This window comes from Pseudoliparis swirei, chromosome 15 (genome assembly GCF_029220125.1).
Source record: "Pseudoliparis swirei isolate HS2019 ecotype Mariana Trench chromosome 15, NWPU_hadal_v1, whole genome shotgun sequence".
In the NCBI taxonomy this organism is placed as follows: Eukaryota; Metazoa; Chordata; class Actinopteri; order Perciformes; family Liparidae; genus Pseudoliparis; species Pseudoliparis swirei.
The window spans coordinates 17,670,854-17,957,812 of NC_079402.1; the positions used below are offsets into that span (position 1 = coordinate 17,670,854).

The following is a 286,959-nucleotide window of genomic DNA, read 5'->3' on the forward strand; positions in this document are numbered from 1 at the left end:
AACTTGACGGTAGCGCTCTCTCGGTGAAGGGCTCGCCAGTCCGCCCAGCTCCCCGCCTCCTCCCGCCCTGCTCTCACATAAAGACAGCCTTGTTAGTTGATTCAAGATCAACACTGCTGCCTTTCACTTCTAAAGACAACAAGCCCGACTGACTCCAATTAATGTGAATCCGACAAAAAGATCCATCCTCATCTAAAGTGAGAAGTTCTCTGCCAGCTGCATGGGTCTCAATTTAGAAAAAAACCATGAAGTATAAAACACTTTTATAATCTTTACGGTCTCATATGGATTTCAGTTATGATTCTGTGGGGACTCGTCATTCAATGCCATTATTGTAAGGCGGGGGAGGTAAAGGTACTTAGAATTACAAGGCCTATCATAGTACTGGATTATAATTGAAACAATGTGTTCATCACTTTAATGACAGTGAATGTAAGGTTACAATGTTCAATAACGTCTTATAATAATACATTATAATATATGTTGATTACATTTTTTATTACCAATTTGAATCTTACATGGAAGTACTTCAAAAGTGCACTTAAGCTCAGTACTTGAGTAAATGTAATGTATACAATACTTCCAATACACGAGACACAATTAGCCTCTATGTGCTCTCTTATATTCATATTATATGTGCCGTATCTAATTTTGTCCCACTTTAGGGCCCCAGAATGAAGGATCGGGATGAAATTCTGTGTCCATTCATTTTATAACCCATCTCTCGTGATTATAAAACACCTCCACGGGACACCGGTTAGTATAAAAGTGGACAGCTTCCTGTGCATGTCTCAAATCTGTAAAGAACTGCAACGATTAGTCAGTTACTTGACCGACAGAAAATCAACCATTCAGGAAGTTATTAGTTACAACTTTGAAACTTGTAATTATGAGCCACATCCATGTTTTTCCTTCTGTGGGGCCAGAAAATAAATAGGTGTGATGTTGACCTTTGACCTCAAATCATGAAACAGCGCATATTCTTGAAGCTATATGAGATAATGCAAATACACAGACAACCAATAGGGTAATGTAACTTCTATCAGGATCTATAAGGGGATAGACGGACAGCAATGTGATAAGTTGAAAAAAATGCACACAAAGCGAAGCAGCTTCCAGTTCTACTTGACCAGATTATGACAAACCTCAAGATCTGTAAATATATTTTCTGAATATATTTTAAGGAATACATAAAACACTGTTTTTATTAACAACGTTGGGCTAAAAAGGGCAAACTGTCCTTAACAGGTTAAATCGTGCAAATTCGATGTATTCTCATTTGTGACCCAACAGCGACCCCACGTGGTGAACTGTGAAACTACAGCTTCCACAAAAGTGCACCAGAGGAATAATGCTAAAATCATGAGATTTAAGTCGGATACAGGTTGTTGTTTGTCAATTCGAGGATTAATTTTCCACATCTCCTTTACTTTGAAGAGTCGGATCATTTCATAAAGTGAGACGTGGAAGTCCTCTGAGACCTGTGAGTGAGGGGAGGCATAAACATACCTGAACCACCCAGAGGAGAAGCACCATCTCCAGACAGAAAATATTTCTGAAGGAAGCCTCGGGGCGTTACCCGGTGCCGCGCGGTGCTCTTTGAAGACTCGCCGCATTTTGAGATTACAAAGCAGACAGACAGGCGCTCGAGGGACTGGCCTTTGCACGCTCGTCATAACGCCACCGTGCCTGTTGGATGTTTTGCATACGAAGTGATAACCGCCTCGTCGGCGTGCACGAGGGGGAAAGAAGACAATTAGGATGAGAATGTGCCAGCCCGTTGGAAACAATGTCCCCGCGGGCTTTCTGCTTCCTAACGAGGCCACGGGGAATCAACCGGTTGCTTCATGCACCGCGGGACCAACACACCTTGACATCAGGAGACATGCGAGACAAAACAAAACGACAATACATCTCGGAATATATATATATATTTTAATAACAACCATCTAAACAACTAATTTTAAATCAAAAAATATACAGGCAGCTCAAAGTAGAACTACAAGTCAAACCTTAAATATACAAAAGCATATGAAGATATCTACTTCATAAAGCAAGGTGCGACTGTATGTTTAGTTAGTGCACAAGCTTTTAAAGAACGTATGAACGCATTTCTAAAGAAACTACAGTAGCTGCTTGTATTATACAAACTAAATGCACAATTTCCTTAAAGCAAATAATTTTTCACATATGAACCATAGTGGATATGCCTGAGTTTTTTTTATTTTTTTATGCATAGGATGTTTAAAGAAGTGTTTTGTAACAGTTTTTTGGCTTGTGAACCCTTAAAAACAAATCTACCTGTAAACCCCTCAATAAAGCATGAGCGGTGAGCAATTCAACCAACGTCACTCGCGTTGTTCCATTCAAAAAAGGATTTTAGAAGTAAAGCATATTCAAGAAAAGCAAATAAAGTGTTAAATCTGAATAAATAAATATAATGATGTGCCACAGATATGTCATTTTCTCTTTCATATCACTTAAATCATCTTATCGAAGATATTATTTTGGTTTTCTCCAGCTCTCTCGGGGGGCTCCAGTGGCTCTCGACGTTTCCCTCGTCTCTGTTCGCTAACCGTTAAAGTTCTGGAAGATCTCGGCGACGTCCAGCCAGGACCTGAAGCACGCCAGGCCTCGGTCTCGGATCTGTTTGCGGCCCTTGTCCGTGATCACGTCGCCGTTCTCCTTCACGATCACCAGTTTGGGCACCGCTGTGATCTTGTAGCGCTGCTTCAGCTCACTGGGAGAGAGGGAGAGAGAGAGAGAGAGAGACGTCTGTAACAAAGGCTGCTTTGCTTTGACGGTGATGGAGCGCATTAAAACACATCAGGTCATAAGGAGAACAAACATGAGATGCTTTTATTTCATAATTATAATTTCCATATTATGAAGTGCATAATATTTTCATTTTAATTTGTCTTTTTTGATCTGGCCATCAGTCGAGAGCACATAGATATTGTGTTTACTATCAAGGTCTCACAAGTCAGAAAATAATTAGCTTATTTTGTTCCTCATTCAAAAAAATAAATATTAACTGAACATCAAAACCGGTAGATATCATTTGATAATTTAATTGCTGCAGATTTAGTACTTTGCTTTCATATTTCCATCGTTTACACTTACGGCTGATAGAAAGATATTACAGATTCAGATTAATGCGATAGTTTCAAAATATCGATTATAGTTGTTGTTATTGAGTTAACAGTACAGTGGTATAGAGTATATATTTATTATTATTATTTTATTAGTTTCCTTTTGCCTTGGATTTTTTTATGACATACATGTTTTTCAATGTGATGTATGTTTCATCAAGAAGAGTTGCTACCTTGTTAGTGGCTTATGTGGATACCAATAAATAAATAAATAAAGTAAGAACAAATATAAAAAGATCTTCGATATTGAAATCCTGAACACACAATAAAATAAAACTGAAAGCAGTATATTTAAAACAAATGTGGGGTTTCAGCTTCACACATGAATGCACCAGTGGCCTAATTACAAGCCAAGTGTAAACAATACACATATAACATATGAGTGACGTCATAATGAACTTTAGCTATAAGACATATGTACCTAAGTAACACTTTGAAAGCAGGACTTTTTGTGGTTGAGCTACTTTTACTTAAATGATCGCTGACAATGTGTATATTAAACCATAAGAGACATGGATTAAATGTCACATGACATCAAGAGACAAACACTATTGAATTATGAATTAAAGCAAAAAGCATGAACTTGAAGTTAACCAGGCCAATCTCAGCTCTGGGTGTCCGTGTGTCTGTCCTGCAGTTGACCCTAATCCCTGCGAGGGTGACCCCGATAAGCATGTCACATAAACTGGGGCCAGACTAATGAGCCGTGTGAAATCCTCACGACACGTAAAGCACACGCAAGTGCTGCAAAGTGGGGTTTGTGACGTAAATAGAGTTCAACATGTTTTAGGACTCAAGTGTAACTTCCTCCATTTAAAATAAGCAAACTTCCCCCGTCAATGAGATCGTGACACTCACTGCTTGTAGTCGTCCGTCCAGGGCAGAGCCAGCCAGTCTCCGTGCATATCGTGATAATATTCAACCATGTCGTCGGTCGACTTGTCGGAGGACACGAAAACAATTTCGAGCTGAGCCGGAGGGTCGCTCTCCTCCACCAGATCCGTGTAGAAATCGCACAGGATGGGCGTGAAGTCTCGACACGGAGGACACCATCCTGCGGAGAAGTAGATCCCCACCACTTTGTTCCTCAACGCCTCGTCGGGATCGACGAAATCCCCGTCTTTATTCACGAGTGTCCGCCCGGTGAACACCTCCACCATGGCTGCTGACTGAAGCACCCGGAAAACGGTTGTAAATCAAAGAGTCCCGGCGGGTCAACGGCTCTCCGCGTCGCTTTAGCTCATTATTTCCCTTCGTTTCAACACCTCGCCGTCGGTCGGAAGAAAGTGAAGAAGCTATTCCTACTTTTCATGTGATGTTTACCTTCAGCCACAAAGCTACTTACAGCCAATCCCGTTGTGTAAACCAGCCGCGGACCAATGAGGACCCGAGCAGAACGTGTTGGAGTTCATGAGCCACGTGGGTTTCAGTCGGTTGAGGGAGGGGGAAGGGGGGAGGGGGGGCTGCGTTCAAGCGCTGCTCGTTTGCTAGGAATTTACAGTTCAGCTGCAGCACGACGTCTCGCAACACTTTCAGGCAGCCCAGACCAGCGCATGCGCAGAGCCAACGAATGTACCTCACTGCAGGACGGACGTCAACCAAGATTTGTTTTTAATTTAAAGATTAGAAGCATACACTTTGTTTAAATTAACCAGAGATACTTTGAATATTTTTTTATGTTTTTATGTATTTGAAAATAATAAAATCAAACTTCTTCAAATGTATTTCAAACACATATCTGAGCCTTGATTTTTGCAGCTAGTAACAGGATGTTTGCATGGTGTAACCTGAACCTCGTTACTAGTGTGCATGGGATGGAGTTTAATGTTATAAGTTACTACACTATTCAATATTGGCCATTGTGTAAAGTAATAACCGACAAAATCCTAATGTGTAACTTAAGACGATTCATAAACATACTTGAAAACAAAAATGTAATTAATTATCATTCTTAATCAAGACCTACTTCTATGCCTTCCTTTTGTCCCAAGCGTCCTCCTCCACATCTTCTATACTTCGCTCTCTTAACTTCCTCCTCAAATCTCATATCCTCCCATTTGTGGAAGTAAAACAAGAGAGAGAGGAGGTATAAAGCCGGAGGAGGAGATCAAAGGGGTCTGTACATCCTTTCCCTCCCCCCTTAATTGCTCCTCTCTTGTATCCTCTTGTCCTTGATGCTTCCTCTTGCTATTTTCCTTCATCTTCACTCAGTCTTACCTCTCTCTTTCCGCTTCCTTTGTCGCTCCTTTATCTTACTTCCTCTCCGTCCTGCCCTCATGGTCCGATTCTCCTTACTTCCTCTCTCAAACTCTTTCTTTGTATATGTGGTGCAGTGTAAAATTATAATAAAAATCAAAAAAATAAACATTAAACAGCAACGTAGTGCAAGTAAACTAATAAAATGACCACAACACAAGAGGAATATGTCTAAATACGTGTATCAAGTACATTTGGAGGCTGGTGTTTCCTTCCTCCTCTCCTTGTTTTCTATATCCTGAAGTGGACTGAGGTCATTTGGAAAGAAACCCAGCCAGCCTTTCTCCTCCAGCATTTCTCCTCCAGCTTTTCTCCTCCAGCGTCTCACTGCCTGTTAGTGCAGTCAGCTCCTGCATTGGAAGACTGAAGGGGACTTTTTCATACCAGGAATTATTCTTATCAACAATTTTCTCCAACATGACCTCTAATTCAAATGTATCCAACATGCGACGGCTGGTCGAACAACTGAAGCTGGAGGCCAGTGTGGAGAGAATCAAGGTAAAGACAGAAAAAAGATTATAAATCTACAGAATGAGAAGGTTTATGGTTTACGAATGAGCTTTTCTTTGACTGTGTTATGTTTATTTCATGAAACATATTCATTCATTAGCCACCAACTTGCCTTGTGACAGCACGGCGGTTCAACACTAGCTTGTTTTTATTGTTTTAATCTTATTGATTTCACACATCACCATTTAAAAATACATTAATCCAAAACACAGTCGTGTTGTCTGCTCTTTTCACACACGTTTATGTTTTAGGATTGTGACATATGCCAGATTTAGCTATTTGTAGAATACAATAAAATAAAGCATTTCACAGCCTAAATATTTGTGTTATGTGATGTAAAAATATGTTTTGTAAAACGTAATCGTAACTGTTCCTGATGGTTATACTTATGTTCACTGTATTTTAACGTGAGATTATGTTTATATTTTATGAATTGCTTATATTGTACTTCACACTTTGCTTTTCTCCTTTTAGCTTTTCTCTTCTGTTCAGCTCTCTTTTAGATTTTTGTTGTATTGTTGTTTTAAATGCTAATTTAACAACCAGCTAAGTGTATATAAGGGATTTAAAAGCATTACTTAATTATGACTTAATTAATTAAATAATCGTACTTTGTCTTTTCAGCTGCTCAGTTCCAGTTCCAGTGTCGTTAGGGTGCATTTATAACAAGCATAGCAAAATAACTAAACAGCTAGTTGGAAATACAGAGCAAGTTTGATGCTGCAGGACCTTCAACACATGAGGCAACTGTTATTAATACACACTTAAAACATTCGTAAATTATTAGCCATGCATTAGAATCCTTATCAGAATATATCAGAAAGTGGTACCAATCATATTACCATACACAGCATATAAATACATCTGCTGGTTCTCAGGTGTCCCAGGCGGCTGCAGAGCTCCAGCAGTACTGTCTGCAGAACGCGGGCAAAGACGCGCTGCTGGTGGGCGTCCCCACCGGCAGCAACCCCTTCAGGGAGCCGCGCTCCTGTGCTGTCGTGTGAAGGTCAGTGTGCAGCCCCGATTTAGAAGAAACACCCTTTATCTTTTGTGTGTCAGACATTTAAATGAGGAATATGAAAAATATTTGCACTTTTTTGTTTGTTTGCAGAGGAAGAGGATCTTTGTTGTCTCACTGACAGAAGAAACATATTAAATTGTGTCTGTAACTATTTTTATTCATATTTTTTCAAATAAATGTCTTGTTTTACAATACAATTTTCGTCTTTAAATTAAAATCAAAAGAAATTAAAGGGCATTGCAGAAACCTAGTGTGTCTCAGTCCTGGTTTAGATGACCTTTGGGAGCTGATGTTGCACACGTATGTTCTCCCTTTCCTACAGGAGACAGTCTAAAAGTAATTATCTATGGATTTTACAAAGAGGATGTTTATAGCCGGGTTTTAAATCACGCCTTGGAATCTCTGGGTGTCGAAGCTTCCTGATGTTCAGTCCAAGTTAGAAACACAGCCAGAGAGAGGAAACATACGACTTCCTGTCCAGAGCTGCAAAGACACTCACACACGTCACTCAGCCTTTGAGCTCTTAACCCTTGTGTTGCCTTAGGGTCATTTTGACCCGAATCAATATTACACCCTCCCCCCGCCTTTGGGTCATTTTGACCCGATTCAATGTTTCACCCTCCTGTTACCTTTATATTTACTAACATATTTTACCCTTTGGGTTCAATTTGATGCCAGCAATTAAAACCTCCAGAAAATTATTAGAATTAATATTGTTTTCCAAGTTTAAGTGTGAGGCACTTTATGTTTGTTTGTTGACTACCGAAAGAACACCGACATTAAACATTGAATGGGGTCAAATTAATCCTAAAGCGGGGGGAGGGTGTAATATTGATTCGGGTCAAAATGACCCTAAGGCAACACAAGGGTTAAACATTGTGTATCCTTACTCACAAGCTCAAGGCCATGCTAATGAATAAGACATGAATCACCAGAGTGTGGGAATAGGATAATATGAATCATGTTTTATTTATAGATGTTAAGATATGTGTTTATTTGATTTATTCACCGATATTCTGTATAAAAATCCAACTTATATGTATTTGTAGAAGGAAACAATGGCCCTTGAGCCTGAAAGAGGTCGAGCTAATCATGAGACGCTCTCCAAGTTGTCATTTCCTTTTCCTCTCTTGTTCCCGGATGAGTCTCAATAATTTTCCTTTTTCAATGTCCTTTCCTAACATCCTTTGTTTGAACGTAGTGTGGCCTGTAAAGGTGGCGGTGGTTTTATACCCAACACTAACATTACAAACATTGTTAACATGTTATTTAGATTGATGATTCTGCTGTTGCAAGCAGCAGCCAGGGGCCCCAAGATAAGACCCAGGGCCACACAGTAATTAGTACTGAAAAGTATACTTGCATGTACTTAAGTACAACTTCAGTGTGTGCTATTTTAGTACAACAATGCATGAAAGGCAACAAGTAAATTATAGCCATACAATTAATCCACAGTGATGTCAAACAGACAGTGCTCCATGTTTGACAAGCTGGACGGATATTGTATTATGGGATGGATGTATTTGTCTTCATATTAGTTCATAGTAAATATGCGAGTATTTCACCAGGAATGTGTATTTCTGCATCATTACTGTTTTTTTTATTGCACGAACATTTTTAACAATATATATATGAATTTTGAAATAATTACATATTTTCTTATTTCCACTTGTATTATTAAAAACAATTGTATTTCTTTTTTTATTCATGACTTATGTGATTTTTAGTGTGTAAATATCTGTCTGTAAAATACATTTTACTGCTTTTTGGGAGTCTAGAGAAAAAATAAAAGACAGCCTTTAAAAAGTACTTCCTGTATTCAACGTGTAAACAGAAAAACCCTCCTGAGGATTTATTCACGTGCTCATAAGTCATCACAGTGCCATCACAAGGAGTCAGGACGTGAACAGCAGAAGAGTTATAATCACAGGACACGGGTGCACTGCAGCGTAACCGCCACTAGGCGGAGCTGACAAGCTCAATAGCTCATCAACTTTTAAAAAGTCTATGGATCCAATTTGATTAATTGATTTAAAAACAATGTGCTAATGTTAAAGGTGGGAAAACATGCACTGTTGAGGAGGTCAGAGAGTATGGAGATTTCATTGTCTGTTATGATAACATGATTATTCATAAATAACATGTGGATACGTGTTTAAAAGATTATGGTGTGAATTATGGTTTTTTCTTATTGTTTATTTCGTTCTTTATTGTGCAAGTTAACATATCATATTTAAAGATATAACGGAGCAGTCCTGATCTGGAGTCAGAGATCGATGGCTTCAGTCTCACATACCTCGGGGGAAATCACAATCTTTTCTTCTCTACAGTGAAGCCCTTGGTGAGGAAAAGACCAAATCACTCATCAACAGTGCATGTTTTACCACCTGTTACACTAGCACGTGTTTTAAAAATCAATTGAGTACAATCATGATGCACAAACACAACAAATTGGAGTCGCTGCGAGCAGTTGATGAGTTATTGTGCTCGTTAGCTCCGCCTGGTGGCGGTTACGCTGTGGTGCACCCGTGTCCTGTGATTATAACTCTTCTGCTGTTCACGTCCTGACTCCTTGTGATTGAACTGCTGTCGTTGCTTTCCATCAGCATCTCCTTTTCTTTCAGCAAATATTTATATATATATTTTGACGCTTCCATAAAGCACGTTTTACTTCAGACCTTTACACTCACGTAGCCTTCTGCTTTACATTTAGTCGCACATCTTCATTAAGATAAGACATCAGCTGTTCCCCTTTTCAAGTCTTTATTCTAAAATAAGTAATGTTCTCCTGCCTGTACCTTCATTGTAAGCATACAGAGACAATATTAGCAAACTATTTCTTTAAAATGCCATTTTCAAGCATGACTTCGCAATCCTGAATTATTAGACAGTAACATTGTTTTCATCATATAGCACTTTAATGTGGAAATTGAAATAAAATGAAACATTACAAATATTGTCAACATTTAAATATGGATGAAGTCAAAGAGTCAACGTCAAACATTCGTGTGTACAGGATTTAGTATTTTTAAAAAGCATACTATAGTCCAAGCAACCACAAATATATATTACAAATCACATTCTTTAACTGAGCAGTGCTGAGAGTATACGAGGTTTTCTGATTACTAACATCGTATAAATCAAATACATTATTCATGGTACAATACTGAATATATGGCACGGCCTGTTAAAGGGGTTGATGTAAGAAACAAAACGTCATACATGTACAGCGGAGCAACATATAAGTAGCCATCATTGTTTTTACATTCCTGACTAATTAAGACCTCTACTGAATAACACACTTCTATGTTCATATGACAAATAAGCTTTGAAGGAAAGCTTAAATGCACATACTTTATTTAAGTCACACCGTTATGAACATATGCTTTATTTCATGTGAAAAGTGGTAAATAGCTTCATGCCCCGGGGACATCTACAATATGTACATCTGAAGTCAAGAAAAGATGGATAGACCCCGAGCCGCCAACGCCGGCATCCCAAAATATCTAATATTACACACAGAATATACACAGAAACAAAATCTACAATCACTGTCATCCTTTTGTTTGGAGAATCTCTAACTCGCTCTAAACAAGGGCGACAGGTGTGACCCCATTCAAATCCCTGTCAACTGCATCCCGTGACCTCTCACCTGAGGGAACACACCTCTCTTCTGTCTGTGGCCGGAGGATGGACATGTCACCTGCCAGACAGGAGGCGCTCATATCATACAGCTGTAGACCTGCGTGGACACAAGACCCCCTCCCCCCATGAGAGCTGGAGGAGGGGGGGGGGGGTTATGAGGTCAGCGGGCCATCAGAGCTGTGTGTCTCCTTTGGCGTCTGCGCTGGACTCGTGTCTCTCTCTCAGGCTGCTTCTGTGGACGGGAGGCTCCTCTGGGACGTGAACCAGAGGGTCCGAACGAATCAGGTACCTGAGAGAGAGAGAGAGAGAGGGGGGGGCAGATAGAAATATGAGATACGCATGTGCATCAAGTAAAGAGTTTATTTTTCCTACATACTCACCAACCCTTCAGTAGAGACGTCACACGACGGAGACAAAGCTGAATAAAGAACTCAACTATAGGATGCACTTTCCGCTCCCTATCGTGAACAGGAAACTGCCGTCGCCATGGATACTGATGGGTACAGCACACACAGCTGCTTCCCGGTAATTGTCTATTATTTCCAAAATAATACGCAACAAAATTGTCAGGTTCTTTTGTGGTAAAGTTGTAAATATTGACATAAGTTCCCATGCTAAATGTGTTTATTCAACTTATTACCGATATGACTCACCCAGTAGACACGAGAGTTGTGTTTTTGGGCACCTGACGCAACATTCACTCTCCTCTTAGCTTTGATTTGGTCTCCACCGACTCCCGAATTGATTATATCTGTCTCTTTAATGCTAAATATTCACCAGCTTTCAGTGACAGTTTTTTAAGAGCTTGACTGCTGGATAAAAGTGGATAAATGAACAAAAACAGCAACAAACAATGTGTAAACACATGTTCCAGCTCTGCAGAGTAATTCAACAAGCGATGATTCCAAGTTTCTGGTGATGATGCACTAAAAAAACATGATGAATATTATATTCTGCTAATTAATTGCCCTAAATCGTATACACTGGCAATTGAAGTGAACTGGACATGAATGATAGTGACAAAGCGATCCCTTTTTTGTTTACCTATTTGTATACACTATTCATTTGTGTTTCAATCAACTGTGAACAAATCAAACATCATTGTTTTCTCATGAAATGTGCAAAATCATTACACATGCAAGAACAGCCACAAATAAGACAGCTTTGATTAGAAAGCTGGTAAATAAAACAGCAGCAGCGGGTGACTCAAATTTCACAAGATTACCGTTTGCACTCAACGACACACACAAACCCACACAACGCTTACACAACATCGTTGAGCTCCAGCCGGGTGTTGGGAGACGGGTTGATCAGGACGTAGGACAGCGTGTTCTGCTGGTCATTCTGCTCGTCTGAAACAGAGACACCACCTCAGTCTATAGAGAATAATAATAATATTTTATTTATTTATAAAGCACCTTTAAAAACAAAGTTTACAAAGTGCTCTACAGAGAGTCAAGGCAAAACAAATAGAATAGGAAGAAACAAATATAACATACAAATATATATAAGTTCTTTATTTTCTGTAATGCAATTAAAAAAAAAAATCATACAGTTTTATTCTTATAATATTGCTGATTATGGCTTACAGCAAGAAAACTCTAAAATCCTATCTCATAAAATTTTAATATTTCCTCAGACCAAGTAAAAAGATTTATAACAGCTGAGTGTTTGTCAAGGCTCAGGAAACCCTTGCAGGTGTTTCGAGTTAATTAGACAATTCAAGTGATTTGTTTAATACCCTACTAGTATACTTTTTCATGATATTCTAATATTTAGAGATAGGATATTTGAGTTTTCTTAAGCTGTAAGCCATAATCAGCAATATTATAAGAATAAAAGGCTTGCAATATTTCAGTTGATTTGTAATGAATCCAGAATGCATGACATTTTTTTTTTTTTTATTGCATTACAGAAAATAAAGAACTTCATCACAATATTCTAATTTTCTGAGACAGTCCTGTATATATATTAAAACCATTTTTTTTTTTTTAAACAGACAAACTGAATTAGGGGAACCAAAGTTCGGCATAAAAGGACGAGATCACTTCAAAGCTGTTCTATAAAAATGGGTTTTAAGAAGTCACTGATTCTGCGAGCCTTATCCCGTCTGGTAGGTCGTTCCAAAGTCGAGGGGCTCTAACGGCAAAAGCACGGTCACCCTATACATCACGGTATGATCGTCTAATCTCGTAATTCAAATCTTTTTTACCTTGCAGGTATCCCAGGTTGACTCTGTTCATGACATCGCTGGCCGTCATATTAGTTAAGTCGTCTTCACGCAGCAGTTAAAAAACAAGAAACAGAGCAACTCTTCAGCATGAATGTTTGAGAGGGGAAAGCTCAGAGCACACGCGTGTGCGTCCTCACCGTATCCCGAGGTGGGGAGGCCCAGGTGCCGCATGCGGTTGCGGACCAGCTCCGTCAGCTCCTCCCTCTCGGAGCGCCGGTAGAGGTTGAGGCGCTGCTGGGCGATGCGCTGGGCGTGGTCCTTGCTGGAGTCCCGGCTCACCCCCTGCCACCTGACGCTCTTCTTGCTCAGGCGTCGCGCCCACTGCATGCTCTTCTTCCTCAGCAGGGGGTGATCCGATTGGTCGTTGCTGCGAGACTCGTCCCCCTTGTCCTTGGCGGCGTCGCAGTCGGAGACGCTGACCGACACCTGTGACTTGGGGGGGTGGGGCTGGGGTGGGGGACAGGAAGTTACCTTTTCGGACAGGATGTTCTTCATAATAACTCTGGAGGAGTAAATACTTGATCAACTATTGGATAGATTTAAAAGGGACATTCAGCAAAAGACATTCATGGTCCTCAGGAGGCGGAGCCTACTGACTTTATCTCCTGCCATTTTCTCTACAGCCACCAGCAGGTCAACATTTTCAGCTATTATAAGAATGAGAACAGCTTCCAGATACATTGGCACACATTGGGTCCAGACATGCATAGTTCCCAGAGGACTAATCCTATTTACTTTGGTATTCAGTAAAATATCCCGACAACTACTGGGTCGATTGTCATGAAATTAGTTTCAGACATGAGTATGAGTTTATTTATTTCGATCGGCAAAATCTACAACCATCAGTAATAAACAAAAGAAGAAAGATACATGTGGCTGACCGAAAGGATTAAGGCTGAAGCTATCTAGTTTATAAGTGCCCAAACCTATGATTGCTTAAAAAACGTATATATAACGTATATATATATAAAACAAAAACAAAACAAACAAACCTGAAATTCAAGCATTTGTCCCAATAATCCGTGACTTCCTATGCTTCATCAATACTGTCAAGTCTATACTTCTCCAGAGTCATGTTTTTAAATTAAACATTTTTTTTTCATTCATGTCCCCCACAGCTTGAGACATAAACTCAGCATCTTTTTTTCCGGTGAAAACCCCATTCTTGGACTCAAGCTGGATGTTCAGCTCGATTCACTGCACAGCATCATGTGTCTCACCTCAGAAGTCTGGAAAATGTGGGATTATGTCCGATAGATCCCGATGGGAATCTCGGCACTAGAGGAGCAGAGTTTCTGGTACAGTCTTCCATAAGTACTAATCCACAGATCTTCTTCTGTTATCTTCATCTGGAACACAAGATGCTTTTAGTTCGACAACCTGCAGCATGGCACCGTGTCAGATTTACTCTTTTGGTTGTAACTCACAGCACAAAGGAATCCTGATCCTGGAGTGGTGTCCAGCCCCAGCAGCAGCCTCGCAATCAGGATCATGTAGTCCTTCACAAAAGACTGACATGGAATCACAGAAAGACACACGCTCATCACCAAAAACACAGTTATAGCAACGACTGAACACAAGAGGGCACTTGTGCTTTCTGCCGCCGCTCCGGTTCAACAGGTGACGGTTCCTCTGCTGCTTTGAGACACATTCATTTCTTGTTTTGAAAAGAGTTCTTTGAGGTGCATCGCTGCAGGTGTGTATACAAACCTGATACAGCAGGGTGTCCAACATGCTGATGCTGAACACTTTCCCTGCAGCGAAGGGTAGGCGAAACATGAAGGCCAAGTTGGAACCTTTATCACGCTCTTTCTGTGGGGGAGAGCCAGGACGCACACACACACACACACACACACACACACACAACTCAGTCACTTTTCTGACGGTAGAAAGTCAAAAGGAAATGTCAAACATATTAAGAGCAAGAATAGTGGCTGCATAAAAAACAACAACACCATCTTCCACATCGAGGCTCTACAATCCACGTTTATAATTCGTACTCTACGCCCTTTTTTATGTCTGACCTTCTCCAGCTTGGAGAGGGCCAGTGAATAGCAGTCCTTTGCTCTAAACTGCATGAATCTCATGTTGGATGGATGAGTAAGCTCTGTGATGATGCTGAGGCTGGGAAACAACCTGCAACGGGAGAAGGGGGTGACATTCAAAGAAAGAGTCAGAGGATGAGACTTCACGATCAATCTGTCGTGATTAATATACGATAAACATTGCGGAAAAATCTGATTAGCTACCTGAACATCGTCTGCACGTTGACAATGGTTTTGGCGTCGGCCATGTAGTCCTCCTCGGCACTCATTGTACTCTCTTTATCCACGACAACTAAATTATCAGCGTAGATAATACCACACTGCAGGAGGCTGTCCAGACTAAACACACACACACAAACACACACTAACACACCAATTTGCCAGGGACATACTGTATTTCCAAATTTCAAACAAGTTCAAAATCCTCTTGAATATATTTGAATGGAAGTATAACTGTAAAATAGATGATAATAACATTATTCTTATTCTGAGAAGCAGGATGTTCCATGACTGACTTGTCTATGGTCCCCGCCATGTAGTAGACCATCGGGAAACAGCAGATGGCCTCCAGAAAGTGATTATCTGGCCTAAAGAAAACATGAGTTATGAGTTCCTTTTAACTCCAAACCTCACGACACACTGAAAGTATTTATAAAAAGATAATTTTCTTTAACATGAATGATACACACATACTGAAATCACACAAAACCCATTTTATTGACATACAACGTGTGTATATCAATGTGAGGATGCACTGGGTCCTCAGGAGCCTCTGTAGAGACACTCCCTACTCGGTGTGTCTCTCGGCTGAGGGGTGAGCCCGTGTGTGTGCTGTGTGAGATGCTGTGGCTTCATTACTGCTCACCACCACCACACTACTGTCTGCATCCGCCCGGCCTGCTGACAACAGACCCAAGGCTGCTGTAATGCTTGAATTGCCTATCCAAGTGTGTGGGTGTTTGTATGTGCACGAAGGGAAGGGAGGGAGAGAGTGTAATGTGTGTGTGTGTGTGTGTGTGTGAGTGGGGTATGTGTGTGTTTCAATGAGAGCCCTAAGAGCTCACATGTGGCGGCTGAAAAGAGACACATCAGGGCTGCCTGGCATTCTCCAAAGAACTAATTTTCGTCCTTTTTCTCCCCCTGTAGCAATATATATATAAATATAATTCAGGTTCATTGCAAAACAAGTTGCTATGGTTACTGTCTGGAGCTACAGAGTGAAGTGTTTTTCCTTTTCTTTGTCGCCCCAAAACACGCCGTCGCTGTGAGCGGCGGCAGCGAGCCAACGCCGGGGCTGACGGCAGAGCACCACCTCCACGGCTTTGTGCTAAGAGACCGGCTGACGTCAGCTCTTAGCCTGCATAATGATCCCCAGTGTGAAATGTTCAATGTGTGTGTGTGTCTCTGTGTGTGTGTTTGTGTGTGTGTGTAAACTCACGGGTTATCTAGCAGCAGGACGATGGGTTTGAGTTCTTTCCTGGGTCTGTAATAAGCTCTGAGGGGCACGATGAAGTTATAAAGGCCGTTCCCCGCAGTCTCGGCCGACACAATGATGAGCTTGTTTTTAAAGCCGTAAGCCTTCGCGTCCTCAAAGCTGTTGTGCCGGCAACCCTGAATACGTAACACAAAACACAGGTAACTTTCGGTCTGCCGTGATGTGAAGAGAGGAGGGAAGGAAGGAATGGAAGAGTGACTAAGTTGGAACAGCGACGGCCCACCTGGTCCAGACGTAGGCAGCAAAAAGAAGCTTTCTCAGCCAGCAGATGGCACAGGGTGGGCGAGCTCCCGATGTACGGCGAGTTAGGGGGATAACCTTTCACGTACCTGTAAACAAACCCAAGAAAGCATGAATAACACATTTCAAACAAACAGTGTGTTTTTGTCTCGTTGTGATTTCCTATTTCTAAAAAGGCTGAAGCTGGTTTCCTTAAATTCACAAATGAGTTTGTGTTATTTTGGAAATTAGCGGTGCACTAAGGTTCAACTGCATGCTGGGTAAAGTATTCACAGGGTGATAACAGATGAGAAAATGTGTTATGGTTGAATAATGTGGGCGGTTGCGTAATAGTAAAGAAACTAAATCAATTGGATTATGTATGATAGTTGGCCTAATTTGCATTTTGCAGTTTTACTATGTATTACATGACTTAGTTTTCAATTATTTAAGGCTCATCCAGAAAAGCAAGAGCATTAATGAATTAGAACTAAAAGACAGTTAATATCCAACATTACTTTATTAATACAAAATATGTGCAGGAAATAAATGTCTCCAGGTTTAGGTAATATGATTATATGCTCAAATTATTGTACTTTAGTCACTGTTACAGTTTGTTAGTTTTACTTACACGTGTATATTTCTAACCTGAGTAATATTTATGCCAGGTAACGTCTGTTTAGTACTTCCACCTCCTGCATATAAAATGTTTTCATCATCATTTTACAACCTGTGTCATCAGCTAAGGGCCTTCACAAAGACACAGAAACCTTACTCAGTAGACGAGTGGCCCTTCTCATCCGTGAACACGGAGTCATCCTCTGATTGGTCGCTGAGGAGGTCACATGGCAGAATTGAGGCGGAGTCGGCGATCTCCTGCACCGGACTGATGCTCGGCCGGCGGCGCCTGGTTCCGTTCACTGTAGGCGGGACTAGTTTACCACATGGCACGTCGGGCGGACTCGTATTCTGAAGATCCATGGCCACGGTGCCTGTGAATTACAGTTCAACTGAGCTTAAATTGCACATTATCGTCAACGTCGTGAATACCTTCCATCCCTCAGTCATCGCCAAGCAGCTATTCCCCCTCTCACCCATGCGAGCTATGATGCTGTGCACAGGAAGCTGCAAGGGTCCGTCGAAGAGACCCCCGGCGGAGCGGCCCTTCCTCTCCTCCTGGTTGAAGATGAAGGCTGAGTTCTCCTCCTTGGTGATGTTGATGTAGTAGCAGGTGTCTGTGGCGGCCATGATGTGGCACGGCCCGGGGTTCAGCAGGATGCTCTTGTTGTCTTCCTTCTTTATTCCGATCAGACACACGCCGTACCTGCCCGTCACACACACACCTGCTGTTAGCGTGGACTCACAACACATTCAAGGCTGTACAAACATTCGACTTAATCTCTAGGAATGAATACTTGAAGTGTAAAGGAATGGCTCGTGGACATAATATGTGCCTTCTTGTTGAGATTGAGCTTAGATTAGTTAAGAATACAGACTCATAAAGTGATTTATTGTTATTAAAGTTATTGATAAGTTATTATAAAGTTATTACAGTCTTGAGATTGTCTTTGGCGCATCACATTTCACACAGAGAGCCACTTGGGATTTTTTCTGTGAATTTAGCCACAGATATCCAAATCATACAAGGGCTTCATCAGTAGGCCATAGACTCAGTAACTTTTGTGTTAATGGTTAGATATAACATCCCCCCCCCCCCTCAAATGGCATTTATACTCTTTATATAGAAAAAGGTGAGTTTTTCCTTCATAGAGAGCCATAGCTGTTTACCCCATTTCCAGTCTTTCTGACTAAGCTAAGCTAAGCTAAGCAGACATCCCAAACTCTTAGCAAAAAAGCCAATACACATACAACGTCAATCTATTTCTTTCAACAACACCAGATGTTATGTTTTGACATGTGATAATCATTTTCAAATGTTTGGTGAGCCAAAATTAATGTCTTTGGAATGTGCACCCTAGGCTATTTAACATTAACCTACTTTTTAGCTGGAGAGAAACAGCTATAATATAATCAAAAAGTTAGATGTTGGTATTTTACATGTATTTACCTGCATAAATTCAATACTAGGACGAATCAAAAGAATAGTGCACTGCTGCTGCACTTGATTACATAAGATAACACAAGTCAAATGGACAAACCAACAGTGGAAAGAACATGTAGCACTAGTCAGCGTCTCAAATTACGATGCTCTAGCTTATATGTCAACTCACTTCTTGTGAGCGTGAAAGGAGGCGTACGTAAAGCTTTTGCCGTTATACTCTCCAAAGAACTTGCTGTCACACACTCGGATGTGGTAGACCTCGTTGCCAGAGCAACATCCGTACATCCTCTGCCACTGCTCCGGGGACTGTTGTCCTTCTCTGCGTTCATTCGGAGGGGAAAAGTACAATCAAAAGTACGGCGGATCAGTAAACCTGTCAACCCCGACACCTTTTTTGGAAAGGTCAGGAAATCGCCTCATGCCCTAATCTATTCCGGATACATCATTATTGCACAACTCTCTCCCCACATCCCTCCAGAGCTCTCGGGGTCTCCTGGGTCAGTCACTCCCGTTGTCTCTAATAGGCCCGTTGTAATGACCTCTGATAATGACTGTAATTGCTCAAGCGCTTTGAAGAACTTTAATGGCCTGAGAGATATGCTCAGAACAACCCTGAAGTAGCGGTTTATACACTCGCTTCTTAGTACTTCTTAACATTTACACGAGATACATATTTCACACTTACATTCTGCAACTCAATATTAAAGACAAAACATAACGCTCATAATTATCACCATCTCTTGGTCCCTTTTAAACTTATTTCCCACTCGACCTCCTCGGTGGACCGCACGTCTCTAAACTCATCATGCCCACGCATGCATAAACACACTCCCTCATAATCAAGGCAACTGCGATGTATATTCATGTACAGCTTTTGTATTAATGTTTGCAATAAAAATAAAAAAAGGCTGTTCGCTTCTCTCTAATAAAGATCCGCGCGCTTTCAAAAGATGTTTTCCTTTGAAGGACACAGCGGGTGCCATCGCCCTCGGAGTCCCCTTCATTGTGTTTTCCTTCAGCCGGCGACATCGGCTTTTAAAAGTAAGCCGTTTGCACGCTGTGAAAAATCATTTTCCGACCGAGAATTTTTCACACTTTTTTTTCTTTTAGCAAATCTTAAAAGGCCATTTACTGTGGTCGCTGCCTGGTGTTAACCCCCTCCCCCCTCCCCCACCCCCTCTGTGCCAGGTCCATGCGCATACGCAGACGTGAACGGGTGAATGCATTTGGAACTTTTCGACAAAGGATGCACGCGAGATTATACTGACCGTCCGCGAGAGGTGTGCACGAGGAGCGTGACCAAGGTGGAGGTGGCAGGACACACACAGTTGAGAGCCAACATGGCGTACTTGAACTCCTCCTCACACACAACGTGATCTGAAAAGGATCCCGGGAGCAGACGACATTTTGATCACGCGTTAAACAGGAACGGTGCTTTATGAGTGGAAAAAGAAAAAAAACTTCCGGGAATAGTTTTGATATTTTTGAAAATGTATGCTTATTTGCTTTCTGCCGGCGAGCCAGATGGGGTGATCAATACCTCCTCCTCCTCCTCCTCCTCCTCCTCTAACTTTAGCATTTATTTGATTGTGTGCTCAAATGCAGGAGAGCGGCCTTCGCTGAAAGAGGTGATATTTGGCCTGAATGTGGGCAACTCCACATGGGCTCAAACACACACATATGTATATCTTTACTGATGCTTGAGGCTGCAACTTCAAAATTCACCAAAGTTGAACTCCACCTGACGTAAAGATGCAAAATTGCTCCGCCATTGGTAGCAAGTCATTGTCAATGGAAGCTGTTGAAATGAAACAACATGACACCTGTTGCTGTGTGACGGAGCAGTGAAAGCTTCAACCAATAATCAAACCGCTGGCTGTCGAGGTGGTGCCCAGCGAATAATGTGGGCTACGTAGACAACTGGAAGACTTTCTGGGGAAAACCTGATCTGATGAGGAGAGACGGCATTCATCCCACGTTGGACGGAGCGCGTCTCATTTCTGCGAATATGACCAAGTTGATCACCGGACTTAATCTATGACAACCCAGGGTTCAGATCAGGAACCGGGAGCAGAGTTGTAGTTTAACACCCTTCTCTGCTCTTCCATTCGAGCAGTTACCCACCCTTGACTTTAGAGTAGAGACTGTGTCTGTCCCACGGCCACTTCAATTAAATAAATCAAAAGTAAGCAGAAGAGGAGTCGTACACAATAACCTTATACAAGTTAACACAATTATTTCAGCAGTGCAACAAAATAGGTCTATTAAATGTGGTCTCCTAAATATTCGATCTCTGTCATCTAAAGCTGTGTTACTGAATGATTTAATATCAGATAATCACATTGATTTATGTTGCCTAACTGAAACCTGGCTGAGCCATGAAGAATATGTCTGCCTGAATGAATCGACTCCTCCAAGTCATATTAATACTCACATTCCTCGAGGCACCGGTCGAGGAGGTGGAGTAGCAGCCATCTTTGAATCGAGCCTATTAATTAATCCTCAACCAAAATTACACTACACCTCATTTGAAAGCCTTGTTCTTAGTCTTTCACATCCAACCTGGAAAACACTACAGCCAATTCAATTTGTGATTCTGTACCGCCACCAGGTCCATATTCAGAGTTTATATCTGAATTCTCAGAATTTATATCAAGTTTGGTTCTTAAAACCGATAAAGTTATTATTGTTGGAGATTTTAATATCCATGTGGATGTTGATAATGATTGCCTTAGTGCTGCATTCATCTCCTTGTTGGACTCGATTGGCTTCTGTCAGAGAGTACAGAAACCCACTCACAGCTTTGGCCACACGCTTGATCTTGTTCTTACTTATGGCGTTGACATTGAGCATTTGAACGCCTTCCCACAGAATCCTCTTCTGTCAGACCACAACCTCATAACTTTTGAATTTATACTACCGGAGTGTACTCCGTTAGTCAAAAGTTTCTACACTAGATGTCTAACTGATAGTGCTGTAGCTAAATTTAAAAGCGATTCCTTCTGTATTTGATTCGATACCACGTCTCAATATAACAGAGGACTCCTGGTCTAACTTTAGTCCGTCCCAGATTGATCATCTTGTTGACAGTGCCATAGGCTCTCTGAGAATGACACTGGACTCGATAGCCCTCTGAAGAAGAAGACAGTGAGGAAGAGGAGGTTTGCTCCTGGTATAACCCTCAGACCCGCAAACTGAAGCAACGTCACGAAAGCTTGAACGCATATGGCTCAACTAATCTCGAAGAATCCCGCTTAGTTTGGCGAGATAGTCTTAAAACATATAAGAAGGCCCTCCGTAATGCCAGAGCAGCCTATTACTCATCAATAATAGAAAAATAAAAACAACCCCAGGTTTCTCTTCAGCACTGTAGCCAGGCTGACAGAGAGTCACAGCTCTGTGGAGCCGAGCATTCCTATAAACCTTAGTGGTAATGACTTTATGAACTTCTTTAATGAAAAGATTTTAACTATTAGGGACAAGATTAATAATCTCTTGCCCATAACCAGTGCCAATCTGTCCTTAAGTGGAATGGCCTTGGAAACCGCTGTATGCCCTGGTGTATATTTGAGGTTTTTCTCCTATCAACCGTGACCAATTATTTTCAACGGTTTCTACTTGAACACGCCTACCTGTCTCTTGGACCCCATCCCGACGAGGCTGCTTAAAGACGTTTTGCCTTTAATTGGCGGCTCTCTATTAGATATTATCAATGTGTCTCTGCTAACAGGCCACGTACCACACTCCTTCAAGGTGGCTGTTATTAAACCTCTCCTGAAGAAGCCCACTCTGGATCCAGAGGTATTGGCTAACTACAGACCGATCTCTAACCTCCCCTTCCTCTCCAAGATCCTTGAGAAAGTGGTCGCAAATCAGTTGTGCGACTTTCTACATCATAATAGTTTATTTGAGAAATTTCAATCAGGATTTAGAAAACACCACAGCACCGAGACGGCACTGGTGAAAATTACAAATGACCTCTTAATGGCAGCAGATAAAGGACTCCTCTGTCCTGGTCTTGTTAGACCTTAGTGCTGCATTCGACACCATTGACCATGACATCCTGTTACAGAGACTGGAGCAGTCGATTGGCATTTCAGGCACGGCACTAATTTGGTTTAAATCCTATTTATCAGATCGATCTCAGTTTGTATTTGTAAACGATGACGCCGATAACCACTAACGTTAATCACGGAGTTCCACAAGGTTCTGTGCTTGGACCAATTTTATTTACCTTATACATGCTTCCTTTGGGCAATATTATCAGGAAACACTCCATAAACTTTCATTGTTATGCAGATGACACTCAACTATATTTATCGATAAAACCAGAGGAGAGCAACCAACTCTGTAAAATTCAAGCATGTCTTAAAGACATAAAAACATGGATGACCTGCAACTTCTTGATGTTAAACTCAGACAAAACCGAAGTAATTTTAATCGGCCCTGAGCACCTCAGAGATCAATTATCTGGTGATGTGGATTCTGTAGACGGCATTGCCCTGGCATCCAACACCACTGTAAAGAATCTTGGCGTTATCTTTGATCTTTGATCGGGACTTGTCCTTTAACTCCCACGTAAAGCAAATCTCAAGGACTGCATTCTTTCATCTACGTAATATTTCAAAAATCAGGCACATCTTGTCTCAAAAAGATGCAGAAAAATTGGTTCACGCGTTCGTTACTTCGAGACTGGATTACTGTAACTCCTTATTAGCAGGCTGCTCTAATAAATCTCTTAGGTCCCTCCAGTTGATCCAGAATGCTGCAGCTCGTGTTCTCACTAAAACTAAGAAAAGAGATCACATCACTCCTGCACTAGCTGCTCTGCACTGGCTCCCAGTAAAATCAAGAATCACTTTTAAAATTCTTCTCTTAACCTACAAAGCCTTGATTGGTGATGCTCCATCATATCTTAAGGAGCTTGTCGTACCATATTGCCCCACTAGAGAGCTACGCTCACTAAATGCGGACTACTTGTAGTTCCTAGAGTCTTAAAAGTAGAATGGGAGCCAGAGCCTTTAGTTATCAAGCTCCTCTTTATGGAACCAGCTTCCAATTTCAGTCCGGGAGGCAGACACAGTCACCTCGTTTAAGAGTAGACTTAAGACCTTCCTCTTTGACAGAGTTTATAGTTAGGGCTGAATCAGGTTTGCCCTGGTCCAGCCCCTTGATATGCTGCTATAGGCTTATAGCTGCCGGGGACGTTTTAGGATGCACTGAGTACCTATCTCCTCTTTTTCTCTCCTTAAGGATGAATTTTCATCTCTCAATCACACGTTACTAACTCTGCTTTCTCCCGAAGTCCTTTTGACTTTACGTCTCATGGGGTCATCGGACCCTATGAGACGGCATAGATCCCATCTGCCTGATGGATCGTCTGGGTCGTGGAATTCCTGCTCATGACTACGCCACTGTCCTGTTGAGACTCCGCCCTCCTCCTCCCCACCGCCATCTGCCTGATGGATCGTGGAGGTCTCCATCGTGGAATATGCCTACTATGAACTATTCATACACTCTGTCATATTCATTGAATGTATTTTAACTCTAAATCTGTCCTTCTGTACACATTACATCTATTGCATCTGTCCATCCTAGGAGAGGGATCCTCCTCTGTTGCTCTCCTCCAGGTTTCTTCCCTTTTTTTCCCCCTGAAGGGTTATTTGGGAGTTTTTCCTGGTCCGATGTGAGGTTTTGGGGCAGGGATGTCTATGTGTACAGATTGTAAAGCACTCCGAGACAAATTTGTAATTTGTGAAATTGGGCTATACAAATAAACTGAATTGAATTGAATTAATATGTTTTTGGTTTTCAGCCTCTTCCTCTCTGACTTCATGTTGAACGACGGGCCAGAAAGCAAATAAGCGGTTCAATTTAAAGTTGAGAAACTCCCACCTGCAAATTTGACATGGAACTTGTTTTCAGGTTTGAGTATCTGGACATAGAGGGGGCAGTTTGGGGCAAAGTCCTTCACTGCCCAGGCTCTCAGGATGGTCTGGTGGTCCTGTGGGAAAACAGGCAAAGATGATGTCATTTCACTTAATGGAATCTCCTTTTATTAATTGGTAATTGTCTTCAAGGCTGACTGAAGTGAGTTGTACTAAGCAGTTGGATAACAATTATAATTGGAGTTCATTGATTGTCGCTCTTCTCACCGCAGCCATGCGATCCACCTCGTTGCGACTGCTCAGAATGAAACAAGCCTCGGCGTCGTCCATTCTGCCGAGAGGTTGACGAAGAAGAGAACGAGTCGAAGTGCGTGGGGAAAAAAGGAAAATTACACAAATACAAAACAGGAAGGAATCATAAAACCTGCTACAAGAGTCGGCCAGTTATCTTTCACCAGTCAGAAGAGACAACGGCCACCTTTAGGGTTTAATCGTGACACACACACACTCCTCTAGATGTAATTACTCTATTCCCTGGAAAATATTTACACTGTTATATTACCAATTTTATTAAAATACTACTTTGGTGTTCCAATACTTTATGGTACAACTGTTGCACATGTATTTTTTATGTTATTTAGTCTTTTTTATTGCACTTTTATAAAGTTGGGGGTCTCATATGAGACAAAGATATCCTGACTTTTAGTTCCAGATATATTTAATGAAAATACATACATTTTACTTTAAAATACCCCCCCCCCCCCCACCCCCCCCCAAAAAAGAGTGAGTAATACAGGGTTTTCTAATGGCATTCGAGACCTGCGTGCACGGCTACGGAAATAAAGCTGACGGTGCCAGGTTGACAGCAGGTACTTCAACCCTTTGATCTGCGTTAAAATATTCACGTCCATGATTCAAAGTGATCAGAAGAATGGGAGCCGGATCAGGTTTGCTTTTCAGAGAAAGAGGTCCATTTAAACGCTGAGTCTTTATAAATAATTAGCACAGCTTGAATAAATATTAACAATGTTGGAGGCATCTCGATCGCTCTGATAATTCACTGGGAAAGGAAAGAGGGAATATTTAGGCGACATAAAGGAATGTAAGGACAATACAAGATGTATGTCCTGCTGATGGTCTAAGGTAATTATGTATACCTGCATAAAATGAACTAAATTAAAAAAGGAATCAATAGAATAGCCTTTATCTTCCTGAAGCATCAGGAATATCAATTAATTCTGCACTTATTTAAACATCTCCCATCCGATCCTGACTGTTCAGGTCCATTGATAAGACCTCTCATCCCTTCTGTAGGCCGTTTGGTAACAAATACATCAAAATAAGATGATTTTTTAACGTTAATTATAGCAATTAGGCAGATTAATTTAATTATAGGCACTTCAGCAGCACTGATTCCCAAATTCCTGAGGCAACAGAATTTTTTTTTTCTTCTCTAACTTGTATTGCCAGATGTCTGATATCGTTAAATTGTATTAGTCAGGTTTTTGTTAATAAATTACACTTTTATTTGGACTCCTCCCGCTCATCAACCTGGTTCTTCAAAATCCCTTTTTTAAAGTCTTCCAGTGGCAAACCAACACATCTGCCCTTTATATGAGATTGCGATATTTATGTGTATAGGAATGCATATATATATTTGTATGTGTTTTGTTGGGTATTATACACATTTTATTTTAATCTGGACTACAGTGGTGGACCGACCGACAGCCAGATGAAGTTTCAGTGTCACCTACTTGGCTCTGAGCAGGTCCTGGTCTTTGAGAACGGATCCCTGCAGATAGATGACCCTTTGGGACCACAGAGGGATCTGCAACACTCTCCGCACCTGGAGGTCCATTTCACTCGGGCACAGGATCACCACATAGTAATCCTTTGAGATGACACAACAACCTTTAGTATCCACTGTGGAATGTATGGATGGACCAATTCACATCCTACATGTGTCCTCTAGAGCAGGGGTGTCCGATTCATGTTCACCGAGGGTCACATCAGCATCATGGCTGCCCTCAAAGGGTTGTAACTGAAACACTGTATAAACTAGTCAAACATATTGCTAAATAACTCTCTTTGAATTTGATTATTGTTTATTTGAGTGTAGAAATATTGTACATAAGAACATTTCTCTAAAATTGAATTTGAAACCTTCAAAATAAAAGCACAGAAAAAGAAAAGATGATCATATGTCTTTCAAGAGGTCAGGGGTCACATAAAATGATGTGGCGGTTGTGTTTGAGACCTGTGCTCTAGAGGATAAAAAAGATATAATAATATAGATTTTTTGTACCTGCAGCCTGGGATGGGCATAGAATTCGTTGAGGAAATCCATGAGCAGGTCTATCTTTAGTGCACTGACACACAGCACCACGTGTTTCTCTGTCTGCGCTCGGTGGCGGCTGTAATTCCCTCCGGACTTCTGTCTCTCCATCCATAAGTACATCAGCTCCTCAAACTGACACACAGCAAGTTAACTGAGTTAAAGTCACAAAGAAGCACTCGGATGAAATATATTTTCTCGGCCTCTTCCTACCTGCAGAGGCAGAACCACCAGAGCTACGCAGATCATGATGACCACCAGCAGCTGGGAGGGCCAAATGCGCGGAGTGACGTCTCCAAAGCCCACGGTGGAGAAGGTGACGATGCAGAAGTAGAAGGAGTTGAAGAGGGAGATGTTTTTCCCTGCTCGCTCCAGGTGCTGGATTCCACACGTGCTGCAGGACGAGTTTAATAAACAATGTGACCAAAGAAACACAACGCTAGCATGTGTGACTACCATGCACTATTCACATTAAGCAGAGATAGGTTGTTTAATTCAACGCTTTCCTATGCAATTTGGTAATAATTGCAGGGAATGAGAATATCATTGTTTTCAAGAGGTATTTCCTTTAAAACAAAGAAGAAATGTATTCAATATTAAATTAAAATCTGTTTTTCTGTCAATAAACAAACAAAAAATCCTCCAGTGAATCACACTGGAGCCTATGTATGCTGGGAAAGCATTTGTAATGAATTTAAAAGGGTAACACAGAAACACAAATGCACAATTCTTTCTTTCTAGGAAATTTCCAAGTTGATTATGAGTAATTTATTTCCACACAACATGAAGCAATTCTACTTATAGCTTTTATGATATGGAGATTGTATAAGATCTGATACTAAGCAATGCTCTATCATAGCGATGTACACCATCATATACATTTCTAGATAAAACATTACAACTTCCACAAGAGGTTTAATTTAAGAAGCAGCCTCACCCAGTGAAGACCAGGCAGAGCAGGGTGCAGATGAGAATCAGGACCTGGTTGAACATGGCCGAGTTGGTCCTCTGGATTGCTCTGTGGACATCATTCTACCCGGTAACAACAGCATGCGTTACATTTTAAACTATACTCGTAGAAAATAAGGGACAAACACTTGCATCTTACGCATGTTTTTTTTAAAAATCGTTGATCAAATCATGAGTTTAGACATGAGATGACATCATAGTTCTGCTCTTGGATGCTTCCTGTTGCAGCGATACAGCGGGAAATACTACGTGATGCAATGCAGAGAGGGTCGCAGATAATCCCCTGGTGGAAAACCTCCAGGGTGCACACAATCAGAGCAGAACAGAAGCAGGAGAATGAAGTGTTGTTGTCAGCAGTGAGCATGGAGCGCTTCGCCTGAACCAAATCATTAAAAAGTTGATGGGAAAAAAGTCGTGAAGAGAAACCAATTAAAGTTAATGCTTCTCACTCACGATCATGTTCTCCAAAGCGCACTTGGCGAGCCAGCAGTTGAGAAACACGGGAATGAAGATGTTTCTTATGGAGGGCCAGAAGATCTGAGGAGAACGTGAGACATGGCTCGACTCATCAATAGATCATATTTCATTTAAATCTTTATTAAATCCACATAAAAAGCTGTAACACACTCTCACAATGAGAATACTAACTGATATTCATCAGGTAAAATGTGTCCCGTCGTGTGTACCACGTTAAATGGCGCGTTATCTACTTTTTCCTTTTGCCAATTAACACTAAAAATATGTCTTGTCGGTAACTAGTGGGAGATGAAGAGTATTTCAGTTTGTTTTACCGTAATGATGAAGGGAACCGTGTTGATCATCTCCAGAAGAAAGGACACCTGGAATATCTGCTCCCAAATGTTCCCCTTTAAATCAAACATAAAAGATGCAGACTTTTTTTAACCTGCGAGCACACAATAGACGCTGAGTCACCGCAGCCAGAGATGCAGATCCTAATGGCAGTCTGTCACTTTGCATGACCACTTAATCCTTCACCTCAACGCGATCCTGTAATTATATCATCTAATGCAGCCGTGATACATGTATTGGTCTAATTTCACCACGTATGGATTGTCAATCTCACAGACTGTTAGTGACTCCTCTTGTATTGCAGGTTGACGTCTCTGATTGTTCCTATAGAGTCTTACCTTGTAGCTCAGATACATCAGTAACATAGTCTCCAGGAAACTAATGATGGCGACAATCACCTGCACAAACCCAAACAGGGATTAATGAACACAAGCTCCTACATTATTATTTTTGTTGTTGTCATTTACATTTTTTGTATTCGTTTTGACATATTAACATAAAACAAATACAAAAATGTCAGACATAAACATACACATACACCTATATATATATATATATATATAAATAAAAAAGAAATATATAGGGGTATGTATATATACATATATATATGTATATATATATATATATACATACCCCTATATATATTTTTTAATTTTATATATACATATGCACACACAAAACAAGAAACAATTATATATATATATATATAAATATACATATATCTATACATACATATACTATAATAAAACTCCACCGTGTGATCACCTGTGCTCAAATATTTGATCACAATCAAACTTTTGAACTTTAAAGTTTATGAAAGTTTTCCTTCTTTTATTCTCATTCTGCTGTGACTCACTTGAATGGCCCACACAGGAACTTTTCTGTCCACCCAGAAGATCAACTCCCTGTAAGCGAAGCACACAACGGCAACTCCGACCATAAATATCCTCAAAATCAACCTGTTTCTGTACCATCGGCGAGAGACAGATACCAGTAGCTGAATGTCAGCTCAGGGCCAGGTTCTACTAAAAGGAGTCAGACCCCGTCTTACCAGTTTATTTCTCTGTCCTGCACGGATCCGTTCCACTGGCAGTTGACACTGCAGAATAGAGAGGAACAACAACAAAAAAGTTATTATATCTGATTTAACATCCACTGGTTACATCATCCACTCATGACTGTATGATAGCAAAAACTGAATGTGTTATTTGTTGGACCAAAAAATGTAAATGCATCCATTCAAAGATGTTGATCAACGGTTGTGTGATTTCTAAGAGCACTTTAATTTCTTTGGGGGCATTTTAATTGCCTATTGTTTGGTTTCTACTGTGTGTAAGTGCTTCTGTTGACAATAGACAAACCATTTGTTGTTGCCACTGGGAGCGTTTTGTTGTCCCGCGCTGTGATCGGCGCCCTGACCGGGGTGGTCTGTAACCACTCGGATGATGTACAGCAGACAGGTGAGCAGCTTCAGGGAGAAGTTGAACACGCGTATCAGAAGGCCTAAAAAGCAAAAGCGTGAGCCATCTTCCGCACAAATTCTCACTATACAAGCATCACTCCGGCACCAAGGGGATTAACTGTGACTCATGAGCAACATCCGTGTATTTAAGTACTTATATCTGATGATTGACGTGCGCCCCACAGGGATAGCTATCATTATGTGGTTGCTAAGCGAGACACATATTCCTCTCGAGGCATTTGGTTCTCATCCGGCACAAATTGGTCAATTTTTGCTTTTATTTAGTGTGACCTTTAATGGAGCCTTTAAATTATGAAACAGCCAATTCAGGTGAGTCTGACGATGACCTGCACCACCCACTTACTTGATCTTTGGTTTTTGATGAAGAAGAGCTTTAGCCGCTCCTTGAAGGTGTTTTCATTCACATAGAACTCCACCTGAACCCTGGCAGGGACGAGAAGGAGAGGAACCGTCACACGGGGATCAGCCGCACACACAGAAACAGCCACGCAGGTGTTTTTCAGAGCAGTTTTGAATGTATCGTGTTTTACGCAGCATGAATATTCTTAATAATAACCTTCTGCAAGAGGAGAGTTTGGTTTCCCACTTAAAGACGGGCGTGATAGATGCAGGACTTTTCTTTGAACACACAGTTATAACTGAGGAGAACAAATATTAGGCTAATAGGAATGTGAGATTATTAGTGGACAGACGGATATACAAACACAGATACACATACACACACACGGAAAAACGCATTATCTCCGCACAGGCAATTAAAATTACAATCTTATTTCGACACTTTGCTTTCATGCAACCTTAGAATATAACAAGAAGTGACAACCAACTTTCTTGTTGAAAAAAAGAAAAATAAGATTCCATTCATGTTTTTTTTCTTCACGATACACATAAATGAGGTTCTACGTGAGCCATCGGTAGAACATTTCTTGTGGGTAAAGAAAAAAAAGGATTAATTGTGAGCTAATAGTCGGCCACATGTTGGATGTCGATGTTTAAAACAGAACAAAGAGAGAGTCAGTCAGAGAGAATAAGAACAACTCATACAGTAGCTTGGCAACACACATGTGTACATGGCCTATTCTTCTCAGTGCTTTCTGCTGAGAGAGTGCAGACCGGCAAAAATTAATAGAAAAATGCTCAAATTTGAGGAACGGGTTGAAAGCATGCGAGGCTGTGATCCTGCTGCTGCAGTGACCCCACGTGTCAGTGTGTGGTTGAAAGGTTCCCGGTGAGTAAGGCAGTGGGTGTTGTTGGATGCACAGACTTCCCTTGGTGTAAACTGCTGCGGCTTAATTATCGTGCAGACTTGAAATCAAGAGACGAAACAGAGGAACACTAATGATGACATCGGAAAACATCGGAAAACATCTGTCCAGCAGCAGGTCAGGGATGAGCTATGGAGGTGAAGGCACTTCAACTGATGGCTGCCTGTAACACATAAGGGTCCTAGAGTTTGCTCTCTGTATGTGTCTCACCCCTTCACCCACACACACACACCCACACAAACACACACACACATAGTAAGTAATGACCCATAATCAGCTCCAGTTGAGCGCACAATTACGACAAATGAGGTCTGGCATTAGTCATGCTGCATGTCAAATCGAAGTTTCAGGCAATAGGGCGCTCTGGAGGTAATTAGATACGGACTGGAGAAGATCGGCTGGTGCTTCCTGCAGCTCTGGAACAGACCAGCTTCTATCAAATCAGCTCACCTGGAGGTGTTCATCAACACTATGACAACGACCTGTTGCTCTCAATGCAAATAGCTACAAATAAAAGCTGATGTTTGATCATGTTTGAAGAGCTTCAATTTGTTGAATTAATTACAGGAAATTAATAGAAAAGTACTTTTTAGCAACTATTAATTATTGGAACAATGATAGATTTGTCATTGAACACGTGTATCTTAGTGAAATAGAAAGACAACAATTTGAATAAAATGTTTCATCATTCTCTGACATTTTAATTGAGAACAATTTAGAAAAAAAAACGCAGATGAATTGATTGTGGAAATAATCGCTATTTTCCATATCTAAAATTAATTGTTTCTATTAGAGATGAAATGAGTGTTTGATTAATTAAGGGCAACACAGTTACGACAGTATGACGTTAGGAGTTATTTCTCTTGCAAAACAAATTCAAAAGAGTCATTTGGTTGTGGCTTCTCAACTGGTTCCCTTCCTCTTCAAAGATTTTGAAATATAGATATTTTTGAAAAGTCCGCCGCACAAAACAAGGCATTGCAATAAGTCGACCTGGACATCGTTTCAATTAAATAACCTAATTATTATTAGAAAAACGAATCGATCATGACAATCGTTACTTTATCCTACAGCAGTTATGTTACACATAACTGACTTTCAGGGCACTCTCTAAATGAATAAACACGCAGGCATGGCGGCGCAGGGCGCGAACGCGTATCCTGGTCAGAGTGAGACTTCCTCCATGCGTCCGCCTGAACATGTCTTACTTTTGCAATTACAATTAGTCTCCGTTGAGAAATGTTTTTAAAAAATACCAACAATAAAACCTTCTCATAGCCTACCCTCGCTTCTCCTTCAGAGCCTCACTGACATTAGGGCATCATGCGCATTCAGAGGCTCCACGTGGCCCTACCTCTGCCCGGCACCACCACCAAATGGGTCCGACCTCCACGTCCCATGCACAGTCGGATTGGCCCAGGTTGGAAGGATAATTCTCGGATCCATTGAAGACACCTGAGGCTGCGTCGTGCAGTCAGTCATGAAGCAGTCTTGACCAACGCGTCTCCTGCAGCTCTAAAACAACACAGCGCTACGTGTTGTCCGATGAATTAATTGTTGGAGGGAAACAATCCAAACGAGCCGATACAACAATGTAAAAAAAGAAGTTAAAACATTTAAAAAATGAATTCAAGGACACATCTGTGTTTGATTCATCTTTTATTATCATGACTGAAGTGCTTTTTTGAATATTTTTAGAAATGTATAACATCTCTCTCCCTCTCTTGTGCGCGGGCCTGTTGCCACAGCAACGTTGCTACGACAGGAATAGCTCTAACGTGATGCTGGTGCAACATGGTCCTCTCCGGTGGCACTGCATGCTCCTGCATCCTCTGGCTGTGAGCATCCGCCATGACATCCTGGAGGAACTGATTGGCCTCAGAGAAACACTGATTTAGGGTGACAGCTGACAGAGACGACTGCAAGAGAACCATTTTTCTTTTTGGGATTTGACCAAAATCAGACAAAAAAGTAGCCAGAACAATGCTCTCTCTCTCTCTCTCTCTCTCTCTCTCTCTCCTGCGTCCCTCCCACCGGTTTGTCTTCTCTTAATTTGACGAGTCTGAAGTCATATAGATGACCTTCTCCGTGAGTCAGTGCTTTTTGAAAACACCGGAAGAGGCCACTCCACTTCAGCCCACCTTCGCCCACACTGCAGTGGAGCCACTCAACGGGGCTTTCCAAGTTCATGAGAAGACCCTGAACTCCTGTCGGTGAAATATGGGACATTTCCACTTGTGCATTTTGCATTTATGTGTCGCTGACTTCACTATAGGTGTGAATTATAAAGACTTTTAAAAAGGAACATATGATAAACATAGTGAATTGCACTGAAGGTGACAGAAAGTGGAACAACGAATGACAGGAGAAACCAAGGGAGTATAACATTTTCGAAGGTTCGCTGGTGTAATCGCATCTAAAAGTACATCAGATCATCAGCACCCTAAGGTCCATCTGGCACAACTCAAGCTCACATGCAGAATACATACAGTATCTTTAAAAGAACGCTCAGAGCGTCAGCTATCTGACACTCACCCAGCTTAAATAATAAATAATAAGAATGACATATATATATATATATTTCTTTTGTATGCTGTATTTCCATGTATTGAACCCCATTGGTAATATAAACGTAAACATAATAATGATAATAAATAATAATGAAAAATATATATTTAGATTTTTTATGCTGTGTTTCCATGTACACCATTAGTAATATAAAAGTGAAAATAATAATTATAATAAATAATAATAAATATTATTAATGCAAAATATATTTGTTTTCTTTGTTATGCTGTATTTCCATGTATTGAACCCCATTAGTAATATAAAAGTGAAAATAATAATTATAATTAATTATAATAATGAAAAAAATATATATTTATGTTGTATGCTGTATTTACATGTATTGAACCCCATTAGTAATATATAAGTAAAAATAATAATTATAATAAATTATAATAAAAAATATATATTTTTATTTTGTATGCTGTATTTCCATGTATTGAACCCCATTAGTAATATAAATATGAAATATATAGTCTGGTACATGAGAAAACTGAAATGGCACAGATGGTGCCCAAATTTCCATTTTGGAGCCCTCTCGCCTAAACTGTCTTTACTCGCGAGGCTCTAATTTGGTTCTTCTTCACTTTTTCAAAGTCAAACTTTGCAGAGATACTGTTCAGACATTGCGTTATGATGCTGAGGAAGTTTATACCTTTCAGCTGCATCATTCCAAAGATATCATTATAACAATAAGTGCTTTTTTACTTTTATTCTAACTCATTTTAGTCAATAAAAGTATTCAAATAGCACTTGTGGTAGAGGAGATACACCCTTGCTGCAATTTAAAAGGTCACGCAACACAAATATGAGCATATAATAACTGCTCTAAATTGTTAAAATTCATAACTCTTCCAGACCACTGCAATAAGAGAAAAGGGAACAGATGTTTTTTGTTTTTTTAAGTTTGTATTTGTTGCTTAATTCTTGCTGCAGCAGTTTTCAATCTAAAGAAAAAAACAAATGAGTCAGATCTCAAATAAAAAGAGGACTGTAAAAGAGTAGAACCGAAGGTAGAAGAGGAGACAGTGAGGATGAGGAAAAGAAATGTAATCACAGATGGCAAGATCTCATCATAACATCTTATTGTAAAATGGGTCAGAGTTGTTGCTGCAAAACCGTGTTTCAAGTTAGACTTTTTGAAGTTTTGAATACATTCTTGTGCCACACACACACGCGCACACACACTCAGAAATGTCTACTTTATCAGCACCATGGACAGCACCCAACTCTGCCACGCTTCATTTCCTGTTTTCAGGCTGAAGACATCCAAAGCAACCACCTCTAACAGGTGGGATGGAGAGCCCTTCAAACTGTACTTTTATTTGTTTTTCTGAGACTTCAATGCCTTGATGAGGTAAAAAAAAAAAAGAAGGTGGGTTTGAATGCTAATTGAAGTATTTGTCAAGCTGTAAAGAAATGTCTCATTAAAAAAAGAGTAAATCTGGCAATCAGCACTTAGGCGAGAGTGGTCGGAGATGACTAAGAGAGCTGAGGCGACTTCAAATAATCTGTATATTTATTTTTTCCTTTAGCCATTACGGATTCTCTTTTTTACATGCAACTTCTCACTCTGTTATTTTTCATTCTTAATGCAATTATTTGACATTGTATGTACCTGAATGTACTGAATAAGTTCCATAGCGTGTAACCCTTTATTGGGTGGGTGGGGTCAGGAATGAGCTTTTAAATGTGCACGTGTGAATCCTCTTCCCTGGTAGGATAAAAACTGTGAAAATCAATAAAACATATAAAAAATAAAAGAAAATCTGTATTTTGTTTACATATGCCAAAGAAAATGACTCACACCATGTTGAGGTTACAAATCCTTTGTCATTAAGTGTTGGTACGGCAACCACATTTTTTTTATCAGTGAACCTTTTCCATGATTAAATGTTTTGGTCTTCAGAGCATCGTTTATAGCTGTCATATACATATATATATATATATACACATATATATATAAATATACATATATATACATATGTGTGTCTTGTTTTGACCAAACAAGTCAAAAAATTATAAAATGTTCTATTACCAGACAATTAGGTGGATTAATTAATTATTACGGTAGTTGCCAATTATTTTTCAGTCAATGGGGGTACCTGGAAAGATTATGAGAAGCTCAGCTATTTAAAAAAATAGAAAACATAATTTGAATTCAAAAAAAATTAATCCATTACATGCAACACCTGAACGCCACAAGTTGAGAAGTGCATGAAGACTCGTCATCAAGTTAACAGCTGGCCATCAGTTAGCTAGATATAATGGATGAGCAGTTAATTATAGCTAAAAGTAATGGGTAAACAGTCAACACAGCGAAAGAGTTTCAATAAAAGGGGAAACAGTCACTGAATAAATGGTTGAAAGGCTGCTTGAGTTCATCTGATGGGACTGTGGGGATATATAAAAAAAAAACAAGTCTATGTTAACAGTATATTGTTTAATTGTTGCACTTTTTTCCCTTTGGACCATCACCAAAAAAAAAAAAAGAATAAATAAACAGAATGTGTGTCGAACAGCACTGATCAATATTTCTTGGCGTCCCTCTTCACATCCACACAGCTGCCTACCTGTCATCGTTCTGGAAGCTCTCGTCCCCGAGCAGCAGGTCTCTGAAGCGTAAGCGGAGGGGCAGCGGAGGCACCTCCTCGTTCTCCTGCTGCTCCATCTGAAGGGCGGAGATGTCCAGGAGAACCCCGCCGGCCTGGAGCGGTGCTGGAGACGACCTGGAGGACGGAGAGGAGAATAATAAAGAAAGAGCAGAAGAGAAAATGGAGGGAGAACAAGAGGCAAATTGCGAAAAGTGATGGGCAGGAAATGTCAAACGGGAAATGGGAACACAGGGAGAAGGGAAGGATGCAAGGAAAGGAAACACGAGATTTGAAAAGTGCAGGTGATTCAGCTGTGCAGAAACGGGTTATTTCCCTCTCTGTGGTGACTAATTAGTCTCATAGACGTCACCTCTCTGTTGGCAGCCTGTATGAGCTGTTCACTCATCAGGATCCTGAAGTCCTATACAGACAATAAAAAGTAGAACCAGCCAATAAGTTCAGCTACTAATGCATGTAATGCTTCATACAATGCAGATGCATTTAAAGTGCATTTAATTAATTCTATTTAGATTCTAGATTCCATTTCATCTTAATATCAAATCTTACATGTTGCGTATTATCACAGTAATTACTCACCACAGGGAGATGTAACAGTTGCATTTTATTATTCAAACGGAGTGTGCAGTGGTGTGACATGTTCTCGGTTAATGACGAGAGTGTCATGATCTGGAGTTTGTGTCTCGTTTTGTGTCTTGTTTGGAAGTTCTTGTGTCGTCTGTCTCCCTGTGATTGTCTGCCCTGGCCCTGATTGTTTCCTTCTGTGTGATTGCTGGTCCCGCCCTCATTGTGTCCACCTGTGTCTCGTTCCCCGTTGTCCAATCCTCTCACCTTGCCTGTGTATGTAAACCCTGTTCGTCTCATTCCCAGTGTGGCTTCGTACTGTTTGGTCCGCGTTTTTGTGGTTCCTGTCTGGTCTGGTCTGTGATTTTTGTAATTAAATAGTTTGTGCAGTAATGTCGGCGTTTGGGTCCTCTCTTGCTGCGACAACTGTGACCACACATGACAGAGAGGTGTTTTAAACACAACACACACTCTTTAAAGAGTGACTGTAGGAAAGCCCTCATCCTCTCTTTCCTCAATTTCTCTGCTCTCCATCACCGTCTGCGTGTTTGCTCTCGTCCATTAAGCTTGACAAACACATATCGCGTAAAAGGATTAAAAGGGTTTATTTCCCACGTGGTTTGGAGAAACCGATCCATCTAACTCAACCCAACACAACCCATGACAAAGAGCCCCGGTCCCATAAAACACAGTTGAGCTCACGGGTCATTGAAGGCATCTGAGTGAACAGACCGGTCAGTGGAGCGTGTTTAGGGAGAGCTTTTGTGCGTTTGAGCTGGTGTGTGACAACACAACTGGTTTCTCTTCTTTTGTACTTTTAAATAGACAATTATTTGTAGTTTTTTATTGAAAAGTAATGTTCCAATGAAAAAACACATGCAGAGTCCAACAAAATACAACATCACTTAAAGTGGTAACTCGTTTATGTAATGCACGATATGCGTGCAGTAGATAATAACCAGTACTGGAAGGGACAATGAGCAGCTGCACAGTGATGACAGGACATGAGCAGGAAATCAGCAGTTTACACACAAAACAACATCAAACTTAAAGATATTTGGCACTTTTCACTGTTTTTATTCTTATTCTTATATGTTATTATTCATCAAAAGCACAAAGTTCGTTATTCTCTTATCTCCCATGCAGTGATAACTTTGCCTCCTTACTTGTTCCGGTGTGTCTCTGCCCGTCTCTCTTACCGTGATGGCTTGTGGTCGCTCACGGTCCCATTATCGTGCACAAACGTCTGGTTCACGTAACATTCGCTGCACATCTTGGACTGCAGAGCGGCGGCGGCGGTGGAGGAGGTGGAGGTGGTGGTTGGCGCCGAGTCCTCCTCCACTAAGTCTTCTTCCTGGCTTAATTGCATCGGAGGTGATCTGCCATAAAAAGGGAGTGGACACACGGAGAGGAGTATGAGGGGCCGTGAGGGACATTATTCAGAATACCCTCTCACACACACTACTGAAATGCTCTCACACACACTACTGAAAAGCTCTCACACACACACACTACTGAAAAGCTCTCACACACACTAGTGAAATGCTCTCACACACACTACTGAAATGCTCTCACACACACTACTGAAAAACTATACGCTCACACACACTAGTGAAATGCTCTCACACACACTACTGAAATGCTCTCACACACACTACTGAAATGCTCTCACACACTACTGAAATGCTCTCACACACACTAGTGAAATGCTCTCACACACACTACTGAAATGCTCTCACACACACTAGTGAAATGCTCTCACACACACTACTGAAATGCTCTCACACACACTACTGAAATGCTCTCACACACACTAGTGAAATGCTCTCACACACACTAGTGAAAAACTATATGCTCACACACACAACTGAAAATCTCTCACACATACTAGTGAAAAGCTCTCACACACACATGATATGAAAAGCTCTCATACACACATATAAAAATTTCACTTGAAACGGAAGGCATTTCACTTGAAACGGAAGGCATTTCACTTGAAACGGAAGGCATTTCACTTGAAACGGAAGGTGCAGTGTTGCCAGGTCCGCGGTTTTCCGCGCATTGGGCAACTTTGAAGTGTTGCCGCGGGTTGAATTTTGTGTCCGCTGGTTCGGTAGACCTATTTTGCATGCAGATTACATGAATATCTTTCAATAAAATCCATATTTTAAATGAAATAATTTATTTATACCCAAATCCTACCATAAACTGCTTTTAATGCTGGCATACTAAACATTTGGTGTTACTTTGTAGATATTACAATACATTTGGTAATGATAGCAATGCTGTTGGACTTTAAAAGCAGTGTATATGGTTTGGCACGGCATATTTTGAGTTCTGATATTGGGCTGGTTTTATTGGCCATTGGGCTGGTTTTGTCACACAGACCTGGCAACCCTGGGAAGGTGTTTCAGTTGAAACGGAAGGTGATCAAGGATGGCAGATCAACCATGTGCTCAACAGCCCTCAAGCAATTTTGCAGAAGCAACGGCGTTGCTAAACAACATATTGGCCTCAGCGGAGACAATCAGAACACTGTCTAATGCCTCAACTGTTCGGCAGCAGCCGGTCGTTGCAGCAGCTCCAGGTGTGGATACAGTAGACAGCCACCTAGCAGCTCTCTTTCCGTCCCGGCAGCGCAGCGGCGTGCCATTGTCTGCTGCAGGTACAGTCAGGAGCAACTGTGCACCTGCACCCCGCTATCAAGCGCAGCAGCACTTCGGCGCATGGACATCAAAAGGCATGAGGAGAAAAAGGTAATTACACCTAGTCGCAGTTTGAAATTATCTTTCATATTACCCTCGTGTGTGGTTTGCTAGCTGGCTAGTTCACCCCTACGACACTAGCCTAGCCTACTGTATGAATAAATAAATGAATGAACGAACGATATTAAACTCGAAGGAGTAAATGTGGGAATTAGGTTAAACTGAAACCAGGAATGGCGTATACGTGTATGAAATGTACGATGAACATTGGCTAGCAATTTCGCCAAGCAAATACCAAAATGTTCGCCGGAAAACGAGAGGAAATATATAATGTTAAAGGCAGCTGGAGGGTTAGTTCTAGGGCTGCAACAACGAAACGATAAAATCGATAATTAAAATAGTTGGCAACGAATTTCATGATCGATTCGTTGTGTCGCGCGATTATTACAGCGCTCAATAAGTCACGGAGTATAAACAAAGTTGAGTTGAGCGCAGAGCGGCGCAGGGGAAACAAGAGCGGAGGGAGAGACGTAACGCTGCGTTGTGAGAGCCAATCAGCGCTCAGCTGCTCCTCTGTTGATGAATCTAATTGGCTGCTGCTGCTCACGTGGCGCTGGATGCGGAAGTCATTCACGTAGTCGGAGACATTCACGGAGCTAAGTGCGCCTACGGGTGATGTTATGAACCCAGACACCAGGGCGCTACATGTCACGACGTGTGTGGCATTTCCACAAGAGTATAACGTAGAAAACGTGGTTATTTATTCCACGGAGAAAGGCAACGGAGATAAGCCACGACGCTACTCGCTGTGTGCGCTGCGCGTGCAGACAATATTTAACGGAGCGGAGCAGCGCGTGAGCTCTGATCGGGCGCTCTTTAAATGAAGTATCGATACTAAAAATATGCTAAATCACATCGTGTTTAACGTACGGGTACTTTGTTAGCATCGCTACACCGTGCAGCGTGACAGCAGCAGATGTAGCGGACTAACATTCAAGCTAACCTAACTTCCCAAACGCTGTGGACATCTGAACGCTGATTGGCCGAGACGCGACACGTCCATCAAAGATGTTTTATTGTGAAGAGCACCACTTCACATTTTGTCCGCGTCTCACTGCAATCTCAACGGCAGCGGGCCAGGTGAGAAAAATAATAAATCGGAACGCGTCTCTGATATTGTTCAGGGGTCCACATGGGGACCACTGCTCAGGAGAGGAAAGCTGTCAGTCTGTTTGTGACGGTTCATCACCATGGTGACCAGTGAACAGGGTTCATCACCATGCTGACCAGTGGGTCTCCAGGACCTTTCCATGACTTTAAACCAAATTTCCATGATTAAACATTTTGTGAAAACTCTGTCTATACGTGACAAAGTGAGAAGATGTAGTATTTAAACTAACAATGAGAATTCCAAAGCATACCGTATCTATACCGTGTAAATTAACATTTGAATAAAACAAATTTGCATGACTTTTCCAAATATTTTGGGATTTTATTTTTCAATTACTTTTCTAGGCCTGCTAATAGCCATTTAAAAATTCCATGACTTTTCCAGGTTTTCCATGACCGTACGGACCCTGTTTTGAATAAAGGGTTGAAAATTAAAGTTTTTTTATCCGATTAATCGATAAAATAATCAACCGATTAATCGATTATCAAAATAATCGTTAGTTGCAGCCCTAGTTAATTCACAGCCAAAGGAGGGTCGATAAGGGGTGACGGTTAGTATTTTGCTCTTGTCAAACTGGACGTGTTTAAGATATCTATTGTTTGTATGTTGTTCTACGACTGTGGTCTCTGTCTTGTATTTATCTATGTTAGCATGACTTAACGTGCAGTGGCTGTTTTCATGTCGTCTTAAGAGTTACATTCTCATTTCAGAGCTAGATCACAGCAGCATGACCATTTCAACAAGGACGTAATATTACTTCCCAATCCATCATGGGGAATAGTGTGCAAACAAAATCCAAAATTATGGTTACACAAACATGGGCACATCCTCAGTGCCTTTGAATTCCAGAAGGCCTGGGACCACCAGACTGTTGTGGAATGCATCAGAGATGGTTTTGGTGTGCACATTCCAGAGGATGTCAGGTAAAGACTTTTTTTTCTTACTTTGTAAATAATATTATAATAATCTTTATTTATAGAACACTTTAAAGAACAAACACAGGTTTACAAAGTGCAATCATGATTATTACAAACATAATACAATAGCATTTGTTATAAAATGTACATGACTCGGTCACATACCTCGTAGGAGCAAGAAACCAAGGAGACACACAGACTCACACCATCGTACAACAAACGACATAGCCTAAAAGCATTTTTGTTGTTGTAATATCCCCATCTTCTTTGTAGCCTCCAGTTTCTAATGGCTTGTGGCAATAAGCTGGTGTCCCCTAAACTCCAGGAGGGCCAGGAGCTGAATGGAATGCTAATCCATAAGATTTTTAAAACCAAAGGCCTGTATGTGAGACCATCAAGGACCATTTTAGTAAGTTTGCTTTCTTTCTTTTATTTGTTTTTAATACTTTTCACTGAATAGAATTGTATCTTTCGAAAATGAAATGTAAACTGTTTATTACTTGTAGCAGTATACAATATATACAATTAAAGCAAAGGTTTGAGCGCAATCAAACCAGAGAAAAGCACAAACAAAGGTTCCTTGTTTTAATCGGTCAAACGATAACTTGTTTCTAATATGGTTATTTAATTTCAAAGTTGTGATTTTTGCTTTTGATATATATTTTTGGTCTTTCTTTTCTGTTTAAGACTGACTCAGATGAAGAAAATGAATGTTCCAACATCACTACCAGATCAACATTAAGCAGTTGTGCAACTGCTAAGGACCAGGATGATGACTGTTTGGAAGTTTATGGTTCACAAATCCACACTGGCAGACCTAGCACCACCAGGGTTGCTACAAGAGCAATGAGAAGTAGGGATGACCCCTGTACTAGCAGTCAGGATGGAGATGGAAACCCTGGCACTGGCAGTGGTGATGAACATGGCTATGGCATCACACACGCCACCAGAAGTGTTGTTAGAAGGCGTACAGCAATGCAAGGAAGTGGCACTAGTGGTCACGATGGAGGCTGTCTTGCAAGAAGTGATGGCAACCCTGGCACAAGCGGTGATGATGGAGGCAGCCTTGCAAGAAGTGATGGCAACCCTGGCACAAGCGGTGATGATGGAGGCAGCCTTGCAAGAAGTGATGGCAACCCTGGCACAAGCGGTGATGATGGAGGCAGCCTTGCAAGAAGTGATGGCAACCCTGGCACAAGTGGTGAAGATGGTGACTACTCTTCATATTTGAGACTTATGGCTGCTCTTCCTGATGACTCTTCAGATGATGAGGAGTTCAACCAGGCTATAATTGCCAGTATGGAGAGTCAAATGTGAGTAGCACAAACACAGAATGTGTCAACTATTGAGGATGATGTGATCACATAGTTGATATGAACTATTTATTTTAAGATTATTTTGTCATATCTGATCATTTGTCTTTGATGTTGTCTTTATAGTGTAGAAAAGGTCCCGGTTCAAGAGATACTGCTGGAACTCTCAAGCAAAATCAACACAAAGCAACAGTGCAAATTTAATATAAATCGCTCTGCTGTCTGGGAGGGAGCCGTGCGAGGATTTCAAAGGGTGTCCTATAACCCCAACTTGATGATCTGCGTGAAATTCTCAGATGACATGGGGAGAAATGAGGAAGGGATTGATTTAGGAGGGCCAAGGAGGAATTCTTGAGGTTGCTGATGGAGACCATGGCCAGGTCACCCATGTTTGAGGAAAGAAAACAGCAAGAACTTGGCTCTTGACAGTGCTGGTAATGACCATTTTAATTTTTGTAATCTTTTTTACATACAACTTTCAGCTTTTGAACTGATTTACAATGTATTCAATGGCACAATGAAATCCATGATTTTATGTGGTAGTGGGTCTTTATGTATTTATCAATATGACATTTCCTTTTATCCTGTTGTTTTGAAGCTCTAAGAGAGGACCGGTACTACACAGCTGGCAGAGCCATTGCTGTAAGCTTGGTACATGGTGGTCCGCCACCAAACTTCCTCTCGCCAACAATATTTTCTCTTCTGGTTGATGGTTCAGCAAAGCCAGTGCTAGACGACATAGCTGACAATGAACTTTTGGAAAAAGTAAAAAAGGTCAGTTGGTAGTCTAAATGTTATCTTGCATTAAAATTAGGTTACATTATAATATTCTCTTGCCGTTTTCCATTTGAGAGGAATACCAATCCAGCCCAGTCTGCTCATTGCTGAATGCTCACTTCCTATAGGTTGTCGGCAAAGTGTATTTTCCTTATTGTTTATCACATTGTAGCTATCTGGAAGAAAACAAGTTAGGGCACCCTTGTTAATTATGCAGACGTCCAGTGTCTGGGTTCTTACTAATAAGTAGCCTCCATAACAAACTATCCTGATGCTCCTTGTGATGCTAGGTATCTGAAAGTACAACCCTTGAGGACCTTGAGATGACAACGGCACCTCTGCTTGACTACTTGGCCAATGCAGGATGTCTGAGGCCTATGCGCTCTATAAGAGACAGGGATTTGCTGGTACATGACATTGTCATGTTCCAGATCATCCACAGGGTTCAAGGTCCATTTCAAAGGTATTCAGAGGTGTTGGTTGTTTGCAGTCAGATTAATCAGAGTAGCAATCAGAATTTTACCCATAGACCAACTAAATCTATTATTTGTATATAAAACTAAGTAAATTTACAATGCACAAGTGAATTAGGAACCCTAATTAAATTCTTCAAAATTCCATGTTATTTGTACAGATTCTGTGAAGGACTGAAAACGCTTGGGGTTCTGGAGAAAATCCAAAGGCATCCAGACAGCTTTCGTCCCTGCTCTGTCATGAGCCAAGCACACTGACTGCTGACCAGATGGATGATGTTTTCAGCATTTGGCTGTCTCCAGAAGGAGCAACAAGAGAGCTGCTGAGGAGATAGTCGTTACCTTCTGGAGAGACTATCTCCAGGATGCAGAGGGTAATTGACAGTTTAGTGTATAAGTAAAGCTATGTGTCTATTTATATTTTAGTGTTATTGTTTTTTGTGTGTTTTGTGAAGAAAAAAATACTTGTGTAACAAAAACATTATAGCTTAAACTTACTTACTTTCTTGGTTGTAATGTCATCAAGTAGCACCTTTGAGATTGTTAAAAGATGAAAGGTGTTTTGTAAATATATTGCTATAAGAGTTATTCAGTTTTTCAAGTACAATACTCTTATTTCACAATTTATTTAGTATCAAATGAGTTGCTGTTTCATATACATGCTTATTGGACCAACTACCACTTACAATGTTTTTCTGTTCTTATAGAGGAAGAAGGCCATCCAAACTCCAAAAATATTGGCCTTTGCAACTGGAGCATCTGTGCTACCACCGATTGGCTTCTCTCCAACTCCTTCCATCCAGTTCATCCAGAAGGAAGATGACGACTTCTCCTCGACCCCAATGTTCCCTGTGGCCAACACGTGTGTCAACTGTCTCAAGTTGCCACTACATGTTTCATATCGGCTCTTTAAGGAGAAGTTCGACTTTGCAATCGGAAACTCGTATGGGTTTGGCAGGGCATAAACATATATGTCTTTGAAAAAGGAATAAAATGGAACTGTTCTTCCCCTCACACTGATATTTATGGAAGCGTTTCGCCACTGTGATAACAAAATTAAGATCCTGTCAGTCATAATTATGAGATAGTATCTCATAATTATGACTTCACTATCTCATAATTTCGACTTACAATCTCATAATTATGACTTAGCATCTCATAATTATGAGATAGTAAGTCGAAATTATGAGATAGTGTCTCAAAATTATGACTTCACTCATAATTTCGACTTACTATCTCATAATTATGACTTAGCATCTAATAATTATGAGATACTATCTCATAATTATGACTTAGCATCTAATAATTATGAGATAGTGAAGTCATAATGACTTGCAGGATCTTAATTTTTTTATCACAGTGGCGGAAACGGGCTTCCATAGATATTGCCTTAGGCAGTTACGTTAAAGTTAAAGTATATTGAGTCATTTCCCCCTCTGTCTCTTATCCGTCCGTGTCTTATGTGTCTGTCTGTTTCTCCCTCTGCCTGTCTTTTTGAAAAAATGCGTTCACAAATGTTTGTTCATTTTTTGTGTAATAAAACAATGTTAACTTTAACATAACTCTTGTAATTCACTGAGAAAACTGCACAGGTGAAGTAAACAATGTTTTAACAAAACCTTACATAACATGCATGTTTTTCAGAGAAGAAAATGCAGAAGAGAAGAAAACACATCTATTCCATGGTTCCCATCATTTTCAAGTGGATTCACTTGTCGAATACTGTCCATTGTGGTCTCATTAATCGTTACATCAATGTCTGGAATTCTAACATCATTATTGGTTTGAAGTTCAGGTAATGGCCCTTTTTCATCAATGCCATAGTAGTTATCGTCATCAAAAATGTCATTTATAACTGGATGGATTCCTACATTGTTTATGACCCCTGTATGCCACAGCTGAAGAGGAGTCCTCCCCCCTTGTGTGGACAGGCCGTGGTTATTCCACTGGTTGATAAATTCTGTTACTGCCCTTTCAATTCTTGGGAAATAAACATAATGCAGACAGAATAGATGTACTTCATTCAATGAGTCCAGTATACCCTGCTCCTCCATGAAGTTAAACATATTAATAAAGTGTCTAGATACAACTCTATTCAATTCTGCCCATAGTCTCTCAATCCTTTGGTTGTGTACTGAAACTCCTGTAATAACACTACGACTGTTCAGTCCTCTTCTTTCCAACATAAACTGGGCAACACGTATATTTTCCATACCATGATCACATCTGACCCGTAAGGGCAAACCAAAGTTGTGTACTCCTCCCAAAAATAATGACAAGACACTTAAGGCTCTGTTGTTAGATAAGCACCGTAAGTATATAATGGTCCGACTGAAGCCATCAACACAGCCATGAAAGACCATCCGCCATCTAATCAGCTTGTGGTTGCCGTCAAAATGCCTGTTGGGAGATATAAAGTACATTAAATAAAACATATATAGGTAAAGCTTGCAAACTGTTGATTACCTTTATTGATAATACAAAATAGTTACTAGTCAACTTACCATAATTGGTTGGGGGCCTGAACACTATAGACCCTTCGGCGTATGGCATGACGGCGTCTAAATGACCGCCCAATGGGATCCACTTGATCGAGGCTCTGTCTGACCCGCCAACGCTGAACCCTTAAGCCACGTGATCTCAGGCTTCCAAGAACGTATGCTTCACCTGCATTTGGAGTGTTCTGTAGTATAGTCGTCACAACGCTGTCCAGGTCTTGATTTGACAATATTGCATATCTTAATGGCTCAACTCCCAGAGTTTGTCTGTGTCTGTATAGGGTTCTTCGACTGATTCCAAAGCACGATGCAATTCTCTGCCATGTCATACCAATGGATACACAGTGAGCAATCTGTTCGGCGGCTATGCTGTATCGGGGCCGACCTGGATGGCCAGTCAAGATTGTTGGGGGTATCAAATTGTTGGTCACATCACTGGATCCCTGTCTGGCCTCATGTTCATGAAGAAAGTTGCAAAAGCATCTATACAATGATCCTAGTAGATTACTCACATCACTATCATCATGATTATATCTGGACACAGCAAGAAATGCAGATAGAGTTCGTGTATGATCTTCAAGCTCTCTATAAAGCCTCTCCTGACCGTAATTGTTGGACTCCTCACGTTGCAATGACTCAATGCATTGCAGAGCACTAGTAAAACGTACGATATCGTCTTCGTTGCCTCTTACCTCAAAAAATAAAGTTTGGACGTGAAAAACAAAGAGGATCAGGTGAACATGCATTGTGTAAAAGCACATACACGGATGGTAGTCCTCTACCGGATCCTAGACATATATATATATAACCCAGCGGACACAAAATTCAACCCGCGGCAACACTTCAAAGTTGCCCAATGCATGGAAAAACCGCGGACCTGGCAACACTGCACCTTCCGTTTCAAGTGAAATGCCTTCCGTTTCAAGTGAAATGCCTTCCGTTTCAAGTGAAATGCCTTCCGTTTCAAGTGAAATTTTTATATGTGTGTATGAGAGCTTTTCATATCATGTGTGTGTGTGAGAGCTTTTCACTAGTATGTGTGAGAGATTTTCAGTTGTGTGTGTGAGCATATAGTTTTTCACTAGTGTGTGTGAGAGCATTTCACTAGTGTGTGTGAGAGCATTTCAGTAGTGTGTGTGAGAGCATTTCAGTAGTGTGTGAGAGCATTTCACTAGTGTGTGTGAGAGCATTTCAGTAGTGTGTATGAGAGCATTTCACTAGTGTGTGTGAGAGCATTTCAGTGTGTGTGAGAGCATTTCAGTAGTGTGTGTGAGAGCATTTCAGTAGTGTGTGTGAGAGCATTTCACTAGTGTGTGTGAGCGTATAGTTTTTCAGTAGTGTGTGTGAGAGCATTTCAGTAGTGTGTGTGAGAGCATTTCACTAGTGTGTGTGAGAGCTTTTCAGTAGTGTGTGTGTGTGAGAGCTTTTCAGTAGTGTGTGTGAGAGCATTTCAGTAGTGTGTGTGAGAGGGTATTCTGAATAATGTCCCTCACGGCCCCTCATAAGATGGGGCTAATTTTTCTAATCAATAAAGTATGTTCTTAACCTATAATACTTCCTCATCATCTATTTGTTGATATAGTTTAGTGTCTGCAAAGTAAGTAGTGACTAAATGCATCAAATACATGTTACAAGTCTAATATTTACTTCTGAATTGTGGTGGATTAGAAGTATGAAGTAGCAGAAGATGGAAATACTCCATGTAATACAAATAGCTGCCATTCAGACCTAAATATAGTAAACTATACTTAGCATTTTATATATGCATATATATATATATAATAAATGTTGATATTGTATAGTAATAACCACACTGCATTGGGCTAAGTCATGCAGAGCTGAATTGTTGTATTAAATAATATTACACCACGTAAACATGATGTATTTTCTTGGAGGAAGGTATGAGAAGCCAGAGGGTCAGTCTCCTCTGATCATGGATCAACAAACCGGATGTTTTGGCCGTAAGTCTCGGAAACAAGAGATTTTTCTTGAGTTTCTTTTTTAGCTGTATCTCCTATAACTTTTAATGTAATTTTAATTTAATTATTTATTTGAACAGGGACCGTACACATCAATCAACCCAGGGGTAAACATGTCAGTCTTAGCTAAGGCTACATTTAAACCGTAGTCTCCGTGGCCAGATATTACAAGCCTTCACTATCGGAGATAATGGTTAGCACAAAAACATCATAAAAAGCAATAAACATCCAGGTAATGCTAAACTTTTGAGCAATCAGGACCAAATTCAGTACAGAACATCACTGGAGCAAGACAGAAAATGTGACTATTTCTAATTTGATTATTTTATTAAAGTTGTGCTATAGCTGGTCCTCAGTGCTCAGTGCTTACACAACAAACATATGTATCTTCCAAACGTTTTGCTTTTTTGCAACCACATTGGTTGACTATTTCTTTGTGACCGTGTCCTTTGGCCACTAGGTGGGACTGTAACAGCATCATCTGACAAACGACTTAAGACTCCACTGTATGTGTCTCCAGACACGTGGGGCGAATGGAGCTGACAACGCAGATTATTCTGGACAAAGAAGAGGGACAACGAAAGTTGCAGAGTGGTCGTTATTCACTTCATACCTGCAGCCTTTATGTCATATTAGAAAGTGGAAAAGATTCATACAGGTTAATGTCCTGGTTTGTGAAGAATAAAATGCACTTTAGTTAAAACCTATTTTTAAGGCGTTAATTATTTCAGTACACATTACTCTTAAATACATGAAATACATCTAGAAATTGACACTTACAAACATAAACAATAGGACTGTCTGATCTGGTGTTTTGTCTCCTGTTTCCCGTTTTATTTTGAAGCCATGTCTCGTGTGTCCTCTGTATTCCTGCACTTCCTGTCCCTGTGGTTGTCTGCCCTGTCCCTGATTGTTTCCTCCTGTGTCTAATCACCTACACCTTCTCTGTGTCGTCCCTATGTCACCTGATCATCCCCCATTCCCTTCACATGGTCTTCACACCCGTCTCACCTGTTGCCCATCAGTCCCTCACTACTTCGGTCCCCTCGCTTCACTTGTCCCCTGCCTGATCTCCCTGTTCTGTCGACCCAGGATTTAGCCTGCCCCTTCTCGGATGTGTTTGCCTGTGTGGACTGACCTCCCGGTTTTGACCCTGCCTGAAACCAGTAAAAGAGTTTCTCTTGTCCATCTGCCTGAGTCTTGCTTGTGAGCTCCAGGACCTGTAACCCTTACACCACCAAAATGCCCTGCATGAATTAAAGGAGTCATAGCAGGTCACCAGGAGCATACACTAATCTTCTACACGGTCATGTTAAAAGTGACCCCTCTTTGACTTCTAAATTATCGGTATATGGTTCAACTCTGATTGGAATATCCCAAAAGCCCTTGTGCTAGTACAGTTTACTGAGTTACAGTTTACAGTTTATGAGGACATCTAGTGCCGGACATGAGGCACATGCATTGAGTGTGTATCCCTAATCTTAGCTCTAGCCTGTGAGGAAAACTTACATGAATGCTGTGCACATAAAATAGTGATGGCCTAATGCTAAAAATGACAGTGACGGTCAATAATCAATAAACAGAAAACAGTTGGCATAATTAGAGTTATTTTCTACATTTTAAGTGTTAACATGTGCGCCACCCCAATGTTTTGGAGTAGAAACATATAGGTGTGATCATTACTGCAGTAATGGAGTCTGTCCTCATACTCTTCTTTCGTAGTTCCACCAAACAAAGTTTTAGCTTTAAGCCCGCCGGCGGGAGCTGACCCAACAACGTGTTGGGATGCTCTACGGACCTTTTCTTGTCTGTTTTACTGCCAGAGGTTCACACTTCAACTCTCTACTGCACCTTGGCCACGTTCCATTGTGTCTGCCTGGCTGCGCGTCTCACCTCATCAGGCGGAGGTATTCAAAGAAACCCATCTCAGCACGTCTATAATCATTCTGGCTGGTAACCCGTCACAGCAACAATCGGTCTGGCATACATCGGTTGTAGACTGGGATCGCTCTGCAGGAATAATCTGGATTAATTAGCATCAACACCTTGCATTCATGGCTTTCGGCACAACATGCGCCCTGGCCTCTCACAAAATAACAGCTTCCCATAAAACTAAACTGCACGACTAAGCCAGGATTTTCCGGATATGCTTGCAGTTTTAAATGGTTTGAAGAATGTGTTTAATGTTTTAAATGAAAAAAATGCTTTTAAACTATAAGGAAAAAAAAGATAATTGTTGTAAATGACACAATAGGACACAAATATGCAGCAGTTTCCACAGGGAAAGTCCTGTGTTTGCTTCCAAAACTTATTTCGCAATGTTTCCTTGTATGGGAATGTAATTTTCATTAAACCTGGCCTCGCTGTCTTTTCCTACATCACTGGCCCCGTGATGCTTCTGTTTTAGACCTTTTACATTTTAAGGTAGCTACCATCCCACAAGAGCTTCCCTCTTATTTGTTAGTTTGACTCATGGGAGCTAGAAAAAACTGCGAGTCTGAATCAGTCCAAGGCAGATGTCGGGAGACACCATGAGGTCACCGTGCCCAGCCAAGCATTTGTCCAGCACTTAAACCCCCCGTAAAACCTCAACCTTTCTTTTTAAAATACGGAATAAACAAATGAGATCCCATTTCCATTAATTTGCTTAGTTCACTGATGTATTTCTTAACCTCATGATAAAGTCAAGTTGTCTGTTGCCCCCTGCTCCCAGTGTGTATGCTGGGCCATTTATGGGTTCACATTTAACGGTCAGATATGAGATCGACGTCTTCCTGTTCAAAAGAGTGAATCGACATATTTCTAAACATGTCTGAACTATTCCACTGAATGTTTTTGATAGTGCAGAGCGAGCTGTGGTCCATGAGGTCCATGGAAAGCTCCAATTTGTGACGTTGTGTCCACACTGACAGAAAAACACATACTGAAGACCGACTCTGATATTGCGGAATTGAGGCTGTTGCCAAAATATTTGCTTGTGCAGTTATTTTTTACACAAAGTCGTCGACATAACCTACTGGCTCAAATAAACGCTGTCAAGTCCTCGAAGGACTTTCCAAGAGAAAGTGGAAACAGGGTCTGCAGTGCGGGGAAAGCCATCCAACCCCCCCCAAACCGCATGTACACTTCAATGCATGCACATGCACAAGCACAGACACACACTCGTAATACAGCCTGGAGAGATTGTTAATGTGAGGTCGAGGGGTCGGTAAACTGCGTGTGGGTGGTGCAGTGCTCTTATGAATGCTTCTCCTCAGAGACACACATCTGTGAAGGGAGGACTCATCAAAACCAGAGAAACATTTTATTCAGACAAAACCGGGCTTTGAGAAAACTGAACTGAAATTATTAAAGAAATCCACGAGATGGAAAGAATGACTTTCCTTTTGAGACTGAGAAGGGACATACACACAGCTAGGTGGACAAAATGGACAAAATATATGTCAAAATAAGGAAGTTGGCAAGTGACACGCCCTCCCTAACCTCACAGGATATGGGACTTGAGGCTCAGTATCTCTTAACCCTTGTATTGCCTTCGGGTCATTTTGACCCGATTCAATATTTAAAAAGAAAAGCACTGTTTCACCAAGAGGCAACACATATATATATATATACGTTTAAAACTAAGTTAAAGATACCCCGTGAATAGAACTCTTTGAATATATTTTGTACTAGAGATCTGTTTGTTGGACCGAATTTATGATCGACTGACAACGTTGGTGAAGTGTTGCATGGTTGTTTTGATTTTCTTTGCTTCCTTATTTATAATTATTGTCCTGCTTTAACATTTTTATCTTTGTGTTTCCTTATATCCATTCTTGGCCAGATGCATGGTTAATTTTTACTTTATTTTTAGGTTTTAATATTATTATGCATTCTTACTTTTAAAGGCTGTATTTCTGTAAAAATACCTAAATAAAATATCAAGTATAAAAAAAAAAGTCTTTGGCGCCACGGCCACGAATTTAAAGTGAGTCACCGGGAGTTGATGCCCACTCTGAAAGAACCGATTGTCGTTTTGATGTTACACGTGTCATGTCATGAGAACCCACAGCGTTCCTTCTGATACACGGGTGTACAACCTTTATAGTATCTTGTGAGTTTTCATGTTCAGACCGGAGGCTCAGTGTCCATGTGGCCCGACAGCCACACATACGTAGAAGCAGTAACCTCAAGGATAAACCCGGTTCCTTTTGACGACATCTGTGGTTTCTTTCTCCTTTCCCTTTTTGTAAACGCCATAATCAATCCGATGAGGTTTAGGCAACATTGCCAAGCCAGTAGTGTGTGCTTCTCGTACAGAGCCGTTTACTTTTGTCTTGTGTTTTAATTATACATTCTACAGCTTTTGGCTGATCTTACAAAAATAACTCCATCTGGATAATATCAAGGACATCAAACACCCAATATGTCAGGACAGTTCTGTAACACATCTGAACCCGTAGAGCTGAAGACTTCTTAGAGTGTTAAAAATCTCTATTTAAATTATGTTGGATGACACTAACATCTATTCAGTACGCCTGCTATCTTGCTGAGAGATTATTAACAATGTCAGGAGATGTTACATCTGTACCTTGTTAGGATACAGGTGTACAAGACATATACAACCTCCGGGGGTCGTTGCCGAGGTATGAGAAATACTGAGGTCAGGAGTCCAAATTCCCCCCGCAATTAAGAAACTTTCTCGCCATTATCCTAATCTTGTAACAGTACTTATGGAAAAATGTATCTCAAATGTGTTTTTTATGCATTTCACTATGTGTTTAACAATGGTTATGATGTAATAAAAGGTTTTTTTGCTCGCCATGCTAGCGGCTCTATGAGGCTGCACTTGGTGCTAACCGTAGCATTACAAACGTGAACAATTATGATGTAAAGATGCTAAGTAGGTATAATGTTTACCTTGTTAGCATGCTAACATGTGCCTCGATTTCATCATTTTGGTCGTCAACATCTTTGTTTTCTGCAACCAGGAATGACACGAGAGTATTATAACCGGACACTAAAGAAGATATTTTTAGGTGATCAAAAAGCTAACAAAAAAATGTGCGTGAACTGAAAACTTTGAAAGGGTAAACGGTGATAACTACCGAGGTAATAAATCAAGTAGCCTAAGGTCATTTTCTCATGGACTTCTCCACACATGTACTTCTTTTAGCAACCAGAGGAGTCGCCCCCTGCTGGCTAGTAGAAATAATGTGAGTTGAAGGCCACTTCAGCATTGGCTTCACTTTATAGGTTTGGGCATAAACCAGGTACAGGTCCAATTAAAATGTTGACCTGAATGAATATAGCAAAGCTATTAAGATTCACGTCTGTCCAAAATGTCACGGCGCCCATTGTATAGTCTATAACCCACTGACAGACTCCGAGTTGTGATGTTAGCATAGCTAGATATCCATTTAAAAACACAAAAAACATGTAATATTTTTGTAATTGCAAAGTGAAAACTCCTCCTCAAGTCATAACATGCTCTCCAAGAATACTTCCAAGGCTCTTGGTGTCCTAAATGTCCTTCTTTACTCTTAAATGTCAGGCAGATCTGCATGTGGTATGCTTCTACTTCGGTACTCCAGTGGGCGGGCTTGTCAGTGTACTCGGGCCCTGAAGGGTTTATCAAAGGGATCCTCAGTCCTTGCTGTCAGGCTCAGTGCTGGGTGGAGACTCAGTCTGTAATAGAGCATATCAGATCGCATGTTATTAGAGACTTCTACTGTATTTGTTGATGGGCTCTGGCGGGGTTATGTGGTGTCTTCCCCTCTACTTTGCCTCGTACGCTCACTGCCAGATGAACACGATATCTGCCAACATTATTATCCTCAAATGTCCTTTTTCAGCTATTTACTAGCTTTACAGCTTGTTTTGTTTGTTTTGATATTCATTTTCAAAAGCCTTAAAATCCAAAATGTATGTAATCTTCAATTAAGACGACAGGCGATCAGTTTAGATAATTTCTCACTTCTTTTATAGTTTATTTATTTCAACATTAGTTCACGTTTGTTCTAGAAATGATATGGTGTATTAATGACAAATACCTTGAACATTAACACTATATAAAGTGAATTAAATAGTTACAATTACCATTACAGCCACCCCCATGTAATTACATCAAACACATGACATACAGCCATTCAATGAATAAAATATAATTGACTGGAAAAAAAACAATCAAAAAAACTTTATGTAATTTGCACATCAATATATCTTATATTAATATACTCGACTTTAAGTACAGTGTTCTAACTATTCCATGACGATTTTGCACTTTCCTGGATAGGAATGAGTCAAAAAGTGTTTTACAGGGAGGTTTGACTAATGTCAGTTCTTATACAGCCAATAGAACTATCTTATCCTGCAATACATCTCATTACAGCCTCCTCCTCAACAGCTCCTCAGGATATCAGTGTCTTAAATCCATGACAGGGCCAAGGATAGCTGTCTGTAAGTATGTAGGTTCTGTATATCAAACCTAACATAACTCTTGTGGTTACGGTTGAGGTTTAGACATCCAATAAAGTACACTGACCGTAGTTTTATACTGGGCCTATTGGGGCTAGATGCATTCTAAAACTATGTCCTTCTGGTGTATAATGTTGTTTAGTGGTCAAAACCTCACATAGTAGATCCTTTCCCGAAGCATGGCATGGCATTGGTTGTAGATCCTAAAGGAAGGGCGACGGAAAAACTGAGGAAGTAAAAAGCAAAAGTACAACATTTTGTGAAATGTGCTCTTTCAGTTTCTAGCCGACCGTCATATTTGTCGGTTATGAAGCCTCAGCCTATTAGCCCCGTTAGCCTGGTTTAGCACACCGACTGGTAATTCTCTTTTTGTTTAAACTTTACAAAAATAAAAGTGTAAAAATGGCGAGTCACCGGCCGCAACCGTTAACTCTCTGGCTTTCTGGCAATTAGTATGACCCAAGAGATAGTGCAGAACACAACGTCCCTTTTAACAACTAATTGTCATATCTCCATCTTTTCTTTTTGTACGATATAAAAGATATAAAACGTAAATGTATGAGCTTTAGAGATGCAGTTAGTCTCAGTTAGCAAGCTGTTACCCACTGTTCTCAGTTCTTGTGCTAAGGTAATCTAACCGGCTTTGTAAATAAAGAACATATGTTGCTAATTGTTCTCTCTGCCAAAAAGCAAAAACACCAAACTATTCCTTTAAATCGTTTAAGAGTCAGGAGAGCGAAGCAGCTTGTGGTCACTCTTAGGTGCAGAACATAAACAGCCAACTAAATAGCTCTTAGGAATTGTTGTCATAATCAATCATTCCAAAAATATATGCAAAGGAAAAGGAGTTTCAGTGTCATTGGATCAATGGGACTCCTTTCACTCTTATCAAAGAAGCTGTGCATGGCCAGAAGCTTTTTACCTTAAGTGTCTCTCACACTCCGGTTGCTTTGGAGCGACAGCAGTCGCCTGGAGGAAAGTGCATCTCAAGCTAAGGTCAGTGAAGCAATCTTCTCTATTTCTGCTGGCCCGACATCAGTGGTGCCATTGTCCTCCCTCAGAATGTGATCTTAATCTGACCTGAATGGAGTTTTGTTTGAAAGAGGACTTTCAACCAGCCAGACGTGAGACACGCTGCAGTAAGCTGCTTTTCCACTGTGGGAGGTTTTTCATAGCCCTGAGATTTGCAACTTCTGCTAGTCAGCACATTTTACTTGTGTCTTTTATCTGTGGGGATCGAGGGGATCTTATAATACTCTTTATTGGTCTACTCGCCAGAACTTTATCTTGAGTTTTATAATGTTCTTTTACTGAAATTGCTTTCCTGTTTCATTTGAAGGAGTTTTCAGAGGATGCTAACAGTATTCACAGTCCATTGTCTTGAGAAAGAAAAGCAACTTTTCTGTAATGATAGCTCTGACTTGTGCTCAGCTATGCAAGCTCTATTCTCGTATCACGTTATTCCATCTGTTGGATCAGAGTCCAGAGAACTGGTTTTAGCATTATCACATATTACTAGGCCTCTTATTAATCCCCCTGTTTGTTCTTCATTAAATCCTGAAGACTCTTTCTCACAACCTTTTGCAACGTCTTCATCCGGACACCAGAGACACAAAGACTGATGGGCGGACCAGGCGCTACGAGCAGAGTCTAATTCCTGTGGCGCCGTTGGATGTTTCAGGGCCCAGTGTGATGCTGCTGCCCCGGTCCACTCCTCGCTGGTCAGCTGCTATGTCAAGAATGCTGTACGTGCATCTCTATTTTCAAGTCACTCATCTCATCTGGCTTCCATCCATGGCAAACTGCCTGTTTCTCGGAAAAGTGTAACAAGCTGAAATGAAAGTTTGAAAGAGGTTTGCATTTGCCAAGAAGATATCTAGTTGTGTAATTTGGAAAGGAACCAGGAACTAAAAGTTATGATACCAACACAGTTGGTGCCGCTGTAGTACCCCTCTAATTCTAGCCAATTGTTTACTTAATTTCTGAATGTAAAAACAAAATTGATTGTTGTAGTTATGTTTCAGTCAGTATTTATAGGTATCTTTGTTAGAATATTGGATTACTTAGGTCAATATGAGGCACGATAATGTTATTCCCTTTTAAAAATATAAAAATGTGTCCCACTAGACTCAACCAGTAAATACACAAATTCTATAAGGCACCATAGATGAACATTATACAATTTCTTTTGGTGCCATTTATATCAGAAGTGTTTTCCATATATTCTGGTTCTTTTATAAACATCAAACAATATTTTTATTCCACAAGACGGGTTGACAGTCCAGCTGCAATTTATTTACACAAACTGACCAAGGATGGAAAACAAGGTATGGAAACTGAAAACGATGAAATTGACATGATAAGAGATAAATACATGCAAGAGCACAAGTACACATTTAGGAGTATCCAGGGTTCAGAGCTTAATGTTCGTAAAGGTACGTTGTTCCAACCTAATGATGTCACGGGTAGCGAGGAACAGGACAGGACTCCAGGTAAATAACAAAAACTCTCTTTACTCAGGCAAAAGTTTCCAAACAAAAAGGTTGGCAATAGTTACAAAGACAGGCCGGTAAAACGACAAGGCACAAGGAGACCAAGATAGAACGAAAGACAACAAACCAAAAGGAGACGAGGGAAAGACAGGCACGATATATAGGGAGGAACACAGGTGTACGGCATGAGACACTAACGAGACGAGAGTGGCTGAGGGCAGGTGTAGGGAATTAAGTAATCAAGGAGACAGAAGAAACAGAGGCGACACAGAACAGGGCGTTACATGAGAATATAGGGAGCGTAGGTTGCCATTCAATTACCTAAATCCACCTCCGCAGGTGTGGGAGAAGCATTGTTACCACTTTGAATATTATTTACCGATACCCCATAATGCCATACAATTTAGAAGTATTGGAACTAATACATTCTGCTGTCTCCTCCATGAGATGAACAGTGGTAAGTGGACTTTATCTTGCATTTTTTACCAGAAGAGCTTTACTTATTTACACACACACACACGCTCACACACACACACACACACACACACACACACCACTGGCAGCTTGCTACCATGCAGGTGTTGGCCTAACCACTGGGAGTAATAGGGGTTCAGTTTCTTGCTCAAGGACACTGAGCAAACAGCCATTCCTGCAAGTGTAGTCAATCATATCCATCTGGATATAACATTAATACAACATGCATGTTCAGCATTGAATGTCGTTACTCTCCCGCCTTAGTTTGTGTAGTGAATTTGAATTAAACACAAAATTTAACACATTAATGACGGACATAATCTAATTTCTTTACAATATTCTTGAGAATAAATTCCTTATTCAATGGGTAGAATTTAAGGACACTATTGCCACATAATCTAATAAAAGTCAAGAATAACACATTTTCACATGTGCTCACAGTTTTGTTGCATGTCATCTTTTTTCTCCAGTAAGTTTGACATGAATTTAGGGAATGACCAAAAAAAGTGATGCTGCCGTATTCCACATATGAGCACTTAAAAAACAAACACATATGTTCACATTGCGAGGAATACCCTCTGCAGAACAGAGCGAGCGTTTGATCTCGTGGTGGGGGCCAAACCTTTTCATCATGTAGAATATAAGAGGACTCCATGCAGACTATGAGTAAGCATGTGAAGGAAGGAGCCCCGTACACAGAAGGTGTTGATGTTTATGTGTCGGACCGTAAACAGATGAGAAAGTCAACAGCTTAGGGTAGAGGAAGCAGTTAAAAGGCTCATCTTTCATCTCCAGTTAAATGAAGCCTTTTGATGGATGTTTTCTGTGAAGCGAGTCTCAGTGATGCCTTAGTGAGGGCCCTTCATAAGGCCGAGCCCTGGCTCCACACAGGCCTGCTGTTCTACTGGGAGGCAAACACGAGGAATTCTCAAACGTCCATCTGTCTCTTTTCTGACCTGTTTGGATTTCTGCAGGAAGTTCAGCGGGCAAATATAGGTGTGACTGACTGTACTATGATATTAATGAGTTTTGTAGAAAGGCCCCATTGAAAATACGTCGTGAAAAAAAAAGAAGAGAGAGAAAAAAACACGTCCCCGCGGGGATTTCATTTGAGCTTGCATCCTGCCTGCCTCTGAGAGGAGGAAGGAGTGAAATCAAACTTTATAAATTGCACACTTATCTTCTATTTCAGTTGCTGGAAGCAGAAACAGCACAGGACAATTGTCCGGGTGGCATTTTTTTTTTACATTTATGGATGAAATAAAGAAAAATTCTCTCTTCCCTAACGGGAAGCAAACACCAGGAATATAAAAGAAAAGTGCACATGAACTCAGAAAAAGAAGATCTAGTAAATAGACATAGACGCAGAGAAGTGCCCAGAGGCTTTTTTTTACAGACTCCAGCTTTAGACATGCCTGTAATTAAGGTTTGGTTTACTGGGACAAGTGTGGCGGTTTAAGCCAGGAGGCTTCGTACGAGACATGGCTGCATAAGACTGAATCTTTGTTGGGAAATGACAGTGGCCCCCGCCTGGTTGCTGGCACCATAAATACACAGCTGGAGATGGCTAAGCATCGGGTTTGGGGACATATATATAAAGTTAATTATTGTATATGCTCAAAGAAAAATATAGTAGGCTGTTGCTAGCTTCTAATTTGCTTTCTGTCTCTCGACTATTAGACTTTCGGTAACAAGCCCTCTCCGTGTAAAAGCAGATTTTTGGATTGCATTTGTTAACTCGGTCCTTGTTTTGGAAACATTACATTTCCAATGTTTTACGGGCATGTGTATCTTGTTCAACTGATTTCTTGACAGACATCATGTTGTATTATGTAACTGTGTTCTGTGCCAAGTCACACTGCTCCGTGAATGCACTGGTTCTGCAGCTTTCTGCATGATGCACGTACAACCACCAGAGGTAGCTTAGTTATTCTGCAGGCCCTCTCGAGCATCACATGTGCAGCCTAATCTGTGGAGAGGTTAATGAAATCAACACAATTTCAGTTTACCTGAGAAGATTCAGACGTGTCTAAAGCAGGTTTTTAAGTTTAAAAAAAAAAGATGGTTGTGATGCTGCAGGTTTGTCTGTCAACAGGGGACGGACATCGTATCCCTCCTCCACTCCCACCTTCACGTAAGGGGATCGCAAATGTTATGTCGTGTCGTGGGCACAGTCGCCAAACTGTCTCTCGGAGCCTTCATTTACCTGGATCCAGGAAAAATGGAAAGAAAAAAGATTACAATGAATGAACCGAGGCAGCCTCTCAGAATGAAAGTAAAGGGAACCATCTAATTAGAAAGGAAGTGAGTGGGAGATTAGAGGGACAACAAATAACTACACGAGGAGATATCTAAGTAAGATAATCATATAAAAGTGACAAGGAGCACATGAGAGGCAGCACTGTGCCCTTCTTCTCCTCCTCTAGACCTTAGGGCAACTAACCATGAATCCAGCGTTTGTGATGTGACAGAGTATTGACCTTTGGAGGGGCTCCAGACCAAAAGAGGGTGTTTACTCGAACACGCAAGGAGCTCGAAGCCTTCCACAGCCTCCTGTTCTCCGACAGCCTTCGTTGACTGCCACTGGAAATGGCACTGGTCTCTCTTTGGCTCCCTCCCTCCCACAGAAATAACAGAGGCGCATAGAGACTGTATTCAATGTCAGTGTAAGTCACTCCACCTCCAGTCGGTCACATGTGCCAGAGCCGCATGGCTCCACACACTGCGAGTCCAGTCCAACACAAAGCAAGTCATGAGCGCCGAGGAGAGTCTCACTGCCTGACACGGCCTTCCCGGAAAGACCGAGTCACTCTTCAATCGTACATAGTAAGAGGATCACAGTGGGAGCTGACGTCATGTCTTGAAATATCACAGAGCATCGACAAGCTTGCATGAGACCAGAGATGAGACTTTAAAAAAACACTGTGACATCCATCAGTCGAGATTCAAGTCTCATTTCGACCAGCTGACAAGGAAGATGCTGATTATCGTGCTGCAGCATGAAGATGCAGAGAAAGTACACTTCTTGCCAATTTCTCTTGATTGAAATTTGCTTTAAAACAACTTAAATAATGCGCTCACTTTGTTTGTTTGTTTTCCGATCACGTTTTAATCACTATCATTGTATTTGTGGTCCAATACTGTTTTTACAGTTTCATATCCTCCTGCAGGTCGAAGTGTGTTTATCTTGCTACGTATCGATGCGCCTATAAGAGCACTGAACACATGAGGATGATTGGGATGTCACTCATTTTAACAAAAGTATTGCATATATTTAAAAGTTGAACTTATAATGGCACTAGAAGAAAAGTCAATAAGACTGGAACTATAAATATCTGGGCCAAATTTCATGGCAATGCACCAATTAGTGAGTAAAGGGCTACATCAGAAGTGTGATGCATTGTAACCCAACGCCCACACAGGTTAACCAGAACGCTCTTATTCAGATGAACTTGGCATTAATCTTCTTATGTGTCACGAGATGAGAAACTAGAACCAGCAGAATCGCTTAGTGAAGACAATGTGAGGCAAGGTGGTGGAAAAGCAGTAACAGTGATGTTATGGAAGGAGTTTTTTTTAAATTCCAGGCGCGGAAGTTCTTCATACTGTGTTGTAATTATTTCCAAAATATTTTGATGATGTTTTACATGACTCAAAACTCGCATCTATTTTAATGCTGACTTTTTTACATGATAATTTCCAGACACTAACACCTATTGAGCCATAAAAAAACATTCAACAATGTTTTATCGAAAAGTCATTGTGCAGGTTTAATGTGACGACTGCAGGCAGGTACACACAGTCTGTGTTTTAATCATCAAAATGTTTTCTGCTGGAACAAAAATCATTTGACTATTGTCATTACCTATTTGGTTTACCAGACGTGGGAGGATGCAATTGGAATAAGTGTTGTTGCAACGACAAAAACACGTGTGAAAAACAGACAGATTAGTCAAATTGTTGCTTTTAATCAATTAAAATATTGTGTCATTTTTATTCACAGTTGTCTTTGTGGGCACATCATGTTTGGCTTACTCTCCCTGTTTTCTCACACAGTCTGCATCCTCCAGGTTTGATTCTGCTGTCTCATTATCATGTCACGCTCTCACAGGGAGATGCTGCTGCACTCCTCTTGCAAAGTGAAAATACGTTGCTTATTTTTACAGCAAAAGCACTGAAAAAATAAGGGTATCAGGTGAAAGAAACAGTTTTGTTTGATGCTGCGTGTCGTCGAGAACAGCACAACAACAACACCGAGAGTCAACAGCCAAGCTCGTGGCTGTGTGTGGCTGCAGCGAGAGGCTCGAGGACACACCGTGAAGAATGAGAACACTGAGGCCAAGTTACTTCATCCAGCTGTCATGATATTCAACCCTGACCCACAAACGTTAACCGGCATGGCAGGAAAAGTCATAATACCACCAGAGTATAAGTAGGACACGTTCTCCGGGGATAATGGATGTTCGTATATATATCCATGGCAATCAATCAATAGTCGTTAGGATATTTCAGTCTGGAAGAAAGCGGTGGACCAACTGACCAACCAACAGATTAACATTTCTGTCCTTAAAGCCCGACTGTTAGCGTGGATTAACTCATAATGTAATCCAGGGAAAGGGAGGCTATGTACAATAGAAAGCTGCTGAGGGCAAGGTGCAGCGCTTCGATTAGAAACTTTAAGAATGAATGCGTGAGAGCAACAATCGGTGCTTATTTGTCCAGCAGAAAATAAGCATATACAGTCTGATGGAAAGGTTGTATTCCTCTTATCCTTTAGCCATCACACATACTGAGCGATGGGGAAGCAGCAGAATGGAAGATGTCTGTCCTTCATACCTAAATACACTGCGGGGCAATGCTGGAAACCTAAGTATTATCATTACTCGTATATATTTTGGCAGGTAATTTAATGTTTGTCGGGAGAATAATTGACAGTCTGGCACTGAGAGGAGGAGAGTGTGAAGGGTCCCTGTGTTAGTCCAGCCAGAGAGGTGGTAGAGCATAAATATCAGGACCTATATCTGTGTTATTAAAGCACTATTGAATTATTGCTTGAATGACTGTCCCGCGTTTGAAGCCTCACCTTAAGCTCCCACATTGACTCAGGAAAACGCAACTGGGGTGTACCTCAAGCGCCAACCACTCGCCCAACGGCCACTTCAAAGGGCACGCCAACGCTAAATGAGCAGGCGAAGGTTGGCAAATGAACGTTTGAAGGTCAGAAAAGTAGCAGCTTGTCAAAGCTGCAGGCGGGCGAGCATCTTTGCGTTGGCATTAAAAAAAAGAAATAAACACTGTAGCTGACAAAGCAGCTTTGTTCGGCTTATTATGGAGGAAATGCCTCAGTGTTTTTATATATGCTCCGACGTTGCAATCTATGGTCATTAAGTTCAGCTAGAGGCATGTCCGTGGGATGAGGCGGCGTCCTTAATATTTGTCAAACTACACAGAGGGAGGATCACGTCAAGATGATGGAGGACGGATGGGATTTAAAGCACAGAGCAAGGTTTCTCCGAACGTACTTCAAAGTGCCCCAAAGTCTCATAAAAGGATAGTTTTTTTATATTTTATTCAGCGTGGTCTTTATTCCCACCACTATGGGATGTGTGGCTTGGTTTGGCTCTTCACAGGAGTTTTTTTTTTTTTTTTTTTAAATGACAGTACCCAAGACAAATACCATCTGCCAACCAAACTCTGTAATAATATTTAATAATAGTTAAGGGTTAGTAAATGGTCTTTTTAAACAGGTTGTTAAGAACAAATGTCAAAGGACGTATACTTAAATGGTTTGGAATATCACATAAAACAATTATAGTCAAGAAAGTTTTTTTTTAATATGGACAGGAAATAAAATATGTACATGAACCAGCCGAGTTCTGCTGGACAAGCTTTTTACTGCCTTTATTGACCTGAACTTCAACATTGTTTGCATGCTTCATTTAGTCCCTTTTCATTTACCCTGTTTACATCATGGCAGTTCTTTCCCTTTGCAATAAGATAACTAAACGTCCTTCAGAAGGAAAAGCTTCATGCAGCAGTCCGGGCCTCCAACTGGACGAATGAACCTGGCCTGAAAAACACAGACTGACGAGCATTGTTCAGTCGCCGTTTCTGCTCTTTTACATGATATAAGCCTTTCTATTGCTTGCCAGAGGAAATTAAATGTTTATTATATAACCCTGGGGGCTCCTGCAGCAAGAGTTTTGGTGGACTTAAAGAAAGGAATAGGCTCTTCCTCTCTTCCCTCCATTCTGGGCTTCCTCTCGTGGCAGGAGGTGGAGGTATAGGGTCACATACATGGGGAAAGAGAATAAGCAGAAAGTATGAAGATGGGGTAAAGGAGTTAAGATTGGTTGCAAAAAGTCAGTTGCTCTGTCGACCTTGGCCTACATGCTCCGTTGGCTGCAACAAAGCTGAGCACAAGGGCGCCTGCCCAAAATAATCCCTTCTACTCACCAGGAACATCTCTGCATGCAGCATGTTGGAGTCTCATGCTCTGCCCACTGAGAAGCTGAACTTCACTGGGTGGATCCCAAATCTCTTCCATCTTCATTTTCCTAGAGGTTTTTTATAAAGGAAAAACCAAGCTGGTAGATTTAGAAATAAATGCATGTAACGGGAAGCATCGAGGACGGATTGCTCACGGGCTTGTTTTGCTGCAGGAATTAATTTTTTTAATAGCATATTTAAAAAAAAGTGATATCTGTAAACCTACATGAGATACACTAGAGATATCATGAGGACTCCAGGTTTTCTTCAGAAGAAATGTTCTGCGTGGGCATAGTAACAGTGGTGACTGTGGAAGAAGACGTAATCTCATGCTGACGGCACACCGGCTCATAAGGCCTCGTGACTCAGGTCCATAGGAAAGTTCTTAATTTCCTGCAGTCACTGCGACCAAAGTGAGATAGTATCGCACTATCAGAACCATCTGAGAGTGATTCTAGGGCACAGCCACTGGCGTGGAACAGTTTTTCTTTAGTCACACACACACACTGAACAGTGTGGCTGCACACACATAAACACAAGTGTATTTGCATGTGTGCAGACAAGCAGCAGCATTTACCTGCATTCACTCAGCAGCCTCATGCAATCTGAGTCACTGCCACTTGAAGGACAAGTTAAAGGAACAGTTTGTAGGATTCCAGAGGAGTTATTGTCACAAATGGAATATCATATTCATAACTTTGTTTTCAGCAGTGTATTATCACCTGAAACTGAATATCGATGTGTTTTTGTTGAAAGAGAGGGCCGAGCAGAGGGCGATTCAGTTAGTTGCAATCTGCAACCTCACCACTAGATGCCACTAAATCCTCCACACTGCTCGGTGTTTAACATCTCGGGAAATGTTCTTGTCTTTCTTGATGATGAGAGGATTAATACCACACTGATAGAAAGAAATACCAGTTTTACAACATGTTGTCTGACCAATTCAGAAAGGTTTAGTTGTTCACTCTCAAAGGCAGAAGGAAAACCCTCCGGCATGGAATGGGTGGGATAATAAAACAAAATCAAAGGCATACTATTGTAGTGTGTCTTATCCTGTACTGTATGTTATTGTTTTATGTTAGTTATGATCTGTCAAGGGACACAGATGCACATTAGCTGAAGCTACAATCTGGTACAGTGCATCAAATGGTGACATTTATGTTTTAACTGTCTTGGTTCCTTTAAAATCAAGTTAATATTATTACAAATTTAAATATCTCCTGGAAAGCATTCATAGTATTGCACTCATTTGTACACACACACACAAATTAATTTGTTCTGCAAAGAATGAAAAATGCTGCTTCCTTTCCCACCTCCTTGTTGCCTGCAGTGGGCTTGAATGTTAGATTTTGAAGATGTTTACAGAAACTCTCTGACGTTCCAAAATACTGAACCCTTCCAGCAGCACCTATGAAGAAGCTACATCAAAGACATATACAGGTTCAGGTTGGAGAAAAGCTGTCTCTCTCTGGTCATTGGTGGAATCTGGGATATCAGTGTGTGTGTGCAGAGGAAGGTGGGAGGGAGTGTAGAGAGGAGAGTAGTGAGAGATTTGAGTGAAAGACCATCTGTTTGGAGGGAACTGGGGGTCCGAGGGAGTGACACTTCCTGACTACTTCTTATGTCAGAAGGATAGAGACGGAGGAGCTTCAGGGTAATTAAAAAGTTGAGGGGAGCTTGTCTTCAAAGTATTACATTCTGAATAAAAAACATAGATGTGTGCTCCACGACTCCCTGGAGGCAGTGTAATACACCTCTGTTCTTCTGTTGTGGAAATATTATATTTCTTCCCTTTTGGCTGGAGACGGAGAGTGGCTAGTGGTGGGGTAGGGTGAGCCATCTCTGGGATGCAGAAACACTGAGCCTGGTGTGGGACCTGGTTCCATTGGGGGAGTGGATACAGCATCATAATGACCAAGCCAAATATTTGTGTAGTCCATATGCTCAGAGCATAATGAAGTCCTTTTACAGAGGGCATCGTTGGAATCTGGACACTGATTTGATGCCAGAGAGAGCAGGTTTCATTGGCCCGGCTGTTTCCACTTAGGCTACCCGGGTCTCTGGTGGCCCGATCCAGATTCAATACAGAGCCCTGTGTCCGGAATGAGAATGAATCTGTTTGACAGATGATGCACAGTGAGTGGATTTCAGCTGGAGGTGAATTGCACACTCAGATGGGCTTCCATTAAACTTTGACTATAATGGGAGTTTAAATGTGAGTTTTTTTCGCCTACTGTGCTACACTGTCGGGGTCGACCTTTTACGGAGGGAGGAGCTTAAAAGCAAGAATTTCACAGCACCCAATGCAGCCAGTTTCTCGCTCACATCTGAGACATTGCATACCTGTGCACACACGTACAGTATATATATATATATATATATATGTACAGTACATCTTCTATACACTCACACAGGTGTGGACTAACTTCGGTGTGTTGTGCCATTCGGACGGTGCCAAGTTGGTCCTGTGTCAATATTCTCCCTGACTGCCAAGGAAAGTGTCAGGGAGGAAAAGAGGAAAAAGCTCTGCAGTCCATGACTTTTCTGCTCCACTTTAACATATTGTAAGATACTTTTCCTGCATGCTTACGAGCTTTACCTGCCACTTGTGTGCATTAACAAAGTGTTTTCTGGACAGGAAAGTATACGAGACTGGTCATAAATTATTAGGACGTTGGCAGAACATTGTGGTTAACCTTTTTTTTTCTCAAAGCAAGGCCATCCTTAATATTATTATTTTCTTTGGATCCTCCCCCTGATTTAAACTGGAACAGCCTCCATATTCCCATAATATCTCAGAGTAATATATCATTATTTAATGGCTTCAATCTCCTCTACCATTCAGAACCAAAAGCACAAAATAAATGAAAGCAGTTATAATATATATATATATATGTGTGTGTGTATATATATATATGTTTATATATATACATATATATATATATTTGTTTTAATGTATATATATGTTTTAATATATATAAACACACATATATATATGTGTGTGTATATATATATATATATGTTTTAATATACATATATATATACTAGGGCTGTCAGCGTTAACGCGTTAATCTATGCGATTAATTTGGCCGCGATTAACGCACTAAAATATTTTAACGCAATTAACGCAACTTTGTTTACTTCGGGTGTGCGTTGAAGTTGTTGCACTCCTCTGAGTGTCAAACCGCGGCAGTCCGCCTCCTTCCTCCCGTCTGCTCCTCGATATTCACAGAGAAGCAGAGGGCGACGTGTCGGTGATGCGGGGCGGAAGGTGCAGGTGACTTTTTCTTTGCTCACCTGATCGCCCGCGGCATGGAGCTCAGCGGCGCGCGGGACGGTGAGCCGAGAAGAGTGAACGACACGTCGAGACAGAATGACATGCTGCTGTAGAGACGACCAATAACAGATGTTTAGTTTAATAAAAGAACAAAGACGTCTTGAAGAAAATAACCTTACATTAATTCTGCTGTAATCTGGCGCCATAGAGAACATTACAGGGGGGCGGGGCCTCAGCCTGATAGAATGGTGGGGGAAACACTGGGATGTGTCACATGCAAAAGCCTTTAATAGGTGAATTTACATTTTTTTGTAAAATCGAGAACATGAGCCCAGACTCCAGAGGGTTAACATTACATATTTGTCAGTTTACCAAGGCCACTGGTTCTGCTGCTGTTCAATGATAAAGATGACAGGACCAATGGGGTCTCAAATACACCTTTGTTTACTAATCTGATGTTTCACTGAAGAAACAATTTATCATCCACGATATTAAATACCTCGCTGGCACTTTATAGGTCGGAGCCTCTTTGAAAACACAGCTCTGTGTGAAGTTTTGTCTTTAAAAAAGAATACAATTAAACAAGTGTCTAAAATACACGCTGTCTGAAGTGATTACTCGTTCATTTTGAAGATTTAGTCTTTAGAAGAAAAAAAAACTTTTAATCGCGATTAATGAATTTCAAAATGTGCGACGAATTAGTTAATTGTTTTTAATCAATTGACAGCCCTAGTATATATATATATGTTTTAATATACATATATATATATTTATGTGTGTGTGTGTATATATATATATATATATATATGTTTTACATTGTCAGTGTTCAAATCACCTTTTGCAAGTTTAAGATGGTGGCCTTTAATTTAAACCTCAATATTTGAATATAATAATGTCCGTTGTGGCCTGGGGGAGGACGACATACCAGGCCACTCACACACGAACTTCAACACACTGATATGCATTCACTACCCCCCCCCCCCATCCCACGCCGCCTGCTTCTTACCCCCAGTGTGACCGGACGGGGCTGTGGCTGGCGCCGTGAAAGGCTGCTGGACCGGTTGGCTGCTTGTCGGTGCTGGTTACCTTCTGCCCCCAATGGATGGGTTTAGATCACCCAGTCTTTGGATTACCTCCCCTCCCCCCTTCCTACTCGTTGCAAGTCATGTCTAAGATGTATGTGCTTATGTGCTAAGGTGTTTTTTCCTGCTCCCACACTGTACCCCTCTCGGGGCATAGTCGGGGGGTTGTTGTTTTTTTTCTCGCCTTCTTCCCTCATGTTATGCTGTAATCTTTCATCCACCCTTTCTTGCAATTTCGATGCTTTTGTACCTGTACTCTAGCAAACGACAAATAAACCATCATCAAAAAACCACCATATTGCACAATGGGAGTGGAATTAGCAATTGGTAAAATTATGCATCCTGTTTCAATAATCCAGCCTTTCGTTATTTTTAAAGCAAGTAGAAAAGAAAGAAAAGAAAGTATTAAACACTGCAGAAATGAATGTAATATGAGCACAGTGGAAACTGAACTCCATTTTTCACACTCCAACAAACTTGGATCTGTGTATCGTTGGCTCTCTGAATCCAGGATGGACCGATCTGTGAGCCTGCCCCCAAAAGAGCTATTCTCCCCCAGCAGGTTATTCTGGTGTTATTATGAGAACTCAACATGCTCATTATGGTTGTGGCACTGCTTTCGGGGTGGCTGTCTGCCGCGGTGTGCCAGCGATGGAAACGCGTGTGGTGAAGGAATGACGGGGGGGAGAGAAAGAAAAGAGAGACACACATCGAGGAGAGAGAAAGCAAACGGGAGGAGAGACAAAAGAAGGTAAAGCCCAGAAGGGAGTGACATTAAAGACTGTAACATGGAACTGAGTGTAACATAAATCCCCCACCCCCCCCCCCCCCCCAGTGCTCCATCCCTATGCACCGGAAGGAGACAGAAACACAAACAAGTGGACACAACCACCTGCAAAGGGAAAAACACAAACCACAGAGACACTCCACATTCACCCACTCAGTGCACACACTCACACACACACACACACACACACACACACACACACACACACACACACGTACACATTCCTTGTATGAACGGTCTTCTTGTGTGCAGTGGAGCTGAGAGAGACAGCACTGTCTGGTTCACCGCCACCACCTCCGTAACCTCCGCCACGGCCCAGAGTGAAAACACATCCACACAGAGGTGACTGTCCTTACAATCTTATTTATTTGTTGGGTGACATGAGGTTATTTAATGTCCACACGTGCTCTGAAAACACCGCCGCTTACGGTCATTTCCTCCGCCGTTTGAAACAGTAAAAAAAACTACTCAAAGAAGGTAATATGTTTTTAAATCCTTGTACTTTTCATATCATTTCAGTATTTTTATGTCACCTGGATACAATTCTAAACCTGCTACTTCTGTCAAACAGCAGTGATATCCAGATAAATATAAACCATGAGAAACATGTGAACAGCCAACCACGCCAAGCGCCCAATTTCCTCAGCTTTAAGTCTGCAAAACACTGTATTGGTTGTTTGTGTGTACGTACAGTACACAGCTCACCGTAAACACAGATATCCACACGGCGTGTGTTGCTGTTGCTCCTGCCGTGCATCAAAGACCAGTCTTGTGTCCTCACGAGGCCCAGGCTGCAATTTGGGCTCAAGGCGTGGCCCGGCACCCTTTGGGCTGTGTCCGCCCTGCGCACCAGTAATGACCCCTTCCCTTTGGGGCGCGTTTGATCTGGGCTGCCTGTGTGCTGCAGCGGAGCCTATTTCTGGAGCGTGGGGGGGGGGATAAAGGGAGCCTTCAGACCTGGTGCCAATGACCATAATTAAGCTGCTTTAAGGGGTGGCAGTGAGCGCTTGCAAGCGCAGAGTTTGTAATTTGGATGAAGGGGGCAGAGTCGCCGTGGCTCATTGGAAGTACATGGGAGGGTCGGGTGGCACCCCGCCGCTGAAACACAAGGGAAGGAGTGTGTGAAGGGGACTGTAAAGAGCATGTTAATGACTTGCGTACATTAGCACACACCCCCGAGGCCGGCTTACCGACGGCCTTAGGCTGAAATGCAGAGAGATCGCCCGAGCTGACACACGCAGTCAGCGCCGCCCTCACAGAGGGTCAATCAAGGCGACCTTACAGGCCTCCGGCTAATCTGCTCAAAGAGCGAGCGCTAATGGACGCGAGTCACTGCCGTCGTTCTTCTGTAGCCTCCTCGACTCGTTGTTCGTCCACTGGTGTGTGTGTGTGCAGCATTCACGTGAACAAGCGGTTTGCTGTAATATCAATTCAAAGAGTGTTTGGCTATGTTCACTCGTTAGTTTAAGGTGATAAGATCCTTCTATCAGGAATCACTAACTTATCCACTTCTACTTGATTTAATCACAAAATAATACAGGATTACTCCAAATTATTAGTCCTTATTTTGAAAAGAGTGCATGGGCTGAGGCTCAAGTCGGTGTGTATTTCTCAGAAATGCCTCCAATGTGTTGTTGGTGCTCACAACAAGTGTTCACTTCAGCAGCAACATCTAACCCACAGATCTCCCTGTGAGCAGTTTGCATCTGAACGGCATCAAAACACATCCAAGTGGTCCTCATGAAAACTGTTAACTTTCGTTGGGAGCACAACATGTCTCATCATTCTGCGCATGCATCTCCGCCAAGCATCTCAAACAGATGTCATGTTGTATTTGTTGCCTCTGGTGGCTGTGCGGAGGTCTCCTTTGGTACAGGCCTGGTCAGGAGCGGCCCTAGCACATTTGGCGCTCTAGGCGAGCGTCACTCGTGGCGCCAGCGGGGGGGGGGGGGGGTTCCTCACATATTGTTTATATTATAAGGGAAGATAGGGGAATTAATAAAGTTCTTCATTGTTGTCGAGTCTCACACCCCATCTCTCCCTCAAAGACGTGTCTTGAAAGACTTAGATGATGTACAATCCCTCACATTGTTCCACGCATTGAGGAAGACGGTGGATACTTGAAGAAGAGTCTCTGGAGGAGCTGGAGGCGTTCCCGTGTTGGCACTGTCAGTGTGTGAGCCGCTGCGCACGATGTGTCACCGTGGTTCATTCATATGGTTTACGGGTGCACGGGGGGCTCTGGGTAAGAGCCATGTGGCCACCCCCCTGGAGAAGAGGGGCGTGGAGTTGCGCGATGCAACCGCTTGGCTGTGTAACCGGACACCTGGGCGCGCGGTGCGTCCGCCGTCGCTTTACCCACAGAAAACCTATTTAAAAAGGAAAGGGATGAGTCCACGGCTCCTGACTCCGTAACCCCCCTCCAAAAGAAACCCAGCTTACTCGCCGGCAGCGCGTCCCTCCACCTGGATCGGCATAAATGAATGAAACACAGGGGAATATCGACAGACAACCGCGCAGGAAAACTCTCTGTCAAACCAGCCGGCCAGGAGGAATTTATGTCGGGCTTGACAGACCAATCAACATGAGTTTTTTCCCCTGGAACTTCATCCCCAGCTTGTCAAATGTGTAAAACGGCGACCGGTGTCTTCTGCCCCCCTTGCAAAGGAGTCACGCTGTGATTAACGGTCAGGTTTTTGACTGCCAGGACAAATGAATACAAATGAATTTAGGCACCCGAAGGAGAGATTGCAGAACCTCTCATCTAGACACAAAGTGAGTACCAGTGTTGCATGTGTTGGACTGTGACTGTGTGTGTTGATGAGAGGCTGTTGGAAAGAGCTGAGGTGAGGCGGAACACTGGCGGGCACTGGGTTCCATGTTGAGGAGCTGCATGCCCCCATGTGCGTTACCTGGGATGTGCCGGCTGGCTGAGGTCCAGGAGCGGTGTCCACCGGGCACGGCTGAGGCTTTGTACGGGGTCGGTTGGGAACCGTAGCTCTCTCCTTTAAAAAAAAAATACATTTAGGCTGCCATAATAACTCTGAAAAAACGAGTCAATGTGTCCAAATGTTTGTTTTGGGACAAAATAGACCCAACAACTTGCACATCTGTGATTGTGCAAATGAAAAAATGGTTCATTCAAGCGTTTAAATGTTGTGGTTGGCAAATACAAAACGGGAGAATGCAGGAACTTTGCCATGTAATGTTTACGAAACTGACTCATCTGAGCAAGCAAAACATGCAATTATTCAGACCTATAAAGTTCGGGGAGAAGTTCATCAGATGCTTTCCATGTTTTCCTTTTTACGCACGCAGACTCCTCAGCCACATCTACGCAGGGCAATCAGTTTTTAAGGTGGAAGAGCTGACTTTAAACCAAATACTGCTAAAACTGTGACGTACGTGTTTGCAACATCCAGACAACACTTATCAATGTCTTGAAAGGAACATCTGCAACTGACATGCGTTTTACAGTGAAGCTCAACAGCACGTTTACTGCTCGGTGATAACATGCAGATGTGTTACATGCGTTTACAGCATACATCTGAACGGACGTTCTGATTATAATATACTGACGGAAATACTGTGTCTTCTCTTGGCTACGCTGTTGACTATTTTAGGAAAGTGCGTGCAGCAGCCAGCTGTTGCACAATTCACAACAAACGCATCAATGCATTCATTCATTTCAATGTGCATCCGTGGTTCTTGTCTTCGATCGATATTTGGTTTTATTGCGCAGTGAACATCTGGATGAGGTGGGGAGATAGTGGGGGATGCATTGAGTCATGTAGAGAGCAGGAAAGTCCGGAGATTTGACTCACTGTCTCCCCCAAGTTTCTCAGGAAAGCAAGCTGGCCACATGGTATCACCTTTATGTTCCACTCGTGGTGTTTTACAGAAACTACCATTCGTTAAGAAATATAGGAGATTCATATCCTCACAGATGTAAAGACCGCCCAAGAGTGCACAACAACATCTGCAACATAAGATGTGCAGGAGTTGTAGCAGAGTGTATACCTGCGAGGTGTGAGCTGCAACATCAGACACACACGTGGCCACGTGGTGTCGCCCTTTACGTCTCACTCCTGCATTTGTGTGCATGCAATTATTCTTTGGCTGTGTGTTGGCAATACATAAATAAAAACATCTACATAGTTTAATATTTTGAATATGATAAATAGCCACTGGGATACATTCGGAGTCAGTCCCTCTCCAACCTGAATAGTAAGTTTAATATCCAAGTAGTGTCTCATATAATTTAATGCCATTTCAGTCATTATAACAGTTGGAGCCAGACTGTAGCTCATTGGTCAGGAAGTATATTTGGATTACACAAGTACACAACTTGTCTGAAGAGATGTCAGTGACCTTCTCTTCCTCATCAGCCTCTGTTAGTCTCAGCCATTCTGTAGGAATTTTCCACTGTGTGTGTATGAGAGTATTTATTTGTGTGTGTGTGTGTGTGTGTGTGTGTGTGTGTGTGTGTGTGTGTGTGTGTGTGTGTGTGTGTGTGTGTGTGTGTGTGTGTGTGTGTGTGTGTGTGTGTGTGTGTGTGTGTGTGCACGCGTGCTCAGGAGGCAGGATCACCTTGGGGAAATCCTTTCAGGGAATCATTGAGAAGTCCAAACTAGTTAAAAGAAACGGAAACTACGGGGGCTTCTCGGTGTGTTTGTTTCTCAACCTTTTGACTGGCCACTGGCCTGCAGGCGGGCTGCTGTTTGAGTGGTTGTTGGGTGGTGGTGGTTTTGGGGGGGGTCGAGGGGTTAGAATGAGGGTCTATACATGAGCAACGTGTAGGTTTAGGAAATGAGATGAAAGACAATGATGCCAGGAAAGAGAACATCGGCTTTGAGGAAAGGACAGTTTTCAATCTGTCAATTGCCGCTGCAGATTGTGGCACCAGATATCGAGATGACTGAATTGCAAACATCGTAACCAACATCCACATAGTCTGAGTCACTCTTTCCATCGGTGTGTTGCTCAGACGCACTCCTTTGTGTCCACATTTTCCATTAGCTGGATATGTGTGAGTGTGTGTGTGAATCACACTTAAGATAAGAAGATCCCCGAGTAGAGAAAGATGTTACCAGCAGTACAGAGCAGCTGTGAGTTCAGTGGCTCACAGCAATATAGGTTCTGCTTTCTGCTTTAATGGATGACTTTATTATTGCTCATCTGTGTTTTGTCCACTCAGTTTAGCTGAGAATTCCCCAGGGAGTCCCGACAGAGCTCACTGTTGCAGTATGAAAACCACAGCGGACTGGGTCAGCGTACAGCTGTCAGCCACGCGGATTTAAATGTCCACTCTGCACAAATCAGCCTCCGTGCAACCTCCTTCACATGTTCCACGGAGGGAAAGAAAATCCCGCTACGTCACAAACACTTCAAAAAAAGCACCCTCGCGAAAATCTAAACAAGCTACCGAGAACTTCAAAAGCTGAAAAGCCAAAGGAAGCGGCGCCGTTTCCCAGGAAACTCGGTCCAGTTTGCACAGATGTAAACAGCCCAGGGGACATTTTTTGCAACAGTAAAAAATAATCTCAGGATTCATGACTCATTTTCTGAAAGCGGATCTCTCCTCCACTGATATGACACTGAATGAGACTGTAACCAGCTGGGAGTCTGGGAGAGAAACACACACACACAGACACACACACACACACACACACACACACACTATAAGCATCCTGAGTAACCACAGCCAGCTGTTTGATTGGGATGAAGCTGTATTAGCAACCAGGAACTGGGAGACATAGACACCGTCACACACAAACACTTGGATATGTACACACACCCTGATTATAATCATTGAGACCAGTGGTGGAAACAGCCACTGGTTAGTGCTGAGGTTGTTTTCAGAAATATGTCATGAGAGTTCTGATCTTGGGATGGTTCTGGTAAATATGTTTATGCAACAGTTCGCGTCTTTCCAACATTTAATTTATTTGGAGCCCAACAAACCCGACTGTCTGCTCTACTCTGGCCCTGCAGCTACAGCTGCTATACACATTTCCTCCTCCGATGTGTATGTTTGTGTGTGTGGGGGGTGTGTGTGTGTGTGTGTGTGTGTGTGTGGATGACCTACAGCGGTAAACAGTGGCTCCCCAGCTCAGTCCCCCGCTGAGTCCTCGGTCCACTTCCCAATCAGTCTGCTCACCTGGAAGCGGTAACGGTGTTGAGAGAGGCCGCTTTGTTTTTCTGGAGTTTCTTTGTGTGTCGATGGAGAAGTCGACTCGAGTATGTCTTTCATACCACAACCTGAAACTGTGTGTGTGTGTGTGTGTGTGTGTCTGTGTGTGTGTTTTGAAATTGTACATGCTTTTGCAGAATCCAGTTTCCATTTGTTATTTACATGGTGTCAGGGTTTGTTTGACTTTAAGATAAATAATATTTGACTATTCTATCACCATACTGGAGTTTTGGATACTCCCTCTGGTTCATGATGTTGTGATCTACTGAGAAATATGTCCTAATAAAATATAGAAACAAGCAAATGCAATGCAAAGGTGGGATAGATACCACTGGTTGTATTGATGGTTAATAAATCATTCACTAATGCTTTGTAGTTATTAACAACCTTGCAACCCAAAATGTGTTTCTAGTAATGGCTTTGATAATAAAGTTTCGTTTTGGTTTGATTTCTGGAAACCAAAAGTTACATTAATTGCCTTTTTAAAGGGTTTTCTTTATAAAAATTGATGCCAAATTATTTTAAGAGTGAAACAATTGTCTAATGTAATGATGTATGACTGCTGCCTTGTCTAACGTCCTCTCTTCTCTTCCCCCAGGAGAGCCCTATTGCTCTGTACCGTATTATATTGTACTTGTTACCTGGGACTTACACAAGTACACTCTGAAGGTAAGCCGGGCCTTTCAGTCACTTCCACTTCTCTCAATTCAGTCACTTCACTTTAATCCCTCTTTCTTCTTCACTGAAAATGTACCCGTTGAAACAAACTGTACACTTTATTTGAGCACCGGGGGGGGGATTGACTCTTTGAATATTTGGTCATTGCCAAAGCACGTAAACACATTGCTATGAGAATTGGGCCAACGGTTGCCACGACGACATGTGTTGAGTAAGCTGAGTGAGCAAGGGAGTGATCGGATGCTTAATTCAAAGCTGACCACCACAGAGAAATGTCCTTCACTGAGTCTCTGAACACGTGTTTGATTGACAGCCTTCAGGAGAAGCACCGTGATGGTCATCGTGGAGACACAAGATGACCTCTGTACTCCATAGGAACAATTATCAAGTGAGGATGTGGCGAGGTGGAAGGAGTTACGCCTCGTAGCTTCCTCGGCTTCACAGAGCTTTATAGCAACGTTCAGCTCGTTGTCCAACTCTCCAGCGTTACACTTTTTTGGTTTTCAAAGCCTCGTTTTCAACCGCAGCCAGCAGTTATTTTTTACTGCAAAGCTCTAAAAAGCCACGGTACACGACCTGCGCAGCAGACAGACACATGTAGCGACGAGCTGATGAACGTAGTGGAGCGTTTAGCAGGGAGAGAGCCACATATTTCCTTTTGGAGTTTGTGGAGACCAAACAGAGCTAAAAACAAGATATTAGGAATATTAGACTTCCATCAGCCAGATGGTGAAAAACACTATAAATGAACGATAATGTTGCTCTATAACTTCTGGATGTTTAGATATGGTTAAAATGTGCCGATATGGCTTATATTTTAGGCTTTTTTTCCTTCTAATGTGAGTGAGCAGGTAAAAATGTTTGTTTTGCATCCTGGGAGTTTATTTTTGTACGCCCCCAGATTTGGCTTCCCCAGATATAAAGTTATAGATCCAGTTCAGTGAATTGGCCCCCTGACTTCTCCAGTTATCCTGATGGAGACTGACAGGGGGGGGGGGGGGGGTTCAATGGGCTCGACACGCAGCCACTGAACGACCGGCAAAACCAAAATGTCTCTCGGTTCATTGCAACAAAGCTGAACTCTTTTTTACCCAATTCAAAGTAATAGCTCTTTAATAAAAGCCTTGTAAAAGCTTACATCTGTTCTTCTTTCACAAGTGCTGATATTTTATCTTTTTATCTTTTTTAAACCCTCATTTTCCGAAATGCAAATTAAATATATTTTTTATGACATAAAAGCTAGTTTGCTGATATTGGGCTGCTCGCGACATATTGCTGTGGGGATGTATTTTCCTCTCGCATATATTATAAATGGCTCGCTATAGGCCAGTCTGCCAAAGAGAAATCTTTTGAGTGTGTTAATGAATCGGTGACTTCATCCTCGACAAGGGATAACGTTACAGACTGAAGAGCCTTGGACCTTCTCTCTGTCCGACTCCAAAGACTTGGCACAGAGCACGGCTATGAGCTCCAGCCATGTGTTGAACACAATTCTGCTCTGTGTGTGTGTGTTCACATCCATACAGTATTCTGTATACCTAACACCACATGGTTACTGCATGTAATAGCGGTAAATAAAGGGGCTTGGAGACAGGAGTCTACATACAGAACAGATACATGTAATGAACCCCTCTGCCTCTCTGCCAAGTCCTGTTGTCCTCTACTGCAGAAGAGACCACACGGAGAGAATAATTAACTGTGTGGATGGGTATACACTATATCCCATGTTGATCTTTTCTATTGGCTATTTTATAAAGCCCTTTTATCAATTTTCCCCCTGAGGATGAATACTAATATATCTAATCTAATCTTATGTTTTGAGGTCAGGAAAAACTTCCAGCTGTATACAGAGCTTGGAAAGCATATAAATAACGACGAGATAGGATAAGCAAGTCCACAAAAGGAGACAAGTACCATATTCTATGAAATCAAATAAGAATGTGTTAAAATCTGGTATTAATCAATTACACGTCATGTTTCCAGACTAGACGGATTAGTTTACGTTTTTGTTTGACACGGTGCATGTGAGAACTCGGCCGCTTCCTCTCTCAGGTCTAATTCCTTGATCACTACCACCACTACCAGCGATCAAATTCCCGCTCTTCTCTTTCTTTTTTGAAAACTTTCCGTGCAATTATGTAAAGTCTGAGTTCTCATGTTTATACACAATGTTTATTTTCTGCTCGATGTAAACCCAAACAATATCTGAAGTGTACGGAGCATTCGTTCAGGTCGCTCCGATAGCCTGGCAGCACGGCACTTTCTAGAACAAAAAAAATCAACAACCGAAGACAGGAAGGCCAAATTTGTGAAAGATCATAAATGTGTAACCGCGGATCTGGCTTGGAACTTTTGAGTTTTCCTCGGAGATGTTAAAATACGGCCACATAGCGGCTCCTTTGGTAATTTGCCGGCCTCAATACCAACAAATCTGGAATATTTTGAGGCCATCTGCTGTGGGCTAGCTTAACCCTTGTGTTGCCTTAGGGTCATTTTGACCCGAATCAATATTACACCCTCCCCCCATTAGGATTAATTTGACCCCATTCAATGTTTAATGTCGGTGTTCTTTCGGTAGTCAACAAACAAACATAAAGTGCCTCACACTTAAACTTGGAAAACAATATTAATTCTAATAATTTTCTGGAGGTTTTAATTGCTGGCAAATTGAAACCCAAAGGGTAAAATATGTTAGTAAATATAAAGGTAACAGGAGGGTGAAACATTGAATCGGGTCAAAATGACCCAAAGGTGGGGGGAGGGTGTAATATTGATTCGGGTCAAAATGACCCTGAGGCAACACAAGGGTTAAAGCAGTTTTATGCTTCACAACAGTCACATGGTCAAACGATGCCACAACGTGCCGTATTGGAGACGCGTGTTGCTGCAAAGCGCTGACGTGTGCTAACAAAGGCCACCACCGCATCTTTTTACAACTACCCAAGGACGCTTCATCTGGTCCCCTATCATCATCCTAGTTTTATGTCCGAGTAGACCTATACATGGTTATTTGTTTTGGCCGCATCTCGCACTAGACGGCTGACAGAAGCAGTTTGGTCACCTCAAAAACCCAGGGAGTTTATTATTTTTTCTATTTATTTTTCAACTTTCTCTCCAGCGCAGTGTTTGCGCTCCATTTCTTTGTGAGCTGCTGTTCAGAGTTGTCTGTAAGACCAGTCAAACATGATGAATAGCTATGATGCTGCCATGCATGTCATGTGTCACAGCAAAAGAAAATGATTGGTTTCATTTTGTAAATGGAAAGTCATTGGAAACCTGGTGCCTGAGCCGGCGTAGTGAATCAAACCATTACCGCTGGAAAACACAGCTCCAATATGGAGCAGATCCTCACTCGTTTCTCTCAACACGTACAGAATGTCCTATTAATACTTTTAAGACGCTTAACAGTTTCCCTCAGCTTCTAAATCTGCTGACTAATGTTTGTGTGTGTAATTTTTGCTCAAGTGGCCACGTTCTTGAATTTTACTATTTTCCGATGTAGTTCACTCCCAGTTAGCGTGGAGAATTTCACACGTGTGGAGTGTTTTGTTTTGGCACAACACATTTTGGGCACATACAATAGCAACGTGTTAAACTCTTGGACTTCATGTTTCAACACATTTTTTTATTTTTCATATCCACAGTGAGGTTACATATCTATGGAAGCCCGTTTCCGCCACTTGTGAGAAACAAAATTAGGATCCTGTAAGTCATAATAATGAGATATTATTTCGATTTAGTATCTCATTATTATGAGATAGTATCTCATTATTTAGACTTACTATCTCATAATAATGAGATAGTATCTCATTATTATGACTTACAGGATCCTAATTTTTTTTCTCACAGTGGCGTAAACGGGCTTCCATACATAGCATATAAGAAAGAAAAAGAAAACAAATTATATATAATTATTATTATTAAGGATCAACAAAACCGATTTGATCAGTATCTTAATCTTAATTATTTCAACTTAAGCAAAATTGTAGAATATACTTGCAAGAAACAAAAAGAGAATCATAATACATGCATTGTTCTACTGTACTGATGTGTGCCATGATATGTGCCCCTCTAACGCTATTCTTCCTTTTTTATGCAGATGTGGACATCCTCCAAAAGTTGGGGCTCAAGGGAGAGAAACCGTGGCGCTCGGTGCCAACGGGGGTCATTCCATTCAGATCGGGGATCATCCTCAACCAGCGGGCGCACATTGAAACCCCACTGCGCTCACTCTTCCCAGCGGCCATCTGGCCCAACCTGGCACTGGTCCTGAGTGTGCGCTCACACCGTGTCAACAGTGCTTTCCTCTTCACCCTGCTCTCAGGCCGCAAGAAGCTCCTTCTCGGCCTGCAGCTTGCACCGGGCCATCTGGTCCTACACACGGGACCAAACACCTCGGTGGCGCTGCCCTACGAGCCCCATGATGGCCAGTGGCACCAACTGGCGGTGGGAATTAATGGACAGAGAGTGACTCTTTATGCCTCCTGCGGAGAGCAGAGTGTTCATGCAGACTTTGGGTGGGACAGTGAGGAGGGACTGGCTCCAGAGCTCCAGGGCTCCTTCTTGTTGGGAAGGTCGAGCCAGCAGCAGGCCTCGGCACACTTTGAAGGAGCCATCTGCCAATTTGACCTGGTCCCTTCTGCACAGGCAGCTCACAACTACTGCAGTTACATTAAGACACAGTGCAGGGAAGCTGACACGTACAGGCCTAACCTTCCTCCCTTGTTGCCTATCCTACCACGAGAAGCGAACGTCACAGCTACCGCTGCTACCCCTAAACGCGGGAGCTCGGAAATGCCCAAGAAGACCACGGGGAAGAGCCTTGCCAGGAGTGTCGCCGCTGCTGCCTCGGCAGTCAGATATGTGGCCCCCACCCAAACAATAAAGCTTAGCCCTCGGACCATTCCTACACCCTTTTTGGTAACCTTGATGCCCGTCACAGTCCAGCTTGGTTTGGCCTCCCCGCCACCCAAAGCCAGGACTGATACTGTCACAGCACCACTCAGGATAAGAGTACCCCCAACTAAACCCCCAAACCCAAAACCCACCACCTCTAAAGCTTCACCATATAAACCCTCCAAACCCACTTCCCCAAAGCCCACTCCCTATAACAGCTCCAAAAAGGCAATTGCAGAAACAGACAACAACAAGAAACCTACTATTCCAGCCACTACCCGCACCAAACCCTCCAAGACAAAGCCGGATTCTACCTTATCAGAACAAGGTGCACTCCCAAAGAAACCACAACAACAACAACCCACCACAACCAAGAAAATATCGCCCAAGCCTAAAGTTATGCCATCCAAAGCCACTCCGTCCAAACCCAAAACTAATTATGTCAAGGTTGTCCCTTCCAAACCAACGGTCTCCAAAGTCAACCCTTCAAAACCAACAATCTCCAAAGTCAAGTATTTAAAACCAACAATCTCCAAACCGGCAACTGCTAAAACCTCCAAGCCAGTGACCAAGCAGGTCATCAAACCAACAAAGCAAGCCAAAACCACCAAGGCTACAGTCACCCCGCGACCAACCAGATCTTCATACAACCCTGTAACGCCACCAGCTACTGATGGCTTCCTGAGCTGGGAGGTGCCACCTACTCGGTTCTCCATGCTGGCTGGAGATATAGGACAGAAAGGAGAAGCAGGCCTATCGGTAAGCACCTCTGGTCCGTTGGGTTGGTTACAAAGTGTGTGTGTGTGTCTGTAGCACAGAAAAAGGCAAATGAAGTGGCACTTAGATAGCACTTACTTATGGTACTTTTGTAGTTCGACTATGTTGAGGAAATGTTACTTCCTGTATTCTTGTTGTTCTTAGTTTGTACTCTAGGTTGAAATGCACTTATTGTAAGTCGCTTTGGATAAAAGCGTCTGCTAAATGACATGTAATGTAATGTAATGTAAACGTGCTTGATCACTCTACTTTACTTTGATCAAGGGCTATAGCTGACACTTCATGCTCTCATAATGCATACGGGCCTGGTGGACTGGTGGAGAGCACCCGAACATAGCAATAAAAAGGGTGACTTGAGAAAAAACAGGACTATACAGTGAAGGAGTACTATTGAATTGTTTCTGAAGCTAACAAGATGCCAGTGTAGCACAGCTAAGATTATTTCTTTTTGGCTCGGGTCATTAACCTGAAAGGTTCTGGAAAGTCGAGGTGAAGAAACACATGCAGTCTATGTCTGAGCTGTTTATGCTAGCAGTTGTGGGTGGTGAGTTTGATGGTCTGTCAGTAAAGTGTGTGAAGTAGGCTCCATGAGGGACATCTCAGTCTGTGCCGATCTTTGTAATCAGTGTAAGGTTTGAGTCGAGTACTCTGGAGCTGAAAATAAGACACCGAGATATGTAGGTTAATGTAGCTTGATCTCCTTTCCCACACAGGTTAGAAATCCCACCTTTTCCTCCCTCCTTTCCTCCTTCCTCACTGAACCCACTGAACCCTCCAGGCTGGGTGTGACGTGTCAGGTCTGACGCCTTGCCGTCTCCGCATCAGATTCCTCCGTCTTAGAGGGCTAGTGGAGGTCTCATGGCCCTCTTTCAAAGCTAGGTCAAGGGTCAAAGCAGTCAGTAAACACCATCATTCAGCTTCCCAATTCAGAGCTAAAGTAGGCCTGGCTTATAGCACAAGGAGCGGGAACACTGAGGCGGGTCTATTTTCACCTTTTTTCACACCAATCATCTCAGTTGCATCTTAACTGATCCCTCGAGATACAATTTGGATTAATAATAGAGAAAATAACTATGTTAGCTCAAAGGAAAGTGGTTAACCAAACACAAATCAACTGTGTTTCGGAGTTTTATCACGTTAAGAACTTTACATATGTGTCTACACAGTTCCTCACCCTCCAAATGTGGCCTCACCAATCAGACCTCAATGTCTCCCCAGCCCGCTCTGGGTGTGTTGGTACTTGTATTTAAAGCTCGTGAAGGAGTCATTTCACTGTGAGGTGTGAGTGGGGCTTGTGCGTTTGACACGTGTGCCTTGCTTAGTCATTGTAGCGGTCTGTAATTTGCCGCTGTAGATTGCAGAGGGCGGTGCATCAAGGGTTGGCTAATTTGCATCTCTGCTGATGTCCACAGCGAACTTGACTTCCATTGAACCAAATTACTGCAATTTAGAAAACACTGCCTGCAGCCGCAATATGAAGCACGTAATCTGCCACAGGAAATAGATAGTAGAACGATGATTTAGGGAAGTTCTAAGATAATTCACTGAAGAACTGACAATTGCTGATAGGCCTACTATGTTGAGGCCAAAAAACCTTTGTCATCTTATACCAAATACATGGTAAATGACACCAATCTGAGATTGTGCCTTGATGTTTGACCGTCGAACACTGTGCTCCTGCTACGGCTCAGGAGTTTTCACAATCTGTATTAATGTCCTATGTTTTGTCCGGGCTTCGATTTAAATGCATTAATTTGATGTGATCATACATTTAGACCCGCACAGATATATTTTTGGGGAGAATATTGCAGACATTGAACTGGTCCTTCATGTCAAAATGTGTGTGTATTTGTATGCACGTGTGTATGTGTGTGTATTTGTATGCACGTGTGTGTGTGCCTCTGTGTAGTGCCTCGGGGAGATCCCAGATGAATCCAGTCAAGCTTCCTTTTCAACATAGTTTGGATTATCTAAACACACATGCCATGTGCACACTCTGTCTCCCACGTCTTCTCACAGCACTCTTCTTGTACATACACACACACACACACACACACACACACACTCTTATACATACACAGCATTGCAATCATTGAGGTTTCAGCCAACAGCTTTATCATTCATCACTCTTGCTGCCTGTAGCATTAATAGTCTCCTACTGAAAGACACAATAGAATCTGGATTTAGACTCTTGCTTCCACTGTGCTGATTCCACTGCCAGGAGAAACATCCAATATGGCAAAGTTCCCTCCATCTGAAGCACTTTTGGCTCCTCACTGCTGCTTTAAAAATCTGTTCCAATGCACACCTGAATGGGATTTATATGTTCTTGAGTTTTATGTGATTGCTGAAAGTGAGAGTTTGAGTTTTACTCTGATTGGTTTTTCATTGGAGCTGCCCTGGCCGTGACTTTAAATTTGATTTAAAGCCAAACTCTTATAACTCTCATGACAAGGTGTGTTCAGTTCAATTAAATGTTACAATACATAGAATCATAAATGTGTAAAATAAGATTATAGTGGAGTTTGCAAATGTGCACTCACTGTGTATTCCTGTACTTTTGAATTATAATTCTTAAATGAAAGCCAAACAAGCTAATTCAAGTAATATGTTGTAGAACTCTGAAACAATTAATCACACAGATCGTAGCACAACTCTGAGGACATCATTCAAATTCAGTTGGCACGCACCATGTTCCGACTTCCTCGCAGGCAGCGAGTCTAAACCTCATAACTGGAAACAGCCTTTTCCGCCAGACTGAGTTTGAATTCTGGTGATTTGGAAAATGCGAACTGAGGTGGGAATACCGGGACACCGCTGCCTCCCAGTCACCGTTCTCCAAGTAGGAAAACAAATACGTGGAAGACGGACAGGTGAAAAGAGAAAAAGACAAACAAACAAACAAAGAAGTGTAAGGAAGGAGGGGGGGGGGTGGAGATGGACAGGAGCATGTGTTGATTAGGCCACCAAAGAGCACCCCACCTGTAACAATGGTGATGGTCTCACCCATGGAGGTCGTCCTGGAGAAGATGGTGGCCGGGGGGGGGGCATTATAATCTTGATGCACCAGATCGTAGACAGACACGCGATACACACAATATATGTCTGATCACGTTGACCTCTGGACTGAGGTTGGCGATGTTTTGAAGACAAAGTTGTTTTTGAAGTTTGGTTTTGTCTCTTTAAGTTCAAAGCCTTTTGAAAAATGAGCTGAAGAAACTGGAGAAAGGGTAAAACTTTCACACTGCGCTGTATGGTAGATGCTTCTGCCCTTTTACTAGATGCTCATATCTTTGTTATTCCAGGCGTCACATTTAACAGCGTCATAAAAATACTGTAATTTACAGTGACGCAAAATTAGAAATTCCCATACCGAGTGTTGAATACACATTTACATCAGGATCCGGAGCGCTAACGGTAGCTCTCGTTAGCCCCTCGGTTTTTTTCCCTTCACTTCTCCGTTTCCCACTTTTTTGATTCAAAGAAAACGAATGCGCACAAGGCTGATAAAGCCACACAGGGGCATTGAGCCAGTCAGGAAATGACCTGTTATTTCTAGTGTTTCTACGGTTTCCTGCCACCCGGGCTGAGAACTTCCTGATGGATAAGGCTGAACTCTCATCACCTTGAGATGGAATGACTTCAGTGGGACACGGGGTCGTTTTTTTGAACTGCTGCCACTGTGCAAACATGAAAAACAGCCTCTTAGGGACCTGATGGTTCTGATTGATTACGACAGAAGGGGATTGAATACGATCATCTCAATGCACTCTTTCTCTCTCTCTCTCTTCAGGGACTGCCAGGACCTCCAGGGAAGCCAGGTCTGCCAGGCAAGAAGGGTCCTCGGGTAAGTCTTCCTTCGTCGCTCTCCCCCACCTCCCCCACCTCCCCCACATCAAACACACGTCCATTCGTAACCTCTAAAAACGATATTGACTGCTGTTCCACCCCACGATTTTCAATTATACATGGAACCATTTGAATAAGTGTGTCTTTGTTTACTTGTTGACGAAAGCTCACACACACAAACATACCTCAAATACGCCCCGTGGCAGAGAGGTGAAAGACGGACGAGGACCAGAGAGGACTGAGAGGATCTGTGTGCTCCAGCCTAGAGGGCAAAGTCCTGGACCATTTCTTTATAAAGTTACAATAATAACCTGCCAAAACCCGAATCACTTTTAAATCCCACCCATCACCCACAAACACACACACACACTCGCATATACTCACACACAAAGTTTTCCTATGCAGGCAGATTGACCATATTCAGCACGGGGCTGCGAGCGCTGACCTCCCACCCCTAAGCATAAACAGGAAAGCTCCAATAAAGACGGCCTTTCAAAAGGCTGGCTGTGCCACAGGATGCCTAATAAAAGCACTGTAAACAGACAGAGAACACATGGCTCCACTGGACTTTCTTCTCCTCGCTGAGCTGTTGCAGCAGGCTGCCCCAACACTTCATAGGAATCCCATTCCGGACGAATGAAAGGCCTCTTTCTCCGAGGCAGTAGAAGAGATAACGGCTCATTCGTGGCTCTTCTTGGAGGAATTTCCTCTTCTGTATAGATTCAGACGGACCGTCAAAAATTATGGGACGAATGGCCGTGGAAAAGGTGAACACCTTGAGTTTGATCTCTAGCGAGGTTGACATTTGCGGTTGTGAGTGTCTCGATAACTATTGGATGGATTGCCGTGACTTTTGCTCGAGATACTCAAGCTCCCCTCCGGATGAATTGTAATAACTTTGGTGGATCCTTTAATTTCCCTCATCAGGTCAACGTTTTAAATTGCTTAAACTTTATGACCAAATACCAACAGAATGAATGATATTCCAGTCGGCCTCCGCTGGGTTCAGCACTATTGAGCAAATGTTTGCATGCTCACACACTATACTATGCAACATAGGGAACATGGTTCATATTAAATCTACTTAACATTAGCATGAGCATTTAGCTTAAAGCACTGCTGAACTCACAGAGTTGCTAGCATGCAGATCGACTCTGTCTGTTTTTTATTTAAAGCTTTTGACTCCTCGTTTTAACGTCTTAATTATTTGTCCACATGCTACTCCTCAGTCAGTCTGCGTGTTTGTCATTTATATATTCTTTTATTCTTTTATTCTTACGTAGCCTACTGTTTGTGTCTGAGTCTGAGAAACGTTAAGTCTCTGTGATCCCTGACCACTACAGATGTATAAGGAGGTCTTTGTCTGGCTCTAATTGAAGCTCTTTAAGCCCTTGCAGCACCTCCCATCCCATCTCCAGGAGCAGTTCCACAACATCAGGCCCACTTAGGCGGATTTCTAATGATCCAAATCCAATTTACCACAATTTTATTGGGCTGAAAAGTCTAAACGGGGGGCTTTGTAAACTAGTTCAAGTATTATAGAAGTATGACTGTGAGTGGAACTATTTTTGTTTGACAGCAGCAGCGTTTTTTAAAAACATGCGCAATATTTAACTTGAGGGTCTCGAGAAGAATTTCTCTTTTTATGACTGGAGGTTGCACCCTGGACAGGTTTTGACTCACGCTTGTCCGTAGTAAATCCCCTCAGCCCACTGACCTCATTCATCAGCATTATGTATCACCTCATTTTGATGGTGGCTTACACTTGGCCTTTTGTCAACCACAGCAAACCAGCTGTTGAACTGCCTGCGGCATTGTCAGTGGAAGTGGTTGCTTTGCAATGTGCAAACAATGAAAACAAGCCCGTTCAATAAAGAAGCACTTGTAAAGACCTTTGGTTTCGATGCCACTTTCACAGAGGTCGCTTGCAAAACTCACCACCAGTGTCTGACTCTGACCTCACAGTCATTTTGTTTCACGCTCACACGAGAGCGCAGACACGCCGCAGCGCTAATCCCACGCCTGTGCAGCGCAGACGTATGTGGCCGTGTTTATGACCTGCCTCCATAAAGAGTGAGACAGATTATGCAGCTTTCCTGTAAACAAAAGCATGTATCACCTGTAATTACTCCTGCCATGTGTGTGTATGTGTGTGTGTGTGTGTGCAAACACTGAGCTCCTCTACACATACATACTTGCGAACGCGCTCTTACTAACGCGTCTCCCCTCTTGGCGAGATGAGATTGAAATAATTGAAATAAATGAAATCTGAATCTACGCTGCAGGCTTCTTAAAGCTGCAGGCTCAGAGGCGGCGTGGTGTGATTTGAGCATGAGCATCATCTCTCTTTATGTCAGAAAATAAATTCCAGCGAGGGTGTTTGCTGAAGAGAGAGCTCTGCCAGTTTTTTTTGTTTTTTTTGGAATGACCTTCCGTAGCATTGGATTACTGAAAGTCAGTGTGATGACACACAGAGCACCATTGAGCCCGCCGAGCACCACCCGTGAACCTCGACCTCCGATCCCACACATGTGAGTGTGAGACGCCGTCGCCACAGCAACCGCTGTCGGTAAAGAAGCCTTCGCTAGGTGTCCGTGAATAGTCTGGGCGAGCCCGTTCGAAGTCTGTTTGTAGGCGTCTCGCGGTGGTAGGAGGGTGTGAGAGGAAAACGTGCGTCGGACGCATCGCGGCTACACATGTCGGGATCCATCTGAAGAATGGCGGCACGTATCCGTCTGAAGCCCACTGGGTCAAAAGAGTCTTTGTCTGAAGGATCAAATATATGTCGGCCATCTTTCTTCATGCTTCCCCCTTCAAACCACAACCCCCCCCCCCCCAGCTTGCTTCACCTGCAAGGAAAGATAATTTAGATCCCAGATGGACATTTCATTTCATATAGAAACCTGGAAAACTAAATGAGAGAAGTATACTTTTTAAGGGTCTTTATATTTCCAAGTGTTTATATGGATCTCTCCTCTGGAACATTACTGTAATAGCAGTATAATGAGTCACAGTCGATGCTCCAATTCATTATTTTTGCAACCTCCCTTAAGGCACATTGTTAATACCAGATTTTAAAAGGTTTCCATCGTAATTTGAAAACTTGTCATGGCCATTATGAGCTTATTGTTGCAAATGCCTCAATGATACTTCGGAATACTTCTCAATTCCGTTTCCATATGGATTTAGCTTTTAACAATGTTGGCTTTTAAAGGAAACAAATTCATAAAATTGGCTTTTCACGAGCTCAGCGTAATAATTTGCCTGTCTCCCTGTAATTTATATAGAGACGTAAATTCTGCTCTTTCCACTCAGAGATGGCAGGGCTATTGCGACTTTAACGAACAATCTTCCCAACTTCTCATAGGTAAAACATACACACACACACTTACGCACACCTGATGTGTGAGTAAGTGTGTGTGTGTGTGTGTGTGTGTTGCCCGGGATCTTTAATTAAGAAGACGTCCAGTGGTTTCACATGCTCTCGATCTAATGTTAGTTTATCAGACGTCGCCCCGTCAGCTCCCATTTGGCACAGCATCACACGGAACCTCTTTTATCTTTAATACGATGACTGTATATACATTTAAACTGTCTTTTACGAGCCAGTGTTGAAAGTCAGACTGTGTTTACAGCATTTCCCGTTAAAAGGCCGGGTTTAAAATATTCTGCGTGGGAATGTAATCTCTGGACTGATGTCATGCGTTCAGATTTAAGATCCACAAGTGCATGTCCCATATTTCTTGGCTTTAAGTTTGCACAAATGGCGCTGACATATTATTCTGTAAATCCAAGCACAGATATTTATTCACCGCATAGCGTGCAGCACGCATGTTACCATAACGAAACATTAGGAGCTTTGATTTCTTTCGATTTTGACCATTTTTGTCTCAATTTAGAATCATAATGAATTGCACAGAGCTGGCCGAGCTACTACCACAGAGCCACAGTGACGCCCTGCGTCGCTGCTCAGAGGTTGGTGGTTTTCTCATTTCATAGCCCTCAGCCTGCGTGCGCCGCACCCTGGTCTTCTCTAATTAGGCACCTGTTGTGCAAGAGAGGGGCACGGCGTGGCGGCCAGAGCCCAGTACCAAATGCCGGTGCCAGCCCGTGCCTACCAGCGTACTGCCCAAGTTACGGTAAACCCCAGTGTTAATTTTGAAACAAGTAATTTAATTTATTTAGGGCATCGACAGCCTCCCGTCACACTATCTGGATGCTCCAACTCTTCGGGCGACGTCAGCTGAATACAAACAGAAAATGAAAGGGAGAAGAGAACTCTTTGAATATATGTTGTACTAGAGATCTGTTTGTTGGACCGAATTTATGATTGACTGACAACGCTGGTGCATGGTTGTTTTGATTTTTCGTTTCCTTATTGTAGAATTATTTTCCTTCTTTAATATTTTTATTTGTATGTTTCTTTATGCCCCTTTTTGGCCAGATGCATGGTTAATTTTTACTTTATTTTGTATTATTATTATGCATTCTTACTTTTGAAGGTTGTATCTCTGTAAAAATACTTAAATAAAATATCAAGTATAAAAATGAAAACAAATTTAAGGGAGAAGAGAGTTTGAGGAAAACCGACATCGTCTTGAAAATTAAGTGTCTATTCAGCGTTATTTTTTCACGTTGATTAATTTTTTTTAGACCAGTTTGAAGTGTGGAAATCGTGAGTGTTCTGTGTTACACATCAGCGATAACGACACCTGCACATGCACACCTCGTAACGTCCTGTTCATTCCTGTCTCGCGTGAATCAGACGTGGCCGTCATCAAAGAGCAGCGACGGCAAAAAAGGCATTTATGTTGTCATGTCTGCAGCCGACCAGTATGTCTGTTTTTGAACTTTACTCAAAGGGCTTTTTTGTTGAGCTGTATAACCCAGCCCAAACCCCACATTATTTATTTTCCCTTTCTCTGCTGGATAATAAAGAGCTGCCTGTCTGGATGTTGCTAGATGTTTGGTTTTTTGATGCTTCAGACCGGATCACTCACGTAGATCCTTCCTCATTTGTTTTCACTCACCTCGGTGAAACTTGCTGACCCGGCTCTTAAAGCAATTGTGACTCTTTTTTCCGCCCTCTCTGACTCGCTCGACCCTTGACCTGCTCCGGGGGTAGGTGAGGGGCGCAAGAGTACCGCACCACGTGGAGGGCAGGAGCGAGGTCAGAGATCCACGGGAAAAAGGAAGAGAATTTAGACAGACAGACAGATGGATGGACGGCCGAGACGGAGCAGCAACCACTCTTTCTTTTCATCTGACGGCTGCAGTTTAAACCAAAGAAACATTGGTGTCGATTCATCCGGCTTCCAACGGTTTTCTGCAAAACCGTCCCGCGGGGGGCTGCTGGATGGGGCGAGGTGGTTCACATTACCAATATGCTGCTACTGTCGATCTCGCCTGGTTCGCCTTCAGACACAGTTGTGTTCATTTCCTCAGCAACAGCCAATGCGGGGAGAAACGCACACCGGCGAAGGAATTCAAAATGTTATGATACTAGATGATCTGCACTACTCATTAAGAAACCTGGCAAATGTTTGTGTGTGTGTGTGTGTGTGTGGATGGGGGGTTGTGGATTGCGGAGGCAACAGGGGGCAGGAAAACCACATCCATATGGTGAAGCCGCTCCACAGAGCCCCTTTTTCCATCAGCTTCTATCCCCAACAACAACCCCAAATACCTCACCACCCAACACACACACATGCACAGCTGATGTATAGGAAAAGTAGGTTAAAGCGGCAAGAAAGCTGAGGTTCTCCAGACTGACTTTGCCCCCCCCCCCGCCCCCTTCACAGTAGCAACGCCATAGTCTGAATCGGCTTTATCCCAATATGATGATTGATTGAGATCTCTAGAACCATTTAATTATGTTATTTCTTTCTCTGGCTTTTCCACAGGGCACCTTTGGTCCCCATGGAAACCCTGGCCGATCGGGTCCACCCGGGCTCAAGGTATCTAACCTCACTCTCAGTCTAACTAATGATCGCTCAGCCTTTCTTTGTTTTTGAAGAGCCCTGCAGCCACATGGATTTTTCCATTGCATGATTACCTCTTGGACTTATTTAATAAGAAGTTTATGATCCTCTCCTGCCTCTAAGGGGAATGGCAATCCCGTGAGGATATGTTGGATTTCCAGTTTCTCTATATCAGCTGGAATCCATAAAGAGGCTAATGGAGAGTCTTGGTTGAAGAATCAAGGGCATCTAAGTTCACGACAGTCACACCAGTTTGAGACTCTCCCAACACCACGGTATCACTTTAACACGTGTTGCTGAGGTGAAAGTCATTTACGTTTAAAGGTCATCGAGGTCGTTTGCATTTTTGGAGCTTGATTTAAGTCCCGAATATGCTCTAATGCTCCGCGATTGTTTATGCGCTAGTGTGCTGCTTCTGTGTAAAATGAATGGGCGTCTATGTGCTGCCGCTGCAACTCGAGCGCAGAGAGAAGGGCAGTCGGACACCCGGGGTGTACAAGTGATTTATCAGAGCTCCGAGGGGAGATATGTTACGAGTAGGAACTCCAAATAAATCTGTCTAATTTTAACGTGAGAACAGGAGATGACCCTGCCCTAGACAAATTCTCTGCATCCCTCATCTGATTCTCTGTATGCTTTAGCAAACACCCTTGACCTCTGGCACTGTGTCCTCAGAGTACATAGTGAGGAGCACTACCTGTATTCAAAGAGCATTATAAACATGCCTGTTTATAAATGACAAGCCCCGACCCCCCCCCCCCCCCCCGAGTCCCCCAGAGGGAGTGTGTTTGTCCTTGTCTCCCTGATGTAATTTATACGATTCCATTGTTGCATTCTTGACTTTTTACAACCTTTTTCTCACCATTATCTGCTCCCTGCTCATCTTCTCGCTGCGACCACGCTTCATTTTTACCGTACAGATGGGAGAGCGGTATCTATATTCTCCACTCGGTCCCAGCAAGAAAGAAAGAAAGAGTATTTCCCAAATTTAAGAAAACTCTTGACCTGAGAGGAAGAATAGAATAGCAAGTCTACGGAGACTGCAAGTGGCCTTCAATGATGCCATGAGGATACTGTTGAAGAGACCGAGGTGGACTAGAGCCAGTGAGATGTTTGTGGCTGCAGGAGTCAAGATATTCAACGTGGTTTTAATAAATCTTATGCACGAGTTTATCTGCCGGGTTGATGACTCCGAAAATCAGATCATCATGTTTTTATCAAATATAAAATTCAGCACTACACGCTACCAGTCCCAGCTGTGGAGACACTGGTACAGCTGTGTATTTATAAAGCATGTGTAGTTCTTTGTTTGTTTTTTACTTGTGGTTTTGTATGTATTTTATTATATTTTAATGTTTTGTACTATCTGGACCTTGAGTCTGTAATAAAAGTTTGATTTTGATAAATAGAATGCTCCGGTAGAGGGATAGAGCTCATCTGGCTATGCCCCAAACTAAATGAACCTACCGGCGCCTGTAAACTTTACTAATTAACACGTTGCATGTTGTTTGTTGAATCCACACACAAAACCGGTCTTGTGTCGGGTTGTGCCAGACTTTTTCTTGGCAGCGAGCAGAAAGCCTGCAGTCTCTTGGAAGTCACGACAAGGTTATTCGTGAGCTTTATTGTGTTTTGCGAGTGGACTCTGTGTTTGATTCTGTTGGTCGTAAAGTAAATAGAAATGATAAAATGATGTTAGTCGAAAAACAAACGGGGCCGGATCCAAGGGCACTCGAAGAACACAACCGGAGGGATGATGGAAAAAGTTACCGTGGACCTACTTTACAAGTCAAATATTTGAAACCGTGCCTTTTTAGTGAATGAAGAGTAAATGCTCGACCGAGCGGTGCCCTCTTCTACCTGGCAGGTGTGTTGAGAGAATGATTTCCCAAGTGTTTGATGTCTCAGGGTGCACTGCGATCTTTTCTCTTTCATCGTTGATAAATGAAACAAAGTAGTAAATAGCAGGAGTCCATGCACTCAGCACTCGGTCTAATTTCCGACCCGAAGCTTTGATGTGCCGAGGCCTCGTTATTGTTACCTGCTGACAATGAAGCTGGCTGTGTGTGGCTGGAGGGGCTCCGAGCCCACGCTCTAAGAAAAAGCACCGCAGCGGGACTTTATCAGTCGCATGATAACTCAATCCTGTTATTGTTCATCAATAGAAGCTTCCTTTTTTCCAGTAGGGGGTTTAAAGAGGCTAGCTGTTGTCCCCTGAACCCTTTTTCACCCAAATGAAAGCTGTAGGCCAGAAAGGTTCTCTAGTTTATACGGTTCTTTGTACTTTCAGAGACAGACGTACGTTTGGTTGATTTCCACCAACACAAAGTCCTTTCTTCTGTGTTTCCCTTTTCATCAGGGGAGAAAAGGAGACCCCGGCATCTCACCTGGGCCAGCACCCAAAGGAGAGAAGGTATTGTGTGTCCCCTTTTCTTACACGCTTGGCAAGCTCCTCGCAAGTTTGTGATTGCTTTGCGCGAACCGCTCATTGATGCCTTTTCACGTTGTCGCTTTCTGTTTCAGGGAGAGTCTGGGATCTTCGGTCCGGTGGGACTGACTGGCCAAGAGGGTCGGAAGGTAAGATCAGACAATGCACCTGAATGCCCTTGCACCAAATTCCTCCCAATGAATCAGTTATTAAATGCTGGCCTCAGGAGCCACTCCAAACTGTAAATAGTGAGGCCCTTGAACAGTTTGGGAAAAGCTCAGGAAGGAAAGTTTGTCCTCATCTGTTGTGATGTTTTAATGCATCTCGGCTTTTTTTTGCGTGTGTGTTGTGTAATTAAAACCGTTCATTTTTGCAAAGATCTCTCTCTCTCTCTCTCTTTTGCTTCCTCCTTAATTCTCTTCATCTCTCTTTCTCCTTTTGTGCTGTGTTTTCTGTCCATTTCTTCCATCTGTGTTGGCTGGATCCAGCACGGAGGGGTTTTAATGTTGGCAGGAGGGATGGAGGGGGAAGGGTTTTGGTCATCAGGGAAACGAGGATAGGGATCGTGCACTCGAACACAAAATCACCAGTGTCTTAGATGTCAAGTCGGAACTTGAGGGATTTATGACGGTAGGAAGGAAAAGTGGGAAAGAGAGGAGTCGAACAAACACAAACCAAGGGGAAGGTTTGAGTTGTGCATGTGTCTAAGCTCCTGGTTGTGTGCTTGCATCGCGCGTGCAATGATATAACAAAAGATACATGTTTCTATTGTTAAATAACTGAATTAAAATCAATTGTACTACGAATTGAACCAGAGTTAATCAGACCGAGCTGTCATATAAGACATGACACAAACCTTCTGAGTGAGTCTCGTGTGCTCCTCAGGAATGAAGTCAAATCATCTGTTTCACTTATTCTGAAACCATCGCATGTGAACACACGTCTCACGGTGGCAGAAGAAGATCTCACGGACCGCAATCACACCCCGTATCAACTAGAATTGAAGCCGCATGTCAAACAAAGTGGAAGCATCAGCTGAGTAATTGCACAGAGCAGGTAGATTGTATGCATTTCAGCGTCGGTGTGAAATCCCTCAGCGTGTACTCGCTGACTTGCCAGAGCCACGGAGCTCTAGTTGGACGGCTGCCTCCAGTTTAACATATGGCTTTTGTTAGCAGTCAGCTTTTCTCTGTGTGCGTCTGTGTCCAGTTGTATGTCTCTGTCTTTCTCGTTTCCACACTCACACACACACACACACACAGTCAGAATGGAAAATGTAAAGCTGGTGGAAAACATTCGCCGATTTCTTTCAAGCTGAATGGGTCTTGGCGTGGATTTGACGGCCCATCAGAAAGGTAGACAGTGACAGGGCTGCAGGTGAGAAAGTGTGTGTTCTACTCTGAGATTACACACACACACACTATTGTTTGGCATATTGGTGAGATTACCTGGCAGGCACATAAACGGAAAGTTCCCACCTCTTTAAAACGTAGGCGAGCAGATGCTCCTTAATCTGTCTTCACGACACCCCGAGTACATTACAGCCGTCCCATAGGAGTAGATCGGTATACATCATCATGTCGGGAGGTTGTTGCTATGGCATCATCATCAACACACACTCTGACATCATCACAGCGTTGCCTCAGGTATTGGTCTATGAACCACAGACACGATGACTGTGGAGGAAACTAGTTAAATCAGCGGTGAAAGGAGTCGGCTTCCTTTCCGTCCACAAACACCGAGCGGCTGATTAACCCACGAGAGCCCACAGGTCTGTCGCTGTGCTTCACACGGATGACGCTAATGACTCTCGATCCCACATGCCGACACATTGCACCAACATGACAGACGTGTGAGTCAACGTCCAAACTGAGACAGGCTTTGTTTTGTTCCGATTTTGGTCCGCTCAGGTGGAAAGTCCGAGGCGTGTCCTCTCCTGATTCAGGTCTCTCCGCAGAGACTGCAAGGTCGACGCAGAATCGCAGAGCCATGATTGCTTTAATTGCAATTTACATTTCAGTGAGAGGCCCACCCTGAAAAAACCCATGTGTGGTTTCTTCTTCTTCTTCTTCTTCTTCTTCTTCTTCATACCTCTCGTTCTGTTTCTTCTTGCTCGCTTGGCTCGCTACTGTGAAGCTGCGGTTTAGGAAAACGGGACAACAGCAGCTTCTACTCTGTTCTGCTTTGTGTTTTTCCCCTCCACCTTCGCTGTCTCTCTCTTTCTCAAACACACACACACACACACACACACACACACACACACACACAGGCTCTTTAGCAGCCTTAGCTTGACACTTCAACCGGGAATTCTGGAATTTGGCTGCTTGTTTTCCATGGAAAACGTTAATGGGGAAAGCAGTGATGCTTTGAACGTGCGATGGAGGAGTGTGATTTTACGCCACAAGCCAAGCGTGTTCCACTCTGAACAACATTTGTTCTACCAAGCAGACTCTGAATGGCTTTTCAGTATGGTAGGGTCAGGGAGAGGGGACACACACACACACATTGACCAAACCTCAAGGACAAGGCCACATTACAAACCACACATCTTACCTCGCTGACTCCGTCCTTCTTTCTTCAGTGTCTGCTTCAGCTGCCAGACGATGTGTCTTCTAACGGTTTGTTGGCCTTTCTGCATCCGCCTTTCTTTCCCCTTCAAGGCAACACACACACACAGAGCAATGAACAGTTGCTTTGTGCCATGGCTTTGGACTTGGTAGTCATATAGATCCTCTCATCTAACTCATCTAAACTACATGAAATTGCAAAATAACTTTTAATTTAAACAACTTGATGAAGCTATACAGTGTCTAATTAAAAAAATTAATAGTCCATCATAGTCGTGACGATTGTCATGACATAATTGATGTTAGCTATCTGACACATATGTATTAAGGTCAGAGTTGCAGGTAGCTATGAAGACTAAAAAATAAGTAGTATTGCCCAAAAAGGTCAGTTAAAAAGTCAATGTGCAGCTCCAGGGTCAACTAATCCATAAACACTCTGTAGACTTAAAATGTGCAACATTCTGTGAAGTTATGGCCGTCTGGAGACACATTAAGTTGGGTCTTTGTTTATAAGAAGTGCATACACGTCCATGTGCTTCTCACATGGGTTAAGTTTAGGGTTATTATCATTGACCCGTCACAGGATTTCAGGGTCAATAATTGCATATGCATTTTTATTTAGCCCCTTTTACATGCAGTGAGCCATTTGTGTTTGTAAATGTATGAATTAATCCTCACCGTGGTTAGTCCAGTTGCGAATTACCTTTAAAAGTCCCTTTAAAAGTAACTCCAAACCCTACGAATACAAAGCGGAATGATCTTCTATAATTTCCCTGAAGGGGCTCGACACTGCGTTAACCTTATTTTTTGCAAGACGGTTTACTGTACTGAGAATTCAAATCAACCATCAGTTTTGCGGCATGTTTCACAAGAAGAACAACAAACCGTGTCCGCCGTGCTCGTAGTTGATATCGATATTGCATGCAAGCAAACATGCTGCTGGAATTGCGGTTCACGGGATGAGGGACGTTTTTTCCGCCGCTTAGATGAGAACCAAATTGTCCGGATATGGGTTCACGCTGTTGTGTTTTATGTCTCTGCCCACCAGACATCCGCATGCAGGGTTTATGTGATCGCTGTACATGCAGCACATGCATGTAGCCAGACGATTGTTTCGAGCAATCCTCTCTGGCAGAAGGGAATGGTAGAGAGAGAGAGAGAGAGAGAGGGAGGTGGAAAGATGAAAGCAGAGATTAATGAGGTGAGGGGTTTGTTTCTGCTAACCGGCCGCTATCCGGCGGAGGCAGACCGTGGACGACACACACACACACACTCATCATTTGCGGTGCACGGTTGTTAACAGACGTGAGGCTTTGGCTCATTTGAACACCCACAAAGTGAAGTGTGTGTGTGCAGAGGAGCCGGGGACGAGTCGGAGGAATGACACACCTTCTGAGGACGCAATGTGTCTCTCGCTTTATTTCTGAAACAAATGCGCTTACTGCCGGTCCCTCGGGGGCCCTCCTCGGCTCAGCGGGGGTACGATGTGGGGTGGGGGGGATGCAAAGTGTTCGAGGTGCTACCGGCGAGCAAATGAAAGCATTCTAGTGGGTTTATCTGAGTGAACCCACATGCTTGTAAAGCGAGCGGCGCTGAACACAGGCGGGCCGTGGGAATGGCCGCTCTCATTAGCAAGCTCATAATGAGTGAGATAAGGATCTGAGATGGTCTGGCTGGGCTAGGGAGGGTATGGTTAATACCCGGAGACCCTGTGTGTGTGTGTGTGTGTGGACCTCACAGCACAGCTTGGGAACATAAGCCGCTACACATGTTTGTACTATATGTAAGCCGTGTAATAATACGGTGTACATGTAACTGTGTGTGTGTGTGTGTGTGTGTGTGTGTGTGTGTGTGTGTGTGTGTGTGTGTGTGTGTGTGTGTGTGTGTGTGTGTGTGTGTGTGTGTGTGTGTGTGTGTGTGTGTGTGTGTGTGTGTGTGTGTGTGTTTCTCTTCCTGTCTTTGCTCACATGCACGTGTCATATTGTAGATCGAGGCTCACGGCAACATATGGATATTAAGATTCAGACACATGTAGGCGAGTGAGACGAGCACACGTTCATCAAGACTTTAGTCAAACTTATCAAGTGTAAATGTTTCAAATGTCAGGCTCAGGCTCCGTGTGTGTAGCCGTCCCTGTTCTCTCCACACACAAGACTAACCGACTGAACTTCCACGGAAAAACACGTCCACGCTTCTGCTTGTGCTACAGCACCGAGCAACATCTCTGTTTGCTTAGTGTGTATTTATTATGTATTTACATCCCAGCTCCAAGTGTGTCCTCCTAGTGGCTTTTTGATGATGTGCAACAGTGATGTGAGGCGATAGAGAGGCAGACAGGTTCTCAACAAGAAAGCTTGGAGTTGTCTCAGATACAGAGAGAATAGTGATATTAGGGCTGATCAGTTGTGAAAGAAGAAAACAACTGCAATTATTTTTGACTGATATTCCAATTGAGATATCATCTGTGATATTCGGTGGAATTATTATTAACCTATTTAAAATGATTATGGTGTGATTTTCGCAGGTCTGTAGAAGATGATGAAGAGGAGTATTTTGACACACATATTTCACCTTTAACAAATATTGCGCCTCTTGTAATTTTTAAATGAAATTGCATTTTTGATCAAATATTGATTCATTTTGCAGACAGAGGTATGATTTTTAAATAATAAAACAACTAAAATACAGATGTATTTTCTTGTTTCATCTGTAATACTAGTTACAAATGTTGACACAGTTGCTGCGCCTATTTGAGTATTGAATGTGCAGGGTAATTACATTAATGCTGACAGTGGCAGTTTGAAGTACGGTCTGAAGGTGTAAGCCAGTGAGAGTGATCATGTGACAAACTGAGAGGAGTGATGCTGCGTCCTCTCCCCCTGCTGCAGTCAGATGTCAGGGCTAAAGGATGGTTTACAGGAACTCAGGGAGCCTTGGCTTAGTTCTCTGGAGCTGTGGTTTAGGAAAACGGGACAACGGGAGTCTTTCCCTTCTTTACCGTTTATTTTCTTAATGTTTATTTTTTCCCTTCTTTCCTTTCCTTTCTCTCTTGCTCCATCAAACTGTGGTCTGGAAAGGCTCGTCTTCCCACTTTTTTGATTGAGTTCTTCTCCGCTCCGTGTTGGGGGTCTGCGCTGCTGCAGTCAGCAGAACTCCAGCAGACGCACACTAACTCAGGCTTCTGCCTTGTAGTCTGCAGGCGGAGCGAGGAGGGCGCCGCTATCTGACGCAAACAGGAAGGCATTTATATCCTCGCAAATAGGAAAAGTACATCCTCGCTCGCTCAATTCTTCTGTGAACATGCCGAGTGGAAAGTCTGATCCCTCGACAGAGGGGCAGATTGATTCCTCGCGTATGGCACCGTGTCCGTCTGTCGCTGCTGCCAATCGTTAACATGCATATTTCACCATGTACGAAGCTTCACTTGTTGCTTGTCGAGTGTTTCCACGATTTATTTATTTTACACACCGTGTCCGATCTCCAGTGTTTTTCTTCTACCTCTCCATTATTATACGCTTCAACTAACCTCCCACGTCTCTTTGTGTTTCTTCTCTTTAGGGACAGAAAGGTTACACTGGTCCACACGGACTCCCTGGAGAGCCTGTGAGTATCCCTCTCCATGCCATCACCACCTTTTCCTCTGGCGTTCGAGATGTCGATCTCCCATGCCACTGCAAAAGTTCAACATCCCTAAATGTTACAACTCATTCTAAGATGAGGTTGTTATTGTCCTTGTTTCTTGCTTTCAGATATAACCACCCTGCTTTATGCATTTTCCTTCATGAGCGCCTAGATGTCCTCCACGGAGTCCTTTCTCAATGACTCCTCCCTCACATTCTCATTTCCCACCTCATTCTTTAAAAACCCAGTCGTCATCATCTCGGTCTGTGTGTTTGTGTGCAGGCACCGAGCATGCCTGCAGCGTAGAGCCAGATTAGATTAGTCTGTTATGAAGTACTGGTGAGGACAGACATCTGGTCAAAGCGCTGTGCTGCAGCGATGCTCTCCAGGATATCAGAAAGCCATGCCAAAAAAAAAAGAGAGAGAGAAAAATAGAGGGAAGAGAAACGGGAACGAGCCAACTAGGCCAACAGTGACACGCTCGCTATCGCACTGCAGCTTTGAAGAGAGTTCTCCTTTGTGTGGCTCGTCTTCCTCCGGACCGTTCCCTGCCTCGAGGTCCGGCCTCTCCTCCAGCCTCTTACCTTGATACCATCTGGATCATGTGTGCACATTTCTTCTCTCACACTCTCCTCCTCTGTCTGCCCCTCTTTGGGGAGAGCAGTTCAATGAACGCCTTTATTCGCTGCTCCAAGTGGGAGGATACAGGACTCTGGCTGTTTAGTCCGGCCCAAAAGGGACTATTTTAAGTTTGGAGCTTCCAGCCTCGTGTCCAGAGCTATTTTCTACTACTGTTGGTACGGCGGAAAGGCCTGAGTCATGGAAGGTTCTCCTCATTGTCACTCAGTTTTAAGTGAGTCTGCGTTCTCCGGGTGACGCGGGGAGTTCCCGAACTACTCATCATGGAGAAAGAGTCCTCTTCTTTCTCATCCTTCCACTCCGTCCTCGAACGCCCCCCTCTTTCCCACAGAGCTGCCGCTGTTGCTCTACTACAGCCTCGAGTCTGATTTACCCAAAGCACCGGCGACGGAGTAACGAGCGCAACTGTTTGGCAGCGTGCGCTCTCCAGCCATCGAGAGAACAAAGTCCAGCTGGTGCGCACTCGGTGTTGATGACTCTGTTACCGCGATACACCGCGAGTGGCGCTCAGAGCTCCACTTCAGCGCTGGCCAGTGAAAGATCCAAACCCCACGCAGCCAAATTCTTGTCTGGAGTTAACTGGCCGCATTATGCTCTATATTTATCCACGAGAGGGAATGAAAAGCAGTGCACACAGCTGTGTCAAAGGAAGTTATACATGAACACTTGTTCCGCAACTTTTTTGGACACAACCTGCTACACAACCACACACACACACACACACACTGCAAACTCTTAATTAGCTTGTATAAACAGAACACATTTCGTCAACTTTCAGCAGTAACCATGAGTCCTGGGACGCTACAACATGGTAGGAATGGACGATAGGCAGTGGTACATTCACTTGAGTACTGAAGTACTAGTTTGAAGTACACTTCATACTTCTACCGCTGCGATTCAGAAGCACATCTAGTACTTTTTGCCCCATTCAATGTATTTAACAGGTAGTTGCGTAACAAATTAAGATTGCCTGTCAAAACGTACCATCGTCTTATAAAATGTTATGCATCTTTGCACATTTTAATGTATAAAAGTATAGTTACTTTTATATACTTTTGAGATTATTTTGCTGATTACATCGTCTTACTATTAGCCAGCAGACGCATTCATCTCCTTAATATACAGTCGTTGGCTCTTCTATCTGTCGTCCATCTCCTCTGCCCTGTCTCCTCCTCTGATGATGTCTGCTGCTGTGCAGAATGGCCTGCCTGTGTGTTTTGTTACTGCAATTGTGGTCACCCACCCAATCCCTTTTTCTCTCTCTCCCTCTCTCTCTCTCTCTCTCTTCCCTGCAGGGGGAGCATGGTCCAGTCGGAAGCCCAGGTGCCAAAGGTTATCCTGGCAGGCAGGTGCAGTAAATCCTCTGCTGTGACTGGTACAGTTGTAGTCAGGGCCGTAGTGAGGGCCGAGGGCCAAGTGGGATTAGTTTATGTTGCACAGCTGACTTGGAGGAAAATATGTGGTTAAATACTGTGTAGAGGAACATTGTACAGGTGTCTCTCTTATTGTGTCCATCCACTCCCACAGTATGTGTGTTACCTGGCATCTTTACAATGATTTGCACAAACTATTTAGGGACTAAGTATTTGACATTTGGAACAATCGGTGTTCGATAGACTGTAAGTTGCAGTCGTTGTCGATGCCGTCATGATGCTACATGACAAACACATCCACAGTGTATTTTGGGAGAACATTCCTTCAGGTATAAACAAGTAAAGGTTGAGCATTTGAAATATAGTTCCTGTCTCTGTTTTTAAGGGTTTACCAGGACCGGTAGGACCATTGGGGCCTAAAGGCGTCCGGGTAAGTCCTTCATACACATGTGCTGCTCACCTTTTGATTTTATCATTCTAAATGACTAACATTGGTGCTTTGAAAGGACCGGTGGACATGTTTATACTTCAGCCTGACAACTTTATGACACTTTGCATTCAATATTTACAGAAGGAGACACTCAGAAAGTAGTTTAATGAAAGGTTGCACACTGCTGGTATTCCGTGCGGTGAACCCGTTGTTGCATAACAACATGCATGTGCACGTCGATGCAACAACATCCAAAGTGTGTGCATGGCGCCGTGAGAGCGCGGACGCGCTTTGGTGCACCGGCGTCCACCGCTGCACACATGAACGCATTCATACCCACTCACCCAACCGGCGTGTGCCACTATCAATAGTCTGCTAAACACAGAAGTCTTTATTGGTAATACAAGCATTACATTACTGTATGCGGACACGTACTGAAAGACTGGCTGTTGATAAGCCTTTCCACCCACAAACACGCACCCTCAAAGTACACAAACAAAGAAACACACGCTCACGGACACCAACAAGGATTTTTATGTTTGAGTTCCAATAAAGGTTCTTTATCAGCTACCCCCGGCTGCTCCGGAGCCTCCCCTGCCCCCACTGGCTGGAATTTCCTGTTTAAGCTCCGTATGAGGCCCTGCTGTCTCAAGGAGGCGTTCTAGTCCCCTCGCTCTCTCTCCCTGAGCCACCTTTCCAAATATCCTGCGCTCTCTTTTTGCAGCATACTCTTACATAATGTGTGCACGTTGACCTACTCTACTTGTCTGACACCATCTACCTGTTCCTCCAGCGTTCTACTGTTGTGGTGTTTGTGCTTGTGTTCCTCTCTGTTTGTCTCCCCCTGCACCGACAGCTCATTGAGATGTCCTGGCTATCTTCAGAGATCCCTGGCGTGAGGGTATGTGCCCTTGGACTACATCGTGGAAGCCAGCACCATGCAGTCCATGGGCATATACACTTGCCTCATGGCTTGGTTCTTCATGGAAGCCCACCCTGTCCATGCTGGACCCACGGCTCCTGAAACCGGCCCCTGAGCTAACGGGAGTTGCTTTTCTTCCTGCTGCATTTATAGTGTCCAAATACTCACATCCCATATTCCTCTCCTCTCCTCTCCTTTCTTATTGTCCCTCTTACCGCCTCTCCTCTCTCCTATCTACTCTCTCCTCTCTTATATTGTATCACCTCCCTCCTATCTCCTATCACCTATCTCCTCTCCTCTCTCATATATTATCTCTTATCGATCTCTCCTCTCTATCTTGTCTCCTATCTCCTCTCTCTTATATTGTATCTCTTATCTCCTATCTCCTATCTCCTCTCCTCTCTTATCGCCTCTTCTATCTTCTATCTCCTCTTCTCCTCTCTTGTATCATATCTCCTCCCTACTATCTCCTATCACCTATCTCCTCTCCTCTCTTATATCTTATCTCCTATCTCTTATCGATCTCTCCTCTCTATCCTGTCTCTTATCTCCTCTCTTCTCTCTTATATTGTATCTCCTCTCTCTCCTATCTCCTCTCTTCTCCACTCCTCTTCTCTCTTATATATTATCTCCTCTCTCCTATCTCCTATCTCCTCTCCTCTCCTGCAGGGTTTCATTGGAATCCCGGGGCTTTTTGGCCTGCCCGGGCCTGATGGCGAAAGAGTGAGTTCTCTCGCACACACAATAATTGCAAAAAAATGTACAGTGACCAACTGAGCCCAGCTAATGGGCCCTGTGAGAGGAAAACAGAGACTCTTTTGCCATTTTTTTTTTCAGCTGTCTTGTTATTGTTATAAAGTGGGAAACGGTCCCCAGCTGTCCGAGGTGCTGCTGTGTGGGAGTGTCGATGACTCATACGATAAAAGCCCCCCCTCTTCGGGCCTTTGAACTGCCTGAACTCATCAAGGCCTCCTCCTTCTGTCCGGCCTCTAGAACATGCAGCGATTAGCCTACTTATGAGATGCTCCAGGAGGTTGAGTCAGCAGACTGTAATCAGGACATCGCTAGCCTGCCAGCCAGACAGCTAGTTAGCAGGGTGGCACAGACTTTCACTCCACACAAGAGGTCTTCTCCCAGGAGAGACTGGTGTTGATTGAACATACAATGTTTATATATGGATGAGACGGAGGCTTAAATCCCTCATAATGGGCTGGGAAAATACTGGAGAGGCTGCAGTCAGCTGTTCCTCACATGCACAGCAGGAGTTGAGAGAAGCGTACAGCTTTTTAATGATGTGTTTTGGGATTGAATCAGTTATGCTCAAGAGTGTTGTGCTTTAGTTTCGATATGATCTATAATGTCTTTCTTTCTTCTTCTTTCTTGAACCCTTCCCTTTCCTCCTTCTGCTTTGTTTTCTCCTCCATCTCTGCGCTCTCTCCTTTTTCTTATTTTTCAGGGCGTTCGCGGCGAACCAGGGAAGAGGGGCAAGATGGGTAGGCCGGTAAAGTTTTGTCTCAACATACTTTACAGATAATCTTTTCAAAGTGTGATGAATTGTGCTCGGTTGATTGCGAATGTACCATCTGTTATTGATTACTTTTAAAAGATAAGAAAGTTGGGAAAAGATGGTGATAGATATCAAACAGTCAAATGACAAATTAAAATTCATCCTTCTATTCAGTCATATTGAGAGCTTCTGGTGCAGAGACTCCAACACCTTCACGACACATGGGGAAATTATGAGGTCTGGATTTACGTCATTGTCTCGGCTCAATATTTCCATCGTGGCTGGAAGGGTTAACAGCAGCCTGAATACATGTGGAGACCCAGCAGTCTTGGATGTAACAAGAAAAAAGTTTTTTGTTGGTGGAAAAAAATGACTTTTGGTCCCACTCAGCGTGGAGCCAAGACATTCGGAGGAAGCCGTCGGCTGTGTTTGTCAGATAGTGTTCAAAGTCAGTTTGACGGACTGCTTCAGTGTGTAAATATGAAACTCGCGGCTGAGATCATTATGCAGCTGTTGCTTATTGGCTTTTCTGTAAATATGGCATTTATAGACGGAAAAAGTCTGAACACGCGCACGTTTAGCGTGAGGGTTTTGAGAACTGCAGCCGATTCTGTGATTTTAACAACTGTTTCTGAAGCAGCCGTGGATGCAAATGCTCCATGTTTTTGGCTTTGGATCACGTTTATCCATTAGATGTTTGTGTCTCACGTGTGTTCGCCCCACATGAACAGGGCTGCATTATAAGAGGAGCAAGCTATGTTGTCGGGACAGTTTTCTGCCACAAAGGCATTTCACAGTTCTGGCGCAGGACTAAAAGTATTCACATGGAAGTGCTGTCGTCACAGCTTGGTCTTCTCCTGTGACTCCTCTTTTATGACAGCCGCAGCACTTATTAAAGACATTGTTGATGCCTTTTATGCAGTTAATGCAGTCATACTCGAATGAATAGCAGAGGAGTAGCGGATGCCTGTTACTTTGATGAGTGGAAAACACACATATATCAACATTTGATTTCTGTGCTCCTGCATGGAAAATAGAACGCTCACGAGATGATCCCTGAGAGATCATCCTTCTCCTCCTCGATGGAGGACAAAGAACAGAAGAAGCACCTGAACAGCAGCCAGACATTTTAATGGCCATAACCACAGCGCTATAGTGCTCTGTCGAGAAAAAACGCACACCCGCGATCAGTCCGCTGCTCCCAAAGAGCGGCGAGGGAATAGATCTAAAGCAGCGGAGAGCCTAAAAAGTTTCCGATGGGAATCGCCAACAGTTCTGCATTTCAGCTTAACTCCTTTTTGGTTACGCTGTTGAAAGGTTTGGCCTTGTTTGTCTGTTTGAGATCGACTTCATCCGGCTCATCAGTGAGCGCTGCCGCTGTGTGTTTCACTATTGCAATCGCAAAGCTGAGGAACATCATGTGAAAGCAGACAGTCTGTTCTGACTCTCATTAAAGGCGTCTTTCAAGTGCTTGGCTAGATGGACGTTTCCCACATTTGTCCTTCGTAGTTACGGCAGCTGTACGATGCATCGTTTGTCTCACCGTCATGCTTCATAGATTTATCTTGTACTCGCGCTTCCCTCTGTGTGCACAATGTCTTGGAACCATAATGCACTCTGTTGGTGAGATCCCAAATGTCATCCAATGGCCTCGCTGGATAACAAAAGAGCTTCTTGTTGCACTGCACCGTTACTGCACTTATTGCAGTTATGTTCGGGTCATTGACCCGATGGAGATGTGTCGGTAGACTGACTGATAGGTGGAAATAAACATGCCATTAGTCACATGGATGTATTATTATCATTTAAATATGAAGTCAAACTTATCCCACACTGGGTCAAAAATAATAAACAGCAAACTCAAATACAAAGAGTTTCATTTAGTGAGCAGATTTCTTTCCCCAGTCACAGCTTAAAATAAATACACATGCTGTCTATCTAAAGCATCTCTACTTTTACAAAAATATGTGTAGTAATTAACTGTTATGTGGCAGCCGGAGCTCGTCATTACAGTGTTTCTGGCCCTCTTGCTTTCTGCAGATGTGGTGTGTCGCTGCAGCGCCACCAGCTGTTAGCATAGCTCAGATTAGTATCCCGTTTACTGCCTAATGGACAGAGTAATTACTCTCTTATAGCATTTAGAAAGTCGAAATAGAACAGTTGGCTACCACCACCATACAGCTGAGGGATTTAATGCATATAATGGGGCAATTATGCTTTTATTTTGTACATTTTTCAGATAACTTTGTGTCTAGCATTTGAGTCAAATTGTTAAAATTGCTGTGCAATTACAGTAGCAGCGCTCTTGGTTGTGTAACAGCCGGCAGTATTTTTTTAAACATGCCTTGTAGATTTGACTCCACTCTACATTTGCGTAATTTAGGCGCACCCAAGCTACTTTTAATTTGATTGATTTTTTAATTATTATTCTGTAATAGAGGGATGTGATTTTATTTGAGGCAGTTTTTGCACAATAAATTAAATTAACATTGCATTTAACTATAACCGTAAAAAAACAAAGTATATTAATCAATGCTTCAATGGTGCTCCGTGTCTGCCGGATGTGGAAATAAGCGACTATTTGTGGCCCAAAAAAGATGAATGAAATGAGATGTAATGAATGTCTGAGATTGATTATCACTGTTGGTGTGAGCCAAACATTAAAGCGAGTCTCTCTCTCTCTCTCTCTCTGTCCTCAGGGGTTTCCAGGGAACTTTAGGGAGAGAGGACCACCTGGACCAGATGGAGAGCCAGTATGTCACACACCTAAATACATAACAAATCCATGTGCACACACACACATGCACACACACGCACACACACACACACACACACACACACACACACACACACACACACACACACACACACACACACACACACACACACACACACACACACACACACATATGCACACACCCGTGCTGTTTTACTACTAACATGTTGGCTGTGCTGGTGAGTAAATCACCTGGCAGTCCGACAGTGTGCATGTTTTTTACTCTTTCATTTGAAGTTAGTACTTTGCTCCGGACAAGTTTTACTGCCGGATTTAATTTCGTCTCATCCCGATAATTTCCTTGGCACTCGTTTTCCAAAACGTCCAATGTTATTGGGTGGCGGTTAACTAGCTTTTCTTTTTTTAAATGCAACCTTTTCCATTCGCTGATGTAAAGTGGCCACCAACACACACACACATGCATGCATGCAGTACTACGAGGCGATATCCAAGAATAGTCAAGTAAATATGAATATATTGTTTTAAATATACGTCAGTCACAACAGGTCTGTTGTTCCACATCAGTTTATATGATCTCAGCATTTTCACCGTTTCTGGCTACACATTTTTCACTTCATAAGTCATCGAAGTAACTCTAAAAAGAAAACGTTGACACATAAGCACGTTTCTCTTTAACAAGCTCATAAATATTCAATATATTCATTGAAGAAAAGCTTTCCAGACTTTTTCTAAAGCTGCAGTCCCGTAGTTCAGGCAACTGAACTCCTGCTGCTCCTCATTGGAGTGGATTATAACCTTCGACAAATGATGACAAAATGACAAAAATAGAGTTTTCATTTTTGAAAAGAGACTCAACCTGCAAGTTGCTAAAAGCCTCAGTGGAATGATCACAACCCCCTCTGCCTTCACCTCAGAGACACACACACACAAATGCACACACATGCACACAGCCCCCTCTCATAAGCTGTGATGAACACTGAGCCACTCTTCTGAGCATGTTTGTTTTACAACGAGCCAATAACCCCTGCAAGTCGCTCCTTCTCCCTCTCCCTTCATCTCACTGATTCTCTCGCCTCCTCTCTGACTAGGGGGAGCTGGGAGCCCCCGGTCCAAGTGGAGTTCTTGGACTCATTGTGAGTAGCAGTTTGTGTGTCTTTCTGTGTGTTTTCCTCACTCTAAACATCCGGTTTTCCCAGACACTTATTCCAGAAATACATCGCTGCAAAGAACTGTGTTTAAGTGAATAAGAATATGCCTTCTTAATTGGAAAATTAAAACCCTCAATTAGCTCTTATCATCATTTACACCGCCAGTCACTTTGGTGGGAAACTAACCACTCTCTCCAGAGCTTCTTTACCACTGTAAACATATCTAAAAGAGGGAAAGAGAAAGTTGTTTTCACCATAACCGTAGAGCTGGAATTATGCATGTTGCCCCTCCCACTTCCTCTTTTGACAAACACGACAGTGATCCACTGACCACTCAAACTGGCGTCTTGTTTTCCTCTTGAATCTCTCTCTTATTGACTATTTCTGAACAGGAACCCTCTTTCCTTCCCCTCCCCCGCCCTCCCACCCGTCACCTTGCCCTCCATGCCTGCTCGGCCCAACGACAGCCACATAATTGTGTCTGATTATAACGTCCAGCCTAGTTTTCTCTTGCCGTGTCCCTTCCTCATCCGTCCCCGCCGCTCCTCCCGGTCTATTCTAGGCCCCCGGTGGCGGTGGTTGGCCTGTAATCGACGGACTCTCTGATTACAGCTCTTCTCTGACCTCCGTATCCTCTGCGTCGAATAACTCCACAGTTTACTCACAGTGCACACCAGCAGGAACGGGCTGCACTGTAAATATATGAATATACAAACAGCCTCCCTTCAGGCCTCAGTGGAAGAAGGGAAAGTGTTGTATGTAGACGACTTATCAAGAAGATGTAGAGGGGCTTTCTGAACAGCGGTGCTATTTAATGCAGTTGTTGCTCTCTATATTTCTAAATGTCTGTCCGTCTCCATACTGACGTGGCTGTGTCCGATATTTTTAAACGCACCATCTTCCTCTTGTCCCGCTTTGAGAGGATGAAGGTTTAAAAAAGGTTGTTTTGTTGTCCAGAATTGGAACGTGGCGCCCCCTGTGGCATGCATTCATAATGCACCTCCAAATCTGAATTTAATTCAACGCATTAGTGAGAATAATATATCCTATTTATTCATGCATTTCTGCAATTTGGACATGTGTGGTAGATAGGGACAGCCATAGAAAATATGCTGTTGTTTTTTATTGATAAATCTCTTGAATCTTGAGTACAACTTTGTGGTCTCACTTGTTAGAGTTAATTATATTTTCCCAGCTGAAGAAGAAAAAACATTTTAACCTTTTTAACCCTCAGTTTCATTAACGCTCTTTGTCACACAAGCAGATACAGTTTTCACAAAGAGATAAATATGTAATGTGTGCCAAGGCCACCGTGTAGGTCAGAAAATGCAAAGCAGCAACTGAACATCGCTACGAGAAGCCTGTGACGCGGCGACGAGGAAATCTCTTTCTCTTCACACACCGTCAAGAATGCAGAAGATCCAATCAATTCTTAAATCGCTGTGAATAATTGGCCCTTTTTAAAATGAAATTAAACTTAGATCTCTTCCTTCTGCTCCGTGTCGTGATCCCACTGCTGGGTCCTTCAGCAGCCACAGCATTTATTTCGGGCTTCAGATGAAACGAAATCTTGGCTTCAGGTGGCAAGATTTAATCTTTATCATTTTATTTTGGTAATATATTATCCTCCATTGTTTAGTGTTGCATGCAATGTGACGGCTTGTCTGGAAAATGTGGAAGCAAGACAATGAGGCTCATTCTTACAGAATGTGAGTCTGTCTGTGTGTGCATGTGTGTGTGTATGTGTGTGTGTGTTTGTTAATAAAAGTCAAGGCTTCTGATACATGTACTTATATTAACTTTGAGCATGATCACTGAATCATGATTTCCTATATGTCCTTTCTTCTGGCGGCAGGGTGACATGGGACCTTTGGGAGAGATGGGCCTTCCAGGACCTAATGGACTGAAGGTAATGCCACACACACACACACACACACATATATATAATACAAGATAATAGAGAACAGTGTTTAGCCGCCATGAGGGGTAATTCTAAGGTGGGGTGAGGTGTCGGGGGTCCCTTTCTAACTCTTCTGTTGGTGCTTGTTTCAGGGTGTGTCCGGAAATCCAGGAGAACAAGGACTGAAAGGTGATAAGGTGATCTGAATATTCCTGTTATTGGCCCATGTTTGAGCAGCATGTGATGGATATAAACCTTTGCATCCCCCTGTAGCCTTCTCTTTCCAACCCTCAGACGTAGAGCATGCTTTTATTAGGTCCCACCCTCAACCACACAGACACAAACGTGATGATTGTTTTACTCGTATGAAGCATGATATCATTCTCTAATTTCCACTAATATGAGTCCTTAATATGTCATTTCTATGAAATATTTTGTGTGATATGTTTCCTTTTTGGGAAGTCATCAAAGAAGCATGAACTTAAAGAAATAGTTGGACATTTTGGGAAATAATCTTGAGAATTGATACCACTCTCATATCTGTCCGTTCAGTGCGACTGAACTGGAGCCAGGAGACGCTTAGCTGAGCTTAGCCTAAAGACTGGAAACAGAGTGAAGCAGCTTGTCTGGCTTTGTCCCAAACTTAACAACATTTGTTTACCAGCACCTCAACGGTTCACGAAGTTTAACACATTATATATTGCTAACTTAATTGTTAAAAAGAAATGAGAGTGACTTTTCCCCAAAACCTGTAAAAAAGTCACTGTATCTAGCTAAGAAATAGTCCAATATATTTCAGTGTGTGTGTAAATTAAACAAAATACATTTAAGGTAATATATGCATAATATAATGATATATAATTGTCTTAACCTTTGGGCAGAGCCAGGCTAGCTTCCATTCTTTAAGCTAAGCTAAACAGCTGTTCGTTTGACCTCAATATGTTACAGTCCAGATGAGAGTAATATCAATCTTCTCATCTAAGTCTCAGCAATAAAGTGAAATATATTCCTTTAAATTAACTAAAATATAAATCAGCTTTTTTAAACAAATGTTAGAAACTGTTACAGTTTGAAAGACAATGGAAACCGAAAAAAATGGTTTAAAGGAAACTACAAAACATTAAACTGCAAGATAGGATAATTAAAGTCAGGAGGGACCTGCTTGAAAGTTTCTGAATCTGTGATTTAAGCGAAGGTCCTTTGCATTAGCTGTTGTCAGTTGATGTCTCTCCTCCTGAAACCAGAAACATGTGCAGTACAGCGATTGAACCGAGAGGAGATAAAACATCTACGTGATGTGCCAATAACCACAAGTTTATCGTACGTTGAATAAAACACGATTGCGACACTTTAATCACTTGAGCCTCTCGTGACTGTTCTTAATAAAATAAGACACAAACATGAAGCATTTTACATTTGTAAGAAAGCTACTTAAAATAGCTAATTGTCTTTAATTACTACTTTGCTGAATACTGGCTCGTTCTACAAGACGTGGGTGCACAGGCCGGAGTCATTGCCATCGGTGCATTTCGTAAAACAGATTGACGCCACATGAAGAACTTGGCCAACGCGATGAACTCGTCTCATTGTGTGAGAATTTTTACAATGGACAGACCGGGAAATAGAAAGTGTCTGTTGAGCGAGCTGGATGTGATTGACGACGTGGACAGTTACAATACTTCCTAATGTTCTTTATTTCTCTTCCTTTTGGTCCGTACGCCACCCGTCCTCCTGTTCCGCCGCTCGTCTCTCCATCAGGGTGACGTTGGCATTCCTGGAGAGCAAGGGGACATTGGGTACAGTGGAGACAAGGTAGATCTCCCTCAAAACATACGTACATGTACGCGGACACACATGCGTAAATGTCTCTGCCTTCAACACACACCTCTTGAGTTACACAACTTTTGTTGCAGAAATGTGCCTTTGCAAAACGACCTAAGCAGATGTGTGCTGTGTAGTTTATGGAAACTCTTATGTAAACCCCCTCATTTGACTGTGTGTGTGTGTGTGTGTGTGTGTAAGCAACATCTAACCCTTTGCGCGTTATAGAACAGAGTGTTTTCCAGAGAGATCACAGATTTACTGAGCAAAGTCATGCATGTCTAATGTTTTTGAATTCCCTAGAAAGGAGATCAGGGCTCTGCATTTAGCTCCTGAATACAGTCTGACTGTGTGTCTCGGTCTTGATGGGTTTGTGTTTGTGTTGGACAGGGCATCCAGGGGGCTCCAGGGCTACCAGGCACCCGTGGGAAACCAGGACCACAGGTTAGCCCTGCTTTTTAACCACCAGAAATACATTCAAATGCAAAACATGTGGATGTAATACTTTTCATGTAAAGGTTCATTGTGTGCAGTAGGAAGGCTGCAGCCAGCAGCCAGGTAGCTTGGCTTAGAATAGAAACTGTAAACAAGGGGAAACAGCTCGCCAGGCCCTGTCTGGATCAGCTCCTCTAAGGCCTCACATTGATACAGCTTGTAGCCTTATATTGAATGGACATATGTGCAACGGGATGAAGATCTCCTCATGTATGTCTCTGCAAGAAAGCCAAGAGGCGTATTTGACAAAATATCGTCACTATTAAATCAAGATATTTCTTGTGTTGCCGTTTGTCTCAGGGCAAGCTCGGAGAGAGAGGCCCCGATGGCACAGCTGGCCCGCTAGGTCCTGAGGTTTGTATTTCCATTGCTGCATTAAATGTGTTTAGTCTGTATCTCAGAAAAACACTTATGTTTCTTTTTAATTGATCATGACAGGGTTTCCCAGGTGACATGGGACCTCCGGGAGAGAACGGCCTTGAAGGACCAAAGGTGAGTAAATCCGCCATCTTGGCTGAGTAGTCTATCAACTGGTCTGTTTCCCAACATAAACCAGATCGAGACAAAGGGGGTCCATGCGAGCAGGTCTGTGAAGTGCTTTCACAATGCAGATAGGCTGATAGTTTGCTGGGTAAACGTGTCACACGGTCGTACTTCAGTGCATTAGCATGCTAACGTACAGTTGATTTGACCTGATGAGCAGATTTTTAGTCTGTAATGAACTAAATGTTATGGTTATCCATCCAAAAGCTGTTGAGATATTTCAGTGTTGGACTGAGCAACATTCATTTTCTTAAAACCTCACCACTTATGGCCAAAAATATGTATCTAAAGATACACATTAGCCTTCATGCATTAGCATTAATGACTGCTTATGACCCATCCAGGGAAAGCTAGGGGCCAGAGGTTTACCGGGACCACGAGGGGTAGCAGGCTTGGAGGTAAGACTGCCGCACACCCCCCACATCAGAATGACCACAAAGCTCCAAAGAGCATTTGCAGTTTTTATAGCTCAAGGCTTCTCTTTGCTGAGGGCTGCTTTATGTCCCCAAACATAATTCATGCTAAGATCAATACTAAATCTGTCTCCAGGGAGATGACGGTCCGATCGGACCACCAGGCCCGACAGGACTGGAGGTGAGTTATAAGTTAAACACCTGGTGCCTCCCGGCTGGTGGAAAATAAAGGAGAGAGAGGTGGTAACAGGCATCACTATTACCGGTATAGCGTGTGAGAAAATAGCGTTTGTGTGTGTGTGTGCATATTTAAGTGTGCATGTTTTATTAAACTGCAGGAAAATCGAGCCATATGTTGTGTGCATCACGATGGTTTCATTCCGTATTCTTTGTATACCTCTGGTAACCAATCAAAGAGAGAGACAGGAAGCGATGTTCATATATCTATAGAATAAGTCAATGGAAACCCATCTGCAGTGGGAAGATGAATGTGTGTGTTCATGTTTTGCGCCTCAGCTAATTAATTCACAGCCTTGTATTTAGCAGAACAATGAAATCCTTGCATGGTGTTAGCCACCTGATCTGCAGTGGAAGACCTTGAATGTGCGATATCAACCTCTAGTGATCAACATGCTGCTTTCTAAAAATTACGACACACTCACTTGTAGTCTTGGATGCCTGTAGAGCGTGCGGTACTTGATTTTAATCGTGCATTCAAAAGTTAGTTATACCACGGTGAGCATTCATCTTGATTTTATTTGAGGTGATAAATTAGATTATCGTTATGGATTGTTCTTGGTTTGCATTGGAGAGAAGCTGAAGACGTGCTGGGTTGGAGCTTTCTGGAGGTTGTTATGTCTGGTCGCTCGATGGTTGTCCTCTCACGATGAAGGATCGCCTGCTATTCATACTCTGGGCCACCAGGGGGTGATAACTGCCACCGGCATGTTTATAGGTGGTGAGATTTATAGCTGCCATAAAGCTGCTAGAAGATGTCAATGGTTGATTGCAGCAATAAGATAGTTTCTGACTTTTTTATTTCTCAAATGCTTTCCGAAAAACACACAGAAAAAACACTCGTACAATTGAACTTGAACTAATTGAACTTGAGCAATGTTCTTTTCCACCATGTCCTATTCACCTTATTATTCTTCATCAGTTTATCTTTTATTTCTTCCTCATCACTTTCACTCTACCCCCCTCCCCCTGTCTCGGACCCCCCCCCATTCCTCCATCGGGATCAGACTCCCTCTGAAGCTGATTGATCTCTGGCCAGGTGCAACAGGTCCTCCTACTCCTCCACTTCATCCTCCTCCTCAGCCAGCTGTCTTTTAGCTTTTCTGCTCCACTCAGAATGACACCCTGGCTTTCAGCTTCTTCCTCCCTTTTTTGAACCATCTCCCTCACCTCCTCAGTTACTCCTTGTCCTTTTCTCTTCGTCCAATTTCTGTTCTCTTAGCATTTCTTCCTTTCTTTGGTCAATTCGCCCAGTAACAGACATAAATCTAAATCAGGTGATAAGAAGTCACAAATCCTACAGCTCATAATAATTCCCATGTTACTACGAGAATGAGCTTTTACTGTGTGCTTCTGAGTGTAATACAGTGTTAGCCTGTACTGTCTTACGAAAGCTGCCAACTTTTGAGTAAAACATTGGAATTGTTGAGTCACTCAGTCTTAAGGAGTTTGGCGTAGACATCTCTGACCTGGAGTTATTGCTGGTATAAAAAAAGCACTTAGCCCCCCTCTTAACCCCGGGAATAACTGTCCGTGCAAGAGGAACATTACAGTCATTGAAAACTCTCGCAGCCTGCCAACATGTACCATCAGCATTACCTGGATATAACGCCAGAGCACGATTCAGCGGCATGTTCAGTGAGCTGCAACAGCTGTGGACGACTTCCCAGCTCACGCCACAATCTGTCATCTCACAGGAAACAGATCCTTTATATTCATGGAGGATTTGTGATAAATGTTGATGATGCATAAACTGGGAATGGCGAAAGTGTATATCTTTCAACATCACCAATTGTTCTTGTCCTTTTTTCAGGGTAGAATGGGCAGAAAAGGTTTTCCTGGGAAGGTCGGGCCAGAGGGAGTTAAGGTGAATCAAGTCATTAATCAGAAATTATTATTTTTCTTTGCACAAAATATAGAAAATTTCGATTTTTCATGATATTAAACAAGATCATTTATATATTTGTCTCTGCAGGGAGAGTCCGGTGTCAAAGGAACAGTTGGAACCATGGGAGAAAGAGTAAGAAACGCTGACATGGCCACTTTGATGTTTTCCAAATGTCTATTCCTTCGCCCACCCAGCACCGAGTCTTTGTGTTTCAGGGTTTGGTGGGTTTCATCGGAGCTGTGGGAGAGGCGGGACTGGCAGGAGAGAAGGTAAAATAACTTTTCCTTTCCTCGTAAATGTATTCATGTAAGTCCTCCCAGGGTGACTTTGAAGACTTTAATGTCGCGGTCATGTCCATTTAGGGGGATCGAGGGGAGATGGGTCATCCTGGACCACCTGGAGAAAAGGGAACAACGGTAAGACACAATGAAGGAGAGTGAGAGTGAGGGATTTAAGTTTGATACACTTTGAAAATGCTTACAAATGATTTTCTGCACCTGCTAAGAAAGAAGTCTAAGAAATGCTCATCTTAAACTAAAATGTGTGTGTTATTCCCATGGGAATATCCTGACGTGTGGGATTAGGTCAACGGCGTTAGAAAACGCCAAAAGGGAAAAGACCCACGAACAATTTAGAGCCGTGATTTTTTTTTTAGCCGAGGTTTAGCACTCGGAAAGAAGCCTCGAGCTGGAAACAGTCGTAACATTGATTTAAACAAAGGAGGAAATAGTTCCAGTGGCTCACTTCCAATGATCTACCTCTTTGATGGTCCCGAGGATGTGGTGACTTCTCCTTCTCAATGCCACTGGGATTCACTGGAAGGAATAAAGAAACCAAGAGAGCCAGACATCCAATCATATTTAGTATTTCAGTCTGCAGGACACCTCTATTCCCCCCCGAAAGTCTTGTGGTTGACGCTCCTTACTCTACATCTGTCACACACCTACCTTGCTCTCTCAAACAGAACAAATGTCCGCTCTGTCATGTCGTGTATCTGATAAGGACCTGACGTACACGGCATCACCGGCTGGAGTGGGAAATAATGTAGCCATCATTCTCGCTGAAACAGAGAGATGTTTCTTGCCGGCTGACAGCGAGTTGGATTTGTCTCAGGACGTGATCACGCATACGCACACAAACCCACACACACACACACACACACACTTATAAGGAAGTTGTCTGCACCTTCAAACAGAAACAGACCCTCTGGAAAACACTGCATCATACGAGCTGTTGACAGAGAGCTCATAGTGCAGGCTTTATGATTTATTTTCCCGTGGATGCATGAGATCAGAGCTGCCCAATGTGCTATGGGTTTTTGCGTATTGGTTCAACTTTATTGCACACAGCTGATCTGAGTGGTCTGGCTGAAAATACTCCCCATTACATAGTTATGCTTTTGGAAACGGTCAGGCCAAAAAAAGCATCCGAAAGCAATCCGTTTTTTTCAGATAGAAAATCATCTCCTCTGGTTCTTCTCCCTGTTGTCTCTAGTGTGTGGAGTTTTTTCTGCGGATGTATGTTTACTTGTGCTTGTATGTGTGACTGAAATCCGATTTATAACCTAAAAAATGTAGAATTCAGTGTTTCTGTCTTAAAAACCTGTCTAATAAAGTCACATTTTATGGTTTTTTAGAGCATCATGGTATCGATGGTATAACACGGTCAGTTGTAATCTGTGTACTGTGTGTGTGCATGTGATAGGGTCACCCGGGGACACCAGGGGAGACGGGGCCTACAGGACCACCAGGAAGAACAGTAAGTCACCACTCTTTTGCTTATTTTGCACTTGACATTAGTCAATGAGCTGTGTGGTGAGCAACATCTAGGTTTGTTTATGCTTAGCAAGTTTGGCTGACGATAACAAAATGGTCAAACGATGACAGCTAAGAAGGTGAACCGATGAACTGAGATGTCTTGGAGTCTTTTTATTAAAAAGCATCTTTTTTGTTTGTTGCTGTTGTAGCTTGTAGCGTTAACAAGCTACATTTACAGTCTGCAGTAACGGTTCCTTTGAGCACGATGAGAGCTGGCAGTCTCACGATGAACCTGCGTCACCCTTCTGTCAGTCAAAAACGCAACACCTATGACCAATTAGGAGCTGCCCCTGCCCCCCCCCCCCCCTTGCCGCGGTCGGGTTTGACAGAGTGCGGACTGAGCCCTGGTTGAAGGTGGGGGCCACTGAGCCACCAAAACAAACATAAATATGGGGCTCTGGGGTTCAGCAGGACAGGATTCCTGAGCAGGGCCTTTAATTGGTGTGAGTGAAAGATCTAACAACAAACCCCATAGTGTGTTCCCGAGGTCAGATTGCCCCCCCCCCCCCCTTGGGTCAACAACCTGGGGGCTCTGTTCTCTGTCAGTGTAAAAATGTGTTTAATCTCTCCTTCCCTTTTTCCTTTCCCTCTCTCTATCCCCTCTTTATCTCCCTTTTCCTTTGTTCGTCAGGGCTCTTCTGGAGCCGCCGGGCCAGCCGGTACCAGAGGAACCAAAGGTTCACGGGTAAGAGTCACACCTGTTGTTGTTGCAGCCTAGCCGTTGACTGGTGTTCTGCAGTCGGCACGGCATCGCTCCCGGCCCTGAGAAAAGATCATAAAGAGTTTAGATATACATCACTTTTCGTTTTTTGTGCATGCTGTATTGTGTGTGTGTGTGTGTGTGTGTGTGTGTGTGGACATGAGCCATGAGCCACTGCTGCTGTTGAGCCATTGGAAAAACTATGGTGGGTGATTGTAATGAAGTGATATGGGGCTGCCTCTGCACTGAGGTCATGTGTGTCTAACGGACACAGGCGCTTGCATAACATTCTCGGGTTCAGAGTCAAAGCACGAGACTGTTCCATCTCTTTCAGATGTCCGTGCTCATTATAACAGCGGGAAGAGCTCCAGTGACGTAAAACAAACGGCTCTTTTTTATTCCATATAAATGGAACGATGACTATTAGCTGGAAAGACCCTCCGTCAATCCAGCGGCATGACATATGTCTTGGAAAATGTGAATGTGGCTATTCTGGACGTTGCTTTGCAGATACGTTTAATAAAAACTAGGGAAACGTGATTTATGGGGAGATTAACAAAGCAAAGTTTTCATTTTTGGTTAGCAGGAGGTTTCAAACCTATAAAACACTCACATAAAACACATCAGCTTTTAGACCTGTGACATTTCTGGAGAACTTTATATTCTACCTAATTGTGTTGAACTTTTGAAAGGACTGTTAGATAATCATTTGTCATTTTTTTTATCACAATCGCATCCACCTGCTTGAGACGTTTTACATCTGAAAGCCTCCACTGGGCTTGTTTTTACGTTCGCATTCCACTGACGATGCATTGTGCCTCTGCTAATACATCATAAGCTGCTTTTTCAGCACTTTTATGAAAGCTCACATGGTAACTGAAATGAATACATCATAATGTGAATCGAGTTCACAGGTTGAACTATATTCATTTGGGCATCATTTCCTTTCGGTGACTCACCGGCGCTCCTAAAGTGATTGGAACAATTAGTGTTATTGGATACACCTGTGCGTCTCCTTTTTTAAAACATGTTTGACAGTTTTCTGTGGGAAAATAAATGTGTGTCGACGTAAATATGATATAACTCGAGAACGTTCAACGAAAAAAAACGAATACGCTGTAGACGCAGACGCCAGTAATCACCGGAGATTTATTCAAATTACCGCTTTGGAGTCCCGAAAGTGAAACCGTAAACCACCCGTATTTTGTGAGACATGAAAACAAGCAAATAACAGCTGGAGTTTTAGCTGCTAAACACCACCGGCAGAAATGTTAGGCTCCTAGAACAACATGCAGCGGGTGAATTATTGTTCACCGAGGCTATTAAAGCTCATTCCAAGAGTAGTGGCCATAATTAATGAAAATAATGACTTTAAAAAAAAAAGGATTTTTATACTTGATATTTTATTTCGGTATTTTTACAGAAATACAACCTTCAAAAGTAAGAATGCTAAATAATAATAAAACCTAAAAATAAAGTACAAACTAACCATGCATCTCGCCAAGAAGGGCCATATGGAAATACAACGAGAAAAATGTTAAAGCAGGATAATAATTATAAATAAGGAAGTAAAAAAAATCCAAACAACCATGCAACACTTCTCCAACGTTGTCAGTCAATCATAAACTCGGTCCAACAACTCGGTCTAGTACAAAATATATTCAAAGAGTTCTATTCACAGGGTATCTTTAACTGAGTTTTAAACTTATATATATGGGTTGCATTTTGGTGAAACATAGTGCTTTTCTTTTTAAGAGATACTGAGTCTCCGGCGCTAACAAAGTCCCAAAATAATGACTTTTGACGATGACGACTGCAACTATGGCGAAGATGCAGGAGTCAGCAGGACACCATTAAAATGGATGTTTTAGGGGTCAGCTGATGCTGGTGTTATAGTATTATCCTCTGTCCTTTATGTGCTCCCTTGTGGAGTTCAAATCTTTGCAGAGGTTTTAAAAGAAATATCCTTTATTGCTAAGGGCCACTGAGCCAACTGGAAAGTGCAATAAAATCACGTTGAACTTCTCAAAATGAGGCGTCCATGGGAGATTCGCTGTGGTTGCCCGGACGCACTCAGCCTGAAGGTGTGTTTTCAATTAATCCAAATGTCTGCAGCTTCCAGTGCCAGTAAATCTGCCTGCTGCTTCGTGACTTACTGCTGGGGAGTCCAAACTCAGAAACTTAAGTGTTGCCAGCCAGAAGACTTCATGTAAATGTGTGCAACCGCAGATACACACTCTCGCATGTCTCATTCGTGCTCCGCCAACCGCACACAAGCTGTGTCTGCACAAAAGATCAGTTCAGTTTTCGTGTATCCGCCCCTAGACAAACAAAATCCCCCTTTGTTGAATAAAACAAGTAAACAAGGAACGGGTTTCATTTAAGAGACTCACCGGGTTGTCTGTAAAAAACAAATACTATAAAGTCTCGGTAAAGACGGACAGTTTCAGACAGCTTCTTTTTGATTTGGTGCCAAGGACGATGCCATTCATGAGACGATTCCAACTGTGAATAAAGCGTCTTCGTGCTAAACGAGACCGTGTAGCGGTATTTTTTACTCGGATTTAAACACCATATGTCTTCTGAGCCACAAAACCTTAATGTTGACAGCGATGTAACATCTGGCCTCACTCTCAGAAACATTGGCACAGGCCTGTGTTCTTACATGGAAATATATTGTGGAGTCAGAGAGAATACGGCATGTTGACATCAGAGCAGCTCCGGCACCACCATCGCCTCTCTGTTTCATTTGCTAGTTTAAAACATGATTTTAATTTGTGGACGTCAGCCATCAGGAATCACCTCACAATGCTCTATGCGTCTAATAACTCCTCATGACGTCTGTCCAGCAAATCCTCAGCTAACGCTAGAGCATATTTATCTCATCATCTCTCCCTCTCGGTGGTTATTTTTGACCTAGTTTAAATAGATGATTGTTTTGAAATCCTCCTCCTTGTGTTCCTTTTTCTGTCTTTTTTTGTTTTAATTTCCTCTTAAAAATCAGTGTAGAACCTTTAGTGTAATTAATTAACGGTCAAGTGTAATATTTGAGTGGACATGTCTTTTTCTGTGACCCAACAGGTTGAAATATTTCCCCTACACACCCGTTAAGCCGTCTATGTAAACGCAAGCAGTGGGTAGCAGGTACCCCAGACAGGAATGTTAATGAGCGCTGCTTATCCAGCTCTAGTATAATAGGCTTATAGCACTTCAGCCAGCGGCGTTCTCCACGGGCCGGACTCCCAGCGGGCCCAGTCACCAACCACTCGCACAACAACGCTGCCTGTGTGGCTGTGTCACGTCGCATTCGCTTTCTCCCGTTTAATGATGACGAGAAAAAAAATCACTTGTGTATAATCGCCGAGGAGCCACACAGCATAGATGAGAAAGTTGTGCAGGTGCAGAGCAGATGGACTGTACTGGTCCACTGCTTGCCGCCCATTTATTATCACTGCTCACTAGACTGGCAAGTCTTTAAGCGCGTCAGATTGATTGTGTTTGACAGTTGAGCCCATGTAATCTAAACAGTCAGACTGCTCTGACTGTGTGTGTGTTTTATAAATGTGTGCCAACACTTTGAGCCCCGACTGTTTAATAATGCAAGTCATAGACCAGCAGTAACTTCCGCTGCCCCCTGTCGAGAGACACGGCCACGTATAATATGTAACTTACTCCTTTGATCATCCTTAAAAGTCCCGTTTACAGGCCCTTGGCCATGCTCCCGGCATGGGGGTGTATTGGCGTCAACATGCCTTCAGAGGTGTTTATTTACAGTGTGTTGTGTGTGTGTGTCTGGCTGTGCTGCAGTGACCTCTGTTGGTGAAGTGACGGCCGTCTTGTGTTTCAGGGAGCGATCGGGCCCGACGGTCCAACAGGAGAGATGGGATTAGAGGGCAAGACGGTAAGAAATCAGGCATGATTTTGTGCATTTGTTGGAATATCCTTGTTGATAAATATATAACTACAAAATCGTTATAAAGTCAAGCTGTGCAGCTACGATAGTATTTCATTGATGTCAAAGTTATATCCTCCGGCATTGTAGATTCTTCTAAATATGCACCACGTTAGCAAGCTGCACATCTACTGAGGAGGCCGGATATATAAAGTGAACTGTCTCAGCACCATGGCCATCTCTCATCCTTCCCTTTCTCCACAGGGTTCTGATGGTCCTCCAGGAAAAATAGGTTTCCCTGGACTACAGGTAAAGCACTTTTCTACTTGTCCACTCCTTCCTCTCATATATTTGATGGTGGCAAATTGGCAATGTTCCTCTGGAGAGGCAAAGAATGATTGAGAGGAGCTACACGACACCAGCAGTGTAAAAGCCCACAGGCAGATCCGATAAATTACGATAACTGTCCTTGGAAGGTTTCTCCACGCTGTGAACCAGATTTACACAACGTGACACTTGAGCTCACGGCTCATTGGTGGGGTTTGAGAACATTAACTCAATTAAACCCCACTTCTGGAAATTATTTGGGCATTTGCAGCTGAAAATACTAACGATATTTATGTAGAGAAAGGCTTGTAAATCTAATGTGGTAAGGGGTCATTACATTAACTCACAGCCAAATTAAAAAGAGATGGAAAACGCACTTGCCATTGCTCTCTCCTCTTTTCTGATTGATGTTGTACAATAGTCTGATCATGTTCTTATGTCATATTATTACTACGTATATAACATGTCTTTAGATGAATATATGTTCTCAGCCTCAGTAAATCTGGACCTATGTGTTCACTTCTTTTGTCAAATACAGTAAATTGATCTGATCTAAATTCTCCTGTCCTACAAATTCTTCTTCCTCTTGTGTCCCTGCAGGGGAAGATCGGAGAGTTCGGGGAAACCGGGCCTCAAGGTTTTATTGTGAGTTCTCTTTGCTCGTACAAATGAATATTACACATCTACAACTTGATGAAGTTGTTTTTTTAGCTGTATTCTGTTGCTGATGGGATCCCTTAAACAACTAAAAGCCTTCATAAAAAACTATGCATGTATGTAATGTGTTATAAAGGTGAGATATGTGTGAACTCACTTACCCTTCTGTCTCCAGGGTATCCAAGGGCCCTCGGGACCTCCAGGGGACAAGGGAATAGCAGGCGAACCGGTATGACCTCGTCTCCATGGTTACATACATGTCTTTCTTGTTTCCCCATCTTTACCCCTGGCATATCTTTACTTCCTCACTTGCCTCAGTCTCTCTCCCTCTCTCTCTCTCCTTCTGTTGTCTTTATTGAGGCTCAATCTCAAAGCTCATCAAACTTTTCCTCTACACCTCTTTTCACAAGCACACTTAATAGTTTTATTAAATTGCCTTTGGCAACAAACAACACCTTGAATCGCTGTGCCCAGCCCTGTTAGTTCCAACATATCGTAGCCAGGAGGACGTTTATGAGACAAATTAGCTGGTATTAAATGTTTCCTCCAGAGCAGCCAGAGACGCGTGTCACGCTTCACACATCTGCTGCGCAGTGGCAGGAGAGGGAACTGCATGCGTGACTGAATACAGAATACAATGCCTCTGAATACAATAAATAGAAGTGATGACTCGCTGAACTCACAGGGAACATGCATGTGCTTATTGCCATGATGGATAAAACCTTAACCGAAAAAGATGTACGGTAATTCTTGTGTTTTATTTAATTTACACTAAAACATGAATCGTCAATATTAGAGCCAGGCACCCGTTGACTCTTTGTTTTCATTGGTAGATATGGATCACAAGCTATCACTCTCATGGATCTCTGCTATGCATGATGCCTATTAGTATCTCAACAGGACACACAGGCAGCTGAACGGAGGTCCCTTCATACAGCTGACTGTTTACTACAATAGAAAAGACAACTTTTATGAGAGGCTTAGTTTCAAATGTATTTTTTTTTTTGTGGTTCAGTTAGCATTTTAATAAGTTAAATATAATTTCACAATGCTAAAAGTATTTCTATCTGCACAGTTGTGTGTGTTGCAGTTTGGATTTAGCCGAGCTATCGGGGCAACCGATAAAGAAAGATCCAATAATATTAGTGATGGTTTCCAGCAACCGCTTATTGATATGAATCCTCCCTTTATATACAATGTTTAAATTGACCCTCATCTCTTGAGCTGCACAGCTGCTTTCACTGATGAGACGGTATGCTTCTGAGCCCTGCTGCTGGCTTTCTTTGAACATATGAATGAAAGACCACACAGATGACTTCAGTTATATCATGATTATTGTTTGGACTGGATGCAAGTCAACCAGGGAGCAAACATTTCTTCATATGCACTGAGAGTAAGACGTATTGATGGAAACATGGCGATGTATAAGAAGCATGATTAGTGACAGTTGGCCTAAGAGCCAAACTGTATGCAGATGCTTTACTGATGTATCTGCTGCTGGCTCTTCCACAGTAAACATTAGTCAGGAATTTTCTATTTTTCATATTTATAAAATGTTGATTAGAGTGAAATATCTCCAGTTTTTGGTCTGATTATCGTTTATGTATGCGTGTTATCATTTCATAGGGATCCTCTGGGCCGCCGGGGACCGTGGGACTGTTAGGAGAGGTTGGTCAAAAGGTGGGACATTTTGCAAACACACACACACACACACAAATAAAGGGCATTGTGAAGACTGACTAACTAAACGATTAAATATGTGACATCTGTTTTTCACCGAACCCCAGTGAATCAATATTGAAGTAATCTGTCCAATTCAACTATTAAACTAACTAACACACATTACGAAGGTGTCCTCTTCCTTTTTTTCTCTCATGACAATATATAATAGCACTCACACCTGACACATCATACAGATCTAATGTCAAATACTAATTTGCCTGTAATTTCTGTCCACAATAATGTAACATTTTCCTTTCCTCCATCCTCGATTGGTTTATAAAGGGTCCTCCGGGCAAGGTGGGGGAACCAGGAGTATCAGGCGAGCCAGGGGAGAAGGTGAGACGATATATTGTTGCATCTTTATCTCAACTGCAGCATGCCTAAATTAAAGAGAATGTCAAATACTACATGAATTAATATCGAACAAATACCCAAGTAAGACATAATGACTATCGTGCCTTGTTGCTCATGTGTGTGTGTAGGGAGCCATTGGACTGGTCGGGAACATCGGGGAGCAGGGACTAATAGGACAGCGGGTCTGTTCATCAGATTTACACCATTAAATATGTGTGACATAGTGGAGCTGTTCATGTCATTAACCTTTTTTATCTGTGTGTGTACAACAGGGAGAGCCAGGCCTAGAGGGAGAAGCTGGGGCAGCTGGTCCCGATGGAAGCAAGGTGGCGTCTCTTCCTAATCAATTACAGATCTGAGACATCAACTCCAAAAGCGTAGCCATATGCTACACCTGTAATCTTAATCATCATGTTTCAGGTGGAGTAACTTGTCTTTATGTGCATGTGCTCAGGGGGAACAAGGCGACATGGGTCAGGAGGGCGACAACGGAGAAAAAGGTGAAATCGGGCTAAAGGGAAAAGAGGGCCCACTTGGAAGTCCTGGACTCAACGGCGTCAGAGTGAGTGCTCTGACTTCCTGCTCCAATTCACAGCCACATATTGTTTTTGGAGACAGATTTTCTTTGGCTGTTTTCTAATTTATTTTTCTCTCTAAAGGGTCCAGAAGGGAAACCTGGCAAATTTGGGGAAAGAGGCAAACAAGGGTCAAAGGTAACAACATCCTCTCAATGGAAGATTCATCCTTTAGACCAGTGGTTCTCAACCTTTTTGGAGTCATGTACCCCCTGTGAAATATGTTTTTACCCCCTGACAAGTGCAAATCAATTTGGGTTGAAAGAAATATGTAACACGCAGCATTTTGCATGTAATATATAATAAATACAATTCAGTTTATGAACTTACACTTATATTTTATTGGATATTTATTCAATAACTAGGCTTTTTTTAATGGATGCTCATTTTAAATATATTTAAAACAAATCTCATGTGCCCCCTAGTGGGCCTTCACGTGGAGAACCACTGCTTCAGACAACAAACGCATCCACACACACAATGACAAAGAGATATTAAGGGTTCAGCTGTTCCTTAACTCATCCTTTGTGTGTGTTTAAGGGTGCCAAAGGTCATCACGGTCACCTTGGGGAGACTGGCACGGTGGGGAAGACTGGACCGCCAGGTTTCACTGGGCAGAAGGGGTCCAGAGGAACCATCGGACATGTGGTAAAGTGGAACACCAGTGATGTCATCATACATGTTTCAAGACATAAACTGTTTCATGAATTAGTTTGAATGGCATCTAAATGACGATGTATTTGTTTTCATTAGGGAGCTCCTGGTCGAATGGGTCAGCAGGGGGAACCTGGTATTGCAGGTTATGAGGTAAGAATACTGTAGAATAAGTATGTGTATTCATGTGGGTGGCCATTACACATGATGTGCATTTGTTAAAAACCATTTCACGTAACTTCATGTCTCCGGTCTGTCCCTGCAGGGCCATCAGGGACCACAGGGCCCCATGGGGTCTTCAGGACCAAAGGGTGAAAAGGTAGACCTCGTTCACTTTATGTGTAACACTGATTTCCTATTCTTCATTCTTATCATTTCCCAATATATATCTATATATATATAGATATATATGAGTCTTCTTGTTGTCATGATAGTATTTGACAATGTCTCAGAGTACTCACTTATCTCACTATTCATTGTTTGTGCACCATAGAAAGAATTGTGTGTGTAATCTTATGTTTTTAGGTTTGTTTTATGACGTCTGCCTCTCGGGACTACACATGAGAAATAGCCTCTTGGCTAATAAATCTGGCACATTTACAGAAATGTTTTTATCAATGTGCGCTGTCTCTTTTTAAATAAAGTTAAAAGTATTGATTGGCCAAAAATAAATGTTTTTTTAGAGTATTCAATTACTTTGCATTGGACATCTTTAAAATGCCCTTCTGTGTGTAAGCATCTTGTAGCGATCATCTTTGTTTGGGTACCTTACTGCCATCATCAAAGACAACCCGATGTTTATCATGGGGCTTTTATTGAGAGGGGCTTTCACACGCACCGCGATGTTGTTAGATGTCATGTGAGCGCATCTAAAAGAAGGCGTGCACAAAGTAAAGCGTTCAGGAGACGTTGAAGCATCTCTAAATGTCCATTATTCTGCTTTTCATCTGCAGGGCGAGCACGGGGAGGACGGGAAGGTAGAAGGTCCTGCTGGGCATCCAGGTGACATAGTAAGTCACACCTGGCCATTTCCTTCTGCTCACTCCCCTGCACACCACTTAATCCTCCACTTAAATACACTTAAATACACAGAACTCTTCACTAAATACACTTAAATACACTTAACTATTCACAAAATACACTTGTCACTCTAAACTGACTTAAAAAGTTCGGAAAACCTGCCTTTCTGTATACTTTATCTGATATATTTATACATATTTTATATTTCTATTCTTAATTCTCGTGTGTGTTGATTGTCGACATGACAAATTCCTTATATGTGTAAACATAAATGGCAATAAAGGGTTGTGATTCTGATTATTTCTCCATCCTTGTCTGCTGTAAGATTGCATGAAAAAAATATAAACAATAGATTTACTGTGAACTATTTCTTGTTTTATCAGGGTACTCCAGGTGACCGAGGAGAGAGAGGAGAATCAGGAGATCCGGGGTATAAAGTAAGCACCGTGACATTGGAGCGATTGTTATCCCATGTGTGTGTATGTGGTTTATATTCCGTTCCTCTTTCTCAGGGTCAAGTTGGTCTGGATGGCCTGAGAGGCCGGTCTGGAGCTCATGGACAACCTGTGAGTGCAGATTTCCATACATACACACACACACACACACACACAGGGTGTCTTTATGTGCCTTCATTAACATAACTGCTCATTTCAGGGTCATGCTGGACCTCACGGGCAACAAGGACTCAAAGGGGCCAAAGGAGACCAAGTAAGGATGTCGAATCAAAACCATTGTGTGTGCATGTTTGAGGAGTTACAATGATATGCACACCTATCTATTGTCTCTCTTGCGCCATCTTCAGTCCATGAGAGCTTTAGATAATAAGCTCAAGCTTGAATATGGTGTGAGTGTAATACCTGAGTTATGAACTTCACAAAGATCCAACAGACGTGTCAGTAAAGAGGTTCATCAGTCTAAACTCTAAAGGGATGTAAGCTGCTGTTATTTGCTTGAGAAGGAAATGTCTTGCTGCTCCAACACCTGCATACATGTTACTAATTGACATGACAATCAATGACCTGCATGAGAGGGAAATTAAGAATGAATATCGTTAAAACACGTTCTCTCTCTCTCTTCAGGGTCAAAAGGGCAAAAAGGGCCAGTTAGGACAAAAAGGAACCAAAGGACTGGAGGTAAGATGACGAGTCTCCATACATCCTCACTCACCAGATGTTTAGCCTTTAAAAAGTTTGTCTCCACGACGAGAATATTTGGAAACGAGGCGCATGAAAAAAAGTCCTAAATGGATTTAACTAGACTGAGGAAGAAAAAAAACCATTGTGTCAAGACGGATGTAGAAGAAGCCGGTAACGCGAGCTGTCACGCTCGCTCCACATTTCTGAAAAGTCCTCCTCTCCTCTCCTCAGGGTGGGGGTGGTCTCTCCGGTCCCAGAGGTGTGGTGGGCCGAGAGGGGCTGGAGGGCGTGTCCGGGGCGGATGGAGTCACAGGGAAGGATGGCAGTAAAGGCACGCCGGTGAGACCCAACAAAGACCCCTCTTGTTCACGGATCTTATTCATCCTGTTCACACAGGTCCACGAGTTTAGCCCGCATGCCCAATATCCTTAAATATCTATTCTGTTACACAATGAAAACTTATTTTTTAAAATGTATTTAAACCTTTATTTAACCAGGTGAATCCCATTGAGATTAATAATCTCTTTTTCGAGGGTAGACAGGCAGCAACATGAGAAACATGTCGTTAGAAATAAAAAACACACAGAACAAGACGAGTTAAAAGAAACTACAAGTTAAGAAACAAGTGACATAACCAGGTTAATTTAAGAAACATCAACATTTTTAGAAACCTGCCTCCACAACTTGATGAATTAGCTTTGAGACTTTAAGACACCAGACCTGCCCTGAGCGTGGTGCTGGAGGAGAGTCGTTAAACGATAAAAGGTTTATCCTCCTAGAACCATCGATGTATTGAGCACATGTCATGCCTGTCTATTAATAAAGAGACGGTGTCCTCTGTTGCCCTCTGGGGCGGAGTGCTAATCTTTATGATGAATCTTATATGATATTTCTTTAGGGAGAGCATGGTGACGATGGGGAGGCTGGTCTTCCCGGCAAAGCGGGCTCACGTGGTAAAACTGGCGGTCCGGGACTCCCGGGAGGTCAGGGGACCTTCGGACCAAAGGTAAGAGGGATGAGTAGTATGCCGTGTATTGATTGTACTAAACTATATAATTATCTATATCATAGACTGCTTTAGTTATCAGATGTACGGAGGAATTATTATTGATCTCCCCATGAGTGATTTCACTCAGTCATGTGATCATGTGTTCATCCGTCCAGGGGGAGCAGGGCCTTCGAGGCCAGAGTGGACCTCCGGGGAAGAGAGGCTTCAGAGGTGGAATGGGACTACCGGGGACCCAGGGAAAGCAAGGGCCGCAAGGACAACTTGTGAGTAGCAGCTGTAACCAAGGCAACGCCTCATTAACATAAAGGATTTGACTTCATGGCGTTTGGGAGATTCAGCGTTTCTCATCGTGTCTTTCATTCCCGTTCAGGGTTATACAGGGGAACAAGGTTTTCCAGGAATTTTGGGAGTTTTTGGACCGAGGGTATGTACAGACACACACACACACACATATTTAAAACCACCCTGTGGTATAATCCTAAATATATTCACATTTAAAAAGTAGAACTCAGTCTACGAGGGTGACAGAGCTTTATTTATTTATTTATATATATATATATATATATACATACATATATATATATATATGTATGTATTTATATATGTATGTATGTATGTATTTATATATGTATATAAGGTAAGAAGGTCAAGTTAGCGACTCTTCATTCAGTACAGCAGGAGAAGTAAAAGCATGTATGAAAACATTTAAGACAGGACAATTCTAATTTAAAACCAGACATTAAAAAATAAATAAAACATAAAACACAGCCATTCAAGCCATGGCTTAAAAGTGAACGAGTGTTTATTTAGAGTATTTTGCATTTAGCACTGTCCGATGTGTATATACATACGTATATATATATATATATATGTATATATATATAATATATATAGATATATAATATAAGATATATAATATAATATATTATATATACAGTATATATGTATGTATATATATATATATATTATATATTATACTATATATATATATATATATATACACAGCCACTGAATTCTAGTTGGTGTTCAGAAATTAATTTGATATGTTGAAAGAATAATTGTCCCTGCTGTTTTCAGGGAGCTCCGGGAGACTTTGGGCCAAAGGGCATCCTGGGCCCCAAGGGGCCACAGGGCGCAAAGGTGAGTCGAGTGTGATCCAGCTCACACTGACGGAAAAAAAACACTGGAGCTCTTTTTTCATTGTTTCTCTCCTGTTCCTCTCCATCAGGGCAGAGGAGGCGTGGTTGGCCCCGTGGGAATGATTGGCCCCAGTGGAAGCGCAGTACGTATTATACAGATTGAGATCAGCTTCAAATCCCTTTCTGCTGTTATTCTGCCTCCAACTGACATGTGCACCTCTCTTTACAGGGTCCGAGAGGGGAGAAGGGCATTTATGGAGAGACTGTAAGTCTCACATTTCTAACCACATCTTCACTTTTCTAATTGTTACATATTTAGTTTACATTGTCTGCTGTCTGAAAAGCATATTTAATGACAATATTCAGACTGATGATATGTCTTTTCTCTCTCTGCACAGGGATTTCAAGGCCCGAGGGTATGTTGGCATAGTGTGTCCGTTTCTGTTGCTACACATCATTTGTATTTTCTTTGACCACTTTAAACCTCATCCTGCATGTGTGTGGTTCTTTTTTAGGGTTCTCCTGGACCTCGTGGACTCCCTGGACTTCCAGTAAGTTGTCCATCTTAAAGCATCCGTCAATCAAGCATAATATAATATTCAAGTTGCGTGAAATAACTTCTTCTTTTTCTCCTTCAGGGTCGCCCGGCTATCCCTCTATCATTTGTAAGTCATGTTGTGTTTGCTGATTTAACTAAATCCAATATTTACTGACATTTTCTTTCCAGAAAGATAAAATGAGTCCGGTGAATATATTAAGATTCTGTTACTTTCTGCAGGTGGAAGATGGTCTTTTGTTCATGGATTCACAAAGCCAACTCAGGGCTGAGGTTAGTGGAGTATGACATCATCATCTCTCTGTATTGTTGCTCGTTATCTTCATTACGGTTTTGTAAACTTCACAGACTCACTGTTTCTGTGGTCTGTCCTCCAGAATAAGCTAGTGATGGACCTGCCGATGATGGACCAGGGCGCAGAGATCTTTAAGACCCTCCATTACCTTAGTAACCTGATCCAGAGCCTGAAGAACCCGCTGGGCACCCGGGACAACCCCGCCCGCATCTGCAGGGACCTGCACAGCTGTGAACAGAGGTTAAACGATGGTGAGGGTGTTCGAATGTTGTGTTGGAGGCTGACACACAGATACATTTTCTGTTTAGATAGCCTTATGACCCCCATATGTATTTTCATTTTCAGGCACTTATTGGATGGACCCCAACCTGGGCTGCTCGTCAGATACAATAGAAGTCTCCTGCAACTTCACTGGAGGTGGCCAGACGTGCCTGAAACCAATAACTGTATCCAAGGTATTTAAAACACAGCAACAGCCCAATATACAATTTTAAAGAACTATTACACGCGTGAGTGCATTGCAGACTTGTTAATCGGCGCCTGTTGTGCCCGTTTGAGCAGCCGGCCATCAGCGTCGGTCGTGTCCAGGTGAACTTCTTGCACCTGCTGAGCTCAGAGGCGGAGCAGCACATCATCATCCACTGTCTGAACATCTCGGTTTGGAGGTCAGCCGAGGATCAGCTGGCCGCTCAGAGCTCCGTGAGGTTCAAAGCCTGGAGCGGGGAGATGTTCGAGCTGGGAGGAGAACTCGAGCCAGAAGTCATAGAAGACTCCTGCTGGGTAGGACAGACTACATGGCATGGGGCTGACCGCCCTTTCGTTGACACCATTCTTGACATTCAGACATATTCCTTGGTTGAAACGTTCATGCTTTGGACTATAACATGTCTTGTGTTGCTGGGTTTCAGGTGAAAGATGGCCGCTGGCACCAAACCCATTTTGTGTTCCACTTCCTGGATCCCTCTGTGCTCCCCGTGGTTGACGTCTACAACCTCCCCAAGACTTCACCTGGCTCCCATTACCACCTCGAAGTGGGTCCCGTATGCTTCCTGTGAGGGCTGGCGTGTAAGTCTTCTGAGCGTGGAGGGATGGATCCTCGCCTCTCGGTGACACCTTCATGCGGGCGTGGAGATCGGAGCGATCTCCTCCAAATCCATGGCAACATAATCCAAGCGAGTACAAGGCTCCCTCCAAACAGATGCTGCTTCACTCCCATTGGACTGCAGACACAGAGGGATGGAAGCACGGGGGAGCTGGAGGGCCGAAGAAGAGCGGAGGAGGAGGAGCAGCGGAGTTCTTGCACGAATAGCTTCTCCATATGGCAAAAGCTTCTTCAAGCTCCTCCAGAAGGATCTCCATGTGTCCGCCCGCTGGGGGGGGGAAGGCTTCACGCCACACAATCTCTCGAGAACATTGTTAAGTGAAGGGAGACCATGGCCAAGTTAATCAGCGGACATTATAGTAACTTATTTGTGTAACTGTATACATCTGTATACTGTGTACTGTGTTTTTTGTTTTTTTCAAATACCAGGAATTTAATTCTGTTAGGAGAGAATAATTAAAGTAATTGGGATCAGTTAAATGTACATATATATATGTATGCTTATTATAAACTTTTATACATGTATATCTTATGTAAAGAAATCATCTTCAAGTGCAATAGAAAATGAGAAGATAATTTGATATTTTAAACTCATATGGAAGGATTTTTCAGGGGTGCCATTTTATTTTTCTTTGGTGCTAATCTCCATTTTTTTATTGCCGACGTGTGAATAAATCCAGAGGCAGGTTCATTTGATTGAGCAGATAGCACATCTGTATTTACTAGTGCTCCAAATGGGAGATCGTGGCTTTTAGTGTCATCCCAAATGTGGGAACCAGTGTAAACTCCCAGTAGGAACATCTGAAGCCACACACACACACACACACACACACACACACACACAAGCCATCCACGTGGCGCGTCAGTGCATTATTCTAATACTTATTATTCATACATTATTGAACCAAATGCCACTGATGATTAGGGGGAATATCTGTGGTTATAAAGGTACAACAAAAAGTATGGAGCTCTAGTTTTCAGTAGTGTTTTATTAATTTCTCTACAACTCTGGAGGATCAGTTTCATGCTTCCTTAAGTACGATAGGAGGGAAATTATTATTATTTTCACGGCACCACATGGTACCAGGAGTCTCTTCTACCCCACTTACAGTAGACAGACTGCAGGTGTTCCTTAGAGGAGAACTGAGCCACAAGAGAGAGGAAAGTGGGTCCATGAATCCAAATTAAACCCCTGTGTTCCATCCCCTCCTCTCTCTAGTACACGGTGCTGAGTAAAGATCTAAGGTGCGAACCATAGTGCTGTAATTACACCACTTTGCTGAAATATTCTGATGTTCATAGTGCATGCTTGCTTAGATTACTACAAAAAGTCAATATAATATATTGCCATAGCTTCCATAATGCACTATAATGATAATATCCCATATCACAAACTACATAGTTTCCCTAAAGTCTGTTTTTGTTCAATGCTGCAATTTACAAAGATGCTTATTCTGATTTAAAACATTTTTAGAGGTAACTATAACAAGAAAAAACAATTACTCCTTTTGTATCCAGTATAAATCACAGGGTTTGAAGTATTTTTTAAGAATAAAATGATCTTATACTCTGTACAAAGCCCCCCCACAGCTGTATGTAATATTTTTTTAGAAACACAACTAGTGGAGATAGTTTTAATTAAATAAAAGTTTCTTTGTTGTAGCTGGACACAAGTGTGTATAATTGTGCAAACCTTGCTGTAAACAGTGGATCCCCTCATGCTAATTTAATGTTATTTAATGTTGTTAACGTGGTTGCTGACTGAGCAAGTTCTGTTGGTTGAAGCAATACTTCTCTTTCACACAACTTTATATAGCAGTTTGCCCAACTGGTCTTGGAGTTTATAGATTTTTTTAATGTGTAAATTTGGGGCTCCAGAGAACAAATTTATTGCAATGTTAATTATCTTTTATTTTTTTATTTTTTTTCATTTGCTTTATGTTGTTTTTTCCTCTATGATAATCAACCATGTACTGTACCAGGACTCTGTGCTATACTATAACTTTTGTTTTAAATAATTATGCAAATATGTGAAAATATGTTCTTCTTTTTGTAAATCTGTTGTAGACATTACGAGCTAAAAATACCTCACATTTTTACGCATGACTCGGAGCAAAGATTTTCTGTTGCCTTTATAACTAAAGCATGTTTGGAAATATCAGCCAAATACATTCAGTCATCAAAGAAGACTATTTCTGGTGCTAGGGTCTTTTATTTGTCTACTTGTTCAATAAATACTTTTAATTTGCGTGTGGATTATTAATTTACTACTATGGCTGAATGGCTGGAATATCCACACTTGTAACAAATGAAAAACATGTGTAACCTTATTTTATTTATCTTACACAAATATTTGAAAACAGATGACATGTCAGGTCCCTGTCTCTAATTTGCCATTAGAGACAGGGACTGTCATATATATATATATATATATAAATATATATATGCATATATACATATGTATACATATAAATGTATATATACATTATATATAAAACATATATGTGGTATATTAAAAAACATGTATAGAAACACGTGTATTATATATTTATACTATAAAAGTATTTGCATTGTGGGAAAAAAATGAAGAAGAAAATAAATAATAATAATTCAATATATATTTTGTTTATAATTTTGTTCATATTATATGTACTATAAAAGTATTTGCATTTTTATTTTTAACTTAAAAAATAGTGTTCAGCCTTAATTGTTGCTTACTCAGTGGAGCCCCCTGTGAGGAGAGAATTACCCACAATGCATCGCGTGAGATCAGGACTGTGTTCCAAGGCTATTTGAAGTAGCGCAATCGATTAGCATTCTCAGTCACGGTGCAATTTTATTTATTTTTTCTTGACGTGTCTCATATATTCCAGAGCTCACAGTCACTTCACAGAAACCGTCCGCACGTTTCCCAATGCTTTAGTTGTCAAGTTATTTGCTCTTTGATGTGGCGGAGTTGGGAGTTGGCTGCCCCGTAGCATTGTGGGTAAATGGTAAGGTCTCATCGGATTAGGGCTGTGTACCGAAGCACTGTTAGGATGATTTGGACCTTTGTTGGTGTTACTTTGATTCCTCCTTGCAGTGCCGTTTCCAGCCACACCGACACGCTGTCGGACCGGTAGCTTCTGAAGCGGCCGTGAACAGGTGGCCCTTTGAACGCCGACTGAACATCCGCCATCTTGGATCCACGTGACCCGGCTCCTGGCTGCCAAAGGACCTGATTACACATCGCTGTCGGTTCAATGCACTATGTATTATTATTTTTTATGATATATAATCATTCATATTCATATATGTCACCCAATGTTTATGTCATATACTGTTATTAGATATTATTAGATATAGTATATATAATACATATATTATCGTATATATATTATGTTAACCAGTGTCTATTTAATACACTGTTATTATATATAGTATATATAATAAAACATATAATAGTATGTATATATTATTATTAGGGCTGTCAATCGATTAAAAACAATTAACTAATTAATTGCACATTTTGAAATTCATTAATCGCGATTAAAAGTTTTTTTTTCTTCTAAAGACTAAATCTTCTAAATGAACGAGTAATCACTTCAGACAGCGTGTATTTTAGACACTTGTTTAATTGTATTCTTTTTTAAAGACAAAACTTCACACAGAGCTGTGTTTTCAAAGAGGCTCCTACCTATAAAGTGCCAGCGAGGTATTTAATATCGTGGATGATGAATTGTTTCTTCAGTGAAACATCAGATTAGTAAACAAAGGTGTATTTGAGACCCCATTGGTCCTGTCATCTTTAACATTCAACAACAGCAGAACAAGTGGCCTTGGTAAACTGACAAATATGTCATGTTAACCCTCTGGAGGCTGGGCTCATGTTCTCGTTTGTACAACAAATGTAAATTCACCTTTTAAAGGCTTTTGCATGTGACACATCCCAGTGTTTCCCCCACCATTCTATCAGGGTGAGGCCCCCCCCCTCTGAAATGTTCTCTATAGCGCCAGATTACAGCTGAAGTAATGTAAGGTTCTTTCCTTAAATATGTCTTTGTTCTTTTATTAAACTAAACGTCTGTTGTTGGTCGTCTCTACAGCAGCATGTCATTCTGTCTCGACGTGTCGTTCACTCTTCTCGGCTCTCCGTCCCGCGCGCCTCAGAGCTCCATGCCGGCGCGTCTGCGCGCGCATCGGGCGGAGCAAAGAAAAAAGTCACCTGCACCTTCCGCCCCGCATCACCGACACGTCGCCCTCTGCTTCTCTGTGAATATCGAGGAGCAGACGGGAGGAAGGAGGCGGACTGCCGCGGTTTGACACTCAGAGGAGTGCAACAACTTCAACGCACACCCGAAGTAAACAAAGTTGCGTTAATCGCGGCCAAATTAATCGCATAGATTAACGCGTTAACGCTGACAGCCCTAACATATATACATTTTAAAAAATATATATATATATGTAATAATTATGTATTATATATACTTTATCTAATAATATCTAATAACAGTATACTACATAAACATTGGGTGACATATAATATATGAATTATTATATATCATAATGTCTAATAAAAAATAATAATACTGTCGCGACCCTGTGAAGTGGCTGTCAATCACAGTGTGGCACCGTGCGTGCTGGTCGAGGGGGCGTGCCTGTGATTGGCGGAGTAGAGGGGAGGCGGGGTTAACCTGTCGGAAAACGGAAGTTAAGGGTGGTTGACGGGAAGCGTTGTTGTTGACGTTCGAGCTGCTGAGTTGAGGAGCGCGCTGTCTGTGTTGGTGGATGCCCAATAAAGTGAGGATTAATGACGTCGTCCCGTCTCCGTGTCATCAGTGCCATAACGTCCGAGACGTTACAATACATAGTGCATTGAACAGACAGCGATGTGTAATCAGGTCGTTTGGCAGCCATCAGATGCGTCGCGTCGATCCAAGATGGCGGATTTTCAGTTGGTGTTCACGGCCGTTTCAGAAGCTACCGGTCCGACAGCGTGTCGGTGTGGCTGGAAACGGCACTGCAACTCATTTCTCTTCACTGCTGCAGTAAAGGTAGAATTAAAGTAACACCAAAAAAGGTCCAAACCATCCTAACAGTACTTCGGTACAAAGCCCTAATCCGAGTGGACCTTACCATTACCCACAATGCTCCGGGGTAGCCAACTCAGCCACATCAAAAAGCAAATAACTTTCAAACTAAAGCATTGGGAAATGTGCGGACGGTTTCTGCGAAGTGACCGTGAGCTCTGGAATATATCACACACATCAACAACAACAAAAATGTTAACACAATTTAAAATATTTGCACCGTGACTGAGAATGGTGGTTGATTGCAGTACTATAAATAGCCCTGGAACACATTGTCATATTGTAGTTCAGCCAGGGTTTCAGTTTGTCGCTGCTCAGGAGGGCCTGTACATACCCACGGGAGGCATCCAGGGCTCAGGCAACGGCATCGGAGCCCGAGCCCTACCTGCGAGCATGGCTATAGGGAGCGTGCAGCGGCGACATTGGCCTCCAGGGGGCAGATTGGCCCCTACAGCGCATGTGGTGTAATTGCAGGTCGAGTGCGAGCCGAGGGTTTAAAGAAGCCTCTCGAGAGCAGTACGGGCTCACTGAGTAAGCAACAACTGAGGCTGAACACTGTTTTTTAACTTTAAAAAAATGCAAATACGTTTATCGTATATATATTATGAAAAAAATAATAAATAAAATATATATTAAATTTTTATTATTTCTTTATTTCTTCATTTTAGATTCCCCCCCCCATGCAAATATATATATATATTAGGGCTGTGAAACGATTACAAAATTTAATCAGGTTAATCACAGGTTTCTGTGGATTAATCATGATTAATCACATATTTCCGATATTCTCGGTATATTTTTGTGAGAACATAAAGATTTATGACAAAAGACGGATATATACATGTATACACAGGGGTGGGGGGGGGTGCAAGTGACTTTTTTTCGGAGGAAGGAGGCGGACTGCCGCGGTTTGACACTCAGAGGAGTGCAACAACTTCAACGCACACTGGAAGTAAACAAAGTTGCGTTAATTGCGTTAAAATATTTTAGTGCGTTAATTGCGGCCAAATTAATCACATAGATTAACGCGTTAACGCTGACAGCCCTAATTATTATATATTATAAACTGAGTTAGGTTTAGGAGAAGGGTGAGCAGGTCCCTGAAACAGAGTATGATGGTGATGATGCTCCTGCACGGCCCTCTTGTGGCCAATGATGTTCATTAGACTCAAAAGACGACTGTGCTGAAAACACCATCTCTGTGCTGTTTGTTGTTATGCAGATGGTGAGTTCAGGGCCGCTTTGAGATCTAATAAATATCCTTATTGAGCCTTACGGGATACGAGCAATTGTCATTACAATGGCAACATGAAGACTATTAGGCAGTAGTCTTCAGATTTAAAGTGTTTTCTTATATTTTTAGAACAAAAATCAAACAGAAAACATGAACCAGACAATCATATTCAATTGTATTCTTATTTCTTTGTGGATATTTATTGGACTATCAACAATTATTCTGTATTTCTTTGTTTCTTTTGTTTGTGTATCATTCTAAATTATACCTATTGATTTTTTGGTGTACCTACCTAGTACAGGCAATGCAGACAATTAATGGTGAGAATAGTGAATATACTCTTAGACATTGTCAAGTACTAACAAGACACGCAACGACAAGACTCACAAATGCTTCGCCGCCTCGGAGCCGACGCGTCACGTACGCACACGTGACCGTTGGGGATCACATTCTGTCATGGCGTCCTACTTCCAGTAATAGCCAATATTTCTCCATCATTAAAAACAAGAGTCGTTGCTATTGGCAAAACTAGTGCTCGAGAGCTGTCACGTGATCGTGTTTTGAAGGATGTTTTAGGTGACAACCGTCACGGGAAGGAACCCACTAAGTCCGATGAAACTCGCCTAACATGAGACGGCTGAAACACACGTGACCTCAGGTGCCGAGGCTGGGCTCGAACTCACAACCATCCGCACAGCTCTCGAGCATGCGCAGTACGGGAGGGATACTATTCAGCGCGTCATGTGACCAAGCTGCCGTTCTGACTGCGAGACGAGCAGCGGTTTGCAACAAAACAATGAACAGATAAATAGTAATACATCACAGGTAATAATAATCAATTAAAATATTAGAAGAATAAATAATATTAGTAATTTATAAAGAGAATCATCGAAAAGAGTTGAAAAATTGATTGAAGAGGCATTATTATAACATAATTATTGCTGAATTGTGTGACTGCATACAACACCCGCAGTTGATTCAAGCAGTCGCAACAGAAACATAGATAAAGATCCAACAGAAAGCTCACGTCCCAATATATACTTTACTTTACATTAATTGAATCACCCTAAAAGTAAAGAATTGAGACGACATGTTTTTTAAATGAATACTTCGGTGTGTTTTTTCTATTAATGAGAAGAAGTGGTTCTTCTGTTCCAACGTTTTAACTAAAATAAAAAATAAAAAATAAAATATATATTTAAAATATTTACATTGCAATAACTTTAAACAGAAAAACTTTAATAAATAAATATATTGTCATCATTTAGCAGATGCTTTTATCCAAAGTGACTTACAATAAGTTCATCAACCATGAGAACAAACTCAGAACAACAAGAATCAAGAAAGTAACATTTCTTCAAGAAAGCCAAACGACAGAAATACAATAAGTAATACCAAAAGTAATCCATTCAAGTAATATCATAAGTAAGTGCCATTCAGGTTCCACTGAAGTGCATATCTGTTTTCATTCAAGGTACAATCGGAAAAGATGTGTTTATAGTTTCCGGCGGAAGATGTAAAGACTATACTTTTTTTTACTTGACACCAAGTGTAAAATCATCTTTCAGGTAATTTATTCTTGCAAGAAGAAGCAAAGTTGAAATCAGGCACAAGTAATATTTCCAAGTTGCTGCTCACAGATCCATCTCTGAGCCTCTGTCCTTTATACAGTGTGACAGACAGTAACAGGAGGAGGAGGGCCCAAAGCAGTTTCTTAAATTCTCCAGAAACAGGCCTTCATTATCTTTGTGAAGGGGCTCCAGATAAGAAGATAAGTTCTCCTCTCTTAGATGTACCTGTGATCAACTTATCAGTGACTTCCTGGTGCCCCCCTGTGCAAGACCTTCAGACCATAAAAGTCCAACATCCTGTGATTTGTGAGGTCACAGTCCTGTTGAAATAGTTGTTTTTCCAACAGTTGCCTTGTTGGGGGTTGAGGATGTGTTGAGCCAGAGTAATCTGTTAGAATGGGCTGTCTGGCCCCAAGTGACCCCACACCTACCTCCCCGTCTGCAGTGTGCATGTATAGTCTGCTTCCTTAGTTTTATTTAAGTCTGGTGCAAACATTACTCTTATGCTGGACTAAAACTTTATGAACAATATGTACCATGAGACTATTTTAAAAAGTACAAATGGTCTTTTTTTAACTAGATGTTGACACAGGGCTCATTTCCATGAAAGGGCCTTACATTCCCAAATAATACTTTGTTAATATTGTGATTACTTATCGTGAAATTTCCTTAACAAATTTGCAATTAGTCAAATTACCAAAAAACAACTGATATGCAGTAACCAGAGGCTTTTGGGACCCCTTGGAGTCTGAGCACCCCCATTGCTCAATTGTTAATCCTATTGATGTAGTCAGATATAGGAGAAATGGGAGTTTGGGGTGTTTCACACCATTGCTGTGCACATAAGTGTCAGGAGGGGGAGTGTTGTGTGCAAACAAAGAACCACACATGGACAGGAACTTTTTTAAATTGAGTACAAAAGCGGCTTTCAGGCACATCTGTTTTGGGAGACACGCTGCATCCGTGGGAAGAGCAACTATACCAGGATGGTCAGCAAAATAAAAACACTGGCATCAAACTACACTTCTATGTCTCACAATAAAAGACAGAACATGGCACATCATACTTGATAAATGATAACCTTGAAAATAAACCCCAGCCCGGTTGAAATTAGAAGTTAAACCACTTGATGTCGCTATTGTTGTCTGGATAGATTTCATTTGGAGCTGAACCAGCTGTTTGATTTACACCAAATAAGTTTTAGATCTCTCAGCCCTTTCCTAAAGTCAATTAAAAGGTTGTAATACTCAGATGTAGTCATTACTGTGGACGTTCAGCCCTCTTAAATGTTATAATCACACAGCAGCGTGCACGTACGTGTTAGTTATTCCGCGCCACCAGGCAACACACCCAGTTACACTTAATTGCCACACACATACACATTATGTTTAAACATCCTCTATAATGAACATGTCAGACACACACACACATTGAAATATTTATCTTTTATTGTTTCTGTCACAAAATGATCCAAGGCCCTGATAAAAGTCCGACTTATTTTGTTCCTGTGTACTTATGTTAAGGATGCATGACGCACACTTGACATAAATACATGTGCCTCTCGAGTAACCAATGTTATTACCGGTATCCTGTTTATTTATATCGCCCTTGCCGCACTTCACGACAAATACAGTCCATGCTCTATACCTGTTTTGGTATTATTCTGTGTAACATGAACCCTGTCTGGCCGTGATGATGCTTATATGTCGAGAATGAATGGAGTATTGTTCTGACTAAATACAAACACGTCAGCGTTTCCTTATAAGTGTGTTGTCAGTGATGGTAACACGACGACGTGCCTGGATACCCATGAAGCAAATTCAGTATTTTTGAGCCTCTAGGTCCCGCCCTAAAGTGTTTGTCTTGACCAATCGCGTTGTCCCAGTATCCACCCTGTTTACGCTGCCTTTTCTACTGCTCGTAAATTCTTTATTTGTATGTCGTAAACAATACACTTGCATTTAAGCATCGTTTATAAACTATGTATGGAATGTTTTATGAATAAATATTGCATATAATCTGTATTTGTAGACTTAACATCGTCGTATTGATATTTGTAAGGCATTTTCTGTCTGGTTTCAGTCGTGATTTCAAATATTACCTACAGAGCCTGAAGGCATCGCCAGTTTCTAACGTCCACAATGGTGACGTTTACCTTATCGTGATGGCGGTACCCTGGACTATTTTGAATTCCGTCCCGCTTTTCGAAGTTTCCATTCAGTTTAGTCTGTAAAATGTGTTATTATTCTCAAGAGAACACGATATAAGTGTGCCTCTGTCATGGACTCCGTCGTGGGAGCCGATTTGACGCTCCCCGTTGACATCAACGGAAGGTAAACCCAGCTACTTACAATAGCTCGCGAGCTAATGTTATAGCTAACCCGTTAATCTGAACCACGGTGAATAGACGGTGTCCTGGTTAGTTACCGCTACACGGGCCCCGACTATTAACTGGAACAACACAGAAACACTCAAGTTATTACGCATTTGAGATAACGCGAAAGCTATTGTGAATTACGTTAGGTGTACTGACGTTACCCTTAATTAACGTTGGATACACCACGTTATAACGTGTTGTGTGTATCGTTTTTTTACGTTATCGTAAGGTCTCACAATACATTGCTTTTGTTTATCTTTTGGTGGTATCGTTAACGTTACATTAATTCATATAACATAAGGATAACACATCTAAAATGATGTGCAGTGGTACATTACTGTAGCTAGCTAGCGGTAAGATACACAGACTGTTCTAGTTCAGGCTGATATATGCTGCAACTGAATGACTAACCTGACATCACTTCAATTAACGCTGATTAATGGTGAACAGTGTTCTCACGAATGCAAATAATGTGTCTTTTACTGTCAGCTGAGATAACTCAAGGATTAAAATATATATATATATATATATATATATATATATATATAAGAATAATCATGTATACCTAAAAAACAAAAACAATCAGAGTTTTCTTATAAACCAAGAAACGGGGAGCACATTTAGAAAAAGAAAAGTGCCTTTAGAAACACCGTGCAGACTACTGGTGCTGCTCTCCGTTATAAATCTTGCCATTGGTCGGTCGGCTTGTTGACCTGTCATTCACAGAGTGAAAGAAAGCGGAAATTCTCACAGTCAGTTAGTCTGCAGGGTTCAGACGGAAGCAGCGACGTCTCCCTGCACGCACTGAGTAAATGTGGAGTTACATGTCATACTTGTTTTGCTTTTTCCCCCTCGTGCTATACGTGACATGGGAGAAGAGTGTGATTGTGGTAGGTGAACTGTGCATTATTAGCTCTGCTCCTACGTGTTTTTTTTAACCGGATTGGGGTTTGCTGACAGTTGGTCTATAGCTCTTTCTGCTCCAGTGGAAAGCTAGTTATAGCGTCTATGTGTGTACGTTTGTAGTGTCCTTGGTTCGTCTCCTTTTGATATGACCTAGCCCCACTGTGTCCTGTGTACAAGCGGTCATCCAGGTGGTAAGCGTGCCTCAGTAATCCAAGATGTTAGCTGATATGTGTGGTGTCAATTACTTATTCTTTAACTCTGAAACCTGATTCATTTTACCCTTAAAGTAAAGAAAAATATGTCAGAGAGACGTTCTTTTAAAAGCTGTAATATTGATTCTTCCATATTTGTCAAAAGAAATTTAACAAAGTGAGAAGAAAGAGGAAGTCAGTGTTTACAGCCTCTTTACATTGTTTCCACTTGGTGCTGCAGGGGTTACTGCAAATGCAGCGTTATTGACACTGATAGACATGGTTTTATGAAATCTATTTTGTGTGTGAGATTTTCATTTGTTACCGTGTCTATTGAAGTTCTTTAACACGTTGATGCCGGTTTCTTTACGCTTATTGTGGCTCTCGTTGTAGAGAGTGCTTCCGCTCCATTAACACAGGAAAGGGTTGCTTAGCATGTGAAACCTCAGTGATGCAACAATTTGTCAACACATACTAATCTTCACTGTGAAATGGAGGATTATTGTGCTCCTGCTGGGCATATTTTCCATGTGTTCATGTTTATTGCATCACGTGCTTGACCACTTTGACATAAAATATTCTTGTTTTTGATCAGTGTCAAAAATGTTAACTGTGATTCAATGTTGTAAAATCCAAGGGTGCTACGTGATTTCAGTTGGTACAGTCTTCTTGTCGCCACTGTAATGTGCAGAATTATGGTGCTTTATGTTAGTTATCTCTGTCGTGTTTACTTGGTGTCAAAGCAAAACAAAGATGGCTAAGAGTCGTGTCTTTATGGTTTATTGTTGCAGCCTGACACTGGAAATGTTCCCAGTCACAAAAAGTCTATTGAAAATAATTTAATTGGAAAGAATTTATAAAAGTAATATTCTTCCGACTCATCACATTTTCCATATAAATACAAAACGGTAATAGCAATGTTGTCATTTGTACAGAAATCATGCATACAATAATTTCTTTATAATTTTACAGTCATTTTTGTTATTTTTATGATGCTTTGCAAACACACATTGTGCTAAATTCTACATGCAAAGAACATAAAACATATCAATGTGTCGACATGACATCTAAATAATTTATGCTGGAAGGAAACCGTTGATCTTTGCTGAGGTAAAATATAACCGCGGAAGCAGCAGCGCGACTTTGCTAGAATGATATATTATTAGAATCAAGGTTCAAGGTTGAGCGACATGAGCTCGAACCCAAATAGTTAATTTTTATTTTGTAATTTACCTCCTTAAAACCGGAATTGTTAGGAGAAATTTGTACGAAAGCTTAACAATTGATATATTTGTGTTTTGGTAGTACAGCTCTAGTTCCCTGTGTCATTGTGATCCAGATGTGTGTTGCTGATGTTTGGTGCATTGTACGGCGTGAGTGACGCCACTGTCCCATCACTCTGATGCGTAGCGGATCGGAGCCACAGTAGTCCACTTGTCCACTAAAGAAAGCCTTCTCGGTCCACTGGTTTCTCCGTTTTTCTCCTGTCCGTCTGAACATGAGAGCTAGCCTGCCACTGGCATATGGTCTTGCACACACACACACACACACACACACTGAAAGGACGCTCTGCATGTAAATGAAGCAGAGTCATTCTTGAGCTATTTATGGATTGTTCTTGGGGCTCAGTTGAACTGGCCAGCGTGAGTAATGCATAAACACGGCGCATTTATGTTTAAAAACCATCATAATCAGAGTGTGTTTGCACCGTGCAATGATAGATAGATGGATAGATAGATGGATAGATAGATATATAGAGCAGTTACTGCGATTTCTTAAAAATGCGAGTTGTGTTTGATGAATGTGGCAAAAACCGAACTGTGATCCCTTTTCCCAAATATTTGTGGTGACTCGGCATCGCTAACAGAAATGATTTTGTCCACAGCTGCAGACTGCCAGACTCCATCGATGCTGGAGAATATTCCTCAGACAGCATGACAGGTACAGAAGGACTTTCTTTTGTTCTCCCTTTGTTTTCTTTAATTGCTCAAGTTGTGTCTCCCTTGTGTGTTAATTAATGCTGCTGTTGAATCGTTGCTGTGACCACAGTTGTGTTCTTTAAGCCGTGATGGGGGATTAGTTGTATGTTGTTAATTAGCTAATCCTGTTTCTAATTAATTGTCATGCTCTTGTAGTGCGCCAACAATAAACTCGGGGCTTTAACAACGCAGTAAACAAATTATTTCTAGATATAGGTCAGCATCTGTGGCTTTCGGTCAAATTGGTCGTGTGGAAAAATACATTCAGGCAAAGCACCGACAGGCAGGCACACACGCATACACCGAGGCGACATTGTTTCCATTCAGATTCATGTGTCAAACTAACAGTGCAAAAAGATACCAGGTACACTACTGTATAAATAAGAGAAAAGCAGAACATCCTCACAAGCTGGAACCAAGGAATGTTTAACGTTTGTGATTCAGAAATGGTTCATTGATTGGCAAAATAGTTGGCAAGTCGACAGAGCAAGATACATTAAATTAGTATAAAATGTGGTGTTGGTGCCGAAACTTAGATATTGTATACTAATACCAATTTAGACAATGCCCAGCCTAAAAGTAATATATAGGACGTGAAAGATGTGTTGTGTGCCGAATGTGTTGCTAACTCCAATAGTTAAAGAGTTGTACTGACACTACCCAAGGTCTGAGGTCGAGGTCACAAAATCCAACTTTATTTAAAAAACAAATGTAATATATATGAATGATTATACCAGCTGAAGTCTCTCTGTACTTCTACCCCCATTTACTTACTTTAAATTGAACACATACAGCCTGTGCTGAAATAAATAAAGTGAATAACAAGGCCCATGTTGAAAATACCCCAAATTATACTTTAATTTTAGAATATTTATTCATTTCCAACCATGGCAACAAACATCCTTTTGTCTCTGATTTTTGGTTTAGTCCTGGCTTCTCCTCAGTAGTTGTGTCACATACTAGATCCAGGGATTCCGGGTGTAATGCATCCCATAAGTAGAGGTCTAGATTCATGTTTACATTGACATCATACACCAAAGGCAACAAGGACGAGAACAACATTTCTCTAAATATAGAAATGAAATCTACATAAACAAGCAACTGATACTCCAAGCCAGGGGGGGGGGGGGTGTAGCTCTCCTGTCCGGCCCTCAAACTATGAATCTTGAGTTAGTGTTGGGAAACGTGTTGACGAGTGTTACGTGATCAGCTGTGTGCCGCTGGGTCTAAGCTCCACCAGAAGTTGCCTCACCTCTGACACCTTTTATGCCGTGAACAGCACTTCTGCTTTTAATTTATCTCTAAAATAAACACATTCCTGAAAACGGGCAGAGTGAGTTATTCCTGTAAGCAGGGCAGCATCTCTGCACTCTAGAGAACACACTCCTGTGTGTTTGTGTTGGCGAATGAGTGAAGCGTGTATCCCTCTGTTGTTTTTCAGCGCCATCCTTCACTGACAAGATGTCCCCAAGTAAAGCGCTCGCCATGAAGGACTATGAGAATGTGAGTTATTCATATCATGTGGCATAATGTTTCTTGGTGTTGCTATGTGGGGATTTAATGTTTAAAAAGAAGAAGCTTAAATCAAATGTGATATACACATTTTATTATAATGAGTCATATTTTAATTGGTTTCTTGAAATATGACTCATTTGCGTGTCAGTATAATGTTATACACACATCGTTACATCACTATAACATTATAAAACCTGATCCTCAGTCGGACTAAAACTAAACCAAACTGACCATTTATGGATATTTAGTGATGAAGATTTAGTGATGACGAGTGTGTGTGTAGAAGTAGAATTGAGGAAGTATTTCAGGACTCGTGTGGAATGCACGCTCACGTTTCTTTTGGCTTGTTCTGCTTGGCTCGCTTCATGATTAGACTTTTACAGAGGGGTTCCGACTTCTTCCTCCTCCCTTTGACAGTCTACCCAACCCCCATTACCAGATGTCCGCTGTGCTGAGCCTGCAGCACAATGATGCACAGTCAACTTGACACACTCAAACACACACACACACACACGTGTATAAAGGCCTCCCTTCATTTGAACAATAAGCGTACGCTTGATCCCTTTCTGCTATGTAAACATGCTTTTCTCCACAGATAAAGTGCTTTGCTGCTGTTTTTAATTAGGATTTGTCCTAACCTAATCATTTAAAATAAAGTTAATTTATTAATTACATTTTTTGGGCAGGGGATTGAGACGAAAATATTGTTATGAAACTTTTTCCATCACATGTTATTTGTTGTTCAGTTATTTTCCCTGTTCATTAATTTGTTTGACCCTTTTTTAACATGTATCATCTGCAGCAAATCACAGCTCTGAAGAAAGATAACTTTAACCTGAAGCTGCGCATCTACTTCATGGAGGAGCGCCTGCAACAGAAATGTGACGACTCCACTGAGGACATCTTCAAAACGGTGTGGTATTTACTTTCTTGTGCAAAAAATGTGCATTCAACTCTTTTGTCTTTGTCACCCCCCCCCCCACCCCAGTGTCTTATTGTGACTCTGTTTCCTACCGGTACTGACTGAGATCATGAGATCACCCCACAAACTGCTGGCCCACATTTATGACCTTAGAACAGCTGTTCTGCCTTTTTAATTGTTCTGTTTAACTTTTATGAGGAAGATGTAAGCACAATGGAATCTTCTACTTTTATATATATATTTATTAGGGCTGTCAATCGATTAAAAAAAAGTAACTAATTAATCGCACATTTTGAAATTCATTAATCGCGATTAAAAGTTTTTTTTTTCTTCTAAAGACTAGATCTTCTAAATGAACGAGTAATCCCTTCAGACAGCGTGTATTTTAGACACTTGTTTAATTGTATTCTTTTTTAAAGACAAAACTTCACACAGAGCTGTGTTTTCAAAGAGGCTCCTACCTATAAAGTGCCAGCGAGGTATTTAATATCGTGGATGATAAATTGTTTCTTCAGTGAAACATCAGATTAGTAAACATAGGTGTATTTGAGACCCCATTGGTCCTGTCATCTTTAACACTGATCAACAGCAGAACCAGTGGCCTTGGTAAACTCTCTGAAGTCTGGGCTCATTTTCTCGATTTTACAAAAAAATTAGGGCTGTGAAACGATTAAAATTTTTACTCGGATTAATCACAGGTTTTTGTGGATTAATCATGATTAATCACATATTACCGATATTCTCGGTATATTTTGTGAGAACATAGAGATTTATGACAAAAGACGGATATATACATTTATACATTCTTCTATACAATGGTGCTGCAACTCAGCAGTTATTTAGCAGTTTTCTTCCATATGGAACATTAATACATCTTCATCCTAAACAGAATGTTTAACCCTCCTGTTACCTTTCGGGTCAATTTGACCCCATTCAATGTTTAATGTCGGTGTTCTTTGGGGTCAATTTGACCCCAGGCTGTTTTCACTGTGTCAAACATATCAGAAATATCAACTTTTTATTTATTTAAAGGGCTATTTAGGTAGTCAACAAACAAACATAAAGTACCTCACACTTAAACTTGGGAAGCAATATTAATTCTAATAATTTTCTGGAGGTTTTAATTGCTGGGGTCAAATTGACCCCGAGGGTAAAATATGTTCGTAAATGTAAAGGTAACAGGAGGGTTAAACAGAGCATTTTCTCTTGTTTGTCAACCATTAACTCCACCATGATACAATCTAAAGGTGGACAGATTGACAAGTGACTTTTTTGCTCGGTCCCGATGCGCGCACGGAGCTCTGTGGCGCGCCAGACGGAGATCGATAAGTGTTAACGCAACGCGAAGAGACAGAAATGACATGCTGCTGTGGAGATACGATCAACAACAGACGTTTAGTTTAATAAAAGAACAAAGACGTGCTATAGAGAACATGTCAGGGGGCAGGCCAATCTTTTTAATGTCATGCGATCTACCAACACTACGCCGCGATCGACGTGTTGAGACCCCTGATCTACAGGAAGTAAAAGTCGTAACAAGGTTTCCGTAGGTGAACCTGCGGAAGGATCATTACCGATGAACAGCACGACCGTCTGCATGAGAGTGGACATAGTTCAGATTGAAGTGGTGGATTGGAAGCTCATTTTGCAAGTGACTTTTTTTTCGTCCCGACGACCAACAACAGACGGATTGGAAGCTCATTCTGCGCATGCGTTAAATGCGTTTAAAAAAACAAACTAGTTAAACCTGTAATTGGATTAACTGAGTTAACGCGTTATTTTTCACAGCACTAAAAAAAAAGTAAATTCACCTTTTAAAGGCTTTTGCATGTGACACATCCCAGTGTTTCCCCCACCATTCTATCAGGGTGAGGCCCCGCCCCCCTGAAATGTTCTCTATAGCGCCAGATTACAGCAGAAGTAATGTAAGGTTCTTTTCTTCAAGACGTCTTTGTTCTTTTATTAAACTAAACGTCTGTTGTTGATCGTCTCTACACCAGCATGTCATTCTGTCTCGACGTGTCGTTCACTCTTCTCGGCTCTCTGTCCCGCGCGCCGCAGAGCTTCATGCCGGCGTGTCTGCGCGCGCATCGAGCGGAGCAAAAAAAAAGAAGTCACCTGCACCTTCAGCCCCGCGTCACCGACACGTCGCCCTCTGTTTCTCTGTGAATATCGAGCAGCAGACAGGAGGAAGGCGGCGGACTGCCGCGGTTTGACACTCAGAGGAGTGCAACAACTTCAACGCACACCGGAAGTAAACAAAGTTGCGTTAATTGCGTTAAAATATTTTAGTGCGTTAATCGCGGCCAAATTAATCGCATAGATTAACGCGTTAACGCTGACAGCCCTAATATATATACATATACAGGACTGTCTCAGAAAATTAGAATATTGTGATGAAGTTCTTTATTTTCTGTAATGCAATTAAAAAAACAAAAATGTCATGCATTCTGGATTCATTACAAATCAACTGAAATATTGCAAGCCTTTTATTCTGATTTATTGCTGATTATGGCTTACAGCTTAAGAAAACTCAAATATCCTATCTCTAAATATTAGAATATCATGAAAAAGTATACTAGTAGGGTATTAAACAAATCACTTGAATTGTCTAATTAACTCGAAACACCTGCAAGGGTTTCCTGAGCCTTGACAAACACTCAGCTGTTATAAATCTTTTTTTACTTGGTCTGAGGAAATATTAAAATTTTATGAGATAGGATTTTAGAGTTTTCTTAAGCTGTAAGCCATAATCAGCAATATTAAAAGAATAAAAGGCTTGCAATATTTCAGTTGATTTGTAATGAATCCAGAATGCATGACATTTTTGTTTTTTTAATTGCATTACAGAAAATAAAGAACTTTATCACAATATTCTAATTTTCTGAGACAGTCCTGTATACATATATATTTTTTTTTTTTTTTGAGGGGTGATGTGTAATGTAACATTTTTATTTTATGGACACGCACCAGCTCAAGATAAACCTTGAGATTTATTAATTTGGCAATATAACCGTCAGGGATTATGATTTCTAGGAATCTCTTGAATATCTGTCCATGGGTTGTGCGAGTGTTTTCCAGAAAGGGCTGGACAGTATATTCAATTCAGTTCAATTCAGTTTATTTGTATAGCCCAATTTCACAAATTACAAATTTGTCTCGGAGTGCTTTACAATCTGTACACATAGACATCCCTGCCCCAAAACCTCACATCGGACCAGGAAAAACTCCCAAATAACCCTTCAGGGGGAAAAAAAGGGAAGAAACCTGGAGGAGAGCAACAGAGGAGGATCCCTCTCCTAGGATGGACAGATGCAATAGATGTAATGTGTACAGAAGGACAGATTTAGAGTTAAAATACATTCAATGAATATGACAGAGTGTATGAATAGTTCATAGTAGGCATATTCCACGATGGAGACCTCCACGATCCATCAGGCAGATGGCGGTGGGGAGGAGGAGTGGGCGGAGTCTCAACAGGACAGTGGCGTAGTCATGAGCAGGAATTCCACGACCCAGGCGATCCATCAGGCAGATGGGATCTATGCCGTCTCATAGGGTCCGATGACCCCATGAGGCGTAAAGTCAAGGACTTCGGGAGAAAGCAGAGTTAGTAACGTGTGATTGAGAGATGAAAATTCATCCTTAAGGAGAGAAAAAGAGGAGATAGGTACTCAGTGCATCCTAACGTCCCCGGCAGCTATAAGCCTATAGCAGCATATCAAGGGGCTGGACCAGGGCAAACCTGATTCAGCCCTAACTATAAGCTCTGTCAAGAGGAAGGTCTTAAGTCTACTCTTAAGCGAGGTGACTGTGTCTGCCTCCCGGACTGAAATTGGAAGCTGGTTCCATAAAGAGGCGCTTGACAACTAAAGGCTCTGGCTCCCATTCTACTTTTAAGACTCTAGGAACTACAAGTAGTCCCGCATTTAGTGAGCGTAGCTCTCTAGTGGGGCAATATGGTACGACAAGCTCCTTAAGATATGATGGAGCATCACCAATCAAGGCTTTGTAGGTTAAGAGAAGAATTTTAAAAGTGATTCTTGATTTTACTGGGAGCCAGTGCAGAGCAGCTAGTGCAGGAGTGATGTGATCTCTTTTCTTAGTTTTAGTGAGAACACGAGCTGCAGCATTCTGGATCAACTGGAGGACCTAAGAGATTTATTAGAGCAGCCTGCTAATAAGGAGTTGCAGTAATCCAGTCTCGAAGTAACGCGTGAACCAATTTTTCTGCATCTTTTTGAGACAAGATGTGCCTGATTTTTGAAATATTACGTAGATGAAAGAATGCAGTCCTTGAGATTTGCTTTACGTGGGAGTTAAAGGACAAGTCCGATCAAAGATAACGCCAAGATTCTTTACAGTGGTGTTGGATGCCAGGGCAATGCCGTCTACAGAATCCACATCACCAGATAATTGATCTCTGAGGTGCTCAGGGCCGATTAAAATTACTTGGTTTTGTCTGAGTTTAACATCAAAGTTGCAGGTCATCCATGTTTTATGTCTTTAAGACATGCTTGAATTTTACAGAGTTGGTTGCTCTCCTCTGGTTTTATCGATAAATATAGTTGAGTGTCATCTGCATAACAATGAAAGTTTATGGAGTGTTTCCTGATAATATTGCCCAAAGGAAGCATGTATAAGGTAAATAAAATTGGTCCAAGCACAGAACCTTGTGGAACTCCGTGATTAACGTTGGTGGTTATCGGCGTCATCGTTTACAAATACAAACTGAGATCGATCTGATAAATAGATTTAAACCAAATTAGTGCCGTGCCTGAAATGCCAATCGACTGCTCCAGTCTCTGTAACAGGATGTCATGGTCAATGGTGTCGAATGCAGCACTAAGGTCTAACAAGACCAGGACAGAGAGGAGTCCTTTATCTGCTGCCATTAAGAGGTCATTTGTAATTTTCACCAGTGCGGTCTCGGTGGTGTGGGGGTTTCTAAAATCTGATTGAAATTTCTCAAATAAACTATTATGATGTAGAAAGTCGGACAACTGATTTGCGACCACTTTCTCAAGGATCTTGGAGAGGAAGGGAGGTTAGAGATCGGTCTGTAGTTAGCCAATACCTCTGGATCCAGAGTGGGCTTCTTCAGGAGAGGTTTAATAACAGCCACCTTGAAGGAGTGTGCGTGGCCTGTTAGCAGAGACACATTGATAATATCTAATAGAGCCGCCAATTAAAGGCAAAACGTCTTTAAGCAGCCTCGTCGGGATGGGGTCCAAGAGACAGGTGAGCGTGTTCAAGTAGAAACCGTTGAAAATAATTGGTCACGGTTGATAGGAGAAAATCCTCAAATATACACCAGGGCATACAGCGGTTTCCAAGGCCATTCCACTTGAGAACAGATTGGCACTGGTTATGGGCAGAGATTATTAATCTTGTCCCTAATAGTTAAAATCTTTTCATTAAAGAAGTTCATAAAGTCATTACCACTAAGGTTTATAGGAATGCTCGGCTCCACAGAGCTGTGACTCTCTGTCAGCCTGGCTACAGTGCTGAAGAGAAACCTGGGGTTGTTTTATTTTTCTATTATTGATGAGTAATAGGCTGCTCTGGCATTACGGAGGGCCTTCTTATATGTTTTAAGACTATCTCGCCAAACTAAGCGGGATTCTTGAGATTAGTTGAACGCCATATGCGTTCAAGCTTTCGTGACGTTGCTTGAGTTTGCGGGTCTGAGGGATACACCAGCGAGCAAACCTCCTCTTCCTCACTGTCTGCTTCTTCAGAGGGCTATCGAGTCCAGTGTCATTCTCAGAGAGCCTATGGCACTGTCAACAAGATGATCAATCTGGGACGGACTAAAGTTAGACCAGGAGTCCTCTGTTATATTGAGGCGTGGTATCAAGTCAAATACAGATGGAATCGCTTCATTAAATTTAGCTCCAGCACTATCAGTTAGACATCTAGTGTAGAATCTTTTGACTAACGGAGTACACTCGGTAGTATAAATTCAAAAGTTATGAGGTTGTGGTCTGACAGAAGAGGATTCTGTGGGAAGGCGTTCAAATGCTCAATGTCAGCCCATAAGTAAGAACAAGATCAAGCGTGTGGCCAAAGCTGTGAGTGGGTTTCTGTACTCTCTGACAGAAGCCAATCGAGTCCAACAAGGAGATGAATGCAGCACTAAGGCAATCATTATCAACATCCACATGGATATTAAAATCTCCAACAATAATAACTTTATCGGTTTTAAGAACCAAACTTGATATAAATTCTGAGAATTCAGATATAAACTCTGAATATGGACCTGGTGGCGGGTACAGAATCACAAATCGAATTGGCTGTAGTGTTTTCCAGGTTGGATGTGAAAGACTAAGAACAAGGCTTTCAAATGAGGTGTAGTGTAATTTTGGTTGAGGATTAATTAATAGGCTCGATTCAAAGATGGCTGCTACTCCACCTCCTCGACCGGTGCCTCGAGGAATGTGAGTATTAATATGACTTGGAGGAGTCGATTCATTCAGGCAGACATATTCTTCATGGCTCAGCCAGGTTTCAGTTAGGCAACATAAATCAATGTGATTATCTGATATTAAATCATTCAGTAACACAGCTTTAGATGACAGAGATCGAATATTTAGGAGACCACATTTAATAGACCTATTTTGTTGCACTGCTGAAATAATTGTGTTAACTTGTATAAGGTTATTGTGTACGACTCCTCTTCTGCTTACTTTTGATTTATTTAATTGAAGTGGCCGTGGGACAGACACAGTCTCTACTCTAAAGTCAAAAAACAACTAGGGTGAGGCCCCTGAAATGTTCTCTATAGCGCCAGATTACAGCAGAAGTAATGTTTGTTCTTTTATTAAACTAAACATCTGTTGTTGATCGTCTCTACACCAGCATGTCATTCTGTCAAGTCACCTGCACCTTCAGCCATAGATTAACGCGTTAAGATAAACCTTGAGATTTATTAATTTGGCAATATAACCGTCAGGGATTATGATTTCTAGGAATCTCTTGAATATCTGTCCACGGGTTGTGCGAGTGTTTTCCAGAAAGGGCTGGACAGTATATCAATATTCTATCAACAGGGTTTTTCCTGCATAGAGAAAATGTGGGCGCGCGCCTAAGCCGTTTTCCCGAACGCCTATGACAAATCCCGAGCGCCTAAGGCAAAAAAAAGTCTGCGATGGAAAAAACCCAAAAAACAAACAAACTGTTCATCACGTGCATGTCAGCGAATACGTTCTCAATAGTATGTTTCAAGTAGGCTACAGCCAAACCCTCGTTCTGTTTTGATCAATAGTAATCGAGTTGATAAGCGTGTCTTCTTGTCTGATCAATACGCAACTGTGAGGTGCGGGAATGGACAGAGCGACGACCAAAACATTTTTTGGGAGCACCGAAGACCCATGTTGACCCAGGAAAAACCCTGATCAATATCTTGATATGAGACTAGATATCGCCTTAGATTTTGGATATTGTAATATGCCTTTTAAGTGTTGTCTTGTCCTAGTTTATAACGGCTGTAAAGTGATGCCACTTAGTCATTATCTCCTTATTACTGATAATTATCTATCAGCAATCTCATTGTGTTAATATTTAGTGAAAGCACTAATATTCAACCCTACAATATCACCGAAATACTTGTATTGAGGTATTTATTTAAACATATTGTGATATTTGATTTCCTCATTATCCAGCCCTAACTCCAGATGTGCATATTGTCCTATTATATTCTTATTGTTGTCTGTTTCTAGAATATTGAGCTGAAGGTGGAGTTGGAGTCTATGAGGCGAGACCTAGCAGAGAAACATGAGCTACTTGTGTCCGCATCGTGAGTATCGTTCCCGATGTAGTCCCACCGTTCTGTATCGGCTTATTTCATATATTTGGTGTCATTGTAAGAATTCAGGCAAAAACAAGATCTATTTACTGTGATTTACTTTATTTATTTGTTTTCTTCAGAAAAGCGTTGGAGAGTCTGGCTGGTCGGGAATCCGGAGAACCCCAGCGTGTGAGAGAGCATGCTCAGAGAGAGATGGCTGCACTTCGAGATGCATTCAACAAGAGAATAGTTGACCTAGAACAGGTGATTGAAAACTATCTACTTTCCTATAGTCTCTGATAGCAGTGCTCTTTCTGTTTCATCCCCCTCGGTAGATGGGGATAATTGTCTCACTTCGGGTTTTTTTGCCTCAAATTCAGTCTCTGCGAACAGCGGAGCAAGAGGTCGACAAGATGGCCGCCATCGCCGAGCAGGAGAAGCTTAAGAATATTAACATGGAGAAGAAGCTCCACGCCCTGGGTCCACCGAGCACCTTGGACCCGGTCCCTGTCCCCAGCCCAGTCCAAGACCTGCAGCAGGCCCTGCAGGAGAAAGACAAGTAGGGCCACTTCAGATAACCAGACACAGGAATATGTTGTTTTCCTGTACTAAATGTTTGTTGTTGTTGTTGCCTATACCAGTATCATTGAGCAGCTCAAGATCACATTAAAGACCCAAGAAGCTGCGATTCATCAGAATAAAAGTGCAGATCAAGAGACGGATGCACCATCAGCTGACTGTGTTAAACAGCTGTCTGACCTCATTGCCAAGAAAGATCAGGAACTTGAGGTAAGACTTTCCTTAGTTTTCATTATGCACATGTGGAGGTGTAATGATACCTAAATGTATCTAAAGTCCTTTGTTGCTATGTTTTGAGAGTACATACGGTATGCCCACGACTAAATAACTAGAACTGACTTTCAGCACTATTTGCAACATCAAAAGGAATTTAGGTGACCCGTGACTTTCTGTTTCCCAGGTACTGAGGGAGGAGCTACATAAAGAGAAGAACAAGCCGACACCGGACGATCAGGTTGGTGTTGTGAGGATTTCCTCATTTTAGGGTCTGTTTTTATAGATTATTTTCCCCTATCTGTGTTTTTGAGATCATTTGTGGTTGTTTTGTCCACCGTGAGACTTTTAATGTCTATCATTTGTTTTTCATTCTTTCATATTCGTTTTCCAGTAACAGTTTAGCGTCAAACCAAAGCTAAGTCATTTAACCGTGCCAAATTGTGACAAGCCTTCAAACACTAACAGACCAACAGATGAACACAGGCTACGCTCTCTATGTTTAAGGCGCTGTCAACGTCAGAGGATCATCTGTGTTCTTCGGTTGAACCACAGGATATGCACTTTGGCGTGCTTCAGTGAGGAGGAGAAGTACTCCTGTGTGTTGTTGTAGTCTTGGAGATTTAATGGGTTGTCTGATGTTGCTTTCACAACAGGAAGCTCATTACAACTTATTAATGAAGGATGAGTTCGTTTCATAGGTGCTTTTTGGTCATACCTTGTTTTACCTGGCAGATTGCTGTTCGTGACCAATGCATAGTCCCTCACTTTCCCATAGTGGTTATTTTAAGCTAAATGTTTTTACATTCTAGGGATTTGGTGACTAAATATCATCACGAATATCCTAAACATCAAATGTGAACGCTGTTGATTGGGCTGACCGAACAATTGTAGTTTGTCGTCAGGCGTCTGGACTTAAGACTGGATTACCATGCTGTCTGGCGAGTTTGTCTTGAGTTATTTATGTCCATCCTTCTTTATTTCAAAATGGAAAATGGCGCAACATGTCCATGTTTGTCAGATCTGGGTAAAACAAAATTTCCCTCTGGGGATGAATAAACTAATGTCCTATCCTATCCTAAAACAAATGTACTGCATCATGTTTTGCAAACATTTTAAAAGATAGAAGAAGGGATATTTGTTGTTTCCTGACAATGAGTGTCCTCTCCAACATAGAGGTGTAATGGAATGTGAAACACCTCCTCTAATCTTAAAGCAGATTTTTAGATATACCGTCAGGCAGGAGGGATCGGCTGCTTCTATCTTCACAAGTCCCCTGGAGAAGCACCTGCAGGGGGCCGGTCTTCATATCTGATCTGGCTTTTCGGAGGTTTTCTCGAGATGGTCTGATACAGATCAGTGCAACAGTTCCGGAGGATTTTATCTGATTGGATGTGGGGGAGAGTGGAATAGAGGCAGGAGCAGGGATTATCAAAGGTTTAGGGCTTATACCGCTCTGCACTCAGTCATTCTCGTCTGTGCTTCACTTGCTGATGGAGTGAGAGAAAATGACAGCTGGCTATTCCATGGTTGGCAGGCTGAAGACCATTTAGTCACTGGACAGTGCGTGCGCCAGTGAGAACCCTTTTTGGACTCCTTCTAAGGAGGTGCATCCGGAATCTGAAGACCTGAGGTGCCATGCGGGACCCGTGTCGTATATGTGGTGTTCGTCTGGTGGGCAGCCAGTGTCGCTGGATCTTCAGCTCATCGGCACAAAGGAAGCTACAAGTCATCTTGTCCCACGTGCTGGGCCGGGAGGTGACCCGTGATGGTCAAGGGGAGTTCCTCTGTGGAAAGTGTGTGTTCCAGCTGGAGAAGGTGGTACACTGTGATGTTAACATCAGCCAGCTTCAGGAAAAACACAACGGTCAGATCCAGAAGATGCAGGCGGAGAAAGACCACCTGAGCCAGTGCATCCGCCACATCTACAACAAAAACAACCCGAGCCTGAACAAGAGTTGCGTGGAGAGCACCAGTTCCAAGACTCTACTCGGGTCCTCTGGTGTGGGCAATCCTGATGATGATGATGATGATGATGATGATGCTATATGTCGCCTGGCCTCTGAAGGACAGTTGTCAAGGAAGAGTGGAAGTGATCTCACGGAGAACCGCATGAGAAGGTGCGTGAGCCTGGATCGAATTGTTAGTCAAGGAGCATTTCCAGGGCGGCCGAGCCTCAGGAGCAGCAAGCTGGGATCAGCGACTGGGCTGGATGGCTCTACGAAGAGCTCTGGTCTTCGAGGAACACGCCACCGTTCGCACAGCATGTACCTTGACCTGGTCCAACGGAAGGGAATTCTACCCCGACCTGAAGTCAAAGGTCGCTCCACATCCCTGCATTCCCTCAATAGAGACCTTTCCTCAGACGCCCCTCCAGACCCTCCACCCAAACTGAAACTCCGAGAGCCCACGGTGTTTGTTGTCAGACACGGTGCCATCGATGACCCAGAAGGAGAGGTTCAGGCGACAGCGCTGCGCCGCAGTTCCTCGAGTCAGCCCTCTGTGATCTCTGACCTGACCCAGCTCCTGCGCTGCATCTCGAGGCGACATGTCGCTGCCCCCGCAGGGAGCCACATCCCTGTCCTGAAGAGGTTAAATACAGGCCCTCCTAACCCCCGAGCGAAGCACAGACACGGAGAGGCGAAGTGGAAGTCTCTGCGTGATCTGACAGAGGAATTTGATGATAAATACAACCCTGTCAGAGTGGTGGAGGTAGTGCTTTTCTGTAATCCTCGCTGGGTAAAATGTTATATTACTGCCAATGATCAGTGGCGTTGCAGCTTAATATTGCTTGTGTTCATACATTTTATCTTTTTGTTTTTCTGGATTTACAGAGTGACGTCAGGCGAGTGGAGTCCTTCAATAAGCAGCTGTCCGAAGAGCTCACCCAGGCCAAAAGCAACAATGACAACCTCACTAAAACACTGGAGGAAACACAGAATCAAAACAAGGTGCGTGGAGAGGACATTTAACTTTTAAAACAATGTTTGATTTGGATTGAGAGGATTATTTGTGTAATATCACTTCTGTGTGTCAACAGAGCCTGTTGGGGAAATTGGAGGAGAAGGAGAATGATCTGAACTCTGAGAAGAAAAATGCTCTGAAGCGAGACAAAACTATCCAGGGGCTTACTCAGGTCTTCAAAGAAAAGGAAAAACAGGTAAAGGGTTCTACTATTATTAACACCGTTTATATTATCATGTGTATCATAATCATCTCGAACAAGACTTCAACTGTCTGTGCTCTCACGCTTCTGTATTACGCAATGCTCAGTCGTCAGTCTTTTTCTTGGTTTCGCAGATTGCAGAGCTGTGTCATGAGATTGAGGACAGGGATGACGCTTTGGCTAAGGCTAGAGAGGCAGCTCATAAGGCCCAACTGCAGAAATACCAGGCAAGTTCTGACTTGTTATAAAGAGAGAGAGAGAGAGATGGTAATGTTAATGGCTCCTTGTTCTGTGTGTGGCCGTACATTCACCCATTATACAGAAGAAGCTGTTTTAGTAATAGTAGTTCTAGAATGTTAAAGAAGCAGGAAAGTGGAGTAATCAACATCTCATTGATAAATACACAATGCTGAATCTGTAAAGAGACATATTGCATGCATACACCCTGCAGGGGGTAGAGGAGCACCAAACTCTATTGATGGCAAAGCAAACGGAGCTGGCGCTACTCCAGGGGGAGCATCATGCCAAGGTGCTCGACGGCCAAAAGCTACAGCGTGGCCTCGACAGGAAGGAGCAAGAGCTGGCTGAGTTGCAGCAGGCGAAGGACCAGCTCGAGGTGGAACGAGAGGACCTGCAACAGCAGAAGAAGAAAGGAGACAAGGCCCTGAATGTAAGACTGTGATTGAAGAGTAGATCTGTTAAAATAACACTTGTATTATTGTCTCTAAATCCTAAATCCTTTTTCTGTCACCATTCAAATATCATTTTTTTTGTGTGTGACTATATTATCACCCCTCCTCCCCTCCCAGGATCTGAACAATCAGCTTAAAAAGCTGAGTGGGGAGATCGGAGATAGAGAAAGTGCTCTGGAGCAGCAGTACCAGGAGATGCTGGATCAGACCAAAAGGAAACTGCAGACCCATGAGGTCACCATCCAGCGGCTCACATCCACTCTGACCGATAAAGAGCAGCAGCTACAGGTGACACAAAGACATTCAGCATATACGCACAGATTATACACACTATATTGAAAAGATACAGTGGAGTAATGTCTACCTGAACAGAGAATAAAGTCATCTGCAGGTCGTCGCTTTGACATTGTTGTTTTGTTTGTGTCCATCAGGAGTACATAAACATGGTCCCAGACTTTGAGCAGAGCAAAAGTCCAGGAGGAAACGATCACGTGCTTTCCAAGCTGCGGCACAGGCTGAAGGAAAAGGAGACGGCTCTGGAGGTGGGCGGTCCTTCCGTGTCATCTTGTCACCACGGCGACGATAACTTGATTCTGACATTGTTCCGGTTGCTCTCTCTCGCAGGACGCGCTGGACGAGAAGTTTGCTGCCATTGAGGAGAAAGACAATGAGATTCACCAGCTGCAGCTGTCTCTTCGCGAGAGAGAGAGAGACCTGGATAGGTTCAGCAACTTGCTCTCTCACAACGAGGAAACCATCAATGTAAGAAGGCGTGATTATGTTTGATTGGGGGGAAAAACATCCGAAACTGAGGACACAAATGAGCCTTTTCCAGTCATCGGTAATTCAATTGTTTGGTACGGTTGGACTTTAATCCGAGGTATCTCTATGTTCATTCCTCTCCTTCCAGAGTTTTGACAGTCTGATTAAGGAGAAGGATGTGGAGCTGCAGCATCTTGCAAACACACTGAAGAACCTGCAGAGAGCAAAGCAAGATGTAGAAGATAACTTGAACAGAACACTGAGGGAGAAGGACTCCATCATTAGCCAGCTGCAGCTCTCCCTGGAGGTCAAGACTAAGGATATGGAGGTGAGTTTTCTCTATTTCCAGCCATGTCCATCGTGTATTTCACCATGCAAATATACTCCAAGGCTTCTGAGCTAAAGTTTGTTCTAACTCTGTCAACTTTTGTTTGTAGGAAATGTCCGAATCGACGCTGAGCCAGTCGCAGAGTCACACTCGTGACCTCGCTGAACAGATGGGCCAGAGGTTAAAGGTCACAGAGGCTATGCTGGCTGAGACTGTGAAAGCCAGAGAGAGGCTGGTTGCTGACAACGAGAGTGCTGTGGACGGACTGTTGGCTACAATCAGCAGCAAGGACCAGCTCATCAAGGTCAGAATTTAATTTAATTTAACACGTTCACGCTTCAGGGATTATTACCACATATTACATAGTGATAGATTATTTAAATGACAATAAAGTCACTTGTAAAGTAGTAATTTGAATGAAGAATCAAATGAGAGAATTAATCAGGTGTGACTATATAGATAAGAATATTCTTTTAATGAATTGCAACATCCGTGCAGGTTCGGCATTATTAGAATGCAATTTTTTATTATTTACATTGACAGATCTACAAAAGGCCATTTAGATGAACATTTGTGGTCAAGCCTAACTAACTCATTCATTTCATCGATCCGTTCTTTCATCTCTCCAGGAGTCTGCAGAGCACGACAACCGCATGCTGTCTGAGCGCACTCAGGAGATCCAGCAACTGAGGAAGCAGCTGGCTGACAGGCAGCAGGAGCTCGTCGCTGCTGACCAGCAAAGCTCCGCAACGGCCCAGGAGGGTTATTTAGAGACGGTCGAGCTCCGGGCGCTGCTCGCCGAGAAAGACGGCATCATCAATGTGAGTTCCTCTGGGATACAGCAGTCACTCAGCTGTACAATGTGCTTGACTTAAAGGCCTTACAAGGGGAGGAAATGAAATCCCCAAGGAGACAATACTATAAATAATACTCCTTTCCCCCTCTCTGACTTCCAAGTACTTGGTGGCCTCTTTGACAGCGTTTCCGCTGACGGTTGTACACGGTTGGAGCGTGCTGACTTGTTGTCTTTCTGAATGTGCAGAAGCTTCTCCAGCGGGGTCAGGAGAGGGACCAGTTTCCGGCCGAGGTGAGGCAGAAAGAGGAGCCCGATCATATCCTGGAGCTCAGGCAAAGCATCCAAATCATGCAGGAGAAGTTGGACGAGAAGGAAGGTGAGGCCTTTTCCGCTTTACGCCGTCTCGCTGGGCGTCAAGTGTCGATCCCACAATGAATTCTATTTCGTCTGCACAGAAGCTGTGCTGTCCAGGAAGAGCAGTGAGGAGAATATGGAGAATATTCTGCCCTCCAAAAAGACAGTTGTCGTCTTGAAAAAGGAGCTCGCGCAGAAAACCGAGGCACTGAATAAAGCACTGAAGAGGGAGAATGAACTGAAGGTTATAAACATTTACTTTGTCCATAACAGGACACTTGCAAGTTTATTTTTGTGCAATCCTTTAACTTTATTTTCCTCTATATCCAGATGTCTTTGGCAGAGCTACAGTCATTGCTATCGGAACTGGAGGGTCGCAATGAAGGCCACGCTGCTAATGTCGAGTCTCTGACTGCCACGCTGAAGACCAAAGATGAGATCATCGATGTAAGGGCTCCTCGATTCACACGGTCAAACTCACGTCGCTCGACGTAACACACAGCAGCTTTGGATAAAGAGCGTTTCTTCTGAATACAGTCATCGGCCTCTCGGCTAGCAGTTCTCATGTTGTGTTTATGTTTACGTGAGCAGGATCTTCACGAGTGCCTCCGCCAGAGAGGGGACAGTCGGGCCGATCATACCCGGGATCAGGTCACTGGCTCTGGCATGGAGAGATCACTCCCAGCTCTCCCTCAGAGAGAGAGAACCATGATCGGTGGCGATAGCCAGCAAGAAGTAAACTCAACGCATTAACAAATGTTCTGCTCAATGAAATACAAAAAAACAAACATGTTTTAATATCTTGCCCTTTCATTTGGTGTCTCCCTCAAGGCTTTGCCAAACCTTGTAGCTTTGCAACAGGAGCACGATGCTCTGAACAAAGCACTGAGAGCTGAACAGCAGCTCTACTCCAGCCTGGTCAGGACTGTAAAGGAGCAGGACAGGTAGGGGTAATGGTCACTGTGTGCAAGAAATAATTGCAATTGGTGTAAATGAAAAGATTCCACTGAGCATCTCATTCTATTTGCAGCGCCCAGCGTCTCCATGCTCTGCAGCTGGAGCTGACAGCAGTGCAGCTTCTCAGGCAGCAGCTCGAGGAGAGCATCAGAACTAACGAGCAGCTCAGGGACGACCTGGAGAGAGAGATGCATCGCGCCAAACTCCGAGAAGGTGCAGTGCAAACACACTGGGTGGAGAATGACCAGGGGAACTGAATGAAAGGAAACAATGAAAGGAAAAGGAAAGTTTCTAGAAGAGTTAGGAAACTAAAACACGCATCCACAGGTCCTAGTAATTCCATATCTCAGGTGATTCCATATCTCAAAAATCATATATACTATGATATAGCATTTATCCTGGAAAGTCAATAAATAGTCTGTATGCAATAATATAGCAAGACACACAGCAGTAGTCCTATAAGCAGAATTCTTAGCTAATTTGATTTTCTAAGACATTTGAGTCAGTATGAGCTTGTTTTTATTTATTAATTCGGTGTATTAGTGAATTCCATTGAAAGATGATCAATCGTCATGTTGCATTATCGCCCCGCTCTAAACTCGGCTGTCTTCTTTGTCCACTGTGTTTACTCTACTAATATCTCCTGCTGACACGCTGATGTCGCCACTTCTTCATCTGTCACTTTATTCAGCACGCACGCCCGGTCCTTCCACTCCTCTTCTTTATGTTCATCACCTCCTCATCTGCATGTGTTGTCCATAATAGAGCTGCTACCTGTTTTCTCTGTCACTCTTTAAATGTACTCACTTCACAGTGTTTGTTGGCTTGTCTGTCCTTTTCTAGAAAAAAAAGAAGAAGAAAAACAATCTGAATAAAGGCTGCTGTTGGCCTGTCATCCTGTCTTTCACTTTCAACTCGCTGTCTGCTTGTTTTCACTGTCCCATTAAAGCATTGCTTTCTGGTGCTTGCATCATCTCTCTAACATCCCGCTGTTTACTAACCAAATCCATCCAATCAACCATCTGCCACATGCGTTAAGAGTTCATCCCATAAGCATGTCATTGTATAACAACTTTAATCAATGTATGAAAGGTTGTTTGAATGACATGTTATCCTACCGCAGAGTCCCCTGAAATAGATTCTAATTAAGAATCCTACACGTATAAACGCGTGACGTCACATAGTTGTAATGTAGCACAGTCGGTGACATCAGGATGCGGCCTAGACTAATCAAACGTGTCACTGTACACTCGGGTAGTCGTCTAAGCCAATTCACTTGAGCAACGGTCCACATGCATGAGTCTGCATGTCAAGTGCATGCTGTGAAGAGAGCCAGGTGTATAAATAGGTCAGCTGTAAGTAACGGGCTCACAGCCACACTGAATACACCGTGGATGTAGCTACAGTAATTACCACTGAGAAAACCTCCACATGCCTTTGTTGTTGTATATTCGTTATAGTACACAGTATATACATGCTACATATAGAGAAACACACATCTATTATTTATTATGTGTATTTATTTTGTGGCTTCAGATCTCAAACTTCCCTTCACACACTGCAGCTTTTTGTTAAATTCCTCTACTAGCTTACCTTATTTAATTTACAGATTAATGGCGTTAATATGATTTTAGGAAGTATGCATCAGTTTTTCTCAATGAAGGAAATTAGCTCGTTGAGTTTACATTAAAAACAGATGTACAGTGCGATGATGCACTTGTGGTGTATGTAACCGTTTTTACTTTTTGAAAATAAGTGCTTATTGTGATTTTTGATTGACTTATTTAACTGCACTACATTTCATATTAATATTTCAATCATCAAAGGTTTGATTTTGCACAGATGCTTACCTTGAACAAAGAATTTTAAATTCCATTTTGTTCTTTAATTTTCCTCCAAAGCTGCATGCCATCCTATTTATAATATGTGCCTCCTACCTATGCATACAGGCTGTCTGCATATCTATAGTTGTGAAAAGCAATGTCACATAAACTCACACAAAGTCTTAAATACCAATGAATCATTGTTAAACAATGTTAAGACAGATACGATCTGACAGTAGAGCACTCACCTACGCAACTATATACTTTCTTTCAGATTGTGTGTGTGAGAGAGTGTAAGTGTAACTCTCTCTGTGTATCTGTTCAGGTACGGACCTGGTTAATCCTAAAGAACTGCAGAGCATGAGACATCAGCTGGAAGACGCACAGCGCTGGAACGCCTCGCTGCAGGCTCGCTTAGGAGCCATTCAGAACCGTGGAGGAGGGGTGGGCGGAGCTAATGACGGTGGTAAGATTAGAACAAATACTTTAACACACGTTTACGCTCCTATTTCAGAGCTTTGGTAGATCTTTTTGTTGTTTCATGTCACTCAAATATTTTTCAGGTGACACTTTCAGTTTCATCGGGGATCAGACGTCCTACATGAGCATCTGTGTGGGGGAGGGGCCGGATGACAGCTCGTCTGCACCGCAGCTGAGGCAGAAGGTGAAGTGTTTTTCAAACTCAATAAAAGATTTTGACAAAAGCATCGTTTCTCTGATTAATACAACAGTATAGTTTAGCTCGTATATGTCACCAACATACATGAAACAGGAAGACAAACATGCAGATTGGTTAAAAGAGTGTCGGTTTGGGCCCCAGGTGCTGGAGCTGCAGGAGTGTGTGAGCAGCCTGCAGGCCGTAAACAACGAGCTACAGAACCGTCTGTCGCTGTTGGAGAGGTCAGACCGCGATGCTTATGAAGACGAAGACGTGGCCAGCAGCAGCCCCTTGAAACAGGTTAGACGCTGCAAATGGAGGAGGTTGTACTTGAAGCTGAGGCACCAAAGGGCACCGTTATGTCATTTAATAGCAAATGTTTGTACAGTATGTCCTCAAATACTCAGTGAATCATTTTTAAGTCATTGTCTAACACCCACCTGTAACAGCTCCTCTCTAACCTTTGAACCTACGTCTTAACCTTTGCTCTGTCTAGCCTGTTACTAATGTCTGTGTTTCTTGTCTTTAGTAGAAGATCCTCCTTTTCTCCTTCACCTCTCCTAATCAGTCCCTGTTTCTTTTTGTTTTTTTATCTCCGTGTCCCATGAAATGCTCTCTCTTTGCCATACCACATTAGACACGTCATACCATTCAGCTGTTGCTTTTCAGTGTTTTATGGATTTCTGTTCCCACATTTTAAGTTTTCTTTTACCGATCCGTGTGTGTGTCACACTCGCCTTCCATCCCATTACTCTAGCAGCTTGAGGAAACGCAGGAGGTGCAGCCCGTGGCCCCCGGTAACAGGACGCATCACTCCTGTCAGGATGAAGAGACTCAGACAGACATCAAACTGGGACAGGTATGAAATGCATAATAATGTAATAGATGAGTAGCTTTTGTAATGCCATGTTAATACTATGGGGGAGTCCTCTTTTCATGTAACTTTAACCATTATATCTGAAACTATCCTTTTTATTTAGACGGTATCTGGAAAGCTTGTGGGTGATACAAGTCTGGACAGTGGCCTTGGCCAGAGTAGAGAGCATGCTCAGTCTGGCAACAACACCTTGGACACTGGAGAGAGAGGTTCACGGCAGAGCAACACAGATGCAATGGCACTTCAATCCCTGCTTACTCATTGCGGGGCCACATCAGTCTTGCACCTGAGGTGTGTCTTTTTTTTGTTGCAGTTTCCAGATACTTCTTGAATCAGTTGCTTGAACACTAAACTAATAACATTTTCCTCTTCGCAGAGAGGAGTTGCTCAGACTTAGATCAGAAAATGTGGAGCTGCGAGGTCTCCTGAAGGAACAAACATCGACTGAATGCAAAGAGAAAGAGAGCACAGACGCCTCTGGAAACAGCAGTGATGGACAGGCGGAATTGAAAAGGAGTGTTGAAACACTGCAGGCCGAGTTAAGAGGTCAGTCTAAGGTCATCAATCTGTTGAGGGAAAAGGAAGAGAAGAACTCGACGGAAGCGTCCGATGGGGGGGCCCCTGTCACCACGGAGATGATAGTTGGCGCCACAGAGGGGATGAAGAGTCAGACTAAAGGCCCGTCAAGCAGCAAGTGTACAAGGCAGCATGGGGTAAGTTTTGTATTGAGAGTAAAGAAACTCGACGTTGCTTCCTGCATAGCGTCTTATTGTCAATGTTTTTAATATCTGTTCTACTTGTTTCCGTTGTAGGATGGTGCCAGATCTCGCCTCCCAGTCCCTGTGAGGCTGAGGGTGGAGGCGAGCAGCAGCAGGCAGCCCGTCAGCGCTGACCATCTCAAAACTGATGCACTTCAGCACCTTCACTTGGATGGTGTGTGCAGGGCCGACCAGCCGCCGCATGAAGACTCCACCTCGTCGCCCCGTCAGAGCACTTCCTCTTTTTACACGCTCGCGTACGCACATCGTACCGGCAGTCCAGTGGGGTCGGATGTGGGCTCTGAAGCCGGAACAACGCCGGATCACACCCAGGCCAACTCCGCCCTTTTCCTTCAGCTGGAGCTCCTCCACCAGGACTGTCAGGAGAAAGAGGCCGTGATCAACAAACTGAGTGAGCGGCTCGCTGATTGGGAAGAGCTCCACGCTGAGCTCCAGGAAAAAGACCGTCTCAATCGCCAGTACGTGGAGGCCTTGCAGGCTGCAGAGTCCACCATCGCTTACTTGACCGCCTGCAGTCTGGACAGCCAGGGGCGATTTGGGTCGCATACCAGTCCATGTACAGGTCCCGTCTCGGTGGGTTCCGATTCAGCCATTTACAGCCGATGCGCGGAGCTGCAAAAAGCCCTACAGGAGAAGGAGGAGCTCAACAAGTATCTCGTGGAGCTTCTGAGCCTGACGGAGACGGCAATCGGCTCCACTGGCACCCAAGAAAGAGGATTCGGTGATTTATGTTTGAAGATAGAGATGGCCTTGCAACAGGCGAACGCATCTTCAACTAGGCCGAGCCCCAGATGTGGTCTTGGAGGCACCGAGTACTCTATGCAGGAGCTGCAACGACACACCGACTCTTTGCAGGGGGCACTGTGGCAGCAGGATCTGCTCAATGCAGAGCTGCAGGAAAAACTGAGGGCGGCAGACGCTGCTGCTCGACATGGCTACGATGGCCCGGATGGTAAATGTTCCAGGCAGATAGCGGCAGAGTCACTGAAGGAAAGGGAATTAAAGGGACATCAATGGGAAATGGGTAGTTACACTCATTTGAATCAGGAGATGAGCGTAGTTCTGATGAACTGCCTCGGTGCAGCGGAGGCTGCTGTTGCCTCTCTGGCAGCACACTGTACAAATACCAGCTCCTCGGCTTCTGGTAGGTCATCACAGACCGGTTCTGAGTTTCAGATGAATTTAGACACACTTCAGAGAGCCCTGCAAGAGAGGCAGGAGTTGGGAGAACCCGCCCAGTCAACCAGCAACTCTAGCAGCAGTCCATCCCCTGCTTCATCTGGACCAAACGGACAACTCCACCAAGAGCTCCACGGCAACCTCTGCCGCCTCTTCAAGGTCTTTGGTGATCACCATCACAGGATCTCCGATCTCCAGGCCTCCGTAGAAGAAGAGAAGGGCCGTCGAGAGGAGAGCGAGGGCCGCGGGACGGTGCTGGACGACACGGGATTACCGCCGAGTGTCCAGGCTGAGCTGGAGACCCTCCATAAGGCGCTGAGGGAGAAGAGGAAAGCGTGTAAAAGCCTGGAGGAGAAACTGGCCACGGCTCTGACTTCTCCTGAAACCGCACGCAGAGGTAAAAGCGCACGCTGACCTTCAAGCATTTGAACGTCTAGTTAATCTTGTGATTCTTTAAAAGCATGAATGTGTTTTATGAAGGAGAGAGTACGAGATGCTGCACACGTTCAATGTTTTCCTCCTAACCCGACGTATGTTGCCTCCAATGCCAGCTCTGGAGCAGGATGACAAAGGCGTGCAGGTGGATTTGCAGGACCTGGGTTACGAAACCAGTGGCAAGAGTGAGAACGATAGGGAAGAGAGCAGTAGCACAGGTAGACGGCTTCTAGACAGACGATGCATGTCTGTCTGCTGACTGCACACTCATCTGAAATGTGGTTAGATTGTTAGATGTCTTCATTTGTTGCATGAGGAGTGAACACGGGCAACTGTGACACACCGTCTCCTGTCTTGAGATCTGCATCTGTTCGGGTCTCTTCACTCTCTCTACTACTGGTTTTAACTTTGGTGTTTCTCTGCTCTATTCCCACATTTAAATGGACTGTCAATATGCTGCATTGATGAATTCTTGCATGTTTCCCCTCTGAAGTTTGGGGTTGTCTCTCGAGCACTCATTAACCTTTCACTTCTAGTTCTTGTCTTGTTTCACAGTGCGGCTGCATCTCAAATTAATTTATTTCCTCACGTGGCACGATCACCCTTTTTTTGTTTTCTCAACTTGCGACGTGCTCCTGGTCTCTAGTTGATTGTTTCTGTGTACCCTGTGTTGCCAGATCTCGAGGTTGGTGCAAACCCTCGTTGCAGTGCTTCCAGTCTGCCTTTCCAACACGAGCAGGCCACCTTCTCCTCTACTGAGAACCTGGACTCCACCTCCAGCACCCCGTACCCCAGCTCCCCGGCGCTCAGCTCAGCCAAGGTATTCAACTTGCTTTCTGCTGAACCCCTAAACAAGCATCGTCCACTCCTAGCTCAGCAACTGTCACAACAAGTTTTGTCAAGCATTGGAAAACTCGACATGTTGAACAGTGCATGACTAGTAAGAGAGATACTGGCTGGTGTCTCTTTTACAAAAACTTGTAATAATTAAGTAAATTATGATTATATTATGATGACTTGAGTCTTAGTTTTGGTTTTATTCATGCTGTGATCTAAAAAAATATATTTTTCTTTTTTTATATTGTCTGTCACTGTTTTATGTTGTATTGTCTGAAACTTTGTGTCATGTGCTACTGCTGTATTTCCTGGTTAAATACATTTGGAAATTTGGATCTATTTAGTCCACTAAAAGACCCCATTTACATATTCTGGCTTTCAAAAATATTCAGCTAGAAAAGTTCAGCCAGGCAGTGCTTTCAACCAACTCATGGAGCAATTGGTGATAAAATATTAGTTTAATTTGCGATCTGAATTTCATGAATGCTCTCGTCTGTTTCCAGGTCAGTCTGAAAAGCCTGCAGGTCTACGACGAGTACGGCGTATCTAAGGACCCTCTGCAGCTCCAGGGACAAGTCCGGGAGCTGAAGGTGCAGCTGGAAAACCAGACCAAACTCATCCTCCAAATGCAGAGTCCTCTGCGTAGGAACTCTCTCTCCGGTGAGCTCGTTGCCAACGCCGCCGATCCCTCAACCGTCAAGGATCAAGAAGGGACGCAGCGGCGGGATCATACCCGAGATGGGGGCTACGGAAGTGGGCAGCTGGGGGAGAAAAAGGAGGGTGAGAACCAGGCTGATAAAAGAAGCTCTCTGAATCTGGACCTGGAAAGAGAAAGCACGGTGAACAGAAGCATGAGTGAACAGCTGCAGCAGACCCGCAGCCACTCCACCTCACCTGCAAGGTCAACCGTCTCTCTCAATGCATAATCAATATTATACTACTTTGACAGTGAGTGACATCTGAAAAATCCAATCTTGACCAACTTTCTTCGTTTTTTTTGTTGCTTGCCCCCACTCTGACGTCTCCACAGACTGGACTCCTTGGTGCAGTCGCAGGCCAGGGAGCTGTCCCAGCTCAGGCAGCAGATCAAGGAGAGCCGCCGGCTCGGGGCGCTGCAGCGGCGGCAGCTGGATGAGCTGAGCAAGGCCTTCAAGGAGCTGCTGCAGGCCGGCGAGGTGGACTACTACATGGGAGAGGCGGTGAAAGAGCAGCTGGACAAGAGCCTGGGCATCCTGGACCGGCTTGAAGGACGGCTGGACAAAGGTAGCGGCTGCAGTGATCTTAAAATGAATTTGAGTCTTTATACAAATACGAATAAACAGTGCTCTCCTATTGTGCAGAAATGTCTTTGTGCTTTGACAAAGAGGCGGAGAGAGAGATGAAAAGAGCGGCCATTCGTAACTGATTTTTACAGACAGGTCCTTGACAGCATCTTTCCCCTCTGTGTAGGAGAGTCTCGGCTGGTTAATGAGGACGTGGTGGCCTTGGATCTGTCTCGGAGGTGCGTCTCAAACTCTCACTGCCCCTTGCCAATATCTTATTTAATCTGCTCTTATATAAATGTGTCGTGTGTTTTTGCGGTGAAAACCATGGATCTGTAATATTTCCAATTGTCCATGTTAATGTTAGGTTACTGGGATACTTGTCACTTTAATGCCATGCTTCAAGGAATAGTTTGACATTTTGGGAAGTACCCATATTCACTTTCTGGTGGAGAGTTAGTTGAGAAGCGTGATGCTAGTCCCATAGATATTGGGCTGGAGCCAGCAGCCACATGAGGAAAACATCTCGCCTGGCTCTGTGCAATACAGCAACAAAGGAAATAGTACAGCACATCACCCTCTTGAAAGGTATTCTTCAGTTTTTGCAGGAATTAAACAAATGACATGTTCATGTGTCATGTGTCACACATCAGGTGTGTGTTCTGGTGAAGCGATTTCTAAAGTTGATGAGACTTATTCTACCCGTTGGACATCTTTCCCTCGGTCTGTTTTGTGGGATTCATTTAGGTCATTTTGTCCGTGGTACTGTTTGAGATTTGAGGGTTGTTAGCTGTGCTGTCTCATGACCCTTTTAAAGCCCCCCCCACCCCCCACCTCCACACAGCCAATTGCCGTATGACCCCAGGCGGTGTGTGTGCTGTTGGTTTTGAATAGTGTCCTGCTGTTGACCTAATTTTCTCATTGACAGCCAAAACATTAAGGTTACACTGCCCCCCGACTGGGTCACTGGTGTCACTGAGGAAGAAGAAGGGAACACACATAAATGGATGATCATTGACATGGAGTTAATGTATAATCCTGAAAGCCATTTAAAATTCTTATAAAGCATAAATATGTGTATATATAATATATTTATATATATATGTATTTATATATATATTTATATATATATATTTACAGTTCAACCCTCAGTTCAAAGTTTGAGAGGAAAAAACATTTACATTTCCCACCATTGACGGGAAAACAAAATAATCAGAAAAGTGAATTTTTTCCTTAATGTTTGATGGTGAATAACAGTAAAATTGTTGCATCTGTGGTTTAAAAATGTTAGATTCATCATCAACTTCTCAACAACACCCTTGTATCATCAGATTAGAAATGAAAGTAGCTTAATCTATATTGTTACTGCTGTGCAAGTCTTGGGGAGCCTCGGCAGGGATCACAGCCACCGCTGCCCTGTGAGGAGAGCGTGAGAGGTCCTCCTGATGGTCCGGCTAGAATCCAGCAGGAGATAGATGCTCTGCGTCTGGAGCTAGAGGGCGAGAGAGAGCTGCTGCAGCGGCACGTCGGCTTCCTCGTGCGGCACAACCTCACGCTGGCAGAGTGCACCAGGGAGCAGCTGGACCTGTGAGCGGGTTTGATCCCGACAGACAGCGTGACATTTGCCGTGAACTCCCTTTTCCATGTTTTCCAGCTGTGTGTTTCTGCTGAAAGTTGCGAGTCCTCTGGGAAGTCTTTAGTTTTCTGTCTCTTTTTTTTCGGGTGCTGTGTTATTATCCTCATTGAGCGAGATGATGGGATGATCAAATCCAGCTGTTGCATCCTCTGGGCCACAAAGTGACCAACATAACTACGTATTCCCCCCCTCCTCCTCCTCCTCCTCCTCCTCCCAGGTTGAGCAAAGAGCTGCAGGAGAAGAACCGTCTGATCCAGAGCCTGCAGAGTCAGATCAGAGGCAGAGGCCCCAGCAGCCAACACAGCTCTCACTCTGATCCGTACCACTCAGACAGGACCTCCTCCTGCTCCTCCTCCTCCTCCTGCCGAAGCAGCCCGGCCAGCGGCCATCAAGCCGACGGTAAGCTCAAAGATATGTTCACACGAGCTGCAGATTTCTAGATGTAATATTGAAACATTGTCTGAACAAAAGTATTTATTTGCAAAAGTCAGAGATGCTGTGCCCCGTCAGGAATAGTGAACGAGACCGTTTGGTTATTTTAAACCTCACTAAGACCAGCGTGGTTCCTTTTTAAAAATTCATATTTGTAGTATATTGTTGACATTACCTTAGTTCTCGTCCAGTCTAGCCTGTAACGGCACTTATTTTCCACTCAGATTCATTCTGTTGCAGTCAGGCGTCCCGCCAGCCAAGGGCACAGCAGGTGTCCACTTTCAACCCACCTCCACTTCAAGTTGCATTATTTAGTGCCACCTATCGGGTTCAATCTTCACATTGTGTTTCCCTTCAGGAAAAGAGACAGTGAAGGCTTTTACTGAGCCATGTGAAGTATGGTTATGGATATGGATATGTGAGAGGGCCTGCAGAGGGGTTTTGGTTTCCCAACGCCAACTTTAGAAGCTGGGACATTAACTAGCAATAATTTAAGGATTTAATAATGAGTTATTGGTGAGTGATTAGCCTCTCACACAAACAGTATGTAAAAAGAAAAGAAGAAAATACCCTCTAAATCACTCAAAAATTATGGAATATATTTTATAATTTTGTATCTATTTATCTGTTGTCTCCGTGTTTAGGCCAGCGTCACCCTTCTGATTGGACAGGAGCAGGTGTCCCTCCTGTGGGCGGAGCTCTAGAGGACGCTGTGTCTGGTGCCCCCGGCAGACTGCAGGGCCTGCAGCGGGAGAACGGGCGCCTGCAGGACCGGCTGAGGGGCAGCGAGGAGCTCAACGCCAGCCTGCGCAGTGAACTGGACCTGCATCGCTCAATTATGGCCCAGACCAGCTCCCATCATCAGGAACAGGATCAGGACCAGGACCAGGACCAGGACCACGACGGATCAGGGCCTCAGACTCCATTTCAAAAACGAGACGAAGACATTGTCTCACAGAAGAACGCTGCCGAACAGCCTCGCGCTGTGACCTCAGGTAAACATGTGACATCATCTGTTAGACTTTCCATTTACAACACACACGACACAACAATAGCAAAGAAAAAAAATCCATTTATGCAGCTTTAGATATTTGAAGACACATTGTGGTTTGTGCTGTACATGTTCATTATGAGAAAACATTTGTTTTGCTTGAATTAGAGTTTGAGAATTGTGTATTAAAGGTTGTTTGTATTTAGTTTACTTGTAATGAGGATTCAGCAGATGAACACTGTTGAATGATGTCTTGTATATCTCTGGAGGAGCTTTATGGCCCATCATTTATTTTGTAGTGTTGACCCATGCTGGGGAACTTTACAATCTGTCTCTTGTAAATGAAGTTTATGGAGGTGCGATACTAAATCCTCTTTAATTTAGCTTTGTGCGTGTGCGTGTGTGTGTCTGTCAGACTTGCTGGCAGAACATCTGCAGGAGATCCGCGTGCTGCGCCAGCGCCTGGAGGAGAGCATCCAAACCAACGACCGCCTCAGGGAGCAGCTGGAGAAGAGACTAGCGGAGGTGGAGAAAGATCCAGGTACTCGGCTGACATTTAGGATCTTAACGCCACGCTTTGGCAAATACTGTATGCCAAGAATTTGCTTTAAAAAAAGGAAAATAGACTTATTTTCTGACTGATGAGTGTGTATGTGCCCATGTATGTTCAGCAGCCACCAACATCTTCATCCACGGTAACGAGGAGCAGGGTCAGCTGACCAATGAGGTGCGATTCCTCTGGGGACAAAACCAAGTCCTGAAGGACCAGCTCAGCCTGATGTCTAAAGGTAAACACACATGTCTGGGCAACATCCCTCTGACCTATAATCAGGAACACATCCTTTCAGTCAATAGAATAAAATAATTACCATACACCTGACGGACGTGGCTGGTGCTGTTTTGCCCACGCCTTCATCAAAAAACACACACGCTTCCATCACTGACGCTGTGCTTCAAACTAACTCGGACGTTTTTTTATCCTCCCCAGACAAGCAGAAGGAGCGCGAGAAGCTCCGGGAGGCTCTGGCCAGGCGGACGGCCAAACTGGAGCAGAGCAGGGCGGAGAGTGAAGAGCTGACGCAGGAAAACAACCAACTGCAGGAGAGGCTGGACCACAGCAGCCAGGAAAACTCCCAGCTGCGGCAGTCTGTGCACAGGTACACACACACACACACACACACACACACACACTCAGACGGAGGTAACAGTCACTCTCACACACTTCTTCTCCTCCTCTTCTTCATGCAACCTGAAACTACACACGGCCACTAATTACCATTCTAAAGAGCCATTATTTCCTACTATTTGTATAACTCTATCATTTGTAGGCTCATCCTTGAACACATGAATACACACACACACACACACCATAATGATGGTGTGTGACCTCTTACTGACACAGATGAGTGAGGCTGACACCCGAAACCTGGAGTCTGTTCTGATGTCAGGCCTCTCCTCCTCTCCCTTTCCTTCTCTCTGACTATTTAGTGCATGTGCGTGTGCGTGTCTCTGTCCGTCTGTGTGTGTGTTTTTGCAGACGTGTACACTACATTCAAAAGTCTCATTGTCAACATATTTGTCACTCTGTTTATGAACTACACCTGACTAACATTTTAAAAAAAGTTGAGTTGTAATAAAGTAATAATTACAACTACCATGAGGATTTGAATGCTCATTTTTAGTTGAATCTGTTTCAGAGTCCGGAATAAACTTAATTGTTACTTTTGAGGTTGTGGTTTTGTGAATGGTGTTGCTTTGTACTGAGACGTGTCGCTAGTTTAATTTTTAGCAGTAATATAAATGGACTTATAGTTTGAGTTGCATTTTAGTTTAGAAACAGGAAGCATGGAGACTGAGCGGTACGACGTGTTGCATATCATGTTATTTGTGTTCACCACCAGGATGACAAACATCTTTTTATTGAATCTAATGGTCAACCATTTTTACAATTTAAAAAAAGGCAAATTGATGGAGCCCTACATTGTATAGCGAGGAGTAGATCCTCCTTTATTCCCTGGAGTAGATCCAGACATATGAATCGTCTTTGATTTTGGTGTGTGTGTGTGTGTGTGCTTGCAGGTTGCAGTGTGAGGTGAAGCTACAGGTGCAGCAGCTGTCTGACTCTCAGCATCTTCTGCGGTCGCTGCGGGTGGAGCTGCAAGTTTATGAAAAGATGAAGACGGAAGCTCACAAACCAAACGGTACTTTTCTAACGAGTCGAGTTAAAATGAGACAAAGTGACTAAACAACAAATACAAATACAAAATGTAGAGATGTGTCGATCATAACGTGTCCAGCCTGTATCGACCTTTGTAGCCTTCCAGGTTCAACCTTGTATTATAAACTATAAATAAGTGTGTATGAAGTTTTGGGGTGCTGACATAGACATGATTTAAAAAGATTGTCTAATCACAGAAATCAACACGATGACATCATTTTTCTTTAGTTTGAGAGTCTGCAGAAAGCAACAATAACAAATAGATCAACGGTTATGTAACAGATGCCTGTGGGGGAATGGAAACTAGAGGATGCTACATGACTAATGAGCTTGCCGCTCCTCTTCTGAGCAGAAGGCGGCGAGCCGACCCACGAGGCGACCCACGAGCCGACCCCCGTCCGGCCCTGCGGCGCCGTGGACCTGAGCGAGCTGCTGCTGGAGATCCGACGCCTGAGGCTGCAGCTGGAGCGGAGCATCCAGACCAACACGGCGCTGCGGCAGAGGCTGGAGGAGCAGCTGCTCCGAGGACCCAACCGCTCTGAAACCATCAACATCAACTACCTGCTGTCATCTCCAGGTAGACGCGAGGCCCAGTGACTCCTGCACCTCGAGCTAATCACTCTACATCCAGACTGTTTGCTGTCCTGGCTCCTGATTGGTGGAACGAGCTCCCCACTGACATCAGGACAGCAGAAAGTCTCTACATCTTCCGTCGGAGACTGAAAACACACCTTTTCCGACTATCTGGATTAAAACACAGATTAGCACTTCAGTGGCACTTAGATAGCACTTACTTATGGTACTTTTGTAGTTCGACTATGTTGAGGAAATGTTACTTCCTGTATTCTTGTTGTTCTTAGTTTGTACTCTAGGTTGAAATGCACTTATTGTAAGTCGCTTTGGATAAAAGCGTCTGCTAAATGACATGTAATGTAATGTAATGTAACACACACACACACACACACACACGAGAAGCAGGTCTCATCAGTTTGGTTTTTACATTGGTCTTAGAAGAAGGCGGCCGATCACCGGGTCCTCACCGCCACTCCTTTCAGAGTCGCGGCGAACACACCGGTGTCCTCCCTGGTAGGAAACAAAACCTCATCAGAATAAGCATCGTGTTTAAATCATATCAATAAATAAAAGCCCAGATTGTCGGGGTTCACCGAGGCTATTTTCAAAAGGGCTTTTTATTTTTTCAGATGAGAAATGTGGCGCTCCCCCCGAGGTGGACCGGGGCTCGTTCAGCAGCAGCTCCGGCGACAGCGTCAACAGCGCCCCCTCCCGCCTGGTGCCGGGCCACCGGATGTGGGCCGACCGCAACGGGCGCCACATCCTGGGTCTGATCGAGGACTACAACGCCCTCCGCAGGCAGATCTCGGAGGGGCGTAAGCTGTCGCGCTGCATGGACCAACAGCTGCAGGAGAGTCTGCACGCGCTCAAACTGCAGCCCTCTGACAACAAGGTACAGATCACCAGGAAAAGCAATCACAAGATTTGAGAACAATACTTCTGTTCCACAGCTTAATGTCTTTACGCGTCCGTCTCCGTAGGTGACGGAGCAGCAGCATCTGAAGAGCGTGTCCGGCAGCGTGAGCGCCATGCAGCACGTTTTAGACGAGGCCGGTCGGATGCTCAAACTGGTGTGGAGAGTCTCTCTGCCAGCGGGTCACACAGCGGGGGACGGAGGCCGCAACCAGCAGGTACACACACACACACACACACACACACACACACACACACACGCTGTATCTACTCAAGCCACTTAAGTATCCACGGAAACCGAGTCTCATCTCTTCGTAATCCTCCGAAATCAGGATGAGCTGCTGAGAACCGAGATCTTGCGCCTGAAGAGCCGGCTGTCGCAGCAGGAGAGGATGCTGAGCGGCGCCGTCAAACGCCTCCGCACCACCAACCAGCTCAAGGAGGGGATGGAGAAGGTCATCATTGACCAGTGTAAGATGATCTTGTTTTACGTAGATGGTTACTGTAAACTGGTGAAGAGGGCACCTTTATTTAATTTATTTCCCTCCCCCCCTGCACATCGCTTAATTCTTTGTTTAAATACACTTTAAAACATTTAAATACACTTAAATACACACAATTCTTCACCTTAAATACACTTAGACTCGTTAAACTTCTGAAAACTGCTCATCTGCACTTCACCTCATACTTATATATATATTTTTAATTATCGTCTATTGTTGCACCACCCGCCATAACACCTTGCTTGTATATGTAAATATTCATGGCAATAAAAAGTTTCTGATTCTGAACTGTCTACCATGAACTACCTCAATCAATTTCAAATGACTGCAGCAATATTGTCTGCTTCTCTAATAATTGTATGTAATATAAAAATATAATCGTAAAATTAATATCTTTGTGTTTAGAATTTCTTTGTCATTTTCTGTCACTTAATAGACTGAATGATAATTCAGAAAAATGTATATTATTATTGATTAAATCTGTAATCGCCAGTTGTGTCTGTAAAGAAATTGTAATATATGACTATTTAATGTGAATTATTTCCCCCCCAATCTAGTGTATCTAACCCATGGAGTGTTGAAGAAAGCCAGAGGGAATTTAGAGGTGAGTTTACCAACACAAATAAATAAAACCTACTTATTACCTTCTTATTAAATGCAGATCTAATGTTCTCCTCTCTGTGAATCACTCTTCTTTTCCTCCTCATCCTCTGGTGAAATATTGGTAGACACATTACTGCACCCTCTCAGGTCAGTGTGGTCGAGGTGCAGCCATCGAGTGACGTGGTGCATGAGACCCTGTTGCTTTGGTTTTATCTATTGCATGAAGTAAATACCAAAATATAGATGTACCCTAGGATTTGTGTAGTTATGTAAGAAATCCTACCATTGTGTCTGTTTTGAACACAGTCTGAGATGCATTAGGATTTAACCTTCTGTACCTAATCGAGGTCGATACAGAGATCCTGAAGTTACAAATATATTACTTTTTAAAACCCTTTTCATGATTTCTTTTACCATACATTGATTGTGACATAGCACCACTTAGCAGTCTTAGTTTTCTCTACACCATTGTGTATCCATGCAACATAATTCAGATGCACAATTGTGGGAGCGAAGTGCACGATAATGAGATATTATCCATTGATATGAAACAGACACGAGTGCATCAACCCTCTCATTGAACCTTCAGGAAGAAAGCAATTCCAAAATGTCAACTCTTCCTTTAAAACCATATGCCAGATGCATGCGTCTGCAGTTGTAAAATATCAGTATTCTTAATATATATATATATTATATGTATATAATATTTAATGTATATAATATGTATATATTCTATTATATATATAGATAATATATTATCTATATATATATATTTATATATATATAGAGATACTATATTATATGTATATAATATTATATATAGATAATATATTATATATACATGTATAATCATATATATTATATTATATGTATATTATTATTAATATACGTTATATATATATATATATATTGTACATATATTATATTATCTATATACATATCACACCAACATTTCCCCCTGCATGTGTAAAATGTAAAGTGCCCTTATTGGAGGCCTGTGGTTATTGGAGGCTTGTCTTCAGGCCGTTATTGGAGGCGTGTCTTCAGGCTGTTATTGGAGGCGTGTCTTCAGGCCGCTGTCACGGTGCTTGTGTTCTCTGTTTCAGGAGGTTCCCGTCAACGGCCAGTAGGGGACCCGGCGGAGCGTCATCCGGAGCAGATGCGCATCCGTGTCACTCGAAGACGCTCTGAATCCTCCGAGGAGCACAGAAGCGACGCCTCTTTACACTCCAGCTCCTAAATCTGCTCCTCTGCTTTTCGATAATGTAGCTACCGAATGTTCACCGGGCCTTTTCCCGCCTTCCTGTCCTGCTGTAAAACCGTCACCCTACTCATCGATATCGAAGCCTTTTTGTACTACTGCACCTGACCGGCATTTCGTTAGATTTACTGTAGGTCCTGAAGTTGTAAAAGTTCCTTTCTTTTTAAAGAAGATGCCTTTGTAAATAGTAATTACTGCGATTTAAATATGTTCCTTTTATTGTTTTTATATTATGCATCTAAGAACATGAAAGTGTATATTTTATTACAGACGTATTGTTTTTACCTTTTTTGTTTTCATTGGTCAGTTTCTGTATCCAATGGTTCTGGACTTCTGTGTGTTCAGTGAATTATGTGCAAATGCAGTAAAGAAAAGAATTTAATGATGAAACACATTTGTGGTACAAGTACATTTATTAGCGTATACATTGGGTTTAAGTACACATTTAAACGTGAACATGGAGGAGAACAGATGGGAAAATAATAACATCCTAAAGAGCATACCTGCAAACTTGTCACCTTTCGGTGAAATTCACCGTTTTGAAATAAAAATAGGTCATCCACGTGAATCGTGTAGATCCGAAGTTTTTTCATATCAGCGAGTGAACCATACAGATATTTTAATTATTACTATTCTAGATAAATATACCAGTATCGTATTTATGGTATATTGTTTTTATGGTATTGTATCGAATTCTGGTATCCTGATATTTATGGCAGGTATCATATAGAAGTTATAATGTTAATATCGTGACAACCAGGTAGAGGCAGAACCGACTCAAGGAACACAGTCATGGCTCAGCAGAGCACACGAGTCCTTGAAGACTTGTTCAGGCCAAAGAAAGGGAAGTTGGTTCATGAATGACTTTAACCATATGATATATAATGACAATGCATATTTGTTATTACTATCATTATAGGGCCTGATTAACACTGATTACCCCCCCCCCCCCCCCCCCACCAAAAACTACCAAAGTTCAGCTAAAAATATTATTAGATTTAGAATCTCTTTAGAATTAGTTGCTTAAGAGAACAAAATAAAATAAAAATATTTTGATAATAATTTCACTTTAAATAATTTAAAAAACATGTTATGGTTCCAGCTTCTTAAATTTGAAGATGTGCTGCTTTTATATTTTTCCTAATTTGAATGATTTTTAAATATTGTTATACTTGTGTTCGCCAGTAGGGGGCAGTAGCGGGTTTTGCCATGACTGTCGCCGTAATTATTGTCTTAGACAAACAAGTTAGACCAGCGTAACGCAGACAGTGACGCAGCTATTAAAGTGAGAAACGTACACAAGCGCCATATATATATTAATGTTATGTTAGATAGTTACATGTTGTGTCCCGTGACAGATATAAACCGTAGTCTGCACACACATAAGTACATATATACATAGACAACATGTACATGCATAAACAGGTCAGTGCCTTCGATCTCCGTGACCTTGTCGTCGCCATGGAAACATTGTCACATGACATTTCCTTCGGTTCTGTGCTGTGACGTCGCTTCTCGCTCACGGAGTGCTGTGACGTCACGGAGCGCCGAACCAGAGTCTGTATATAGAAGTGATTTCCAGCAGTCTGCAGCACCCCTTCTTTTCTCAGAAGGGGTTGAGGGATTACTTGTGAATTCCACAGAAGGGGCGGATGGGGTAGGTGAATCTGAAGCGCCTACCCCCCCTCCCTGCGGAGAGGGGTAGGCGATTCTGTGAATCAGCTACTCCTCTCCCGGTGTGTGGCGGTTTGGTGAGATTCACCTGCAGCTACACTCTCTCCCAATAGGGGGGCTCTGTGGTATTCAAGGTAAGAGGTTGTGGAGACGTCCACAACCTCGCGGGGTGGTGGGGGGGGGGACACAGTTTTAAAAAACATTTCCAATATGTGGATTTACTTAGATATTTAACAAACAGTGTTTTGTGCAGAATATATATATATATAATATATGTATATATAATATATATAAATATATATGTGTGTGTGTTTAGTATATATATATATATATATATACAGGGGCGGCCCTAGGCAAGCTTCACTCGAATCTGCCCCAAACTTCTCGTGCTCGTTACAAGTCACGGCCCGAGTCAAGTCCGACCGGTGTGCCTGCGTCCTCGGTCCTCGCTCATCTGCGCCGGTCGGGGGCGTCTCGCCGGCGCCCCCGGCCGGCGTCTCGCCGGCATCGCGTCTCGCCGGCATCGCGTCTCCCCGACCGGCGACTCCCCGGCATCGCGTCTCGCCGGCATCGCGTCTCGCGTCTCGCCGGCATCGCGTCTCGCCGGCATCGCGTCTCGCCGACCGGCGACTCCCCGGCATCGCGTCTCCCCGACCGGCGACTCCCCGGCATCGCGTCTCGCCGGCATCGCGTCTCGCCGGCATCGCGTCTCGCCGGCATCGGGTCTCGCCGGCATCGCGTCTCGCCGGCATCGCGTCTCGCCGGCATCGCGTCTCGCCGGCATCGCGTCTCGCCGGCATCGCGTCTCGCCGGCATCGCGTCTCGCCGGCGCAGATGAGCGAGGACCTGTTCGACGCTGCTTGCAGCTTTAATGTTTTTTTTGTTTTCTGGTCTGTTAATGGCTGGCATTGCCGTCAAAATATTGGTTGGAGATATAGATGGGGGCGCAAAAAAAAACTGCCCAGCAAAAAGGCAAATTTTTTTGCACCCCCCTCTGAATGGCGCCCTAGGCGGCTGCCTATACCGCCTGTAGGAAAAACCGCCCCTGTATATATATATATAAATGAATTATATATATATATATATATATGTGTGTGTTTAGTATATATATATATTTATATATACTAAACATATATACTATATAACTCCCACCTCCACAGGGGCAGAAGTGAAGAGGCAGTGAAAATGAATGAAAATAATTAGAAAAGTTATAATGGAGCTTTTACAGACAAGATTGTTTGCTATATTTGGTCTTTACACATGAGAAGATAACATTTGAAATGTCTAATATTTGAAGTAGAACTTCAAACATGAAGAGAAAACTAGAATGACAGACTTTTTGTTTCACCAAGATCTCTGATAAATTCATATTGCATGTTTGTTAGTTGCATCTTCTCTTTGGCCTTAAGTAAACACGTTTTCTAATTGAAAAATGTAATAAAATGACAACCAGTTAGGCAACATTTGTTGCGCCGATATTAAACATTAGCCTATATTAAAGTTTAATTTTGTATATCCCCAAATCACAAATGTGCCTCAGAGGGCTTTACAATCTTTACACATCCCTGACCTTTGACCTCACATCGGATCAGGAACAACTCCCAAAAAATGTGCCGAAACCTTCAGGAGAGCAACAGAGGAGGATCCCTCTCCCCGGATGTACCGAAGCAACAGATGTCATGTGACCAGAAGAACAGCGTTAAAGAGTTAACAGGCCCACCAGGCAGGAGGTATTGCGAAAGAGGCCGGACCAATGAGCTCAGCCTTTGGGCACAAAGGAGGCCGGACCAATGGGAAGGAGGCCAGGTCCAGGCCAGGGTCTGGATTCAGGAAGCAGGGGGAAGGGGTCAGGACCGGACCACTTCTACGAAGCCACATCGAGTCCACACATTTGTGCTCGTTTAACTTTAAAGCAGTCAGTTTGTACTCCTCACAAAAACAGCATTTTGACATGTTGATACTTTAAGGGACGCACAAACAGGCCAGCAAAACACTAATAATACGTTGAAAAGATTCCTTTTCCACTCTGCATGTGGCCTAAGATGTAAAGTGACCGTTAGCGGCCAGGTGACTGATGAGCAAACGCAGCAAAGCAAAATGTTTGTGGTACAAAAGTCCTTTTTATTAGCATATACATTTGTTTTTAAGTACAAATCTTGGTTGCCACTTCAAAATGTATACATAGATAAGCACAGATAACAAATTTAGAGAAAATGAAGAGAATTAGAAAAAGGTATCATGAAGCTTTTCTACTACATTTACCATTATACATGAACAGGTTAAACTCGAAGGTCTAATTTTCTAAGTAGCACTTGAAACGCGTGCGGTCAGAAGGCTTCATCACAGTGACCTATACAACTAGGCCTTGGAAAGACAGAACCAGTCCGGGACTGATGTTTCGTAGCACCGAGGTCTCTTCAGAACACACGTTTGTTTTTACAATCCTCTCGTTGGCCTTTTTGAAGGAAACACTTTGGTTGTGGGCATCGCAAAATTTAGTTACAACAGCGGGGTTTTTTTTGACAAGATGCAGTTCAGCAAATGATAGTTCCAATTAATATTAAACACGACATTAGAATAAACACCCTCACTCTCACACACGTGTGCTAATTGAACTACTGCAACAACTGTCCGTAGATATGTTCTCCGATTGCACTCCTGGAGGGTGTGCGACGTCAACAATGTTGGGGGGGGGGGGGGGGGATCCTCGTGCTGCCAGATGTGTGCCTCCTCATGGAAAGTCTGTTCATCTCTGCACGAGTCTTACGAAGGCCTGAACGAACTGGATCAACGGCTCCTGGCCTTCCTGGCTGGCCTTGGAGCCAGGCGTGGGGGGCTTGGGCTGGGTGGAGGGGAGGACGCCGCTGGACGGAGACGACGGAGACGACGGAGAGCCCCTGCGGAAGTGGCGGGAGAGACTCGAGAGTAGCGTGCTCTGGTGGAGGAAAAGAATGACATCATAAATACCGGAGGCCAAAACCATCGATGTGTTCGTTAGTCCACCGCTCGACACGCTGGGACGTCCCTGCTCGGTTTTTTTTATTTTTTTTTAAAGGAGCCCGGGATGAACTCATTGTGTGGTTTGATCTCTTCATGCATTTGAGATTTGTTGACAGAAGACTTCAAAACCGACGACGTCTCACCAGTTCAGAGCCGAGCTCCTGCTTGAGCCGTTGTTTGTCTCGGGGGAGGATGGAGGGATCCTTGAGGCATCGAACCGCCTGAGAGATCAGCACGTAGAAACAGTTCTCCATGGTGAACATCAGCAAGGACCTGAAGGGAAGAAAAAGGGTCACGTAAACCAAAAGTTCTAAAGCAAACCAGAGGGGAGACGGTAATGGTTCATGTTCGGTCAGTTAGCGTAGATTAGCATAGCATGACACTGCTACATCTGGCTCCGTCTGTACGGTACAATCAACATCTAACGTGTTGATTGGTGAGCTCTGCTGCGCCGGCGGGCCGATGTGGAGAACTTCAGATGGAGCCAGGATCGTTGATTTCGCCGGCTTACAGTCTTAATGTGAAGCAAAGCTAACGCCCCGCTAGCTGTAGCTTCATGATTTGTGGACACACATCAAAGTGGGATTGATCTCATCAGCTATTTCCTTGAAGAACAACTTCCAAATACTCACTTGATAGCCTGGATCTCCTCCACTGACACCAGGGAGGCGATGCTCAGGGACACGGGCTCCTTCTTCTTCTCCATCTGAGGACAAAAGGGCAAGATAAACTATCTGGGGGGGGGGGGGGTCTGCCGCCGGGCGACTGTAAACGACGACATTGACATTGACCGTGTACCTCGCTCAACATGCTCAGGGCCACGTTGATGGTGGCCAGCAGGGTTCCAAACGACGGCGCCACGTCGGGGTCAAAGGCCGGCGTCGTGAAGCTGAGCACAAACAGGGTCCGGTACTCGGCCAGGTCCATACTCTGACGCACGGGGGGAACACATCACATCGGATTCATGCAGAGATACGAACACAGGAACATGCGGCGCAGGTTCTCGTGACACACCGATGGAAAGGAAACTAAATCGTCCGTGCTCATTTCGGAGGAAGAGGAGCAGAATGAGGAGGCTGACCTGGTCCAGGAGGATCTGGCAGCAGTCTGGCGTGAAGTGCTGCAGCGTTGCCAGGGTCTTGCTCAGGATCTTCAGGAGACTGCACTGCACCGCCAGCAGGGCCTTCTGCTCCGCCTCCTCTCGCTCACCGCCGCCGGCTGCCTCTTTAGACGGGGTTTGGGGGGCCCGCTGCGTCCTGGCGAGGGGATCCGGGGGCAACGCGTCGCCATTTCTGGCCTTAAAAAAAAAGAAGAAGATCCAAAAACCAAAACATAAAGTCACAAAGTCTCCCTGGCTGCATGTGATCACAATGTGCAAAACAAACCGGTCGTATTCTAGGTTATAAAAGAGAATAGCAATAAAACGATGCTGTAGTGCTCGTCATTATCAAATCCTATTCTAGCTCCTGGTTTCGGACCTGGAGGTAGTGATGCAGCATCTTCTTGCTGTGGAGCAGATAGGTGCAGGACTGGCACAGATAACACAGGTTCACCTGCAGGGAGGAGAGAGAAACTCTGCGGTGGAACCGGGACCGCCCCAGCCGAGCCGTGGGGGGCGCCGGCGTTGCCGACGACGAGGCCTTCCTCCCGACTCACCTGGACGTCTCGCAGCAGTTTGGGCAGGTGGAACTGCCACTCCTTACAGAAGCTGGAGAGCTGCAGCAGGAAGCCGACCGTGTGGTCCGCCTCGTCCAGACACGCGAGGCTCTGCACCGTCCGCACCGCATTCAGACACTGAGCGGGAGAGAGGGGGGGCGGGGCGTATGAAGCGTTAAAACCACACGATAGCGCCGTTATGCTGCCGTGAACAATCCACTTGGATCGATCGAGTTATCCTCGTGCGCATCGAGAACCTGCAGAATGCGTTCCTGATGAACTCCGACGAAGTCCAGGGCGTCGTTGATGAAGTTGTAGCGCAGCGTCTTGAGCAGACTCTCCATCAGAGACATGCACAGGCGGTACACGCCGGGCCAGCACGCCGAGTCCTGGGACTTCCGGGAGCTCTGCTCGGAGACGAGGGCATATTATATAAAGTTAGACGAGCGGTGCCATGAAGCAAAGCAGAGCAATGTGTGTGTAGAAGAGACGGCCGTCATTGAAACCACCTGTGAGGCTCCGTTGGATGTCACCTCGTAGACGCTGAGCAGAGGGAGGCAGATCGCCTGGATGACTCCAGCTCCGGCGACGGCATCCGCCCCCTGGAGGACCAACGAAGAAGACCCTCAATATTTGACGAGAGACACATTCAATAAAACAAAAGTATCGTCTGTGTTTCAGAAGCCTGCTTTGCTCTGTGCACAGAAAATATGCATCAGACGTACTCCTGTTTTTGCAGCGTGTGGTTACAAAATACGACTTGGTCCAGTTCTTTTTATTAAACTATATATTTGAGACCCCGAAGTAGAGATTAATGTCTTCGGATGGAACAAACGGGGTTGGGGCTGAGAACCAGAAAGAAGGTCGGGAAGTCGATTTTGGTCTTTTCGTTTCGTGGCATTTGTCGGCAAGAAGAAAAACACAGAACATCAGCCCTTCAGTTTCCGTGAGAAGATTGTGTCTTGTGTTTACCTGAGGCGTGCGGGCCAGAGTGAGCAGCAGGTGAAGCGCCGCCTCGGTGAAGTAGAGGTTGTGTTTGGACCGCAGGCTGACCTCGACGGCGCCGAGCACCGAGGGGAGGACTGGAATCTGCCTCATCACCGAGACCCAGTGCTCCCCGTCCTCATCGGAGCGACACAGCTCCTTCGCCAAGTGCAGAGCCAGCACGCCCACCTGATCAAACAAAGACAGCAGGAAGAAAGAAAAATGTACTTTAGAAAAAAGATGGCTGGCAAAAAAAGATATTTGTCTATGTAAAATCCAACTGTTATCTCATCTGACAGCATTGGTATTCTAAATAATGACTAATAAAGGACATCAAAGGCCTTTCTCCGGCCTCGATAGCAGCAGGTTAATGTAATTGAGAAAGTTCAAAGCTAAATAATAATAATATATCCTTTATTGACTCCTGTGGGGAAATTCTTCTCAGCATTTGACCCATCCTTAGTTATTACGGAGCAGTGGGAGCAACTGGGGGTTCAGTGTCTTGCTCAAGGACACTTCCCCATGCAACTGAAGTGGAGAGTTGGAATCAAACCGGGTACCCTGTGGTCTCAGGACGACCACTCTCCCCACTGAGCTACAGCCGACTCCGAAAATGTAATGATCCTTGAATACGAGACTGACATGGAGCCACAGGAGGTGTTTTCAGGATGAAAAACACGTCCCGCAAACAGAAGGTCTGCCCGGCGCCGCGGCCTCAGCTCACCCCGTCCCTCTGGTCCTTCTGTGGGCCGCGAAAAGAGTCCGTCTCCATGCTGTCCTCGTCCTCCACCGCGTCTCCCGTCTGGCTCATGTGCCGGGTGCTGTCGATGAGCGCCAGGGCCTCGGCCTTCACCGTCTCGCACACAGACAGCAACAGCTGGGGCAGCTGGGAAATATCGCCACCTAGTTCACAAATACAAAATCAATACAAAATGAAATCCTGGACTACATACCAGACACAGGAAACTCAACCAGGCGACGGAAGACACACTCTCACCGTTAAGCCCCTGGATCTGGAGCACGGAAATGAGAGCAGAGAAGATCTTGGCTTTGGTTCTCTCCATCATCTGCTGGTCCGCTTGCAGGATGCTCTCCAGGATCAGCGAGAGGGGAGACAGGATGTCAGGCGCCGTCGCGACCACACTGCAGACAGGAAGAGAGAAGACAGAGTTCATCAGAGATACGTCAGTTAGGACGCGAGTGAAAACCTCCGTGTCAAAGGCGTGAACACACACCTCCTCCACTGCTTGAGGAGGATGAGGAGCAGAGTGGCCATCATGGATCCAAGACGAAGACAAGACACAGACATGGGCGTCGTCAGCTGAAAGAGAGGCGAGGGGCGTGGAATTAAAATAGTGATGAAAAGGAGGAGAAATTCAAAAGTAGTCAAATGAGAAATAAAAAGAAACAGACTACAGGAAGGTGTGTGACGCCAGGATGACTCACAGCGGCTTTGGTCCCGTCCAGGACGTCCATGAAGAGCTTCAGTTTGGTCGAGTCCTCCGTTAGTTGCATCACATCCGACTGAAAACATTAAATATACCAAACATCATGACGTCACATGTTCATGCGGGCGGTGAGCGAAAAAAAACGACTGGATTTCTCCGGCCACTTAAAAAGGTGCAGGATATCAAAGACATTGATAAAAGCACCAGCTTGAAATGCCCTTTATTGGCAAGAATCAGAACAAAACCCTCATATCTTTACATCAAACGAGAGATTTAATTAAATTTGTATACTTTAAAAACGACTTGTGGTTTCAGGCCACGAGCAGGGACTTCTTCCTCTGGAGGTTTCCATGCTATCGTCGTTTAACACCTTTCCTTGTATAAATTAAATGAATGCTATCTAACGTATTATTTAAGCTGTAAAAGGTGCTGGGGGCTGGCCAACTGTTCGCCCCCGTTTTAAGTGTGAATGCCGAGTTTAACTGCAGGCGGCATCTGAACCGGACAGCATGAGGGCGTTATCGATCTCAAAGAAAGCAAATAAGCATATTTCCCAAAATGTTTAAATATTCTTTAAGCAGCGAGGGTTTGAACTTCCATCTCCAGCTTTCTATTTTTCCTTATTTCCAACCCCAGTATTGAACCATAAGTGTGTTTTCGCACGACATACGTGGGTTGTGGACAGAATTAGCAGCATTCGCCAGGCAGAGATCAACATCTGTGTCTCGGGGAAGGAGCTGATGCCTTCCTCCTCCATCTCGGCCACGTGGCACACCAGAGACTTGACGTACTGGGACCAGTACTCGTACCGCCGTGCATTGGAAAACTTCTGAAGCCCGTCCTTCAGCGACTGCTCCAAGGAGCCCCTGTTCGCAACACGGACACGGTTAGCATCAGTTACGGGAGACATGAGGACGTGAAGAATATGGGAACACTGAATTTACCTGACGACGTAGTAGATCTCAAGGCCGATGATCTTCATGACAAAAGCACACGTCTCCAGAACACACGGCTGGAAGCAAAATACGATTCTTAAATTGACATACTTGACAAAAAGCATCAGGATCACAGCGGTGCAGAAAAGAGCAAAATACCTCCGTGGTGTCTGAAGGCGGAGTGAGGGTTGCAAAGAGAGGCGTGGTCAGATTTTCCCAAAACCTTTCTCTGTGTACAAAAAAAAAAGAGAGAAGAAAACCCAGTTGTGCATTTATCAAACGACATTATTCAGCGTTTTGGTTCAAAGAAAGTCATCGTCGTTGTCTGGGACGACGATGCGCTTACTTGGCCCGTAAGACAGAGATGGCGCTGTCTCTGCGATCCTGCCAGAGGGCGAGAAGGAAGGCCAGGGCGGCTCGGTGGAGCAGCGGGGGACACCAGTACTTGCCCTGCTGCTTGGAGTCGATGAGCTCCAGCACCACGTGGAGACAGCTCCACTCGCCCGGCACAAACTCCTACGGACGCAAAGAGAGACGCTGGAATCCAGACGCAGCACAAAGTACGACAAAATGAAACGCACATCGTCGCTGCAGCTCTGACCTTTAACCCCTCCGTTCCATCCTTTACTTCCAGGTTGAGGAAAAGCTCGATGAGGCCCGGCTGGGTCTCCACGGCGACGGTGAGGAACTCCAGGATCATGACCTTGATCCTCATGTCTTCCGTCTTGCTCTGCAGCCGAGTGAGGAACGCGTCCCTGATGGGCGCCGCGTCGCTGCCGAGGCAAGCGTACACCGACATGGGCGCCACCTGCAGGCGAACATCACGAGTGTTTACCGCCGTTCGAAGCCAATACTGGACGCTCGCGCGTGTCGGGGGGACGGCCGTACCGTGGCGAGCCTCTTGAGCAGCTGGATCGCCAGGCGAGGCAGCGCCGGGTCGTGTTTGTGGTAAATGTACTTGGCTAGGACAACGATGAGGTTGTTGCCGTGGCCGCCGTGTTGCGTCAGCGCCTGCTCCAGGGGGGACACCACGTCGGACGGCGGCTTCAGGCGGATGACGTTGTTGGTGACGGAGAAAGCCAGCTTCACGGTCTGGATCAGGATCTGACCGGGACCCTCTGCGCCACAGCTGGACAGCGGCAAAGAGAGGCAAATTAAATATATATATATATAAAACGACTGAATTTGCAAACATGACAACAGAATCCAGGGGGTTCCGCCTCGTCACCTGCTGGGCTGCGCAGCCAGCACCATGTCGATGGTGTCCACTCCGACTCCCATGATATTGACGACCGCCTGTCCAGCCTCCGTGTTGGCCAGGCTGTAGATGCACAGGGACTGCAGAGAGGGAGTGCTGCAGCAGAGAAACAAGAATCAATTAACAACTTCAATAATTCATCCCTTTCTACTTAACAAAAACATGTATGGACGCATTAAAAGAGAATCCCTCATAAACATCACGTACAACCCACTCTGTCTGGATCTGCAGATACTCTGAGCCTGAGAGAAATTCTGCATCCACTTTAACAATAAATTAGTTTTCTACCAACTTATTAATCGATCCACTAACAAAATAAAGATAAAAATCTTTAACAAAAGAGATTATTTGGAGCACAAGCTGAGATTGTTCTGCTGTATTATAAAAAATTAACAGTCAAACTCAACTTTGAATATTAATTAAACAAAAGACAATCAACAACAAACATCCCGTTGTTTGTGTCAATGGGAAACTGAAAATATATTAAAACATGTTTTGAAGTGCAAATTATGGAATCTAAATGAACCATTTTTAATTAGAGGACTGGTTATGCTCATATTATTGTTCCTGCAAGTAGTAGACTTAAGACAATTGACCCCCGACAGACTTCTCCTGACCTGGCCTGGTCCTCCCCCTCTGGACTCAGGTTGAGGATGGCGTGGATCAGCTCCAGAATGAGACAGCCTGCAGCAACAGAGAGCAGCCGCTGTTTAGCTTTCATTTGACGGCCTGGAGGAAAGAAACCGCTCACAGCTGCAGACGTGTGCCCTCACCTATCCGCTCCCTGACTCCATAGGTGTTGTACCGCCACTTGTGATAAGTGGGCAGCATCTCCTTTAGCACCAGCAGCACACAGGGGATCAGGCCTTGGTTCTGAGTGCTGCCCAGCTGGCCCTGAAAGAGGGGAGATATTATCTACAGGATGGTGGCAGGACGCCATTTGAAAAGATGAGAAGTCACAGTTTTTGACTTTATTTCATGTAAAATTGCATTCAGCTGCTCAGTGACCAGAAAACTGTTCAGAGCATCTCTTTTATTTAACTGTTACCTTGACCAAGGTGGTTATGAGGCCAAGGAAGGCGATGGTCACAGCGTACTCCCCCCTGGGCTGCTCAATCTGGACCAGCAGGGTGCCATAGTTACCCGCCTTCATCCCTTCAGCACTAGAAAACAAAACAGTTTTGTTCAATATTTGTTTTACCCCCAAAAAGTCTGATATTAATTTGCCAGGGAGATTAGGAACACACACAGTACCTTACACACTGAGGCATGCTGGTCAAGGGGCTGGAGGCAAAGGGGAGGAAACCCGTGTGGTGCAGACTGGCCCACACCTGAAGAGGAAACAGGAACGATTCAGTGACTTTAAATCCTTAATTTGACCCCCGTGTTCACGCTGGCAGTACCCAGCATACCCACCTTCCCAGGCATCCTTGCAGCCAGCACAGAGAGGCAGTTCACACAGGAGGCGATCACGTCCACTGGAGGGTTGATGACTGACGTTAACCTAACGGGCGTGAACACACACATGACGAGACAAATCAAGTCTGGGTCAAGACGATTTCTAACAGGAAGTAGAACATAGCCATCGCGCTTCAAGAGCGTGATGAGCGTCTCTGTAAAGCGAGCATACCTCTGCAGCAACATGTAGATGCGTGAAGTGAGAGGCAACAGACAATCGGACACGGTCCAGTCTGTGCTGATGATCTTATGGACAAGATCCAGGATGGGCTTCACACGTGCACAGTGAGCGATGACATCTGGCACAAGAAAAGAAGGTTGATTTGTTGGCAATAACAAAAAACATTGAATTTTGACCGATTTTTGGATTTTATCCGCTGGTGAGAATATGTGAACACACGGTGGTGTACCTGCAGTCGATACAACATGGAGCAGCATCTCCACCTCGCAGGTGAAGAGCGTCCAGGAGCTGTAGGAGTGCTCCCAGCGGACCACGTAGCCCTGATCGCCTCCGATCATCACCTGGCCCAGCACGCCTTGTGGCATCCACAGGTTCGTCTGCCCCGAGCCTGATGGTTGGGACAACATGTGATAGTAGAGATAAATATAACAATATTAAATATTCTAGAATTAGGTATGATATGTATATGCATGGAGTAAACTTTAGATCTGTATTAAAAACCCAAATAAAAGAACTAACCGAGCGGGTAGAGGAGTTTTGGTGTCTGTCTCCTCCAAAGTGTCTCGTCATCCTTGGAGACGATGTCATTGGGCTTGTGTTTGTAAACTTGCGTGTAGTAGGACATCTTATCCAAAACGTTATACACCTGTCACATGGAGGCAAAACAAATTATAATAACCACATTGTTAAACTATTTAGAAGTTAAGAAAAAGGTGTGTAAATGTCTGAGTATAATATGTGAAATCGACCTTTGAAACAGTCGACTTGTTGGAGAGAAGTGCCGTTAGAAGCTGCAGCAGGGGTCCGATCTTATGGGGGAACATCCCGACTGCACTGTCCAGGATCATCCCCAAGCCCATGTTCGGCTTCTGGATCCAGAATTTGACAAACGGGACAAATTGTCAACAACTTGGGAGGATTTTATCGTGAAAAAGAGCTTTTATTTTGTTTTTTCCTCACCATTTCCCAAAAGACTTCAACCAGACTGGGAGCAGAAAGGACCTCGCAGGCGGCGTCGATCAGGTGGGAGCACTGTGTCGCCACGCCGTCAGTCTGTCACATGCATCGCATTCAGGAAGGTTACACACAAGAAAGTGAGTGAGAGCTTTTAAAATATATACGACTGTAAAATCTGGAGGTATACCTGTAGGCTTTCCTCTTCAAAAGAAGTGATCACGAATGAGAGAAGACCGTAAATACACATCTTCGCTGTGCTGGCTGTGCACTGGAGAAAAAAAATAGAGAGTTGACAAAATGTATTTTCGTATTGGTATCAGGGCTCCAGACTGCGACCAAATGGTCGCATTTTGCGCCTAAAATTAGACACAGTGCGAGTAAATTTTTCATCAACTCGCGCATGCGCGACCAGTAAATTAGCAGATTATTATTTTTTTTTATTAAATATTTTTGTTGCTGACAAACTTGTTCTAGACTTTAGCCCACTATAGTTAGCGGTAATGCCTGAATGACTGGTTTGCTAACCGACATTAACTCCAGAAGAAGAAGAAAGGAGACGAAAACCGAAGAATAAGGCTGGCCTGTGTGTGAGAGCGGGGGGGGGGGGCGGGGCTAATGTGTGAAAAGAGGCGCACCGCAGAGTGAGAGGTCCACGAGGGGATCTTCACCACCGAGCAGCGTCCCCGTCCCCCGAGTTGAATCACTGGGTCAACTCAGCCGACTCTCACATGTCTGCCCCTACAGACTGATGTTCACGGTAAACGCATTCGATCAGGAGCGCGCGAGGGTTTTGATAAAGTTAGCGGAAGGATTTAAGTGACAACATCCGGTTTTGCAAAGTTAGCGGAAAGAAACACGTGAAACAACATCCGTTTTTCAAAATAAGATATCGACAAATCATACACGAACATATAAAAGAATATACACCACTGAGCTATCAAATTCCAACTATAAGTAAACAATGAACTGATTTTGTATCTTTATAGATCGTTTCTGAGATTTAGCTGTAAAAGTCCTAAATGTTTAAAGAAATCGGTAATTTATTTAATGTTTGAGTTGCTTTATATATGTATTTCCTCATAGTCCTCATAGCAATAATGCTACACAATAAATAGAATGCTTCAATCAACACCGTGATCGGTGATCGGTATTATCGGATCGGCAGATACTGATTTCAGTGATCGGTGATCGGCACCAAAAACCTGATCGGTGCAGCTCTAGAAACCAATAAATGTTTTGATTGGCCACATCGAAGTGCAACATGCACATGCTCAAGGTATGTTTTCTCTTAAAATATGTTTAAACTCAATACAGTAACTTCTGAAGAGTTCTGTTGTGAATTTTTTGCAGTTCATGAAGGCAAACAGGCATAAGATTGTATATTGTCAAATTATTTATCAGTAATACAGTAAAAATGATGGGAAAACTTTGCAAGTCGATTCATAGTGTGCGCAGGGTTTTTCCTGCATAGAGGAAATGTGGGTGCGCGCCTAAGCCGTTTTCCCGAGCGCCTATGACAAATTCCGAGCGCCTAAGGCAAAAAAAAGTCTGCGTTGAAAAAACAAAAAACAACTGTGTTCATCAGGTTCATGTCAGCGAATATGTTCTCAATAGTATGTTTCAAGGAGGTGTGCTCACCTGTGTGCGCGTATCACGGCAGAGCGGCCAGCTGCTGATCACGCACTCAATAGCTCGACTGCATGAATAGAAGGTGCGCCCGTAGCGCGCAACAATTTTTTTTGGGAGCACCCAAGACCCATTTTGACCCAGGAAAAAGTGCGCCCCTAAATTTTCTGCTTGCGCCCCTAACATTTTATGTTAGGAGCGACTGTGCTCCTAGTTAAAAAAGTTAGTCTGGAGCCCTGGGTATATATACACATTGGTACATACTGGTATATGCATGTTTGTATTACCGTGTCATATTGTAACAGGACGTAATGAGAGTTTTTAACACACAGATATGATGGTTTGTTAATGGAATTTTATATTTTCAGGGGCCGCAAAAACATTAAGCAAAAAAAAAAGTATATTTCCTTTCCTAAAATGTCTGAATGCACTACGGATACACACCACAGCTTGAGGGGTATGATTATAAAAAGTCTGATTTAGCTCAAATTCCAACTATAAAATTGTGCCAAAAAAAAAAGCTGGCCCAGAACGTTTATATTCTGGTTATCTAATTACAGATGGATTTAGGCCTGGTGCCCATGTGATTACATTCAACTACCGGTTAAAGAAAACTAGAAGCTCTCGGAACTCTTTCGGTAGCTGTGACAAAACAGTAATCCTTAAAGAGAGACGGTTCCCGAACCTCCTGAAGAACTAGTGTGGACCAGGTGTGTGTATCCATGTTCTCTTACATTATTCCCAGAGACGCCGAGGCCTTTCAGCATGGTTGAAATGTACTTGAAGACCCCGAGCTGCAGGGCGGTGTTGCCTATCTTCCCAGTGATCATGTGGATGGACTCGTCCACTTGCAGAGACTCGTCTGGTCGCAGGGTGTGTCTCAGCAGGACCCAGGCCAGCAGCACCGGCCCGTGATGAGGGATGTCGCCAAATGTCAACAGCAGCTGATCCATCTCCTGGAAGGAACAGAGGAAATATGGAGCTGTGTTGGTCTGTGTGGTTTATTGTCCATGCACAAATCAGTTCACACACTGGATGGTTGAGTATGATTGCATGTATGTCTGTATGTAGAGATTGGGGTCCTACCTTGATGACGTCATTAGCGTTGGAGAACTGATGCTGCACTGTGCAGTCCTCCAGAGCACACTTGTGCAGGAAGTCGATGTCCATCCCCTCAACCAGGATAAGAGAGCTCAAATATCTGCAAGTCAAAGAAAAACATACAATAATTTAAATACTACAAATTAAATATATATGAAATATGAAGCAACATGAGAGCTGTATCGGAGTAAGTGCTTATTACAGATGTATTGGCAGCAACAAATAACTACAATACAGAAATGTCAAGATACATTTGAGATCATTTTGATAACATCCCAACGATTGTGATTGTCCCATTCATTAAATATCTTGGTTTACATCTTCAGGAAACAAGAACAATGGCGTATGTTATGCGCTTATTTATTAAAGAAATACACGTATATCTTAGTTGTTGAGCATTTGGTTCGCATTCATCAACAGTACTTTCCATCTGCCTAATTTGCAGTGTACTGAAGCACTATTTTAGTTTGTAATCGAATTCCCATACGACAAGCAGCCATGCCATGTACACGCTCCTGAAGGGAAGCTCACTTTAAACTTGTGAACTTCACAGACACTACGAGGAGCTCCTACCCAATGCGGTCCACCAGCGAGTCCATGCTCTTGTCCACGAGGTGTCTGTTGGTCTGCCGCAACCCGAAGCCTTGCTCTTTGAACATTTTGGTGAAGCTCAGCAGGTCGGCCGGGCTCATCTCAAAGTAGGCGTGATACAGAAAGATGATCTCCAGCAGCAGAGACTGCTCCCTCAGACACTGCAGGAACCACAGAGACACCTGCCTCTCCGTCTTAAAATGAAAAATATGTGTTATTTAGCAACCTTTGGTGGACAAATGTCACCATCTGAGTAATGTGTTACAATATACAGGACAGTTTTATGGTATTGACCGGATAAGAACCAAGTTATCACCATGAGGTTTCCGTGAGTTTCCCATGTTGGTGCTTCTGCTTTGAAGAGGTTTTCAAACTGCAACTGGTACCTGCTCACCAGATCCTTCTCCAGTTTTTTGACACAGTTACTGTACTCCGCCTGGACATGAACACACACACAGTGTTATTTTACAGAAGAAACAACAACTAAACATATTTACAGGGGAGCAATGTGACCCCAAGACCAGCTGCTTCTCACCCTGTAGGGGTGTCGCTCATCCTGAAAGTATGTCAGTAGGAGCAGGACGCATCTGAGCAGACACATGCGCTCCTCATAGTAGTAGCCAGCTACCTGTGAATACAAACACAACAAGTATAACAATCATGCTAAGTCATGTGCAACTATACAGCGAGTAAAAAATGGCTGCAGATCTCTGTACTGACCTTGAGGAGCAGTGCCTGGCTTTGTCGCTCATCCTTGAAAACAACCTGTATGAAAGACTCAGTTAGTCACCACCTGAATGTCTTTCATCGTAATATCTGGAACCCATCCTGTGCTCCTCATGAAATATGGTGACCAGAAGTGACAAAACACAGTCCCACTGAAAACTTAACTAGGTGATATTAATCCTATATTTTTACTTGAAAAATTGCATTTGACTGGAATTTTTTTTGTGCTAAGATTTCAGACAAGATACAAATTCCAACACAACTCCAAATTAAATCTTAAAAAGTGGAAACGAACACCTTCAAGGAATTGCGCGTTCCTCTGTAGTCCTCCTGCAGGTAACACTGTAAAAGCTGCACACTCTGTTGTTCATCAAGAGCCTGGAACATTATTAAAGCATTACATTATTATCAAATCATCATGACATGCATCAACAAATGAAGAAAGCAAATCATTAAAAGGACATTTTCCCTCTTACCAATAGTTTACTGATCCGTAGACCAAAATCCTTCAATGGTTGTGCAACATCTTTGTTCTCCTTCACTTTGCCAGCAGAGGATGAGCTGGAACAAGTAAGGACAATTTATTATACGTATTGTTATGAATAGTAGCGGATTTGATTGTTAGGATAAAATAACAAACATACCTGGGTGGCTTATAGTAACTGAGTCCTTGATGCAGTCTTTCCCAGTGCCTGTCAAGCTCCGCCTCTATTTGAGCCTGTCAAGCGCATCATTTCAAGCGGGGAAAAAAAAAATTAGTTGTCATTTTCTGTATGATCTAAATATGTGGATAAGAAATATATATTTTCTACATAAATACAAATTTGTTATGAATCATAAACTCTGATCCAACCTCCACACTGATGTGATAGCTGACCAGAACTCTAGCATACATGGCACATATGAACATGTGGCAAGTAGACATACCTGTTCTCGTAATGCAGATCTTCCCATCAATATGGTCCATAGTTCTCGACTGCTCCTATGAAAATAATGTGTATCTTTTAGCAAATACATTAATGTATATTACACGGGAGAGCAGCTATCAGCTCATCTGCTCATGAAAGTACAACTTTATCTAGTCGACACATTAATAGTTGGAAATATGATTATTTAAACTAATAGACATTTAACAAGTCAGACCATTCAAAGATATTTTATTTGATATTTGGCCTCGTCATATATACATGTATATCTATCAATAAAACAATATACACATACATGGTTATCTTTAGCCTGAAGGATCAACATATTAAATGAATAGATCTAAATCTATGTATCAACTGTTTGTATATTCTGATAGTTGATGCAGTGTAGGTGTCTTAAAACAAAAGGTAATAGTGTAACAGATACATGCTTTGAAGCCCTTGAAGATCATGACAGCATTTTAAACACTTTAAATAATAAACATTAAACTTAACATGACAAATAACAGCTCACATTAACTGTGTATTTATTCAATGTCCAGTTTATTTGATGTATCAACAGGTCTGAAGTAGTTTATGTGGCGGTTCATGTATCCATTTTTAAACTTTATAAAAGCGAATGGAAATATTTCCCATAACACTAATGTAAGCTAACGTACTTTGTCATTGTCCTCTTCCAGCCCAAACCTAGCGTCACTCTCTTCTCCTCCATCACTAACCACTGCAGGTTTTTGGATTTAATTAATAGGCACTTTAACTAGAAGACTGTGCGCATGCTCCTCGTCCGTTGGGGAAAGACCGTTATGGTTCTCAACTTCACAGAGATGTTGTCATGCTGCTGACACACCGCGCTGCTGAAGAGTCATTCAAATGTCCAACTGCTAGCTCTTGCTAAGCTAAGTTAGCGTGATGCTAACAACTCAAAAGACACACTGTCAACTATAAATGTGACCATCCGTTAGGCTTAATAAAGAGACAGGTTAGGTAGAAATGTTTGCTCGCTGGAAAATACTTAAAAACTATTGAAACAACGTAGTCGTTAGCTAAAGTTTGTTTCCATCTGCCTACCTGACGCTCATGTCTGATTCCGCCATCTTCGTTCCTGGTCTGTGATTGGATGAAAAGCTCTGTTGTCATCGCCGTCGCCGGCACTTTCTTCTTCGCTGTTTTTTTTATTGTTGCATAACTAACCCAGTCATATGATTACTGCCCCCTTCTGGAAATAATTCATGTCCACCGATTTTCCTACGGCTTCACTTCATTCTCCTGTAACATATATTAAACACAAATGTAAATACATCTGCATTTTCCTCTGCACATTTATTCCATTATAATTATGTTTACTTAATTGTGATTCATATATATTTACTGAAATAGCTATAAAGCAAATAAGGGGGTAGTTTAATAAATACATATATACAAAGTAACATAAATAGTAAACGCTTTCAGAAATACCGTAAAAAATGATCTTATTTCATAAATATATACATATAATTTTCAATTAATACAAATGTACCACCGCGCCTTTAAGAGATATTTTCACGCGTGTACCACGTGACCCCGGCTGTCAAATATGGCCCCCTCCTTCTGAGTGTGAGAGAAACGACGGCTGACAAAGGAACGAAATCTATCAAAAAGAGGACGGCTGCGATCCCGTTAACACCGCGCCGCTGTGCAGACACCACTGCACGTATGTGGTACGTTGACTCGTCTTCTCGTTGCCATTGCGCCGCCAGCTGCGGCCTCCGCGGCGTTGTGTGAACTCAGCTGAAATCCCGCCGCTAGCTTGATGCGGTCCGATGGTGCAGCATCCTTGGCTCGCAGAGGGGACGCGCTCCCCCCCCTTTTTTTTTTGTTGACTAGGGTTAGCCGGTCCGTGCTGCGCAATGTTGGCGCGGATGGAACGAATGACTGGAGACGCGTTTCTTCTTCTTTTTAGCATATCTGGACTAAAGGTTGCAGCCGATGGAGCCAAGAGCATGTTTTTGGCGCGTGTGTGTGTGTGCGTGTGTGTGTGTGTGTGTTTCACGCTGACTCGGTGAAGGTTAGTGTGGCCATAGTTCATGACGGGAAGCAAATAAAGGATGAGCAAAGGTCCACTGCTGGGATACGCCAATATAACTCATGGTCTCACAACTACTGGACTCAATAATGCATTTTCATTGTTCTATTTTTGTAGTGATTTGTGTATTACCTAACCTAAACACTCCCCCCCCCCCTTCTCTTCTAGACATCCTTTGCAAGTGAAAAGTGGCTCCAAAATGGATGAAGTGTGCCAGAGAGAGGACATGCCCGAGGAAGGCCTTCGCCGTGGCAGAGCGTCTGCTCCGATCGCCCCGGTCTCCCTCCCTGCGAGCCCCCACCCTGCCGCCGTGCTGATCGACCCGGTGCTCGTGGAGTCCTCCGTGGTCTTCGCCGTGGTGCTGTGCGTCCACATGGCGTTGTGGAACCAGCACTCCTGGTGCAGCATCGCCCTCTTCATCCAGGCGTTCTACGCGCAGCACAAATGGGACCGGCTGCTCAGGTCGGGGGGCGCCGTGTTCCAGTTCCGCCCCTCGGCGAACAGCGGCATCGTCCCGGCCTCCATGGTGATGCCTCTCCTGGGCATGGTGCTGAAGGAAAAGTGCTCCGCCTCCGGCAACGTCTACTTCGAGCGCTTCTGCATGGTGGTCACCATCACCGGCATGATGCTGGCTCTGTTCCTCTCGCTGATCGCGCTGGGCATCACGAGACCCGTGCCCACCAACACGTGCGTGATCGCGGGCGTGTCCGGCAGCGCCATCCTCTACATGGCCAAGCAGACGCTGACGGTGTCCGAGGTCATCGAGGTCCTGGAGGTCCTGTTGATCTTCGTCTACCTCAGCCTGATCGTGCTCTACCTGCTGCCGCGCTGCCTCACGCCCGGCGAGGCGCTCCTCATCGTCGGCGGGATCAGCTTCATCATCAACCAGCTCATCAAGCGCTCCCTGAACCTCGTGGAGGTCAAAGGGGACCCGGTGAACTACTTCCTGCCGGTGGCCGTGGTGGGCTCGCTGCTGCTGGGGGTTTTCTTCGCCCTCCTCTTCTGCTTCATGGAGTCCGAAACCTGGGTCTCGTCCCTGTTCTTCCACGTGATGACCGCCGTCCTGGGCCTGGGCATCCTCATGCCGTGGCTCTCCCTCTTCGTCGGCCGGCACCCCGTCATGTGGCTGCTGGACTTTGTCACGTTGAACGACCGGCGGCTCTACCTGCTGGCTTACTGGCTGTTTCTGGCCGCCGTGGCCGCCTGTGTGGTGTTGCACCAGAACTACCGGCGCCAGTCGGGCTCCAAGAAGCACCAGGCCTCCACCGTCGTCCGAAAGTACTTCCACCTGATCGCGGTGGCCACGTACGTCCCGGGTCTGGTGTACGACCGGCAGCTGCTTCACGTGGCGTCCGTGGCTTGCTTGGCGATGTTCTTGTTCCTGGAGTACGTGCGTTACTTCCGGATCAGGCCGCTGGGTCAGCCGCTCCGGCAGCTGCTCACCTTGTTCCTGGACGAGCGGGACTCCGGGCCTCTCATCCTGACCCACGTGTACCTGCTGCTCGGCATGTCCCTGCCCATCTGGCTGTTCCCCGGGCCCTGCGCCCCGAAGGGGGTGCTACCCGGCGCGGGCAGCCTGGTGCCTTACGCGGGCGTGCTGGCCGTCGGGGTCGGGGACACCGTGGCGTCGATGTTCGGCAGCACCGTGGGGGAGATCCGTTGGCCCGGCACCAAGAAAACCGTGGAGGGGACCGCGACGTCGGTGTTCGCCCAGATCATCGCCGTGGCCATCTTCCTCATCTTCGACGGGGGCATCAATCTGAACTCCACGTACTCGTGGATTGTGGGCTCCATCACGCTGGTGGCCATGTTGGAAGCCTACACCTCCCAGATAGACAACCTGCTGCTGCCGCTCTACCTCTTCATCCTGCTGCTGCTTTGAATGACCGGAGGGAGAACACACAGATTCCCTTCCGCTGTCCTGAAGCTCTTTAAAATGGAAGATCATTGAGACGGGAAGGGGTGGAAAAAAAGGCAAGAAATCTGGAGGGAAAAAAAAATGAATAGAAGTAACGGAAGTCTCTGTCGGCACAAGAAAATAAGTTAAATCTTGATGGAGCCGGGCGATGTCAACAAACCAACGGGGCGCTAAATGAACCGCCTCCTTCCTTCGACGCGGCAGCAGACGTGATGGTAGCATGACGTCGGCGTCTGTGGCCCTCGGATTGCGTCATTTGCTGCTTTTTTGAGGAAGTAGACGATCGTTTCCAGAAGAACTTTACCGTAAGCCGGCGTGAGTACGAACTGCTGACGTCCCCCCCCCCCCCCCCCCATCGAGTCCCACACCTCCGCATCGCCTTCGAAGAACAGGATTTAAAGTTGGCTTAGCGATATCCGTTTCTCAATTGACTTTTTTGTTTTGTTCTGAGGTTATATCGCCTCCCCGATTGCAATATAAAGGACTTACTGCGGAAAATATTTGCCTTAAGAAGTATATTTTCTATCACGACTACTATTGTAGATGAAAGCATGACGGCCCTAGTCAACTCTAAGGGCTGGTTTGTATTTCAGTATGGCAGAAACTCATTATGCTCTTGCATGACACTAACATGACATTCAGTACTGTCACAAGTACCCGACAGTATATTTTAGTTTGATGGGACCCCTTCAAGGTACACTTGATCTATACATTTCCTTGTGACACTGAGCCGTCAAACTCTGCATATTTATGGAGTCTGTAGATATGCTTTGGGCCCAAAAATGTCTTTTTATTTGCACCAACTTATCCATTTTATTGTATATTTGATCCTCGGAAAATATCCGCAAATAGTTTCATCTCATTCTTGGATGAGGATGCTTACTTCAGCCTTAGTGTTTGATTACCTGTAACTTATTTTTTGTTATCAATTAGCATGTTCCTATTATGTTTTTGCAATCATCCTTACATTTAAAATATATATAATATTGCATGTTGAGTGCATCAATTAAGAAAAGAACAAATGTACATGCCTTATTTTAGTCAAATTGTTTGACACATTTAATAATTCAGAAACAAGATTTTGTGATTGGCTGAAAACACATTAATCCTTTGTTTGATTTTTTTTATTAACATAAAAGGTATATTGTGGTGGATGATCATTGACACAAACGATTTATTTGCTTTTTATTCAAGTTGCATCTTGAACATGAACATACTTGAAAAATAATGCTTACTGTTGTCTGTAAAAATAGGAATCTGCCATTTTGTTTTGACACAAATTTAAATTAGAACAAATGATCGTGGAAGAATAAATTTGGTTAATGACGAGTTGCTGAATTAAAAAGACGTGTCAGCTGTATTGTCTCTTGATCCAAAAAAGCTTTACTCAAATTCATTTTCAAATGTAATCTCATTTAAAAAACATTAGTACAATCATCATAAATGCCGGTTAGTCACCAGTATGAACTTTGCCACAGAAGAGGCAGCATTGCGGCACATTTTCCGCGGTTCAAAGGAGTAAAGACGTGATCATCAGGACAGAGAGAGGCTCTTGTGTGTCTCCATGACCTGCAGCACCGACTGACCCACAAAACCAGATCCTTCATTTTGTGTAGAGCGGGGGGAAAGGAAGCTCTTCAGTGGGCTGCAACCTTCAAGGACCGAAGAGACGGAAATAACTCAGTCACACAATACAAATTAAAAGTGGAACTCTATATTTGTGTTTTTCTCCAACAGACTTCTTCTCTACTAGAGTTACCGCTGCAGTGCGGCTGAACACGGAATTTACAGGATAGTGACGCATTGACTTGCTCTCCATTTACTAATATTCTTTATTAAACGTTAAAAAAAAATCTGTATATAAGAAACGCCGCGAGGCCCTCGTTCCCTCTCACCAGTTGTCGGGGCTCCAGCGGGTGTTCTGGCTCTCCATGAGGTGGAAGGTGTAGACGTGGCGAGAGTCCTCCGACGTGTTCTGAGTGCTGCGATGCACCACCTCCCCGTGGATCAGCACCACACCACCTGGACATTCATCAAGTTATGCGTCGGCTATAAAACGTCCAAAATAAGTGGCCAACTGTCCGAAACCCCAAAACATTCAACTTGTTTGGCTGGATGAATTCCTTTAACGTTTTTCGATTAATTTGTAGATTAGGTTCGAGAAAGGAATAGTTTTATGTTTTTAGGAAAATAGATACACATATTTTGTCTTGATTAGAGAAGAATACCTCCGTCATGTTTGTAAAGTAAATATGAAGCTACGGACGGTTAGCTTAGCATAAAGACTGGAAACGGGGGGAAACAGCTAGCCTAGCTCTGTGCTAAGGTCAACAAATCAGTCTTTCATCACCTCTAAAGCTCCCTTATTGACATGATATTATGTTACTAAAATAATAATAATATGTTTAATATGTACACAAATCAAAGTGTAAACATGTCAAATGTTTTTCACAGGTATTTATTGGCGGGCTGGACGTCCCACTCACTCAGAAAGAGAACAAATGTTTTTCCAAAACTGTCAAACTCTTCCTTTGAGTGACTATTTGTGCACTATAAAATGCACAATTTGCCTTGAAATGTAAAGACTCAAGTGAATTACCTTTTTTAACGGGCGCAGCCACAAACTGCTCGTCGGCGTAGGTCTGCTCTCGACCGGCGAAGTCGGTCAGGGGGAAGGAGCCCGGCGGCGTGCGCACCATGCGGCGAGTAATGCCACCTGGGGAGAGAAAAACAACATGATTCCACACATCACAGAATAACCGAGGCGTGGGGGGTCACCTGTGAGGGAGCTCACCGTTGTGCGACCCCGGGATGAACCACAGGCAGCCGTTGTTAACGGTGGCGTCTTCCAGGGCGATCCACAGGCCCAGAACTCTGCCCAGGGGCTCCGTGTAAAGAAAAGTGGCATCTTGATGCGGCGTCACTTAAAAAACATTCCACGGGTATAATTCACGAGTTTTACACACAGAGTTCTGTTCTTTTTTTCCCAATCTGTTCGTTGTCTTACCTTCTCCACCGAACCTGGGTTGCTGGAGGAGTGAGAAGAAACAATAAGATCACACCCTGAACTACCCCACACAACAACACACAACGCCACAGGGCCCTCCACACAGACGTTACCTTAAAGATGAACATGCTCTGCAGGATCACCGGACTCACCAGACCCATCTTCTTCGCTGCGCCCTACGAAAAAACAGTTACACGGTTATTCTGTGACCGCGAGCTTCGGGGTCTCTGATGTCGCTCGACAGCTCACTCACCTGGATTTTGGGTGAGTGAGTCACTTTTTTGTACAACGGCTCAAAGGCATGTAGTGCTAAAAAAGACCCCAAAAAAACGACGTGGATTAATCGTGAACTTTTTGTGGAAATTTCTGGAAAGATTCGATAACTCACCGTGTCCAACTTTATTAAGCGACCGCTGTTTTGGGACGATGAATTCCCCTGTAGGACAAGACATGTTTACACATCAAATTTGGCATTTTGCCAAATAAAAAATATGAAAAAATAATTACACAGCTCACCTTTGTCGTCAAAAACGCCCTTCTCGAAGAAAAAGCGGATTTTGTCTCCACTGGTGATGAAGTAGTCGGCGTTTCCCTGCGTTACAAAGGGAGAGGCACACTGACTGACTAGACTGATGACACACGCTGTTATTATCGTAGCCTGAAGGGACACCGGGAAATCTACCGGAAGACCACGTGGACCATTAGTGAGAAACTTACCTGCATCTTTGTTGGCGCAATACGATGGAAAGCATGCAAAAAGAAATATAGCGAGATGAGCCGGTGATCTGCTGACGCTGTTTAATGCTCATCTCACACTGTGCATGAGGTCACCTGTGTTTTGAGCTGCTCGTCGTGATTGGTGGAGAAGGTGGTGCGGCAGTGCTCCGGGACGTCCATGCGGTCCACTATCTCCGCCATCCTTTGCCTCAACTCTTCGCACTCCCAGGAGGTCAGCAGCCCGTCCAGAACCACGTACCCATCCTCAATGAACTTTAAAAAAAAAGGGAGGAAGGTGCTGCTGTGTCAGACTCTACCATTCACAAAGCCAGCATTTAGGGGTCATGTCCTCTGTAGTTTTTATTTCTTGTGTGTGTCAAGGTGTTTTATTTTCAAAAATGTACATAAAAATCCTGATTAAAATGTACAAAATTAATTACCTAACTGTTGTTTATTTCCATTTGATTGAATGGTGATTTAATTTCACTTATTTTAAATTATTTAGTTTCAATTACGAGCCAGGACACGTTGATCCTCCGTGTCTGGTTGTGTCATGTGTGCATTATTTAAATTTAAGAGTATATTTAAGAGAATATTTGCCCAACTAATTGTTTGTATCATTGTCAGAATAGTAAAAAAGGCTCATCAAAAGGTTTAAACAATGTTATAGAATACGCTCCCAGATCAAATGAAGACATGCAGGAATAAAAATATTTCTTATTGATAATTATATTGATTTGTCAGCCATTGATCGATTAATCAAATGATTGTCTCACCGCCATTCACACACACATTGTAAAGGATCTTTAAGTCCCAAACGTACACACTGTATCCATTCTCTATTTAATAATATTATTACATAACATGTATAACGGTTGACTTCTGCTCCTGAAAGGCGCTCTAAGTGTAGTCTATTAAGTATTCACGTCCTGGTTGTCTCCACAAAAAAAGGGACATTCTCTTTAAAAAGCTTAAAAAGGCGAATCCGGTGCTTCACAACAGAATAAATACACACATATGCTCGTGCACTCTTTAACGGGCCACTTGTGGCTGCATGTTACGTCATGAGCCCGATGTGCCATTTAAACTCCGGGAATGACAACAATACGAAGCGATATGATAGAGTAGAGACACGAATATAAAGCTCTGCACAGTTCATATAGTTCCTTTAATTGTGTTATTCGGGGTATTTTATCCGACATGAGCACACAGTTAGCTACAGTGAGCTGTAGCTTGTCCTTTTTAATGGTAATTAAACCTTACCTTTTGCACATCTTGGTCCGTCATAAAGTCCATGGTTGTCAGGAGGGCTCCAGCTCCGGGGACAGGCACCGCGGTTAAACTCCAACCGGCGGCCGAAGATTACCGACCACGTGACACGTCAAAATTAATTAAAGTGTAACCCCACAGAAAGGCCGTAATAGGATTTTGGACTTTAACTCTTTGGTTGCAGCTCACGCAGACTCATAGAAGCTGCTCACGGTGGCGCTGTAGTAGCGCAGGGTGTCCGCTAGATGTCGCTCATGTCAAACCTTCTTCTGGGGAAATAAATACAGCTGAACTACAGCGCCCTCTAGTGGTCAGTCGCGGTTATTGACGAGGCAGTGGCGGAATCAGGTACATTTAAGTCAACGAATAGCTTCCTTCGAGACACATTTGAGCCACTTATACCTTACTTAGGAATAAATAAAATTACATATACTTTTATGTAAATATATATAGTAAACTGTATGTTTTGCTCCAATTTATTTTATTTGACAAACAAAACTAACATGATCAAATATTATTAAATGCTATATAATAAAATACCAAAGTAAAAAATACCATTATGATGCTTTCCGATTACACAGATTCTGGTAATGTTCACACAATTGTACTGAATATTAAGTGATATTTTCTACATGGACTTGGAGAATTGCTACTTTTATTTAAATAAATTATCCGAATATTTCCTTTGCCACTGCCTATATAATACATGGCCATAGCTGCTGAAGTTAATTTCAGTAATGTACGAGTTAAAAGTAAAGGGTGATTTTGTCATTCTGACTCAAGTACTGACCACCAGGCACCGTCATTAAAATCTAGAGACATTTATTACACACAGTAATACATGTTTTGCTGTGCTTTGTCTGTTAAGAAGAAAAGTTAGAAGCCAACTTCATCACAAGTATTCAAAACTACATTTGTCAGCAAGTTCGGTGCTTAGAATCTTCTCCTGAAATAAGAACCATCCCCCAGATGAGGAAGTCACACTGGTTGGAACCGGATTCAGTGTTAATGTTTATTTCAATATCATGAATGGTACAAAAAGTAAGGTCTGAACATTAAAAACTTCAGTTGTCCATGGTTACAGACATCTCGCTTGAAAAGCCAGTGTTCAGTCCACTTGGCAACGCTTAATTAATAAAAGGCCGTGTCCCGTCAGACGGCGTCTGTCCATCCGGCTCACGCTTCATGTTCAACAGGGATGCTGCTCGGGGAAAGTAGGCGGCTTCTTTTATGCAGGGTTTTGAATATTGTGATTTCCTAAACTGTACACACTTCAGAAATATGACAGATTGTCTTTGTCTGTTTTTTGTGGAAAGTAGCTGCATCCAAATAAAATCATCATCCCACTGTCTGTAAAAACCTCTGTGGATGCAAATGTGACAGATTCACACAAACTACACTACTCAAGGCCGACATAACATAAATAAAGATTTTTTTTAATATCTCATACCTTAAATAACGTCACGGGGGGCAACACAAAAGCTAAATAACAAAACCTATTTTATGCATTTGCACACAAAAAAGAAAACGCTTTAACATGTGTTGATTAAAATCATAGAAGGTTTTTCGATGAGGATGAGCCGCTTCTGATGATAGGAATTAAAATGCTCGCTTGAGAGTTTAAAAAAGTAACCATGGGGCTTTTTTTTTTTTAAAGTCTTTTTTTTGGTGCTCTGCAAATCGTGGAGCGACCTCATCTTCGACCTTCATCCGACTCGCTGACGTGCAGGAAAAGGGAGTCTGGCGGCTTTAATGTGCTCGTCGTCTTGTGACTCGGAGGGAAGTGACTGTTGTGGGAGCTCTCAAGGTAAAAAAAAAGAAGGATATTTGTGGATATAAATCCAATAGTCAGCAGGATAAAGTGTGACACATATCTGACTACATATGTGTAGCGATGCTGACGTAGACCAACAGATACATGAATATATCAATAGTCATTTGATCAAATCTAAAAAAGGTGTAAGAATAAACTAAAGGGTTAATCATAGGTCAGAAGAAAAGCACACAGAGTTGTGATCATCCAACCTCAGAAGAACACCAAGTTAAGGCCAAAGGTCACCACATCTGATAATCAATGTCCTAATGGGACTCTGGTGCACTGCAGGGGGCATGTTGTTGGTGTCAGCAGCACCAGAAGCTGCACTGCAGCACAGCAACGAGCCACGTTACCGTATCAAGTTCCCTTTGGGATGAGGAGTCGTCCTACAACTCGTCCCTCACAGAAGAATCACCAATTGCAGCTACGTGTGGCAACAGGAAGGACCGGCCTCTCTGGGTTCATCGTCTGGCCCCCAGCTGGTCACTCTGTGCAGAGTGGAGTGAGAAACATGTTTTGGCAACTTCCTGGCATCACAAACACGAGAGCCGACGCATCGAGGTGGCCGTGCCATTTTAAAACGGTGTTAATGTTCGCTGTGTTATTTGTTCCTTTTCTCTTCTGCCTGTGACCTTTTCTTACAACTTTTAAAGCAGGTTGCTAGTCAACACATTCACGACCGAGGCTCTTCTTTCAGAACAGGAGCAGTTTACTCCTGACCCCCCGAAGCAGGGCATCTGGGTTTTAGCCGGAGCCTCGGTGAAACAAAAGGTGCATTGTCGAATTACAGTGGAACTTCCCTTTAAAATAGAAACAGCTGGCGACGATAAAACCACGTACGATATAAAACAAACACATTCCGGCTATACATTTCACCGCACTTGCACACACAAAAAACTGCCCAAAAAAACCCCAGTCGCGAGCGTGAGGTTTGTAATTATTACGAGGGCATTCGGGCTTGTAAAAAATAAGGCCATATTAGCAACGAGATGCCTGGCTGGAGTAAACAGAGCAGGGTTACTCCAAATGGTGCTATTAAATCCAAAGCTTTAACGAGGAAAGTGTTTCAAGCAGACGAAGCGCGTTAAACTCGGAGCGTGAATGTGGAATTAACATATTCGGCGTCGCTCGCCGGTGAGTCGATGTTTCCCTCGTGGAGGTTTCCTTCTGGCGGTAATGTCCCCGTTTCGCCTCTCGGACGGATAAACTAAATGCCGACGCATGTCCAGCTCCCCCTGGAGTAATAAACCCACGATGAATAGAAGGGCGAGCGTACAAACAGCTGTGTGTGGCATTCACTGGCTTGTGTCACGCGTTGGTGAAATGTTGCAACAATCACAAAACAGCCGGTTCCACACATGACGATATGTAGTCGCATTTAAAAATAAGTACCAAATGATGCACCTCGGAGACGAAATAAACTCTTGATTTTGTTTCAACGGGCCAAATTCACCAGATACGGAGCTCATCGCTCACTTTAATAAGACACACCGGTAACGTGTGTGTGTGTGTGAGAGATGTTTAGTCATGCAAAATAAGATGACCCCTGCTTTACATGATTAAATATAACATGTTGTTGGGTAAAGTCAAAGTGAAAAAGGTGTATTTCTCCACTGACGCTCCCATAAAGCAAAGAAAGCGTCGGCCCACAAGCCGGCTTAATAAACTAACGCCAGATCGGTATTCAGGCGTTGTGCCGTCTAGTTTGTTCCCGTGTGTGTACGTTGATGTCGTGACATCAGTCCTGTGTGTTTGTGTTAAGGCCTACGCTGTGAGATGATTGGTTGATCTTCATCAGTCATTTTCTTCACGTAAAAAGATTCCTCGGAGCGGTCAAACTTCTCCCCTCTGAGGTCGGGCTCACGCTTGCTCCTTATCGGCCCTGCAGAGCTGCTCCTTGACCTCTGGCGGCAGCGTGTTGAACAGGTCCTCCTCCACCACCAGACTGCTCCTCTTCAACAGCCGGCACTCGCCGAGCTCCACCGGGAGACACTCCAGGCGGTTGCCTCTCAGCTCCAGCTGGGTCAGCCCGGTGAGTTCCCCGAAGCGCGACGGCAGCGTCTGCAGGCAGTTGTTCCCCAGATTCAGAGTGCGCAGCTTCTTGCACTTGAAGAGCTCCGAGGGCAAAGTCTCGATCTGAAGAGAGAACATCAAACGGTGCAAGTTAATAGTGAACAGGGAGAATGTTTTTGAAGTTTTTTTTTATACACATGCATTGGCAGGAAACCAGATGACGGACTTTAGATGAATGGAAAAAGAAAATGCATCAAATGAATAAACTAAAACCAACAACCTGCCTCTTGAAGCCTCTGTGTACTTGTGTCACATGAAGCCATTGTTCCATTTTATAATCCTCCTTGTTGGTCTCACAACTCAAATTTCAATCTCTATTCATAAATTTTCAAAATGAAATCACATACGATTTAAAAACACATAGATGGACACAATATTCTCACTATTACATAACATCATTTTAATCGATGATGTCAGATTTAGGCACGAAAAGCCTCAGAAACACCAGAGGGGTCCCATTTAATGAAGATGTGTGTTGCTGCACACAAATAAGTGAACCCAGTAAAACAGCAATAGTCCCCTTTACTGAAAACAAAATGACCCAGAGTGAAAAACAGCATTTTCAGGATCATTCACGAATGAAATTGCTCCACCAGGATAGTAAAACTTTTTTTTTTAAGACTGAAAGGTTGCACTTTACCCAAAGCCAAATCCACTAACTAATCCGTGCTGCAATGGCTTTGGGTACGGCCCTCAAATCATTGAAGTTAATTATCTTTGCAGCGGACAAACAACATCCTAAATAAAGCCCATTTGTGAGGGTTTACTCGAAAACAATCATTTACTCCACAGGAAGTCGACGGGGCAAATTCAGCAGAGAGGAACTAGATTACACAGTAAATAAAAGGGGGACAGGAGTAAAGAATCATGAGGTCCCACAGGAAGTTCATACGATACACAAAAAGCGTGCTTCGTTCCAGACGGGAGGACTCTGGTTCAACGTGTGTGCGACAGCATTGCCACTTTCATTTCACTGCACACCCTGTGTGTGTATGTGACAAATAAAACATCTTGAATCATCTTGAAACTGGCTGCCGTCTCCAGATCAGGAATGCGTTTACAACAAGCCACCGAGTCGGCTTTTATTTATTCGCTGGAAAGCAGAAAAAAACTGACCGAGAACATTTTAGGTAGCACACGGAAAAGTATGTGTTGATAAGAGAGAACTGCCAAAGCCTCAGTCGTGTAAGGACATGATTCCCAACCGGTCTCTGAAGATCTTTGTCGTTTTAAACCGTTGACCTTTGTGAATAATATGTGACCTTTGACTGGAGGTGAGAACTCCTCTGTATGTTGGGTACATGTCGAGGAATTGACAATAAAGCCGACTTTGATTGGTGCAAACGGATGGAAGTTCTCCAAGAACAAAAAGGAAATGAGCACAAGCGTTCACAAAAATGAAAAAGTGGACAGGACACGTCGCCACATCTTTGCCTCTCACCCGGTTTGCCGTCACAGCGAAGTACTGCAGGTTCTGGAGGAAGCCCACGTCCGCGTGGATGCGGGTCAGGTTGTTGTGACTCAGGTCCAGGAAGCGCAGCTTGTTGCAGAAGAACAGCTGACTGGGGATCTTCTCGATCTTGTTCCGGTTCAGATACAGCCTCTCCAGGTGGGTCAGCGTTCCGATCTGAATGGGGATGTAGGCGATCTGGTTGTACCACAGCTTCAGGCACACCAGCCGGTGCAGGTGCTGGAAGCTGATGATCTCCTCGATGGTCTTCAGGTTGTTGTCCTTCAGGTCGATCTCCTCCAGGTTGTGCAGGCTGAAGATGGAGTGCGGGATGCGCTCCAGGTCGCAGCGGACGAGCTCCAGCTCCGTCAGGTTGACCATCTTCTTCAAGCTGTTGAGCACCATCAGCTTGGTGCCCTCGTTGTTGACGGAGAGCTTCTGGAGGTGCACGCCCACGTCCGTCACCACCTGCGGCAGCTTGGTCAGGTTGTTCTTCAGCCGCAGCACTTTGAGCCTCTTGAGCTCCCGGAGCCCGTCGATGACGACGTAGCGGTTGTTGTGCGCGCTCAGGTTCCCGGTGAGGTGCAGCTCGCTGAGGTTCTTCAGGCTGTAGATCCACAGCGGGATCTCCTTGATGTCGGTGAACTTGATGTGAAGGGACTTCAGGGTCTCCCGCAGGAAGGCGAGAGCCGGCGCATCGATCTTCACCATCGTGTGATAGAGCCACATCTCCCTCAGGCTGGAGAGCTGGGCGATGATCGGCGGAATGGTGACGTCGGGGATGAGCTCCAGCTTGAGCACCTCCAGCTCGACCAGGTCGAACACGGTGTCCGGGATGCCGCCGAGCATGAAGAGGTGCAGCTCCAGCTTCTCCTGGGAGTTCTTGGTGATGCGCTGCCTCAGCTTCTCCAGCGTCCACTCGTTGTTCAGGTTCAGCTGCCGCAGCTTGTTCTCGCTCACCTCCGACAGGAACACGGCGAAGCGCTTGGAGTAGAGCGGGTCGTACTGGTCGATCATGTGCAGCATGAAGGCAAAGTCGTTCTTCAAGTCGGGGATGTCGCTGTAGCTGCTCTCCTCGCGGATGGATTCAAAGGAGTAGCGCTTGAGGGAGCGGCTGACCATCCAGCACAGGGTGTACATGCAGATGAGGCCGTACACCACCACCAAGCTGATGTAGAAACAGGCCAAGATCTTGAAGAGCGTGGCCAGGGGGTGAGCGCAGTAGAAGGTGCTGTAGCCCGTGAGTTTCTGCAGGTTCACCGTGCACACCACGCTGAAGGTGATGAAGCGGACGTAGTAGGCCGTGTAGCTGATGATCAGGATGAACTTGATGACTTTGATGATGGTCTGGCGGATGTAAAGGCGGTACACGATGTCGCCCTCCTCCACGTGGATCCTGAACTTCTTCACCTTCTCAAACAGAGCCTTGGCCTGCTCCCCTTCCTTCTTGTCCAACACCCCGGTGTCCGAGCGGTCGATGATTCCTTGCTCGATCCTGGACTTGGTCCGTTGGAGCATGGGCACGCTGGCCTCGACGTCCTCGCTCACGCACGAGGGCTTATCCAGGGAGCCGTTCATTTTGCCCAGCGGCTTGGGGTCGCTCTCCACCACCGTCTCGGACAAAGCCCTGGTCGTCCACGGGGAGTCGAAGCACTTGAGGAGGATGGAGACAAAGTGCTCCAGTTTGGAGCTGGTGCGGGGGAACTTGAACCAGAAGTTGCTGCAGGCCAGGAAGATAAGGGTGTGGATTAGCACCAGGTAGGGGAAATATTTGGCAAACCAGTGCAGTTTGTTCTCGTAGCAGACCGCATCGACGTAGTTATACTGATGGCGGTCCAGGTCGTACTGGATGCCCCTGGGCTCCGAGGCATCGGCGGCGCTCACGTTGAGCACGGGCATGGTCTCGCAGGACTTGTTGACCACCCACTTGCACGGCAGGCAGATCATCTTGTCCTGCGTGACCTGCAGCGTGCCGCCGAACACGGCGATCATCAGCATGATGACCGAGATGTAGTCGGTGAAAACGTCCCACCATGGCTTCAGGATGCGGTACGCTGGCTGCGTGTCAGCAAAGTACCGGAGCTCTGTGATGGGAATCATGACGGTTTATCTGAGGAGACAGAAAACAGGGGATTAGTCTGCGACGTGTCGGGTTTAAAACAGAACATTTAATGTTTTTGGAAACAACACTGATTGTATCGGGGTCAATGCAAGCACATCAAAATGTCCTTCCATCGTGGAGCTCTATGTCGCCGTGCTAATACATTTATAGTGTTGGGTCACACAAAACAAGCAATTTAAAAGATATATGTGGGTATTTTAATCATGCAACATATATTTACTCAAGTATTAATGAATTGTTTTGTCTATACAGGGTTCAGACACATTTTGACCGATCGATTTCCATGACTTTAAACCAAATTTCCATGACCAAATATTTTGTGAAATCTCTGTGAATACATGATAGTGGATTATCCCCGAGCTACTGTTGCTATGGCAAACAAACTTTTCAGTCACTCGCAGGGCAAAAAAAATAAAAAAATTGCCTGCTTATAATTCAAGCTTCTTTCTTTTAAAAACATATTAATTTGTTCAAACACAGTGTGAATGAACATGTGAATATAACACATTTCCATGACTTTTCCAAAACCTTTGTGATTTTTCAAGGACTTTTCCAGGCCTGGAAATAACCATATTGAAATTCCATGACTTTTCCAAGTTTTCCATGACCGTAAGAACCCTGCTATCGCATGTCCATCAATCCGTTCTGGGTCAGGCAAATCAATAGATCCAACACACAAGTAGGCGCTCAACTCCAATACAGTCATCACCCTCCGACACGGCGAGTTTAAGGCCGAGTGTGGAGGTCACCAGCCTGGCAGCACACAAAGAGCGCCAGTCATTCCCGCGGCGGTGATGTCGACTGCGTCGGGGTTGTCCTGAGTGGGCGCGCTGCATGTACCGACAACACGCTGCAGTCAGGACACGGCGGAGCAGAGCTGGAGGTTAAAGCGCCGCCGATCCTGACACAGCACGCTCGTTCTGTCGAAGCCAAACGGGTCCGACGGGTGAAAGACGACGTGGTCATGGAGAACTTTAAAGATGTCAATAATAATGTGTGGACTTGCTGGATCACACGGTCCAAGTAGATGTGTCTGTGTGTGTGTTTTTTGTTTGTTTTTTAAGCCAAAGACTGCAGTATTTGGATGTGTTGGACATCATGAGTAATATACAAGTGAAATATATGGTTTGGTACGTGAACAAATTCAAAGTACACAGTTGGTGCCCAAATGCCCATTTTGGAGACCTCTTCGAAATTGTCTTTCCTAAAACCTCTAACTTTGTTCTGCTTCCCTTTTTCAAAGTCAATCTTTGCAGAGCGACTGTTCACATATTGTGCCATGACCTGGGTTGGGTTTTGACCTTTGCACTGCATCATTGAATGTATTTAAACTCTAAATCTGTCCTTCTGTACACATTACATCTATTCACCTGTCCATCCTGGAGAGGGATCCTCCTCTGTTCTCTCCTGAAGGTTTCTTCCCTTTTTTTCCCCCTGAAGGGTTATTTGGGAGTTTTTCCTGGTCCGATGTGAGGTTTTGGGGCAGGGATGTCTATGTGTACAGATTGTAAAGCACTCCGAGACAAATTTGTAATTTGTGAAATTGGGCTATACAAATGAACTGAATTGAATTGAATCCTTCCAAGAGATAATCATTCTGAAAGTGCTTTTTTTTTTACCCTCGGCGAACCTGAAACTTCTATGTTTGCTGTGTTTCATCTTTATTTACTCTAAATCAATAACATATATACAACTATTTAGACATCTGAACAAAAGCTCACATGGGTTGCCTTTATTATTTATTTTATTATATGTATTGTCCTGTGTGGTAGAGGAGATAGTCTTTTTAGTTTGGGTATGTTATTTCAAGCAGAGGACTAGAAAATAAGTTGTTTTTTAAAATGGTTTAGAAGTCGGTGTCAAATCACACCTAAATGTGAACGACTGAAGAAAATAAATAAATAATGTGAATGAGTAGGGATGCTGAACAACAAAGTGCTGACCTCGTAACAACGAAACCCCAAAACCAGGCGACTCTCCCGGGCGTCCAACCACCACGAGGATGCTTCCTCACAGCAAATGTGGGAGTGATGCAAGAAGTACAGCAAACTACGGCTCTTCAAGTTGCTTCAAAGCTGGACATTAATCCTGGAATGTTACGCCTCACCACTTCTGCTTACAAGTTTTATACAATGTTGTATACTTAGCCCCTTCCTTATGGGACACGGATAACAGAGGATAGCTGGCCAAGTAGTCACAAAAAAGAAAGAAAAAAAAAAAGAAAAAGGAAAAGTCTGGTTTCATCCAGTTGAAACCAGAACGGCGGTTCAGTCGCTCGGGGCCTCCTCTGTGACGTCGCTGCTTCACTCGTACTCAGAAATTATACACGCAGTAATATCATTTTGCATGATATTAAAAACAACAACAAGCAACCTTTGACATCAAGGCGATGTCCAGACTGCCCGGCAACACAACTACAATATGCACACTTTCACAGCTGCCCGATGCCAAACGCAGAGAGCAGAGAAACTTGAAGCAACAGGTGTCAAAGCTGTCAATAATGGCCTTTCACATGACGGTGTATCGATAAGTTTAAGTAAACTGGAACGACAACCGAGCATCCGGTGTGACAGGCGGAGGTTTTTACTTTGAAAGAGCATCCAAGATGTGTTCCTTTGTTGAACTACAGCCATCTGACCTCTCCGCCACCAGAAGGCGACATCATCATGCGTGATTAAAACTGGATGAAAGAGGTAAACGGTCAACGCTGGCTCCAACGACCCCGCCGCCGGCTGCTCGTTGGAAGCCGTATCGCTCCTGACTCTGAACTTAACAGACCTTCTTTTGTCTGTGGCGACGCGGCTCCGACACACGATCGAGCTGCAGGTGGACCTGGAGCCACAAGAAAAAAAAATCACAGCTCCAACTGTTACTTCCCTCGAGGACCGAGAGTCTCTCAACCCCAACTACAGTCGAGGAAAAGAAATAGAGAAAGAAACTCCCGACGAAGATATCTCCAACTCTGAAATGGAAATTAAGTAAACCCGAGACCAGGGTTTACTCTTACTCTTCATCGGGCGCCATCGTCAGGTCAAAAAAATCTAATTACCTTCGCATTGAAAATGCGGAAGGTTATGTTTTGATCGCCGTGTATTTATTTATTTGTATGCGTGTTACTCGCATAACTCAAAAAGTATTAAACCGAATCGCATGAAATTTGGTGGGATGATTGGTTATTATCAGGGGACCATTTGATTAGATTTTGGGATCGATCGGGTCAAAGGTCAAGGTCATGAAAAGGTCAAAATCTTCTTTTTACCATAGCGCGGTCAATTTGTATCCAATTGGCATGCAACTAATGCCAACATGTTCATAATTCAATGCCCAATCTTGTGATATGTGAAGGTATGCGCTCTACCGAGTGCCCATTCTAGTTTATAGAATACTTTGCTTTATGAGCAGATATCTGCCCTCCACCAGCCGACTGGGATGGTGACCCTTCAATCCGCCTTTAGAACAACTATAAGCACATTTCGAATTCTGACTCCAAGTCGTACAAACTACTTGGTTACAGTCGTAACCTTTTGCTCTTGGCTCTCTCTGCGTTGTACTGGCAACCTGTTTATGGTGTACACACAAACTCACACAGGCCATTCTGGGAGAGGCTCCAGGCCCCGTTGCAAACCCTGAAGAAAATAAGCGGTTTAGAAAATAAATGGACGGCTGGATGGAAATATTGATGGAAGGCAGCGTTCCCCAACTGCTGGCTGGAAGTTGCATTACATTCTAGATGATTTGCACTTCTTGTGATCGGTACATCTCTCAATATTCTCCCCGCGAAAAAAAATATTCCTTCACAGGGGTAGCAGTCACACAGAAGGACCCATTAAGGTCCGAGCATCAGAGAGGCCCCCGCATGCGCCGGCTTCTCCTCGGTGCTGATGGAGCACACCCTGGGATTGTTGTGGTGCTCAAAACTGACAGTGAAATTAATGTTCTAATGACGTTGACAAATAAACTATATTTATTGTGGATTAAAAAAAGTCCCCATCAGTCTCAATCCAGATTATGTGATGTAAATTAGAGTTTTCATAACATGACAATCAGAGGATTTTGAAGAGTTGACAAACTAAAAACTCTAGTATAAGATGTGTCTTTTCTGCATTAATAACCTTTCCACAAATAGATGAATTTGAGAGGATACTGGTATTTAAAGTGTCTGCCTGTTACCACGGTTAGCCATCTAGTGCATCTTTCTGGAGGTGTGGATGTTAAACGCTATCCTGCGGGTGTAAATACAAATAATACCGGTTGTTCTTGGCAAATCACAGAGACACAAATGCTTCCAAAACATAACATGGGAGATTTCCTGTTCCTCATAAATCAAAAGAAGCTGTGACAACCGAGTTATCGCAGCTTCTGATCTCAACCCATCTGCCCAAACCTGGCATCGTGGACTTGTGAGCATCAAGTGTTGCAGCCGGCAGGGCTCTGTGTTCAGTCTCGACCAGGTGTAACTGGTTCTGGCTCACCGAGAGCACCTTCCTGATGACACAGCGCTGCTGATGTCACACTGTGTAAAGGCACATGTTGATACCATCATTTAAATGAAATTTTTATTTATTTAGACAGTTTTGATTTGCACGTCACTAGAAAGGACTGCAGTGATGACATACACACATTATTCTACACATGTGCCATCACCCATATTCTATATTACAGACACGGTATCTTATAGTACCTAAGATATTCGTGTCATAAAGAAACGCGTGAACTCAATATAAAACACAAACATTTATTAAAGTAAAGCGCTTTAATGAGACAGATGTCATTATTTATATCAGAATTGTGCATTTCTATGCATTGTTAACCCAGTATTTTATCGGTAATATTGTGCGTAAGCCATCGACTGCAACACCAGCATTAATAACGCGTACGTTGCCTTTCTGGCCTTAAACAGTGGCGGACCGTCACTGAGGTGGTGGATAATATTACATTAGCTTTTTATTTTGGGAATTAGAGGGCGACTGTAATGCGGCCTGATAAAAATAACACGTCGGAGAGAGAGAGAGAGACCGAGCCGAACAACAACAGTCATCCGAGTGGCGGCGGGGGGAAAAGGTGAATCACGCCGAGGTCCAGTGAGCGCGCTGCGGCAGAGAACCCCGTGTGACCCGCACGGCGACGAGTCAAAGACGCGAGAGCAAGAAGAGCGGACACACCTGTTGTAGTGAAGATGGTGGCTCTCGGCTCCGCCGCACTCGGGTGACTCATTTCTCAAACGGTTCTCAGCGGCTGTGGCCGACCGGGGCCCCCGTGCAGCAGTGACGGTGGAGAAAACCACACCGAGGTGTAGCCTGAGCAGTTAGGTCGGCTGTCATGAAGACAACTGCTGGTACACGAGACCGCCGGAAGTACTAATACAGAGCCACCGTCAAAATAAAAGCACGGCGGTGGCGTGATAACGACAATTTATTTACGTTACATGACAAGTAATTTAGATGACGCTTTTAGCCAAAGCGACTTATAATATATATTAATAAATAAAAAAATAGACATTTTGTTTGCTTGTTTTTAATATTACGAGCAAATTATGTGTTTATTGTGATATCGCATATTTCTTTCCACGTTTTTCTTCTTCGTTTCTTCTTTTTATTGTGACGTGGGGGTTGTTTTGTTTAGATATTTTATTAAATGTTGTAGCTCAGTTTTAACTTGTATGCAATAGTCAGTGGTGGGAGAAGTACTCAGATCATCTGTGGTTAATTAAGTACAATTATATATTCCATAGTCTAAAGATAGCCTCACAATAGTCAAGTAGGCTTAAAAGTTTCATTCGAAATGTGAGTATAATATATTTAAAGCATCAAACGTAAATGTCATTTTTATGTAATTAACTAGAAATAAATGTAAAATAAATGTAATGTAAGTATGTCAAAATAGCACTTTGGTGAATTCCACCTCTGACAGTGCTTATACAGATAAACCAGATGAATGGTTCAATTCAAATTCCATAAACTGCTATACAATAACAGTTCATAAGAGTATTTCCTAAAGATACTACTTTAAGTAATGTTGTATTGCCTTTATATAGTGGCCTTTTAACCACTTGTATTTGTAAATCTCCAAACGAGACCACACTGGCATGCACACAACTAAATACAGTACTTCCAAATTCCAGAATATAAGAAAAAACAATTAATTATTTTAAAATGTTTTCCTGTAGATGCTTCCTGCAACAAGTGATTATTATATAGACTAGCATGTAGTGCACTATAAAACAAGGAAACAAGCATGGGAATTATGTGTTTTTAAATAGTCATGGCATTTGTTATTAGGTTATTGAAAGGGTTTTCTTATCTGAAATTATATATATATATATATATATATTTATATATGCTTCATCCTAACAATCAGTAACAGAGGAATACAAAAGACACAACTGCACGTGGACTCACCACAGAGGTAGCGTGTTTCAGTTTCAGACTGATTGCAGTTCCACCTAAACAAGATCAGCCCACCTGTCAGAGCAAGATGAAGCAAAACACCCCTCACTCACTACCAGCTCACTACATTTGTTTTTTGTACTGATTAATGTTTAATTCAACTGCGGCTCCTGCAGCAGCATCGGTCTCAGCCAGTTGGTGAATATTTTTCGTTGTTGTTCTACATAACCTTCGCCTACTTCTCCTTTTTGCTCTAAAGCATTGGAAGCCAATTAAGCGACGATAACTGTGTATAAGTCAATACTGCAGAATGCTTCCCCCAGACATATATCTTGAAGATGGGAAGACAACATCTGAATCTGAGAGGTCAAATTATGCCACCCTCTGGTGGTTGTATCAAAGAAATGACTTGACTTCACCACATGATTGTGTTCACTTATTTAAAACTGAAATAAAAGGTTGTGTTTAAACTTGCAGCATCTCTATTGGTGAACTCCAAGCAAACAAAGCTATCATTAATTTGTCAAGATTGCCTCTGACATTGACACATGATTCACTGTTCTGTTTTCCCCTAGCCTTTGTTTTAAGTCTTAAACAGTGGTTGACCTTCAATGTATTCTGCCACTGTAAATGATTGTGCCTGGCAAATGCAGTTTCTGGCCAGATTGTGGAAAATGTAATATATCGTATATGAAATTGTGTTATACTGGTGTATAGCTTTATATTAGGCTTAAATTACAACTGCAAAGATCACATACAGCGCACACACATCTATCTCCCGGACATGACCCGGGTGACAAGAACACTGAATACAGTGGCCTTGTGCTGTTCCAGTATTAACCGGCAGAAAGAAGATTGTAGACCAAGGGCCGGGAGGCTCAGACAGAACAACGATAAGAGGACTGGGTGGGGCACCAAGAGAAGCTATATTCCTTAAGATAACCGGCTTGAACTGGTGGACCTATGAAGGAATCAGCGGAGGCCGCTTCTGCACTGAGTGTGATGTTATAATGGGATGGATTAAATGCAGAGAAGAATATCCCCACGGGGATAAATAAAAGTGTACATTTCTTTCTTTCTTTCTTATTAAATAATATGTAATTTGTTTGTTCGTGTGTTGGGAAAGACAGATGGGGAAAGATGTTGTTGTCTTTTTTTTTAAACTACTTATTATTTTATGTAGGTATTTTTACAGAAATACAACCTTCAAAAGTAAGAATGCATCATAAAAAAATTAGAAATTAAAAAATTACAAATGAATGAGTTCCCATGCGTGAGTAACCTGTGGCATCTCACCAGCATTCAGATAGATACAAGTTCATACAACATCAGGTTAAATGATTCAGCAGTGATCCAGAAGAGAGAAATTCAGCCACAACAACAACTTTTTTCCCCTTTAATATTCTCCTAGTTCTCTTCATTCTGGCCACACATGATTTCCGTTTTGTTGATCACATGTTTGTATTTTGAAAAAGTAACAGTCAGATAATTGTTATGAAGCAAACATGTAATTATATATCTGCCTGCATGTAGCATAACATGGACAATACAAATCAATATAACATTTAATTTGTAGGCTGCTTAATTACAGTACTTGAGAACATGTATAGTTATTTTTAACAAGTGAAACAACTATTAGCAGATAATGTTATTCTAAACAGAGCTCAGCATGTTAATAGAAACTCGACCATGAAACGCATAAACATTTATTCCCTCTCTTTAGAATGATAGTTGTATGCACACATTTGGTAATTTCCCCACACACGCACGGCCCGCTGCTATTATTTAGTTGGAAGAACAATTTGCTCATGAAGTTTATTTTGAAAACGTACAACGTGTGTGACGTCATCAGTCCACGACGAAGTGCGTGTTGATGAAACCGGAGAATCCACGTCGATGTCCTTGTAGACGCCAGTCATGTTGGTTTTACATAAATGTTTTGATATCGTACGTCCGTCCGGCTCCTTGAGGACGGTGCTGACGATCGGCCGGTGGATTCGGTGTTTTCACAGCCCGTCGGTACCGGCCGGACTGCCCGGTTCTGCGCTCTCCTGTCGTCATCCAGGACCGACGACAACCACATGCAGGTCGGAGTTCCCCTCCTCACAAAACCGGGCTAGTTTGCACGTCGTGCTCCCTGCTGCCAGTTTTAAAAGTTCTAGATCATTCTCAACGTCACCGAGGAGCAGAAGTGACGCGATTGGAAAGATCCAGACGAAGCACTACAAACTCGTTTACACATGCAAGGTACCAGCAGCGGCGTCGGCACATTGCTTTTCAGGTTATTCGTTTGTTTCGTCGCTAAACTCCACGTGTTTTCGGTTGTCACGTGTTTCTGAGTCTCATGCGTATCACTTCTGCAGGTTTGCTCCACCAGGTCCACAGAGAAGGTATCCAAGCAGGCCTATCACAAAGGTGTTGTGATCGTGACATGTCCCGGATGTAAGAACCACCATATCATTGCTGATAACCTGAGCTGGTTCTCTGACCTGGAGGGAAAGAGGTTGGTGGGGATTGGACTTGAGATCATAAACCAGAAATATATCATTGATTCATCACAGCATTCAACACAGAAACATACAAGTTATGTGGTTCCCCAGATGTTTACCCCAAATAAAGTATAAATATTAAATGTATTTTATTTAGAATAGTGACCTAGATATGTACTGAGAGGGACACCAACAGGTGATACATTACATAGACAAATCATCTTATGGCGGTTGTTTGTAAATGATCTCAAATACTTGTTGACTGACCTGTAGTGTTTAACATAGCAGCAACATTTCCTTTAAGATATTATTTTCGTTGAAACTGGTGAGAAGTATAGTAGAACATGCACTTTAACAGGAAGTATGAGGTGAGGTGGATGGAATCACAAAACACTGGGTAACACAACACCTGCATCCCTTTAAACACATCTAGGATAAGATATTTATTTACTCATCCCCAGGGGAAGCATAACCAGTTTCAAAATACACCAGTGAAATTGTTATATTTTGATTTACCAATAACTGTGCACAGTATATTTCTGAACGACTTGCGCTGTTTTCATTTACACTTCAGAAACATTGAGGAAATCCTTGCTGCCAAAGGAGAGACGGTGAAGAGGATTGAAGGAAGTGCTGCTTTGGAGATTGAGGAAATCCTTGCTGCCAAAGGAGAGACGGTGAAGAGGATTGAAGGAAGTGCTGCTTTGGAGATTGAGGAAATCCTTGCTGCCAAAGGAGAGACGATGAAGAGGATTGAAGGAAGTGCTGCTTTGGAGATATTGGTGGAGGAATCTATCAAAGACAAGTCTCAACGTGGGAAAAACACAGAGAAATCAGATGACCCAGAAAAACAATAATGCTGTATTTACACTGTATATGTATATTGTGAGATATGTTTGTATTTTAATTATATAATAATCACAAATGTTTTGCTATTGTATTTCTTGTCATTGATTCTGTGTAAGGAATAGGGAATTGTCAATTGTGTGAAACTGGAGCTTAATAGCAGTAGATATAATCCCAGCCAATTGATTGTAAATAAAGCAATACTCGGATATTCATTTACACATTATACATGAGATATAGGTATATTTTAACATACATTATTCAAACGTTGAACGCAGTTCCGCTTCAAACTGTCCAGTGTCGACACTTCTCGCGAGAGCGTTAGTTCTCGCGAGAACAGCGCGTTGTTATTGCTACTGGTAGCATAGCTAGCGCTCAGCCAAGCTATCTGGAGATCCGAAGTCTTTCCGAACTCTTGGACTGCGATGGACGAATTCGGAGTCCTAGACGAGGCGGACCGGCCTCGGCATCAACCTTTCCTAATAGGGGTCAGCGGAGGAACCGCAAGCGGAAAGGTCAGTCCGGTATTTTCGCCAGAATAGGAACTGAAAGCGGAAATTAGCACCCGGTAGCTTAGCTTCGTTTCCTAGCAGCGCAAATGCTAGTGGTTAGCTACCAAACTGACAAAACAGCGGGCACGCCCCCTTGTTCAGCTAACATGTCACTAAAACAGTAGAACGGTCGTGTTGTTTCTGCTCCGCTATTATTTACCGTCTTCCCCAATACTGATTTATGGCCTTTTAGCACCGGAAAGCTTCATGCAGCTAACTAGCCGGCTGTCAATAATGTGTCAAGTCCTTCAGTAGCTGACCCAGAGTCCGCTAATAAACCAGTTACACGGAGGTCACCGCGAGAAACGCTCCTGTTTGGTTTCCCTTCCTTAAGACAACTTCCAGGATCTGTTTTAATGGGTCCTTGCCAGTTGAGCACAGTGAATGTCTCATTAGTCGTACTGAATATGATAAATTGTGTGTCACAGTCAACAGTTTGCGCCAAGATCATGGAGCTGCTGGGCCAGAACAAGGTGGACCACCGGCAGAGGAAGGTGGCGATTATAAGCCAGGACAGTTTCTACAGAGTCCTGACTCCAGAGCAAAAAGCCAAGGCGCTGAAGGGCCAGTACAACTTCGATCACCCAGGTAAGCCACGTTACTAATATGTATATAATATAATAGTTTCTTCACATAAACCTTTTTTCAAAGGAGGTGCACTGATGGTAATGTTGCTAGACTTGTAACAATATCAGGACTTTCCTCCTGTAAACACTATTCCTATTGTGGTTTTATTTGTGTTGAACTTTCTTATTAAATGTCACACCTGGAATTAAAGAAAGCGATCTACAATTTTGGTTTTCAAACTGCAGATGTTTAACGACGAAGAATTCCTCATTTGTTCTTGACCGACTGCACTAACTTCTATTTAATTGCGATATGCTACAAACAACTTGTATTAATTGGGCTTCCTGGTGAGTTTATTGGGGGGATAACTTCAAGAAGGCATTCTTAATACTGCATGTGTGCATTATGTCGTCCGTCTCACACAGCACGTTGTTTACGTGCTGCGTTACAACTCTTCTGTTTGTGTTTCGTGTCTTGCAGAGGCATTCGACACCGAGTTAATGTACCAAACCTTGAAAGACATCGAGGAGGGGAAGGTGGTGGAAGTTCCAACGTATGACTTTGTCACTCATTCTAGGTAGGAAGGAAGTATTTCACATGGATTCAGGCTTAATGAGAAATCATTAAAAAAAAATAGTCATCAACATTGCCTCTGTATGAAGAGTATGTGCATATTTCCAGGTTGGAAGACAGGATCACCGTTTACCCAGCAGACGTGGTCCTCTTCGAGGGGATCCTGGTCTTCTACCCCCAGCAAGTGCGCGATATGTTTCACATGAAGCTCTTTGTGGACACGGATTCAGACGTCCGACTGTCTCGCAGAGGTATTGAAGTCGCCCTCACACACAAACGCACAGTATTTCGGATATTACAACAGTGTATAAACCATTTAACTTTATTTCCCCCGTAGTTCTGCGGGACATGACCAGAGGGAGAGACCTGGAGCAGATTCTCACGCAGTATACAACATTTGTCAAGCCTGCTTTCGAAGAGTTTTGTTTGCCTGTAAGTATGTTGATCACTAATGTTGTGGCTGTTTTACTTGGCAAACAAATCTGAAGCAATTTGTTTCTCTCCCAGACAAAGAAGTACGTAGACGTCATCATTCCACGGGGAGTGGACAATATGGGTACGATTTTTTATTTTCTTCCCAACTAAGATGCTGTTCTGCAAATGTCTCCAGTATGAATGCGTGATACAGCCTCCATCTCTCCCCAGTGGCCATCAACCTCATCGTTCAGCACATCCAAGACATACTGAACGGGGACATCTGCAAGTGGCAGCGCGCGTCCATATATGGCCACGCGCGAGGCTTCAAGCGGGCCTTCTCTGAGCCGGGCGACTTCCAGAGCGGAGCCGCGAATCCTTCAGGAAAGAGGCTCCTGCTGGAGCCCAGGTGCCGGCCTCATTGAGGCCGTGTGATACGGGGGGGGGGGGGGGGACTGATTACGAGCTTCGAGTTGGGATCGCTGCCGCTGATTTGTGTGGAACGGCTCAGTGACTGGGATGCCAGCCTCACTTCTGCAACAGGTTTTTTTTTTCCTTCATTAGGTATCCACAATCTAACTGTACATTTAGTGCTGCAACCTCTTCATACTGTCACTGTAATTATCGGGGCATAACAGATACAACAGGTTATCCTCGTCACATGTAAAAGTCTTCCACGATAGCTTCGACTGGTCAGCTGACCGGTCACTAATGATTTGAAGGTAGGAAGCGTTATGTAAACGTTTGATTCCAGTCATGCTTTTGGACTTTGACCTTTTGTTTATACTTGCTTTTGTTTCCTTAAATAGAGATTATATTTAAGAGTTACACTGATCTTTTATCTTGCTGCCCAGTTTGTTTTTAACTTATCTAAAAAAAAATGAGTCCAGCTGGTTGTGTGTTGTCGCGGTGTTACACTCTGATTGTTCATTAGTACTTCCTTTTCATACATGCATTCTTTTTGTTTTGTTCGATTCTGTACAACAATAAATGGAAAAGTGTAAGTCTTAATTGAGTTTTGACAATGAAAATGAAGTTTCCGACCAACACGAAGTATATAGAAACAGAGCTGTTTGTTTTATTGGAGTTTGAGAGCACAGTGTGACGTGTTGGTTTTGACCATTATCCCGCGAGGGAATCAAAAATGATTTACTACAGCACATGTTGGAATGACAAACACACGAGTCACGGAGGACTTTCAGTCACACACTCACACCGACATGACGGGGACGTGATTGCGATTGCCTGGCGGTTCTCTACACTTGAACGCGGCACACAATTATTCAGTTTGACGTACATAGATCACAGCATCTTTAGTAATTCATCTTTTTGCGTTTTTGCTTTGCTTTTTTTTTTAGTGCACACGGGGTATGGCACTTGGGAGAAGCGAGGCTCTTCTCGTAAGCATAAACATCCTTTTTAAGAACAAAAGGAGCACTGTATATAATACATTTTCATAACCGTACATGATTCTTACACACAATGTTTAAAAACCAACTCGTCGGTTCCAGTCTCTAATGGTCGTCCTCTCTTCCGAGTCCAAATCCCTTCGTGCCCCCCCCCGGCAGCCTTCTTGCTCGGGGCGGGCCACGCTTGTGGTTCTGCTGTTTTCGGGTCGCGAGTCGAGGAGAGGGCGTCGCAGAAGAAGACCAATAAATGGCACATACATATAAAGGAAAGAGGAAGGAGCAACTTGGAAAGTGATGGACCGTTCAGCTCACGCTCTCACACACGCAACAGCTCCACTAACAGAGAGCCCAGGGAGGAGACGCGGTTGTCGTCCGTTAGCGGATCCCGCTCCGCTCCACGGGACTCTTCATCCTCGGCGGGGGGGGCGGGCTTCTTCTCGTTTTCACCAAAGTCACCGAATCTCTACCCGTCTAAACGCCGGCGCCGCAGTCATCCCAAATATAAATCTCCCAGAGAGCAGAGCTCTTCGTCAACCTCGGCCACGCCTCCGTCGTCCGTAGTTTGTTCTGCGCCGCCCACAAAGAGTCTTCCATTCGCTCCGGCGGATCGCGTTCCGGTCGTCTCTCTCTCGGTCCGTAGTAAAGTGGAGTTAGTGTCATGAAGCACAGTTGGAGGTCAGTCTCTGAGCGGCCCCCGGGGGCCCCTAGGTCTTCTCCTCGCGCTCTGTCTTGCGCCTGGTGATGTTCCTGGGCTTGATCTTTAGCGACAGCTCCCACAGGGCCTCCTCCGCCAGGTGGTCGCTGAATTCGTTGAAGAAGCAGACGATGTCGTCGTTGCGCTTGAACTCGTAGTGCCTGCGAGGAGAAGAGGCGGAGCTTGGATTAATGCAGTGGTTCACGAGTGAGAAAACAAAACGGCAGCGATGCTTTAGGATATTAAAACGTTCTGAAAAAAAAAAAAAAAGAATAGTAGGCATCCTAGGTATTTTCTGCCAGCGGCCATGAAATGATGAAATATATGACTGATGTTTCTAATGCATCAAGCCTACGTGCGCCAATTCATCATAATGTAAATCTGACTTACACTTGCTGGAAGCGCCGCATGCTGTCCAGAATGTTGAACTGCTGCCAGCGTTTGGAGAAGTTGACCTTCCCGTAGATGAGGTCGGGGTTCCCCAGGTGGACGAAGGTCAGGTCCTGCAGAATGAGACCGCTGGAAGAACGAGGGAGTCGTGTCACGCCGTGGCTCTCGGCTAATAAAAAAAAACATCCGTACGCGGATCGAAACATTCGTTCACTTACAGGTACGGGATGCACGGAGGCTCCACCTCAGCCAAGGCAGCTCGGTACGCTCTGAAGGAGGAGGAGCTGTCAATCAATGTGCAATATTCCTCCAGTCCCTGAGCAAAGAATAAGGCCAGATGTGTGATTAGTGAGTGGATGTGTCCATGGAGAGGCGACGTCATCTTTTCACATGCCGACACGTATATGGCGACCTCATAATCCCCTTACCTCCGAGGTCTGCTTCTGCCACTCCAATCTCCGGATGGGGGCGGAGTCCAGAGCGGACAGTATCGCCAGGTAGGAGTTGAAATTATTCAACTTTCTTAAGTGCTGTTATAAGAGATTTCCAATACATGTTACCGCATTAAAACAAAAAGGAGGCTGAACACAAAGGGTATTGAAGCGTCGGGTGACTTACCTTCATTATCTTTATGAACTTGAGAAGCAGCTTCTCTCGGTCCTGAGCTTTCTCCTGCTGGATAATCAAAGAGCGGACCCTGCAGGGAAAAGAGGAACACACAGGGAGGGTCATCTGGACGCCAGGGAAACCAAGGCCAGATGTGGAGTTGTGAGGGCGTCCGGTTTGCTTGCTGGTCTTACCAATAGCTCATGTTGTTAAAGTGCTCCGTGAACTGCGTCAGGTTGGGACTCTTCTCCTCGTTCTGCTCCTTGGCCCAGAGCAGCACCTCTGGAATCTGAAGGAGAACCGGAACAGAGAGGCGGTTGAGGTCGACTCGGTGGACGCCCGACACACAGGTCACAACATATTGGGAGGATTGATACAAACAAACAAATCAAAACCACTCTACCTCGATTTTATAGAAGAGCTCCGCGTCGAGAAGAGTGAGCTGATCGGCAATCTCGTGACTGCGGAAGTCGTGGAGAGTTCCCGGCCTGTCGGGACACACGGACTATTAGACGTCTGCTCCCCTTTGGTGCAGTGCAATGCTTTCAGAGTCTGGACTTGTTGGTGTCGAGCCTAAAAAGTTTGACACTCGCTCGGTTATGAAAACTAATCTAATTATCTTTGAAACATGAATAGATGTGTAATGCACGCCCCGCTGCGCGTTATCTAGACTCGCTCAGCAGGGCTGAGAGGAAAGATTGTATTGGGAATAGTGCTTGTATTACTGCATGTTTTTGTATTCATGGTCTTTTGCATTTCTCTCACAAGTCATGTGGCCGATGGAAAGACAATCGTTGGGGGAGTAAAGTGTACGAGAGAAGAGATTCCAATCAATTTGGGACTTTTCAAGCGAAACATTCTGAGACGATTGAGCCATGAGGCTCGAGAGTACCGTTACGCCCCCCCCCCCCACGTACCTCGCGGAGACCCCTCGGGCAGCGAGCGGCTTGAGTGAGTTGGTGTAGCGCAGCAGCTTCCGCTGCTCCACCTTGTCCAGGATGTTCTTGCGGAGCACGCGGGCGAGGCTGAGCTCGCCGTTGCACACCAGCGTGAACACCAGGTCCATCAGCTGCTTCAGGATGTCCTCCGTCAGCTCCACCAGGCTGGGAATGAAGTCACCTGGTTATTGGTGAGCAGGCGTTTGGTTCAGGACCGTCACGCATCAATGAGAGGGAGATGTGCGACAACACGATGGAGACTTGCGCTTATATTTTGTGGTTATGGCTGTCGGCAGAACGATAAAGTAAAGTTCTTGGGGTGATTGGATCCGAATAAACATTTTATACCGCTGCTATCTATTGTTGGTTGGGGAATATGACTGAAGAATTACTTTTATTGTTATATATCGCAGCTTTAATAATAATAATAAAAATAACCGCTTCTCACAGGTTGTTGTGGAAAAAAAAGAAAAAGGAAGTGTGTTCCCTTATCATATAGTCTAATTTAAACAGTTGTCATAGACCTGTAGAGGTAATAATATCGAGTGTTTGACAATACATCTGAATTATAAACCTCATTTTGGTCTCATTTCTTTAAAAATCTTGCTTCCTTCTATAAATAATAACATACTCAGTCTTATTTAAAGCACCGGCAATATCCATGTTTCTAAACGTACACATCATTTATTAATGATGACTAATTCACAGAGAGACCGCGTTTCCTCTTGGAGACGTATGTTCCTGACTCACCACAGCTCATCCACCACACGGACCAGCACAAAGAAGGTGTTCTTGCTGACCCGCTTCTTGAAGGTGTCCGGGCTGTGGCAGAACCTGCTGTATGTGCTCAGGGGTCAAGGACAACAAGACAATGTGTGGGATAATAAATAATGTCACACGTTTAGCTCAACGCTCCTGCACATGAATATGATGCATCTTCAAGTTACGCTGCACTCTTTGAAGATAACACGCATCCATCCCTCGGCGATAAGAACATCTTGCGGTCGACAAATCAATTCAGGAATTATTTTTTGCTTTACTTTAGTCATTTAAAACACATTTTGAATATAAGGGTATAGAGTTAATTTAGGGATCACAGACTGGGCTTGGCACACACGCTGTGGTTTATTGTCAGCAATGTAGTCATCATTCAGTCTTGTTATATGAAAACATACATCATCACATGGCAATCCCCATCAGTGCTCTGGAGGACTGAGAGCCTCCAGCGGTGTGTGAGCTAGAAACAGCGACACGGCGCGTAACTTTGCTTTTTAGATCATGGCAGCAAAGCTCACGATACTCTGCTCAGGTGACATCACGCAAGATGGAAGAATCACAAATACGCCCCAAATAATTCAGTCGTGATTTAAACTCGAGGGTCCATCAGGGGAGGGTGGCAGTGGAGGTCTCCGTCGATGAACGTTTGGAACTGAAAGAGCCGAACGTGAGCAAACAAGTCTGTTCTTGGTAAATAAGAGTTTAAAAGAAAAGAACAGCCTTCGTCCAACTGAACAGCGATGAGGCTCAGAGTGACGTGTCGAGTGCTTTTGAAAAGGATATCTGTAGTGTAGCTTCTTAATGAGCTCCTCGGGGTTTATAAAAGTCCGATAAGTCGTCAGAAAGGCTTCACAGTACAAAACGAGATCTGTCGAGAGAGAGAGAGAAAACAGGAGGGGAAAAAAAGAAACATATTTCAATTGAAGTGCAGCCAGAGCTCCCAATTAAAAGACTAGAGGTGAAAACACACCCTCAAACGTGAAGGCTGCGTACCCGACATACATGCTGACACATCGCCAAGAACCAACGAGGCCGTTTAGAAAGCTGCTCCGATCAGGAGAAAGTAGAACCACACTTTAAAACTAAACAATTAATTACTCGGTCTTTTAATCTAAATGCTTGCAGGTCTGTCAAGGCAGCAAAAGTTGCCCCAGTGACCCAGAAGCCCAGTAACACACACACACACACACACACACACAGGGTGAGTACGCGTCGCCCGAGTAACGTGCGCCCTGCTGTACCTCTGCGGTCCGTTTCCGTAGCGTGGACTAATAGAATATCTCCCGATCCTGCGCGGACGTCCGGGCCGTCATCGCTCTGTGAAAAGAAAGAGAGCGAGCGAGGCGCAGAGAGTTGGAGGAAACGAGCGACAGACAGAAAGATGGATGAGATGCGAAGCAGGAGAGGAAACGAGTGGTTAGAGCGGACGGGGGACGATGCAGCCTGCACCTTTTTCCTTCTTCTGCCTGCTCTCTTCTCGTCCTGCTCCCCCTCTGAACAGCCCCCACCTCCCCCTGTCCTGCACCAGCTCCTCTGATGACGAAGAGCAACTCAGACTTGTGTGTGATTAAAAGCCCGACCGCCGCACTGTGTCTTCTAGAAGCGCTCCACATGTCACTGCAGGCCACAGTCCATCGTCCCCGCTCCCATTTCTGACCCCTCAGCGACTCCTTTTGGACATCGCCGCTGCCACATCGCCCCAAACCTCGCAGAGTGGAGCGTTTTCACACATCTGTCCATCAGACTGCACCACAGGACAAAGGAGGAGGAGGAGGGGGAGGAGGAGGAGGAGGAGGGCGCTTTGTCAATCGCAGAGCTGCAGTTTCAGGTGCTTAACAGCAGGGGGCAGCAATGGCTATCATTGGTACATCTCAGGATCTTATCTCACATCCGACTCGGTGACCTTTAGCCTGTGTTGGCCGAGCGGGATAAATGGGCGTTGTATTCGGGGGCCGCACACTTCTAAACACGGCGTCAGCGGAGGTGGTCGTCTTACTTCTTGTTTTAATGTTATCCTGCTCATGATCTCCTTGTGGTCCATAAGGTAGAGCTCGTCCACGTCTTCCTCGTCGCTCTCGGCCGACTCCGTTGACTTCTGCCTCCTAAAACAAACAAATGCACACGGACGTCTTCACAACGGGGATCGGCACAGAAACACTCAGCCCTTTGAGGAGCAGTCATACAGGGGATGATATGTTCATACCGTCAGTGGCTTCAGCTTCTCAAATGTGAGGATTTCATGTTTTTCTTTGATATGTTTAATAGTACATTTACTATCTTTGGATTGTTTATATTTATCTCTGGTTCTGTAAAATAATAGTTGGTAATTTGCATAAATGTACGACATTTTGGAAAATGATGAATTGAGCAGAAGCCTAATCAATACAATACGTATTGGTTGTGGCACTGCTTCATACCAAGTCTGAGATACTTTTAAGTAGGTAGTGGGTTTACATAACTTTTTTTTAAATAAAAGAATCCTCAAAACTCTCTGTAAAACGTCTCACTCCCACAATGCAATGCACACAAGGAATGGAGACGCTGCCGGCAGCTGGAGAACGTTTCGGGAACTCATTCATGAAGTTTTTCTCTTAAAGTTAAACTGAAATAGCATTTTCTTTTGGGTCCGCTACATCATTCACATCAGATCTGCAAATCGCTTCCCAACACATCATCCATGGAGAAAAAACTAAATCAAACAAAAATCAGTGAGATATTAAAATTAGGGCTGTGAAACGATTAAACATTTTAATCGGGTTAATCACAGGTTTTTGTGGATTAATCATGATTAATCACATATCACCGATATTCTCGGTATATTTTGTGAGAACATAGAGATTTATGACAAAAGACGGATATATACATTTATACATTCTTCTATACAATGGTGCTGCAACTCAGCAGTTATTTAGCAGTTTTCTTCCATATGGAACATTAATACATCTTCATCCTAAACAGAATGTTTAACCCTCCTGTTACCTTTCGGGTCAATTTGACCCCATTCAATGTTTAATGTCGGTGTTCTTTGGGGTCAATTTGACCCCAGGCTGTTTTTCACTGTGTCAAACATATAAGAAATATCAACTTTTTTATTTATTTAAAGGGCTATTTAGGTAGTCAACAAACAAACATAAAGTACCTCACACTTAAACTTGGGAAGCAATATTAATTCTAATAATTTTCTGGAGGTTTTAATTGCTGGGGTCAAATTGACCCCGAGGGTAAAATATGTTAGTAAATGTAACAGGAGGGTTAAACAGAGCATTTTTCTCTTGTTTGTCAACCATTAACTCCACCATGATACAATCTAAAGGCCTCTAGTCTTCCTCTAGCAGCTGCTGAGGCAAACTGACTGTGTGGATTTTCTTCATGAACTGGGCCGTGATGAAAGGGACGGCGGGGACACCGCTGCAAAGCTGAAACTTAAAGGAATTGACGGAAGGCACCAGCAGGAGTGGAGCCTGCGGCTTCATGTGACTCAACACGGGAAACCTCACCGGCCCGGACCCGGACACGGGGACAGATTGACAAGTGCCTTTTTTTGCTCGGTCCCGATGCGCGCGCACGGACCTCTGTGGCGCGCGAGACGGAGATCGATAAGTGTTAACGCAACGCGAAGAGACAGAAATGACATGCTGCTGTGGAGATACGATCAACAACAGACGTTTAGTTTAATCAAAGAACAAAGACGTGCTCTAGAGAACATGTCAGGGGGCGGGCCAATCTCTTTAATGTCATGCGATCTACCGACACTACGCCGCGATCGACTGGCAGGTCGCGATCGACGTGTTGAGACCCTGATCTACAGGAAGTAAAAGTCGTAACAAGGTTTCCGGAGGTGAACCTGCGGAAGGATCATTACCGATGAACAGACCGTCTGCATGAGAGCGGACAGAGTTCAGATTGAAGTGGTGGATTGGAAGCTCATTTTGCAAGTGACTTTTTTTTCGTCCCGACGACCAACAACAGACGGATTGGAAGCTCATTCTGCGCATGCGTTAAATGCGTTAATAAAAAAATAACTAGTTAAACCTGAAATTGAATTAACGCGTTATTTTTCACAGCACTAATTAAAATATGTTGGTTTCATGACGAATGACTTTTGTACTCATTTGTCGCAATACAGAAAAAAATGTTGACGGTATTTTGACGACAAGGGATGACGTCGGACGTTGCAGTTAGTCTGACGGCACACTTATTGCATATGTTCTAGAATGTTGATTTATTGTATATTAACTTCAGAAACAGAAAACCATTAGGACATTACTACATTCTGAACACATGAACTATGGAAGTAGGACACAGCGTATCCACGTAAACATGGCGACCCGTACCTCTCCTTGTCCAAGGCCTCTTTGCTGTTGGTGGATGGCATCTGAGGGGCGGGGTCTTGAAGCACATCGTCAGCCGTGATCGTTTCCTGACCACGAGGGGAAAAAGCAATAATCAACGTGTGATCTGTAAGTCACACGGAACCACATTGATCAATGGGTCCGTGCCGTTGATGGGATTGGATGAACCACCAGTGCATGTGACACTTTGGGTGGAAGCGAGGAAGGATGCCTTGCACGAACATCTACACCACCATGTTTACACAGGAAATCAATTATGTTGATGGGTAAAATGAAGCTTTTGTTCGGTATGAACAAGTAAAAACCCAACAGACGAGACCCAGAGAGACACCAGCGTAAACTGCATATCACACACACACACACACACGAAATGTTATTGGAAACTTGAAAACCAGTGAACCGTCGAGAATCCCCGTCGGCGCGGCGACATGTCAGGCGTTAGATCGGGACGAGGTTAAATGCCGGTGACGGTAACGCGCGGCCGAAGAGACGGCGATCGGAGCGCACCGATTGGACGACCGGTCCGCAGGCAAACCCGTGAACCTAAAGTCATGCTCAGGCTACATCCCCATTCCATTCCAGTGCCATCAGATCGAGGGATGAATCAACACGTGAGGCGGTCAAAACGGGCCTCCTCACGTCAAACCCCTCCGCCGCGGTCGGGATCGATTCATATTCCTGAGGTGATGGGACGTGCAAATGGAATCGACCTTTCACCCGAGGCGGTCAGCTACTTACTCGGAGGGAGAGCGGCAGCTTTCCGTTGGCCTGGCTGGAGGAGTACAAGTTGACGTACTCGCCCTCCCCGCCCTCGTCATTTGTGCACTCGCTCTACGGGAAGAGAGGAGGCACACAAACCGAGGCGTGAGGGGTGCGGAGAGGGGCGACAGAGTGCTTTTGCCAACAGACGTCGGGTGTGAATGCGCGGCTCGGGAGGAGAGAGAGCGGCTAGCTGAGGTTTGGTTTTGGTACAGTGAGGGGGGGGGGGGGGGTCGACATGGCCACTGGGTGGCACTGGAGAGCATCATTGGTAAAAGGTAATCCCGTTTACTGGCAGAAAAGAACATGCAGTGTAGCTGCTCTCCTGGGGTTCTTTGAAGACCGATAATCAGACAGCAGGCAGTTTGTGGGCAGTGATAACGGCAACGCGACGCAACCGAGGGAGCGAGTCGCCGTTATCATCCGAGCAACAATACTGAACACCGATCTGCCAAAAGGAAGGGATCCGATATCGCAAAGCATCCCCCGTCTCCGAGAGCGGCTGCGTGGAAGTGTTCCGCTTCACACATCTATCCCCTGTAAGCTCACCGCTGAGTGGAGAGCGCCAGTGAGACACGACTCAGAAGGAAGACAGACGGCCACAGAGCCCATTGAGCCGGCGAGGGAAGCGTTGGGCCCGCCCCCGCCGCCATCCAGAACGGTGGCGTGGGTCAAGGCAACCTGGTCCGAGCTCTGCGATTGGTGGAAAGAAGGAAAGCAGGAGAGAAATACAAAAAAAAGAAGAAAAAAAGACAGTGATAAGAGAATCAGGGAGGTGAAGACAGAGCAGGTAGGAAAAGGACGCTGCGCAATAGGAAGCAGCGCTCGGGGAGAAGTGTTCAGCGCATTCTCCGACAACTCCATTAAGCCTGGACTTTGAGAATGATGGGCCTGAACATGAAATAAATTGCACTGCGCACACACACACACACACACCCAACAGAAAATGACAAAACAGACATCTCCAGTGACATGACATGGAAGATGGCAGGACGGAAATGTTTAAACAATGGAAACACCAGAGATATGGTAGCACCTCCTCAGTGTGAACATGTGTTTAGGCAAGAGATGTCTTCAGTGTGTGTGAGTGTGTGTGTGTGTGTGTGTGTGTGTGTGGCCAGCTGAGGAGATGCCTTTCTGCAGGGAGGTAGTGGTAACCTGTTTTAACACGTTGCTTTTCCAGCATACCAGCAGGGAGCAGAGCACACACAGATCACTGATAAACATCACACTCACACACACACACACACAGACGCGTGCAGGCATTCATGCACAGACACGCAGGAACCAGCAGGAAATCAAGGCAGCTCACTCGCCTCTTTTTCTTACCAACAGTCTACACGGGGGGGGGGATCTGTCTTTCCCTTTCCACTCAACATATGCAGAGCATCTTTTCTGCCATGCAGTACCTCGCCTTAAAAAACACCCCACCCCAAAAAACATCTCGTCCCGAGGAGTTGAGGAATGCAAACATTCCACGGAAAAACGAGACGAATGGGGAGGTGTGGAAGTGTGCATTCGGGGTGGGAGGAGGTTGCGGTGAAGGGGAGAGACTACATGGGAGGAGAAAGTGTGTGTGTGTGTGTGGACAGCGGCTGACGGTGGAGGGCGAAAGAGACGAGGAGGAGGAGGAAAGAAGAGGAGCAGAAACAGCAGGAATGTGTTTTCCATCGGGTCCATCTGGTGCCGCATTCCACTGGAGATACCCAGAGGGAGCGCCGCACCACGCTCGCACACTGTGGGGTCACCAGAGGTCAACCCCCCCTCAAAACACTGTCAGACTTCAGTGGCCGTAAGTAACTGGAATACAGCACTAATTAACCACAAGCCGATTCATTGACAAGAGCCCGTTGATGGTGGGAACATGAAAGCTGGACCCACAAAAGGGCGACGTGGTGGTTTATCGCCCCCACCCAAAGGCCTCACAGGCTCTCGTGGTATTTGGATGGGTTGCTCCAGACACACAACTCACTGACTGACTGTATCGCTGAGGCAAACAGAAGGAAAGGGTCAAACAATCACCTGTCATGTGGAGGAATGCTCACACACTTGGCAAGCCAGAGGCAACGCATAACTACACACATTCACAACACCGCAAAGAACCCGTCAATAACATCATATGGAACACACACACAGCGGAAGAACACATTCACACGGTGAAAAACAAATGCACGCATGGACGGACGGACAAAAAGATGGACCGCCGCACAGAAGCCAAACCACGACCCTTGAGGGATGACCCCGTCGAGAAGGGGTCAACAAACAGACTGTATGGCATATGGACACACGGGACCAGTGCAGGACCTCACAGCACCCACTGGAGTGGAGAGATGGAGGTGGCGCGATGGGGGTTCCAAGGAGGTGTTAGGAGTGGGGGGGGGGGGAGACTCACCGTGGGTGTGTTTAAAGAAGCTTGGCCACTCAGGTAGGAGTTAGAAACAGACATGCTGAGGCCCAGCCCAGAGCCCGCCTCCTCCATGGCCGCTACAGACGGCTGGAGGTGGCAGGAGAGAGAAGAGGAGGAGGAGGAAGAGGGGGAGGAAGAGTGGGAGGCCTGAGAAGGAAACGGAGAGAGAAGAAGAAGAAGAAAGCAGAAAAGATGGAAAAGAAATTGAGTGACAGTAATGGGAGTTAAAAAAAAAGGGTGAAACGGTGACAGGAGAAAAAAGAAAGAGGAGACAGTTGATTACACTAGTCAGCGAGACTGAATTAGAGCAGATTTAATCAAAAGATCAGCAGCAGAGAAGTGAAGTGGGGAAAGCTAAGGAGGATTCTGGTAGTTCAGCTTATTGGCTGTGGAAGTAAATCCTAAACAAACTACTGCGGTCAAAGGGCGACAATCTGGGTCTACTGCGACCTTTGATCGAGAGTTAGGAAGCCGTAATTACTAAAAGGTCATGTGACGTGTACATGACACATTCAGATGATTTTTCTTTGAGTATCTCCAGCTCTAAAGGCTTTCCAGAGACCAGGCCAACTACAACACGTTCCGATATGAGCCGTTTGATTTGTATTTTCACCCATTTTCATTATCCACGCGGCAGCTGAAATTACTTCTTCTGGTTTTTTTTTATAGCAAAGCCGCGTAAAGTCGCCAATGTGCCCCGGAACATGGGTTTATGGAGGAAGCAAACCGGCTTATTCCACTGGGCCACGAGCTCATCAAGTCCAAAACATGAGGCCAGATTCGGCCTCGCGGCAGCAGGAGGGACGAGTGCAGAGCGACTGTGCGCTCGGACAAAAGAACGATACAAATAAAAGCTCTAAATACAGAGTTGTGGTGGCAGAGGGAGGACAATGGATAAAGAGAGAGAACAAAGACTCTGAGGTGGCCTGGGTAGACGGCCACTCAGCCACAAAGTCTATTTCCATTACCGGGGCTGTGATACTGTAGATCCATCGATGCCCAGGCAGTAGAGCACCATCCGCTTACTGTCCACAAATGTACCGCCTTCATAACTACACCACTTTGGGTCGACCACAGATCAATTTGACACCTTCCAATATGTATGGAAGGCATTAGGGAGAGGAAACCCTCGTTGTGAGAACTCCATGTCTCATTTGTGACGAACTGGCAGCCCACAGACCATCTGATGCGGCGATGTTGTTCTGGTTTTGTCGCTCTACGGCGGTGAAGTCCTGGTACATTTCTCTGGGTTGGTGCCAACGTGGCTAATGCGGGGGACCTCTAAAAATCAGGTTTATTAGGAAAGCTGCAGGAGACTTGCGCAACTCTCCAGTTCACGGGGGTGTGTGCAGGTTCTCGTTTCAGCTGGGCCGAGGAGGTCAAAACGTGGCGTGAGCCGTAAACTCACAATGGACACATTTATGGGAAATAATGCAGGTTGAAATACACACGGAGGTTACATTGAGGTGAACTTTGAGTATTTCTCTATCATATTGAGTATTAATTACTACATCAGCAGTAATTACAGTTAAATCATTAATGAGTTTTACAAGTTAGTGCATGGAAGTAGCGTCATCGCCTCTTTCCAACTGATCCCCTAAGAGCGAAAAAATAAGGAGCTGCACAAATATCTAACAAGAAAAAATAATAACCCAAATGATTCTGACATTGGCTGAAAATAGTGTGATCATGTCGGACCCCACCGAATAATAAGAATTTTGTCGGGCCCTTTAAAAGGAGGTTGTATTTCTCACATGGCTCATCACAAGGTGCCCTCTCCCGCTAAGATTTATCCACTCGTGTCTCTTCCTCTCTCCCCTCACTGACTCCCCCGTCAGACAGTTGTCTCAATTAACCCAGACGCCGACCCAGATCAAGATAAGTGGACTGGAACTGATGTGTGGCTGATACCGGCTGGTCTTATCTCCGGCTGACGACCGAACACCTCTGCGCGAGTACAAAAGTCGGCATCGGTTACCGAAACAGGGAGATGAGGAGAGAGTAAGTACTGGGGGGCTGAAGAGGTGAGAGAGATAACAAGACAAGAGGAGACTTGACTGAAAAATAATGAGGATTCTGCCCGGAAAGCACTTTATCCCAGAATGCACTCTGCATTCTGCATTCTTTCCCACTCTTTGCAGCCCAGCCAGCAAACGGCATTAAGACGAGTGGACCAATGCGCTCCACCAGAGGGGTGTTTGCACTGTTCCCTCCGTGTCCCGTGACTCGAGGTATGATCTCAGTCCGTCTAATCAATGAAGGCGGCGCCGCCTCAAAGATGTGGTTTGAATTTTGAAGAAGACGAACCCAACGATTGAAGGAATTTAAATGGCGGCTTCGCTCACGCAGTCCAAATTAGTGAAACCAACGATTCATTTCTACCCACATGCAACAAAAAGACACGTTCAATTTGAACCCTGGTGGTTTATAAGAAACGGCACAATATCAAAGTAGCTGGTTTTCGGTGCTTCGGCGGGGGTTATCGTCGTCGCGCTTGAGGTTTCTTACCAGTTGCCTTTGTTTCGGGGGCAATGCCGGAGGCAGCAGCGGCTCGTGGACCGAGTCGGTGCTGCTGAAGGAGTCGTTGAAGCCGTAGACCTCCTGGAAGCGCTTGTTGCGCTGCTCGTAGATGCTCTCACTCTGGGGCATCTGGTAGAACACGGAGGGCTGCGGCTCGGAGTAGTCCTCCACAAACTGCATGTACTGGAGGACTGGGGGGAGATGAGATTAATAAGTATTTATTATTGTGTATATATATATATATACACACACACATATGTATATTATTTTATATTTTCATTATTATTTTTCTTTATTTTATATTCATTTTCTGATTTATTTGATTATAATAATTTAAAATAGGAATATATAAGCATTTTTGCTTCTACCTATACATTTTAAGTCTTTATATTTTGTATATTGTATAGAATAATATTGTATTGTATTGCATTGATTGAATATACACAACAACAATTTATGTTGCTATAACTTTCAAAATAAATTAAAGAATAGACTTATTTTTATTCTAAACTTCATCCATATAGCCCATTTTGGATCAAACTAAGCCTCACTTTTTTTATAAAGGGGACGCATTTAGTATTGCACTTTCAAAGTTGGGCGACTTCTTTATAAAAAAAGAAAAGGAGGTCAAATTCAAAGCAGCAAAGGCCGAGATATCTCAACTCTCCGTCTATCGCACCAAACCCAACATGAGAACACAATGATGACATCACCAATTACTTTCTCAGCATTGACAAGAGGCTGTGTAAACTCCGTGGTGGTGTCCCATCAAACTGACGTCAAGGTAGTTGCCCTCCTAAAATCACACATGCATGTAGTCATATACTCTACGACACGTTGTTCGGCGAGCAGGAAGGCCTGACTGTATGGAATGACATAATACAGTAGCTTGAGGGGAAGTGATGTAGCAGGTGTGTCATGACCAAATGACCAAATGTTGCACTCTGTGGCCCCCGGAGCCGGCCCCATTGTAGCACATCCTGGTATTCACTTCCTGCCTCTCTCTCTCTAGTCACAGTGCAATATTTCCTTGACATACGCAATGCCTTAAAGAACTGATGACGACGTGCAGCCACTTTCTCACTGACCCTTCCAAAAAAAAAAATCAACCTCATCCCACACCGTATTCTTCCCTACATTGGACTCTTTGTCCCTTCCTTCGGCTCAGCGCCCTCTACTCAGACGTCTCGTTAAAAGCGCTTTCTTCTTCCTGGTCTTTATCGCTCCCCCGTTACGCTCGCATCCCCTCACTTACTGTGTCTGCTTTTCTTTTCTGGCAGTGGAGGTGGGCTGGAGGGGACACCCGTATGCTCGCTGGCGATGTACTGGGCGACAAAAAGGCCCCCATTCGTCTGGGGCATGGGGGAGATGGGCGTGAAAAGGGGGAATGGCGGCGTAGGGTGCAGCTCCTCTTCTGACAAGTTGTCATATTGGGAGGGGTAGCGTTCATACAGCACCCTGGACCCCGCGTCAGGGAAGGGCGATGTCTGGGTGCTGCGCCGCTTCTTCTGGGGAAGGGCCGGGGGCGCGCTGAGGCGGTAGGAATGTAAGGGGTTGGTTTGATTGGGCTGCGGGGTCCAGTATTCGGGCTGTTGCTGTGGGGGAGGCGCACTGAAGCGGGGATGTGAGGGATGCTGTCCGGGGACGGGGGACGAGGACTCGCTGTGAGACTCGGGCAGGGGGCTCAGGCACCCTCCTACCGGTATCGGGGGCAGGTTTTCCCCAGCTGACAAGTCCTGGTGGAGGAAGTCATAATCCGGGTCGTAAGTCTCTGTGTTGTCTGAAAAGGTCAAAGAAACAAAAAACATATTTAAAATTCAGACAGAAACACCAGAATGAAGCTTTCAACTGTAGTTAAAGTAAGATAAAAACAAAAAATCAAAAACATAAGCAAAAGTTTAGCACGGGTTAGGTAGGTTGGTTAAATTTTGTATCTGCCAAAAAAACACATTTGATAAGCTCTCAAACTAACCAAACTCATATTGAAAGAGCAGTGTAGAAAGCATGTCGGAAACGTAAACAACAGGAAATACTGCGTTGAAAAAGATACTTCACCAGTGGTAGACTATATTGGCTGGATCTGTGGATCTGACTGCAAGTCTCTTATGGTTGGTGTGCAAAAACTTTGGGTGTTGTCTGGTCAATGAGCTCTTTGTATGCATGTGTGTGTGTGTGTGTGTGTGAGAGAGAGAATTCAAAAAAAGGATTTGCATTAGATTCAGTTGAATAAATGTCTCTCGAAGCCCAACCATAGCTTTGTCTTCGTCGCCGTACCTAGCGTCTCACAGCTGGTGTTACGAGAACACTGACCGCTGTCCTGCTCCATGGACGAGAGCTGCTCGTCAGACTTGCTAAGCTTCCCCATACTGCTGCATGGAGACAGGCGCGGGGAGTCCCCGCCGTACGACTGGCTCCCCCCGGAGAACCGCCTCTGGAGGAACTCCTGCTCGTAGTCCTGCTGCTGCACGGACAAACAGAGAAGACCGTCAGCGCTCTCCTCTCGCTTCCTGGTCAGTTGAGGAAGAACTGAAGTGACACCGTAATGGACGCGCCACCTGTCTGTGGACGCTGCAGGGCAGGCTGGAGCCGCGGCTCATCGGGGCGACCACCGCCACCCGCGTCGGCGAAGAGGCCGACTGGCGCTTCTTCGGGGGAAGCGCTGGCGGAGGGCTACAGACGGAGCAGCAAAACAGAAACGGCTGAACGAAACGTCACGTACGATGGACGTGTTAAAGTCAAAACAAACAATCTTTCTCAGGCATGTATGCACACAAAAACCCATGAACACACACATTGTCACCCCCTGTGGACTAGTGAGATGAAAGTGAGGGTGTTTCATGTTAGCCTCTCAGCGATGTCACGATGCTGTCCTGCTTGTCAAACTTAAATTCAGTGAGTTATACCGGTTCAAAATGGGGGCAAAGAGCGGAACACAAGGCACCATGACAAGGAGGCCAGCAAAAAAAAACACACCACAGGTCAGTCACACAACTCTCATGCACTGCACAGCCCTCTGATTGGATGAGGAGTTCTTGAGGGATGAACCAAAGTTTGGGATAATGCAACCATGCAAGACAAACACAGGTTCATCCAATCCAGAAGCTGTATGGGGGTCGAGGGTGGGGTGTGAGAATGGAGACAGGTGATCCTATGGGGGAACATACTTCGCCTTATGAGAGGGTCTCCTTTGGCCAGCGTCTGCACTCAACTGTGCTCTGTTCCCAGAATCCAAAGGGAAACCAGAGATGAAACAAATTGAAAAGACAGCAGAAAGAGTAAGAAGGGAGGAGAGAGCAAGAGACAAACCAAAGTGTGCCATATTCACAGCCTAGAGTATGGAAGTAATGAAAGAGGAGAGTATTCTGAGCATTCGGCTTGATGGAGATGTGGCCGGTTTGCATGGGAGAAGAAAAGAAAATGCTTGACGCGACATTTTCTTTTTCTTTTCATGTTCAAAAAGGTCAAAATCTGTGAAAATGAACTCCCCCGTACCCTCCCATACCCACATCCCAAAAATCATTTACGCTCTAAAAATAAAGTGTTACCAACGGGAAACAGCTGTGATGAATAAATCCAGAGTGGACATTGCTTTTTTTATGAGATCAGTGCAAGAGGTCACGACATTTCTGTGGCCACGTCACGGGCTCCTCATTGGATGGGGACAAAACAGGGCGGGAAAAGAACCTTGAACTGAGAAAAACGTCTTGTAAAAACTTTAAGACTCCACCAAATAGAGCTAAATGAGGGACCAGTGCTTCCTCAGTAGTTTTTGATTAAAGTGGACGCTTCAGTGAGAAATCTTGTGCCGCAGTTTGTAATATTCTAGAGATGATGAATGGCTCTAACTCTGAAATCAAGATGCTGCAGAATGTGTGTGTGTGTGTGTTTGTCGTCCTCACCTGAGCTCTGCCATTTTGGCTTCAGGAAGGGGGGGTTTGGGAGGGGCCACGTCCTCATCTGGTATGTCGGAGGCAGCCTCTGCAGGAGTAGCAGCCGGAGCCGTCTTATTCGAGACCTCCTGCTCCCGCTCTATCAAGGGCATCTCTGGCGACACGCTGCTGCACACACAGAAGCTGTCTGAGCGAAATGAACTACTTTGAGCGTCTGGTTTGTATTCCCCGGGGAACACTCACCTCTCCACCGTGGGAGCAGGCGGTGGTGCTGGCTTGTTGGGGCTGGTGGGTGACGGCTGCTCCTGTTTCTCTATGGTCAGCTTCACCAGTTCCTGTTGATAGGACGGAGCCTTCAGCGGCTGCTGCGACGAGAACACGGATAACACTCTCCGCAGCACGTCCTCTATCGGCAAAGGGCCTACCTTCACTCCATCCAGGACGGCTTTGATGACGCTGGTGACGGACGCCACATTTTCCTTGTCCTCCAAGTCGATGCCGTCCAGCATCACCTGGTCCGCCCAACGGATGAGGTTGGCGAGGCTCTGGTACACGCGGTTATGGCAGGAAGACAGCGCCGAACTGTGGGAACGGCGGGAGAGTATCGAGTCAGAGCAAGAGTAGACACAGCGTTGGGGGGGGAAGATTAAAGAAGGATAAACAGAAAAGTGGCATGGGGAACAGACGAAAGAGACAGAAAGGAGAATGATTCAAGACAACAATAACAAAAGGCGACGGGACGAGCACAGGCTGGTGACCAGAATTCACACAGAAGCTACAAACACATCCAGCTATTAAACGTCATATTAATGGGGCAGTTGTTGAGGATCTGCATGCCTGACTACGAGCTTTGGAGTAGTGCTGACAGAAGAATGCACAACCACACAGGGTGTTGTTGTGCATTTACACCCAACACTAAGGCGTGGCACGGGCCTGCGCCAACATGCTGACCATGATCCACAGCGCTGGAATATCCATCCGCCGTCTCAGTGCGGCTTCGCTGTACGCCGAGCACGAGACCACTGGGGGTCAGCGGAAGGATTTAAAAGGACGGTGACGCAGAAGTTTAACCCAGAAAGACTCTGAGAAGTTAGGAGTTAGAATTAAGTCCACAGCTGTGAGTGACTCGTCACTATGACTGCAGAAACGTGTTTAGCACTCAAACCTTTTGGCAAATAAATAATTAATCATCTTAGCACTGCGTGCCAAACCGCTGGAAGGAGTTACACCCAATGTTGACCTACTTATTTACCCGATATTGATTTGAATCACTGTCGACAGTAACGCCGTCGTGCTTGTTTCACAGATGCCAAGGCATTGTTCCGATCATTAATGTGCAAGGTTAAACAACTCTTCTTTGTCACACAACAGTAACTTGATGTACAGAAGTTCATTTGCAAGAATAACAACCGAGTGAACTTCCACTGTGATCTGTTGGGATTTGACTCGAGTCGACTGGGGTCAAATCCCCAGAGTCGCCCGCTCCTCAATGTTGCAGCAACAATCCATCAATCTCTTCTAAACACAGGGCTGTGAGATACAAAACGTGTCACCTCTAACCTCCACGGTCATCGGCACTGAGACAACCCGACCACAGCTGCAGCCGAGGTTACTTTGGCGGAGATGGTTTACCGAACGCAGAGAGTCAAATAAACGTGCCGTCGGTCAATATATCCAACGGTAACTGGAAGAGCCAAATATGGCGATGACGATATGTTACTCTGTATGTACACTGGGTGGCGCTGTTTTAAGGGTCCAGTGCTTCGGCATATAGCCAATTAGATCGTTATTGACATCAGGTGTTGGACCCCGGGAAGAGCAAAGAGTGTTATGCTTCTAACAACCGAGTGATAATTGTTGGCATTAAGGGACCAGGGTTTATGTCCGAAAAGATTTTTATACATGGTTCAGACACATTTTGACCAATGGGATTTTCATGACTTTTTGCCAAATTTCCATGACCAAACATTTTTGAAATCTCGGTGCATGGGGAAAAAGTGAGAAAACGTCGTATTTAAACGAACAATGAGAATTCCAAAGCATACCGTATAACCTTAAATGACACAAACGAATGAGACAATAGTTTGATTCAAAGAATAAACATTTGTCTTTCCAGTTAAGGTGCGTTCAGTTAAGGTGCGTTCACTTGCAGCGCGAGTATGAGAGCTGTATGCCGGCTTATATTTGGAGCGTCGCTCTTTTAAAAGCATTTGAATGGAACACATTTCCATGACTTTTCTAAAGCATTGGGGATTTTTGTTTTTTCCAGGACTTTTCCAGGCATGGAAAGAACCATTTTAAAATGCCATGACTTTTCCAGGTTTTCCATGACCGTACGAACCCTGTTTATACATCACAACGTGGATCATGTATCCGATCTAAGCGACGAGCGCTTCAACCAGATCAGTCCAGAGGGGAAAAAACACCCTCGGTTGCCCAAAGTGTCAGACTGGGCTCCTTCAACAGTCACATTTCTGATAGCGTGCCACATGAAGACGGATTGATTCGTGAATGTAATTTTAAAGGCTTCAGGCGTCAAGTCCAGGAAGTGCTGCTGCCTGTCACAACACACCATCAATCTCCAGGAGCTGCTAGGCCTGTGGTCGTCTCCATCATGCAAGCTCCGACATGTCCTGCATGCAAACTGATGACGTTATGCTTTACGTCAGGAGGCGGGAATGATCGGAATTAGTTGAGAAATGGTGCGTTGGGAATTCAAAGATATTTAGCAGGGAAAGGGGAGCAAACGGGAAGCGAGAGGTTTTTTTTGTATTTTCAAATGTTTCGTTCTGGAATATGAAAAGTTTGAAGACAACACCGGGTCAAAAAAGGCCTTCAAATAAATAAAAATATGTTCCTATAAAAACAAGCAGCTCACCTGTGCTGTATCCGGATGTCGACCTGGACCAGAGGCAGGATGGCTTCCAGCACCTTGCTGGCCGAGCCCGGGAGCATCTCGAGCACCTTCTTCTCCACGACCATTTTGTCCACGATTGTCTTGAAGTAGCGCAGGGCACTGACCACCTCCTTCTCGTGCTCCTCCAGCCGGCTGACCTTCTGCAGAAAAACGAGAGGCGATAACACACAGCGGTATTTAAAGAATCGCACGACACGGCTACTCGCGCTTTTCACGGTGACGCGGAACTTTTGACAAGCTTTTGGAAAACAAACAGAGTACGCAATGAAATTACTGAACAATCAATCTATTATTTGGACGCCCACCACAGGCTGGTCTTCATACTGTGGTTCTATTATGACCGGTTTGCTTCATCGCAGCTCATCTATCAAGTGATGTGGCTTGGAGCCATTTTGGTGCTCCAGCAACGGGCTCTTTCAGCTCCTCTATTCTTTCACAGCAGGGCTGCTTGGGAACAGCTCCGTACGCCGAAAGCCTTAAGAGGAAGCGGCCCAGTTCCATTCATGTCTTTATAGGTTTAGACACCTGCTGTAATGCCGCGACTGGGAAGCGGTGGGAACCAGCAGGGAAACCCGCGCAGACACAGACACAATGGCGTATGGGAGCATAGCACATGAAACAGGAAACAAATTGTTTCAGAAATAGGCAGACAAACACACGGCGGAAAAAAAAAAGGTGGGAAAGAGCCGCATTTCCCACAATGCACACACACCTTGTTTGGCGGTTTCTCTGTACTCTTGGCTGCTGGCTCGGGCTGCAGTTGCTTGCCCTTCTTGGATGGAGTCCTCTTGATCTTCGGAGAGTGAAACTTGTCCATCAGTTTCATGGTGAAAGAGGACAAATGGGACCGCTGCGAGTCTGTGGACACGAGAGAGAAGAGGAAGGCGAGTGGTCAGTTTGAGGAGGAGAGATTCTTCAGGGGTGGGGGGGGGGGGGGGGGGAGGGAACAAATATATAAACAGGTGGCACAAGCCCACTGAAGTGCATCACTTTCCCACAATGCAACTCATCTGAAATGATACACCAGCTAGATACAACAACACTTTATCTTTAAGGAGATAAATATTCCTAGCAGGAGCATTTCACCTGCCCTCGCAGCTCCCTACAATAAAACCTGCTGTACAGGCACAGAGCCTCTTCAGGGAAGTCACTTATGTGCATGGATGTATGCACACACACACACACACACACACACGTGAGTTCACGCAAAAGGGAGACAAGGCCAGAGCAAGAAGAGTGTGGTTATAATAAAATACTGTAGTTAGGGCTGGGATGAAATTGCTTCATGGGTACATAATTGAGACGTTTCATAATAGCGGCGCAATTTCATCAGAATTCCACTTGTTCGGGGGGGGGGGGGGGGGGGGGGGGTCATCAGTGACAAAATTACACCTTTATCTGTTGTAATCTTCCCTCAGCTCGACAACAGCGGGATGCGACATTCCACGGCCATCAGCGTAAAATACACTGAATAGCGGCGGCAGGAAAACACCACGAGCCGGGCGGCGCTTTCATCTGCACCATCGATCCACATCCACCACACTGTTCTCTCTCTCTCCCTCCCTCTCCCTTTCCTTAATCCTGCTCATCCCTCACTCCGAGCAAGAGCCAAAGTTTGCCGAGGCAGCCAAGGGCGACTGTGTGTCTCATTAAAAATGTTGACGAGAGCGCTTTTAGTAGAGTTTCCTTCCGATTGCAAATGCATGTGGCAGGCATGGGGGGGGGGGGGGGGGGGCATGCCATGGAGGACAGTCTCCTCCTCCTCCTCCCATACCTGCTAGTTTTGCAGGATGCTATCCTGGCAAGGTTTCCCTTTTCCCGCAGAGTGTATATTTGACCGCGAGCCTCCATATAAATCTAGCCTCACATAATCCAATCTGTTTGACCTTGTTTCCCTCCTATTCCTGGCATAAGTGCAAGGCCTGTGGCTGACGTCACGATGTGATGGACCCTCTTGCTCAATCCAAGCGGGACGACGTGCGAGTTTACAGTCGCGAGCCAGAGTTGCGAAGCGGTGTGTCACATCAGCGCAACGAGCCGCCGCCACGATGGATACAGCCGGGCCGCAAGGACGCCGTCGCAGCCGCCCCGCTGTTCGTCGTGCACGCTGGATCGGTTCCAAGCCTCCCCTGGTCCCTATTAATTTCTCGACCACCTCCCTTCCTCTCTCTTCAGTTCTGAGAACAGAAAGCCCTCCCCACCCCCTCTCCTCGAAAGTTCACTGTAAGTCGGGTTCAGCCGCTGAAATGACGTCATCAACAGAGAAAAAAAAATTAACTCGGTGAACGAGAGAACGTCAGCGAGAGAATACAGTGAATTCCTCTGTTACGGTCGCGTACGCCTCTCGCCGTCCTCCCTCCTGCTACCGCCAGCCGCCCGTCTGCCGCTGTCCAGAGTTACGAGGTGGTGATGTCATCGCTTGTAATGTCCATTCCTGAATCTCACGAGAAACGGGCTGAATAGGAGACTGAAAGAAACCTCACAGTAAAAACATTTCCCTCCCTTCTTTCCTTCGGCTGCCCAGGCTGCCTGCCTAAACTCTGCAAAAACATTTTTCATACACAATCTTATTTATTTGCTGGAGACAGTATCTGGAGTGAAACTGTTTTTTAGAGTCGTGGTAAACGGCGAAAGGCACTTCCAACACTCGATTACCAGAACGGGCCGGATCATTCACAGCCCTCGCTCCTCGTTGATTCCGGCTCGTGCCGACGAAATCTGTTTAAAAACACAGTGCAGGACAGCAGCCGGCCCGAAGCAGTTCAATTCAATTCAATTCAATTCAGTTTATTTGTATAGCCCAATTTCACAAATTACAAATTTGTCTCGGAGTGCTTTACAATCTGTACACATAGACATCCCTGCCCCAAAACCTCACATCGGACCAGGAAAAACTCCCAAATAACCCTTCAGGGGGAAAAAAAGGGAAGAAACCTGGAGGAGAGCAACAGAGGAGGATCCCTCTCCTAGGATGGACAGATGCAATAGATGTAATGTGTACAGAAGGACAGATTTAGAGTTAAAATACATTCAATGAATATGACAGAGTGTATGAATAGTTCATAGTAGGCATATTCCACGATGGAGACCTCCACGATCCATCAGGCAGATGGCGGTGGGGAGGAGGAGGGCGGAGTCTCAACAGGACAGTGGCGTAGTCATGAGCAGGAATTCCACGACCCAGACGATCCATCAGGCAGATAGATCTATGCCGTCTCATAGGGTCCGATGACCCCATGAGACGTAAAGTCAAAAGGACTTCCGGGAGAAAGCAGAGTTAGTAACGTGTGATTGAGAGATGAAAATTCATCCTTAAGGAGAGAAAAAAGGAGATAGGTACTCAGTGCATCCTAAAACGTCCCCGGCAGCTATAAGCCTATAGCAGCATATCAAGGGGCTGGACCAGGGCAAACCTGATTCAGCCCTAACTATAAGCTCTGTCAAAGAGGAAGGTCTTAAGTCTACTCTTAAACGAGGTGACTGTGTCTGCCTCCCGGACTGAAATTGGAAGCTGGTTCCATAAAAGAGGAGCTTGATAACTAAAGGCTCTGGCTCCCATTCTACTTTTTAAGACTCTAGGAACTACAAGTAGTCCCGCATTTAGTGAGCGTAGCTCTCTAGTGGGCAATATGGTACGACAAGCTCCTTAAGATATGATGGAGCATCACCAATCAAGGCTTTGTAGGTTAAGAGAAGAATTTTAAAAGTGATTCTTGATTTTACTGGGAGCCAGTGCAGAGCAGCTAGTGCAGGAGTGATGTGATCTCTTTTCTTAGTTTTAGTGAGAACACGAGCTGCAGCATTCTGGATCAACTGGAGGACCTAAGAGATTTATTAGAGCAGCCTGCTAATAAGGAGTTGCAGTAATCCAGTCTCAAGTAACGAACGCGTGAACCAATTTTTCTGCATCTTTTGAGACAAGATGTGCCTGATTTTTGAAATATTACGTAGATGAAAGAATGCAGTCCTTGAGATTTGCTTTACGTGGGAGTTAAAGGACAAGTCCCGATCAAAGATAACGCCAAGATTCTTTACAGTGGTGTTGGATGCCAGGGCAATGCCGTCTACAGAATCCACATCACCAGATAATTGATCTCTGAGGTGCTCAGGGCCGATTAAAATTACTTGGTTTTGTCTGAGTTTAACATCAAGAAGTTGCAGGTCATCCATGTTTTTATGTCTTTAAGACATGCTTGAATTTTACAGAGTTGGTTGCTCTCCTCTGGTTTTATCGATAAATATAGTTGAGTGTCATCTGCATAACAATGAAAGTTTATGGAGTGTTTCCTGATAATATTGCCCAAAGGAAGCATGTATAAGGTAAATAAAATTGGTCCAAGCACAGAACCTTGTGGAACTCCGTGATTAACGTTGGTGGTTATCGAGGCGTCATCGTTTACAAATACAAACTGAGATCGATCTGATAAATAGGATTTAAACCAAATTAGTGCCGTGCCTGAAATGCCAATCGACTGCTCCAGTCTCTGTAACAGGATGTCATGGTCAATGGTGTCGAATGCAGCACTAAGGTCTAACAAGACCAGGACAGAGAGGAGTCCTTTATCTGCTGCCATTAAGAGGTCATTTGTAATTTTCACCAGTGCCGCCTCGGTGCTGTGGTGTTTTCTAAATCCTGATTGAAATTTCTCAAATAAACTATTATGATGTAGAAAGTCGCACAACTGATTTGCGACCACTTTCTCAAGGATCTTGGAGAGGAAGGGGAGGTTAGAGATCGGTCTGTAGTTAGCCAATACCTCTGGATCCAGAGTGGGCTTCTTCAGGAGAGGTTTAATAACAGCCACCTTGAAGGAGTGTGGTACGTGGCCTGTTAGCAGAGACACATTGATAATATCTAATAGAGAGCCGCCAATTAAAGGCAAAACGTCTTTAGACCCCCAAAACGTCTTTAAGCAGTTCAGTGTGGTTACACTTCCATAGAGGGTTGGATTTGACTCCTCTGTTGTAAACTGCCACAGTCCCGAGAGAGAGACACACACACACACTGCATTTTTCACAATGCTGTAAATCTGCATGAAAAAACAACAACAGGGAATCCCTTAAAATCAGATTGTTTACAAAAAGGGTCGAGCAAGTTAGCATCTCTCTGAGACGTTTGAATTGCTTGAATACTGGGCTGCTCCGAGAGACCTCGGGGATATTTAAAACAAACACCGCGGTGGGAGCGACTTGAACAAAGCCTGGGAGGGTTCTCACACGGCTCCGTGGTCCAGCGAGTCCCCAGGAGCCCTGCAGGCTGTGGGATTGCCTCAAAGCGTCGTTGCACAAGAAGCAAATACAAACATACGCACGGAGGACATATACGGGTGCTTCGCATATTTTCTCACTAACCGCGGGTTCCCATAGACCCCCACATATTCTGGCAGAAGGGTTATAAATCAATAGCAGCCATCCCAGTACATTCAGTGTCTTCAATCCCGGGTTTCCCCCAACACAAACCCACTGGTTTAAAAACAATCTAAATCGGTATCTCTAAAAAACAAAGTACAAACTCGTAGTACTTTCAAATTATGAACAGGGACTTCCCCGGGGATCTGTTCTTTAGCATCCAGATTAAATTAATCCTAACTGGAAAAAAGACTTCTATAAAAATGTTTTATGTCTTTTTGCGTATGGCAGATTTGATAGTTTCCTCAACAAAAAAAAAAGAAGAAAAAAAAGGTGGAATGTATAAATAAAGCTTTTACACACTGTTGACACTTTCTGACTGAGACACTGTTTTCCAATAAACTGCGTTTTATTAGTGTAAACCGTGTGTGTTCTTTTCTATTTATAGGACAGCCACTGTGAGCATGAGAAGGTTGATATGAATGTGTCAGCTTGTTTATAGTTTAATGGACAACACAGACCAGGACACTCACACATGTCCATATACATGTAGTTTTACTTATAACCTTGGATTTACACGCCTACTTGTTGGTGCTACATTTACTTAAACTGTGCAATGACCCACACATTGGGAGAGATGGCGCGGCTGTGTCCAGACGCCGTCGAGGTAGCTCCGCGGAGATTGTGCGCTCTTTTAGTTTTTGTGTTTATTTTTAATGTTTTCTTTGCCACAAACACATCGGCACTAACAGCATACGACCACAGCACACTTTTGGACATAAACTTTTGCGCAAAACAAGGGTTTTTGTCCACTTTTTCCATCGATCCAGCGTGGCCGGCAGAGATCGTACGAGCGAACCACATCAACAACAGTGGAGCCGCTACTACGGGGAGACGACGAAAACATCGAGGGAAACGGAGCGGAATTCGGAACAGACTGAGAGTTCAAGCCCACCGTCCACCTCTGCCCAGCATCCTTCTTGCTAACGTCCAGTCTCTGGAAAATAAGATGGATGATGTCAGGGCAAGGATCAGATTCCAACGGGACATGAGGGACTGTAATATCTTTTGTCTGACGGAAACATGGCTGACCCCGCTGGTGCCGGATCGAGTCATATGCCCAACCGAGTCCTTCTCTGTTTTCCGTGCAGACAGAACGGAAGAGTCTGGTAAATCTAAGGGTGGAGGGGTTTGCTTCATGACGAACAACATGTGGTGCGACCCCAAGAACATTAAGACTCTTTCTCGTTCCTGCTCGCGAACCTGGAACATCTGACGATCTCATGCCGTCCATTCTACCTTCCCCGGAGTTCAGCTCGGTCATCACCACAGCCGTCTACATACCACCACAAGCGGACACCGACGTAGCACTATCGGACCTACATGATGTGTTATGTCGGCATCAGAACAAGTATCCCGACGGCTGTGGTGGTGGCTGGGGACTTTAATAGGCAAACCTAAAAAAGTCATGCCAAACTTTCACCAGCACATTACGTGTGCTACCAGAGGAAAGAACGTTGGACCACTGCTATACGCCATTCAAGAGAGGCTACAAGGCTGTCTCTCTCCTCCGTTCGAAAATCAGACCATGCCGCCATTTTTCTGCTTCCGGAGTACCGCAAAAGATCGCGCTGGAAGCGGTAGTGACGAGGAACGGAAGCGGTGGTCTGACCAATCAGAGGCTGAGCTACAGGACGCTCTGAGTATCGCCGACTGGGACATGATCCAATCCAGTTCCAGTGACGCCAGCGAGTTTCGGAAGTAGCAATGAGCCTCATAGCAACGCTAACGGACACCATCGTCCCCACGGTAAAAGTTAGGGTCTTTCCTAACCAAAAGCCGTGGGTTGATAGATCCATCCGTGAAGCTGTGAACGCCCGTGCTGCCTATAACTCCGGTCTTGTATCCGGCAACATGGACGAGTACAAGGCAGCGGTCTATGGACTGAGGAGGGCGGTGAAGAAGGCCAAGAGGAGGTACCGAGACAGAGTGGAATCACAGATGGAGCAGCGCGACACCAGGCGCCTATGGCAGGGGCTACGGACTATCACAGACTACCAGAGCAGACCCGGCGCTATGGTGAGTGCCGACGCATCCCTAGCGGACGACCTGAACTCATTTTATGCACGGTTTGAGGCTAGCAACAACAGCGCTAGCTCGCCGCTAACAACAACACCGTTAGCGTAGCCGAGGTGAGTTCTACCGCTGGGGATGAACACACACTCTCTGTGACCGAGCACAGTGTGAGGAGGGCTCTGTTGAGGGTGAACACCAGGAAAGCTGCAGGTCCAGATGGCATATCTGGGCGAGTACTGAAGACCTGTGCTAACCAGCTAGCTCCAGTGTTCACCACAATATTCAACCTCTCCCTGGCTGAGTCCGTGGTCCCCGCCTGCTTCAAGAGATCCACTATTGTCCCTGTGCCCAAGAATGCTTCTCCAGCATGTATGAATGACTACCGACCGTGGCCCTCACCTCGGTGGTCATGAAATGCTTTGAGAGGCTGATAAAGGACTACATCTGCGCCTTCCTCCCTTCCTCCATGGACCCGCTGCAGTTTGCTTATCGCCCAAACAGATCCACAGATGATGCTGTCTCCCAGGTACTGCACACCACACTCTCTCATCTGGACAGCCAGAGGGGGGGCTATGTGAGACTGCTGTTCATTGATTATAGTTCAGCTTTCAACACCATAGTCCCTCCAGACTGGCCGGCAAGCTGATTGAGCTGGGACTGAACACCCCTGTGTGCTTGGATCCTGGACTTCCTGACCGCCAGGCCACAGGTGGTCAGGGTGGGCAGACACACCTCCAAATCCCTCACCCTGAACACAGGATCCCCCAGGGTTGCGTCCTCAGCCCCTACTGTACTCCCTGTACACACATGACTGTGTGGCCAGGTTCAGCTCAACACCATCATCAAGTTTGCGGATGACACAGTGGTGGTGGGCCTGATCTCCGACAACGACGAGAAGGCCTACCTGGAGGAAGTTGCTGATCTGTCACTCTGGTGCCAGGACAACAGCCTCATCATGAATGTCACCAAAACTAAGGAGCTGATTGTGGACTTTAGGAGGGTACAACAACAGAGGACGACTCACCACTGGGGATTAACGGGACTACTGTGGAGAGGGTGAGCGGGTATAAATACCTGGGAGTCCACATCACCGAGGATCTGACATGGTCAACAAACACAGACACTCTGGTGAGAAAGGCAAGGCAGCGCCTCTACCACCTCAGGCAGCTGAGGAAATTTAAAGTTTCCCAGAGGATCCTTCAGTCCTTCTACTCTGGAGCTGTAGAGAGCGTCCTGACAGGAAGCATCACAGCCTGGTTTGGCAACTGCTCCGCTCGGGACAGGAAGGCTCTGCAGAGAGTAGTGCTCGGCTGAACGCACTATTGGAACTACACTCCCACCCTGCAGGACTTGTACACCAGGAGGTGCAGAACCAGAGCCGCAGGATCATGAAGGATCCTCACCACCCCAACAACAGACTGTTTCAGCTGCTGCGGTCAGGCAGGCGCCCGTAGTCACGCTGCAAGAACAGAGAGACTGAGACGGAGTTTCTTTCCTCAGGCCATCAGGACTGTGAACTCCGACCTCACCAGGACCCCCACATAGACCCACACAACTGCCCCTCTTAGGCACACACACACACACACACACACACACTTACTGTAAATATTGTGTTGTTTTTTATTGTAAATAGTGTGTACTTGTTGCCCTTGCACATTCCTGCTGAGCATTGCCACTTTCATTTCACTGCACACCCTGTGTGTGTATGTGACAAATAAAACAACATCAACATCTTGACATCTTTAGCTGAACACAAAGCTGCCAGTTCAAACATCTGGACAGAGACAGTCCGATATTTCAGTGGGAAATAACACAATCCCAGTCGATGGAAACAAACCCTGGAGCACGACTGATGGCCGGTGACATACGAGCGCGTCCAGACCCGTCTGAAGAAGCGACGGGCTGGCAGATTGATCTGGTTCTTGTTCGGTACAGGTGCGATCTCTACGGGACAGCTGGTCGGCCCCACACTAATCCCCCGCCCCCCGAACCCGCGCTAGGAATAGGATGAAAAGAAAAACTGGGTGGAGGGATACAGGGGAGGCTGTCCGTCAGGTCACACACACACACAGCTGTCACCTCCCGCTGAACTCGGCCAGGACCGCTCAAAGAAAGTGGGCACGCCGTGCGGAACGGGACTTGTTGAGCATGCGAGGGGAGATCGCAACAGGAGTCAGAACGGTCCCCGTGCCGGCTGTTGAAGAGGCCTCGGGGCGAGGGGGGGGGGATCTGAGAGTGTTTTTTGTTAGATAATTCAAATTATCTTCTCAACAAAGCGGGTACTGTCTGGAGAATGAATGAAACCCCTCAAGGAAATGGTGTAATCGTCTGCTGCTCTCGATACTGAGAGAATGAATATCTATGAGTTTGTGTACACACACACATAGGATGGAGAGACGCAGATGAATTCCAACTCTCTTTTAAACTTTCAAAATCACAGAATCCGTCGACTCTTGACACACGTAGGTAGAACTTCTAAAATATGACGGGGAAAAAAAAACCCTGGGGGTGTGAATAGACGGAGCGTTATTTAAAAGCAATGACGCCTTATTTGGCGATAACAACAACAACACGGCGAGTAAATTACCGTCTGCTACACTGTGAAACATTAACGGCGGCGTGCCAGGCATCTCATCTCCACAGACGAGACCCGCCGCGGAGCGGGAGTGTGGAATGTGAGCCTGAGAGGCGTGCGAGAAGAACAGCGGGAAGAGAAATCGAGAGGAATTCAACAGGAAATAGTTAAGTGCTCGGTGAATTATTCATCCTCCCCATTGTAGTGGGTGGCTTCCTGCTGGGCGTGTTCCAGTTTTCAATAGGCGACCTCTTTGTGTCCTCGGTCGCGAACAAGCGGCGCGATAGGAGCGAGCGTGTTTGCTGCGAAGCAGGCGGCAGAGGGAGCCCCGGTGTGGCGGGTTTCAGGAGGGAGAAGGCCACCGGTGGGTTTTATTGCCGTCCCGCTGTGCCGTTCAACAACGAAGCCGCGGCGAAGAGCGAGAGCCCTGCGGTCTATTTACAGAGCGAGGAGAAGGAGATAGAGTCGACGCTAAGTGCTCGGCACATTTACCATCTATTGTATTTCCCTCAAACAAAAGAGACGCAGAAGAAAGGTTTTCATGTGGCAAATCAAATCGCCAACGCAGGCCGACACGTCCAAATACTGGATTTCTTCGGCCGCCCGCTTCCCAATGACTTCTGGAGTCCTGAAATAAACATAATGGGCAAATCATTTTTGACTCGCCGTCTGTGTAATTACATCCGTCAGTCCCAACTGAAAGGGCTGATTGAGATGAATGTGTCGCTGCAGTACTAGAAAAATAGCTGTCTTGGCGCATATATACTGAATATCATAGCATACAATTACATTTCAGAACTAGAAGTGGCACTCGGTAGAGCGCATACCTTCACATATCACAAGATTGGGCATTGAACTATGAACATTTTGGCATTAGTTGCATGCCAATTGGATACAAATTTACCGTGCTATGGTAAAAAGAAGATTTTGACCTTTTCATGACCTTGACCTTTGACCCGATCGATCCCAAAATCTAATCAAATGGTCCCCGGATAATAACCAATCATCCCACCAAATGTCATGCGATTCGGTTTAATACTTTTTGAGTATGCGAGTAACACGCATACAAATAAATAAATTCACGGCGATCAAAACATTACCTTCCGCATTTTCAATGCGAAGGTAATGAGAAAACCCAAATTCGCCTCCCACACTTAAACCGTAGACCATCTTCATGACGTGGTTGGTTTGACGTCATTATTTAAATTATTGTCCGGAAGAAAGTGCTGCTTGCCTTTTGTTTGGGAGAAAGACCAGGTCCATTTTAAAAACAACAACATCTCAGCCAATATTTCACGCTATGCATAACTCACACAAAAATGCCCCTCCGTGTGTTACGCCAGCCCCACCAGCCGTGGGTCACCGGCCAGGAGCAGATATCAACGTGGTGATGGAGGAGGAACAGACGGCCTGGTCGACCACGGCTGACGGAGCGTGGACACACAACGCGGGCGATCTATAACCCAGATCTATATGTTTTTTATAAACAACAGCGAACCCCGTCCTTGATAACGGCTTCGTGGGAATGCGTTTGCGCCCCTATGTAACAGTTTAGCTCCACGCCTTCCTTTTTTATTAGTTGTTTTCATCATGTCTCACTGACGATCACGTCATTCCAGATCCCGCTTCCCATCTCGTCAGTCCAACTTCTTTCACCTGCCTCTGATCACTCCCTCGTTAGTCCCTCATTACCTTCACCTGGTCTTCATGCCCGTCTCACCTGTTGCCCATTCCCTCATTAGTCCCCGTCTATTTAAGTTCCCTCTTGTCCTCTGCCAGATTGTTTTGTGTTCTTCTTGACCAAGCCCTCCAGCGTTACAAAGTGTATTTATCTGTTCCCGTCTGTTTTGTTCCTGCCGGTACTTGGAGTAAAGTTAATTATTTTCCAGTTCTGTCTCCTGAGTCGTGCATTTGGGTCCACCCGAATACTCCCGTGACACCCTATGTGCGACATAAAGATGAGCAAGTGAATAAAAAGAACAGTGTCTCTGAGCGTACAAATCTGCTCTCAAATCTAACCACAGAGGTGACACAGTAGACCGAGTGTCTCTACGGGAAAACTCCGTGAACAAGACATCATTACCCGCATGAGTCACAAGATTAAAACATCAAAAGTATACCTTCCATCAGCTTTTTCACCGTTTTTTGGAAAGCTCATAAAAAGAGGGGAGAGTAGCATTCTCCGTGCAAATGTCTTCCGATTCCCAATTTCATAAAAGTATTCTTACGCAATGCCCGTGTGACGCATCTAAAAAAAGTGAGCTGAAACTAGAATTATCTGCGAGGATGAAAACATCGCATTGAGACATAATAACTGAGCAGCGAGCAGCATGCAGAGGCACATAACACAATCCCGCCTAATCTCTTTTGGGTGACACACCTCGCATTCCTGCGTCTGGATATGTGTGTCGTGCGCTGCTCGTTGCTCAAACGGCTGAAGCCAGACGTCTCCACCGCATCTTTAGTGGAGTTTACGGGACAAATACCCCATTTACACCGTCACGATTGCTTTTAAAACGGGCCCGCGGGAAGGAGGTGTGTATTTTCACGGCCCCTTGAGAACACACGGCGATCCGACGAAGCTCGATCCATCGTCTAAATCGTCCGTCGTGTGCAGCGACAGAACGGCGCCTTACAGCGATGTTGGGCGAGCAGCGAGTCACAAGGCGATCTGCTGCTGGAGACAAACAGAAACACAGTGAGGGGAAACAATCGTATTGTGTTGTATTCATAACAGCTTAGAACTAGAACGGGCACTCGGTAGAGCGCATACCTTCGCATATCACAAGATTGGGCATTGAATTATGAACATTTTGGCATTAGTTGCATGGCAATTGGATAAAAATTGAAGATGTTGACCTTTTCATGACCTTGACCCCAATCGATCCCAAAATCTAATCAAATGGTCAACGGATAATAACCAATCATCCCACCAAATTTCATGCGATCTGGTTTAACACCTTTTGAGTTATGCGAGTAACACGCAAATAAATGGCGATCAAAACATAACCTTCCGCATTTTCAATGCCACGATCACACCGCTAGCCGGTGAGATGTGGTGGCGTGTAGATGTGAGGAGCAGTGGATCAACGCGATGATGACAGAGTGAAGCCGTCTCCTTCGCTAACATGTCATTTTGCAGCAGGAGGAACGGTGTCTCCTCGCAGGGAGAAATACATATATATAATGATGTAAAAAGGACGACTATACACACACAGGTTGTTGGATAAGTTCGTAAAATGAAGTACCAAATGCTTCGAAGTTTATTCCTACTGGTCGTCTTACTCCTTTCTAGCTAGCGTGGCATGATGGTGCGAGTAATACATAAATCAATAAAGATTAACCGTACACACTACTGGTGGCTGAGTTACCATATTACCCCCCCCCCCCAGGCTCCTTTAACCATTATGATTCATCCATTCCTCTGCTTCACTGCTTTTTGGTGGCCTTTCACGCCCTTCCTCTTCGGTTAGTGTGTGTGTGTAATTGAAACTAAATTAAGAGCAATCTATTAGTTGACTACGTTATTGCATTATACCAACCTGCGTTGAGTTAACACGACGACTCCAATAACCAGCAGTTGCAACTGGTTGCGTCTGGTTTCAGTGTGGCTCGAGGTCTCATCGTGGGCACCGGGCGAGCTAATGGAGGAACTAGTTACCGGGAGCACAGCGGGGCGGCGCTGAAAGCTACGGAGGGAGCCCCGAGGTCGAGGTCACTCAATTGTCCCACGGACAACGTGCACATCAACGTCCCCAGGCGGTGACAAATGAGGAAACAAAGAGTGCATCGAAACTATTCAACCAAAAGTGAAAGGTTGCGGAGGGGCTGCCGCAGGCCCTCGTTTCCAACAGCATCGACAACAAATAGAAAGCAGTCCACCACGGCACACGAGGCTTCTGATGCGCCGGCTGAACACGTGAAGAACAGACCGAACAAGAAAGCCGCAAAGACTTGCAGTGACAAAAGGGTAGAGCAGACAGAGAGAAAAGAGGAGGAAAGGTCCAGGCGTGAACTTGTTCCACAGCAGTAAACCGATTAACCTAGTAGCCTCGAGGAGGATTAATAAAAACACAATTAACTTGAGAGTCCCTGTGCGTGGCTGCAGGAAGCGCAGAAATCACTCGGCATCGGCAAATAATGCTCACACTCTCTCGGCCTGCGTGTTGAAATGAGCCAATATTTCTATTTTATAACGGGAAAAAATAAGAAATCCCTCTTTCTGAAATGTTAACGGTATAAAGACCAATGCAGAGTTGTGGTAGTTACAAATAATGTTTGTTTTCTTCACAAATCACCTCACACATGTTATCAGAGAACAGCGGTTAAAAAAAATATTTGTATGTATTGTATGATGAGCGCGATAGACGGAACAACGCATTAAATAGCTAAATGTGGAATGAGAAGATTATTCAATAATTATAACATTAACTTAATTTATATAGCACCTTTAACCCTTGTGTTGCCTTAGGGTCATTTTGACCCGAATCAATATTACACCCTCCCCCCGCTTTAGGATTAATTTGACCCCATTCAATGTTTAATGTCGGTGTTCTTTCGGTAGTCAACAAACAAACATAAAGTGCCTCACACTTAAACTTGGAAAACAATATTAATTCTAATAATTTTCTGGAGGTTTTAATTGCTGGCGTCAAATTGAACCCAAAGGGTAAAATATGTTAGTAAATATAAAGGTAACAGGAGGGTGAAACATTGAATCGGGTCAAAATGACCCTAAGGCAACACAAGGGTTAAAAGATTGCTTTGACAGAAAAAGCGAGAGAAGCGAGACAATTACACAATAAAAGCTCAACAGGGAGGCCCAACAAAGCAAGATAACGATAAGAGTTAAACCCTGATAAAACAGTCGAATAGATGAAACATAAAAATAAAATCGATACGATAAAAATAAACAAACACAAAAATGTAAATGCTCATTAGTTGTATGCCCTAATTTGTTGGTTGTAGGTTGTGCTCGCTCGTGGTCGCCTATGGAATGAATGAGGCTACAGACGGTGTAATAAAGGTATATCATATATATATATATAATAAAATATCATATGTAATAAAGGTATATCATAAATGTAGACTGTTGCATTGGAGGACAGAGCAAGCAACATGTGAAGGGGAGTTTTGAAAGCGGGAAATCCCACGGCACTCACACACACACACACACACAAACAAACACACACACACAATCCTGGGTACCCCTCCTGTTCCTTCCCCCCTGACGCCGAGGCCACTGGTACAATTTCCCGTCCCTCGTCTCCCTCGTTGGAGAGCCGCTCCCTCTTTCCTGGACTCAGAACCTCGACTGTTTCACACCTTACCTCACCTAAACAGACACAGGCCTAATAACACAGCGGGAGACAAAGAAAGCCGACTGCCTGAAACCCAAAGAAGCAGACCCATCCTTCAGCCGACCTTCTGGCTCCAGTGGTTTACTGCATTTTTGCAGAATTCCATTTCGCTCGCTTTGCAGAGACAGACGGGCGGCAGGTTCACCAAGAACAAGTCACTCGCCCGCCAGAATACAAGTCGGACACGGATACAAGCGGCGGCGTTCTCGTGAGTAAATGGCGAGGAGTGGTGCCACTCTCCGTGTTGGAGGGCCGTACAATGGCCATCTTGTCTGTGCGGCGGGCCACTCGTCATCCTCTCGACGCTCGCACACTGCGTCGGACGAGACCGACAGATGCTGATAACACACTCGTCATCTCGCAGTTGAACCAAACGCATTCGGATTGTTTCACGGCCTCTTAAAAATAGACTCGAGTGACAGATGTGTCCCGCCACTGAGGAAAATGACAATTATGCAGTGGTTTGGTGTCAGAGATGCATAATCCAACAAAAACCTTATGGTTTCTTTTTACTCATAACGCACACAAGGACAACACTCCGTTTCCCTCTGTGCTGTTGTAGGAAGTCCATAAGTCTGGCATTTTGATTATTCCCATGTACTGTCCATATTCTGATTTAAAATGCGTTTCATTAACTTAACATATTCACTTCTCACTGTATTTAAATCTTTAAATAAAACACTTTTCTATCACTTCTGAGTTATTGTCATGTCACGAAACAGATTGTGCATTTCATTTGTGGTTTTGACGTTGTTCCCCACATGAAACGGTGTGTTGGGAGGAACTCGACTTTACGGCAGGACAAAGACCGCGAGAGCTCTATTGTTGAGGATCAGTTCTCGAGAATAAGTCCTTAAAACTAAATCTCTTAAGCTTGAAATGAATACAAATATAGATGATGTGCTTAAAAAAAAAAAGCTGTAACATATTTAGTTATGCAGCCGTCTTACTGAGGAAAAATGTGAAAAGGTTGCGTCGACAAGACGCCGTATCCTTCCTGCTACGTATCGATCGATATCCGCTTTGTCCTCCGAGTGCACCCTCGCTGCAGCGGGAACACCCAACAACAAAGATGGACCCTGCAACACTGGCTTTTTGCTAAAGCTGTTCAAAGTTTATCCCAAAAGACTCCAACGCTAGTGTGAATTTACATTTAAACTTCGTAGAACATCTGAAAAACAGAACATGTGATCATCAAGGACATGTGTGTAAAGAAAAGCGTGTTGATGATCAGGTATCTGCAACATCCGGCCTCGAAGAGTAAATAGCATTCTGCCGGAGATCAATTTGAAATAAAGTCGATCTGCTATTGGTTCCACCTGAAGTTCTCATTATCCCACTCTGTAAAGCAGCTGGGGGCCAGCAGTGAAGTGGGGGCTCTCCAATACACAGGGAAGAAATCTGGTATGCTTTGAACAGATAAACAGGAAGACTGATTAGAAACGTTGAATCCTCTCCTCACTTAATGGGAAATAAATCATATTGTTATCCCGGTACATTCACACACGTGTCTAAACAGGAGCAAGAGGAATGTTTTTCTTTATTACCGTCGTTTCAGTTTTGCTCGTTTGTGTATTTGTCGCTATTTTTTTCAGTTTGGGCAAATATAATACGTGAATGTGTCTATGAGCATGGCTATGCTCGTGTCAAGTAAACGTCGGATACGTGTTGCCTCACAAACTATAATGAGACAATTATTTAGACGATAATGAAGCACAAGAATGTTTACAGAAAGAACCAGGGGCCGTCTTGCGACGGGGTCTCATTAGCCACATCGGGCCAGAGGCCACGGGCGTAAAGTGGGTGGGAGCCGGGGCCCCTTCCCCGCTTCCTGCCCCCGGACTTCTGCTTCCTTGCACGGACCACAGCCCCATTTGGACTCGACCTTCGTGTCGATGTCGACTCCCGATCTGTGAGGTTTTGCGACTGGCTGTTGCAGCAGCAAAGCTCTGTGCACGGACGTCACAAGGCGGACGCAATACCAGCGGTGCCGTCGGGTCCGATGACAACGAGAAGGCTCTGTGTCGACCTGACTATCTTTTAAATTCTTCAATTAAACTGGAGAAGAAGATATGTGCACAGCAAAAAGTCAGAATAAATGGATGAAGACTTAAGAGGATATATGTTCAGCTTCTGCCCCTCAGACCAAAGTTCGCTGATAGCAGGAGCAGACTTGATTTTAGTCTGGCAAAGCATTTTACAATTTCCTTAGAAGCCCATAAAGCCACAGTGGTGCATGTCATGCATGCATTATTGCTTTTGAAAAAAAAACACCTTCTCTTATTCGGGTTGCGTGAAGAGGAACAGCCAATGGGAAGTTGGCCAGTGATGGAATAAACATGGTGTGTGTCTGCATGAAAGTATGTCATATACGGTTTAGGTATGATAGATTATATCAAACCAGCGATTCTGAATCTCACACACACAGGAAACTGGCAACAACAGTGGGACATTGTATGCCAGCTCCCTGACCCACGCCACCCAAGGGTGTAAATGATTTGACACACTCGACACAAGAGGCAATGAATTGACTGAAACGCCTCTTCAGAATCTGCTTCGCCATTGAGAAAGTTTCTCTTGGCGTTTCTCTCCCTGCTGCTCACTTTGGCGCCTTGGGAAATTGGAAAATGAGCACATTTAAAAGTGCATTAAACAACCATATCATTGTCAGCGTTTCTTCATTCAGATCTAAATGCAATCGCAGATAGTGCAGAATGGCACGACTCGACTTCCTTCGGACACAAATACATTCCAATAACAGCCGATGTTTGATGATGCATCGAGACATGACATCAACTGTAGCTCTGCACTAAATGTTATAAAAACAGGAGCTGAAACATGAACTCCATTGAACTTTCACTGCAAAACAAGAACTGAAAGTAAAGGGTCATTATGAGACTTACGGGTGGTTCTCAGTTTGAGTTCCACCCAGGATTACGTTAAGCCTTTACCACGTGGTGCAATTAACTGATGCAATGACATTGTTCCAGGATAACGAAACCTAAACACAGTGAACATGTCCAGGACTTCCAATCATTTAGTCCAAGTAAAGGTCAGTTCGATTGATTGAACCGTATCAGCACGACCGCAGACTTTGGGTTTGGTGAAGCATCTTTCAGTCTGGACGTCAAAGATCACGAGACACTGGAGACGGTGTGATTAGGTCAAACAGCTGCATCCCAAGATGCCCTGAGGTTTAAAAGTTCTGTAAATCTGCATCGAGATCGCCATCAGATGATTATCCTCAAACGGGATTTGGAAAAGTGGAATCATCCTCTCGGTGATCCTTAACGTGTGTGTGGTTCAAAACATCGGTATTGTTCCCCGAGACGTGGACAGCTCGGCGGGGTCTTCGGCGAAACCTCCTCGGCTGGAGCGCCGTGCAGTCCGTCACTTCGAGACACACGGCTCTCACGTCCGGGCTCGGCGACCGTCAAGACGGGCATGTTGGATTTTAAGATGCCGAGATCACAGCCCCACAGTCTAACCGATAGTGTTTTTTGTTTAACTGGATTAGGACCACGGCATCTTGGCACGGAGACTAAAAGAAGCTCTGCTTTCTGTCCACGCGCTTTGGAGGTGATAAGGCAGAGAGGCGGCCCGCGATGGGAGGATGTGGCCCTGCCGAGCAGCCGCCTCGGGCTGGGTCCACCCAGAGACTTCAAATGAGCACCTTCTCTAAAGCCACACGACACAAAAAGCACTGGAGGAATGTCCCCTGCGTTTCATTCTGCCAGCGAGACGGTTTTTACATTCGAGCTACAAAACGGGCAACGGCAGCCTTAAAACAAAGAAGTACACATCCCCGACGAGCAGTGAGAGTGTACATACACAACAACAACAACAAAAAGCTGAATAAATACATCGTGTACCCAGCGACTTCTGTCCCAGAACCCTGTGCTGGAGAATAACTTACAGCAGGACAGAATGTCCCTTTTCTGTCTGGCCTGTTAATTTAAATTCGGAAAATAAAAAGAAGCCTGTTCTTCCGACTTGTTTCGGCTCCGTGCCGTTCGCACTGTGGGAACAAACCGATTACGCAATATCCAGTTCCTTCGTTGCCAACATCATTTTAATGGCCAAAATAAAATGCTAAATAATTTAGGGTAAACCGCCAGTGTGGCTGCATTCCTCAGGAGGAGACATGTGTTTGTGTGTCTGTACCTGTGTCGTCGTCTGGATCCCCCTGGAGAGAGGAGTCGGTGTGCTCCGAGGAGGCATGGCTCCTCCAGCCTATGTTGCCCATCCGAGAGGCCCCAAGCCCACACACGGCTCCGGGTCCCCGAGGCGAGATCGATGCTTGTACTTTCTGCACAGTGACGACTTGCTGGTCAGGCTGGCGTTCTCACGCCGATCACTCAATAGCGCTGCTGAGAGTTGGTCACGAAGTGACCGGTCCGCACGATGCTTCGGACGCACCGGCCCCGCACTTCGGAGGAAACGTCCACAAATAGCACGGAGAGAAGGAGGCGGGCGCAATTGAAAAGCAATGTGTTCTTTTTCCTGAGTCGGTCGTTTATCGAATGGTTATTTTCGTGAATGCGTCCGGAACCGCAGAAATCCGCACGGAGCGTCAGAGCGAGGCCGCCGTCAGAGGTCCGACCCGCAGTTATCCGGAGGGGCGGACGAGCCGAGGAGTCGCGAACGGCTGAGCCGGCCGCCTGCGGGAACGAACGACCTGCTCTCTGGCGCGAGGGCCGACGCACAGCGAAGCGTCATCTCGTGAGACGAACCCCCTCCGGGAGAGAGGTCCCGAGAGCGCGAATACGACCCGCGATCGGAAGTCAGAAAAAGTGGCATCTATAATCGCTCCTCGGAAGATGTCGAGGGCCGAGTGGCCGTGAAAATATTCATGCCGCAAACACCCGATTGCCTTGGCGGACACGGCCTCCCGGTGCTCATCGATAGCCGTGGTCTTCTCTCCCGTATTCCCTCTGTGCACAGACTTGCTTCCCATCAATGCACTACCTTCCTCCTCCTCCTCCTTCTTTCTCTCCCTGCCCTCCCTCTTTTGCTTTCCCATGCACAGCGCACACAGACTCCGAAAAAACAACAACTAATTACAACACAGCTAAACCTATAAGGGAACAGGGAGCCTCTCATTCTGTGGGAGAGGGAGGTTGAAATGCTTTCCGCCGTCAAACCTCAGAATTTCAACACGTCGAAACCAAGACCCAAAGCTTGGGATCACTCACCAGCGATGTGCGTGAACCCAGTCATCACGGGAAGCCTTTTGTAATCACGACTTGCTCGGGAGCGGCTGTGACTAAGGCGCGGGGGGCTCGCTATTCCTGTACATGAGAAGGAGGGGAAGATATTTCAGTCCGAGGTGATGCAGTGACCACTCGGCAAACACGGAGCCGTGAAAATAAGTCACACTTCAGTGTTAACTCGAGGAATGCGTGAGAGTAAACTTTAGGTTATTGCAGCTGAACCCTTAAAAAAAAAAAAAAGGCAAACACACAGATACACCCTCCTCCACGATGCAAGGGGGGGGGGGGGGGGGAGTCTAAAATAAGGAACTGATGGATCAGTTCCGCTGTGGCCGGCTACGACCATCGGCTGTCCAGTAAGAGAGGAATTTGCGGGCTAATAATAAAACACTGTGCCGCCGCAACGTTGTCCGACACGCCAGAAGCCGTTTTCACAATCAGTCTCGGTGTCTTAGGACACCCAAGTTTTGCAACAACAATTGCGATAATACAAACACAACATAAGTCTCAATTAAGTCTCGATTCTCATAAAGTTGTGTGTCCACGAGGGCGTGTCTTGCAGAACAAGTTTGACAGACGGAGATACAAAAACAACACTCAAAAGTCTCCTTTTGTTGCGGTAAAGGTAACAGTCAACAGCAATACAGGCAACCCTGTTGAGAGGCAAACATGAGCACAACCTCCATGAATAACACAGGTTTATAAATACGCTGAATAATAGGGGCCACGATACCGTTTGACACCGGATGGAACGGAGCACTAATTTGAGCTTCTATTCCCCCCATTTAATAATTCTGGCAAATACGACCAGCTTCAAATTGATAAAAGTTGCAGTCAAGCCAATACATTTTAGAACTAGAACGGGCACTCGTTGAGCGCATACCTTCGCCGCAGACACTTTTTTGGTCCTTGGCATGAGAGTGTGGGGAACTGTAAATTTATGTAACTTGATTCCGGATATTGTGGTCATTATGACATGTCGCATATCACAAGATTGGGCATTGGATTATGAACATGTTGCATGCCAATTGGATACAAATTGACCGCGCTATGGTAAAAAGAAGATTTGGACCTTTTTCTGACCTTGACCTTTGACCTGATCGATCCCAAAATCTAATCAAATGGTCCCCGGATAATAACCAATCATCCCACCAAATTTCATGCGATTTGGTTTAATACTTTTTGAGTTATGCAAATAACACGCATACAAATGAATAAACAAATACACAGCGATCAAAACATAACCTTCCGCATTCTCGAATGCGAAGGTAATTATTCATCTGAATGAAGAGTTCATATACAGGACACAGGGTTAAAAACATTTTGTTATAAAAAAAAAAAACGTTTTTTAAAATAAAGTCCCATTAGATGTGCATCGTAACTGTATTTTTCTCCGGCGATGTTTCCCTGGATGCTGGGTTCCTCGCCGTGGAGCTTACTGCGTTTGCTTTACTTACAGTCTGTGTCACAGCTTGTTCCAGGGGTGTTGCATTCAATGACTCGCTGCGAGCTATAGAGGCAACAGTGGAATCATTCTTGGGTTTCTAATTGGGTTATTAAAAGCATTACATTGAACAAAAACACTTGGATAACGACCCAGGGGGAGAGTCACGGTCGCACGGCTAAACAAACTCATCCCACCGACATATGGAACGGCAGAGAAAATGAGCAGGACGCATTTGTCTTTCATATAAAATGTACAGACGAGCACACCGGAAAATCAAATGCATTTTGAACGCATTGGAGACGAGTTTGGCGGTCTACTGTCGTTATTCTTTTTTGGCAACACCAACACCAACCCTCTGGATCTGTTTATGGATTACAGTTGGGGCTGCCTGAGTGATGAGGTCATGCGTGTGCGTCATACAGAGACTGGGGTTCAGTGTTGCAACAGACACAAGAACCACCCACGTGATCCTCTAGGTGATGACATCCTGACTACACTGCACACAAGTGTGTGTGTGTGTGTGTGTGTGTGGGGGGGGAAGAGGCTCTGAACAAGGTAACAGTGTTTACGCCCCAACGAGGGAATAAGTCAGTGAGAGCAGGACCCGGTATCCGTGGTGATGCAGCTACCGACTGGAAGAAATACTGGCCATAAGTCTCCTGCTGCTGGAGCTTGGTGTCCACGATGTGACATCGGTCGTCCTGATCGGTCCGCGTCCTATGGGAACCATTTGCGTCGCACAACGCTAACTATTTAAACCGTAACCCGCAATCAGATCCATGTGAAGAAATCCCCACTTACACATGAGCTCAATTGATCCAAATCTTCTCCGTTTTAAACTTGCACCTCGAAACCCCCGGGGGATTAATCTCCTTCTGCCGAGGTCTAAAACTGGTGCCCCGTCTTTTGATTCTCCACGGCCCGACAACAGCCTCCTTTTTTTAACACAGTCTTTTCTTTTTCTCAAATCCTCACACCCAATCCCTCTCCCTCTCTCTGGGGAAAGGTTTAACAAGCGGATACTCTGAAGCTAAGCCCACCGCACAGCTTTACAGTGTTTCCCCGGCCTTGCCTCCTCTTTCCACCTCACTGACATTCAGCCTGGCGTGTCCTCTGGGTACATATTTGGGATCGATGGGAACATGTGTCAGAGAGCACAACACATGACCTGGTTAACCCAACCAAGAAGTCGGTCCACGCGAGAGAAGTGATGGATTGGGTTCATGCAGACTATTAGCCTTTATTTGATTTTAACTTACTAGTGAACCACAATTGACAAAAAGCTACATCTCCTGTGAGTTTTCAGTTAGCTGTGACCATATGTAGTCATCTGTCTGCAAGACACGAAAGGAATCGGAAACTTTTACGCCTCTGAAGAATGACTGAGCTAGTGGAGGATGACACTCCCTCCTTGCCTGTTACTGTGAGCAGTGTGTGTACGTGTGTGTGTGCGTGTGTGTGTGCGTGTATGTGTGTGTGTGTGTGCGTGTTACTGCAGGCATCACCGGACAGGACTGCATGTGGAGCAAATCAGGGAGACAGCTGGTGGAGTGGGATGTAAGTGTAGCCCGCCGGGTGTAAAGTTTCCTTCCCAAGACCACTCAGTTTCTTCTCCTACCCATTTGTGTTGTATTGTCTGTAAAGCTGCATACACAATTGGCGTGTGCACGTCGCTGCACAACATTTGCCAACGCAATTTGGGGCGGGATAGGGTGCCACGTGCACAATGTTAAAATCAACACAACACAAACACACGCACACGAAAGTCTTGGGCGTGAACGCATCTCACCGACTCAAGTGTACGCCGACGTAGCTCGGGTTAGCTCGTGAACGGCTAACATTTAGGCTAGCTATCGCGAGCTACAAAACCCGTTGTAAATGTTAGCCGACTGCCAACTAATAAGAGAAGGGTTTTTCAAAAGCACCAAATCACCACCTAGACGCAATTATATTAAAGCACGTCTCTGAGTGAAACCACGAGATTTATTCTTGAACGTCAGTGATGAGAACAATAAAAAAAACAGGGAATATGTAGGGCTGCTGGGCAGAGGGAGAACCGTGACACGCCGGTGAAGTGAGCTAACGTTAGAGACTGACATCACGGTGTGTTGTTAACGGAGCAGCTCGGCTCCAGACGTCTGCCTCGCCACTTTACGAGAGAAACTCCGTTATCCCGGTGACCCGTCAGTTACCCAGCTAGCTTAGTTGTCTCTATTCAGCAGGAGGTTGAAACAGGAAAATTAAAAAAAAATACATTTGCTAAGGCGACTAAATGTAGCCACAACCGGCTAACTAGCTGATACGATGCTGGGTTTATTTCTCACTGGATATCCGAGAAAAATAACAATCCATGAGGCCCCATGAAACCACCGTTTACACTCAACATATTAAGTGCACGTATGGGTCCACAGACGCCCCCACACACACACATGTGATCCATTCGTGTGAGTGATACCGTTATCCGGTCGAGCCGGAGCAGTGTGGTTGAGTCTAGCCGGGCAGACTTACCTTGCTTGCTCTCTATTTTTCCCGACATTTTCGTAGCCAGCAGCTGTGATCCCACTCGCGGTTTCCACAAAACGTTAGCTACAGACGAGCTTCAGCCGTTGGTCTCCTCCGATTATTCCCTCATTTTCGATACGCCGCTGTGTCCATGAGATGATTCCGCTGGGGTTTAGTATAATATATTTATAGGCCACACGCTCATTGGTACGGTTCAACAACGGTCTCTGTCCGTCTTCGGGTATTTTTTTCACTGGATATACACACACACACACACACACAGACGGCAACGTCTTGAACCTAGAGTCGGGCAAAGAGCCCTGATTCAGGAGAGCAGCGCCCCCTGGCGGAAGGAATGAGCCCCATCAGTCTGTCAACAAGAGGATGGGCGTGTTTAAATTTGCATGCAACTTTTGAATCGTTAGTCGGTTTTCAGACTAAGTGGCGGTGCACGGAGAGCCTGAGGTGGCGAGTTTTGCACATGATAACAATAAACTTTATTCATAGAGCACTTTTCACAAAAGGTAGTACCGGGTTCAAAATAGTTCAGGACTACTAGGATGTAAATAAAACCAGACAAACAAATAATAGAAGATTAAAGGGGCACATTCGTGGGCCTATAATAAGAATAAAAATACAAACCAGTAATAATAAAATACATTAGACATGACAGGTACAAAACATGTCAGCATTAATTTATTTGTATGTTTGTGTATCTTATCTATCCATCTAAACTGACTTGATTTAACATATTATATTGGTGCAAATAAGTATGTTTAGTGCTTAGGCAGTTGATAAATGCAAAAGTAACAAGTAGAAACAATTTTAGTAAAGCTTGAGAGGCTGTTACCTGACCTAGTTAAGCTGCAGTCCAATCCATAACACGATCATTTCTGACCTTGTCATCGATCTCAGCAGCACGAGGCTCCACTGAAGTGACACAAACTGTTGACTGATCAGAAATAAAACTGCAACAAACTCTACAAATGCAGATTACATGTATGCTCAGCGGTACTGGATTGAAACTCTGCTTTCAGCAGCTTAATGCATTAATGTATACTATGTGTATCGACAATATCCTCCACAGTAAACTAATTGTTCTGTCTATGTGACTGCCTGATTAAATTAAGAACACAGTGTTTAGTTGTGATCGGTATCTCTGGTTGTTCCTCTGAACATATTGCCGGTGGATGTGTTCCCTTCTAACACGAAATGCTTGATGAATGTGTAACCTTTTTTTTTTTTTTTACTATACGTCTACTTTCTAAGAATATTATTCCTTGACCTTCATGGCTGTCTTTCACAGGTTATCGTCAAGGCTAGTCTACTGCTGTGCACATGTATTCCTCTCTAGCACACCAGGTCATGGTATTTCCTTCTTCAGTGCGTACACTGATAAGACAGCAGGAGGCTTTCAGACTTTTCCTCCACACGTTGGCTCATAATTATTTGCTCCACCCTAATGTATGTGCAGGTGAGGAAAGTGGTAAGTGATTCTCATCGTGAGTATATGCATGAACAATAAATGTGAATGTTTTTTTAGTCAAAAGATGTCTGTAGAGTTGGTATTTGTTTCAACCATACAAAAACCAACAACATACACTTTATTTCAACTTTTATATACTTACAGGTTCATGGCAATTGACCTCTGCATTTAATCCATCCTCAGCATTTATAGGAGCAGTGGGAGCAACTTGGACTTTAATGTCTTGCTCAAGAACCCATTTGCACACAAACAGTAGGAGCCGGGGATCAAACTGCCGACCGTCACCTGGTTAAAGGTTCGACATACTCAACTACAAATAGGTTGTAAATAATCATTTACAATCTGTTACACACAGACCGGTTCAAAGAGGTATGAATCCTTCACTTATTGTAATTTATGCACATTTTAAACGTGATTAAAAAAGTGTTGGTGGTAAATATCGATATTACAATGAAAAATAATATCATCTCGAAACATGTGGTTCATTTCTAAATGGAGCTTGATGTGGGCCATATCGGGCTTACATGGAAGCACAGAGCCCCCTGTTGGACACACTGAGCCTGTGGCTACATTCAGCTAACCTCCCTCTATTCTCCTATTCATCATTCCCCGACTGCAGCTTGTTCTACGTACAGGAAAATTAAAGGCGTGAAGCAGAGGAGCTGGGGGGAGGGGAGGGGAAGACTTCTGATTTAACCCCGATTTCAGTAAACTGCTGACTGTGGCCTTTGCCTGTTTAGTGCTGCACATTATCCCGGTCCATTAAGGAGCAACTATCCAGATTATGTCTCTGGCATATCAAGAAGAAGCAAGCATGCCCTGTCATCTTTTTTTTAATGAATAATTGATCTGACTGAAAGGATCTACACTCTCTGAGTGATCTGGGTCATCGTGCACGCTCGAGATGCTCTCGTGAAAGCAGAGGCATGAACAACAACAACAAAATACTGAGATACGGGGTCCGTCGCATGTTATCAGGCACTTCTTATTTACAAGCCTGGTGCAGCTTACCTCACCTTCGACCTCCTCGAATCAGTTATCAAGGCCTCAAGGAGTCAAGGGTTCATATTTACACTAGTTGTGATTATTCCCACTCCCTTGTGCTTGCACAGCAGAAACCACACCCATATAACAAGTGCGAAGTGCTTTTTATACGTGTGTGTGTGTGTGTATGCACTAGTGAGAATGTGTGGGCGTGAGCGGTGGAGGGGAAGGAGTGGAAATACCTCCCTTGAGGCTATGATAAAGTCACACGGGGAAGTCAAGGAGCTCCGAAGCAGAGGCCGTCTTGTCAGGACAGGATTGGTCTCGCCACTGTAAGGTATTCTCAAAACTGGGGCACTGCGCAGATGGTGGAAAAACAGGCTTCCGGACGCGCATGGATTAAGTTATCAACATTTAATGGCAAGAAGTGTAAAACAAACATTCAACGCGCTCTCCCTCGTGTCCAGGCTGCCGGCTCCCGGCCCGGGAGCTCACAGCCTCCTCCGTCGAGCTCACCTGAAAAAGAGAACGAGCTCTCTAAAAACACGCTGTTTCATTATCCTCCCTTGCGCCGGTCAAAACCGTCACTTCCGGTTTCAGTCGCTTTCACAATAAGATTCCCGTCAATAAAAGTCACCTTCACAATAAAAGTCTCTTCACGGATTTCAACCGGCTTCTTCAATCTATAATACTAACATACAGTCACTCTCATGCAATATACATTAATTCTTGCCATTTACATTTGCATAGAGTAAACATTACCCCTATGCTTCATAATACATTAATAACAATATCAATATTCTCCTTAATATTGTCTATTATAATATCTTTCTATATGTATTAATTTAAACCATAAGACCTCTGCAGATGTTATCAAAATAAACTATTACAACTTAACACCACATACTCAGAGTACAGCTCTGATCTGAGTGTCTTAGCTTTCCAACCGCCATTCAATCGAGTCCAGCGGTCATCCACCTCCAAAGGTCACTCACACTATTGTTAAAATAATGTTTTTGACGTACTACATGTCTGTGAAAGATGAATGGCATCACTTTATCTGTCAGATGTTGTCATTCAGGCCTCTCACACATGCCATGTTTGCTCTTTGCTGCTCTCTAACGGCTACGAAGAAAAGCAAAAAGCGACCGCTGCCGTTATGAGTTGAGCCACAGAGTGGTGCTCATGAACTGCTCATGGTTTTTTGTGTGTCCTGGAGCTCAGCTTCATGCACCCCCGTGGTGGGTTCTTCTGAAACAGGTACAGAGGGAGTGCTGATGAAATGTGATTTGAGCCCGATGTAATGTAATTGCTGTTTTCTTGATGACATTCACTGAAACAATAAAGTGTAGCTTAGGGGTTTCGATCAGAGGCCTAAGGCCTGAAGACAACAGCAGGCGCATGAGCTGCATTACATGAGTCATAAGTTGTCTTGTACTTTATAACAACTTTATAACTATTCTCAATTGACGAGAGATTATTTAAAACGAGCCCCCAAATCAATCGCCGGGCTCAAATGTTCAGGGATCGACGCGCTTAATTTATGTGGAAATTCATACTGGGTTCAGACTGGGAAGTTTCACACTGGGCTTAAGGTCTGGTGGGCCGCACGGTGGAGAGAGGAGGAGAGAGAGACGGTTTTGTGAGCCCGAGAGTTGTCAGTGGGAGCCGGGAGAGGAGCGGCGTTTGATCTCGGCGGCGGTGGGCGTGCGACGCCGAGTTCAAACACAGTTTACGGCTCTCTTAACCTTGGCCAGCGGTCAGGGCCCCTCCGCCTGCCTCACATCTGAGAGTTGGGCAAAGAGGGAAGGGATCAGTGGGGCTTAAACCACTGAATACATTTATCTGAGAAGGAGGGGAGAGATACCTGCACAACAATCAGGGCCCTCTATCTATCTTTGCTCCTCTTTTGTTAACATAGGATTGAGGGATTTTTTTCAAGGGAGCTTTTCATGGTGGAATTAAGATGGACGGCTGGAGGTATCAATACGGGGGTTAGACGCCTTGAAGATGGGCGGTTGGACGAAGAGGACGAGATGTCTAGGTCGTAACCTACTCGATACTGCATGAGCACAGAGCACTCTGTCACTGCCACGGACACACACACGGACACACACACGGACACACACACGGAGACAAGGTCGGGGAAATTAGACGGGAGCTATGGGACGAGCACGGAGAGCCGCAGGCTCCTCCCAATACACAGATGAAATAACAAAAAGTATATTAACACACATCCTAAACATACAAACCACCGCACACAGTGTATATAAGGTCGGTTTGATGTCGGACGGGGCCCACGCACACTGTCTCTGCACACACACACACACACAGTAGGAATTATTTATGTGCTGAGACGGGGATTGTTGTGCTGCTCTTTGGGGCGCTACAGGGTGGCGGCCCTGGCTTTTTGGAAAGCACAGCTGCTCGCCTTTCAAGAGCACCCCGTCCTACCGCCATGACAGTGAAGGTTCTCCCCCCCTCTCTAAACTCTCTTTCTCTCTTTCTCTCCATCCTCTCTCTTTTTCTCGCGGCGCTTTCAAACCGGCCCGGGGTCAGCCGCTCTTTTCGTGGCGGGACCCTCCGCTCCACTGTGCCAGTCCTTCCACGGCGCCCGACTGACATTTAACTCCGGGGGCCCGGGCTGAAGAGGGTCAAAGAGCATGCAGTGAGACTGGCCACAGGGTGCACAGCGAGAGCCGGCCGCTCCCCATCTCGCACCTCCACCGCCATTAGCCGACCGGCGTCCCCCGGGGCCCGCAGCCGGCCTCGGCCTCAGAGCTCTGGGTGTAAAAGCACAAAGAGCATGGGAGTGTATAGGCCAGCCCTGTGATGTGGGGACAATCACATTTCTTTAGATGATCGCTTCAGGAGAAAGCCTCAGCTTCCTTTCCTCTTCCCACTTTAGAGGACGAAATGTCAGCGCTCATCCTTTCCTAGTTTCCTTTATTCTGCTCAGCGGCTCAGAGACTTTTAATAAGGATAAGGTGTGTTTGAGGCTTCAGTGACACCTCCGGGGCTTCTCTGGCACACATGAGGTCACGCTTGTAAGTAAGAAAGTAAGTAAGTCAGTCAGTAAGTCAGTAAGTAAGTAAGTGATTAAGTAAGTAAGTAAGTAAGTAAGTAAGTAAGTCAGTAAGTGAGTAAGTAAGTCAGTAAGTGAGTAAGTAAGTCAGTAAGTAAGTAAGTAAGTAAGTAAGTAAGTCAGTAAGTGAGTAAGTAAGTCAGTAAGTAAGTCAGTAAGTGAGTCAGTAAGTCAGTAAGTGAGTAAGTAAGTAAATAAGTAAGTAAGTGAGTAAGTAAGTCAGTAAGTAAGTAAGTCAGTAAGTAAGTAAGTGAGTAAGTAAGTAAGTAAGTAAGTGAGTAAGTAAGTAAGTAAGTCAGTAAGTAAGTAAGTAAGTGAGTAAGTAAGTAAGTCAGTAAGTGAGTCAGTAAATAAATAAGTAAGTAAAGTAAGTCAGTAAGTAAGTCAGTAAGTAAGTCAGTAAGTAAGTAGCAGTGAGGAGACCTGAGCATTGGGGTGATGTGAGACTGTCTGTTTGTCCTCGTCAGTATTCTGGAATCAGCATTCTGCATAACCTGCAACCGGTTAATAGCATATTTACTCAGAGAGGAGAAAAGTGCATTACACTAATCGATACGAGAAGAGAGACAAGCATGTGTGATCATCTCAAATTTGTCTCAATTTGCTGATGTGGAAGAAACCCAATGACAGCTGCTTGACATGGTGGTCAAACAACAAGGATGTGTCAAATATTACCAGCTTTAATTGTGTTTAATGCTCTCTATGAACTTCCCTTTGTTTGTTTCTTCACGGTTCGGTTTCAATGTCTTCGTAAGATTTAAATTTTCATCAACATTTGACTTTCAAACCCCCACTCTGTGAAATGTGGCCTCTGGGTGACTGGCTGGCTCTTCACACGACGCATCTCAGTGTGTTGCACTGGTCAGTTGCACTGGGAGGTGTTATGAGTGGAGATGGAAGCTGAAGAGGATGCGTCATTGTCTATTTTCACACTAGTCCAGCCCCGTTTTGACGGGAGCATGTCATTATGAACTGGTCTGGTGGTCCGTGGGTGTCACACTAAGGTTCCTGCCAGCTCCTGGGTGAGGGGGGAGGGGGGGGGGGTACTGCACCACCGGCTGCCTCGCACTCCAACATGCAATCCACACCGGGGCCGTTTAACAGGATCAGAGATTAAAAATGGCGGTGAGTAATTGAATTAGGATTGTGCGGCCCGAAGCTAAAGCTGCCTGACGGCAACGCGGCCAAAATAAGATAAGGACGTTTGTGGTTGAAGTGAGAGAGGAGAGACAAGCCCACGCGTTATAAGATAAGATAAGATAAAATAATCCTTTATTAGTCCCACAGTGGGGACATGTCAGGATCACAGCTGCGGAGGCACATTAGAGCATTAATACAAATAAAAGATAAAAATAAAACACAATACTTAATGCTAATACTAAAATACTGTATAAAATATCATCCTCATCACTCATGCTTACGTTTTAGATTCTTTAAGTTAAACATATGGGTCTTTAGTGTACATTGCTTCTTGATTTTCTCGGTGTGTCTGTTCATTATGGACTAGAGAGGATGCTAATTCATGATTACACGAGGGGCTACAATGGCAAATGAAAGCAGGACTTTTTATTTGCATTTTTTTTCCTCCAGATCTAGCCCAGCCTGTCGCATGCTGAGTGCAAAGCTGTGGCCCAGTTCCACGCTTCATGTTATTTCAACCCGGGAATTCAGTTTGTGGCGCGTTCACACCAAACGACGACATTATTCTCAAAGGTATGCTAAATCGTCTTATTGTTGAGTATCGTGGTGGTGAAGAATCTAATCCCAGCTGGGAAAGCAACAATTCTGGACGGTGGTGAAAATGAATATTAAACATATATTGTGTTAAAAAAAAGTATTTTGCTTTCTCTTTGTTAAGTTTCCAAAATTGAAATTGGCAGCAATGTTCCAAAATCCTGGTTTGATTGATGTTCGTTGGCACAGGTTCTGTATCATTGCTCATACTAAACAGCAAAGTGCATTTACTGCCAAAATAGTACAATATGAAATGTAATATGTTGTGAAAATTGTATTAGTTTACGGGGCGAAAGTGGGACACAGTTTAACTCAGGTCTTGTTGCTCGCACTGCCAAGAACAAATACGACGTGACAGGCCATTATTAATGTAGAACTGCCCTACTTACCTACACACGCACACACATACACACACACACACACACACACACACACACACACACACACACACACACACACACACACGTGCGTGCACTTATTGCTAGCAGTGAACCACTCACAGGCAATTTTAACATTTCACTCCACGACTTCGACATGAGTTTTTGATCCTCGGGAAATAAAAAGGAGTGCCCGTTTCCTCTAGACTTCTCCGGGTTTCTTTTCAGGTTAATAATACTGGGCATGGGGTGGATCTGAAACCAGCACACACTGTGCAGAAGGCAGGGAAAGCCCTGGACATGTTGCCAGTCTATCACAGAGCTAACACAGATTGACAGATAAACACACACACACACACACACACACACTCACATTCGTTCCTGTGGGAAATTTAGAATCTCTAATCCACCTGATTGTATGTCTGTGGGCTGTGGGAAGAAGCCCAAATGTACAGAGGGAGAACAAACACGACGCACTGAGGATCAAACCGTGTAGACTTGAACAGTGCCGCAGTCCAGGCTCCTCCCTTTCCACATGACCTCTTTTAACTGTGTCAATCTGCACTTTAGTATATACTTTGTATGCCTTTTCTTTGTTTTAACATGCCACCCATTAAAGACATGTTGACGTAAGATTTATGTGAAATTAGAAAAGATGAGAACACTCAAAGATTAGCGACACCAAACTAAAGGAAGAAGTTAATTATCTCTAGAGTTTTCATTTGAATATTTCCTAATTTGAGCTAATACTATTGCTGTTTTTAGACTTAATTGTCAGTGTGTATGCTTTATTCATGCATGTATATTATGTTGATATCATGTTGAATAAAGTGCTGTCATGTTATCTTAACTTTTGCTATTAACAGTTAGTAAAATGTCTTTTTGTTGTGGTGGATCCCTGCAGCTCTCGTGAGTTTTTTAGAGTCTTTCAGCTAATTTTTTTGGTTTGGAAATGTTTATTTCATAAAAAATGTTTTAATGTATTTATTTATTTGAACAGTACACATCAATCAACCCAGGGGTAAACATGTCAGTCTTAGCTATAAGGCTACATTTCAACTGTAGTCCCTGTGGCCAGATATTACAGGCCTTCACTAAGGGAGAAAATGGTTAACACAAAAACATCATAAAAAGCAATAAACATACAGGTTACGATCAAATACTGGCTTCATCATAAAATCATAAAAAAATAAAATAATCCAAAAAAAATTGTTCTTCATAAAAAGCAATACACCCGATCACTGAGGAGGGTGTCACGATTCATGCTCACACATCTAAAAAGCTAGTTCTTCAGGCCGTGTTTAGAAGAGTGATACGTTCTGCTCGTGCATATATGAAGAGTAATAAGGAAGGGTTAAATGCAGAGGACACATTTCATATATGTATATATATATATGAATATATATCTATGTAACTATATGTAATATCACAATAAAATACTCAAAAAACGTCAGAGGCTAATGGAGCTACAGGAAAAAGGGACATATGTTCAATTCTAAATGGTGGAGACAGAAAGAAGTTAGTGGAGTAAATATTGGTTCACATTAGACCAGAAACAAGACTTCAAACCTCTGCTTATGTTGCTCTGTGTCTGCTGGATTAGAAAATAAGCAACAGTTCAGTTTATTTTGTATAGCCCAATATCACAAATTACGAATTTGCCTCAGAGGGCTTTATAATCTGTACACATTCGACATCCCTGACCTTTGACCTCACATTGGATCAGGAAAAACTCCAAAGAAATAGTAAAAACCTTTTCACAGGGATAAAAGGGAAGAACCCTTCAGGAGAGCAACATAGGAGGATGGACAGAAGCAACAGATGTCATGTGACCAGAAGGAACAGCATTACAGATTATAACACATTCATACAGTTTCCCGACATGTTATTCGCATCAGCTTTAAAAAGTGAATGTGTCCGCTAGCGATTGCAGCCTGAAAAGAAAACCTGACATACTTATGTGAGAGAGTGTTTGAACTTAGTAAATATATTTTTTTAATTAAATGAATAAATACCATCAACAATATCAACGGGGGTCCTTGAAAGTTAATGAAAAATAGTTTCTTCATGCAGAATAATGAACACCATCAGGACTCTGTTGCGGTGCATCAAAAGACGCCACACACACACACACACACACACACACACACACACACACACACAGGCCCGGGGTGGGTAATCGGGAGAATCGGGAGAGTTCCCGGTGGGCCGCTTCACTTCTGGGCCGGTCGAAAATTTTATTTGTTGACATTTGTCACGTTAGTCCATCTTCTCTTAAAGTGGGCTACACATGTTCCGCATTCTGACACCGCAGCCTCTGCATGGGTTGTACCATGCGAGGAAGTTCACCCCTCCCAAATAATAGAGTTGGTTCAGTCCATTATGGAACCAACCAACTCAATTTGGGAGAGGAGCGCTTCCTAATAGAGTTGGTTCGGTCCTTAGCCGTCTTTTCCAAAAAGTTTTCTCAGCTACGGATAGCTGGGCCGGCCCGACCGCAACGATACGCGTCAGGGAGGATGGACGGGAGGAAGAGGGCAGGAGGGGCTGGAAAAGCCAGGTTGAAAAAAAGAAAGGCATTGGAGGAGGATGCTGCCAAATGTGCCAAGCTTACAGATTTATTTTCAAGAGGACAAACACAAGTGGCAACTGGTAAAGAGAGACAGAGGCCTAATGATTAGCAACATAACTATTCGGCTAATGTTGTAGCCTTGATTAACATCATTGTAGCGTTGTCAACCTATTCTCAAGCAAAATATTAAATTGAATTAAAATATTAGCCCTTTTATATCACCCAAAATATGGCGATCCATAGACTTTGCAAATATTACGCAAATATTGATATATACTATTGATATTGATATTGAAGTAAGCAGTAATATGACTCTTAATTTTTCTTTGTAGCTTCGGAGCAGCAGATAAGAGTCTCCTGCTGAAAATGATGAGCCCGACATTTGCAATGAGGAGGCCATGACGACAGGGACAGGTAGAGAGGATAACTGGAAACAATATGAATTAAAGTTATATATTCTAAGAAAGAGCAGTATATGACAGTACTTGATGAACCAATATGCATTGTTTGCTCAGAAGTGGGTGTAGTAAAGGAGTAAATCACCACTATATAATACTCATGCAGAACAATGATAATGACCATAACAATGACCATGATAATGACCATGACAATGACCATGATAATGACCATGACAATGACCATGACAATGACCATGATAATGACCATGACAATGACGGCCCCCATGAGGTCTCACTCCAACAAATCTGGCCTCCTGCCTCATCTGAGTCTGACACCCCTGCTACGCCCTTCTGCCTTTTTTAATGTTGTGCATATTTTTTGTTAACTTCTCATCTTAAGTGGATTATTATTGTTGTATTTAACCGTTCCATTATTTGTTGGACCATGGTATTAATAAAAGAACTACAGGATAGTAAGAGCTGAACTGTTGCTTCATTTATCCAATTTCCACGATACCATGAAAAAAGTGGGCTGGTCTTGAGCCTGAAATTCCCGGGCTGAAAAGTGGCCCCACTCCGGCCCTGCACACACACACACACACACACACACTGTACAGTGAGTCGATGTCGTGTGAACGCGGGGGACAAAAAGGAAGAACACCCTCCTCATCATCTCCCCCACAGTCAGTCAGCAAACACTAAACACCGACGACGTGAGGAGGATAAAAAGGCTAACAAGAGGAAGAGGAGCAGCAGTTCTGGCAGAGCTGTGTTGACAACTTTCCAGGCGTTGATTTAGCGAAGGAAGCTACGACATCTGTTGAGCTCCAACGACAGCTATTGGGAGGGAGAGGGGGGAATCCACCTTTCTTTATGTAGACGGTGTAACCTAGTTTTGCTCTGCACACTGCGAAGGTGGCAACCCGGAACCCCCCGCGAAAGGCTGAGACGGGCTTTCGAAA

At 43.9% G+C, this 286,959-nt stretch overlaps 13 protein-coding genes and 1 long non-coding RNA gene across 25 annotated transcripts; 7 read left to right on the forward strand and 7 right to left on the reverse strand.

Annotated features, from left to right (window-relative positions):
* Positions 1-1,918: 1,918 nt before the first annotated feature.
* nxnl2 (nucleoredoxin like 2) lies at positions 1,919-4,510 on the reverse strand. The gene is made up of 2 exons (XM_056432698.1): positions 4,011-4,510; positions 1,919-2,740 (listed from the first exon to the last, which is right to left on the reverse strand). The coding sequence occupies exons 1-2, from the start codon at positions 4,310-4,312 to the stop codon at positions 2,572-2,574; spliced, it is 471 nt and encodes a 156-aa protein (XP_056288673.1). The 5' UTR covers positions 4,313-4,510; the 3' UTR covers positions 1,919-2,571.
* Positions 4,511-5,743: 1,233 nt separating this feature from the next.
* Positions 5,744-8,748, forward strand: gng10 (guanine nucleotide binding protein (G protein), gamma 10). The gene is made up of 3 exons (XM_056432701.1): positions 5,744-5,906; positions 6,797-6,924; positions 7,032-8,748. The coding sequence occupies exons 1-2, from the start codon at positions 5,826-5,828 to the stop codon at positions 6,920-6,922; spliced, it is 207 nt and encodes a 68-aa protein (XP_056288676.1). The 5' UTR covers positions 5,744-5,825; the 3' UTR covers positions 6,923-6,924; positions 7,032-8,748.
* A 1,531-nt stretch (positions 8,749-10,279) lies between these two features.
* On the reverse strand, positions 10,280-36,624 carry kcnt1a (potassium sodium-activated channel subfamily T member 1a). Its single transcript, XM_056432693.1, is given in 30 exon segments — positions 10,280-10,873; positions 11,852-11,936; positions 12,797-12,859; positions 12,955-13,264; positions 14,038-14,166; positions 14,245-14,328; positions 14,528-14,629; positions 14,842-14,953; positions 15,067-15,201; positions 15,378-15,449; positions 16,301-16,473; positions 16,581-16,686; positions 17,352-17,568; positions 17,671-17,900; positions 18,808-18,957; positions 19,907-20,015; positions 24,534-24,642; positions 24,794-24,857; positions 26,281-26,417; positions 26,832-26,996; positions 27,075-27,264; positions 27,799-27,893; positions 28,284-28,367; positions 28,622-28,696; positions 28,979-29,038; positions 29,497-29,545; positions 29,692-29,703; positions 30,002-30,143; positions 30,467-30,546; positions 36,527-36,624. Coding segments are annotated over 30 exon segments (3,555 nt in total). The 3' UTR covers positions 10,280-10,755.
* A 2,847-nt stretch (positions 36,625-39,471) lies between these two features.
* Positions 39,472-44,743, forward strand: LOC130205710 (uncharacterized). The gene is made up of 9 exons (XM_056433209.1): positions 39,472-39,885; positions 41,716-41,928; positions 42,196-42,331; positions 42,610-43,235; positions 43,362-43,571; positions 43,632-43,669; positions 43,834-44,009; positions 44,303-44,475; positions 44,647-44,743. Exons 1-9 carry the CDS (start codon positions 39,566-39,568, stop codon positions 44,741-44,743), a joined length of 1,989 nt encoding a protein of 662 aa, XP_056289184.1. The 5' UTR covers positions 39,472-39,565.
* A 27,626-nt stretch (positions 44,744-72,369) lies between these two features.
* Positions 72,370-136,268, forward strand: LOC130205365 (collagen alpha-1(XXVII) chain A-like). 2 transcript variants are annotated; one of them, XM_056432691.1, is made up of 61 exons: positions 72,370-72,797; positions 76,814-76,884; positions 80,993-82,548; positions 86,360-86,413; positions 92,319-92,372; positions 94,756-94,809; positions 94,920-94,973; positions 100,950-100,994; positions 102,947-103,000; positions 103,410-103,454; positions 105,046-105,099; positions 105,833-105,877; positions 108,583-108,636; positions 109,709-109,753; positions 111,624-111,677; positions 111,821-111,865; positions 113,427-113,480; positions 113,880-113,933; positions 114,285-114,338; positions 114,423-114,476; positions 114,872-114,925; positions 115,077-115,121; positions 116,991-117,044; positions 117,153-117,197; positions 117,281-117,334; positions 117,428-117,481; positions 118,770-118,823; positions 119,514-119,567; positions 123,430-123,483; positions 123,739-123,783; positions 124,402-124,446; positions 124,634-124,687; positions 126,085-126,138; positions 126,463-126,516; positions 126,663-126,716; positions 126,807-126,860; positions 126,989-127,096; positions 127,194-127,247; positions 127,650-127,757; positions 127,863-127,916; positions 128,029-128,082; positions 128,717-128,773; positions 129,167-129,220; positions 129,296-129,349; positions 129,438-129,491; positions 129,863-129,916; positions 130,151-130,258; positions 130,818-130,925; positions 131,084-131,191; positions 131,299-131,352; positions 132,006-132,068; positions 132,157-132,210; positions 132,297-132,332; positions 132,466-132,483; positions 132,583-132,618; positions 132,706-132,732; positions 132,846-132,896; positions 133,001-133,169; positions 133,264-133,373; positions 133,480-133,698; positions 133,827-136,268. In XM_056432691.1, exons 1-61 carry the CDS (start codon positions 72,745-72,747, stop codon positions 133,971-133,973), a joined length of 5,340 nt encoding a protein of 1,779 aa, XP_056288666.1. In that variant the 5' UTR covers positions 72,370-72,744; the 3' UTR covers positions 133,974-136,268. The 2 variants fall into 2 exon arrangements, with proteins under 2 accessions (XP_056288666.1, XP_056288667.1); XM_056432692.1 differs by lacking the exon at positions 92,319-92,372.
* On the reverse strand, positions 117,341-118,859 carry LOC130205373 (uncharacterized). Its single transcript, XR_008833901.1, has 3 exons — positions 118,013-118,859; positions 117,810-117,880; positions 117,341-117,461 (listed from the first exon to the last, which is right to left on the reverse strand). It is a non-coding gene; the product is annotated as an uncharacterized LOC130205373 (long non-coding RNA).
* A 7,798-nt stretch (positions 136,269-144,066) lies between the features above and the next one.
* cdk5rap2 (CDK5 regulatory subunit associated protein 2) lies at positions 144,067-182,967 on the forward strand. Of its 8 annotated transcripts, none has more exons than XM_056432065.1 (51): positions 144,067-144,227; positions 147,254-147,309; positions 148,789-148,850; positions 149,665-149,775; positions 157,506-157,582; positions 157,714-157,837; positions 157,954-158,132; positions 158,215-158,362; positions 158,553-158,606; positions 161,200-161,316; positions 161,406-161,525; positions 161,666-161,758; positions 161,983-162,201; positions 162,341-162,511; positions 162,655-162,765; positions 162,848-162,985; positions 163,134-163,313; positions 163,423-163,617; positions 163,943-164,134; positions 164,356-164,485; positions 164,565-164,707; positions 164,794-164,910; positions 165,055-165,198; positions 165,295-165,407; positions 165,494-165,633; positions 167,569-167,709; positions 167,807-167,907; positions 168,064-168,201; positions 168,659-168,760; positions 168,882-169,069; positions 169,155-169,491; positions 169,591-171,133; positions 171,288-171,389; positions 171,849-171,991; positions 172,512-172,909; positions 173,039-173,271; positions 173,458-173,509; positions 175,124-175,305; positions 175,983-176,333; positions 176,745-176,870; positions 177,001-177,117; positions 177,318-177,486; positions 178,409-178,530; positions 178,900-179,124; positions 179,559-179,633; positions 179,750-180,012; positions 180,101-180,250; positions 180,365-180,503; positions 181,093-181,139; positions 181,264-181,285; positions 182,245-182,967. In XM_056432065.1, exons 1-51 carry the CDS (start codon positions 144,175-144,177, stop codon positions 182,376-182,378), a joined length of 8,787 nt encoding a protein of 2,928 aa, XP_056288040.1. In that variant the 5' UTR covers positions 144,067-144,174; the 3' UTR covers positions 182,379-182,967. The 8 variants fall into 8 exon arrangements, with proteins under 8 accessions (XP_056288040.1, XP_056288041.1, XP_056288039.1 ...); XM_056432066.1 differs by lacking the exon at positions 144,067-144,227 and adding an exon at positions 144,883-145,161; XM_056432058.1 differs by lacking the exons at positions 144,067-144,227; positions 147,254-147,309; positions 148,789-148,850; ... (4 more) ...; positions 158,215-158,362; positions 158,553-158,606 and adding an exon at positions 159,898-161,077.
* Positions 182,968-186,169: 3,202 nt separating this feature from the next.
* On the reverse strand, positions 186,170-202,198 carry nup188 (nucleoporin 188). 2 transcript variants are annotated; one of them, XM_056433379.1, is made up of 44 exons: positions 202,112-202,198; positions 201,989-202,027; positions 200,922-200,976; positions 200,639-200,712; positions 200,471-200,555; positions 200,292-200,372; positions 199,989-200,033; positions 199,804-199,896; positions 199,585-199,704; positions 199,251-199,462; positions 198,663-198,777; positions 198,311-198,532; positions 196,138-196,218; positions 195,954-196,046; positions 195,743-195,862; positions 195,513-195,639; positions 195,223-195,381; positions 194,985-195,111; positions 194,771-194,858; positions 194,609-194,685; positions 194,403-194,517; positions 194,128-194,248; positions 193,972-194,038; positions 193,325-193,450; positions 192,985-193,225; positions 192,698-192,904; positions 192,443-192,612; positions 192,256-192,325; positions 192,106-192,173; positions 191,832-192,027; positions 191,160-191,237; positions 190,949-191,034; positions 190,711-190,856; positions 190,438-190,616; positions 189,702-189,902; positions 189,239-189,331; positions 188,987-189,136; positions 188,730-188,867; positions 188,552-188,626; positions 188,155-188,370; positions 187,872-188,003; positions 187,706-187,779; positions 187,217-187,346; positions 186,170-187,008 (listed from the first exon to the last, which is right to left on the reverse strand). In XM_056433379.1, exons 1-44 carry the CDS (start codon positions 202,117-202,119, stop codon positions 186,820-186,822), a joined length of 5,289 nt encoding a protein of 1,762 aa, XP_056289354.1. In that variant the 5' UTR covers positions 202,120-202,198; the 3' UTR covers positions 186,170-186,819. The 2 variants fall into 2 exon arrangements, with proteins under 2 accessions (XP_056289354.1, XP_056289355.1); XM_056433380.1 differs by lacking the exon at positions 202,112-202,198 and having other exon boundaries at positions 201,989-202,078.
* Positions 202,199-202,527: 329 nt separating this feature from the next.
* On the forward strand, positions 202,528-206,258 carry dolk (dolichol kinase). 2 transcript variants are annotated; one of them, XM_056433382.1, is made up of 2 exons: positions 202,528-202,617; positions 203,151-206,258. In XM_056433382.1, the coding sequence occupies exon 2, from the start codon at positions 203,182-203,184 to the stop codon at positions 204,862-204,864; it is 1,683 nt and encodes a 560-aa protein (XP_056289357.1). In that variant the 5' UTR covers positions 202,528-202,617; positions 203,151-203,181; the 3' UTR covers positions 204,865-206,258. The 2 variants fall into 2 exon arrangements, with proteins under 2 accessions (XP_056289357.1, XP_056289358.1); XM_056433383.1 differs by lacking the exon at positions 202,528-202,617 and adding an exon at positions 202,959-203,047.
* phyhd1 (phytanoyl-CoA dioxygenase domain containing 1) lies at positions 205,920-210,226 on the reverse strand. The gene is made up of 11 exons (XM_056433384.1): positions 209,888-210,226; positions 208,739-208,897; positions 208,424-208,499; positions 208,296-208,343; positions 208,161-208,216; positions 208,021-208,083; positions 207,908-207,929; positions 207,695-207,823; positions 207,500-207,616; positions 206,796-206,922; positions 205,920-206,552 (listed from the first exon to the last, which is right to left on the reverse strand). The coding sequence occupies exons 1-11, from the start codon at positions 209,918-209,920 to the stop codon at positions 206,504-206,506; spliced, it is 879 nt and encodes a 292-aa protein (XP_056289359.1). The 5' UTR covers positions 209,921-210,226; the 3' UTR covers positions 205,920-206,503.
* A 472-nt stretch (positions 210,227-210,698) lies between these two features.
* On the reverse strand, positions 210,699-222,674 carry lrrc8aa (leucine rich repeat containing 8 VRAC subunit Aa). Of its 2 annotated transcripts, none has more exons than XR_008833981.1 (4): positions 222,517-222,674; positions 215,224-217,342; positions 213,478-213,845; positions 210,699-212,197 (listed from the first exon to the last, which is right to left on the reverse strand). XR_008833981.1 is itself a non-coding variant. In XM_056433381.1 (4 exons), the coding sequence occupies exons 2-4, from the start codon at positions 217,330-217,332 to the stop codon at positions 212,134-212,136; spliced, it is 2,445 nt and encodes an 814-aa protein (XP_056289356.1). In that variant the 5' UTR covers positions 217,333-217,342; positions 222,517-222,674; the 3' UTR covers positions 210,699-212,133. The 2 variants fall into 2 exon arrangements, 1 of the variants encoding a protein (XP_056289356.1); XM_056433381.1 differs by having other exon boundaries at positions 213,574-213,845.
* A 2,466-nt stretch (positions 222,675-225,140) lies between these two features.
* On the forward strand, positions 225,141-227,158 carry dnlz (DNL-type zinc finger). Its single transcript, XM_056431850.1, has 3 exons — positions 225,141-225,987; positions 226,104-226,243; positions 226,804-227,158. The coding sequence occupies exons 1-3, from the start codon at positions 225,658-225,660 to the stop codon at positions 227,084-227,086; spliced, it is 753 nt and encodes a 250-aa protein (XP_056287825.1). The 5' UTR covers positions 225,141-225,657; the 3' UTR covers positions 227,087-227,158.
* A 196-nt stretch (positions 227,159-227,354) lies between these two features.
* Positions 227,355-230,191, forward strand: uck1 (uridine-cytidine kinase 1). Its single transcript, XM_056431849.1, has 7 exons — positions 227,355-227,590; positions 228,055-228,214; positions 228,674-228,770; positions 228,875-229,017; positions 229,104-229,198; positions 229,274-229,322; positions 229,412-230,191. The coding sequence occupies exons 1-7, from the start codon at positions 227,501-227,503 to the stop codon at positions 229,603-229,605; spliced, it is 828 nt and encodes a 275-aa protein (XP_056287824.1). The 5' UTR covers positions 227,355-227,500; the 3' UTR covers positions 229,606-230,191.
* A 40-nt stretch (positions 230,192-230,231) lies between these two features.
* On the reverse strand, positions 230,232-275,632 carry rapgef1b (Rap guanine nucleotide exchange factor (GEF) 1b). The gene is made up of 28 exons (XM_056431848.1): positions 275,368-275,632; positions 271,395-271,490; positions 251,552-251,697; positions 250,801-250,979; positions 248,348-248,504; positions 248,166-248,257; positions 247,932-248,090; positions 247,197-247,247; positions 246,588-246,702; positions 246,307-246,493; positions 245,288-245,812; positions 244,021-244,223; positions 241,498-241,659; positions 239,655-239,798; positions 239,085-239,177; positions 238,329-238,414; positions 235,991-236,096; positions 235,236-235,311; positions 234,775-234,862; positions 233,968-234,057; positions 233,197-233,382; positions 232,683-232,767; positions 232,474-232,568; positions 232,292-232,370; positions 232,102-232,203; positions 231,892-231,989; positions 231,674-231,802; positions 230,232-231,444 (listed from the first exon to the last, which is right to left on the reverse strand). The coding sequence occupies exons 1-28, from the start codon at positions 275,393-275,395 to the stop codon at positions 231,294-231,296; spliced, it is 3,708 nt and encodes a 1,235-aa protein (XP_056287823.1). The 5' UTR covers positions 275,396-275,632; the 3' UTR covers positions 230,232-231,293.
* Between the last annotated feature and the right edge of the window lie 11,327 nt (positions 275,633-286,959).

What these genes read in the sequence shown, in the direction of transcription:
- rapgef1b (XM_056431848.1), bottom strand. Translation starts at nt 275,395, where the DNA reads ATGTCGGGAAAAATAGAGAGCAAGCAAG. An exon ending in CCTGCTCCCACGGTGGAGAG is followed by an intron (nt 248,091 to 248,165) that starts GTGAGTGTTCCC and finishes CTGTGTGTGCAG; the next exon opens with CAGCGTGTCGCCAGAGATGC. An exon ending in TACGGAAACGGACCGCAGAG is followed by an intron (nt 234,863 to 235,235) that starts GTACAGCAGGGC and finishes CTCTCTCGACAG; the next exon opens with ATCTCGTTTTGTACTGTGAA.
- dolk (XM_056433382.1), top strand. Translation starts at nt 203,182, where the DNA reads ATGGATGAAGTGTGCCAGAGAGAGGACATGCCCGAGGAAGGCCTTCGC.
- nup188 (XM_056433379.1), bottom strand. An exon ending in ATGAGCGACACCCCTACAGG is followed by an intron (nt 199,705 to 199,803) that starts GTGAGAAGCAGC and finishes GTTCATGTCCAG; the next exon opens with GCGGAGTACAGTAACTGTGT. An exon ending in AAAACTCCTCTACCCGCTCG is followed by an intron (nt 195,382 to 195,512) that starts GTTAGTTCTTTT and finishes CCCAACCATCAG; the next exon opens with GCTCGGGGCAGACGAACCTG.
- cdk5rap2 (XM_056432058.1), top strand. Translation starts at nt 160,004, where the DNA reads ATGCGGGACCCGTGTCGTATATGTGGTGTTCGTCTGGTGGGCAGCCAG. An exon ending in GCAAGGACCAGCTCATCAAG is followed by an intron (nt 163,618 to 163,942) that starts GTCAGAATTTAA and finishes TCATCTCTCCAG; the next exon opens with GAGTCTGCAGAGCACGACAA. An exon ending in CCAAAGATGAGATCATCGAT is followed by an intron (nt 164,911 to 165,054) that starts GTAAGGGCTCCT and finishes TTACGTGAGCAG; the next exon opens with GATCTTCACGAGTGCCTCCG.
- uck1 (XM_056431849.1), top strand. Translation starts at nt 227,501, where the DNA reads ATGGACGAATTCGGAGTCCTAGACGAGGCGGACCGGCCTCGGCATCAA. An exon ending in CGTCCGACTGTCTCGCAGAG is followed by an intron (nt 229,018 to 229,103) that starts GTATTGAAGTCG and finishes TTTCCCCCGTAG; the next exon opens with TTCTGCGGGACATGACCAGA. An exon ending in ACGGGGAGTGGACAATATGG is followed by an intron (nt 229,323 to 229,411) that starts GTACGATTTTTT and finishes ATCTCTCCCCAG; the next exon opens with TGGCCATCAACCTCATCGTT.
- dnlz (XM_056431850.1), top strand. Translation starts at nt 225,658, where the DNA reads ATGTTGGTTTTACATAAATGTTTTGATATCGTACGTCCGTCCGGCTCC. An exon ending in AACTCGTTTACACATGCAAG is followed by an intron (nt 225,988 to 226,103) that starts GTACCAGCAGCG and finishes TCACTTCTGCAG; the next exon opens with GTTTGCTCCACCAGGTCCAC. An exon ending in TCTGACCTGGAGGGAAAGAG is followed by an intron (nt 226,244 to 226,803) that starts GTTGGTGGGGAT and finishes TTTACACTTCAG; the next exon opens with AAACATTGAGGAAATCCTTG.
- lrrc8aa (XM_056433381.1), bottom strand. Translation starts at nt 217,332, where the DNA reads ATGATTCCCATCACAGAGCTCCGGTACTTTGCTGACACGCAGCCAGCG. An exon ending in TCGCTGTGACGGCAAACCGG is followed by an intron (nt 213,846 to 215,223) that starts GTGAGAGGCAAA and finishes TTCTCTCTTCAG; the next exon opens with ATCGAGACTTTGCCCTCGGA. An exon ending in AGGGCCGATAAGGAGCAAGC is followed by an intron (nt 212,198 to 213,573) that starts GTGAGCCCGACC and finishes CACTCTGCACAG; the next exon opens with AGTGACCAGCTGGGGGCCAG.
- nxnl2 (XM_056432698.1), bottom strand. Translation starts at nt 4,312, where the DNA reads ATGGTGGAGGTGTTCACCGGGCGGACACTCGTGAATAAAGACGGGGAT. An exon ending in TGGACGGACGACTACAAGCA is followed by an intron (nt 2,741 to 4,010) that starts GTGAGTGTCACG and finishes CCTCTCTCCCAG; the next exon opens with TGAGCTGAAGCAGCGCTACA.
- LOC130205710 (XM_056433209.1), top strand. Translation starts at nt 39,566, where the DNA reads ATGGCAGATCAACCATGTGCTCAACAGCCCTCAAGCAATTTTGCAGAA. An exon ending in GAAGGGATTGATTTAGGAGG is followed by an intron (nt 43,572 to 43,631) that starts GCCAAGGAGGAA and finishes CCCATGTTTGAG; the next exon opens with GAAAGAAAACAGCAAGAACT. An exon ending in GTTCAAGGTCCATTTCAAAG is followed by an intron (nt 44,476 to 44,646) that starts GTATTCAGAGGT and finishes TTATTTGTACAG; the next exon opens with ATTCTGTGAAGGACTGAAAA.
- gng10 (XM_056432701.1), top strand. Translation starts at nt 5,826, where the DNA reads ATGACCTCTAATTCAAATGTATCCAACATGCGACGGCTGGTCGAACAA. An exon ending in CCAGTGTGGAGAGAATCAAG is followed by an intron (nt 5,907 to 6,796) that starts GTAAAGACAGAA and finishes GCTGGTTCTCAG; the next exon opens with GTGTCCCAGGCGGCTGCAGA.
- LOC130205365 (XM_056432691.1), top strand. Translation starts at nt 72,745, where the DNA reads ATGAATTTAGGCACCCGAAGGAGAGATTGCAGAACCTCTCATCTAGAC. An exon ending in TACACAAGTACACTCTGAAG is followed by an intron (nt 76,885 to 80,992) that starts GTAAGCCGGGCC and finishes TTTTTTATGCAG; the next exon opens with ATGTGGACATCCTCCAAAAG. An exon ending in CCGGGCCTCAAGGTTTTATT is followed by an intron (nt 124,447 to 124,633) that starts GTGAGTTCTCTT and finishes TTCTGTCTCCAG; the next exon opens with GGTATCCAAGGGCCCTCGGG.
- phyhd1 (XM_056433384.1), bottom strand. Translation starts at nt 209,920, where the DNA reads ATGGACTTTATGACGGACCAAGATGTGCAAAAG. An exon ending in GGCTGCGCCCGTTAAAAAAG is followed by an intron (nt 206,923 to 207,499) that starts GTAATTCACTTG and finishes ATGAATGTCCAG; the next exon opens with GTGGTGTGGTGCTGATCCAC. An exon ending in CGCTGGAGCCCCGACAACTG is followed by an intron (nt 206,553 to 206,795) that starts GTGAGAGGGAAC and finishes CGGTCCTTGAAG; the next exon opens with GTTGCAGCCCACTGAAGAGC.